General features: G+C 50.4%; 2 protein-coding genes across 3 annotated transcripts; one reads left to right on the top strand and one right to left on the bottom strand.

The window, feature by feature from the left end:
• Positions 1–24292: 24292 nt before the first annotated feature.
• Positions 24293–40160, top strand: POFUT2 (protein O-fucosyltransferase 2). Its single transcript, XM_058523307.1, has 9 exons — positions 24293–24423; positions 25592–25842; positions 27977–28121; positions 29138–29248; positions 34275–34341; positions 36331–36456; positions 37437–37617; positions 37864–37987; positions 39246–40160. Exons 1-9 carry the CDS (start codon positions 24293–24295, stop codon positions 39397–39399), a joined length of 1290 nt encoding a protein of 429 aa, XP_058379290.1. The 3' UTR covers positions 39400–40160.
• Positions 40161–77972: 37812 nt separating this feature from the next.
• Positions 77973–221824, bottom strand: ADARB1 (adenosine deaminase RNA specific B1). 2 transcript variants are annotated; one of them, XM_058523281.1, is made up of 11 exons: positions 221737–221824; positions 205753–205927; positions 124858–124932; positions 120214–121148; positions 116074–116188; positions 113863–114031; positions 113066–113214; positions 111829–111997; positions 101822–102003; positions 83164–83298; positions 77973–82135 (listed from the first exon to the last, which is right to left on the bottom strand). In XM_058523281.1, the coding sequence occupies exons 3-11, from the start codon at positions 124883–124885 to the stop codon at positions 81540–81542; spliced, it is 2478 nt and encodes an 825-aa protein (XP_058379264.1). In that variant the 5' UTR covers positions 124886–124932; positions 205753–205927; positions 221737–221824; the 3' UTR covers positions 77973–81539. The 2 variants fall into 2 exon arrangements, with proteins under 2 accessions (XP_058379264.1, XP_058379265.1); XM_058523282.1 differs by having other exon boundaries at positions 81872–82135; positions 83120–83298.
• Between the last annotated feature and the right edge of the window lie 66534 nt (positions 221825–288358).

The following is a 288358-nucleotide window of genomic DNA, read 5'->3' as shown; positions in this document are numbered from 1 at the left end:
CTCCACGGCCTCAGGAGGCAGGGGACAGTGAGGACACAGCTCTGCACCCCACCCCCGCCACCACCCCGAGACCCCCAGAGTGGGGTAAGCCCCCAGTCTCCCCTCTCTATTGCCTGGCCTGACCATGGGGCTGCCCCAGGACCAGTGGAACCCCCCCAACCCGCCCGCGGTGGTGTAGAGTGAGTGTCCCCATCTTCCACATGAAGGCCCTCCACCCTCAGTCCCTAGGCTCTCCTTGTTCTCAGAGAAAGCATGCTTAATCAGAAGGCCCCCCCTTCCCAGGCAGGCAGAGAGGGAGTCCAGTGGGGGTCAGGACCCCTGGAGGGGCGCAGTGGGTCAGGAAGCAATAGGACATTTTGGAGCGTATGAGGAAGCCATTTGCCATAAAACTAACTCGGCCTGACCTTGTTTATGCAACAGGCCTGACGCGGCCGTTGAGCAGCGTGTCGTCTGCTGTAAGCATTTACTATGTCACAAAGACAAGAACAAACGCCCTTAAGGTAAAGAAAGATGTAACTTCCCCCACATTGGCATTTCCTTAAGGATGAGCTTCTCTCCCTAGGCTAGGGATTGACTGCTGCTGCTGCTGTGACCACCCAGCTGGAGATCATGGCGCTACCTGCTGTGTTCATCAACTGCTGAGTGAATCGCTGTGCCGGCTAAGCAATCTCGTAACTGTGGTAAAAGGGACATTCCAGTCACGTGTGATACGTGCTCTTTGATGGTATATAACCGCTCTGTACATGCCACTTCTTCGGTGCCCTGCTTTCCTTGGAGAAGGAAGGCCCCAGGCTAGTCCTCAGATCTGGCTCATAATAAACTCACCTCAATTTTGATTTATAGATTGGTTATGGACTATTTGTGTCTACAGTATGGAAGTCACAGGGAGCTGATTTCCCACTAGTTGAGGTGGGAAGTGCAGTCTGTACAGAAAAGGGAGCCTGGAGTGAAACCTGAGGGGGTGGTGTGGAGGCGTTGGTGGGGGGCCGTGGTAAGGACATGCTTTATAAAATGGGTGCATATCGAAAAGACACAGAAACCAGCCTAAAAGGGGCTCCCACAGGGACAAATCTGAGCATGAAACTAAAATAAATAAGGACGGTAACAGATGACAGCCTATAGCATGAAGCTGGACTCTGAGTCTCTATTGGCATAAGTAAATTCAGTTAATAAATGGGGAAAAGAGAAAATCCTTCTTCACAATAGAACTCTGACTGATGGATGATGCAACGAGATATCACTATTTGGCAGCCATTCTGGAAATAATTAATTCAGGCACTGGGAGCGCAGGAAGACGCTAACCCGTGAAGGTGGGATCGCCAGAACCCCACGTGTGCCCTACAAAGACGTACAAGTTACAGAGATGAGCTGACTGTGCAGTGGAGACCCCTGCAGACCCCATGTCTGTCAGATGGTCGAGGTTAACACCTCCAGGAGTGGACACAGGACACCCAGGGAGCCGGCACTCCAGAGACGAGCCGGTCTGACCAGGGAAGCATCAGACAAACCCACGGTAGGGACACTTCACTCTCCAACAACATTGAGGTCATCATAGTCAGAGAAGGACTGAGGAACGTTCCAGATTGAGGAGGAACATGGGGACAGGCCACTGGACGCACTGCACGACCCTGAATTGGATTGCTTTGCTGTAAAGGACGTCACTGGAACCACTGGCAGAACCCAAGAGGCCTCTAGATGAAGACTACAGGCATTCCTTGTACTGTTCCTGCAACTTTTCTTATGTTTGAAATTATTTTGAAAACAACACAAGATTTTTTTAAAAAGCAACTCCTCATGTTGCTGGTTTTCAGCACTCTGCAGCTGCCATTGTCTGAACAGGCTTGCAGGAAGCAGTGCCCTGGGGTCCCGAGGGAGGTGGGGGCTGGAGACCCACTCTAGGGACCCGCAGAGTCATGAAGGAGGGAGAGGAAGCTGTCTCCCCTGCACAGACAATCGAAGCTTGGGACTTCGAGCCAACAGGTGGCCCGGTGGTGAGGTCAATCCCTGTCACACTGCCCTTTTACCAATGCAGACTCAGAGCAGTGTCCACAGAGGCCCACAGGGGACTGTGGGCCTCACATGCCCCTCCCTCCCTCATGGAAGCCCACCGTGAACACTCACCTGGGGGTCCTGCTCTGGCTCCCAGCCTCTGGGTACTGATCAGTTTTACACCTTGACATCTGCCCTGAAGCTGGAGGCCGCCCTACCTGTCCACAAGGCTGGCTTCTGGCTCCCAGGGCCACACCACAAAGGCCAGGCAGTTACATGTGCCACAGTCCACGGGGCCAGCTGCGACTGGGCTTCCTTGCACACCTGAGCTGAGCCAGACGATGTAGGAGGGTCTAGGGCCACCAGCCTTCCAGCCCCCAATGGACCCAGGGGCTCACAACTGGACTTGGGGTGGCCTCAGAGCTTCAGGAGGGGCCCCTAAACCACTTTAACTAGGTGGTCAGACTCCTCCAAGGCACTTCTTAAAAATCCACATTCCCAGGCCCCAGGGTGGGGGTTCGGGGCAGGAGGCTGCGTGGACTCTCACCCCGGGGGGTGGGGACCCGTGTGGTTACTTCCTTCTCCTCTGTCCAGGAAGTTCTCCCGGCCGTGCTTGTCCGCCCATTTGAACCAGCAGGCACACCCCTGCCCGGCCTCAGGACAGACGTCCACTGTGACAGGGCCCCAGCCAGCTCGCCCGCCACCCGCCCCACGGCCACCATGCCCAGCAGAGCCTGACTTTGGCCTGTGCCCTGCTCTCCTCCTGCCTTCTGCCCGGGACCCTGACTTCTCCTCGCCCAAGCCCCAGGCCAACATTCAGCACCTGCTCCTGGTGTGGGGTCTTCAGGCAGTCCTGCCTGCTGGGTCTCCGCCACGCACCGCCCACAAGAGGCCCTGACCCCCCCAGTGTGCACCTCCCATGGCACAGCGCACCCCACAGAGCTGCTTGTGCAGGGAGGGCATTCTTGTAGGGGGCCCAGGAGTAACGCCTGACTACCAGCTCTCACCCAGCCTTCCCTGGTACCAGATGGGCAGTGTCTCCCTGAACCCCAAGTCTGTCCATTCGTGGGTGAGCCCTCAACCCATAACCGCTGCTCCAGAGGGGAGACACCAGCTAATCATTTGCAAACACACCTTACAAAGGAGTCCTAGCTCTGCCAGTTACCAAATTAATTCCACGTGGAGTTATAGGGAAGGAAGAGCCATTCCTCTACACTCCAGGTCCTTCTGGGTGGTCTAAGAATTCAATTGACATGAGACAGAATAACAGCAGAAAATCAAACCAAGTTTAAGAACACGTATACATGGGAGAAACCCAGGTAAACTGAGTAACTGGCCAAATATAGCCGAAGCCGCCACCTTAAATACCATCTTCAGCTAAAGACAAAGGAGGATGTTGGGGGTAGTGGTTTGGAGCTTCAAAGGGGAGGAAAGCATTTCACAGGGAGATGGAAAAGGAAATGTTTGATAAACAAGTGTTTGCTGGGCCATCTACGACAATGGGCACCCAAAAGAGATCTTTTGATAAATGGCCCTTGTTAGATGCCTTCCTGTCTGCCACACCTACAATTATCCATGGTGACAGCTCCTTCCTGGATAGGCCTTCTATCCTACATTCTTTTAAGCGGTTAGTGAGAAGGTTAAAGTTTCTTTCAGAATCTTTTATCCTTAAAAATAATCAAGCCAAAGAGACACATTTTGGAGTGGCCAATTCTGATCCCCCACAGAGTCAATAGGTAACATTTTAAAATGAGGTCACCATTGGAATTGTAACAAGTGAGAAGTTGGATATCTGTGCTGTAGCCATGGACACTGTCGGGAGCCACCATACCGCACATGCGCAGGTCTCCTTGGAGGGGAGCGCTATTGTGATTTATAAGAAATATATATATTTGGTCATTCAGATCACTGAAATATATCTCTCAGATATATGTGGTCTTTGTCCACAGTTCCTGGCTCACAGCTCCCAAAACACTTGGAATTTCCTGAGTGTTGAGAGTGATAAAGGTGTATTTTCTATGTGAACAAGGTGACTTTTGGAAGCACCCATGGGTGGGAGCTGGTCACAGGGAACCAGCCATGTGATCAGAATCAGTCCCACACCTGGTTTCCAGGGAGTGGAGGGGCCTTGAGGTTGAATCAATGGCCAGTGGTCAGTGGCTTAGTCAAGCATGACTACGTAATGAAGCCTCCATAAAAACCCAAAAGGACAGCTCATCAGCCCTCTTTGGAGAGCTTCCACATTGGGGGACCAGAAGCTTCCCGTCGATGTGGGGAAGCCTCCACACACACACACACACACACACACACACTAACGTATGTGTGTTGGAACTGGGTCCAGGAACCCTTTGCAAGGAGTCTTCCCAGTCAGGCTGAAGATGGGCTGCTGGACTCCTGGGCCCCTTTCCCCTTCCAGAGGGAAAGGCGTGACTAGGGGGTGAGGGCTTGGTGGGTGGGTTCCTTGGAGACGATTCGGGGCGGTGATTCCCATCCCGGCCCTTGAGAACAGGTGGGAGGTGACCGCCGTCCAAGGCAAGGCTACGTAAGACTTGGGCTCTCTGGGTCGTGAGGACTTGGGCTTGAGTCCTTCCTGAGGACTCTAAGGATTTTGCATAGTGGGAACAGAAGAGGTCATTTACACTGCCAGCATGCTGTGGGTGCGTCCCCTGGAGGGGTTGTGCACTCCATGGGAGAGAACCGCTGGGCCTTTTGGATCCCTGCCCAAAGGTCACCGGAGAGTCTGGGTCCCCACCAGGCAGCATCAGGAAAGCAGGGCCTCAGGGGCCCCTCGGGAGATGGGACATCCCCCGCATCAGTGGGATTGCCCTGCGAGGGGCCCAGCGGGAAAAGCTGGCTTGAAACGAAACAGTCTGTCGGCCACACCAGCCCCTGTAGCCACGCCCATCAAGGCAGACCTCCCTGACCCACTGCCCTCCATCCAGGCCCAGCCAGAGGGTCAGAAACCAGCCTGGGGACTGGCGGCTGGAGGCGACCAAGGCAGAGAGAGGCTGGCCACACTTGTAACCTGGAAGGCCGCTGCCTGCAGCCGCCTCACCCAAGGGAGGAAGCACTAACTTGGACAAGATGGGGCTGCCCTCACTGTCTGCCTGGGCATCTTTGATTCCTATGCTAGACTCCGTGTGTGACTTAAATTAATTGCAAGACTACCAGTGACCAGAATGTTCAAGAGCCCTGCCTGGGTTTTCAAATTCGCACTAGCAAAATCTTCCCCTGGGAACAACTTTTCAAGGAGCGGTGAAACACAAGAATAAAGATGCTTTTACATCCGTGGGTCCTGTACACCTGAGGCATAACTAAAATAAAATATCAGTGAACTTTACGGCAGGAAATGTTTTTCAGCTTGACACCGAAAAGGAAAACAAGAAGCCATAGATTTAACTTTGTAAAAATAAATCTTCTCTATATCAAAAATTACTGTAAGTGAAACTTACAGACAAATCTGTTCAAATTCTCACACTGGATCTTATTGATAACCTTTCAGTCATTAATTCAATCAACATCACTAGGAGATTGAGAGGCTTGTTTCTAATTTTTAAAAAATGGGAAACTGTAAAAAACATACTTGCAAGACATAAAAAAGCAAGAGCTCGTAGATCAATAAGAGAAAGCAAGGCCCTCGCACAGAACAGGGCAGGGACCAGGGGGTGCTGGAAACATGACATGGCGTCAAAGGAGAGGAGCAGGCCAGCGGCTGGCGTGCTCAGCACTGGTACGTAAGCCACCAGGTGCAGAAACAGACATGCGTGCACACACACGCATATGCACATATGCACGTGTGTACATACACACACACAAACACATGCTCACTCACACACACACACCGTTGCAGATAAGGCTGGAAAGATTAACTCAAGAACAGTCCAAGGTGTCACCCCATCTCTGGGACGATTGTATATGGTTTTGATTTTCTCTATTTGTTTGCTTATCGGAATTTTCTGAAATGAATACATGTATTTTGTGATGAGAATATCCAAATAATATTCTTTAAAAATAAAAAGGAAGAAAAGAGCATGAGATCCCATCACAGGACAGTTTCAATATGCTTTCAGATACTTATTTAAAATGCAATCTTGGTAAATTTTAGTGCATCCCCGAGAAAACTCAAACGTACATCCTCCTGCAGGATTGTCCGTTTCTAGAATGCAGAATCCAGACCCTCCAACCCTGACCTTCTCCGGATGGTCCCGCAAGGGGCCCAGCACACGTCCTGGAGGGCCACTCAGGTGAAGGACCCTGGGGTGCAGAGAAGGCGCCAAAGCCAAGGAGGGGTTGGGGCCGAGACAACCCGAAGGGCACCTGTGACAGCGGAAAGAATAGAGGCTCCAATGCTGAAACGTGACTGAAACCTCATCTGCTTCGATGGAAACTGGGATGTGAACCGGAGACGGGGACATGAGGGGCCAACCACGCAGACTATCTCATTCCTTAATCGAAAAAAGTCTAAGTTTTTAGAACTGGCCCTAATCCTATTACACTAGTTTTAAACTACTGCATATACATTAAAGTGCAGAGACAGAACACATATGCATACTCACACTTATAACTTTTTGAATGCATAAATCTGATCATGTCCCTGCTGTTTTAAAGTAGTCTGTTCTTCTACCTTCAATGGAAGCGTTCACAAGCAGGCAGGGAGACAGGAGTGCTGTGGAAAGGTGGAAAGCCCCTGGGTCTGGCTGGCACGGGGACAAGGGCATGGAGGGGTCACGCCACTAGAAAGATTGCTAGGCTGAGTTTGGATCTGACTGCACTGGGGCGGAGCACTGACAGTGTTTCAGCTTCCGTTTGGGGTTGTTTGGGTTCAGTGGACGGGGTGGGGGGAGACCACGGTGAGGAATTCGATGCGAGCTGTTTGTGGGATGGACTGCAGGAGCCCGGGAGCTAGAGATCTCTGGTCCGCCACTGGTGGCGGCCAGCATGTCCACTGTAAGGAATCTGATGCTGGGGCTGGCACTGGCCAGTTCCAGCCTCCACATTGTCATTCTGGGGACCCGCCCAGCGCCACGCTCCTGTGTGGGGAGACAGCGCCCCACGGCCACTCGGGCTCTGCACATCTTGTCGCGTGAGTGGCACTGACGGCCCTTTGTTCCGGACGACCTTTTCAAGGCTGTCATGGGCCCTGGGGCAGCAGGCGTCTACCCCTTCTGCAAGAGTCAGGCTTCCTGATCCTGTGACATAGGTACCCACTGCACACGTGGATGTCACCAGCCCTCTCCATGTCCCCTGTGGGCACTGGGGATCATGGGGAGCTTCCTGCCCAGGAGAAGTGATCAGACATGGCCCTAATCCTATTACATTAATTTTAAACTACTGCATATATATTAATTTTAAAGTGCAGGGATAGAATGTGCTCTCAGTTCTGAGACAGGAGAGCTAACACGGGCACCTGACCTGCCCAGGTTCCGACGAGGAGGTCGTGGACCCGGCCTCGAGGGCTGCTTGGGGTTTGGGTGTGATGCTGGGAACCAGGAGCACTTAAGGAGAAAGACAGTCCCCAAGGATTTGGGGAGTATCCTGACTCCCAGCACACCTTCTTTGGGCGAGCTCACCGGCGACGTCGCTCTAGGAACGGGCACCATCTGCCCCAACAGTGTCCGAGGCTTTAGAGACGCTGGGAAAGGCTGCCGGCAGAGGTGGCACTGCAGGATGCCACGGGAAGGCCTCTCCAGATGGAAGGAAGGATTCTGAGGCAGAACAGGAGACAGTGGCTTGCAAAGCCGTTAGGAACGGGACCTCTGTGTGCCCCTAAGGCCACCTTCTGTGGGGTGCGCCTGTAATTTCACACCAGCTTCCCGAGAACACGAGGAGGCCCCACTGCATCTTCCCGCTCAGGAGATGAGAAACGTGGAGGCCCTGAGAAGGCAGGTGATGTCAGCCAAAAACACGGCGATGGGCAGAGGCAGATTCATGCCCTGGCGTGGGGCTGGGGGAGGCATCGCTCCAGGCCCCACGGCCGCTGTGCCCAGCAGTCTGCCCGTCACGGTGCGGCAGGCTGGGCCCGGCCCCTCCGCGTGGCCTATGTGTGAGCCGGTGCAGCTGGCCCCGGGCTGGACGCCGAGCACTCAGCAAACAGCAGCTGGCCGCCCCCGGCATCTGCGGGCCAACCCTGGGACACGAGCACATTTGGGGGCTGCTTCAGGCTTCCAGGGGCGGAAGGAAAAGCCATCCGGCCTCCGTACTCCACAGCAGACGCTGATGGCTTCCCCACACGCCTCAGGCTGCGGAGGATGTCTCCGGCTCTGGCGCGGGCCGCCCTGCTCTGCCGTTCCTCTGATCAGAGCGATAACTGTTTCCCTAGGGACTGGCCAGAGGGGCCTGACCGCGCTCCAGGGTGTGAGGCCGGCACTTGGGGACAGTCCCCGGGGTCACATCACGGCGCCAGACACGGCTTGTTGTGGGGGGACAGTTTGCAGGCCAAGGGCTGAGCCACTTCCTCTGAGTGGGAGGGTGGCTGCTCTGCTGCATACTTTGGGGTAAAAGCACCTGGAAAGGCTCCAGCCCCTCCCCTGCCCCACGCCCGGCTGCTGTGAGGCTCAACTTAAAAACTCCAGCATCTCCAAGTAAATGTTTTAGCTGCTAAATGCAGGCGGCGCTGCTGGGATTCATCAGAATTCCTATCAAAATTCCACATTCCCACCCGCTGTGATGGTCACAGTCTTGCCTGCACCCCCGCCCTGAGCAAACGCCTCCCTTTTCCTTGGCAAAGACCTGCTGCCCCACAGGAGGCCCGGACAGCCCCGTAACATCCTCAAGCAGGACGGGAGGGGCTGGGTTCACACTGGGTTCAGGGTGCAGGTGCCCGGCCTGAGGGGTCACGGCCTGGGGGCTGGTCAGAGGAGCCTGGTTCCTCTGGGCTGAGCACGTGTCATCACCCCTGGGTGCTGGGGTGATGCCATGACTCAGAGCAACAGCGGCAGCACCCACAATGGTCCCAGCTCCAGAAAGTCCTCTCAGGGTCCATGGGGTGGTCCCTGGTGCTCAGCAGCCTTGTTCCTGGAGGCGCACACACAGACAGGGATCAGGGCGCCCTGCTACCAGCCACAGGACTCGGTTCCCCGCTGCCACAGGCCCTGCGCCTGCGTCCCTGGCCACCGCAGGCGTTGGGCCCCCTCAGGCCCGGCCCTGTCCTTTGAAGGTCAGTGCTGTCTGGCCGCCACTGTCAGCTGCCCCATGTGGGGAGGCCCAAGCCATGCCAGGGACTCTGCATTTTGTCCAAGCTCCCTCGGGGACAAGGGTGAGCAGTCACGTTGGGAACTGCTGGCTTGGTCTAACCTCCTGGTGTTGGCGAGGGGAAACTGAGGCCTGGAGAAGGTAAACAGCTTGTGAGAGGCAGAATCAGGACCACCTGGGGCCCCCAACTGGGCCTGGCTTCTAGCCAGAGCCAAGCCTCCCAGGATCCAGAGAAAGTAGTTGTAATCAGTCAGCCAGACTCAGGCCAGCGTTTGTCCTGAGGACCCTGCGGGCTGGGAGGCGGGGCATGGGCACCCTGGGAAGAGCGGGCAGTGCTCCCAGGGAAGCAGGTGCAGTGGGCACATGGCCTGGGGCTGAGATAGCGTCTCTTACGGCGTGCAGATCCCAGCGACCTCGGGGAGGAGTGACTCCCCCTCCCGGCTGCTGTGGGGACTGGAGGAGACGTGGTCCGGGCAGCACGCGTCGTGGCAGGAGCAGCAGGGTGCCATCCCTGTCTGCCCCTCCTCAAGGCTAAACATGTGGGGCCCTGGCAGCAGCACCCACATATCCCGCTGGATGCTCGACCGGGCCATTCCATCCCTCGTCTGTTCAACAAAATCCACCGAGGACCTGGCAAGTGACACGAGAGAGAGGCCACAGGGAAGGAACCTGACGTTGGGGGACGAAGAGCACCCCCACCCCAAAAACCAAGCAAAATGGCAGAGACAAAGGAATCTGTCGAGTGTGGGGTGATGAAGTCACAAGATGGCCCAGATTTAAGTCTGGGAGGTAACTGCTGACCTTGTCCAGAGTAGCGGGTGAGGGGTCGAGAGGACGTGAGGGAGAGCAAAGAAGGGTGCACGCTCCCCAGGGACGGCTCTGGTTTTGTTTGCTTTGGTTTAGGATGGGAAGCAAGGGGCACTCTTGTGCTGATGGGATGGCCAGCGGGGCAGGGCAGTGGATGGGGGAGGAAGTGGCAGAGGGAGCGATGGTGTGTCTGGGCGTCTGGGACAGGAGGGATGCGTTGACTCCCGGGACGGCGCTGGGTGTCCTCGCCAGCTGTTCAGAGATTCTCCAGGGGCCTTGGCTGCATGATGGCAGAGGGGGATGGACGTTGAGGGCTGGGTAACACGGGAGGATAGACGCCTGGGGGTGAATTCCCAGGCAGAGAAGGTTCCCAGGGCCCCTCTGCCGCCAGCACAGCGCCTGCTGGCTTTCAAAGGAATTTTTTGATGTTCTCATGATCTTCCCAGTTTGGTGAGATTAAGATAGGAAGCTGTGGTTTGCAGTAAGTTGTCCAGTTAGACGACGGACATTCCATCCCTGCCTTCAACAGGATGATTCTCAAATGCCTCCAGGGGGTTGGATGGACAGCCAGCTCCGGGAAATCTCTCCAGTCCCGGAATGTCATCATTCCGTGGGGCCACAGGGTCCTAGGAAACTCAGTGGCAGCAGAGCAAGTATAAATGGCAGATCCATACCTCAGAGAACTTCCTGTGTTCAGGAGACGTGTGCCTTGCTCGGGAGCCTGGGGCCCGGGGCACGGGGCTGGGGTCAGTGTAGAAGTGTCTGATGGTTTCACAATTTTCTGTATCTGTAAAACCAGGCGATTTCTAAAGGCCAACTAATTCTAGCACCTCCACCACGTGTAACAAACAGCAGCCTCTCACATACAGCTCCTAGGAATTCCCTGACGCCTGGTCTGCTCTGTGCTCAGCCCGTCTTTCTGGAAGTGTGTTCTGCCAACTTCATACGTGGCCGCGCCCCTGAGCAGTGAGTGCTCATGTTGCTCAGTGAGTGCGGAGGAGAGAGATGGAGAAAGAGAGAGAGAGAGACAGAGACAGAGATAGGGTAGGGGGAGAAGGGAGGGCAAGGGAGAGGAGAGGAGACGAGAGGAGAGAAGAGGGAGACAGAAAGAGAAACACTGAGGACTAGGGAGGATCAGAGGGGGCCCCCAGATTTCATTTGTCTCTCCCACTCTGGCTGTTTGCCTCTAAAACCCAGAACATTCTCCTCTTAGCCAAGCCCGTGGGTGTTCAGTTCTGTGTTGCAGCCTGAGGGCCCCCACCAACAAGTGGAGGGAGGTGCCCACCTCCAAGGGGACTGAAGAGGCACAGAAGAGCCACCACACGTGAGCACCAGCCCAGCTGGGCATTCGGCAAGTCTTCAGCGTGTGTTGGCTTTAATGATTGTGTTTTAATATTCCATATTTGATACAAACTCCATTTGATTGTGAAATAGCCCCAGCACCCCCTGTCCTCGGGCTCTGTTTTGGGCTCTGATTCTAAGCCCCTTTGGAGATATTTGCCCAGATGTGACTGTCTGGTCCGGAAGGTTCCCACAGAGAAGGGTTGTGATAAGAGGCCCGGCTGCCCTCTCCAGCCCCGACTCCGCTCCAGCAGCAACTCCCAGAAGCATGTTATCTTTTCCAAGGGAACCGGCCAAACCGTGTGGTCTGCAAACCTGCATCTCCCTCAGGCACGCTCTGACCGCAGCTCGCTGCGAGCTTGCATCACGTCCCTTTCATCTTCTAAAGCCTTGTCTGTAACATGGTTTTACAGCTTACTGTCACCCACTTGACCAGATGTTTCCCAGATTTTGAACTGGTTTTAGCGGATGTAACTTTATCATATGCTTCTTAGGAAAAGCACTTTTCTCAGCACATACCCAGCAATTAACAAAATTCGGAGAAGGGGACATTTCAAATAATTTTAGCTGGGTTATTCTTAAAAATGCATCTGTGTCATCTTTTTAAAATGTTCAGTAACTTCATGTTGATAACTGTTTTTTCTCTGTGCCATCAGATACATTCTCTATTGGATAAAACCAAGTTATGAGCTGACCTCTGGAATTAAGGTAGCTTGGGTAAATGTCCAGAGCCAGAGTGACTCCATAATTACACCAATTTTCCTTTCAAGTTCTGCAGGGAGGGCGTTCATCTGAGAGCACCCACTGCCTGCAGTTCATAGTCAACCACCCACTCTCTGCCACCCAATGTCCCCCCAGAAGACCCTGGGGGTGACAGAGTGCCACACCTGGCACACACACACTCTCCCCCAGAACAAAGGAAAAGAGGAGAAAAGAGAATAGGGGGATTTATGAAATTATGAAACTATTATGTTCCAGTTTATAGCGATAATTTTTTGTGTGTGTGTGAAGAAGATCAGCCCTGAGCTAACATCTGATGCCAATCCTCCTCTTTCTACTGAGGAAGATTGGCCCTGGGCTAACATCCATGCCCGTCTTCCTCTATTTTATATGGGATGTCACCACAGCATGGCTTGACAAGTGGTGCCTTGGTGTGCGCCTGAGATCTGAACCTGTGAACCCCGGGCCGCTGAAGCGGAGTGGGCGCACTTAACCACTACCCCACTGGGCCAGCCCTATAGCAATAAATTTTAAAAGCTAGATTAACTGGATGATTTTCTTGGGAAATATAGAGTACAAAATTGACTCAAGTAGAAATAGGAAATCTGACTAGTCCAATGGTGGGGAGGCGCAGAAAAAAAAAGTAGCCTAAGTTTTATCCTCAAAAAGGCACCAGGCCCAGGCAGTTTTATGTGTGTTTCCACAGCCTTTAAGGAATAATCTCCCTGCAACAGAGAGACAGAACCATGTGCATTCAGGAACATGAGGTCTGGAGACCGACTGCTGAGGTCAAATCCCATTTCCATCTATTACCAGCAGAGTGATCTTGGGCGGCTACTTACACTCTCCTTGCCTCAGTTTCCTCATCTGTCAAATGGATGTGAAAATGGTACCAGTTCACAGGGTTGATCTGAAGGTTAAAAGCTTAACTCACGTAAAATATATAGACTTGTGCCTGATGCATAAGAACTTGATACAGATGAAGTGTTATGAAGAGTTACTATTATTTCCAAGCACAGAAAAGACAAAAACATCACAATTCATTCTACATAGCTGGTGGAAAACCTGAGAAACCAATGGTGGGAATAACACCCACACACATGCTGATAGGGACACATTATTTATAATAGGATCATATAATTTTTTATAGGGACATAATTACCCTAAATAGAAGCATCGAGAAACAGAATCCGTGCATCAGGAGCAAGCAAAGCTTATCTCAGGAACTCAGCCATGAGTCAATGTTATAAAATTTGTTAGCACAATTCATTACATTAAGAGACTTTTTCTTTTAAAGGAGCCAGCCCTGATGGCTTAGCAGTTCAAGTTCGGCGCACTCTGCTTTGGGGGCCCAGGTTCAGTTTCCGGGCAAACCACACCATGGTGATGGAACCACACCACCCGTCTGTCAGTAGCCATGTGACGGCGGCTCACATAGAAGAACCAGAAGAACTTACAACTATACACAGCTATGCACTGGGGCTTTTGAAGGGGGGAAAGAAAGAAAAATGGAGGAAGATTAGCAAAGACGTTAGCTTAGGGAGAATCTTCCCCTACAAAAAGCAAAAAAGAGAGAGATTAAAGAGAGGAAAATTCTTGATCATCTCAAAAGATAGTCCCCCAAAAAGCATTTGGTAAAATTTAATTTCATTACTGAATTTCAAGCCCACACAACCAAAGATCTTCAGGAAGCTAAGAATGGTAGGAAAATTCCTCAATATCTAATAAACAGTATACTTAATACATTAGAACCAGGGTCGGCAAAGTTCTATAAAGGGGCAGAGAGCAAATATTTCAGGTTTTTCAGGTCATATGGTCTCTGTCCCAACTACCTAACACTGCAGTTGTAGCATGAAACCAGCCATTAGACAATAAGTGAATGAACAGGGGTGGCTGTGTGCCAATAAAACTTCATTTACAAAGAGAGACAACCGTGGGCGGGATTTGGTCCCCTGGCTGTAGCTTGCAGACCTCTGCCTTAGAACCACTCACATTATAGTCAGAAACAAGAGAAAGATGCCTGATTTTGTATTTGAGTCCTTGTGAATGTAGTAACACAAAGTATTTATGAAGTACAAATACTGGAAAGGCAGAGATAAAAGTATGATTATTTGCTTAATTATATGACTATTTGCCCAGAAAATCCAAAACAACCAACTGACAAATTAATAGAATTAAAAGTGGCCAATGTTAAGGTCAACATGCAAAAACAACAGCATTTATTAAAACAGCAATGTGTAATTAGGATGTGGCATGAGGAGAAGTGTCTCATTGGTGACAGCAGCAAAACCCAGGAGCAAACCAAGAAATGAGTGGATGTGACATAAAAGAAAACTAGAAAACCGTGCTGAAGCTCTGAATAAGCCGAGAGACAGACCCGTCCCTGAACGTGGGGACTCAACGCCACATTAGTGTCATTTTCCAAGTTGTGCCCACACTCTCAGCGCACTCTGATAAAGTCCCCAACAGGGTTGACTTGAAACAACCAATTCTAAACTCCGTATGGAAGAGAAAATGTGCAAGATTAGCTGCGCAATGTGTTACGAGGACCTGGAGAAGGAGCTTGCAGTAAAGCCATCATGATTAACGCCGGTGTTATTGTGCAGACATTGACAACTGGGTCTCGGGTCAGGGTTGAAGACCAGATCCAGAACCACTGTTTGTGGGGATTTACTTTAGGATGAGGGTAGCACTTCCTGTCAGTGCAGAAAGGGTACCTCTTTCAACAAAGGATGAGGTGACAATGGGCCATGCATTTGAAAAAGAAAATATGAAACCCCATCAACGCACAGATTACTGGCCTGCTCTCAGCCAGTGACTTCCCTCTGTTCCCCCCTCGCAGGTGACCCTGAGTCCCCTGCCAGGCCTGCTGCCCCTGGGGGTTGGGGGGGTGGGACTGTGCCTCAGCTACAGTGTATCAGGCTGAGGGGACTCGGGATAAAGGACTCTCCACCCCTCTCCATGTTCTCATGGGCTGGGTCTAAATGCAGCCCCCGAAGACCACCCTCTGCAGTTTCTGGAACTCAGTTGAAGAATTTGCAATCCTGGCCAGATCCAGAGCCCCAAACCGGAGAAGGCAGAGGCCATGTGGAGTTGTTACCCCTGTTCTGCACTTCATTCCAGGGAGGGACCCCCAGATCCTGGCTCTGTTTGTGTTTCCGTTGATGCTATCTTCTGAGAGGGGGGAGACGAGTCCTTGGAACCAGCCCTCCAAACGTAAAAAAGCAGCCTGTTTAATAAAACAAATTACGTGCTTTTTGACATTTGCCACTTGTTTTGATCACAGGAAGGCTGTGGGACAAACTCTCATAGTCCCGAGCGCCTCCCTGGCACCCGGCGGCCTCTGCTCGGCTCACACACTCAGGGCTTTCCCACAAGGGCAGCTCAGCTCGCCTCCCGCTGGGACGGGGGAGTGTTCTCCCACAGAGACGCAGATGTTTGTGAGGTGCCTGTTGTCAGAAAAGCCGCCCCCGGGCGGAAAACCCAACCCTGGAGGCAGAAACAAGGAGCCATAGTCACGAGCTGGTCACATCTTAATTAGAGCCAGAATTGGGGACTCAGAACGTTTTTAAATGGCTCTCTGAGTCTCCTGCTTGGAGTGGGCCAATCTTTGTTTTCGTGAACAGATGTAGTGAAGACTCCATTTTAGGTGCCGCCCAATGACCGTGAGGGCACGTGTGTGCGCAGGGGCACGCTGATCTCTTACTGTAGGTCCAGCTTCCCCCATCACGCCCGAGGAAGGAGAGGTCAGGTTGGGGAACCTGGTGCAGGGAGAGTTCCGAGGTGGCGTCACTGCCCCCAGGAACAGAGTCCCTGAAGAGTGGCCCGGGCCCCCAGTGAGCCCCATCCTAGACCTTCCTTGCCCCCACATGACCCACACCCTGAGCTGTGTGGGTGATTGGTGGCTTCCTCCACGGGTGGCTGATGGGATGTGTCCAGGGCGGGCAGGACCAGAGCCAGGTGCCCAGGTGCGCATCCACGGGGAAAGCTCCTGTTCTGCTTCAGGGCGAGGTGGCCCTGAGGGGCCGTTGGGACACCACCTAGTCGCACTCTCCTGCAGACCCTGGGACCCCCGGGAAGGGCCCTCTTGCAGGTTCTGGAGAGCCATCACTGTAGAAGGCGGACCCTGCTGTGGGCAGGTCACCTGGGGGTGCTGGACCCACGTGCTGACCACAGGAATCTGCATGCCCCCAGGAAACTCTGGGCAGCCTTCACGTCTTGGTCACTTGGTGTCTGGGTCCCATGGGTGCCTTGGCTGTCCCTTGAGGGCCGTCCTGGCAGGTGGGCCCCAGGTGCTCCTGTTAAGAAATCCTTCTGGCATGTGATTTGTGGCCACAGAGTCCAAACTAAGGGTCCCCTGTCCCTTTCGGTGACTCAGCGGTCAGCTCCCCGTGCATTTCCAGAGACAAAAGCAGGACTTCGTTGCTGGGAAGTTGTGACCAGCAAGGGAGTGGAATTCCAGAAGCTGGTAACACACGGATCCTGGTAACTCGCTTTGTATGCTGGAGAGCGGAGTGCGCATCTTGTGAGCAATATGCGTACTGGGGTGTCCGCACTCCCCAGGAGAGCCGCTCCCCAGGGGTCCTGGACTCAGGTGGTCTCGGCCCAGTCCACATCTTCATCCTCTCCCCTCGCCAGTCTCCTTCTGCAGGGGGACGGCCGCCGCGTCTCACGGTCAAGGGTTCATGACTTTGTGCCATTTTATTGCAACTTTGCTGTGGCCTCAGAGGGGCAATAGTGATGTCCCCCAGCTGGCTGCCCATCCTCCTCCCTGCCCCAGCCCCCGCGTGGTTACTGCTGACCCTCGGCGCCCTGAGGGGGCCAAGGGCAGCCTAAGGCTGCCCTTTTCCCCCCCCATGGTTGCCCCAACCCCCGGGGTGAGCCCCAGGTGGGCTGGGAGCTGTTTGTGATGTGGCTTCAACCTGGGGACATGACTGGACCAAGCCGACAGGGTCAGAGCACTGGGGTCCCCCTGTAAACAGCGTCTGCTCCCCTCTCTGAAGAGGACCCCACAACCCATCCCACAGGCCCTCCCGGCCCCCGTGGGTCCTTGTCCCACCCTCCCTCCCGGCTGTCTGCTCAGGACACGGCCCTCCCAGCTCTGGGCAGGGCCTCGCCCTGGAATCCCAGCTTCCAGAAGAATCTCTCTGTCTCTCTTCAGAGACTCCTGGGCTGGGGGGTGGGGAATGATCCCTGTTCCTGTGTCTCCTCAACCCTGGGTTTAGGATCCAGGGTGCCCAGTACTGACCCTTCTGAGACGTGTGGGGAGAGATGAGACCCCAGGGCCCAATGGGGGTCTTCAACAGGTGTGGCCCCAGGACTCTCAAACCACACCTGCCTGGACCCCAGGCCAGGAGGCTTCCTCTCCCTCCTCAGGTGAGGCTCTGAAGGCTCCTCTTTTCGGGGAGCTTGACCAGGTGTGGGGGCGGAGTAGCTCTCGGGGTTCGCGGGGGCAAGAAAGACTTGGTTTCCCTGCTCGGCCCAGAGTCTGAGGACCCGCAGCTCCTTCCATCTGCGCTGGTGCCCGGCGGCGCCTGTTACACTTCAGGGCGGCTGTCTCTATCCTGCCTCCCTTCCCTCTGTCCTCGTGGAAGCGGGAGGCGCGCTGGGGGACAGGGCTCTCTTGCCCTCTTGTGGCGACGTTGCTGCAGTGGACGCTGCTGTGGGATGGAGCGAGAGTGAGTGTCTTCTCAGACTGAGTAGTTCCGAAAATTTACAACCGGTCAACAAACCTTAGCCATGGGTCCTTGGGGAGACTTGTGCAGAAGAAGGGACCTGCTTCCAGTTACTTTCATAAAGATTTCTCTTTTTCTGTTAATGAAAGACGCAGAAACCTCTCCCGGGTCATTCCTGGTAAGGACCATAGCCCAGGGGTCAATGAGCAGAGGCAGGAGGGGAGGGGAAGGAAGGGAGAGCACACAGAGAGCAGGCACTGCCCTCGGGTAAGGAACTGAGCAGTGGGTGCCCAGCATTGAGAGCCGTGGGCTGCTGGACCCAGTGTGGCTCATCTGTTCTCAGGCATCCTTCATCTGGGAGGTGTTCCCAGAAGAAACAATGGTGGAGGGGCCGCAGAAGGGACCTAGACCTCCTGGATAGGCAGAGGGAGAGTCACCATGCCGGCCCTGGGGTCTGGAGCAAGGCCAGGCCACCTGCAGTGGAGACCATGGTCTTCTGAGAAACGACTTCTGGCATGTTCTGGGGCTAGGTGTTCTGTTAGAGATGGAGCGGGCCATGCCCCCAAGCACCCGTGTGCCTGGTCCCAGGGACGGAGAAGCCCAGTGGGAGGGGTACGGCCCTCTCTCCTCTTGTTTGTTGTCTTTGTTGCGGAGCGCTGATCTTTTGTTGTGGGGTGTTTTGTGACTCTTTTTAAAAAGTGGCTTGGGGGCCAGCCCGGGTAGCCTAGTGGTAAAGTTCAGCGCTCTCTGCTTCAGTGGCCCAGGTTCAGTTCCTGGACTCGGACCTACAACACTCATCTGTAGCCATGCTGTGGAGGTGGCTCACATACAAAATAGAGGAAGATTGGCAGCGGGTGTTAGCTTACGGTGAATCAGCAAAAAAAAAAAAAGTGGCTTAGCGTCAGTTTGGGGCCTGAAGTCACCCATTCCAGGGCAACAGAAAAAGTGTGCCTACAACCCCTCATGGTCAAATCTTTTCAGAAGAGTGTGTATTTGCTCACAAAAGTAGCAGCAGCGTTTCTAAAGTGTGAGATGCTGCACTCCTGGACAGGAGGCCTGGGAAGTGGGACCAGCAGTCCTTGGCAGGGCAGTGGCCCCCAGCATTACTGCAGTGCTGTGGTGCCTGGTGAGGAGAGCCGAGGAAAACATCCTCCTTTTCCATGGGGGCGTCGTGTCCCCCCTAAGGCTGCGTGCAGGTCACCCATCCCGGAGAGAAGGCATAGGTCTCTAAGGGGTTATCTTCAGCCAGAAGGTGTTTGTCCGAGGGGAGAAGGCGGGTTGTTTGTGTTCCTGGACAGGGGGATTCAGCTGGCCAGGTGGCTGCCCATCGACCATGGAGGAGTCCCGGACTTCCCAGAGCCTGTCCTGCTGGTCTCTCCCAGGCCAGGGGGCTGGACGGGCCTTAGGGCCAGGCCCGGTCTGTGGTGACAGAGTAGGTGTGGAGGCTGGTCCCACTCTGCAGAGGGCCCCCGTGTGCCCCCCAGCGCAGAGTGAAGCCCTGGGCCGGCTGGGTGGCCACACTGGCTGGAGAGCTGGACTGATCCGTTGGGAAACTGCAGTGCCAAGGGCTGAGCTGCCAGGTGTCCAGGTGGTCAGTTAAGACAAGAAGCCTGTTGGGCCGGCTTCTTGGCTGTCCACACACAGACCTGGGGGCTGATCTCCCTCACCAAAAAAAAAAAAGACATGGAGCCTGTGATGATTACTGCTACGTGTCAACCCGACTGGGAGAAGGGGGTGCCCCGATAGCTGGTGCAACACTGGTTCTGGGTGTGTCTGTGAGCCTGTTTCTGGAAGAGATTAGCATTTGAATCAGTAGACTGAGTAAAGACAGCCCCCACCAGCGTGGGTGGGCCTCACCAATCTGTTGAGGCCTGAATAGAAGAAAAAAGGGGAGGAAGGGTGAATTCTCACTCTCTCTTCTGGAGCTGGGTCATCCATCTCCTGCTGCCCTTGGACATCAGTGCTCCGGGTTCTCAGGCCTTTGGACTCGGACTGAATCACGGCTTCCCTGGGTCTCCAGCTTGCAGTTGCAGATCGTGGGACCTCTTGACCTCCATAACCAAGTGAGCCAATTCCTATAATAAATCTCCTCTTATGTGTATCTAGATATATCCTGTTGGTTCTATTTCTCTGGAGAACCCTGACTAACACAGAGCCAAAAGGAAAGTATCTGTCTGGCCTTTAACCAATTACTGAGATGTTATAAGCAAGACGCTGAACAGGAGAAAGCGCTGGCTCCCCCAGTGTCCATTTTCCCCATGAGTACACGTGTTTTGATTATTTCTCTTAGGTAAACACACAGGAATGAACAGCTGGGTCATACGGTAGGCGTATGTTTAACTTTACAAGAAGCTGTCAAAATGATTTCCAAAGTGGCGTACCATTTCTCTCGGCATTGTGAGAGCTCTGCCGTTCCACATCCTCTCCTCACTTGGTACAGTCGCTGTTTCTACCCTTACCATTCCAGTGGGGAAAGAATGGGGTCCTACTGGGATTTTAATTTTCTGTTCTCTAATGTCTAAGGACAGTGAGCATCTTTTTATGGGCCTATTGGCCAGTTGCATGTCTTCTTTTGTTAAGCGTGTGTTCAAATCTTTGGCCTTTTTGTATTGGGTCGTCTAGCATCTTATTGTAATATTCTTGAATTTTAAGATCTTTATATATTTTGGATCAAGTTCTTTGTTAGCTAGAAAGTATTTTCTCCCAGTCTGTGGCTTACCTTTTGTTTTCTTAAGTGTCTTTCCAAGACCAGAAGGTTTTAATTTTGATGAAGTTCCACTTAGCACTGTTTTCTTTTATGGTTCATGTCTGTGTCCTATTTGAGAAATCTTTGCTTAGCCCAAGATCACAAAGATTTTCTTCTATGTTTTCTTTTAGAAGTGCTAGGGTTCTATCTTTCGGCTTAGGTCCATGATTCATTCTGAGTTATGTTTGTGTGTGTTATGGAAAGCAACGACCAGAGTTTCTCCTTTTTCACTTGTTGTAAAGACTATGCTTTCCTCGTGAATTACCAAGGTGCCTTTGTTGAAAAGCAAATGACCATATATGTGCCAGTCTGTTTTTGGGTTCTCTGTTCTGTTCCACGGATCCATATATCTGTCTTTGTGCCAGTACTCAACTACCTTGGTCACAGTACCCTTAAAATAAGTGTATGAATTAGTGTAAATCCTTCAGCTTTGTCATTCTTTTTCTTTCTCAATTAAGTTTTCGTGGCTGTATTTTTTTTTCCAACCAGATTTTGAGGGTAGAAAAATTAGGAGCAAAAATTAAAATACTTACTATAATCCTAATTTATAAACTTATTTTAAAACTACAGTAATCAAGCCATTGTGGTATTGAGGAAAGGACAGACATAAAGATCTTGTAACAGAATAGAAACCCAGAAAAAAAAAAATATATCATCTGCTATTTTTTTCCTATTTTTATTTATTTTATAATTGACATATAACGTTGTATTAGTGTAAGGTGTACAGCATAGTGATTTGATGTATGTATGTGTTGTGAAATGATCACCACAATAAGTCTAGTTAACATCCATCACCTCACATAGCATACATTTTTTTTGTGTGTGATAAGGACTTTTAAGATCTACTCTCTTAGCAACTTTCAAATTTACGATACAGTATTGTTAGCTACAGTCACCATGGTGCACATGACATCCCCAGGACTTACTTATTTTATAACTGAAGGTTTGTATCTTTTGACTCCCTTCACTCATTTTGCCCACCCCCTACCCTGCCTCTGGCAACCACCAATCTGTTCTCTGTATCTATGAGTTCCATCTTGGGGTTGATTTTCTGTTTGTTTTAGATTCCACATATAACTGAGATCATGCAGTATTTGTCTTTCTCTGTGTGACTTACTCGGCATAATGACCTGCAGGTCCATCCACGTTGTCGCAAATGGCAGGATTTCCTTCTTTTTTATGGCTGAGTAGTATTCCATTGTATATATACTACATTTTCTTTATCCATTCATCCGTCAACAGACACTTAGGTTGTTTCCACATATTGGTTGCTAATTTTTTTAAGGATCTCTGTGTCTATGTTCCTGAAGATACTGGGCTGTAGTCGTCTTTTCTTGTGATGGCTTTGATTTCGGTATCAGGGTAACCCTGCCTCATAAATCAAGTTGGGAAATACTCCCTCCTCCTCCATTTCCTGAATGGGTTTGTGTAGGATTATTGTTATTTCCTTCTGAAATACAATTCACCAGGTCATCCCTCTGGGCCTGGAATTTTCTTTGTGGGAAGATGTTAGATTACAAAGGCAACTTCTTTAAGAGATAAAGAGCAATTTATATTTTCTCTTTTTTTTTTTTTGCTGTCAGTTTTGATAATTTGCATCCTTCAAGGAATTTGGCCAATTCAGCTAAGTTGTCCAATTCATTGGCATAAAGTAGTTAATAATTACCCATTACCCCTTTTTAAAAAATTACTTTACTGAGGTCATATTGGTTTATAACATTGTGTAATTTCAGGTGTACATTATTGTATATCAGTTTCTGTATAGACTGCGTCATGCTCACCCCCAATAGTCCAGTTTTTATCCCCATTATCCTTTTAATGCCTGTAGGATCTGTAGTGGTGCTCCCTCTTTCGTGATGTTGTTGATTTTTGTCTTCTCTTTTATTCATGATCAGTCCAGCCAGCAGCTTATGAACTTTATCAACCTTTTCAAGGAACCAGCTTTTGGTTTCATTGATTTTCTCCATGGTGTTTCCCATTTTGTTGTTTTCTCATCTTTATTTTTTCCTTCCTTGTACTTAGCTTGGGTTAAATTTTCTCTTCTCACTTCTCACGCTGAATACTTAGGTCACTGATTTTACACCATTTCTTCTTTTCTAATAATTTGTAGCTGTAAACTTCTCTAGTGTATCTTCATCACATAAATGTGGACATATTGTGTTTGCTGGTTCACTTCTATTTATCCGGTTCTTAAGCCCCATGCACTTTTCTTTCTGAAGCTTTATAACAATCTACCATAATGTGGATCTTGCTTGGATTTGAACAGATCTGCTGTAATAAAGTACATTTTGAAACAACCAGGGACACTTCCATGTGGATAGTGTATTTGATGATATTATAGCAGAAGTAATAGATTTTTTAGGTGGGATAATGATACGGTGGCTGTGTAAGAAAATGTCCTATTTCTTAGACACGTGGAAATATTTGAGGTGAAACAACTTGATGTCAATCATTTGCTTTAAAATATTATAGAAAAAAAAGAAAAGAAGAAGAAAGGGAGGGAAGAACAAGTGTGCAAATGCTGAAGTCGCTGAGCCTGGAGGTGGGCATGTAGGTGCGCGTATTCCCTCTGCTTCTGTGAACGCTTGAAAACTCATGATAAAAGTTTTTAAGGTACGTTCTGAGATGGCTTTACTAAGACAGAGACATAAGAGAAGAAAGAACGACTCAAGCCCAGGTGAGGACTGTTCATTTGTGGGTTAACTGCGAGTGCAGCAGGCAGAGGGTATGGCCACCTGAGAACCAGGGCCCCTGATGCCCGCCCTGGGCCCCCAGACACTAGCTGAGTGTTCTGCCTTATGTCCAAGCCCTGCGTGGTTACCATCCTGCCCTGTGATGACCATGCCTGGAACAGGGCCCTGCCCACCTCGGCCAGCCTTCCAGGTGTTCACTATGCCGTTCTGGAGGCTGCTTGCATCAAAGAAGGAATTCGGCGCTGTTAGCTCGGGGTCCCCTTGGGGGACAAAGGGGCGAGCCGGCATTTGGCCAGCCCTGGAGTGGCTTGCCTGAGAGGAGGCCCAGCAGTGTTCAGGCCCGTGCTGGCCCCTCTTCAGCAGACGGAAATCAGGGTCCACTGGTGAGCGCTCCGCGTGCCGAGGCACAGCGGCAAACACGCCTGGTTCTAGACGCCTCCAGGTGGCAGTGGCTTAGACAACAAGACATGTCACGATTCCACCTTCCCTCGCTGCCCTCCTCAGGGTCCCGTCATGGCTGAAGAGGCCCGCTGCAGCCAGCTCTGCGTCCCGGGCTGCGGTCGGCCCTCCTCCTGGGAAAGGGGGGTGCGCTTCATTCCAGGACAGGTCGGCTGCCGTCCCTGCCTCCGGACAGGAGCTAAGTCCCCCTAACAGAGACAGTGCCCGGCGGCGGAGGTCTGGGCGGGCGTCCTGGGGCAAGGGGCCGCGGTGCCAGGGAAGGAGGGGGTTGCAGTGAGAGGCGGGGAGCAAGGTCCTTGCTCTGGAATGGGGGTTCCTGAGGAGACCCCTCGGCCTGCCACGACCACGGAGCGTGACATACACCATCCCCACCCCGCCCCCGAATGTCCTATGACCCCAACACGGAGGGCTCTGCTGCCCTCGCACTGTGCTCCTCCGCCGTGAGACACCCCCACCCGGCCCGGCACCCCGCTCCCCCGTCCCCGGCCACCGACCACGCCACGCCGTTAGGCTAGCAGGGGTAGACCTCCAGCCTCGGGAGGACGCAGGACGCATGCGCGGGGCGGGCCCGCGGCGTTGCCGTGGCTACAGGCGCCGCGCTCCGCAGGGACGGGCGTGCGTTGCTTCCGGGGCGGGGCGCGGCCGCCGGAAGTGCGTGGCCGCCCGGGGCCATGGCGGCGCTTGGCGTCGTCTGCCTGCTGCTGGCGGCGGCGTGCTGGCCGCCGGCCTCCGCCTCGGGCGAGGAGTTTTGGCCCGGCCAGTCGGCGGCCGACATCCTGTCCGGGGCGGCGTCCCGCAGACGGTAACCGCGCGCCCGCGCCGTCGGCGGGGCTCGGGGGCGGCCGGGGCTGGGGCCGGGTATTGCCGGTGAGCTGAGGACGGGGGGCCGAGGGCCGAGGGCCGCGGGCGGGGGACGGGGTGGGCTCTGAGCCGAGCCTCGTACCCCGGTCCCCCCCGACCGGGCGCCCGGGCGGACGCGGCCCCGGAGCCCCGGGAAGGGGAGGCTGGGCCAGCGTAAGGGCAGCCCGGCCTCTCAGATGATGGGGTCCTCCCCGCGGTCCAGGAGCCACCTGAGCCACCGCTCACGTGGGCCGGTTCTTAGGAAAGCCCGGCGTGTTTGCGCGGGATCTTTCCGTTTCCATCCAGACGTCGGATGCTCCGTAGACGAGTCTCCGGATAAAACACAGGCGTCGGTGCGGTCCCGCGGTTATTGAGGGCTCGGTACAGAGCAGACCGTGCGGGCGCGGGCGTGCAGAGGGGCGGAGGGTCTTCCTCTGGTGTTGGCAGTCGGGGGGATTCGGAGGCTCAAGCCAGGCACGACAACACAGCCTCATCTGTAGTCACAGAAATTGTGGAAGAAACTCCCGCAGAGAAGGGAGGGCTGAGGACAGCAGTGCGTGTTGTAGTAGAAGCTGAGGACGCTGCCTGCGTCTTGTATGGGGAGTCTTGCTCTGGGGAGGGCAGCGGTTGTCAAAGTGTGTCCAGGGAACCCTGAGGTGTCAGCACCGTTTTCGCGGTCACTCCAGGATGCTAGCTGCCTTTTTCCTCTCCTCTCACAGTTCTCTGTGGGGTTTTGCCGGAGACCACCTGACCTGCGGTATCACAACACATTGATGCAGGAGCAGATATGGGGTTCTCAGTAATTGTTAAAAATGTAAAGGAGTCTATAGACCGAAAAGTTTGAGAACCATTGGAGGGCTGACTCTCAGGTTCCTGTCGCTGAGACGCTGCAGGTCGTAGCTGGAAATTATTGTTGGTTGTTAAACGGACACTGAGGTGCCTTTTGCTCCTACTTGAGGGCTGTATGAGTAACGGGCCATATAGACATGGGGGGCAGCTGCCTCCACTCTACAGACTAGAGCTACTGAAGTCGAGCGCCCAGAGTCTGGGCGACAGGCGGTGGGTCATGGGCGCGTCCGGGTTTCTCCAGAGGCCTCGGCCCTGAAGAGTTGACTCCTGCTCCTGCCCAGGTACCTTCTCTACGACGTCAACCCCCCCGAGGGCTTCAACCTCCGCAGGGACGTCTACATCCGGGTCGCCTCCCTCCTCAAGACTCTGCTGAAGACCGAGGAGTGGGTGCTGGTGCTGCCCCCCTGGGGCCGCCTCTATCACTGGCAGAGCCCCGACATCCACCAGGTCCGGATTCCCTGGTCCGACTTTTTTGATCTTCCAAGTCTCAACAGAAACATCCCCGTCATTGAGTACGAGCAGTTCATTGCAGGTGAGGTGGTGGGCGTTTGACTGGGGCTGGGCGGTTGTTGGTTCTGGTATGAACGTTGGGCCAGGCTGGCGGGCGGTCTTGCTCTGGCCTGTTGTTGTCACCTTTGCTCCACGCGTAGGGGCCCTGCTTCCATTTCTTGAACTGCCTACCAGTGATCTTGGTCTTTCCGTCATTTTTCCAGGGAATAGACCCAAGGCGAACGAGGTATACGTGCCCCCTCGCCTCTGAAAATTGAGGCAGCGCACTAGGTCAGCACGGTGCAGTTAGGGCTGTGAGCATGAGAAAGCCACCACCACGGATGCCGGGAGGGGTCCCAGCAGGACGATGCGTGTGGCCTTGACCTCGTGGTGTCTCACCACGTGCTGGTGAAGACCTGTCACCACACAGCTTGTTTCACTTACTTCCGCTCGGTCTTCCTGTTGTGATGTTTCTAGGAGAGGAGAGTTGAAGAGTTTCTTAGAATAAGGGTATTTAGAGCTTACCGTGGCTCTGTTTAGAAGACAAAGTTAAAGAGTCAGTGGAGGGGCGGGCGCCACCTCTGAGTGGCCCACCGCTCTGGGACAACGTCCTGCACATCCTAGAATTGGGGCTGGCACTGAGGATGGGGCTCACACACACATCTTTGTTTTCAAATTCTGTTCTCGCTGCACCTTAGACCCAGTCACTTTGAGAGGTGTTCTGTGGCGGAGTCAGCCCTGTGACACTGCAGGCACAGGGCGGCACAGAAGGTATCTCCTGACGTGTCCATTCTTGCTGGAAAAACATACTCTGAGACATGTAAACTCATTCTTGGGACGCATCCTTCCCCGACCGAGAGGAGAGCTGGAGCAGGGTATTTAGTCCAACCTGCCTTAGCTTGGGAGACAGTCTCAGCCTTGGTCTGAACCGCGGGTTACGGTGCCTCCCAGAGAACCCGCCTTTCACTCCCCGGCGGGACACGGGGACAGGTCTGGGTCTCAGCCATTTGAGATTGTGCCTAGTGACTGGAAACTGCGGGTATGTGGGGATGGGGAGACAAGTGACCTCTTTGCCCTTCTCCAGGCCTCATCCCTGGAGCCAGAGCAGTCAGAGGCCTTGGGTGACGTGCTGCAGAGGCAGCAGACCAGCTTTGCCTCTGCTCTGCTGACCAGCCTTGACTCTGCCCAGCTCTTTCCTCCCTACACAGGGGAAGGGGATGGGGCGCCTGTCCTTGGACAAGCTGCTGGGGCGTGTGCAACAGGGTGCCCCATCTCAGCCTCTTGATGTCCGGTCCTTTCCCTCTTGTAAGAGGAACCCCTGGTGCTCTGGCATCAGGCCCCATCAGCAACGCAGATGGTAGTGCCCTTGTTCTTTCCATCTTTGAACAAATCTCCATTGACTGTTGCAGAGGTGGCCAGCACGTTCTAGGTGTGGGTGGGAGCAGTGGGTAAGAGGGACGCAGACCCCTGCTCTCCTGGTGCTCGTGTGGGGAGTGGGCAGCCAGAAAATAAAGGACATAAGTAATTGAAACATGCAGTATTTGAGATGGTGACGAGCCACAGACAACAAGAAAGCAGGAAGGGATACAGTGTGTTAGGGGGCGGGTGGCCGTGGCTCAGGAAGGCATCCCTGGGACCTGTGGTTTGAATGGCCTCACACGGGTCAGGAATGAGCCCTGGAGGGGACGGTCCAGGTGGGGACAGCCGTGCAGAGGCCCTGGGGAGGGAGCATGCGGATGCACTTGAGGTGCAGCCGGGGTCCAGCAGACCGATGGAGGAGGAGCCCAGGAGAGGAGGAGGACGGAACCTGTGGGACCTGTGGCTTTGTGAGGACCGGGCCTGCCTGCACTGCAGTGGAGTGCAGCAGAGAACAGAAGAGGGCCGGGGGCAAGTCCAGAGGCTGTAAGAGGTCGGGAGGGACGTGAGGATCCCCTGGGAGCAGCCAGGCCTGGACAGGCTCTGCCACCTCCTGGGCAGCCCCTCTTATCCTCTTTAGGGACCCCGTGCCCTGATGTCATTTGTTCTGTCCTCCGCTTTTGTAAGCTTCCCCCAGTCCTTTGTGGGACGAAGGTGGAGTTATATAAGGTGATAATCCTCTGTTTGTGTCCGTGGCAGTGTGATACGTGCACAAACGTGCTTCTGATTACTGTCACACTGTCAGTTCTTGGTCTTTTCAGAGTCCGGCGGGCCCTTTATTGACCAGGTCTATGTCCTGCAAAGTTACGCGGAAGGGTGGAAAGAGGGGAGCTGGGAGGAGAAGGTGGATGACCGGCCGTGCATCGACCCGCCGCTGTACTCGCAGGACAAGCACGAGTACTACAGGTGCGTGCACTTCGTTCCTGGGGGAGGGTCCCGAGTACCACAGGTGCTTATGCTTAGTTCCTGGGGACGGTCCCGAGTACCACAGGTGCATATGCTTAGTTCCTGGGGACGGTCCCGAGTACCACAGGTGCTTATGCTTAGTTCCTGGGGACGGTCCCGAGTACCACAGGTGCATATGCTTATTTCCTGGGGATGGTCCCGAGTACCACAGGTGCATATGCTTATTTCCTGGGGACGGTCCCAAGTACTACAGGTGCTTATGCTTAGTTCCTGGGGACGGTCCCGAGTACCACAGGTGCATATGCTTAGTTCCTGGGGGAGAGTCCCGAGTACTACAGGTACTTATGCTTAGTTCCTGGAGGAGGGTCCCAAGTACTACAGGTGCGTGTGCTTGGTTCCTGGAGGAGGGTCTCTGTCACCCGCCCAGCCTCTCAGCACCTCCTTGTCCCCTGTTTACAGACACGGGCACAGGCTGTTCTAAAAATGCCTAATGACCATACGTTTACCTTTTCCTGTGTCGTTTAATGCACTTGAATGAGGCTGTGGAAATGCGGTCCTGTCCCCCCAAACACAGAAGGCCATCAGCAGACCTCCCTGTGGAAGGGCTGTCCCCTGAGCAGCGTCCACGGGCAGAGCACCAGAACCCCGGGGCTCTGACAACCCCAGTGACACAGAGGCTCTTCCGAGGAGCATGGAGTTGTAAGACGGTTACGTCACAGCTCTGACCCTGACGGTCAAGTGTCATTTCTGTCCTTCTGACTGCCCGGCTTTCCCATGCTTGTACCGTTCAGACGCCTGAAGAGAGCTTCTGTGGTCTCATCAAATCAAACGAAATTCGTGGTTGCTTTGAAAATTTTCACAAGACTGTCACTACCTGTAATCAGGACCACTGTATTGTCACTGAGAGCAGCGGCTGAGTTGATCAGGGCGAGCCGTATGTGTGCACCTAGAGTTTCCTTATTGCCTAGGTGAAAACAGACTAAACCCCTCGGGGTCCTGTGGGTCTTCTTTTCCAGAGGATGGTTTTGGGGTTATGAAGAAACGAGGGGTTTAAACGTGTCCTGTCTGTCCGTTCAAGGATCGGCTTCTATCATCGCGCCTGTGCTTCTGAGAAACACATCAGCACGGTGAGTGCCTGCACGCTGCACTCCGAGACCGGCTCGCGGGCATGTGTGTGCGTGCTTGCCTCTGTCCTCCTGGCTCTGGAGCGCCTCCTCCCCGAGGCCAGTGTCAGGTCGCTGGAAAGTTATGCCTTGTCCCTCTCCCCGGCCCTCTCCCCGCAGTGAGGCGGGGACGGGGACTGGGGACTGGGAGGACCCGCGTGTGTCCTCGAGCCCAGGAGAGCCCCAGGTTTGGATGAGCTGTGCCCACGCTCTGAGGCTCTGTGTGGCAGCACAGCTGCTGTCCCTGCGGGGTGATCCTTGGGCCATTGTTCTTTTGAACTCCATGACATGGGTCTCTGGTCACACCGCTGGTGGGCGGTGGAGACAGATTCACACCCAGATTCCACTGCAGGGTCCCCATCTGAGGTGATGGTGAGGAGCTGGGGCCCAGCTGGGTGCAGCAGGTGTGAGGGGGCATGTGGGGGAGGAGGGCAGTGACACAGTGACTGGGGAGGACGGGGGACGAAGGAGGCGGGCTGAACTGAAAGGGGGTGCCAATTTTACTTCTTATTTCATCCGTCCTGGTGATTGCAAAGTGCGCCCGTGGCCATGGGGATGTGTGGCTGAAGCCGGGTGGGGCCAGGACAAGAGCAGATGAGCAGAGGCCAGGAGGGTTTTGAAATGAGCAGCTCTGGGGGCTCCGTGGTGGAGGAGCGCTGCACCGTCCGTCTGGGGTCACTTCTGAAGTCAGGCCCTCACACTTGGCCCCCTCGAAGCCTGACCTTTGAGTGTCAGAGGAACGGTTGTAGCCTCTTCCAGAAATACCGTTGTGGACAGCTGCTCACAGGCTCTCCTGTGGGAAGTATGTCAGCACGGGCCGTGCTCTGTCCCCTTCCTGGTGCCCCCGGTCCTCTCTCAAACACAGAAAACCAGCCTTGCAGCTGCCTGCCCTTACCACTGGGTGGTGCTGAGAGGTCAGCAGGAAGGGACATGGGACTTACAGGATTGCGTGGAGCGCCGGGCTTGGTGTGTGTGACAGGCTCCTCCGGAGGACGCAGGCAAGTGCTGGCCAGGTAGCCGCGTCCTCAGGAGTTCCCCTGGGGCTTGAGTTGCTGGGGACGTGGGGACCCTGACACAGCCCCTCTGTGAGCTGCCTTCAGTGTCCCTCAAGCCTGACACAGGTGCTGGCACGTGGGGCACGCCTCCCAGGACTGCCCTGCTGATGCCCCTGGAGCCCCGAGGAGCGGGAGCCAGCCGGCGCCCGGGGCAGCCTTTCTTGGGGTGCACTCAGCGTGCATCTCCGAGGCCCAAGGGGTGCCCAAACTCTGCACATCATCGATAGAAGACAGCACTGCCCCCAGGGTGCCCCTCCTGTCCATTTCAGCCCATTTTCTCTGTGTTAGGACCACTGTGGGGCATGCTGGGCCTTTGTAAACAAAATGCAGACATCTGCTGCTCAGCGAGTCGGTTTTCACGTAGAGAAAAGTGGACACAGGAGACTGCCAAGGGCGCGCGTTGTTGAGATCAGGTTCACTAGTGTCCTAGTCAGGGTTCTCGCTGAAGAACATTTGGGCCTCAGAAGCAGATCTGGCTGAAGCTTTGGATCTGTGGCACGTGTAGTCTTGCCAGTTGGTTTTTTCTGAGTTCCATTTCATGGGTAAGAATATGGCGGAAATGCAAATCAAAACTATAATGAGATATCACCTCACACCCGTCAGAATGGCTATAATTAACCAGACGGGAAACAAGTGTTGGAGAGGATGTAGAGAGAAGAGAACTCATATACACTACTGGCAGGAGTGCAAACTGGTGCAGCCACTGTGGAAAACAGTATGGACATTCCTCAAAAAATTAAGAATGGAAGTACCATATGATTCAGCTATTCCACTGCTGGGTATTTATCCAGAGAACCTGAAAACACGAATACGTAAAGATACATTCATCCCTGTGTTCATTGCAATGTTATTCACAATAGCCAGGACTTGAAGCAACCTAGGTGCCTATCAAGGGACGAATGGATAAAGAAGATGTGGTATGTATGCACAATGGAATAGTACTCAGCCATAAGAAACGATGAAATCCAGCCATTTGTGACAACATGGATGGACATTGAGGGTATTATGCTAAGCAAAATAAGTCAGAGGAAGAAAGTTAAATACCATATGATCTCACTCATAAGTAGATGAAAACAACAGCAAACACATAGAGAGAGAGATTGGATTGGTGGTTACCAGAGGGGAAGGGGGGAGTGAGGAAGGCAAAAGGGGTGATTAGGCACGTGTGTGTGGTGATGGATTGTCATTAGTCTTTGGGTGGTGAACATGATGTAGTCTACACAGAAATAGAAGTATAATGATCTACACCTGAAATTATGTAATGTTATAAACCACTGTTACTGCAATTAAAAAAAAAAGAACGGAGTGGAGCCTGGAGAGAGACCGGTGCCCAGAGGCCCCTGGGTGAGGAGCAGCGAGCAGAGGGCAGTGCCCTTTGAGAGACGTGAGGCTGGACGGTTGGGGGAGTCACTCCCCCACACAGAGACTCAGTGGATAAAGACCTAACAGGAAAGGCAAAACCATGAAGCTTTTAGGAAAAAACAGCCCATGACCGTGGGATGGGGAAAGATTTCTTAAACAAGATGTGAAAAGCACTAACCAAAAAAGGAAAGATTGGTAAACTCAATTACATTAAAATTAAGAATTTCTGTCCATCAAAAGATACTATTAAACAAAATGAAAAGACAAACCACAGAGGAAGCGAGGATACTGTCAGCATGTTTGATTAATAAAGCACTCAATCCCGGATATAGACAGAGGTCCTAAAAACCAGAGAAGAAAGGGCTGGCAGCCTTGTAGTCAGTTCAGCAGAGGACACAGTCGGGTGCACGGCCAGAGGAGACATGGCCAGGCCAGAGTTAACCCAGGAAAGCCGCGCTCTGCCCGTTAGTGATGCCCTTGGAAGGATGGGGCGACAGGGATGAGCGTGCTGCTGCTGGCAGAATTTGGGAACAATGCTGGGCACAGTTGGCCTTCAGGTTGAAGGTGGCAGACCTGTGACCCAGCGAACCCAGCCCTACTTACATGCAGTGCATGTGCACCCAATGCATTCCAGAATGTTCATGACGGCCCCAAACCAGAAAAACCCTCATATCCTTCAGCAGTAGATTGGATGCGTAGGTTGTGGTATATTCAAAACTGAAACATGGCTCAGCCAAGAAAATGAAAAAACCATTGCTGTGTTCAACAAAGTTAAAGCATGTGGATGTAATGTTGAGTGGAAAAAATGCAGAAGGTAAATCCAGTCAAATTCTATTTGCATGAAGTTCAAAGACAGGCCCGGCTAACCTGCAACATAGGGACACGTAGTGGGGAGGTAGAGACAGGAGAGTGCATAGGGAGGCGCTGGGGGCGGGGCCAGATGTGTAGAGAGCTCTGCTCTGCAGCCAGGGGGCTGCAGTGTTTGTTGTAGAGTGGTTCAACTGTGTATGTGATGGAATGCTCATTTCCACAGGCAATATTGCATTTTATAATAAAACAAATGCTTAAGAAACCCTCTTTGCTCTTGCCCTGACCGCAGGGGCCACTACTGTATCCAGCCACTCCCAGTTTTTTCCAAAACTTTCTACGCCTATGAAATAAATTTGTGTTCATCTCCCTTGTGAAACACAGATGGGGTCCTACCATATACATGTTCTCTACAAGGTTTTTGTTTGCCTTTTTTCCCTCTTAACCACACACTTGGGTGTTACAGACTTTTGCAGTCATCCTTGCGCAGAAGTAAGAGAGTGGATTGAACCTGCCCAAGTGGGTGGCCTCTGGTTGTTTCCGGGTTTTTGCTGTTACAAACAGGAGACATTTTTGCAGAAATGTGGGGGAGTAAAAACGGAGGCTCACACCCAGAACAGAAATGCCTGGGTCCCTGGGGTGTGTGCTTTTTGAGTGATAGCTGTTGGGGCATCGTCCCTCTGCGGCCACCAGGGCAGAGAGCTCTGGTCTCTGTGGAGTTGAGAGGTGAAAAGCGGGTCCCTGGTCTGTTCATTTGTGCACCTGTTGAAATCTTTTGCCAGTTTCTTTCTCTGCAGAAGTTTTTAATTTTTATATGTTGACATTTATTCATCTGTTAACAGTTTGTTTTTTTTATTCCAACCTTTACCATCCCGATAGTCTTAAAAATTCTTTTATGTTCTACTTTCATAGTTTCAGCTTCTGAGCCTCTGAAGATCTATTTTGTGTCGAGCAGAGGCTCCTGATCACTCGCGCATTTCCACAGCGCAGTGTGTTGTTCGTGAGCCCTCTCCTCTCAGATTTCTTGTGCCGCCTGGATCGCCCGGTCCTGAGTAAACCTGGGCCTCTTCCTGGAGTGTCTCTATGCATGATCTGATGCTTCGGGTTGTTTGATTACCTCTTAAAGGGCAGCCTCTCTTGTCTCTCACTGTGCAAGGAAGGAGCCGGGCATTCAGTGAAGAAGTGCTAGCTTTTGGTTTGAGAAACACGAACATGGTAAGGGTACCTAGTCCCTATTTTATTAAGGTGGTTTTTCAGAAATAGGAGTAAAACTGCCTTTTATGCCTCTGTGGTATCCGTCATTATATGGCTGTGCCCCTCACCTGTTAAGTGTGGAGGTAAGTAATCAGTTTTCTGATATTGAACCCTCTTTGCATCCCAGGTATGAGCTCCCTTTGTCCTGTGTGTTATTCTTTTCATATACTGGCGGGTTCTGTTTGCTAATGTTATCTGTTTTGCATAGTTGTTTGTTTTGTTTTTTGCATCGACAGTCACAAGCGAGCTTGGTAACAGCCAGTTCAGTGGCTAGGATGGGAGAGATGCCATGAGTGCTCAGAATCACTTAGGAATTAGAAACTCTCAGAATCGTGGTGTGGAGAGCCAGACAGCTGCCTCTTACAGCGTCAGCAATAATTTGTCCAGGTGCACCTGGTGACCCAATAGGGTCACTGCCCGTGCAGGCCCCCACGATGACAGGACTCTCTGGAGTGTGGGAATAGAATCATTTTTAGAGTTAAACTCTTTCTTTTCCTGTTGTTTAAAAATAGGTCCGTGATGTTAGACAGAGCCGAAAACCTGCTTCACGACCACTACGGAGGAAAGGAGTACTGGGATGTGAGTGTCACCTGGCCAGCATCTTTCTAAATTTTCTTGTGTCGTTTAAGTTTGTTTAGTTTTCGAAAATCTGAGACGGTCGACCACTCTTGTTCTCAACCTGCTGACTGAAGGCACAGGCTCTCAGCAGCACGGTTGTGGGCCCAGCAGTGGACTCGCCCCGCCTGCACGCGGGTGCCACAGGGTGAGGACTCGGGAGGTGAGGGTCCTGGGGCCCTGGTGCCCGGGCCCTGGTCCTGGGAGACTGTCGGCCCCCAGCCCTCCCCCACATCTGTTGACTTGCTCAGCAGCTAGAACGAGAGCTCTTTCTGCTCCTCTCTCTGCCACTCTGGAAGGTAGGGGTGTTTTCTGCCAGCCGTCCTTAACATCGGCACCCGTCTCCGCTCTGACGGGGAGAAGCTGGCTCTGGTGTCTTGGTGTTGCGGCAGAATAACCAGGGCTGGGGCCGAGAGTGGCTTCTCTCATTCTGGCAGCAGCATTCTGCTGGCGTCTCGGCATTGGTGACGGCTTGTCCATCGTGGTGTGGAAAAGACGGGCGCTCCGCAGTCCGGTCCATTGTGGCAAAGGCATAAAGCATTTCCCCGAGAGAAGCGTAAGGCTTCGGTTGGGGGGCAAGGTGGAGGAGCTGTGCCCGGCATGGCCTGGCCTGGCCTGTCGGGGGCTCTGCTGGGCCAGGGGGTGGCGTTCCCTGTACTGAGCTGCGCACAGGAGCCTGGCGCCAGGCCTCCAGAAGGATCTGGGGGTGGGGGACACGGGGCGTTGGGCAAGGAGCAACTCCCCCCAGAGTCAGCCCCAGTCTTACCTGGATCCTGGTATGTGGAGAGAAACTGATTCTCAGAGGTGCGTTATTTGTCTGCTGCTGGAGTAAAATATCAGTTTTTAGGTAAATTCCAGCTTTCTTGAAAAGAACGAACCCTGAGATCGCCACTGAGGCCGCGTCTTCCACCCGTTCTCTCCTCCCGTCTGCGGGACTCATGTGCGTCTTCAGTAGATTATCTTTTGCCCCCTTCCTGCCTGGGGCTGCCCCATGGAGGCGCCCAGCGGCGCCGTCACCCCCAGCGGCCCCCTCTGCGGGACTCTGCGCCCTGGTGCCCGGGCATCACAGCTTCTGTGTGGTCTGCTCAGGGCTCCCAGGCTTGTTGACTGAGCTACAGAGTTGTGATTTATGGCAGCTAATTTTTGAAAGAGGAAAAGCCAAGACTTTGCTTTCACGAAGATGCAGTTAGTATCACCCTGTAATCTCTACACCACTCCTGCAGGGTGGTGCCCACGTTGCTGTTAACCATAAGGTAACTGGGCTGTCCGAGTCCGGGAGTGCACCACTTCCTGTCGCTGCGGTCGGGGGAGCCTGAGGGAAAGGTTTCACGTCCCCTCTGCAGCGCTGACCTCCCCAGCCCTCAAGTCTGGGTCGTGGAGCCTCCTCTGGGCAGGCTGGGCTGGGCAGGAGTCAGGCGCGGGGCAGTGGACCCAGGCGAGACCCCTGCTCCCTGGACATGGGACCTGGGTGCCTCCTGGGCAGGTCGTCTCAGAAGCACGGAAGTGCCCTTGTCATCACTGTGGACAGCAGTTCTGTGCCTCTTGTCAGCGTTGTGGTCCCCCCACTAGCCTCTAAGGGTGGTGAGCACATCCCCCCACCCTGTCAGCCACATTTTCTTAACTAGGCTTGGCCCTCAGGCCGAGGGGGCCCTCGGGGGAGGGGATGGCGTCATCGTGTCAGCCTGCAGAGCCTCTCTGAGCGTACAGACGCAGTGCATGGTGATGTGCCTGCTGGATGCACCCCATACCATTTGCCGTTTTCGATGTTGACAGCTTCTCACTCTCCTGGACCACCTCATCGCCTGGTTCAGGCACCTGCGCGTGATTTGGCCCTCCCGAGAGCGCCGGCTTCCCGTCCTAGGTGTTTCCGTCAGATCCTCGGGCCCCAGGGGCTTGTCTCGGGCTTGGGGGAGATGGTGGGGCACTCAGCAGCACTGTTGTCTGCGCCCACAGACCCGGCGGAGCATGGTGTTTGCCAGGCACCTGCGGGCCGTGGGGGACGAGTTCAGAAGCAGGTACCTGAACTCCACGGACGAGGCAGACAGGATCCCCTTCGAGGAGGACTGGACCCGGATGAAGGTAGCTCCCACCTCTCATAATCAGAGGGGTGTCAGTTATCTTCTTAGTGCACGGTAACGCAGGCTTTAACTCGGGAAGGGTCAGCGGGGGTGGGCGTCGGTCCCTGTCTCCGGTGCTTGGGCTTCTTAGGCCAGTGACCGTAATGACTGCAGATCCGCTCACGGGAGGTCGCTGGGCACAGTCCTCCCTTCAGTGAAATGGGGAGATCGCTGCAGGTCCCATCCGCCGGGAGCGGTTCTTAGACTGAAAGGAGGTGACGTCTAGATAGGAAAGGGGGAAGTGAAAGGTGGTCAGAGTTACCTTCAGTGTTTTTGTCTCTGTGATATAAGAGCCGTAAAGAAAAGACAAGCAGGATTCACAGAACCCCCAGAAGCCCCTGGATGCCCTTGGGTTGAGCGTCATCCTTTTTCAAAATTTTTTCTAAAAGGTTGGATTTCTGTATAATGTAATTTCAGCACATAGCATGCTGCTTTTCCAATGGACATTGTTTTTAAGCATTTTCAGTATAATGTAGTTGTTTTAATGATCTCCTTTAGTGTAGTTTTTAACAGGAAATGGTTTCATAGAGAGGAACACCATTTCCCTGTTTACAGGACATTTGGGATGTTTCCAAGTGGAATGGTGTTGTTCAGGCAGTAATTATCAGGTCGTTTGGATAGTCTTTACTGGAAAAATACAGTATTAGAGGTTTTTCTCTTTTATCCAATTTGTATTTTTTTCAAATGTTTCATTTACTTTTTTTGTTTCTCTGAGATAAAAGGGTCTGTGGTAATTTAACCACTTCAGGGTCTTAGAAAGACATCCAGTGTCATCCTCGCCCCCCGCCTCCCCCGATTCTGCCCTGAGAACCCCGTAGACAGACTCCACGTGCTGGATGCTGCCAGGTGGATGCACTCGCCCCTCTACATTCCAAGCTGCTCCTGTTTCATGCCAGCTCAGCTTGTAGGAGCGTCTCGGCATGTCCCGTCCTCCTTCGCCAGGTCAAGCTGGGCTCCTCACTGGGGGGCCCATACCTCGGAGTTCACCTGAGGAGAAAAGATTTCATCTGGGGCCACAGAGAGGATGTGCCCAGTCTGGACGGCGCCGTGAAGCAGATCCGCAGCCTCATGAAGACTCACCAGCTGGACAGGGTGTTCGTGGCCACAGACGCCATCAGAAAGGGTACGTGGCCCTGGTGTCCATCCGTCTCTCCTCAGCGCGGGTGGAGTCCTGGGTGGACCTCGCGTGCGTCCTGACCCTCCACCCTGACTCCCGGGGGGTGACCCTGAATTCTGTGTTTCTGTCCTCCTCCTCTTTAGCCGGCTCCTAAGAGCTGACACGGAGCAGAGCACGCGTGTCATCCCGCTCAGCAGACGGCTGTCTGTCGTCTGCAGATCGCAGCTCACCGGCCTGTCCTTTCACTTGCAGAGCACGAAGAGCTGAAAAAGCTGTTGCCTGAGATGGTGCGCTTCGAGCCCACGTGGGAGGAGCTGGAGCTGTACAAGGACGGCGGCGTGGCCATCATCGACCAGTGGATCTGCTCACACGCCAGGTGCCTGTCCCTGCGCGTGGGGCTGGGCCCAGGAGTCCTTAGAGTCTCGGTGGTCACAGCAGATGGCGGCTGTCGTCCCCCTCGGGTCACCTCCCTGCCGTCTGCTCCATCGTTGTGCTTAAGTCTCTCGTGACTGGTTCAGGGCTCCTCAGGGATGGTCGTTATTCGTTTTCCTCCTGTGGTCCTCATTCACGGGCTTCCTCCACGGTGCACTGTCGTCATTACTTCCCCTGAGACCTCTCCTCTATCTTGTGGCAGCAGGGAGGGGGCGGCAGGGAGGGGCCCCTTTCATTCTCAGCCCTGCCCCGCCTGCCCCGCCCCGCCCCTGATCGTGCGCCTGTCGCTGAAGGTTGAGCACAGGGCATCCTGCGAGTCTGGAAGCACCGGCCCTTTATTGCATCGTTTTTGTGGATTGTTCTCGTGGAGGCTGGCCCTTCTGGGAGGGCGTTGGGCCTGGGTCTCTGTGTGGATTCCTCTGACGACTCGAGTGCCCGTCAGCTCTGGGAGACCAGGGCTGGGACGAGATCAGAACACTCCAAGTGAAAGGGGAAATAAAGGTGGAGCAGATGATTTTCTGCGTTTCCAGCGTTCTCAGGCACGCTGGGTGTGTGCATATTTGGTTTTAACAAGTCGATGTGTGCGTCTGTCCTGCTTGAGGGGTGCGGGAATCTCTTGTCCTGTGCTGGGCACGGCGCATGAAAGGCTAGGGGAGCCATCTTCCAGGGCGAGGGCCCTTTTCCTCCTCTGAGCAGACGGGGTGGGAGCAGGTCTCAGCCCTGTGCCTCGGCTGGGCCCCCTGTAGCCTTGTCCCTCGGCCCCCTGATTTCTGCTGAGGGAGGGTTTGAGCTTCGCTATTCCTCTGCCTTCCTTTCCTAGCCTCAGATCTGGCGGATGTCAGGGGCAGACCTCGGGTGTGTGCACCCCAAGCCCGCCATCCTGGAGGGGGCCTGGCAGCTGGAGATTTTCTTCTTCCTGCTGCCCCAGCCTTGCTGTCGCTCTGTCCTTCAGCTGGAAGTCCTGCCCCTCTGGGGTCCAAGCTTGGCTCTGAGCCCCCACCCCGAGCAGCCAGCATCTTGCAGGGGTCTCAGGCCGGCCCCCCGTGCTGGCCCCCAGCCTGGCCCTCGGGCTCCTCCAGTGTCTGATCCATCCTGCCAGCCCTGGCCACTCGGCAGCGGGGATCAGCCCAGGGAGAGGCGGGCAGGCGTCGGGGGGTCAGGGGGTCGGCTGTCCCGTGCTGACCCCTGGTGCTTCCTTGCAGGGTTTTCATTGGCACCTCAGTCTCGACGTTTTCTTTTCGGATTCATGAGGAAAGGGAAATTCTGGGGTTGGACCCCAAGACGACATACAACCGATTCTGCGGAGACCAGGAGAAAGTGTGCGAGCAGCCCACGCACTGGAGGATCGCGTACTGAGCCCGCGCCCCCTGGGCCCCTCTGCCCTGGACCTCTCGTGCCCGCTGTGCACTCAGGGCTTCCCTCTGACGACACGTGTCACCGGGGGCTCGCTCCCACCCCGGCCGGTGGGCTGGGCAGGCAGACCGTCACTTCTCTGGGTCTTGGGCCCATAGGAGGACACATGCAGGCACAGCCCACGGCCACGTGAGCCACGGCGTGGAGCCGCGCTGGGTCTGGAGCTGCGCCTGTTCTGGTGTTTCCTCCGGCCGTGGTCTGCCTGTGGAGAGGCTGCCGCTCTCCGGGACTTGGGTTGTCTTTCGTAAGGTCTGAACTGTCTGCTGCTGGCAGGGCCCGAGTGACGCTGGTCTCGGCCTCCGTCTGGGGCTTTCCAGCAGTGAGTCGGGCAGATGTGGGACAGAGCAGCTCCCGCCCCAGAGGGCCGCGGGGCTGGCGCTGCCTGGGACTCGGTGCGGTTTTCGTCTCTTGTTAGTCGTAGTAGCTTCTGCAGTGGCGCCAGAGCAGAGTCCTTAGTTCTGCCCTTTCCACCGCGGGACCTCATGTGACGGGGGAGAGGTGAATGGCTGCCTCGAAGAGCCGGGTCCGAGACCCATGAAGTCGTCTCTCTCCCCTGCGAGTCAGAGTGCCAGAAAGTTCCTCAGTGGGAGTTCAGTGATGTGTCCTGTGCACGTGGAGAGAAGCCCTCTGTGGTGGTAGGAAGCCAGCAGTGGGTCCTCACATCTGTGTCTGGGCCGGCTGCCCCTGCAACCGTGACTCCCAGCAGCGCGGGAGGGGTGGCCGGGCGCTTGTCCGCAAGGCCCGCAGCACTGCTCCCCAGCCCTGGGGGAGGTGGGGCCGACAGGAGGGCAGAGCGCAGTCGCTCCAGCCCCGGGGGCGGGCTGCTGTGCTGGGGCTCTGCCGCTTCGGAAACCCTCTCAAGACCTTCAGCACTGCCGTCTCCAGGGGCCGCCACGGGGCCGTGGGGGTCAGCCGTGGAGCAGCGCTGCCTCGGGATCCCCGCCGTGTCCTCCCTGCCCGGGAGCCCCGACTTCCCCCAGACATCGGGGTGACCAGCCACCCAGTGGGTCCAGGCCGCCTCCGTTCTTCCTGTGTCTCCCTCCCACGCTCTTGAAATCTGGTCCTGAGCACGCGGTAGGATTCTGTGCTGTCACTCAGAGCTGTGCGGAGTGAAATGATGAAATATTTATTCTTTTTCAGTTTGTACATTTAAATATTAATAAAATAAATTTTCTAGAAAGCTAGAATTCTAGAAATGGTGCTTTTTCCTACTCTTGAATTTTGGTTTGGGTGAGAGCTGTGCACGACTTGCACCATGACCATTACCTTCCCTTTTAGGGAAAATAAACTGTAGTCGTCAGTGTGTGGTCTCGGGGAGGGTGGTGGCGGTGTGATTGTAGCGGGGACGCGGAGGCACAGCGTCCGGCTGCTCCTCCATTGGACTGTCCGCTGCCAGGCTTGTTTGGAGAAAGAATTCTGCGATTGTAGAAAATTGAGAACTGCCAGTCTTAGAGCCCGAGGAGGCAGCAGCAACCCTTCTTGGGTCTGCGCTGTGGGGCAAACACCAGCCGACAAAACACCTCGTGTTAGAGGATGGAGATGCTGCAAGAAAATACCGGGTAGAGGCTGGAGGGGGACGGAGGCCGGGGGGCTGCTCTCAGGGTCTGCCCTGGGACGGCAAGTGCAAAGACCCCAAGAGGCGTGAGAGGTGCGAGCCTGGCCAGCTGAGGATGGCGGGGAGGCGGGCATGACGGAACCACTGCAGGGACAGGGCAGGAGTGAGTCTCGTGGGGCCCCGAGGGAGTGGGGGTGGGGGCCGCTGGAGGTCCGAGCAGAGAGGGGATGAACAGCGTAGAAGCTGGGTCCAGGAGAGACCTGGTTGGGGGCCGTGGGAAAGGGAGGACATGAGGTGGGGTCTCAGCTGCTGGAAGGACGCGGGGTTTGGCCAGTGGAGTCAGGGCCTGTAGTCTTGGCCAAGCCAAGGAACCAAGGGGTGGATGGGTGGATGACCCAAACCACGGGCTGAGGCCGAGGAACATGGCCAGGGAAGGGAGCATGAGCCGCCCACCTTGGTGGCCTCCCTGGGCCTTTGCCTCAAATCTCTCACAGGCACTGTTGCTCTTTGCCACTTGTGACAGTGGAAGTTTGCAGAGTCCCAGAAGGGGCATCATTGTTTCAGCCTGTTTAGAGCTTCTCTACGATTGTTGAAGAAAAGAAACACATTGAGGGTGAAATGAGAGTCCGAGGGCCCGTGGCTTCCGTCCTCCTCCGGTGGAAGCCACCCCTTAGTAAGGTCCTTGGCCATCTCAGCCTGCATGTGGGTGGGTGTCCCCCGAGGGCGGGCTCCCAGAGGCTCCACCAGAGATGGCAGCGCCCTCGGGGTCCAGGGGCCCCCAGACATGGAACCACCCCTGTTCACGTCCGGTGCCACCTTCACCCCGTACCCAATATTAGCGCCCGACTCTTAAGAGTCACCAGGTCAGCACTGCGCCTGGGAGCTCGGGACCAAGGACGCGTCCTGCTGGGACTGGGATGTCGCTGCCCTCCGAGGGCGCCCAGTACTGGCTGACCCAGTGATTAACCGCCTGGTCACAGACAGGCGTCCGCCCTGCGCAGGTTCCGTGATCTCCCGCTCCTAAGGGCATCAAATCCAGCTGACCAGTGGGGCTCCCCAGAAAGGGGGGCCCGGCATCGCAGGCTGGGGGTCTCCTCCATGGCGGGACACGGCTGCCTGGCCTCCAGGGCGCACAGGCGCTCCCCCCGGGGCAGAACGACGTTCCCGAGATGACCTGAAATTGCTCTTTGTGCCCGTTCCTGCGAGAGCGAGTGTGTTGGGAAGATTATTTTCTTATGATAATCAGCCTGCCTGGCTCTCCAAGCCCAGCCGGGCCTCCAGGGACCACGTTTCCGCAGATAACCTTTCCTTCCAGCTGAAGGTGAAGGAAAACCATCCCTTTGTTAAACAATGACTATTAATTGTCGTTCGCTTCCTGGGAGCTTCAGGCTCTTGTCCAGCTGGGTCTGCTTGAGTCCTGGCTGCCTGGGAAGCATCTGGGAGGGTCCTCCATGTGCAGGATGGCCGAGGACAATGGACCGTCCCGACCTCGGCCAGAGGACCACGCAGGATCCTGTGTCCCGGCTGGGGCCCGGGATGGTTGCTGGTGCGCTGGCACTTGCCATGTTGTGTGGAAAACGCCTGCTGTCTTCCAGTCCTGGTGACACAGGCCAGCTCCTGGCGTCAGCTTGCTCTTCTCTGCCACATGTGCCCTGTCTTAACGCCAGTGGCTTCGCCTCGCGTTGGTGGGACCCCCGCCTGCCCTCTCCGTCCGTCTCAGCCCCTTCCTCTTCCTCCAAACAAGACAGACGGCCGTCGGCGCCCACAGACCCCACCAGCGCCCACTCCGCACACCCCCTGGCTTTTCTGTGGGTTGAAACAAGACCCGCACATTTGGACGAAGACTGGGCAGAAGGACAGAAGGAAGAGCCTGCTGATGGGTGGTTTCCACCAGCACATCAAACTCACTCCCAAGGCCCCGGTGGGAGGTCGCAGAGGGCCCGAGAGCAATGGTGGGGAGACCGCAGAGCCCCTCCCTGGGGGGTGGACACGGCATCACCCCTGGGGAATGTCACTCAAAGAGGTTGCTATTTGGCCTGGGGGTCCAAGCCGGTGTCACCTCTGTCCCCAGCCTGGAGAACCAGAAGCTTCCAGGGCACCACGGAGCCGCACGACAGCGATGCTGGAACGGCTGGGACGTGGGGTCCATGCTGAGGCCGAGAGGTCGGGCCGTGAGTCAAGAGCAGAGGGACCAGGTCCGGCAGTGACTCTGGGCAGGCCCCTTCCCATCTACACTGGGGGCCTCCCTGCACCTGGAGCTCCGTCTCCCCCAAGCCCCCCGCCCAGCAAATCCAGGGCTCTCAGTGCTCTCAGGCCAGACACCTGACCCCTGGAGGCCTCTGAGCCCAGCAGACCTGACCCGGCCTTCCTGCCCTCCTGCCCGGTGTCTTGCTGACCGCCACGCTGGACCCTGCGCCTGCCACACTTTGCCCCCTTGGTGACCTTGGGAGGTGTTCCTCTCACTGTGCCCCCCCCGCAGGACAGGCTGATCAGTGGAAAATGCCGTAACAGTGCGGGCCACGAGTATGTCCGTACACAGTCACCTCCTCTTCCATTTACAGATGGAGAAACTGAGGCTCAGGAGCAAAACGAATGGCCAAGACCTGTGAAAGCAGGAGCCCAAGCCGAATTTGGATCCGGGTCTCTGTGACCCCTCCTCACGGGGCGGGTCCTGCCTCAGTGGGGGTGGGAGGGGATGACCGGAGGCCTGGGCAGATGGCACCTCCTGTGTCCCCTTCTGGTAACGGACTCTCTCCTGGAGGAACCCCATGTCCCCCCCTCCCCGTGACTGCCCCAGGCCTGGGCGCTTGACCTTGACCTCAGGGAAGTCCTGGAACCCGAGTGAGAGCGCTGGCCGCTGGGGCATGGAGCTGGGGAAGCGGCGCCCCCCTGACCCGGGATGGAGCCAGAAGAGGAGCAGGCAGAGCTTGTCCCGGTGCCTGAGCGAGGATGCTGGGAGAGGGGACCCGGGCCCCAGGGCCCACACAGCCTCCTGCACAACTCGCCTCCCGTGGGTAAAGGTTAGTGAGGGTGTGTCCCTGAGTCTTGGCAGACGCGCACCTGGCCGACCCTCCACTTCTCCTCTGGTTCTGTTCCCCCCAGCCAGACCGTCTCGTGTGGATTCCCCCGTGTCGCAGCAGGAGCCCTCCCATGACGCGCCCGCAGCCCCAAACCCACGGCGCCAGCTGAAGTCTCATTGGCCCCCAGATGCTCCCCGGACACAGTTAAATCACGAGGAACTCCCAGTGGGACGAGTCGGAGCCGGTCGTCAGATTCCGTGGGGCCGCGCATTAGAAAGTTCCTGTGATGAAGGCTGTCGTGATCCAGGTTTCTCTGCGGCGTGTCCACGTGAAGACACTCAGTCCTCCAGGAGGTCTGCGTGGCCTGAGCTGGACGCGTCCCCGAGGGCGGTTGCTCGGCCCAGGCAGAACTGCTGCAGGCCATGCGAGGGCAGCCAAAGCCCTCTCCACTGGCCACCGGCTGGCCGGGGCCCCCAGGGCAGCGGCCTGTCCCGACCCCCTGGCCAAGCGCCTTCCCTCCCCACCTCCACTCCCCGCTCCGCCTCTTGGCCCTCCTGCCGGCGACATTATTCCCTCTCAGACGCCTTGTTCCGTGCGCCGGGTCCAGGCCAGAGTCCGGGAGAGAGAGCGCGTGTCCTCAGAGATGCAGCTGCAGGGACATAGGTGCTGCGACCTTTGTCTCAGAGAAGCGCTGGGATCCCCTGAATGGATGCCCAATGGCAGACGTGTCCACAAGACAAGGGTCTTCACTCTCTCGAGACCACTGTGGAGCCACCTGCAGCTGTGAGAAGTGACAGCGCTGCCCTCCCCCTGGGCCCCCGGGTGACGCCTCGCACAGCCTGAGTCCATGTCGATGCTGCCCAGACATGCTCCAATGCCCCAGTGCCACCTGCGCTCGTGTGCGTGTGCCTGTGTGCGGACCTGTGAGAGTGTGTGCACATGTGTGCATTGTGTACATGTGTGTGCCTGTGCACGTGTGCATGTGCTCGTGTGTGTGGACCTGTGCAAGTGTGTGCACAGGTGTGCATTGAGTACATGTGTGTGCCCGTGCGTGTGTATACATGTGTGTGCACACATATGCATGCATGTGTGTGTACTTGTGCAAGTATGTGCACTTGTGTGCATTGTGTACATGGGTGTGCCTATGTACATGTGTGTGTGCAGACCTGTGTGAGTGTGTGCACACGTGTGCATTGTGTGTGTGTGTGCCCGTGTGTGCAGTTCTGTGCGACTCCATCTCGTGTGTGGGTTCATGTGGCCACCACCACAGTCAGGACAGTGAGGGGTCCCATCCCAAGGCCCCCCCGTGTTACCCTGTGTGGCGGCTCCCCTCTCACCCCTGGCAGCCCCTACTCTGGTCCCATCCCTGGAGTTCTGTCATCTCAGGAATGCTGCATGAGAGGAACCAAATAGTCTGTGACCTTTGGAGACAGGCTTTCCTCACTCAGCACAGTGCCCTTGTCCGTCCGTGTTGTCATGGGCGTCATCACAATATATTTTGAATTAGGAAAGCAGTCACAGAACATTCTGGGCTGTGAAGCTTCGTCTGGGGGGCTGGTGTCTCTGGGTGGGGGTGCTATCAATCATCCCTTCATGCAGACGTTCTCAGCATAAATCCAACAGGGATCTACATGAAGACGACACACACTGCGTTAAACCTGAGATGCCCTCTGGGCTGCAGGGGGGACCCCACAATCTCCATCCCCCTCATCCACCCAGTCTGCACTCACAACAACTTCCCCTCTGGGCCCCTGGGGGACCCACCGGTCCTGAGTGCCAAAGTGGGCCGGGCACTGGGCCAGAGTGGGGTAACCCTCTAGGAGCGAGCGTTCTGTTGGGGGAGACGCACAAGAAGGCAAGTCAGAAACAGATCTGCGAGTGTGGGGCATTGGAAAGGGACTCTGTGCTGGTCAGCAAGGGCCGTCCTCCAGATGGACGGTCAGGGCAGGCATTGAGGACCAACAACCACCTGAAGGGCCTGGTACAAAATGAACTTGGAGGCCCCTTGCTCTCAGGGCAGGCAGAACCACCAGGGGTGGAACTGAGGTGGTCGCTGTGCGCCTGCGTCATGAGGTCTGAGCAATAAGGAGGCAGCCAAGCCCGGACCCAGGGGAAGAGGATTCAAGGAGAGGGAGCAGCCGGTGCAGGAGACCCGGCCGCCCCGGGGCCCCTGGTCAGACGGTGTGTGGTTTCCTGAGCTGGGGTCTGGGGAGGCACAGGTGGGGAGATGATCAGAGCTGGGGGCCGGGTGCCCCTTCCCTGGGGGGACTCACGCACCAGGAGGGGCCTCACCAAAGGGAGGAGGCCCTCCCCAGCTTCCCTCTTGTCCCCACGGCACCGTCTCCGGCTGACTTCTGATAAACCCACTAACCATTTGTTCTTAACCTTTTCCATTTAGTCCTCTAGAAGCAAAGGGGAATCATCGGATGCAGACATCTGAACCTTCAAGGACTCGTCTCCTCGGCCGCCTTGGACTCAACTAGCAGGACAGGAGCGACAGTCGCTGGAGAAGGTCACCGAGCGGGCCTGCCGCGTAGCGGGATAGGCACAGTTTGATGTTCTAATTATTCCCCTGACCTCAAACGAAGGCTGCAGCTCTGCGAGGAGTGAGCCAGGCCCGACCTGGAGATAAATGTTTCCATCCCTCCTTCGAGCCCCCCTCCCCTCTGCCGGCATCTCTGTGATTAAATCGGGTCCTTGTTCGGGGAGGTGACAACACAGCAAATTAACACTCGCTGCCCCGTCGCCAGCCAGCGCTAAAGGAAGCCCAGGACATGCGGGGCCCTTCACCACCAAGAAGGGAAGGGAGACGACGGGGAAAGTGCAAGACATTATTTAAGGTGACAATTGACTTTCAGAACACAGTGCGCATCTTTCTGGCCATGGAGCCTGGGTGTCAACGCTGCGGATGTTTTGAGTCCAATTCCAGGAAGTGAGGAGCCTCCTGTACTCGGGGCACAGGGTGGGGAGGGGGTTCACGAGGCATCCTGGGAGCTCCAGGGTGACCGATTCGGGTGAAAGAACCAGGGGCGGGGGGCGGGGGGAGGTGGGGCTGAGCTATTCCCTGGGGAACTGCCGCTGCAGGAGTGAGCCCCCCGCCCTGAAGACGTCCAACGATGGGGGACAATCACTCTCCGGGGTTGTGGGCAGCTGTGCCAGGGCCCCTTCCAACCACAGATGCTGTGGTGTTTTGGGTTGTGGTTTTTTGGTTTTATTTTTGGTGAGGAAGACTAGCCCTGAGCTAACACCTGTTGCCAATCCTCCTCTTTTTGCTGAGGAAGATTGGCCCTGAGCTAACATCCATGCCGGTCTTCTTCTACTTTATGTAGGACGCCTGCCACAGCATGGCTTGATGAGCGGTGTGTAGGTCCACGCCCGGGATCCGAACCTGTGAACCCTGGGCTGCCGAAGTGGAGCGCGCAAACTTAACCACTATGCCACTGGGCCGGCCCCTGGATGCTGTGGTTTCTGACACCCAGCTTTTCGTAAAGTCATGTATCAGCCAAGAGAACAGAAACCGGCCAAGCTGCTTAGTGGTGCACGAGCACATACAGCTCCACCACTCAAGAGGCCAGTGTGACCGCCTTCAGGCACAGCTGGAACCAGGGTGGAGGGTAAGTGGCCGCCTTTCCATGGCCCCCATGATCCCCTTGGAGACCCCAGCTGCCCTCGCTGCTCCTGGCACTGTAGACACCGCCCCGTGTGTCATCCTTTCCAGGCCCCCCGCCGTCCATCAGCCCAGGGCTCCTGCCAGGACAGTCCGGTGAGCTTGGAAACGAGGTCCTGGTTCCCAGTGACCAGGAACTAACTCCAAGACAGCAGAGCAAGGAACTGGGGGTCCCGTGTGGCCCCTGACCAGGCTGCCTGCCCCAGAAGGTCCCTGGCTCCCGCTGTCATGTCCTGGACACGTCCTTGCCAGGTGCCCCCAGGCCCCTCCTCTTGGCCATGGGGTCACCGGGCCCCCCTCCCTGACCAGCCCGAGCACTCCCTCTGCTCCCTGGCTGAGCTCTCATTGTCCAGCATCTGCCCAGGGGAGGGGCGGTGATGACTGTCCCCTGTGCACTGCTTGGGCCTGGCCCACCCCGAGACACCCACACAGCCAGAGCCCTGCACCCCCTGGGCTGCAAACCCCTGTGTCAGCTGGGGGCTTTGTAACCACCAGACCCCAGTTAGGGACTTCAGAGCTCAACCCGGTGCCCAGCCCCCTCCCTTCCTCTCCCTGGGGACCCATGAAGTGACGTCGCCAGGGGCCCACACCCCAAGTTCCTGCACCCCCTCACTGTCCTCCCTCCCACCTGCAGCCCTGCGGGGCAGCCAGAGCCCACCTCAGTCAGCAGTCAGCCCGAGACCCCCCGCCAGGTTCCCTCTGCTCTCGGGGCAGCTGGCCTGCCTGCACCCCTGCAGAGACCCCAGCCCCCCCTGTGTGAGATTGTCTGGCGCTCCCACCTCCTGCCCCTCACCTGTCGCCCGCGTTCCTGCTGTGTTTGCTCCTCCTCTTCCTTGTGTTTATTCTCATGAGCCGCCGTAAACGCTTCTCACGATGAGGTGGACGGCAAACACTCCTGATGAAGTTAGACTGTCCCTCCCGGCCTGACCTTCTGTTTCCACGCTGGTCCTGACTCCTGCTGGCGGCCCCCTCCGCCACACGAACCGTGATGTGCGCCTCCCCTCCCCCTGCCCCGAGTGCCATCGCCAAACGCTCTGCTCTCAGCCGTCCCCAGTGTGTCTCCAGCCCTGGAACCCCAAATGCTTGTTGAGGGTCTCACACTGGTGCCCCTCACTGTGGGGAGGAAGGACCACTGGGCCACGCGGGAGGGGCCCCTCTCCATGACACCTGCGTGCCAGGGTCACCAGCAGGGCCTGGTGCTGCCCACATCCAGGCTGCTCCCTGGGTCGGTCCTGGCAGCTCTGGGCAGTGGTGCCCACTCTGTTGTCCGATGCCGTGCTGACCCCGCATCCCCCCTCCTCCCCAAGGTGCCCAGGGGTGAGGAGAACTCTGCGTGGCTAGGGGTCTGGAACCAGAGCAGCATGGCCCCAGGGCGTGACCTCCCCGTGCCCTCCCAGCCTCTGCCCACACAGAGCCCCAAGGAGGGACGGCCGGGCCTCGAGCGAGGGCCCCCACCAAGGGCTGGCTGTGGGACGGATGCAAGTTGGGCTCAGCCCCCACAGGCCAGAAAGAAGACGCAGCTCTGAAAGTGACCACACGTGTCCTGGCACGCTGCCCGTGAGATGGCAAAACCTCCAGGAACCGTCACTGCCCATCCAGTGGCTCCTCCCCCAGTGCTCGGTCCCTCGGCCCCTCTCTGCTGCGACGAGCACCGTGTCGTTACCACCTCGGCCCCTTCTCTTGGATTCTGTTTTGCCCAGAGGTGCTGACCAGCCGGGTCCACGTCTGTTGTGGGTGGAATTGTGTCCCACAAAGACATGTCCACGTCCTAAAGCCCACACCTGTGGACGTGGCCTTATTTGGCAGCAAGGCCTCTGCAGATGCAATTACATAAAATGAGTCTTACTGGACTTGGATGGGCCCCACGACCGGTGTCCTGGTAAGAGGAGAGAGACCTGGACGCACAGACACCAGGAGCAGGCCACGAGGCAGAGACAGAGATGAGGCTGCGGCCACAAGCCAGGACGTCTGGGGCCCCCAGGAGCTGGAGGAGGCGGGAAGGATCCTCCCGCAGAGCCTTGGGAGGGAGCGCGGCCCTGTGACACCTGGATTTAGGACTTCTGCCCCAGAGCCGCCAGAGAATAACTTCCGTGGTTGAAGCTGCCCAGCTGCGGCACCTCGTGGCGGCCCCGAGGAAATGCCCGGGTGAGCCAGCCGTGGTAGGGCTGGCAGAGAAAGCGTCGACCTGCGTGTGTTAGCTCCCTGCACAGCCCGTGGTCCCCACCCCAGCCCCTGCTCCTGAGGGGCCTCCTCCAGAACTAATCTGGGGCGGAACAGCCCCGCCTTGGCAACGGCCCCATCGGTGCAACTGTCTTCCCTCAATAAGGGGTGACACTGCTGATTCAGGGAACCGCCAGACCAAGCCGACCCGAAGAGCGGGGCTCTGTGTGCCCGCCAACCCCGAGGGAGGCGGCATCGGCCGGGCGTCGTGCTGGGCGAGGCAGGCGGTCCTGGCACCAGAAGCAGCCAGCGGGCGGCAGAGCCTGTTTCTGACCCTCCCTCTGGGATTAGGAGCCGGAGCAGGGCAGCCCCACTTCTCCTGCAGACGGCAGGGACCCCCACAGGCAGTGTATCCCCTGTGGAGAGGGTGGGTCTGCCTCAGGGCGGGGCACCCACGTCTGCGGGGGCCGCTCACGTCCCCACGGCGTGTCCTGGGGGCAGGACCTTCTGGGACTGAGGACAGTCCCCAACCGATGGCCTGACCCCTGATTCCACAAAAGGATGTCCAGGGAGAGAGGGGTGACGTTGTTTTGAGTGAGTGCTAAGGAGGAAATGGGACCCAGAACTTCCCGGGACAAGGAGGGGACCAGGACGCCGAGGAGAAGGCTGAGGCCTGGAAGAAGGAGCCGCGAGGTCCAAGGGCAACATCATTCCTGCTCTCTTCTTGAGTCACAGACAGGCGGCCACCTGTCCCCACCAGGACGGCTCAGCCCCAGCCCCACCCCTTAACGGGGTGACAACTGACCTGCAGTGGACTGTCGTCTGCAGAGCCCGGCCAGGAAGGGCCTGATCAGACGCGGCCCCTGCTACCCGGGCCCTCCTGCCCTCGCCCCACTGGTCCCACTCACGGCCCGTTCTGTATTTCAATTTTTCGTTTATGGCAAGAGAGGTGCCATCGTGGGCTCACCCCAGGTCTGAGAACCAGTGCTGTCCCCGTGGCGGCGAGCACGTCACGAGGCACAGAGAGGAGCCCCTCCAGCACCTGTCTGCTGAGAAGCCCACGACGCGCCAAGCACCTCCCCAGGTTCGGGGCAGAGCAGAGAGGAAGGGAGGCGTCCTTCCTGGGGTCCAGTCTGGTGCCAACAGGGCAGCCGCTGCAGGGGGTGTGGATCTGCAAGTGAAGATGAGGGGAGCAGGGGCCTCCCCTCCCAGGTAAGTGGGGGCAGAGGGAGCTGGAGCTGACGTGGGAGCCGAGGGGGCGAGGCTGGGAGCCCGGGACAGAGGGGACAGTGCGGTGAGGGCTGAGGAAGGTCCAGGCGGAGGAGGGCCTTGGCCAGATGCGTGCCGGGCCTGGTTGGAGGTCGGCTGCTCAGGTCGAGGATCAGCTGGGAGGTGACCCAAAGATGCCGAGGGAGATGCGGACACCCGGTGGCCACGGTGCAGTCAGGCTGCTGCCACGTATGTCAACCCCCAGGGGCGTCTGGTCACCGTGAACCAGAGCAGAGGTCACGTTTCCTCCTGGCTGCTGGCCAGAGCCCACGCCCACGTCCTGCTGCTCAGTGGACACAGGAAGGAGCAGACCGGCCTCTGGCAACAGCTGGGTTATGTCGACAGGAGAGCGAGGCAGGCGGCTTGAGGGAGCAGGGCGGGCACCCGTCACTCCTGCAGGGAAACGTCAATGTCCTGGGCTCGGGGACCTGCCTGAGCCACAAAGGGAAAGTGACAGGACTGTCCCCTCTCTGAGCCGCAGCTCCGAGTCCAGCACTCAGAGGACAGATGACCGCTCATCTCACCCTGGAAATGAAGTGACTGCGTCACTGTAGCATCAGGCTCCCACGGACCCTGCGTTTTGTTCCTGAGATCAATCAATGTTCAAGTCCCCTGGAGACACAGCCGTAGGTGACACGATGGCCCAGGGCCCCGCGAGGGAAACAGAGGCACGTCGTCCAGGGAGATGAAACCGGAGGTGCAGGGAGGGGGGGTATCCCATACGGAAGGGCCAGTGCGAGGGGACATCGGGGGACCCAGGGGTCTCCTGGCACCTCCCTAGTGGCCTGGCACTGCCTGCCTCCCGGGGACGGAGTGGTCTGTGCTCTCGTGGCCTCTGCTGCTCGCTGGCTCCGGCAGGGCTTTTCCAGGGACGGCCTCAGAACCCACAGTCCTCCCGTATGCCGTGAGGCCCCACCGCCTCCCGTCATCTGCGGGTCTATTGTGACCGCCACCCCATTGTGTGGATGGAAGGACGAGGCCCAGGGATGGTCACCAAGGCTGTTTTTGCTCTGTTTTCCATTCCCACCTGGTGGACTTTGCAGGCACCAAGAGGGCTGGTGCTGGGATTGCCGTGTGGTCACTGTTGACACTCCTGTCGCCCCACCCCGGACTGCGCGCAGAGGCCGGAACACTCACCCCTGACCCCTGCTGGGCGCTGTGGGGATGGACGGATGGTGCCCCGATTCCTGTGGCGCTGGCTCCCAGCCTCAGTCTCCCCGCTGGGCAACTGGGGTAAGCACCTCCCCAAGGGGCCACTGTGAGGGTGGAGGGGCTGGAGGGCCACACGTCCACCGGCACAGTGGCCTGGCCCTCCCTGGGTGGCGGACAGACCTTGCGTCATCTTCAACAGAGGGTGACTCGGCACCTTCTTGATCCCCTGACCTCTGACTTGGGGCTGACTGCCCATCATGGACACCTCTGGCCACTGCCACCTCCTCTCTCTCCCTGTGTCCTGCCTGGTGGAGAGGCGTCCACCATGGTGGTGCAGCGACCAGGGGCCCTGGGACAGAGACAGCCTAGGGACCTCAGGCTCTGAGCAGTGGGACCAGCAGCCGTGCCACCCCTCACCTCAGGGCTCTCCCACCACCTTCAGCTGGGGGCCCCACCCCGCCTCACCCCGTGCCTGTTAAGCACCGCCCCTCAGCTTTGCCTGTCCGGTGGCCCTGAGTCTGATCCTCTCCCCCGGGACGGCTTGGCTCCGTCAGCTCTGACAGAATCTCCTCGATGCCTGGGAAACAGGAAAAGCCCAGGACAGTGGCCACGTGTGACGCTGGCTGGAGAAGCAGGACCCAGCACAGCAGAGGGGGTGTCCAAGGGCCTTGGGGAGACGGGGAACTCAGAGCACCAGGTGCAAATTCAGCTGTTTTCCCCGTGAGGCCCCAGGAATGGGTGTGGGGGGGTGAGAGATACCCTCATCCCTGAGGTTCAAGCAGCCAGGGAAACCACCAGCCCCTGGGGGCCCTGGGGAGGGTCTGGCTCCAGCGTCGGGGCCGTGGGGTCCCCGCCGTGGCCCAGGGCAGCCACTTGGAGGTGAGAAACGCCACTCGGCTGGCTGTGTCGTTCTGCTGGGAAACAGGGCAGTGGTGGTCTGGCTGCGGGGTCTCCTGCTTAATCCTAAAGGGGCAGGAGAGGGGAGCAGGGGCATGAAGAACAGATAGAGGGGCAGACAGGGAGCGATCACCCAGGGCTGGATAGAACTGCCCAGATCGGTCATCACGTTGACGCCACAGAGGAGACACCGGGGGTCAGCCTCCTGGGGCCTCTTGACTAAGCAGCACACACTGAGGGGCTGAAACACAGACATCTGTTCTTCAGTCCACGGCCGGAAGTCCAGGGTCAAGATGTCGCCAGCCATGCTCCCCCAGAGGCTCTGGGGGGATTCTCCTGCTCCTTCCAGCTCTGGTGGCCGCTTCACCCCAACCTCTGCTCTGTGGTCTCATGGCCCCTCCCCTTCTTACAAGGACCTTTGTGACGGCATCTAGGGCCCATCTGGACAATCCAGGAGAGCCTCCCAGCTCTACGTCCTTGGCTCACATCTGCACGGACACTTCTTCCTTACAGCGCCCCGTTCACGGGGTCCAGGGATCAGGACGTGGGCATCTTTGGGGGCCATTTTCAACCTACCATGTACTCCAATTAAAAGACAGGGCTTATGAGACTGGATAACAGGCAAACAGGCACCACCCCCATGCTGTTTACGAGAGACGACGCTCTCCAAACACAAGGACGCAGATAGATGGAGAGCAAGGGGAATAGACATCCCCTGTCCTTGGCGGGGCAGCGAGAACCACAGCCAGCCCCGGCCCCCGGCCCCCGGAGCCCAGCTGTGACATGGGTCACTTGCCTGGTAGTGGAGTTTGCAGCAGACTTGGAGCCTGTGAGAGGACACGACACAGCAGGGGTGAAGGAGCCCCCCCAAAGGAGGGTCACAGGGAGACGTCCCCAGAGTCCACTGCTGGGCTTCGATGCCATCCCCTCTTGCGTGGGGTCCCCAGGGAGAGGGTGGCTGGAGCCAGCGCTTCCCCTCTGAAGTCAGCCGAGGTGGCTTATGAACTCACAACCCGGTCACTACCATCTTGGGGGACCAGAGGGCCGAGCGCTGTGAAATCACACCTCTCTGCGGGGCCCAGAGCCATCTGGTTCCCGGCCCCATCCCTTACTGCTCGCTGCCACATTAGCCGACTAATGAAGGCTGTGGGCTGGAGAAATGGCCTGTGACAAATGAAATCTCTCGTTTCTGGTAAAAGGCCTTTTTAGGACAAACCAAGAGGCTCCGTGTCCCTGGGGCCACTCTCCTCACGGCTGGGCTGGCAGCCAGTGTGGCTGTGTGCACGGTGGACAAGCATGCAGGACGCCGCCATGCCAGCCATCGTCCCCTGACTGTGTCCCCAGCCCGAGTCTCTGGAGGGACGTGAACACCGCGTTGAGCGCGGGCTGGTCTCAGAGCCACGGCCCTCTGAACAGCTGCTTCCGACCAGCCCAGCGAGCAGGCAGTTTATTGAACCCACTGGTGCCCCCTGGGTGGGCCCGCGGGTCCGGGAGAAGTGCCCCCCCCGCTGTCCCCCTAGGCCCCCAGCTCCCGGGCAGTGATGAGGATGGATAAGCAAGCATACAGTGGCCACAGTGACAGCAACGTGAAGACAAGTCAGAAGGACCCAGGGCCTTGTGGAGACAGCATCTGTACAAGTTGCTGCCTGGACGAGGGGGAAGGACGGTCCTGGGCAGCAGGGAGGGGACGCATGGGCAGTTGGCGGGGGCTCAGCGAGTGCCGGAGAGAAGGGGGTGGACCAGTGAAGAGTGGGCCGGGCCATTCTGCAGGCTGTGAGGGCTGGGTGGGGCTGACCTGGAAGGGGACTCAGGGACACCTTGGTGACCCCAAGGGGCTGAGCCAAGGGTCCTTTCCAGACGTGGTGAGTGGGATGTGGGAGAGTCCTCCCAACAGAGAGCTTCTGAAGCCCGAAGATGCCCAGTGAACATCTTTGGAAACATTCCGGATACCAGGCTGAGCGGAGGAGAGCGTAAGGGGAACCCCAAAGGCCAGAGACTATGGAGAAGTGTGAATCCACAGAGCATGCGAGGGCTGAGCACGCTGTCCGGTACCTCTGATCCCTGCAGGCAGGATCCCGGGCTTTACGGGCCCTGGACAGGTACAGGAGACACGTGCCGGGCAAGAAGTCAGAACAGAAATCCTGCGGTCAGCCCGGAGCTCCCAGACGAGGTGCTGTTGGGGTGAGCCAGGAAACCGCTGGTCACAGGAACGCGGTGGGGACATTTGCCATGTGGGCAAATAAAAGAAAAAGTCTCCTCTGAGAATTTATAACCACAAGCCGTCCTCAGCAGGTTTAGAGCTTGAAGTACACACACACGCACATGCACACACACACTCACAGGTCCTCTGGAGGAAGGCACCCTCAAATGCCTCTGAGAATTCCCGCCTCCGTGAACCCGATTTCACAAGATCACCAGACGGACAAGGAGGCACCTGCCACGTGTGAGAGTCAGCAGAAACGACACACGTAGAACCAGACCCACACCCTGCAGATACTGGATTAATCCGCTATCGGATATAAAGTCACTGTGATCAATACGTTTACAGGAATGAAAGAGGCTATCAAAGTATGACACAGGAACAAGACGCTGTCAAAAAGGAAATTTAAGTTCTAGAAAGGAAGCTATGATTCAAATTAGAAATGAGATAGTTAAATAGCAATTCAACACACCTAAAAAATGACTAGAGAACGGATGAGAAACGTGGTGACGTTTCCCAGACGCGGCACCAGGAGCAGAGATGGTAGAAAGTGAGTGAAACATGAAGGCCACAGAAGGGAGAGCACACGGTGTCACCCTCCTCTAACGGATGTTCTAGAAAAAGAACAGGGGTGCAGGAAAGGCCATATTCAAAGAGGTGCTGGGGGGGATGCTCCAGACATGGATCCTCGTGTTCAGCAGACCCGATGAATCCCAACGGGTTAAATCCCAAGACCCTTCGCCGGGACAGTGACGGAGAGACGGCAGGGAGACAGACGAGATGCTACGAGTCCCCAGAGAGTCAGGCGACTTACTGACGACCCACAAAGAACATGAGGCCCACGGCCGACGTCTTCACCTTGGAGGCCAGGAGACGGGGTGGGGCGCGGGGGGGCGCGTCTTCAGAGCTCCTGGAGGAAACAACTGTCAGCCTGGTTTGTGTTACCAGCAAAACTCTCTCCCAAGACCCAGAGTGAAACGTGGCTTATTTCCAGGCGAAGAAAAACCATCAACGCTCCTCACTGAAGGAGCTGCCGTGCGTTATGAAGAGCCTGAAGGTGGAAAACAACCCCAGACGGGAGTGTGAGATGCAAGAGGAGCCAGGGAAGCGGGGAAACCGCAAACCCGAGTGGCGGTAAACAAGCCGCCCCGTAAGCGACCACAGCAGTGGCGATGGCAGCTTTGGGGCTGAAAACACCAGGGGGACACGTGGTGGTCGGGGGGGTCGCCTGCAGCGGGGGAGGAGGTGCCCAGAGATCACAGGATGTTGGAGAAGAATCACAAGAGATGGGATAACTTTGGACTTTTTAAGGTAAATAGTAGATTAAAGGTTTTTGATTCCCCACCAAACGATAGGAATTGAGAATTTAATTCCTAACGTCGTTTGAAGGGGCGAAAGTGGAATGAGAAAGAATGAATCAAACCTAAAGAAGGCAAGAAAGGAGAAAAAAAGATAGAAAAAGGACGAATTAGAAAGCACAGTATAGAAAGGTATACAGACCCAAATATATCAGAAATCTCCTTCAGTGTGAGTAGATAAACCTTCCCATTAGAGGACGCGACTGTTGATGTTTAAAGTCGGGTTGTGTGCTGCTTCCGAGAGACTCACAGCCAGGCCGGAGCGGGCGGAGGCGGGCGGGCTGCCCCGTCCTGGGGGACCCCGCCTCGGTCCCCGGGTCCCTCTGTGGTTTGTGCCTGAGCCCAGCGTGGGGACCGCAGGCTCCTCCAGGCCCCGATGATGAGGGTGTAGCCCGGGTGCCTTGGATCACAACACACCTGCGGTTTCTGCAGATGGGAAGTCTGGCACAGTACGTGGGGGTCCTCTGCTCAGAGGCTGCCACGGCCAGAACGCAGCGTTGGCCGGGCCGGGATCTTGTGTGAAGGCACCGGGAGAATCAGCTTCAGGCTCCTTTGGACTGTTGGCAGAATTCAGTCCTTCTCGTGGTTTCCACATATCTCCTGCCTCTGCAAGGCCAGCCATGGCTTCTGAGCCCTCCCACACTTCCAGTCTCTGCTTCCCCTCCTGCCTCTCTCTTCTGCTTTTAGGGACTCACCTGATTACACCAGGCCCACCTGGATAACTTGGGATAGCCTCTTATTTTCAGGTCTGATGCTTAGCTACTTACCTACATCTGCACCATCCCTCTTGCCATAAGGTTACATATTCACGGGCATCTCACTCTCGGACGGAGATCATAGGGGCCTGAATTCTGCCGACCACACCTAGGAACTCAGCTAGGTGAGTGTCCCTGTTGGTTCCAGACGGACAGAGCTGGCTTGTTGCCCAGCGGTCAGATTCTCACCCAGAGAGGGAGTGTTATTACCTTTCACCCCCAGGAGCACTGGGGCCAGGTGGGGGTTTTGGTTCTAAACACGTACGAAGATATTATTTCCAGGCACAGTTCCTCCCCTTCAATCACCAGGTGTCACTCTCCTCAACAGCGTCCGTTCTCGCGTGTGGGGGGCTGAACCAGGTGCAGGCCTGGGCAGCCACGGCCCGGGGCGGGGGAGCTCCGCATTTGAAGACGGCCCCAGAGCTTGTTTGCACCAACGGGAGAGCGCCTCCTGACACCCACCTGGCTGGGAAGCTCGCGGGTCATTTTCTGACGCTCATGCACAGCTCGCTATGAACGAATCAGGGCTCTGGCACAGCTGACAGGCAGCACAGCGCAGCCCCACCTGCCGACCGCCTGCGGAGAATCTGGCCGCCTCTGGCTGGCTGCATAACTCGAGGCTGCTCATTTCTCTAAACCCCACTTTCCAAAGCTATAAAATAAAATAGGGCCTCTCTCTCAGGTTGTCCTAAGGATTAAACGTGAGAATTCCTGTAAAGTGCTTCCTTGGGCACAGGAACATCAAAAAGAGTTCAATAAATGTCGGCGAGTGACTATTATTAATACAAAGAATGAAACTCCTGAAATTAAGCTTTTTAAACAAGTCAACTATGGTAAAAAGAAACATTGTGATTAATTAGTGAAAAGCGGACTCAATAGACCATGTTTTTTCTACTCAACTACATACACATTTGTCTCTTTTATAAGATCCGTACTTTGTCTGCATCGGGGGTGGGGGTGGTGTTACTTTACAAACTTCTGCCTAAAAGTCTTGATTCTTTTTGAACCAACTCAAACACAACCCCTTTGCAAACAGTACTTAATCAATTATTATCAGTTTGGGAAATAAGCAGCAAAAGTCACAAAGCCGTGTGTGCCTTGACCCAGCAATCCCGCCCGTGGGGACGTATCGTAAGAGGCTCTCCTCAAACACCAAGAAGACATTCACTGCAGCATTAGCTACACAAAAGGAACGAGTGACTAAACGTACAATAACGGAGAGATGTTTTGGCAAATGACTGCTTATCCTAGGAAGACAAATGGGCAACGTGGGAAAGTAGAGTAAAATGATGAGGCACATGGACAGGTGTTTGATTTGAAGCAAAGGGAAGAGGGAGGAGGTCCGTATAACTGAGCCAGTGCTACGTCAGATGCCTGCAAAAACCCAGAGAATGTGTGTGGGGGGGGGGCGATGGGGCGCCAGCTTATTTTCAGGCTTGCTTCCAATACTTCTGGCTTCTTGTTTTAAGAAACTTCAATAATGACTTCCGGAGGAAGATGGGCATGGATGTTAGCCCAGGGCCAGTCTTCCTCAGCAAAAAAAACAAAAAGAGGAGGATTGGCAGATGTTAGCTCAGGGCCGATGTTCCTCCCAAAATAAAGAAAGAAAGAAAGAAGAAGAAAAAAATAACGCCTTCCCATGGTCACGTTGCCATTTGTGGGGACACATCTGCGAGATAACATCATTCTCAGCACTGAGTGGGGGCTGGATACCCTTCCGAAGAACTGCAAAGCTGCATGCAGTGAGAAGGGCGTGGGCTCCCCATGTCCGTGTCCATGACCGTGACCTGTGGCCCCCCACAACCCCGTGGGGTCATCCATAGAGACCGGTGTGTGCCCCGGTGCCTTCTCCCTGCCCAGTGGCTGCCACGACCACCTCCTCCTCACGCGGAGCGGAAGTGCGCCCAGGAAAGGCAGCTGGCACTGTCGGCCTGGAAAAGCAGGAGGACGTACACGCCGCCACCGCAGTGAGACGCAGTCAATCAACTCCAGCATCAGAGATCTGCTGCGCCGTCCTGTCTGCCCCATTACCCCACCAGCAGGACGCGGTCACACGGCAAAGTCCCTAAATACCAAAATCCCTGCCGCAGCAGATCCCCGGCATCAGTTCTCCACGGCTATACCACATGCTGCAATGACTCTGCTCTGCTGGAGAACTTCCCACCAGTCCCTGCTCATCGGCAGCTGGACACCAGGACGCCCACCTCACCACTTAACTTGCTGTCCTCGCAATGCGCCTGCAGCGGGGCTGTGGGGCCTGAGGGGGTGCCTGGTTCCCCTCAATGTCGCCACCTCCGTTTGACACCACCACCCCCTCTCGTCCCACCTGAAGGTCATACTTCATCTGACAAGACCCTCCCAGGGCCGGGGAGGGACACACGGTCTGGCCATGCTGCCCGAGCTCGTGTCCACGGGAGGCTAGTTCCACGGTCAGGTATAACTCTAGGAGTGACAGGCCCTGTGAATCCGGGGGTGGTGCCCACGTTTATCTGGCTGTGGGGTCCTTTCCTCTTGCTCAACATGACAGATGTTCTACAGCGTTACCGATCGCATCACGGGGAGGAGGTCGTGCAGGACTCGAAGGGTTCGTGTGACTTTCCTGCAGGCGGGGAAGGAGGTGGACGAGGATGTGTGGAGGGCCTGTTCAAGGGCCCACAGAACACACCTGTGAAGTTGGAGTTTTGCCCTGGAAGGACGGCGGGCCAGAGAGGGTCTGAAGACCAGTGGAGCACAGATGATGCTGGCCTGGGGACAGGCGTGGATCTGCAGCCAAAACCAGCTTCCCGCTGCTTCCCTGAACTGAACTCATCCATCAGGTCCCAGGCTGTGGCAGGTGGGCCAGAGCCCCCCACCCTCAAAGGGGCAGAGCCTATCACCCCTCCCCCACCCCATAACCTGCACCCAGAGCATCAAGTGACTTTGTCCAGGGCTGACCAGGGCCAGGCTGGGGATGGTGGGTGGGAGATTTCCAGAGCTGTAGGGGCAAGGGAGTTGGAAATCAGTTCATGCTGCTTCTAAAAACGTGAGATTTCATCCAGAAGTCGAGGACCTGTGGAGGCACTGACACCTCAGTCCAGCAGGTGCGGCCCAGAAGTGCACAGGGTCCTATGTCTGGTCCTGTGTCAGCACAAACTCCTGTACCGTGGGGCAGCCAGGTGGACCAGCGCCTGCTCCTCCCGCACTTCTGGACCTGAGCGAGGCACCGCTCACAGCCAGAGGATGTGGTCCCCAGAGCAGCTGTGAGGAGGCCAGGATGCAACTCAGGGCGGCTGATTCTCTGGGGGGGCGATGGAAAGTGGGTGCCAGGAAGGGGCCAGGCAGACACGTGTCCCCTCCCCCACCCTCCTGTGGGCTCCCCCAGGGCCATTTCTCTGTGCAGCCTGTCCTGAGGAGTCCCATGTGCCCAATGGACGCAGCTGCCAAGCGGGGTCATTTCAGCTCCCCCTGAAGCAGCAGCCAGCTCAGTAAGACCCCTCTGCATTGACCACGTGTCTCCTGCGTCACTTCCTGCTCCTCACTGTCAATCAAACACCAGCACTGTCGTCCGTACCTCAGGCTCTGTCCTCTAGAACCCTGGCTGAGACAGAGCCCCACCAAAGGGACACAGAGAGGGAAGAACACCCGCAGGGCCTCCTGTTTCTTCCTTATGGCAGATCAGATGCTCGGAGCTACCCTTCTGAAGAAAACAATAGAACAGCTGAATTAAAAGAAAACTTATAAAATACACTACAGATCTTTCATGAAAACAAGAAACTGCGAGGCCCCAAACAGAAAGAAATAGGAACCCAGGAGGCTAGCTAGGTTGGTTCAGATCTGGGGTTTCTGCAGTGCCCTGCAGATCTTGAGAAACTGACCACCACACAGGCCTTGGAGCAGGGAAAAAAGGCTGAGGGTCTTCCCAAGGTGGGAAATGCAGACAAGGACCCTCCACAAAGCAGAGATTCCAAGGGCAAATGAGAACCTGCATGCAGAGGTAGACAGACACACAGGAAACGTTCCCATAGCAGCCCTGACATGGAGAAGGGAGGAAAACCCCCCTGAGAACACGTAAACTCCAGCCAGATCTCAGTGAAGTTGGAGATCTAAATTCATGCTCACTGTGCGGTCCTAATTCCAAACCAATTATTTACAAAAATGGTCCCATATTGGTGGCACCCCCAAGTGACAGAAGCAGACACAAATATTCTGGGGGAAATCAGATCGAGGCCTCAAAGAATTCTAAACAAATATACTTCCAAAGCAAACAGGCTGTTCATGATCAAAAGTCGTAAGAACAAAGGACACAAGTCACCATAAAATTCAATGTCTAAACAACAGATTAGACGCAGCTGAGGAGAGAAACAGTGAACTGGAAAACAGATCCAAAGAAATTACACCAGAATGCAGTCCAGAGACACAGAAGGAAAACTTAAAAGGAGCTGAAAACCATGGACGATCCAAATAGGGGCTCAACCGTATATCTAATAAGATTTTTCCTAAGGAAATGAGAGAGAGAATGGAGGAGATGTAATATCTGAAGAGACAATGGCTGAGAATTTTTCAAATAGTTTAAAGATATCTGAAAAATTCAGTAAGCCCAATAAATCCAAAGGAGGATAAATAAAAATGAATTTATATCTAAACATATAATAGTGAAACTGCACAAACCAAGGAAAAAGAGATCTCTTAAAATAGCCAAAAAAGAAAAAATAGATTATTTACAAAGGAATAGCAATTAGATCAACTGTTGACATCTCATCAGTACCAACGGAAGCTAGAAAATGGTATAATAATGCCATTCAATGTACTGAGAGAAAATAACAACCTAGAATTCTAGAATATCTTACTATAATGAGGGTAAGTCTTTTCCAAACAAACAAGAAATGTGAGAGTTTAACACCAAAATATGTTTATTAAAAGTAAGGGCCAGCCCAGTGGTGTAAGTAGTTAAGTTTGCACGCTTCACTTTGGTGGCCCAGGTTTCGCAGGTTCGGATCCCGGGTGTGGACCTACACACCACTCATCAAGCCATGCTGTAGCAGCATCCCACAAACAAAATGGAGGAAGATGGGCACAGCTGTTAGCTCAGGGACAATCTTCCTCACCAAAAAGAGGAAGATTGGCAATGGATGTTAGCTCAGGGCCAGTCTTCTTCACACACACACAAAAAAAGTTAAAAGGGAAAAGTATACTTTAGATCTGTATTGTCCAATATGATAGCCATTAGCTACAAGTGGCTCTTTAAATTGAGATTTAGATAAAACTAAAAATTCAGCTCCTTGATCACACTAGCCTCATTTCAATCGCTCACTAGCCACACAGAGCTGGCAGCTACCATACTGGATGGCACAGATATAGAACGTTGCCATCACCAATGAAAGTTCTGTAGGACGAGTGCAACTTTAAACAGAGGAAAAATTGTTCTAAATGGTAGGGTTGGTGGGTAAAGACGTTGGTAAATGTTGGAGAGAAAACAACTGTGGATCGTATTAAAAACAGTATAATGTCTGATTTGTGCTGAAATCCAATACAGTGCAAGAGTCACATAAACTGTGTGTTTGAATATTCTGTTTCTTATGCTGTTCTGGAAGAGGAAAAGACGTCCACTTACCACAGACTTTGTTAACTAAACAGGCATTTACGATAGGGCAGTTACTACAAGAATGGCCACAGGAAACACAACTTGCAAACGAGTAGAGGAAAAGAGAGAATGACAAAAAGGATTTAAAAGCATGTCAGTCAATAGAAAGCAAGACAAGGAAGAAGGGAGGCAAAAGCTATAAAGTGGACAAGTTAAAAGCACATACGTTAGATCCAAAATGCTGTCTATTGTGAGTCTTGCCATTATTTTGTGTACAATTAAGGAAGAAAAAGCACTGAAAATTAAACTATGATAATATTTTCTCATATCAATTATGAGACATCCTGATTTCACATATTTTAATATGTGAAAAATATACATCTTAGTGGGCCGGCCTGGTTGCCTAGTGGTTAAGTTCGGCGCACTCCCCTTCAGCAGCCTGGGTTCAGATCCTGGGCACAGACCTACACCACTCATCAGCAGGCATGCTGTGGCGGCAACCAACATACAAAATAGAGAAAGATTGGCAACAGATGTTAGCTCAGGGCCAATCTTCCCTCAAGCAAAAAAAGAGGAAGATTGGCAACAGATGTTAGCTCAGGGCCAATCTTCCCTCAAGCAAAAAAAAGAGGAAGATTGGCAACAGATGTTAGCTCAGGGCCAATCTTCCCTCAAGCAAAAAAAGAGGAAGATTGGCAACAGATGTTAGCTCAGGCTGACTCTTCCTCAGCAAAAAAGCAAACAAGCAAATGTACATCTTAGAATTGATGGAATTGATGGAATAGGGTAATAACGGGAAAAATAAATCCAACTATGTCAGCAGCTACATTGTATAAAAATGGACAAATAGTACCAGATTGGATGGTTTTTAGAATTCCAGATATCTACTGTTTATAAGTGGCAGGGCCAGGGTGGGGGTGTCACACACTGTATTGTCCAAACCAGGGCACTTTGGAGGATAAAAGGAGGTGCTAACCAGATGGGATGCCCAGAAAACAGGCATAAACCATGACTGTCCAGGGCAAACCAGGAAGTATGGCTCCCCCTTTTATAAGAGATCAACCTTAAAAATAAGGGCATAAAAAGATGGAAGGTCAAAAACTAGAAAAAGACAAACCAATCAATACCAAAAGAAGGGTGAACTTGCTAATCTTAATCAGATGAATTAGACTTAAGATTATTAGTGAAAAAGAGGATTACCACCTAGGATTTTTAAAAAGTTCAATGCATCAGAAAACTTCTAATTTTAATCTTAAATAATAATAATGAAAATAATAATAATAATATAGCTTCAAAATATATAAAGCAAAAATCTATATACATACAAAGAGAAACCTACAAATCCATCAATTTAGTGGGAGGTCTTTCTTTTTAATACAGGCTTTTACAGCTATAAATTTCCATCTAAAAACTGCTTTAGCTGCACCCTATAAGTTTTGGTATGCTTGTGTCTTCATTTTAATTCATCTCAAAGTATTTTCTAATTTATTCTGTGATGTTTTCTTTGAATCATTGGTTATTTTGGAGCATGTTGTGTAATTTCCACATAGTTGTGAATTTCCCAAATTCCCTTCTGTTGTTGATTTCTTTTTTCTTTGTTTTTTTTTGTGAGGAAGATCAGCCCTGAGCTAACATTCGTGCCAATCCTCCTCTTTTTGCTGAGGAAGACCGGCTCTGAGCTAACATCTATTGCCAATCCTCTTCCTTTTTTTTTCCCCCAAAGCCCCGGTAGATAGTTGTGTGTCACAGTTGCACATCCTTCTAGTTGCTGCATGTGGGACACGGCCTCAGCATGACCGGAGAAGTGGTGTGTCGGTGCACGCCTGGGATCCGAACCCGGGCTGCCGGTAGCAGAGCACGCGCACTTAACTTCTAAACCACAGGGCTGGCCCCTTTTGTTGATTTCTAACTTCATTTCTTTATCATCAGAGAACATACTTTGTATTATTTCAATCCTTTTAAGTTTATTGAATCTTGTCTTATGGCCTAGCATCTGGTCTATCCTGGAGAATGATCCACATGCCCTTGAGAAGAACACGCATTTGGCTTTGTTGGGTGGAGTGTTCTATAGATGTGTGTGTGTTAGGTCTAGTGGTTTATGATGTTGTTCAAGTCTTTTGTGTACTTGTTGTTCTGCCTATTTGTTCTATCCATTATAGAAAGTGGGGTGTTGAAGTCTCCAACTATTATTGTTGAATTTCTGCTCCATGTATTTTGGTGCTCTGCTGTTAGGTGCGTGTATGTATGTGATTAGAACTATTATATCTTCCTAGTGTATTAACCCTTTTATCATTATAAAATATCCCTTTTTATCTCTAGTAACCATTTGTTTTAAAATCAAGTTTGTTTCATATTAGTATAGTCGCTGTGGCTCTCTGATGGTTGCTATTTCCATGATTTATCTTTTTCCATCCTTTACTTTCAGTCTACTTGTATCTTTGACTCTAAAGTGTGTCTTGTGTAGACAGTATTTAGTGAAATCTTTTTGTCCAGTCTGATAATATGCAACTTTTGATTGTATTTAATCCATTTATATTTAATGTTATCATTAATATAGCTGGATATTCATCTGCCACTTTATTTTTTACTTCCTTTATTCATTCCTACTTTTCTGCTTTCTTTTGCTTTTAGTGAATATTTTCTAATGTAACATTTTAATTCCTTTTTTAACTATATTTTTTATTACTTTCTTTGTAGTGACTCTCAGGCTTACCATATACATTTTTATAGGAATCTACTTCAGATTTATACTGACTTAGTTCCAGTGAGATATAGAAACATTACTCCTATATCTCTATTCCCTTTTCCCCCTTTTATGATATTACTGTAATATTTATATATATTTTACATATATGTTACAAGCCCAAACTGAGACAAGAAAAGAGAGCAAGTGAACTCTATTTCCCCTGCAGGCTGAGGCCCGTGGTGTCACCCCTCAGAGGACATGGCCACCCTAGGGTGACAGAGGTTTTAGCAGGGCCCTCTCTGCCTCTTTCCCTGGTCTCTCTGGTAAGCCATCTGGCTCCTTTGATATCACACCTAGCTCTTAGAGTCCACTAATGGCCAGCTGGTTGCTCTATTATTTTTGACAGTGCCCTGGGGTACAACTTTCTCCGCAGTCTGATCCAATTAAACTTGGGCTCCTTTGCAGGGGTCTTTTTTTGAGGCAAGTTTTTGAGACTTGTCTGACACCAGGAAGTTTCTTACTTGTCTCTTTCCCTTGTTCTTTCTGGTAAACTAGCTGGCCGATGGGTCAGCTGGTTTCTCTGATGGAGCTACCAGTCTCCTCCTAATTGCTTGTCACCAAAATCCCCATTGTTTTCAAGAGCACCCTTAGGCTGGAACTCCCCACACTCTGATTCAAATAAAGCCAGTTCCTTTGGGGAGAGCTTCGGGGCTCTCTGTTCTTATAGACTGCCTTTCCCTGGGCAAAACCTCTGACTGTGGGTGGCGGGAGTGGCCCACTTCCCTCAGAGTAACATTATGACTTGATGAGCAGAGCCCTGGGCAGGGGTGGTCACCTCTGGTCATCTCAACTTGCCTCTCGTGGAGCCCCTACCCTACAAGTGACTGGAGTAAAGGTGAGAAGGGCTCCATGTACCCAGCCTGTTGCACCCGGGGCAGAGTCTCCACTGGGGGCTGGACGGGGGAAGGAAGCCCCGATCTTCATTTGCTGTGTGCCCTTAGAACAATTCCCAGAGACTTAAAAAATTAAAACAAAATTTTTTTCACCAGTTATTGTTGTTTTGCTGCCGTGGACCTTCTCGCACTGATATCCTGGAAGGTATTCTTTTTTTTTTTTTGTAAAGAAGACCAGCCCTGAGCCAACATCCGTGCCCATCTTCCTCTGCTTTATATGGGACGCCGCCACAGCATGGCCTGACAAGCGGTGCCTCAGTGCATGCCCGGGATCTGAACCCGCGCTGCCAGCAGCGGAGCACGCTTAACCGCTACGCCACGGGGCTGGCCCCCATGGAAAGTATTCTTGACTCACATTTTTTAGTACTTATTCTTATCCAATTTTCATTTTTTTCTTTGGGGATTCCAGTTATGTGTATGTTACATTTGCTTTGCCTGTCATCTCTATCCATCATTTTCTCTTAATTAGTTTTACTGAGATATCTTTTATTACCAAAAACCCTGCACTCTCAGCAGGCAGGGTGTCCGTGGGTCTTGGGGGGTGGGGCGTCCTCTCAGTGAGGCTGCGCCTCCCCCAGGAGCAGGGGTCTCTGAGGTCTGGGGCCAGCACGCACTCCTACCTCTTCCGGCCTCCAGCTCTGTGGGTTCCACCAGCATCCTGAGGGCGGCGATGTTTGTTGCATTTCTCCCATGGATTGAAGAGGAGAGGGCCCAGCCTCGCCATATGTCCCCCGTCGGGGGCTGTTGTTGGTCTCCTCCAACATGTCTCAGGACTCTCTCAAGTCTGCAGAGAAGAGGCCCACGAGAGAAGTTAACTCTCCTTGTCACAGGGCCCATGTCCTGTCTGACCTCTTCCTATGTGCCGGCTGTGTCTGGGTCCTGCTGTCTTCCCAGGGCGCCTGTCTCTCCTTCAATGTCAGACTGCTGGTTGCCCCATGACCACAGCATTCCGGGGTTTCCAGAAGACTCATGGACTTGAGTTTGTCTGGAATTTTTGCTGTTGTTGCAAAGGCGGGAGTGACATTCTCTCCAGCTGTCTATATCCCTGGGTGGAAAATGTCTCAAAGCTTTCCAATGATGCCCGTTGCATTGTCCCCAACATCTAGGGGTTCAGGGCAGGAGGGTTTCCTGCTCATCCTTGTCCACTCTGTTGTAGGAAGCGAAACGGTTGAGTTTTTATTTTGTTTTCTTGGTTTGAAAGTCACAGACTCTGCTTCTACGTCACTGGTAATGACCTTCATGTTGTTAAGACGCACATTTAGTCATCGTGTTCTCTCAACAGCTAGAATTGACCAGTTCTCATGTCCTCACCCCGAGGAATCAGGCCCATGGTGGTCCCACTGCCCGTGCACCCCACTGTCCACACTCAGATTTGTGGCTCCAGACTGTGGGTCACACAAGTGGTCAGCAGTGGCTCAGATGTCGCTACAACTCTCACTGCATCTTCCCTCACCACTGTCTCTTCATCCCCCATTTTCCGCTCTCTTGGGCTCACCCATGTTGCTCTAACACATCCTTGGGTGACCTCCAGAGAAGCTCGTGTGGCTGTTTCTACGTCCTCATGTTTCTGAAATGTCTCATGGTTTCGGCCTCTGCTTATTCTGTCTTTTTCATCCTTTAAAACCTCTGTCTCATCCACACGCTTGTCTATTTCTGGTAGAGTCTGTGGATGGGTCTCCTGGCAGGCACCCCTCTTTGAATGGGGTCATTTCCCCATCCAGCCGTTTCCCGGGAACAGCTGGGAGGCAGAGGCCCTGTCTGCTTGCACTAGGCTGGTCACCCGGCCTCTTCCTGTCCACGGCCTCCCTGCAGGGCACCCCCCCACAACTCAGCAGTTCTCTTCCACGGTGAGGGCCACCTGATGGTGAAGCCCCCCTCAGGCCCCGTTCTTCCAGGCAGCCACCCGTGTCCGTTTATCTCGGCGCACAGCCTCTCCTGTCCCACCCTGAGCTCCCCCAGACACAGCAAAGCGGGAGGCACTGGCCGGGTTCACTGCCCCATTTTGCAGAGGAGCAGACTGAGGGGCAGAGAGGAATGTGGCGCACAGATGGGAGCCCACATCCTTTGACTCCCAGACCAGGGCCCTTCCAACGTCACCTGTTTCCCCTCGAAAGGTGGACCTGGTTCAGGGTCCCTGTAGATGGCCCCTCCCCTCCCACCAAATTGTCCCCTTCCCTGACGCTCTTTCACCTTTCCAGAGACCTGCAGTTGCGTGGGCCTGGGTGGCCAGGCCTCTATCACGATGTCGTCCTTGTGATGCCCACCCCTGCTCATCTGGCAGGGGCCTGACCCAGGGATGCAGGAGGTGACCTGGACCACCAAGGGGTGAGGGTGGGAGAGATGATGACAAGGCAGGGAGAACCGGGCAGCCCCTCGTGGCCACAGTCATGCCCACTGGTCACTCCAGACGCGTGACTGCTTTATGAGCAAATTACCCAGAGCATTCCGACCTTCGGGGAACAAGCACGTGTGTGTTCTTTAAACAGAGGGGAGTCTGGCCCACTTGACAGTGTTTTCAGCAGAGGCCACCCCCGCACCTATTCTCTCCTTGGTTTTGTTGTGGGGAGAGGGGGCCATGGAGGTGAGCAGAGCTAACCGACGGACAATAATGAGTTTGGAAATGCAGCCTCGTCCCTTTAATCGTCAGGGGCCAGGTCACCCTTTTTGTCACCAGGAATCAGCTCTGTCCTGTGATGTCTTCAGTTTGAACAGACAGGTCATCCCACAGAGATTACTGTCCCTCGTGTCACCCGCACAGGTGACGGGAGCCGACAGGAAGTGCAGTATGTCCCCACACACGCCGCGCACCAACCACGGAGGGCTGACAGGGAGGTGACAGGTGGCTCTCTGCTTGGCAGGTGACGATACTCAACCTACAGTCAGCATTTCTGCCCGAGAATAGGGAAGTATAAAGCAGTTTGACATGCTCCAGGAAAGAGTGTGTCTCCTTTGTCCTTTTATTGACCACACATGGGCTGTTCATGAGGAAAGCTCGGGAACAAACAGCAGTACTGGGGAGAAATGGGCTTTTTCTCTTATAAAAGATAAACCTTGAACACGGTGGATCCCGTCTCCCTGGGTCACCGAGGCATCCACACTAAGCTGATTAGTTCTGGGCAAAGAAGAAAGACAAACACTGGTTTGAAGGTCGCCGTGGGCTGACTTTGCTCAAAAACATTCCAGCTCCAAACAAGCCCCTCCTGCCTCCCGCTCCCCTTAGCTGCTCCGTTCACCTGCTGCGAGGAAGCAGGTTGTCTCTCTGCAAAACGAGCAGTGGGGAGTGGACTCGGGACACAGAGCAGGACTCCCAGCCCCGCAGGCCCCGACCCGGGGCAGCCCAGGGAGGGCCCCATGCTGACGACCTCCAGGCCTGTCGTGTGCCCCATGGGCCTGGGGACAGGGGTCCCGGAACCGTCGGGATTGGCTGGAAGTCCCCCGGGCGCTGGGGGCTGTGGTGACAGAGCCTGAGCAGAAGGTGCTGGGCTGGGCTGGGGAGGGTCTGGGGAGGGACTCGCAGAGAAGCCCCTGCAGTTTTGGGTTTTGCTCCTAATTGCGGAAAGATTTCTGAAAAGCTGTACCTCCTCATATACTTTTAGTTTACAACTAAATCTTCTGATTATAGGTTTTTATAAAGGATTCAACTTCTGGCCTATTGTAGATATTGAAGTTTTAAAATAAACCCTTGCATTCCTTCTTTACATGTATGCACTTGCGACTTGGTCAATCTTAGCTCTAGCCTCCCAGGGCACCTGTGCCCACACGCCCCTGTCTGTACTCCGCACACCCCACACTCCCAGCTTTTCCCGGGTCCCCACACCACCCAGGCCCTGTGTCTCTCAGCTCACCTTGCCCTGTATCCAAATGCCAGAGCCACCTGAGCCCTCCTCTTGCCACTCTGTCATGTTGGGTCACCAGCTACCTGGCCCCTTTAATGCCTTGTTGACATTACTGTCCGACTCCCTAGAGTGAATTAGGCAGGATCGGGAAAAGCTCCAGAGCCAAGTGCAGCCACTCTCAATGGACCTACATAATAGTGTGGCCACATGTGGCATGGAGGCAATGTGAATTCATTAGGGTCTGAATGCTGGAAAGATGGATGGATACCTCCACCTTCCACCATCCACCATCCACCATCCACCTTCCAACATACACCTTCCACGTTCCACCATCCACAATCCACCATCCACCATCCACCTTCCATGTTCCACCATCCACAATCCACAATCTACCTTCCACCATCCACCTTCCACCTTCCAACATACACCTTCCACGTTCCACCATCCACCATCCACCATCCACCATCCACCTTCCACCATCACCATCCACCTTCCGCCATCCACCTTCCATGTTCCACCATCCACAATCCACCATCCACCCTCCACCATCCACCTTCCACCATCCATCATCCACCAACCACCATCCACCATCCATCATCCACCAACCACCATCCACCTTCCACCATCTGCCATCTACCATCCATCATCCACATTCTACCATCCACCTTCCACTATCCACCGTCTATCTTCCACCATCCACCATCCACAATCTACCTTCCTCCTTCCACCTTCCACAATCTACCTTTCACCATCCACCATCCACCTTCCACTTTCCACCATCCACCAGCCACCTTCCACCATCCACCTTGCACCTTCCACCATCCAACATCCACCAATCACCTTCCACCATCCACTATACACTATACACCTTTCACCTTTCACCATCCACCTTCCATCTTCCACCTTCAACCACCCACAATCTACCTTCCACTTTCCACAACCCACCATCCACAATCCACCTTCAACCATACACCTTCCACCATCCACCATCCACTATACACCTTCCACCTTCCACCATCCATCTTCCACCTTCCACCATTCACCATCCACCATCCGCAAACCACCTTCCACCATCCACCATCTACAATCTACCTTCCATCTTCCACTATCCACCTTCCACCATCCACCGTCCACCATCCACCTTTCACCATCCACCATTTATCATCTTCTTCCTCTTCCTCACCCATCCCCTTTCTGCATTTCCCTGTGACCAAAAGGCTTTAATTATTAATAATATCTCCCGAATTTGTTATTTTCTCCAGTACTCTCAGTTTACTATTTTCCTAACAAAATAAATATGTAGCAAACATTGATAGGTAACTGTTACAGAGGAAAGCAAAATTTCAGTGAAAATGCATCTCTTAATGAGATGAGTAGGGCTGTTTTTCCAACCAGATGGTTTCCATATGCAAGCATCAGCAGCACTGTGCTCCAATGAGACACACTTCAGCTTCAGCCATAATTCTAGTCTTGTTTTTATAGATGTAAATCCTAGGACGCTTTGCTGAATACACAGATAAGGAGCATATTATAGCAACACCCTTAAATTGTTTTTGAACTCCTAGGTAATATCCTTCAAAGCAGAAGGTGATCTGAAGTAAAAAGTTGTAAAAATTATTTTATTGTTTTATCAATTATCAATTCGATTGGGCTTTCATTCAAATGTTTTGAAAGCAAAGGATTAGAAAGTACTTGATTTGTAGATTTGTTATGCTGTTATTCTCAACTTCTAGGACACATACTGGGGAGTCCTCCCCTCGACTTATCAAGGGACTGTCATTCATGCACGATTCTGTCACCTAGGGGCACCTTGTGTAACCTGATATATTCTGAGTGGGTTGGGAACATTGAAATGTTGTTAACTTCATTGCTTTTTTGGTTTTGCCAATTGAACACTTTTCAATAAACGTCTTTCATCATACCTTTACATTAAATGCATTTTCATCAAACCTTGGAGATGCAGATTTAGTTCACGCTATTTATGGCCGAAGTCCTCCATGTAATGTGCTCCTCCTTGTCAAACCAATGAACCAAATTAGACTCATTTTCTGTCAGAAAAGGTCTGACCCACTTTCTCAATAAAAATAGAAGTGTTAGGGCCGGCCCCGTGACTTAGTGGTTAAGTGCGTGCGCTCCGCTACTGGCGGCCTAGGTTCGGAACCCGGGCGCGCACCGACGCACCGCTTCTCCAGCCATGCTGAGGCCACGTCCCACATACAGCAACTAGAAGGATGTGCAACTATGACATACAACTACCTACTGGGGTTTTGGGGGAGAAAAAGGAGGAGGATTGGCAATAGATGTTAGCTCAGAGCCAGTCTTCCTCAGCAAAAACAGGAGGATTAGCATGGATGTTAGCTCAGGGCTGATCTTCCTCACAAAAAATAAAAAATAAATAAATAAATAAATAAATAAATAAATAAAAGTGTTAGCATGCTTTTCCAGGGATAGTCAAAAAGCAAACCATGAAAAAATTATAGAACATACCTTATCAGATAAATTACTGAGGGCAGTAAAGCCAAGACGTAAACATGTAGATTCAATTAATTGACCCACTTTATAATATGCCATTAAAAGAAAATGAGTCTATATGCTGCTTTTCTTTGTCACAATTTAATGAAATATGTAGGTAAATGTTCAGGTTAGGTAAGTGAGGAGAATGAGAAAAAAATTTTGTATATGAGCATATTGAACATTACTCCCAGGAGCCAAAGAGTAAATAAGAATTAAGTATAAAAATCATTTTAAAAAGCCCTCCCCTTTTAACTATGTTAGTAGCTTCACTATCACAGTTTTTTTTGTGTGTTTAATGAAAAAGAAAGGTATATATTGCTAAAAACTAATCAGTCTGGTAGCTGGCTCATTGCAATGTGTGTTTCCAGTATTATTTAAGAATATTCAATTTGTCTATAAAAAATTAGAAATGAGTAGAGAAGTAAGTAGCCTCTTGGCAGGTGAAATTAAATCAGTCAGTCAGCTGAACGGGGAGGGAGGGAGCACCGGGGACGCTCGACATTCACAAGGTCAGAAACTATCCTCCAGCTGCTGACTTCCACTTCGGCCCTACTATTTCCTGTCCGAGAAAAGCAGAAAAAGACCAAATGAATTTAATCGAGTAAAGTCAAATTCTCAATGGAATGGGTTTTAACGCCTTATTAATTTCCTAGAGTTAAGTAAAATCTTTGACACGTGTTCATTATAAAAATAATAAATGTTCATAATTCTGCCCCAATAAGACAAAAACCTAAATATATTCTCATATCCTATAGTGTCCCCATCACCTCAGCCGCTGTCACTTTGATATTACCCGGGCCTTAAATTCTGGGTTATTAAAGGTACATGTTCTCTTTTACTTTGACCTTAGCTTTTTTTTTTTTTTTAATTTTTTGTTTATTGCAGTAACATTGGTTTATAACATTGTATAAATTTCAGGTGTACATCATTATACTTCTATTTCTGCATAGATTACATCATGTTCACGACCCAAATACTAATTACAACCCATCACCACACACTTGTGCTGAATTATCCCTTTCGCCCTCCTCCCTCCCCCCTTCCCCCCGGTAACCACCAATCCAATCTCTGTCTCTACGTGTTTGTTTGTTGTTGTTATTGTCTACTACTTAATGAAGGAGATCACACGGTATTTGACCTTCTAAAAACCACCACAAACTTTCCAACGCATGGATTATTTTTTCTTCATAAACCTCCTGTAAGAGTTCTTAAATTTTGTTTCTCCATTTAAGCATCTCACCGGAACTGCTTTCAGTGCAGGTCTCCGTGCGGCCAAGCTCTGAGCACTGTACGCCTGTGATCATTTTATTAATTCAGAACATATTTAGTAAGTGTCTGCAGCACGGCAGGCTTGTGCCCGGTGACGGGGAACAGCGTGAACAAGCCAAAGTCTCTGACCTGCGGCGTTTACCTCTTGCGGGGACAAAATAGCAAATGCAGGCTATGTCAGAGTGACAGGTGTCAGGAAGAAGAACCAAGCAGGTGTCAGGAACAGAAGATTAGGCTGATGCGTGAAGGACTCACTTCCAAGAAAATGCATTTAAATGACTCTCTAAGGAAGGAAATGATTGCAATTTAAAAGCCTTCCTGATATTTCCCTTGTTTTTTTAACTTGGAAAACTTACATTTTACAGCATTAAATGTTTTTCTGTGTGCATTACCTGTTTTTGGGTAAAAATATTACATGAACACTTAAAAGTACCACAAAATGGTATTTTAAAAAATCTATGCTTGAATTTTCAAAATTCCTTATGAAAAATTTTAAACACATAAAAGTAGAATAGTCTGATGAATCCCCGTGTACCAGCTCCAACAGTTATCTACACTTGGCCAATGTTTCCTTTAGACCTTTTCTCCTCCATTCATGGAGTTTTGTGTTTTGTCTCTTTCCTGTAAGGAGCCCCGGACGTGTGGTTCCGTCTGCAGCGGCTCCAGAGTGACGGCCAACGAACGACACGGCCGCCCCATCAGCGGATGTCAGCACTCCCACCGCTGGCACCCACGTAGTCCAGCATTTCCTCTGCTCCCTTTTCCCCTCTCCCTTCCTTTCTCTATCTGGCCTTCCGGCTGTGCGTTCATTCTGCTATTTAGCTCATCTGTCGCATTCACCATCTCAAATTCCGCTTGGTTCTCTTGTTTTCTTATCTCTTACAGAAAGTTTACTACGGTCATTTTAAATTCTTGGACTGTCCTAAAATAACAGAATATATTGATGGAATATCTAATTCAGTATTACCATTTTTATTTTCAAATCGTTGTACTCTTCAATGTCTTCTTTCCCCTCATGAGGTCATGTTCCACGGGGGTACTGGCCACTGGGTCAGTGGTGTGTATGGGGAAGGGGGGACCTTGCGGCCCCGGGGAGCTGAGGGCAGAAAGAGAAGGATGAGCCCAGGGTGGGGAGCCCCGGGTGCCAGGGGTCCACAGTCACTCCTCAGCCTTCAGGTCCCCTGTAGGAGGAGACGGTCACTCACCCGCCCTGGGGGCTGGGATCAGATGGGGCAGTAACTGCCAGAGGCTGATGAACCCCCACACACGTGGCCCCTCAGCAGCACAGCCTTTGCCCCGGACAGTTTTGCTCTGGAGACACTGGGACCCGGCGGTGCACTCAGCACTGCTTCACCACGTGCCCCTCTCCCTGACGTATGCATGTCTACGTGCACCTAAGCCTAGCGTCAACTTTACGGACATGAAGACTGCAGTGCCCACTTTATAAATAATAATAAAACATACAGTACTCTACTGAATACCCACAGAGCCAAGTGACTCTCACGGAACGCTTTTGCAGATTCTTGCTGGACGGCTCCATCCACAGCCAACACGGGCTATGACTGACGGACCAGTGCGGTTCCCACGAGGATGCTGGCAGACGTTTCCACTCCTGAGTCAGCGGGAGTTGAAGCCACAGGACGCATGTCGGGGCCTTACTCGGTCAACCAGGGGCTTCTCTGCTCATGTGGGGTATGGTTTTCAGAGGCTGCAAGAACATGTCTATTTTTGTGCCATTCACAATGTAACGGGTACATTTTACATTGTGCACATTGTGATGTGCATTTTCTGCATCACTTTCTTAGGTCAAGGGACAATCACAACAGTAGGTCAAGCCCCGAGCTGTGGGTCTGTGGCATCCGTGGGGTCCACGCTCCCGCCAGGCTGCCGACAAGAGGGCCCTGAGTGGACTGGGGAGGCTGGGCCACCACCACGCAGTATATGCATAGCATAGATGGCAGCAAGTGCGGTAATTAACAAGTGACGTTTTAAGTATTCATTACCTCTGTTTATAAGTAATTGTGATCATATAATGTGATTTTACATTACGGCTGTGTTCAACTCCTGGCTCCCCAGAATCCTGGAACTTCAGCCTTCGGCACCAGCACACCGCTGCTGGCCCAGTGCGCCCAACTGCCAGGCTCGCTCGGGCTGGCCCCTCTGCCTTTATTAAATAATTTATTGACAATATTAATAATTATTAATTTTAATGTTTAATTTTACATTTAAATTAATATTAATGTGTATTAAAATAATTTATTAAATAATTGCTTTTCCATACAGCCCATCAGCCCCAAGTCTTCCCAGAGAGGCTAGACCAGTCCCAGCATTGAACACAACCTGCCCACCTCTTCCCCCTCACCTTTTTCTTCTTTCTGGAGCCTCTACCATGACCCCAACCATCCAGCGGGTTTATTTTCAGTCTTTTCCCAGGAGAGCCCCTCTGTGGGCTGTGGTCCTCGTCACGCTCAGGGATCCGTCCCCAGCACCCAGGTCAGTCCATCACAGATACGGCGTCTTGATGTTCACGCCGTGTGCCACAAAAGATCCACGGGGAAGTCCTCATCTGTGGATCGAGCTTGTGAAGGAGATGTCGCCCCCAATCTTTTCTCTGAAGCTTGTCTTTTTTTTTTGGATGCAATATACTTTCATTTTAATGTTGCTTTTATTGTGGGAAAAGGGATGAAAGAACAGATCAAAATTAATGCAAAGAGGGGCCAGCCCAGTGGCACAGCGGTTAAGTGCAAGCGCTCCGCTTTGGCACCGGGGTTTGCAGGTTCGGATCCCTGTCAAGCCATGCTGTGGCAGCGTCCTATATAAGGTAGAGGAAGATGGGCACGGATGTTAGCCCAGGGCCAGTCTTCCTCAGCAAAAAGAGGAAGATTGGCATCGGATGTTGGCTCAGGGCTAATCTTCCTCACAAAAACAAAAACAAAATTAATGCAAAGAGAGCAAATTGTCTATCGCAGTGCTTTTTATTTGTATGGGGCTTTGGACTTTTTCCTGTTTGTTTTTCATTTAATTGTAGGAACACTAGACAAATAAGTTTTAAAAAAGGAAAATAAAATTAAAATCCCATCATCCACACACCAAGACCAGCCTTGGTCCCTTCCAGACTGTTCTGGGTGCGCCCGTACACTTACATGGAGCATCTGCATTTCCTTATGACCGTGAACATAAATACTGCCTTGTGGCCAGTTTTCCACTGAGCCTGTCATGAATGTTCTTCCGAAACGTTAGTCCTAAATAACGGAGTTCTCCTAACCTGGTGGCTGTGTTGTCCCGTCCTGGAACACCCAGTCCGTCTGGTTCGCCGGCCCACTGTGGCGTCTGGGCTCTTCCTGTGTTCTCCCGACAGGTCACGTGGGCGGCCGTCACCGTCCCTTTCTACAGACGGGACAGGAGCAGGGGCAGCCCCACTGTCCTCTACACCCCTTGCATGTGGGTGAAGGAGCCAAGAACCCAAGGGGGAGGGGACTCCGAGGGCCTGTTCCCAGATGGGGAAGAGCTTGGAGCAACGCAGAGGCCAACACCAGCCAGCCGCAGCTCTCGCCGGCGTTTATCCACCTTTCCAAACTCGTGCGTTAGGACTCATCCCCCAGATCTGTCAGTGGACCGCGGGGAAAAGTAACTAGGAAGGAGAAAAAATCTCAGCGACACTGCGGTAGTGAAACACTTTGTTTTTTATTGAGAACGTCTCAAGTCCTTTGTCTATGTGACAGCGTCTCATGCTCGGTTCTGGCTGGTCTCGGTGCGAGAGGAAGCTCATGCAGGCTGTAACGTGTGGTATATACATCAATGTACAGACAGAGAACACCGAGGAGTGTGTCTTAGCAACAGGTTTCTTGGCTGAATTACATTCACATAAAGTGTCCAAATTCTAAAATAAAATTAAAAGCATGATAAAGTCTGGAGAAGCAAACAGCTTTTGGGGCTCACTCCATGAACATTCCACTCTGTGCCTGTAACCACTCACGGTCAAGTCCAGGACAGCCCCCAGTTCCTGATGCACCATCAGCCCACACTGTGGCCAAAATAAGTGTTCTTGGGGCTGCGGGCTCATCCCCCCCAACAGTGGATGAAGTGCAGGCGGCGCTGCCAGAAACAGGATCAGCCAGACCCTCCCCTCCGCCTCCCCAGCAAGTGGACAAGGAACCATGCGCCGAGGGCTGGCACCTGGTTAGGGAGAGGTGGTCACAGGACACACCAGGGGACAAGGACACACAAAACTGGACACATGATCACAAATACTCTGCTCTTTTCATTTAAATAGTTTAGAGTTGATAAAAAGAAACGTTTTGAGAGCTTCTCTAATTTAATAGAATTTAGAGATGGGAAACCTAGCTAACTTCATTTCTCACGCTGGATCAAATGTATGGTTGGGGAAGACTTTATATTTTGGTGTAAAATATTTTAGAAATGAAAGTGATTCATCCATGTTGTATTTTTTTTTTTCTGAAAACAGTGGGCGGCCCGGCGGGGACGCTGCCTTCACAGAGGGAGCAGTGATTCCACAGTGCAGACCAACAAAATTATTTGACTAAAAATAAATTCCAGAGAAACCAATGCCTTGTGAGATGTTGGCTCGTACATTTTAAAATAAAATTTGTTTTCATTACTAGAAAAATCTCCAATAGGAAAAGATGAGGAAAAGTTCAATTAAGACTCAGAACCAAAATCGCAGTCCACTGGCGTCCCTCGCCTGGAAGAGGGGAGACCTGACCCTGAGGAAGCGGTCAGGGCCAATGGACGTGGCTGCGAGGACATGCCCCACCCTCGGCCCCTCCTGAGACCTCCACAACTCGGGCCGTCCGGCTGGCAGGACAGCTGCCCACCGGCCTGAGCACTGCAGAAGGGCCAGGGTCTTTGTGGAATTAACACTTCAGGTTTGGATAACAGAACGGAACAGAAATCCTCCCAACCCACACTGGTCAAATGTCCTCAAAATTTACGATTTTTCTCAAAAAATCAAGTTCTTGGTCGTATCAAATTTTCTGTTAAGTCTCTGAAATCCAGAATAAGGATATTGGATGCAAAATAAGACCTGAAGGATATAATGTACTGTATATAATGCACAGCATGCGCTCAGAGGGGAGTTTAAAGTGCTAAGTGTCCTGATTTGTCTCACGGACGAGCAACACTTCCTTCTTTTTTCTGCTTTACGGATGAGTTGTGCCAGCTGTCCTGTCCCAGGAGCAGGGGCTGTGCAGGCCTCCTGTCCCCGGCCTGGGGCCTGACTCATAGATGGAGGCTCTGCTCCCTCCCGGCCCGGGGCTCCCCACCCCTCCCTGACCGACCCTCTGCCGCCTTCCTCCCCAGGCCTGGGCTTCCTCGGACGTGAGCCCTGCGTCGGCCTGGCCTGGACAGTCCACAAACCCCACCTGGGGAAGGTGGCAGCACACAGCTCATGGGTCCGCTGGGAGCCACCCACGCACAGTAAGGCATTTGTTTACCTGGGGTGGGGAGGGGAGACTCAGGCTGATTCCAGCTATTATCTGACAGAAGGGAACACGCTAGACATACTGATTTTTTTGTTCGTATGTACATGGAATATATTTCCACTGGACTTTGTAACCAAAATCCACTTTTTTTTTTTTTAAAAACTAAGTCCATCTCCCAATCCCCATTAGAAAAAATACCATTTATAGAGATAAGAATAAAAATGCAGAGACTCACAAGATGTTTTTCCGAGTGTGCAAGAGCCTACTCTGGGGAAGGCAGCGACCCACCAGACCCCTTTCCTTTTATAGGTGCAAAGAAAACTCCAGCACATTCTAACCAAACCAGACCCCACCGTGGCGATGGGGTGCCTGAGCCCCGAGCTCTGACTGGTTCAGGACGAGCAGCCACCCTGCAGAAGAGGAGAAGGCTGGTGTGGGTGCCCCTCGTTCTCTGACCCAAGTCAGTCGCCGGCAACGTGCCACCCCTGCCGCTCCGTGTGGACACAAGGAGACATCAGAAGGCACGGCGCTCCGGGTCTAAACCTCCCGCTCTGAGTACACGGGTGTGGGCCAGAATGACAGTAGCTGCTCTGCTCCTGTTCTGCATTTTCTGAGCCCGTAAAGGACACAGGACACAGCTCGATGCCGCACAGGTGTCGACATCCTGGACTTCGCCGTGGGGTGGGGTCTGCCTTCGTCTCTGCCTACAGCACCCAAGAGACCCCCTTTAGAACCACGAATTGGCACTGAATGGGCAAAGGGCAGGAAGCCCTCTCTCCAGTTCCCCTGATCCTGAGTGGAAGCACAAGGCAAGTGGTGCGACCCTCTGAGGCCGGGTGGAGGCGGGCCGCCAGGGGCCTGACCGCGTGCCCCACCTTCCGGTTGACTCAGCCTGCCCGGGGCCGTCCTGTGTGCTGTCGGGTGCGGAGCAGCATCCTGGGGTCCCCCCAGACGCCAGCAGCACCCCCTTCCCTGCCGTGAGAATCAACATCCGGACCCTGGTTGAGACTATGCCAGTGGCACGCTGTCCCACCAGCTGGCAGCCTGAATACTTATTTTTCAAACACATCTTTGATAAAGCCGGAAAGAATAATTTAAAAATACGCCTTACGTGGCGTTTTCCAAGAATGAACATCTACTTAATTAATGCTACTTCCATCCTGTGAAGATCTGTGGACAGCCATTCCTGTCCACTAGATTCAGAGGAAGGAAGAGGGAGTTTATTGTGCAGCAGGCACTGTGGATTCCTTCTAGTCCCTACAAGTTAAATACTGTTTAAAAAATCCAAATGAATGGCCAGGGTTACTGGCCATGTTTTATCTTTGATTATTTAGAAGTAAACCAAGAAAAGTTTTCCACGATATGATCCTACGAGGAGCACAGAAGCTTCTAGAGGAGGCTGAAGGCTACAGGGACCTGGGCCGTGACTCCACGGGACACACAGCCGGGTCAGCGCACTGCAGACTCGTGTGCATGGAGGGTTGGCCCCATCATGCGGGAGTCTCCTCCCGGGGCAGGCTGACACCTGTGGTGGGAGCTCCATCATGGAAGTACCGACGGGGACAAGGGACCTCGTGTCAACATGCCCGACAGTTCTTTAGGTTACTACTTCTATCTCTACGTCCTCACCTCCTCCATATAGAAACGCTTTTTTGCAATTAAAATAATGTGGTGTGAGTGACCTGACATAATTACTTCTTATTTTATAAACCAGGTTCCTAGCTCTGAATAAATTATTCAAGAATTTCACACAAAGTAATTTCTATTTTCCTAAACTTAAGGAAGTCCTACTCAGTAGAACTCAACTTCTAAACGTAAACTGAGATCGAAGCAGTTACTGGATGATCCACAGGGGGAACGCTGCCGCAGAGAGACACCAGGCGGCAACGCCTGGCCCTGACGCCAGACCCCAACACCTCCCACACCCTCCCCAGACCGCGCCTGCCCCAGGTCAGATGTGAGGGTCTGCTGGTCAGCGCTGGATGCCCGGCAGCCCCACATCCCCATGCCTGTCCCCAGGTCAGATGAGGTTCCGGGGACAGCCCTGGATGCCTGGCACCCCCACATCCCCCATGCCTGCCCCCAGGTCAGATGAGGTTCCAGGGACAGTGCTGGACGCGCAGCAGCCCCTGCCCCGCGCCTGTCCCAGTTCAGATGTGAGGTTCCAGGACGACGCTGTACGCCTGGCAGCCCGGCCTCGGCCCCGGTCAGGGGGTGAGGGAGAACTGGTCCTGCTCTGTGGGCTTCTCCACCCAGGCGCCCAGGCCCGCCTTGATGAAGGCTTTGAACAGACACGCCTTGGCAGCCTGGTACTCCTTCGCTACCAGTTTGGACTCGTGGTACATGTTGGGTTTGGTGATCTTGGAGCGTAGTAGGTTGGAGGGAACCTGTAAAAAGATAAAAAACAAGTACAACTGTTTAAGCAGTAATAGTAGAAAGTAAAACTCACACAAGGTGTTCAAAAAATGGCGTTCGTAGGCTTCTGGGGGGAACCACCCAGGAGAAGGTGCCTGCCACTGAGGGACTGCCACCCACAGAACAGGCGTGAACACCCTCTCTGAAGGTTTGCTTCTCGACCCCAAGGAGCAGGTTGTGGTTAAGTGGGCAGCTGCAGACCCCAAGTTCTGGGGGGGGTGCTTCTGGCAACCCACCAACAGTTGATTCACATTTCAACATTTTTAGCTATTTAAAAAACACCACCTCTGGCGTTACGTACATTTTATCACACTGATGACCCCAAGGCATTGCCTCCCAGGGCTAGCTAACTCTTTTTTCTGCAGACTTAAGACCACCAGCACGTGTGAGCACCCTGCTATGTGAACAGGGTCTTCCGAACACGGTATCTGCTGTCCGTCCTCCCACACCAAGTTTAGTGCCAGCTTCACGATGAATAAACGCTACAAACTTGACTCACAAATAAATGAAAACTAGTAATATGCTGATTTACTACAGAAGATTTCACTTGGGGAAAAAAAGGGCCCTGCAGCTTCTGCTACTAAAAAAAAAGTGCACAGCCTTCCTAGAGGGCTGACTGAACCCAGGGCCTGTGGTGCGGCCAGGAGCCTGGCTCTTCTTTCTCAGTGAGTCTCCCGTCTGAGGTCTCAGGGGAGAAGGTCCCCCCAGGAGGAGCGAGGGGCGGGGTGGGAGGGTCCCAGATCACCGGGCAGGAAGGAAGAAGCTGCCTCCGAGGCCGAGGCTGCTTTAAGATTTGAAGAGCCAGGCCAGACTTTAGGCTGAAAACCACCAAGGAACAGAGAGGTTTCGAGAGGGCTGTGGGGACAACACAGTGGGGCTGACGGGAGCGGTCCTGTGAAGGCGGACAGGCTGTGGGGAGGTGGGGCCGGCGCGCCGCTGTGAGGGCACCTCAGTACCTTGCCGTGCACACGCATCCAGCGACAGTACAACGCGTGCTTACACAGGCGGGAGGCACGGCCCAGCTCGTCCTTCCCTGTCGTGGCGTTGATGACCTCGATGGCCGCGTCGCCCGCCGTCCAGTTGACACTGAAGTTGGGCGCCTTCCCCGGTTGCCGTGCTTCCGCGTTGCTGATGCCTGGAACAGAGAGACACGGCGAGGTGATGCGGGGCCCGGCATGGCGCTCGGCGCCTGACAGGTGTGCACGGCCCAGGCGGGCTCACCCCAGCCCACTGCCACCTTCTGCTGCCCAGAAACGCACTTGTCTGTGCTGGGCAGGCGGCAGAAGGTCCACAGGAACCTAAATCCGTGAGACCGCACAGCACTTCTGAGGTCGCAGGCGCCAGGAGAGCTAGAAATCTGGACGGCCCATGCAGAGATGGGCAAGCCACTTTTGGGATTAATTCAGGGTCCCACAAAGTCATGCTGCTGGGGGCTGCTCCTCAGCACATCACGCCCAGGCCTGCTGCTCACGCCCTCCATGCCCCACACGTGCTACAGCCAAGATACAAGACATCCTAATTCTTAATATGTGCCTACACACGTTTTCTTACCACATTTAAATTACCCTGTCTTAACTAGTCAAAGGCTCATTTTGTGGGGTTGAAAGTTTTTAAAAAAAACTCACATAACTGGGAATTAAATGGACATATCTCCAATGGTATATTGAGCTTGAAAATACATATCACATGGATGATACGGCCCACAAAATCAGAACAGATTCAGGGTGTGAGTCTTGAGAACAAGCCTACAGCAGGAGTGCTGACCGAGCTCACGGGGCCCCCCTCTCCTTCCTCACTCTTCATCTGCTCCGGTGACCAGCTACCCCTCCCTCCCTTGCACAGGAAGCTAAAGACAAGACGAGCAGGTCTGGCTGGCTCATGGTGGTCCCCCAGGCCTGGGTCAGAGTGTGGAGATCTCATGTGAGGCTTCAACAAACAAGCCTCACTTCTTTAGGGCAAGCCTGCAGTTTGTGCGAAGGCAGGATGAAACAGCAAAGGGAGAACGTTCACCTCTACATGCCACCGAGGTCTGGGATATTTACTGAAAGTGACAATATGGGCTTAATGTGAAGTGTGTGCCCTTGTGAGCGGGATGGAATTCCCACCCTCTGGAGGGCCAGCAGAGGAGGGCAGTCAGGGGAGGACTCCGGGCACTGCTCTGCCAGAGGCTCAGGATGGGAGGGGCAGCCTCACCTGCACCTTCGCTGCCTCAGGCAGATGCATGTTTGAACTTGAAGACTCAGCACTATCAGGGCAAGTAGGTGCTGTTCCTCAAAAACTCCAGAAAGTGTAATAAGCACGTCGTGCTCCGGCTGGGGGCTTCTTAAAGGGTCACTGTGGCATTTAACACAAATCCTGTGGACACTGGAGGGAAGCTCCTCCCCCGAGGATCACTCTCCCGACTGCTTCTCCCAGGAAGGGAAAGAGGCAGCTAATGCTCCTTTCCCGTGTGCAGGAAAGACCTCAGGGTACCAGAAGCTGGAGCTGGTCCCGAGAGGAGGCCTCGTGCTCGTCAGCAGCATTCTCTAGGGATTACGCGTCACCCAGAGATCCCACAGTGAATTCTAATGTGACTTCAGGTTACAATGCACTAAATGGACACTTTAAAAAACAATCATGCATTTACAAGAAGACTGTACATTAAAAGGTGCACACCCTCTATCCATCCACCCACAACACTGACCAGTGTCAACTATAATCTTCTGTTGTGTTTGCCACAGTGGCCACCTGTAAGGTTTTCTCCTGAGCACCGCGGGGCGCAGTCTAGCTGCCTAACCACCGGCTTTGGAGCCATCTCCTCTACACAGTCCTTCTCAAAGACCCAGTGAGGAGCCTGAAAGTCAAAGGAGCTCGATTCCAGCTCAGCGACACCCCAGTCCAAGACATTGATGAGGCACGTGTGAGGAATACACCCGCCACAGACGGAGCAGAAGGTACAGACCGCCCCACTGTCCCTCAGGTCACAGGACTGACCTGCTAACATTTGCAAAGACATGCGCTCCCAACACTTTGCCTCCAGCCAGACCTCTCCCCTAAGTCCAGACTCATCCTCTCAAATGGCCACCCAATGGCCACAGGAATCTAGTGTCTCACAAGCAACACTGGCCATCAGTGCTGGTTCACGCCACCTACCCTCCCCTGCCTGCCCTCCTCCAGCGTCGCCAACCTCAGTCTCAACCCAGGGTCCTTCCATCTATCCAGCTGAAAGCCTGGAAACCTGGAGGTCATTCTTAATACAAGAGACCTGATTCTGAGGAAAGGTTTCTGCCTTTTGCATTAAACTGCTGAATCGTTTCTTCCTTCTGAGATGTGAGCATTTAACTACTTTACTTTACTTAAGTGTCTTAATTGAAGCAAAACAAATGGTAAGTATACAGCTTGATGACTTTTCAGAGTGCGCACACCCATAGCCAGCATCTGGTCCATGAGCAGAGCCTCTGGGCCTGGAGGCCCCCTGCCTCCATAGTCACCACCCTGCCCCACGAAGCCACTACGCTGCCCTCCAGCATCAGTGACCTGTGCTGCCCGCTCTGGACTTGAGGTAAGTGGGGCTGTGTGTATACAGGGATCCCTCTGTGTCGGGCTTCTTTCAGTAGAGATCACGCGTGTGAGATTCACCCACATCTCACACAGCGTGGCGGCCAGCCGCTCTCAAGGCTACACAGGATCCCACGGTGGGAACATACCACAGATGCTTCCTCACTTGTTGCTTTTTCTAGTACTTGGCTCTCTTGAGGAGCGTGCACAGGTACATTTCTGATCGTGTGTCTTGGTGACACGTGTACGTACTTCTGATGGACATACACTAGGGGGAGAACAGCTGGGTGTGCGTGTGCTCAGTGTTGCACATAAGCATTGAAAACACCAGACAAACCAGGCTGAGTTGGCTAAAAGAGTTTTTCTACTTAATCATGTGAAAATGTCACAGAAAACCATAAAACAAACCCACCACTAGGTGTCTGGTAAGGAGGAGGGAATAATGAACCAATCAGCAAACTTATTTACCACTTAGTTCAAGAAATCACTTAAAAAGCAGGAAAAGCAAACTGAAAGCACAAACCCATTCAACAACACTGCCTTCCTAAAGAGAAATCCCACTGGTCAGATGTCTCCCAGCGCCTAGTGCACCTTGATAAAAACACAGCTAGGAAAGTTCTCGTGAACCAGGAGGCCACATGATGCTCTAATGCTGTTCACGTAGTGCCCCTGATGTACAGAGAATGTTTTTCTTCTTCAATTTGTAAGGATAAGTTTTAAAGGGTCTGGGTAAAAAGATAATATTCACAACTTCTAGGTTAAATTTTGTCCTTTAAAAACTGAATTCTTGGGCCAGCCCCAGTGGCTTAGTGGAGCGCACTCTGCTTTGGTAGCCCAGGTTCAGTTCCTGGGTGCAGACCTACACCGCTCATCTATCAGTGGCCATGCTGTGACGATGGCTCACACACAAAAAAGGGGAAAGACTGGCAACAGATGTTAGCTCAGGGCGAATCCTCCTCAGCAAAAAAAAAAAAAATTGAATTCTTAGAACCTCCGAGACAAAGTCTCTCCTTTTTCTCTAGATGTCACCTCATTTTGATAAAACTGTGTCTGTTCAATAATGACACAGCAACAAGCAGCATCTAACTGACCCCACCAGAGCAGGCAGAGCTGAGCAGATTAACCACCTCCCAAAGGAGCCAGACTCGGGGGCCACTGGAGTGAGAGGTACAGCCCACCTACAACTCCATTTCCCAAAAACAAAAAGAATTGGAAAGAGATGGCTGTAATATTTCTTTAGAAGGCTTTAAACCTTCATTAAATTCTGATATTGTTGACATAAACAAGATGATGCACGTGAAAACACTTTTTGGAGGAGAGCAGATGAATAAGCGCAGAGGAGTATGGCTGCCTGAGACTCTATGTGGGAATCCTGCCGCCAGTGGCCGTTCTTCCCCAAAGAACGGGGACTGAAGGGCTCCAACCCGGCGTTCTGGTCACACTTTCTCCATCACGTGGTTGTGAATCTCCACGGCATAGGTCCCTCACTCCGCCATCTCATCACAGCAGGCAGTGTCGGGTGGGTGGCAGACACCCAGTTCTGGTGTGTCACACAGCCCCCACACTCCTCTCCAGTCACATCCCTGCTGCCAGGCCCTCCCCTCCCGTGGCCACTGCTGCACGGCTGGGCAGACCAGCCTCCCACACATCAGCCTGGACGAAACATCACACCTCAGGTGAGGAACCAGAACGTAAAGGGCAGGATGACGGAGCCTGAGGTGCAGGGGTCAGCTTCTCGGGGGAGGAGCGGCCCTCCACAGACACTCGCGGGCAGTCTCTCCCTGCAGCTCGTCCTGCCTGCTGAGCAGACACACCTTCTGCCCTCGTCCTGAAGCGGTTGCGGCTGAACTAACCTTTCCTTTCAGATCTTCCCCACCTCACTTCCCTGTTATCTACTCTGCTGCCCTGAGCACACTTCCCAAGTAAAGCACCTTAAATCCCACCTCAGTCTGCATCCCAGGGAATCCGACTACGACATGGAGAGGTTAACCTAGCTTTCAACCAACGTGAATCCTATAAAACTAGCTAGTTTGGATGACCAGGTGTACAGTCAGGTGTGTTGTAAAAGCAGTTTATCTTGGAGGGTAAAACAGAAAGGACCAGTGTTCAAGGATGGGCATTCTATGTGTTATTGCAATTTAAAAATAAGTTCAGACTTCCGCTTCTGGGTAAGATGGAGTTACAGCTACTGGATTTACCCTCCTGCCTAAAATAAACCATAAAACCAGACAAAATACATGAAACACCAGTCTTCAAGACCCTGGACATCAAGTGACGAAGGATAGCCATTCCTGAGAGACGGAAACAGGAGGTGAGTCCCACGAGTGCCCCAGACAGCTGCCTTGAGGTTTCTAGGCAGCAATGTGTGGAGGGGAGCCCAGGCCGAGCCTGGCAGACTCTTTGAATTGAAGTACAGGGAAACCAAAGTGGCCCGAGTTCACAGGACAGAGCAGCAGAGGCGAGAGAGGGGCACAGAGGGAGCCCTGAAGACAAGCAGAGGCCTGATCAGAGCACACACATCACTTGAGGCCGGGGGACGACTGCCTGAAAGGATTAGAGGGAACGTGCCAACACTCACACAGAACATACAGACACAAAGATACAAAAAGATATATAAGTTTAGATACAAATTTCTGGAGATGCAAACTACAATGTCTAAGATGAAAAGTACTGTGGATGGGATTAACCACAGAATAGAAACTGTAGAAGATTAGTGAACCTAAAGACACAGTAACAGAAACTATCCAAAATGAAACGCAGAGAAAAAAGAGATTGAAAAAAAATCCCGGAAGATCAGCGAGCTGGCAGACCACTTTAAGCAGCCCGATACACGTGTAACTAGGGCTGGGGGGGGGGGGGCGGCAGAAAAAATATTTTGGGAAAAAAATGAATGAAATTTCCAAATATGATGAAATCAATAAATCCACAGATCTAAGAATCTCAATGAAGCCCAAGTACAAGGAATGTGAAGAAAACTACCCCAAAGCACATCATAACAAATTGCTCAACACCAGTATAAAGAGAAAATCTTCACACAGCCAGAGAAAAAAAGACACATCACACACAGAGAACGAAGATAAGGATGACAGCAGACTTCTTATTGGAAACAATGCCAAGAGGATGGCAGCGGAGCAGCATCTTCAAAGTGCTGAAAAGAGAAGAAAACTCGGCCATTCCAGCAAAAATACATGTGCCCTGTGAAAATATATTTCAAAAATAAATGCAAAATAAAGACTTTTTTGGACATACCAAAGCTGAAAGAGTTTATCCTCACAAGACTTGCACTACTAGGAATGAAAAGCACCAGGAATGGTATATCTCTTTAAAAGTGAATTGACTGTTGAAACAAAAATAATAGTGTAGTGTGGGATTTTTTAACATAGGCAAAAGTTAAGTGTATGACAACAGTACCACAAAAGCCAGGAGAGGGGAGGGAAGTGTACTGTTGTCAGGTTCTTATACTGTACATGATGTCATATAGTGTCACTTGAAGGCAGATTGTGATAAGTTAAGGATGTATACTATAAACCCTGAAACAACAAAACAAACCCTAAATTAACAAAACAAAAAGTTATAGCTAAAAAAGTAAAGGAGTTAAAATGGAATCATAAAACATGCTCAGTGCAAAAGAAGAAAAAGAGGAAAAGGGAACAAACAACATATAGAACAAACAGAAAATAAGTACCAAGATCATAGAATTAAACCTAACTATATCAATCATCACAATAAACGTAAAAAGCACCCCATATAAACAAAAGCACCCCAAATAAACAAAAAAGCACCGCAAGAAAAGGCAGAGATTGTCAATTGGGGTGGAGGGAAGAGCAAGATCCAAACATATGCTGCCTAGAAGAAACATATTTTCAATACAAAATAATATAAAATAGTTTACAATAAAAGGATGGAAAAAGATATACTATGCTACTACTAATAAAAAGAAAGTTGGAGAGGCTATGGTAATGTCAGACAAAGCAGATTTCAAAATGAAGAATATTACCAGACATAAAGAAGGTCATTTTATAATGATAAAGGAGTCCAATTTATTAAGAGAAGCCCACAATCCTACATTTTTATGCACCCAATCACAGAGCTGCAAAATTCGTGAAGTAAAACATGAAAAAACTGAAACGAGAAACAGACAAAAGTACAATTATAGTCAAGAGACTTTCAATATTCCTTCCTCAATAATTGATGGATAAAGTAGAAGATCAGTAAGGACATAAAGATATGCACAACACAACCAATCAAACTTGGCCTAACTGACATTAATACAATATTCTACCCAGTGAGAGCAGATACACATTCTGTTTAAGTTTTCATGAAACATTTACAAAGATTTTATCCTCGTCCATAAAACAAGTATCAAAAAATTTAAAAAGATTCAAGTCATAAAGTCAAACTAAATAGAAATCAACAACAGAAAGATCTCTGTAAAATCTCCTAATATTTTGAAACTAAATAGCAGACTTCTAAGTAACCCATGGGACAAAGTATTTCAAAGTGAGTGAAAATGATAACATCAAAATTTGTGAAATGCCGTGAAAGCAGTAAAGCAAGGTGTCAAAACAATGACCTCCAGTTAGCAGCTTAAAAAACTAGAAAAAGAAGAGCAATTGAAACATAAAGCAAGCAGAAAAAATAAAATAATAATTAGAGTAGAAATTATTAAAATATAAAACAGAAAAAAACAGAAAAATAAAAATCAATGAAACCAAAAGTTGGTTTTTAGAGAAAAATCAATAAAATTGATAAACCTTTAGCTAGACTGATGAGGAAAAAATGGAGAAGACACTAACCACCAATATAAGGAATGAAAAAGAGGTGACATCACTAGAGATCCCACAGATATTAAAAGGATAATAAAGGAATGTCATGAACACGTTTATGCCAGTAAATTTGACAACTTAGATGAAATGGATACATTCTCTGAAAAACATAAATTACCAAAGCTCACTCAAGAAAAAAACAGGAAATATGAATAGTCCTATATTTATTATAGAAATTGAATTTGTAGATAACTTCTCACAAAGAAAACTTTAGGCTCAGATGGCTTCACTGGTGAATTCTACCAAATATTTAAAGAAAAACTGATATCAAATCTAAACAAATTCCTCCAGAAAACTGAAGAGGAAAAATGCTTCTCAACTCATTTTATGAGGCAAGCATTACCCTGACACCAAAACCTGATAAAGACATTAAAAGAAAACTACAGACCAATCTCTCTACAGAGCAGTATACCATAGATGTAAAAATTCTAAACCAAGTTTTAACAAGTTGAATCCAACAAATACATAAAAAGAATAATACACAATGACCATATAAGGTTTGTCCCACGAATGCAAGGTTGGTTTAATATTTAAATCAATCAATCAATGTCACCATATTAACACACTAAAAAAAAGAACCAAATGATCATCTCAATAAGGCAGAAAAGAGCATCTGATAAAATCCAACATTCATTCTTGATTAAGAACCCTTATCAAACTAGGAATAGAAGGAAACTTTCTTAAACTGATAAAGGCATCTATGAAAAAAACTACAGGTAACATCACACCTAATGATGAAAGACTGAAAGCTTTTTCCTAAGATCAGACACAAGCCAAGGCTGTTTGCTCTCACCACTTCTACTCAATATTGTGTTGGAGGGCCTGTCCGGGTACAATGAGGGAAAATAGAAACCAAAGGCATCTGGACTGTAAAGGAAGAAATAAAACATAAACAACAGGATCAACTATAAAAAACTTCAATGAACTCTATAAAAAAGCTCTGGAACTAGTATCTCCACATAATAGCAACGAACAATTGGAAACTGAAATAGAAGTACAACATCTAAAATAGCATCAAAATATGAATCACGTGGAGATAAATATGACAAAAGATGTGTAAGGTGTATCCACTGAAAACCACAAAGCACTGCTGAGAGAAAGGAAAGGAGAGCTAAATAAATGGAGAGACATACAGTGTTCATCAGTTAGAAGACTCAAAATACTTAAGATGTTGGTTCTCCCCAAATTGATCTACATATTCAATGCAATCTCAGTAAAAATCCAAGCAGACTTTTACATAGAAATTGATAAGCTGACTATAAAATTGTTATGGAAATGCAAAAAGGACCTAAGGAGCCTTTGAGAAAGAAGGTACAAAGCTGGAGAACTAACTCCACCTGATGGCAAAACTTACACTAAAACTACAGTAATCACGACAGTGTGATACTGGCATCCAGACACACAAAGAGATGAACGGAAAACACTAGACCTGTGCATATATATGCAAAATGATTTTTGACTAAGGTGCAAAAGCAATTCAGTGGAGAAAAGAGGCCCTTTTCAACAAATGTGCTGAATCAACTGGATATATGTTAAAAAATGAACTTCAATTTATACCTCACATCCTATACAAATATTAACTCAAAATAGAATATAGTCCTAAATTTAAAAACTGAAACTGTAAAATTTCTAAGAATACAATATGGGAGAAAATCTTTGAGACATTGACTTGGGCAAATGTTTCTTAGATATAGTATCAAAAGCATGATCCATCAATGAAAAATTGATAAATAGGATTTTTATCAAAATTAAAATTATTTGGTTTCTGAAAGACAGTTAAGAGAATGAAAAGACAAACATTTTCAAATCATAGATCTGATAAAGGACTTGTATACAGAACATATAAGTAACTCTCACACTCAGTAGTAAGAAATCAACTCAATATGAAATGTGCAAAAGTTTTGAAGAATTTATTGAAGAAGACATACGGACGGCAAATTAGCACATGAAAAGATGCTCAACTTCATTAGTCATCAGGGAAATGCACATTAACCCACAAGGGAACATCACTCCACAGTGTCAGAACATCTAACCCACTGCACACACCAAGTGTTGGCAGGACATGCAAGACTGGAACTCGCACACACTGCTGGTGCGGATGTAAAATGGCACAGCCACTTCGCAAAGTATGACAGTGTTTCAAAAAGTTCAACACGCACCTATCTTATAAACCAGCCTTTCCACTTCTAGGTATTTACCAAAGAGAAATGTAAGTAAACGTCCATAGGAAGGCTCTACAATAAAGATATTTTCTTCTCAGCACTGGGACGTCACTTCATCACTCAGTTCTGGCTTCCAGAGTCCCTGATGAGTGTTACATAAATCTGATACTTACTGGAGTTTGTGCAGAAGCTTTTAGCATCTTCTCTTTATCTTTGGTGTTCTGAAATTTCATAATGATATGCTAGAAATAGATTTTTAAAAAATTAATGCTGCTCAGTACTCAGGGTTTCCTTCCAATTTCAGTACTCATGGTTTTCTTCACTACAGAGAAATTTTCTTCTCTTATTTCTTCCTCTCTATTTTCTCTTTCTGAAATGCTACTAGATAGACACCGGGCCTTTTGGATTAACGTTCCACACCTGTCAACTCCTTTCTCCTATCTTCTGCCTATCTGCTCTGAGTTATTTGAAATGTGTTTGACTTACCTCCCCTCCCCTCATGAGAACGTGAGCTCCACGGTGGGGTGGGGGGGGGTGGGGAATTTGTTCTGTTCACTCCACATCCCAACACCCAGAACAGTTCCTACTACACACACAAATGATATTTGTTGAATGAATATTTTCCAGACCTTCAAATCAGTATTTGACTTCTGCACTTACTAAATACTCTACACATATTAATAAAGTTTATTATTTATATCCTCTTCTGTTCTCTGTATTTTTATTTTCTCTCAGTTGCTTTATTTTCTCATATAGGTCATTCTCTTTTGTGCTATTTATTTCCCTCAAACATTTGATAACGGTTGTTCATTCATGTTTGAGAATAAAAATCTTGGTGGATTAACACAGGTAGCTGGTATGGTTTCTTATGCCTGTTTCTTGGACGTGCATCCGATTTTGGGAGAGCCTGGAGGGAAAGCCACATCCAACCAGCACTCACTTCCCCTTCTAGACAAAGACTCCAGAGGGCCTGCCTGGTCCGTGCCTGGCTGTTGGACAGTCAGGGGGCCCTAACCACACACAGGGCTAAGCCAGCCTCACAATGGGCGAGACCCCTGCACAGGAAGCGCTGGCCTCTCCCCAGGTGGCAAGAGGTCATGGGACACCACGGCATTGTTAGGAGTTCAACATATTTCTGGTATCACCATTTCTTCGTTTTATTAATTCACTGCTGCCAGGGCACTTCTTACCTTACGCTCTGGCGCTTCTCCATCGGCATGGTTTTCTCAGGGTGTTTGGGTCTTCGGTGGCTGTTACATCTGCTCTACCTCCGGCACCCGCGTGGCACGCAGGTTACTGAGCTGTCACTGAGCTTATTCAAGGCCACCATCTTTCAAGAAGACAGAGTCAGGGATGGGTTCTGGGGGTGGAGGGAGGGGATCTGTTTAGGCACAATTGGTGGGGAATGTCTGACCACAGTGGGATTGAGTCTTTCATGAGTAAATGGTAATGCGTATATTGTGTTATCTTCCTTTGCAATCCTATTACTTCTCTACAACAAAGTCAAATAAAGGATTACTGTTGAATGGTACTTACACTTCAGAATTGCAACATTTTGCATTAAAACTAGAAATGGTCAATTAACTAGCTGAAAAAACAAGATCCTAATAGTACAAATATTTTTTATATTTTAAGCTAAATAAAGTGCCATCTTTAGCAAAAATAGAGAAAATAAAGCAAAAAGAAAATAGCTAGCTTGAGGTTCCAAACTAACCATCTGCTCTTTCTGGGACAGAAAGCCCCCAAATGATCACGAGAGCACAATTCTGTGAGTCCCCGGGGCCCACACTGCTATGGGGCTGACACCACCGAGGACCTTATCTTTCCGGGGCTGCAAAGCAAGAACTAGGGTAATGAGTCACTCACAGGCCGTGATGCGGAACCCGATAAAAGCAGGAACAACCTGGCGGGTAATGCGAGTCCCTCTGCTGTTGTAAATCAAGTGTGCTGAATCAGAATTTTTAGAGCAAAAATGCAGAGAAACTGTGAATTGGCCTAATAACTGATGAAAGTAAAGATGGCAGAAAACTGAGCTGACACGGGTATTTCTTCTTACTTCCCTCTTAAAGACATTTCTGTGGTTCCTCATCATTAATGAATTATATACATAATGATCAGTACCAGATATTTAGGGTTACCAGGGGTTCCTGGTACAGAAGCTATTAGTCATTGGTTCACTGACTAGGAAAGTGTGGCATTTCCTCTGCAGATGAACAAGGACGGGGGTAGGGGCTACAGTGTGAGTGAGCCCAGAGCATGGCACCTGACGGCGAGGGTGGCACAGGCCTCGGAGCCCCGCCTTGCACCTGCAATGATAAAGCAGCAGGGACTCTCTGGGCTCTCAGGGCCACCTGCTGGCTCAGACTTACCTCGTCCTGCTCCTTCATGGACCCCAACAGGGCGCCATGGGCCTTGCACAGAGAACCTCAAGCCAATCAAGACTCCTCTCTTAGACGAGAACCTGGGGTTTAAAAACACCAACTTTGGGAAGGAACCTGAGTGCTCTGGTCCAGAAGGTGATGTGCGTGCTGCTGGTGACCTGGCCTGGAGGAGCGCCCACATAACTTGGAAGCAGGGAATCGAGAAGGACTCTCACCTGGGCTTGGCATTCCGGAAGACAACACAGGACTGGGTGTATTTGATGTCAAGTCCCCACCCCGCTAACACGCCCCAGGGGAACAAGAGGAGGGAATTCTAACTTTGGAGGCAGGAGGGGGAAGGATACCCGGGTGGGGCAGGGCTGGGCCATCACAGACGGTGAGCCGACTAGTCCCACCCACTCTGGGCAGCAGACCCCAGGAGAGACACACAGGGCTCACGTCCCTGTAGGAGGCACGGTGAGACCTTGTTCAAGGTTTACGTGTGCTATGGAACAGGACGGTGACCTTCTGTGAGCCCTGCAGTGCCTGCAGCTCAGCTGGTTCCACCTGTAAGGGGGTGACACACCCAGAGTTGGGGAGGATTCAAGAATGGAGGCAAATAAAGAACTTGGTTCAGTGACTGGAAGGAGTACGTATACGCCCCAGGGCATGATCTGAAGACAATACTCAATGAAGTATATAACAACTATTATTTTTGAAAAATCCTCAAAGGTGTCATCAATAAAATAGGTAACTGCATTGTCCATGAAAGACACTCACACAAGGAGATTTTAAAAAACAACAGGTAAACCACATTCCAGAGGATCTTAAGAGTTTAGAAGACACTTTAAGGTCATTTGGGTCAATCCCTCACACCAGAACCCTTGTCACCACGTCCATAACAGGCACTGCCTATCCGCTCCAACTGGAACATTGCCTTCCAGGCAGTGGCACTCAATTCTTCTTGGGAAACTCTTTTCTAGACAGTTCTGGTCACCAGAAAGTTTTTCTCCTTGGACACAAAAGGAGAACTGAAACCCTAACTGTAGACGTGGAAGCCCAAATGAAACATTCTCCCGGAATGGAAGATCCAGAGCAACGAGAAGGCAAGTATGAGGGAACAGCTGTGGCACGCGCCAGGTGGGTCCTGGGTGCCAGCCTCCACGGGGGTGCTGATGCCACGGTCACGACACTCTACTTCTCACGAAGTCTCGTCCTTGAGAGCAGAATCCCCACGGCATGGCCGTGACAGAGCAAACTAGGGGCTCCCTTAGAAAGCATGGCAGACAAAGACACTGTGAAACAGGAGAGACACTGGACCAACACCTATGAGCTCTGCTCAGAACTCCAGAAAGGCTGGAGAAAATGCAACAACAAAAGACAAAACTGAAGAAAATCTCTGACCTGACGACTCAACTATCCAGACCAAAGTTCCCAGTAATAAGCAGCAAAAAAGAAAAACTAGCCACACACTTGGGCTTCTGCTGTTGAAATTTCCAAATTTTAAGGGAAAGCGATAAATGCTACCAGTTGGAAAACAAAAAGGGGGTCCCTGGAAAGGAAAGAAAACCGAGGTGGCTCTGATGGCAGGAGACGACGGAGGGCGACTGGAGCCTGAGGGAGAGACCAGAGCTGGACGTGCGCTGGCAGCGTCGAGACGCAGAGCGCCACGCACGCAGGCTTCTTCCCCAAAATCCAACCAACAAATAACTCTACTCTGTCCTCCAAATTCAGGACATATTCCAGCAAAATGAAAAATAAATCCGAATGTGGCATGAGAGAGAGCAGGCCACGGAACACGGAAGGCAGTGATGAGAGGAGAAACTGGCAGCCCTTGTGCTTCTGTCTAAACCACTGTTGATAACCCGGCTGAGGGACTTATTAGGAAGGGCTTTTTGAAAGAGTGGCTAAAACTCACTAGGATGTCAGAATCCAAAGGAGGAGAGTGGAAAGAAAGAGTAAAAACCAGCCTGAGGTTTCAGCTTTTCTTGGGTGGGGATCTTTACAAACACTGATTAATTCTTCGTACTTAAATTTTTTTTCAAGTGGCTTAAATATATTTGCTTGAAAATTAAAGGAAACTACTGGGTAAAACAGCAGTAAGATTTAGGACTCCCAAACCATCCGTGAGGAAAAGGGAAAAAGACAATTTAGTCAATGCCACAAAAGAAAGAGGAGGAAAAACAGTCAGAAGGTGTAACGGGCAGAAAGTATGGGAGGTGAAAGGAAGACACCTTTGTACACTGGGTCAAATCCAGTCCTCTCGGCCAAGGTGGACATTCTGCTCCAGAAGGACACGGCACGGTCACTCCCTCTTCAGACACTGGGCAGGACAAAAACGACTGTACCCCACGGCCCCGATGCCTAGTCTTACCTGGAAAATACACACACACACTCTCATTCTCATTCATATTTATATTCTCTCTCTCATTTAAGGCCTTGCTATCCCGACACCAAAGCCAGCTTTTTTACCAACTATTATCAATAGTCACATGGCTATGGGCAGGGGCGTACATGCCAGCGGCACCCCCTTACCGCCCGTCTCCCCTGATTCCTGTACCATCTTCCCGCAGATCCCTCCCCAAACTCAGTCTGGATTCATCAGGATTTGCTCCCCAGATGCCACCTGTGGTTAGCGTCTTGTGACAACACTGTGGCAGTACCACCCACAGAGTGGGGGTCTCACCCCAGGGCAGCCTGCATCCCAAGGCCCGGGAGCCAGGGCATAGGGAGAGGTGAGCACCCCGTCTTTCTCCCTGAGTTCTCTTGGGGCGCCTGACAGCGACCTGGGCCATCAAGAGACTCCGACTCCAGGGCCAGTGGACCTGAATCAAAGCTGGACTTGTTCGGAACCCTGAGGTGCCGACTCTGAAACTCATCTGGAAAGAGGATGGGACAGAGCTCGAGAGGCTCCCCTTCCCAGTGCCAGGGAGGTGTCACAGGAACACTTGTGGCAAAAGCTCCCAGCTGGCCACCAAGAGATTCTTCCTTAAAGTAAAACACACAGTTTATGCTGAAGTGAAAATGAAATTCTTCTCATTTTAACCTTGACAGCATTAAAAATAAGAGCCCATTGCTAAATCTTTTATTAAAGTCTATCTTGATTTGCTTTAGTTTCAGATTACCTTATTTTAATCAATTCAGTCATTCTCTGTGCTGCATCCATGTCCATTTTTTTTTTTTTTTGAGGAGGATTGGCCCTGAGCTAACATCTGCCAATCCTCCTCTTTTTCCAGAGGAAGACCGGCCCTGGGTCAACATCCATGTCCATCTTCCTCCACTTTATATGGGACGCAGCCACAGCATGGCTTGACAAGCGGTGCGTCGGTGCGCGCCCGGGATCTGAACCGGTGAACCCCAGGCTGCCGCAACGGAGCACGCGCACTTAACTGCTTGCGCCACCGGGCTGGCCCCCCATCCATGTCCATTTTTGTTCCTCCCTTAGGACACCCCAGCTCTCTCTAACACAGGGACGACCCGTGATAAACATGAGGTGAACCGTAATAAACACAAATGTGGCGTGAACTGTAATAAATGCAAACACGCACGCACGACGCATGCACAGCAGGAGGACCAGAAGGAAACACCCAAATGTCCTGCCGCTCCACCGTCGGGGTCACTTGTTAAATGTAAGACCTCTGTTTTAAGAAAGTTTTGAGGGCTTTGCCTGGAGGCCTATTTTAAAGGACTGTGATCTCCCAAATCTATTAAGACATCAACACTGTCTCCGCCAGATTTCTCCCGTTCGATTCCTTTCGTCTGTAATAACACCCACCGTAGTATTTCCCTTAGATTTCAATGCTCCAGGCAGCCTGACTTTGGGTTGGTCCACTGCGGGAGAGGCATCCACACCTCCTTTCCACTCAGCCCTCTGGCTCGCCTGTGTCCTGCTGCACTGTGACCTGCTGACCCCACGGGAATGCCCTGGTCTGAAAGTGCCTTCTCCAAATCTACCTGTTGCGCCAATGTGAACTCTCTTGAAGGAAGGACAACAAAACACCAGTTTCCAAAATAAAGCATTAATCCACAGTAAGATATTTCAAATAGTTTGCATTTCAAAATAGACTGTGATGCCAGAGTGATGCTGTCTACTGGCTCAGCACTTGAGCAACACTCTGCCTCCTGAAACTTGAGTGGTAGTCCTGTATTTCATAGATTCTAACACACTCGTCCAGAAGGACCAGGCAGGGCACCGGGTCTGTCCCTGTCATTAGGCAGATGAAGAAACCGAGGCCCAGAGGCTGCCAGTGACGTGGAGCTACCGCAGGGCCCAGCCTCCCTGCTCCAGCCCTGGCTCTCAACCAGCCCCTTGGGTGGCTCAGCACGGCCACGGCCAGGCACTCTGCCAAAACCGCATGGTTATGTGCTTTAGGCTTTCAGGATGAGGTGATATTAGGAAGAGGAGAATGAAGAGCAGATTCTTTTATTTTGTTATATACTTCACATTTTTAACAAACATATACAGATAGACACTTTAAGGTGTCTATCTTGCAAACACTATTTTTCAGTATCTTTTTATAGCTATCTATGTACTTCATATACATATGATAGGATAAAAATAATTTGACTTTTATAAGTGAGTTTCCCTTTCAATATCTTAGAACATTCCTTTAACAAAATGATCCTGTCTTTTCAGATTTTAGTTAAGGATGCAATATTGCTTAGACAGTACTATTCAACAAGGCACTAATTAGCAACTGTTTTGGAGCATCTCCTATGTGCCATGTATTTCACAATCAATGTTTTCAGTGTCTAAGAATATAAAAGACAAGTGACAACTGAAATTAAACAAGCACTCTTCCCTCAAATGTAGACTACAGAGACCAAATAGAGAAAATTATTTTCTGAGTCGTGAGAAATTCATAAGCCGATACACAACAAAATACACTTATTTTGTATCTACCAGTGGAAGTTCAAAAGATGTGGATGCTACAATTTCAACTTACCATCAAGTTTTATCAATTTTTTAAAAAAAAAATAATGGTTAAGGTTAGGGAGCTGTAAAATTTGATCTAAAACAACTTCTGTTTTTCCCCATTCCCGCTTAATTTATGTGCTATAAAAGACATGCTTTCAAGTAAAATTCCACACTGCTTTTCCCCAGTTAAGACGTGCTGGTAGCCAAGCACCACAAGGCGAGGCAGAGCACACGCACACCAGGAGACACGCGCTTTAGTCTAGGATTACGGTTTTAGTTCTGAGCTTAAAACAAGTATGGAGAACGATATTTTCAAAAGGATAAAAATACCTTAACTGTGTCCTTTTAAATAAGGCTGAACTGAGAAGTTAGGAACCTTGAATTCGAAAGCTCTTGTTCCCTTTTACTGTCAGCCATGAAATTCTAAAAGAAAAACAACAAACAAACCAGTAACAAAGGGAATACACGGAAAGTGCGAGACACCACTGAGACGTGGCCTACTTGTCACGGGCACACGTGATCACACCCCTGAGACGTGGCCTACCTGTCATGGGCACACACGACCACACCCCTGAGACATGGCCTACTTGTCATGGGCACACGCGATCATACCCCTGAGACGTGGCCTACTTGTCATGGGTACACACGACAACACCCCTGAGACGTGGCCTACTTGTCACGGGCACATGCGATCACACCACTGAGACTTGGCCTACCTGTTACGGGCACGAGATCACACCACTGAGACGTGGCCTACTTGTCACAGGCACGAGATCACACCTCTGAGACGTGGCCTACTTGTCACGGGCACACGTGATCACACCACTGAGACATCACCTACTTGTCACAGGCACACGCGATCACACCACTGAGGCATCGCCTACTTGTCACAGGCATGCAATCACACCACTGAGATGTTCCCTACTTGTCACGGGCACACGTGATCACACCACCGAGATATCACCTACTTGTCACAGGCACGCGATCACACCACTGAGATGTTCCGTACTTGTCACGGGCACACGCGATCACACCACTGAGATGTTCCCTACCTGTCACGGGCACGCGATCACACTGAGACGTCCCCTACTTGTCACAGGCACACGCAATCACACCACTGAGACGTCCCCTACTTGTCACGGGCATACGCGATAACACCCCTGAGACATGGCCTACTTGTCACAGGCACATACGATCACACCCCTGAGACATCACCTACTTGTCACAGGCACGTGATCACACCACTGAGATGTTGCCTACTTGTCATAGGCACATGCGATCACACCACTGAGACGTCCCCTACTTGTCACGGGCACACGATCACACCACTGAGACGTCCCCTACTTGTCACGGGCACATGCGATCACACCACTGAGACATCGTCTACTTGTCACGGGCACATTTTAGTTACAGCACCAACCTCCTAAGAGTGAGCCTGGGCACCCTCCAAGGAGTGGGGCTGGCACCCGCCTGCAGCAGGCTTGCTCTGTGGCTGGCAGCTCCCCACTGTGACGACACACCCCGGGTGGCCCAGCCCACGCCTGCCTAACTTTCAGTCTCTGCTGCTGAGACAGGACTTGCATATTCACAGGAGTGAAATAAAAACACGGAGATGCCAAGTCCGGGCTGCAATCTCTCTGTGAATGGCAAGGCTTTCAGTAAGACAGAGTAATCTTGCAAGGGGCTCACTTAAGAGCCCTTAGAGGCCCTGACACAGCACCTTTCCTCCTTTTAGAACAGCCCAGACTCCCGACGGCCACAAGGTGGCTTCCCTATGGTGCTTCAAGCATAAGACCTGGACACAGCAGAACGAGGTCCTGAAAGAGACGGAGCAAGTACACGCAGAGATACTTGCCGCTGAGCAGAGGCTTGTTGAGGGTGTAGAGAGGGGGCAGGTCCTCGATGTTGGAGATCCGCTGGTACATGGCCCTGGAGAGATGGTCCCCGTGATAGAGGCTTCCCAAGATGATGCTCGAGAAGTAAATCGGCTCCACAAAGATGCTGAGCAAGGATCCCTGGATGCCCACCACGTTCCACCTGGAGGCAGAGGGGACACGCCCTTCAGTGGAGGAGGAGTGTCCATCTTGGACTTAATGCCAACCTGGCACAGCACCCAACGGGCCTGCTTACATTCACGTACTGTTAATATTGTACAGTGTCAACCAACTCAGAGAGCAGTTAAAAATAACTGAATGAGCAGTTTAGAATTTTAAAGAGAAAAATCTATTTAAAAATTTTAAGCTATGGGACAAACTTTGCCATTGTGTTTCCTATGATGACACATTTATTGAAGATTACTTCTAAAAAGGTATCAACGAGCCACGTTTCTTGTGAGCAAAAGCAAAAGGGACAGTAAATATTTTATTACTTCTAATAAAAATGACAGCTCTAAAGGCGTCCTTGCAAACAGTGAACTGGTGGTGTTTCCCGTCCTTGGCGACAACTTGCATCCAGCTCAGTCTACCACGTGGAGGTGAGAATCAGCTCGAGCGCCTCAGCCACACCACGCAGAAGGCGGCGCAAGCTCCCCGCCGCCAGATCCGCACACTCGCCCACCCCCACATCTGCCCCTCGGGGGCTGGCAGCCGTGACCATGCCCTGACTGCACCAGGACAGGGGTGGGAGGTGACTCAGCTGCTCAGCTGACATTTATTATGCTCATCTCTCCCATCGCTGACCAGCCAGGGTTCATTTCAGCTCTAACACATACACGGTCTCACAACTAGGCCACTGCTCTCTTTCTGAGTCCTACAAACGCTCCTCACAGCCTGGGGAGTCCGCGTCCGAGCACCCAGAGTGCTGGGTGCTAAGGCCACAGGGACAAAGAAGACACGGCCCACACGTTCCTGGAGCCACTGGGGTGTCTGGACGGGGGACATGCAGTAAAGAGGTAAACACGTGAATCAAGGATTATAAATTGAGGTGGAATCAAGGATTATAAATTGAGGTGGAATCAAGGATTATAAATTGAGGTGAAATCAATTTGAGAGAAAGCAGGGTTCCATGAAAAAGAAAGAGAGGGGTATCAGCTTCTAGAAGGCTTCTTGAGGGTAACCCTGAAGCTCAGCCTCAGAAGGGGCTGTGGGGCAGAGGGAGGGAGGCCCAGCCCCGCCCCAGGAGGGGGTGCAGTGGGCAGGCGGGGAGGAAGGCCAGGAGAAGAGGCAGGACGGCGCGAGCAGCCTGGGGCCCGGCAGGGAAGGGGTGTCCTCAGAGGACACAGAGGGAGCTGCCGAGGGCCTGCTGAAGGGCAGCGGGCACCACCTAACTTAATGGAAGTGTTTGCAGGAGAGAGACTGACCAGGCCCGTGCTGTGGACAGTGAACGGTCAGCGTGTAGCCAGGGTGTGGAGGGACGGGACCACAGGTAGGAGGCCTGGGGAGCCTGCTCAGCAGCAGCGCAGGGCAGACATAAGTAGGGACAGAGGGTGAGGCCGATTCTAGAAGCACTCTGGGCTGAGGTCTGGGGAGCTGGCAGGACTTGGGAGAGGACCGTGGGATGCGGAGGGTGAGGCCCAGGCTCCGTCCCTAGAGCTCCCCTCCTCTTACGCCCTCACTGCACTGGCCGCCAGCTCCACCTCGACAGCGTTTTTGTGTCGGGCCCTTGTGGAAGGGGGCGGAAGGGGGCGGAAGGGGGCGGAAGGCGGTGCCCAGTGGGCCAGTGCTGGCAAATGGGGCGGTGCAGAGCAGGCCGCACCCACACGTACCCAGCCCAAACTCCTGGCCACCCAGCACTGTCCTCTGTGGCTCAGGCCAAACCCGTGGACTTACACTCGCCTCCTTGCTCCCTGTCGCCAGCCAGCGGCCAGCAAACCTGCGGGACCTCCTTTCAGAGCAGAGCCAGGAGCTCTTCTTGCTACTGCCTCCCTGCCTGCCTCATGGCCACTCTCCAGGAGACCATGGCCCCTGCCCTCAGTGGCCCATCCCTGGACAGCCACCACACGACCCTGAGAAAACACAGGCCAGGCCAGGTCACTCCTTTTGCAAAACCCTCCAACGTTCCCTGTCTTCTCCAGAGAAAAAGCCATCATTCCAATGGCCGGCCAGCCTGTCTGACTGGGCCCTCCTCCCTTACTACCTCTCCCCACTCCCCTCCCCATGCCCGGGCCATGGGGCTACCGGCTGCTCCCCCGGAGCCTCTGCCCTCAGCCCCTTCAGCCTGGAACACGGTCCCCAGACAGCCCCTGGCCCCGGTGCCCCCAGCTCTGTCTCCGCAGAAAGTCCCTCTCTGTGCCCCCCAGTCCCTAGTCCCCTCCTGTTCTAACTTCCTACATAACTTATGGGTCTATTTTTCATTATCCATCCCCGACTGACCCCACCAGCATGTAGGCCCCACGAGGAGAGACTTTGTCTGTTTATTCACGGATCCATCCCAGCACTTACACCACGACCCTGGCACACACAGATTAATAAATTATGTGCTGAACAGACCCTCCAATTCCCACAACGCTCCTCCCTCCCTCCCAAAAGAAAATGAAAACAGGTTTTCCTATCCTAGGAGAAAAAGTGTGAAATGATTCAGTGCCTACAGAAACCGCAGGGCGTCGTTCTTATGCAAATTCAGAAGCCAGTCTGCAGGTCTAGTCCATCTTTAAGCTGAAGTCAGCCTCCTGGGGCAAACTTCAAAACAGTGATCTTGCAGAAACCCAAATTTGTGACGAGTCGTTAATTCTGGATCCGTGCCTCGTAAGAGAATTCTGGGAGCCGTGATTGCTCTGCGGAGGCCGTGGGTGGGAAATGGTGTGGCACACCAGCCACTTCTGCTGATGGGCTGCTGCCAGTGACCCACACAGGGAACAGTGAGGACGGGACTTCACAGGAGTGGAAATGACTAGTGATGGGAAGGGGTGTGTGTCGATGTAGCCAACAACCCCCAAGTAAACCTCTGCGGAGACTGGATGCCCGGGCGCAGATGCGGCCAGTGTCCAGTCCCACCTCCCCGGCTGGCCCTGACCAGGGGGAGGGTGCAGGGGTTCACAGCAGTCTGCCCAGGAAAGTGTGCTGGGCGACACTGTAAAGAACCATGCAGGTGCTGAGGTGTGCTCTCTCGGCCGGCTGTGCTTGGTGCCCAGGCCTCTTTCTCGTTCATCTTCCTTACCCGTTATTTCTCAGATGACACGGTTCTGAGCAACGTCATACTATGACCCCTGATCCAGCTCCCCTTGCTGGGCCACAGCCTCCATCAGGGCACCCCTGAGCCTCCCCTTCCCACACAGAGCTATCCCCTCTGGCCTGTCTGTGAGTCTCTGCCCACACAGCGAGGGTGGTGGACCCCCTGCTATAGCAGCTCTGAATAAACAAAATGCCTGTCCTCAGGTGGGTGGTCTCCGCTTCCTCCCACAGCCCCATGCAGCTGAGCACAGAGGCTACGGTCATCAGAACTGAGACCCTCACTCCTCCCGCGGCCTAGCGCCCTCATAACTCACCACTCAGGCCACGCCCTCATCACTGTCCCCCACGCAGCCTTCTGGGGCTGCTTTCACCGCCAAACTGCTACCGGACAGACAGGCAGACCTGGTGACCCTAGCTGCAGTGCTGCACCGCCCTCCTCACCCCCAGTCTCCTGTGGCCCTCACTCCTAAGCCTGCCCACTGTCCCTGCCCCCATCCCATGCCCCTCTGGCCGGAAAGTCTGTGGGACGAGGCTCTGTCCCCCTGTAAAAGAACACAGGTCAGCCTCACCCTACACCGGCCCACCGGCCTTCTAGGAGGGCCGCTCATTCCCTCAGGGCAGGGGCAGGGGGACTGCGGCCAACGGGCAGCACTCTGGCCATCGACGCTATTTCTAGAGCACAGCTTTCCTGGACATCCGGCCATTCCCAGTATGATACTGGGCAACAGACCCCTTTCACCCACACCTGGTTTATGCTATGAGGTGACTCTTGGAGGAGGCGGGCTGCTGGCCAGGGAAACCAACCCTGCAATCAGAGGTTGGAACTTTCAGCCCCACCCCCCACCCCACTCCCAGTCCTGGGGAGAAGAGAGGGGGCTGGGGATTGAGATCATCACCAACGACCCAGGATTCAATCATGCCCACATAATGGAAATCTGCGTAATAACCCCTAACCCACGGGGCTCCAGAGCTTTTGGGGTGGTGAACACATGCGATGCCGGGAGGGTGGTGTGTCCGGAGCGGGCACGGAGGCTTCACACCCACAGTACCTTCCCCGTGCATCTCTTCCATCTGGCTCTTCCTGGGTTGTATCCTTTATAATAAACTGATAAATGTACGTAAACTGTTTTTCCTGCCTTCTGTGAGCTGTTCTAGTAGATTATTGAATCTGAGGAGGGGGTCATGGGAACCCCTGACTTGCAGCCATGTCAGAGAGAAGTATGGGGACTCTGGGCACCCAACAGGGGCAGCTGATGTCTGAAGTGGGGGCAGCCGTGAGGGACTGAGCCTTCACCTGTGAGGTCCACGCTGACTCGACTGTGGTGTTGCAGAGAAGGAGAGCACGTGGTGTGGGAGTGCTGAGGGTGGGAGGAGGCCATGGGAGCTGTCCCCTACGTCGTCCCTTCTAGGAGCAGGCTTTGCTCCTTTCCTCCTGGCTTGTCTTTCCTTTTCCTTGAGATGACATACAATTAGCACACGGGGAAAGGCATGGTTGGACGGTCTCACGGCCATGAGTTCTGAGTGGATGTGCATGTCACCCATTTCAACAAGACACAGAACGTTCAATCACCCCCAGCAAAGACCTTGCCAGTCCATGCCTCTGCAGTGTTGGGCTGTAGGAATTCGCTTTATAACCTGGGTCCTCACTGGTAGTTACGAGTCAGAATCTCTTTTCCTAGTATGTAGCTTTTCTTTCCACTATAATCTACGGGCGTTTTGGTAAATAGGTTTTAAAAATTTCAATTTAGTCAAATTTATTCATGTTTTTCTTCATAATTTGGGCTTTCTGTGCCTTGTTTAAGAAACCTGCTTAAATGCAAGCCACAAAAACTACAGGGACCACTTTTCACGTTCAGGTCCTTCCCTTCTCGGGAAGGCGCTTCTGTGCACTGTGGACAAGGGCTTACAGACAGCCCATCATTCCAGGACCGCCTGCCGTCCAGCTCAGCTCCTGCCTGAAGCCCACACACAGCAGAGACAGCCGACTGCGGCCCCATGTTCTTTCCCTTCCTCTGAGCAACTAAGCCTCCATCCTATTCCAGACGGCAACATGCGGACCGGCCAGCCCCAGCTCCCTTCGCAGTGCGAGGCGGCCCTGCGCCCAGGGTCTGGACGAGGACACGCAGCTGCCTGTCACGACTGAGCCGGCGGGGAGGCATGCCTGCCTAGCCCTCCTGCTGCTGGGGATTCAGACCTGACACCTGGGGATCTGGCCATCTCCAGGCACTGTGGAGACCTGGGGGACAGAAGAAACATCCTGGATGGTGCAGGGAGATGGAACCCAGGTTTTGGGTGACCATGGACCCACCAGAGCCGCTCTGGATGACCTGTTTTTTGAACTGAATTTTCCATGAGAGAGAAATGAACATCCATCTAGTTGACGTCTCCTCTTGGATACAGGCAAACCTAATCCTACGTGGTGCACCGTACAGCGTCGGCCTCTTTCCAGACTTGCCCTCTGTGCCACTGCCCTCCTACCAATCGCCACTCAGGTTTCTACTGATACTTTTCCATCTGAGTGCTCAGATTAGATTTTCAAGTGCAATGAAAAATGATGAGATTTTGATTAAAATTACATTACCATTATAGATTTAGAAGGACCTGATCAAACTATTAAAAAAAACTCTCTTGGATTTGGTGTTGAGTGTTCTGTTTTCATAATTGAGGATGGCTCATCACTGTCTTCCTTCACTGTTTTTGTCTGGTTTGGGGATAAAGGTGGCAGTAATCCCACAAAATGAGCAGGGGATCTTTCCCTATTTTTCTCATCTGTAGAAAAGATTATATAAAACAGATTGCTGGTCCCCAAAGGTTCATCTGGGTGAGCTGTTTCCTCCTTCTCCACAGCAGCCTCCTTTCTGTCAAGTTTCTTCAATTTATTTCTCTCCTGGGAGTGGGGTGACTGGTTTAATATTTTTAATGACTGTAATTCTATTTAAATTTTATACCTATACTTCAGTCAATTTTAGGAATGTACATTTTTCTAAAAAATTTTTCATTTCATCTCGTTTTAAAACACACTGGTAGCAAGGTTGTGTAGAATTCTCCATTTTAACTATCCTCTTTTCCATTTCTCATAAGGTTTGGCCATGCCTTCCCTGTGTTCTTGATCACACTTGCCAGCGTCTGTCGATTTCAAGACACATGTCAAAGAACTAACGTGGGTTTTGTTACCACTCGCCGTGTGTCTCTGCTGCCTTTAATAATGTCTGCTCTTCACTCTGTCCTTCCCCTTCTCTGAGTTTGCTCTCTTGCCCTCTTCCTAACCCATCAGCTGTGCTGCTTTCCACCATTTATCCACGATCGCTTTCTCGTGTCCACCGTGATCCCTCCTCCTGGGAGTTACTGAGGTATAACTGACGTACGACACACTGCACGTATTTAAAGCACACAATTCGGTAAGCTGTGATGTGTACACGCCGCTGAGGCTCGCCCACAAAGGTTTCCTCACACCTTGTTCCAGTCCTTCCCTACTGTCCCTTCTTACTGTGGGCCCCACCCCTGGGCAACCACTGGTCTGCTTCCTGTCACTAGATTAGTTTGCATTTTCTAGAAATTTGTAGAAGTGGAGTAACACAGTAAGCACTCTTTTTTGTCTAGTTTCTCTTCCTCTGCAGACTTACTCTGAGATTTATCCATGTTGTATTGCATACCACGGTTCCTCCTTGTTTTTTTTTGTCTGAGTAGTATTCCATCGTAGGGAGACACTGCCCTTGCTTATCCACTTATCTACTGATGCCCACTTGGACTGCTTCCGGTTTTTGACTATTACAAAGAAGGCTGCCATGAACATTCATGGATAAGTCTGTGTGGACGTACGCTTTTATATAAACATCCAGGAGTAGGATGGCTGGGGCATCTGGTAGGCACAACCTCAACTTAAGAAACTGCCGTGAACTGTCCTCAGAACTGACTGTACTGTTCGCACCCCATCCTCAGAGGGCAAGCTCCATTCCTCCACCACACTGCCAACACCTCACGGGCTTGCTGTGCTCATTTTAGCATTCTAGCGGCTGTGCCCGACTTCTCATTTGCATTCCCCTAGTGATTAACGGTGCTGAGCATCTTTCCACATGCATAGTTGACATCTTTTTTGGTGAAATGTCCATTCAAATATTTTGCCCATTTAAAAGAACTGTTTTTCCTCCTTGTTGAGTTTTGAGGGTCTTTGTATACTGTGGCTACAGGTCCTTTATCAGATACATGATTTGCAAATATTTCCTCCCTGTCAGTGACTTTATTTCTCATTCTTTTAACAGTGTCTTTCAAAGAAGTAATTTTTAATTTGATGAGGTCCAATTTATCAATTTTTCCTTTTATGGAGAGTGTCTTTGGTGTTGTATCTAAGCAACTGCCTACCCCAACTGCCAGGATTTTCTTTTGTTTTCTTCCAGAACGTTTACACATTGAGGCCTATGACCCACTTTGAGTTAATTTTTGTATGTGGTGTAAAATATGAAGCTCATTTGTTTGTTTTTCACATAGGGATATCCAATTGTCCCAGTACCATTTGTAAAAAAGACTATTTCTTTACTGAGTTGGCTTTGAGCCTTGGTCAAAAATCAGTTGTGACTGACAATGAACAAGTGGAATTTGAAATTAAAAACACAATACCATTTACATTAATACCTCCAAAAATTAAATACCTAGGTATAAATCTAACAAAATATGTACAAGACCTATATGAAGAAAACTACAAAAGTGATGAAGGAAATCAAAGAAGAACCAAATAAGTGGAGAGCTATTCCATGTTCATGGGCAGGAAGACTCATGGGCAGGAAGACTCAATATTGTCAAGATGTCAGTTCCTCCCAACCTGATCTATAGATTCAGTGCAAACCCAATCAAAATTCCAGCAAATTATTTTGTGGATATTGTGAAACTGATTCTAAAGTTTATCTGGAGAGGCGAAAGATCCAGAACAGCCAACACAACATTGACAGAGAACAAAGTCAGAGGACTGATCTTACCTGACTTCAAGACCTACTGTAAAGCTACCGTAATGGTGATATTGTGATTTATAACAAATATATATTTGGTCATTCAGATGAACAAAATATATTTCTCATATGTAGTTGGTCTTTGTCCACAGTTTCTGGCTCACAGCTGCTAATACCCTTGGAATTTCAAAGTGATGAGAGCCATAAAGGTGTCTTTTGTTATGTTAACGAGATGACTTGTAACTCACCTGAGAATGAGGGCTGGCTGCCAGTGGAGCCAACCTCATGATTAGGGGGTTGGAATTTTCAGTGTCACCCACCCTGACCTTAAGGGAGGGGAGAAGGGCTGGTGATTGAGCTCAAACACCAATGGTCAATGATTTAATCAACCATGCGTTTGTAATGAAGCCTCCATAAAAACTCAAAAGGAAAGGTTTTAGAGAGGTTCCGGGTTGATGAACACGTGGAGATGCAGGGAGAGTGGTGCACCTGGACAGGGCATGGAAACTTCGTGCCCTTCCCACACACCTTGCCCTACACATCTCTTCCACCTGGCTGTTCTTGAGTTGTATTCTTTTATAATAAACCGGTGATCTAGTAAGTAAAATGTTTCTCTGAGTTCTGTGAGCCCCTCTAGCAAATTAATCGAACCCAAGGAGGAGGTGGTTGGAACCTCTGATCTGTAGTTGGTCAGCAAGAAGCACAGGAGACAACCTGGACTTGCAATTATCATCTGAAGTGGGGGTGGGGGGTCTTGTGGGACTGACCCCTTAACCTGTGGGATCTGATGCTATCTCCAGGTAGACAGTGTCAGAACTGAGTTGAATTGTAGGACCCCCAGTTGGTGTCTGAGACTTGCTTATTGGATGTGTGGGGAAACCCCCTTTGCCACACACATAGTGGAATTGGGTCCAGAACCCAAAAAGTAACAAAGACAGTGTGGTGTTGCAAAACAACAGACAAACAGAGCAATGGAAGAGAATACAGAACAGAGAGCCCAGAAATAGACCCGCACAAATATAGTCAACTGATCTTTGCCAAAGGAGCAAAGGCAGTACAACGGAGCAAAGATGGTCTTTCCAATAAATGGTGCTGGAACAACCGGACATCCACAGGAAAGAAATGAGTCTAGACACAGACCTCACGCTCTTCACAAAAATTAACTCAAAATGGATCACAGACCACATTATTTTTAATTTTCTTCTTTTCCCCCAAAGCCCCAGTAGATAGTTGTATGTCACAGATGCACATCCTTCCAGTTGCTGTATGTGGGACGCAGCCTCAGCATGGCCAGAGAAGCTGTGTGTCAGTGCGCGCCTGGGATCCGAACCCAGGTTGCCAGCAGTGCAGCGTGTGCACTTAACCGCTAAGCCACGGGGCCGGCCCATGACCACATTATTTTTAAAATGCAAATATTGATTATCCAAAATGTTAACTGAACTGTGAATATGACCACAAAAGCAGGAAACTCTTTGTTTTCTCTGGGAGCAAACCGTTTTAAAATGTCCCAGTCTGTAGCACACGACACACATCAGTCCACCCCAGGAGCCCATATACAAAGTACACAAGCAAAGCTGAGATGTGTGTTTTGAAGAACGGCAGTGTGGGAAGCCCGGAGCCTCCTGTGTACAGGCACACCTTTTTCCCCTCAAGGAGGCCTCTGAAACACTTGTTTATAGCACCTTAGTCCTTCAAGGAGTGCTGTGGAGCACCTGAGTAGGAATGGGGACAAAATCCAACTGTTTCTGAAAAACAGAGGAGTGAATCCCGCGTGAGTGAGGCGGCGTACAGGCCTGCGGGACGGGAGGCCTTACCGCGCCATCTTGTCGCTGCAGGACATGGTGAGCAGCCTCTCCCCCTGCAGCACCCCGTCCCACGTCTGGATGCTTGCATTCGATCGGACTGGAATCGTCCCCTCGCCAGACTCTATTTTCGTCCGCAGCTGTCCTCTGGCTTTACGATTCGGATGTCTGTCTGCTGGTTCTACGAGAGAAAAACAGGGTGAAAGAACCCATAGGAAGTAAACCATCTATTTAATTCACCGAGAGGCACATCTAACAACACCCTACAAATTTAACATGTAGTTTATGCCTGCATGTGCATATGTTTATTCTACAAATATAAGATGTATGTACAATATAAGTAGTAACATTGGACAGGAAGGATTTAATACAAACCAAATTCGAGAAAGTGTCTCCTTAGGGGCTGGGGAAAAAGAGGGGTTCCATTTTAACCAAAATGATTTATTTCTATCATTAAAAATGAGCAGAAGCAAACAAGACAAAATACTAATTTGCTAATTCTAGGTAATGGATATTTGGGTGTTTGTTGTATTTTTTCCCTGTATTTTTAAATTTTCAAAAATAAATCTATAGAGACGCAGAGATAAATCCATAAGGAAGCATGCTCAAATGTCCAGACTGACTGTCTCTGGGTTACAGAAATATGGGTGATCTAAATTCTCTTTCTTAGATTTTAAAAATATTTAGCAATTTTCCACAGTGGGCATGTGTTGCTTTTATAATTAACGAAAATAATGTAATCTAACGCTCTATTTGGAATAAATAATGCCTAAGCTTGGGAGAAGGGAGTTACAAGTTACTATAAACAGAAGCACTAACTCATATGCTCAGAAGGATGGAGAAAAATGTGATAGGAAAGGGGTCTCACTTTTCATTAGTCTGTTCCTGGGTTACACATGTGTTATAGCACAGTTCATCAGGGACATGATGAGGATGGACCTCTCTGATTTAGAGATACATATCACCCAAATTTAAACACTGAAAACAATTCTGATCTAATATCCTCACTCTATTCTAATTACTTAGTCTATCTGAATCAACATTTTTCATTCATTCAAATTTTGTAACTAAATTATTAATTGAAAAGAAAAATCTCATGCTTTTATATACTTCTACAGATCCACATTCGAGGTTGAAATTTAAGAAAAAAGAAAAAAAGAATATTAGTATAGGTTTATTATTTTATCTGTTACTCATACTCACGAATTTTCGTGAGAAACTGTCACCTGTTGAGAACCTAGTCTCCTACCTTCCAGGAGTGGTTCATGCGGGGAGAAAATTCTGGCATCTCCGCATGGAGAGGTGCTGATATACAGATGGAACTGCACATTCTCCTTCAGTCTAAAGCCTCCTCGCTCTGATTTCTGAAAGATGGATCTCTTTCGATCATCTTTGTTACTGGAAGGAAACAAGTTTCAAAAATACACATAAAAGCTGTATAAGTTTGTCAAAATTTAGTCCATCAGTTCACACTGGTTTTCAAAGGCCAGTATTTTCAAGGGTCAAGATAAGCTTGAACCGGAATATTTATTTTACATGTTTATGATAATTAACATAGTTCTTGTCCACTCAACAACAGACATGTCATCGACACACGAGTAACCTTTCCTTGTCCTCATTTACATCCTCATTTATGACTTTGAAACAGCAAGACTGCGTGAGAAGCAGCTTTGTGAAGACAAGTTAGGCATAGCGACCAGAATAAAAATGACCGTCTTTACCAGGCAGTTCAGTTCTACTTATATTCATATTGCTTAAAAGAAAAGCACAAGGTCTTGAACACAGACTTTGAATCCATGACTACGTTATGTATATGTACATACGTAGGTGTATGTGTGTGTGTATGTGTGTTATAATTTAGCCAACTCTATCTTGTAGCTTGAGCATCATGGGAAAATGGGATCCAACCTCATTGTTACCAATAAAGTTACTATTTTGAGAATTTTTCAGTAATTACGAAACAATAAAAGGTTTTGCAATATTTTCTGACGGGAAGGGAATATTTTTTAAAAACAGCTTCTTTTACTTATTTACTTCTAAACTTACTTTAAGTAAAGCTCAAGTTGTGTATAAAGAAATCTAAGCAAGGATCTTCGAGATATTATTTCCGCATGGCAGTCATTCAATGCAAGGCCGCGATCACTCATGTATTCGCCATTAATACATTTTGTTCCTGTGGAAACACTTATCACTTTGGCATCTTTAACATCTGTGCCTGAAAAACAAAAGAGGAGTTATTCCTCGTAATTGCCAGTAATGCATGCCTGACTGTGCCCCCAGGGTGTGACAGACAACTTGACTTCTGAGGGGTCAGTACCCTTACCACCTAATTCTTACCTGTGCAGACTTATGCACTGCAAACGGCCTCTCACTGAGGACTTGCTTTGAGATATTTCTGGGAATTAACCTTCCTCACTACTTAGTGTAAAGATTCTAAACTTAAGAAAGTTATTTCCTCCAGAATGCAATAGTATTTTCTTGAACATTCCCCACTGGATACAGGTAGGAAACACTGTAAAAGTAGACTAATGGGTCTGGTAATTAATTCTGAAATTAATATCAAAGCCCTCGAGAGGCTAGAGAAATGGCTTACAGACACCTAGAGAAGCAAGAAGGAAAACAGAAGTCACTCCCAGAGTGTCGGTTAGGGATCTCTGTCACCGTTTAACCGTGAAACCATCCACACTGGCGTACTTCCACAGAGTGGTCACTCTGAGAGTAAATCTGTTGACAGACCAGGTACCACAGTCGTGGTGCCAGACCCTGAATGTGGCCTGACAACAGACTGCTCTCACTGTCGGCTAAACGAATGGTGTGCCCGCCATGGGAGGCACAGGCTGGTCCACCAGGTGAGGTATTTTCATTCCACTCCCACAGCGTCCTCTGGGGTGCGTGCTATCAGTGTCCCAATCCTGCAGATGAGGACGCCCAGGCACAGATGGGTCAATAGCCTGCCCAAGACCATTCAACCAGTGGGAGTGAGAGCTGTGCGTCTGACTCAGAACCGCGTGCCAAGTGTGGGGTGGTGCTGCCTGCAGGTGTGAACTGTGGCTCCGAGCAAACGGACCCCAGTGAAATACACGCTAGGGTGCAAAATGCTCCCATGAGGTAACTGCCTCTTCTGAGGTGGGTAAAAAAACTGGATGAAAGAACACCACCAGCTCGCTCACTCCTGCCGCCGGAAGAGGTTCAGAACCTCACTGAGGAACTACTCTATTCAGTAGCTGAAGAGTCACCTTTTAATAATGTAAAAGATAACAGTAAAGAGAAAGGGAGAAGAGGGAGAAAAATAAGAGGCACCAAGTATCAGAATAAAAACTGGACCCAAGTTAACATCCAGAGTCCTTCATCCTGTCCGTCAGACACTGTCTGGGCTGTGCCAGAGTAAACGCGTCACAAGGAAACGCTTGCAGTGATTAAAACAGAAGCCATGTTTTCTGGGGCTCCAAGGGGTGGATCAACACTGAGGACTGCAGAACTCTGTGCTGTCCATCAGCAGATGGAGGTGAACGACCTCGGGAAAAAAGGACAACAGCCACCTACATGGAGAACCGGGGTTTTCTCCCCGGCTGGTGGAGGTAGACAGATAAACCATCCCCAGCTCCCTCTCTCTTGGGGCGCTGGCTTCCTGCACACAGCCAGCCAGGCTCGGCCAGCTGGGATGAGTGGATGCCGCCAGGAGAGAGGGCCCCACATGACCGGGGTTGGCGGGGTCCTCTCGCCCAGCCCCGCCGAAGGCATCCTGGCACTGGTTGCCATTTCCTGTTCCTAAGAGTGATCCACGAGAGACCCTGCTCAGAGTGCTCACTCCCGATGTGGAAAGATGATTCGGGGAGGGTCCCTTTTGCTGCTGGGAACGCAAGACCAACTGAATAGGTTTCTTCTGCCACCCCAAAGTGTGCTTTCCCCCGCGGGTTTTCTACTGCCAGTGTTTCCCTTCCCCCCAATAAAGTCACACAGAAACTTATCTGGTGGCATGAACGTTAGTTGATAAATCAGATATGCCCCACTTTCGAATGAAGTAAGAATTAGTAAGTGCAGTTTTCCAGAGGAGATCAAGAACATTCACATAAGATTATAGGAATCGAAGATTAATATAGTTTGCTTTCTCTAAATGAAGACAACTTAGGTTAAAAAGATGTACATTTGGGGAAAAATGTTTGGAAGCGAAGTTCCTACACTCGCATGTAGTGGACATTTGAAGAAGGAAGAAACAGTCAAGGCGTCACAGAGACTTTAACAGACCAACGTGTTTACCTGTCGTCATGACGATTCCGGCAAGAACTTTTCTGCGTGCGTGAGGGGAGGAGAAGTTGTCCGTCAGATCACCAAACTTGTCCAGAACCAGGCGGGCCACAGCATCCGCTAACACCTGAGGACCAAGCAGGGGGTTAGGGGAGCGGCCTGCACCTGCCCGCCAATGTCACCTCGTGCTCCCCATCAGAGAGATGACACAGATGGCTTCTCTTCTGGAAAATCACACAGGTAAATCTGGCAAACAAGTGTGTGCGTGCCTGTGTACACACGTGAATTTGTTTCCTCCAAATGTTCCTGGGAAGCAGCCGCCCAGGGAGCATGTGAGGCACTGCTGGACTCCTGTGACGGGGTCTCAAGGACAGGGAGAGTCCAGAGCCCGGCCAGGAAAGCCAGCGCTCGTGCTCATGCCGTCCCTCCGATCCTCACAGCACCAGCCCTGCCCTCGGCTTCCTCCGCAGAGCAGCAAGAGTGCCTTCCCAGGGCATCTGCCTCCTGCCTTCTCCTGCTCTGCGCCCGCCCAGGGCTCTCTTGGCCGAGGGCGGCCCTCGGTCACACAAAAGTGACAGGGCTTTTGGAGGAAGTGAGGGCGCTCCTCTTCTCGACCACAGGAGACGCTGCCCGGTCAGCTCAGGGGCTGGCAGGGCCGGGAGCACACCCTGGGGTGTGACACGCAACATCGCGGGCAGAGAGAGAGGGCAATGTGAAGCATGGTCAAGTGAAGGGATCGCTGAGCTCTGCACAGCACTGCCCTCTCAAAGGTGCCTGTCAGACCTGTCTCAGTTACGTCAACATCTGACACAAACCAGCCTGGCTCAATCACTCTCTCAGAAGCTCGCGCTGACCAGAACGTGTAAGGGCATCTGTCACTGAGATCAAATGACATCGGAATGTACTAAAGGCTACACTCAAAGAGAAGGTGCTGTATGTGCAGTTGGGAACATTCGATTGGTGTGTCACCAGATCAGACAGCCACCTGTACTAAAGGGAAGTCTTGTCAGAAGCAAACACACGTGTCAGAGTTTGGACATGGTCTGACGATGCCTCTTGGATATAAAGAACCCACAGTGCTCTGGAAACAGTACCTGACGGGAAGTGTGTGTAAGGAGCCATGTTAGACCCACATCCCACCAATCTCACACTCGTGACAATCCAACAGCTGAATACAGTGTCTCCAGGTTGGCCTCTGATAAAACACTTGCAAAATGAACAGGAAAGTCACTCATCCTAAATCACTACTTATTCGGAAAACACAGAGCTGTCAGGATGTTCTCCTCCTGTCACTGCACCAGCAAACACCAACGGGCCCTGGAAGACAGCGCTCCAGACCAGACGCAGGGAGTGTGGACAGAGATCCAGAGGCGGGGCCCGTGGCCTCACTTTGCACCCTTGACAGAGGCATCAATGCCCCAGGGGTGAGCCCAGGAAAGACAGAAACACAGCATGCGTGACCAACATGGTGGCAAGGGTATCAAAGATAAAGGACGTTCCAATTTATACAGAAGGAAAATACTAGGAGAGGCTATGGATAAGCCAGAGGAAATAAAAGTCGCCGCATCATATTCGTATAAGGGTAGGCAAGTCTCCAGATTTTCAGGGAGAAGCAGACAAGTTTAACTGCAGATTCAGATACTCGGAGGCTGGGCACTAATGCTGACACTTGCTGTCAGAGGTGGGCGTCTGGGCCACATGGATGGCTCTTCCATCCCCTAAAGAGATCACTTTCTCCTTCCTACGGGTAATGAAGCGACTCTCCCTCTAAATTCTAGGGGCAGATATAATAACAAAAGCAACATGCTCTTAAAAGTCACACCCATCCCACCACAGCCCCAGGCTATACCGCTTTCTGCAAGGACACCCAGGAGCTGAGAGGCCGGCTCAGAGCTGAGCTCCGCACTGTGACGCCCGGTTAGTAACAGAAGTCACTGCCTTAGTAACAGAAGTCACTGCCGACAGGGTGCTCTGCACTCATCACGTGGGCACTGTTGTCTGAGTTTTGAACCCTTGAATGCCACCATGAACAGCATGAAGGCAAAAAGTCCTAAGCCCAGGGATAGTGGGCCCAGGTCCTGCAAGGGTTACTCTGGGAAAACGGTAAGGGTTTTCACCCATCCTAGAATATACCTTTGGAGATTCCCAGCGGGAAGACGACGGAGCCTAAAAATAGGGACCGATTCTGCAAAGGCCACCCCCAGGTCCTCCAAGGAAAATGTGGCTACATCCTGAGCTACGGTGGGGGCTCCGGGAGACACCGTGGCGGGGGCCACTGTGAGCAGAGGTGGGGGAGACACAGCTCCGCCCCCCTTGCTGGCCCTGGACCACAGAGGTCCAGAAACTGCTGCTCAGCACCTGCTGAACTTGGGGCAAGCAGCATTGGGTGGGTCTGAGACAGCCCCCGCCTACCCACACCCTCTCCCCTTAGGCTGAATTCCAACAGATGCCCTTCCCCAGCGAGGCTCCACACGGCCTCCCAAGCAAGGAGCTCTGGTCACTGTTCGACACCAAAGTCACAGAACCAGGCCTGGGGAGTGGGCTGCAACTGCCACGCACACACACGCATGCAAATGCATGCATACACATGCAGAGGGGGACCTCTGTCTGCCACCCCTCCGCGGTGTCACCCATCTAAACACCTAGAAACTCGGGCATCTGGGATTCACAGCACTCGATGTGATTCCAATCATCTCACTGACGACTCTGTTGATGCTGAGGGAAGACGGGTCACATCAGGCACTATTTTGAACTCAGGCTGAAATATTTTAGCAAATAGTAAAACTGAAAATAAAAAATCACTTGGGAACTAGTGCCACCAATTTGTAAAATTATAAATGGACTAAAGTTCTAACGAATAATGTTAACAAGAGGTTATTGTAGGGAGCAATTACTTGGTTAATAAAAAAATCAGTAAGATACTTTGAATATGTTACTTTATACTGATGTTGCATTTGGTTGCTTTAGGCAAAATTAAATAAATTTCCTTGTTTCAAAACCGAGAACTGCTGGTCATCTCAGGCGAGGTGACAACTGCACAGAGGCTCCTCTAGCTGTGCTCAAAGGCATGAGAGGCAGCGTGCCACTCCGGGACTCTTCCAAGAGAACACAGGCCAGCCGGTCTTGTCAACCTGGAGGCTTTCACATTTTCTGATCAAACCAGTGTATGTTTTATTTTCAAATTTAATAATATTTTGAAACAAAGGAATAAATCGAGAAGTAGGTCAGATTTTTCTCCATAAAAGAATAATTTTTACAATGGACTACAAGATTTTTGGGTCTCCAAGAAAAGAAGCAATACATAATCAAAGTTCTAGGATCTAGAGATGACAGCTATGCTATTTCTCCTTCACTCTTCCTCCCTCACGTGAGCCGACCTGAGCCAACCCTGAGATGTTCCCTCTCTTCAGCCTGATTTTATGGAGGGAGTTGTCCACGATCATACTTAAAGAGTGGCCGCCCACCTCTGGCCGAGCAGGAAATTCCAGGTACAGAGACTCCCAGGCACCTGGTGGACTCCGGACTATAGCTGAAGGCCCCCTCACGCCCCTCACCTCCCTGACATGTGGCCCCTCTCTGCCTGGACGGGCTCCTCAGCCTCAGGAACACAAGACACCAGCCAGTCCTGGAGGAGCCACGAGGCCCTGACACTCTGGCCCAGACTGGGGTTTCAGCAGCTGACCAGCCAGCCTCACGTATCTCGTACCCAGGATTCCCAGATGAGACCTTGAGGGAAAACAGCGCTGAGCTGGGGTGAGGGTCCAGCACTCCGGCCCACCCTCCCCTCTTCTCTGACAAGGCTGCTGCGGGATGTGGGACGTGGGTCACTGTCACCGTAGGGTGGGCCACACAAGGGAGGGACCTGCGGACTGCTATGGAGTGAGGCTCAGCGTGGAGAGCGCTGACATCACTGCTCCGGGGGACGGGGCTTCAGGTGTCCCCACCCTGCATGTGATGGCCGTGGACGGGCTTCCCAGTGACCACATGACCACTGCAAGCAGGAAAGGCCGCCTAGGGCCAGACTTACAGTAACTGTTCGTGTGAGGACAGAGTGATGTAAGATGGGAAGCCACAGTGACAATGAAAACCAAACCCCGTCTAAGAGCTTCATGGGGACACGACCCTGTGTAAGGCAGCAGCCTGCGTCCTCACCTGTGGTAAATGTAACTGAAGGCCCTCGCTGGGGATGGGCTGGCGAGACGGCGTTTGATCCAAGTGCAAATTAAAGATGGTTGCCAGGGCGGACTGTGCGGCCCGGGCCTTGGCGAGCTTTTTGTTCCTTCCCGAGCCTTCAAAGAACTGCCCATCCACGACCACGGACATGACGAAGCTCTTGGCGTGGCTCTCCCCGCTCTCTGAGAGGAAGTCGTACTTCAGTCCTGGGCGCAGCTCGTTCAGGATCATCACGGGGTTCTTCCCGCTTGGGGGTGGGAACGGCGGTGGCACGGGGAGGGGAGGCTGGACCAGGCTCGTGGGCACCGGGGACGCCGACAAGCTGAGGTCTCCGCTGGAACTGAAGGAGTCATCACCGTTGGAACCCAGGTAGAAGGGCACGTCCGACCTGTCCGGGGTCTCAAAGCCGTTGAAGAGCGTGTCAGGGAAGTCGGCCTGGTCAGACGTGAAGTCCGTGTTGGTGGACAGGGTCCTCCCCATGGCCAGATGGGCCTCGGAGGCGTTGGGGAACTGCACGAAAGAGCGCAGGGCCTTCTCGGCAGCATGCAGTTTGGCCTTCTTCTTTGTGGGGCCAGAGCCCTCAAAGACTTGCCCATTCACTTCGACGGACATGACGAACAGAGGCGCGTGCACGGGCCCCGTCTGGGACAGCAGCATGTACTGCAGGCCCGGCTTGATCTCGTTCAGCTGCATCAGGGCATTCTTCGGCAGGGCGGGCCCTGGCGTCCTCCTCCTCTTCTTCAGGCGGAACCTGGCGTGCCCATTGCTGCCCTCATCCAGGGGCCGCTTCCTGCTGGCGCCCCCACCGCCCCCGTTGGAGAGCGGGGCGCCCTCGCCAGGCCCCGGTGCGCCGCCGTCCTTGGGGGGCATGTTGTCCAGATTGCAGTTTTCCTTAACATCTGTGCTGCTTGAACCTGCGGTGCCCAGAAAGAGTAACTTACAACGCCTTCGTTGCAGGATCTTGTAAATGCAAAATTTATAGATTCCTTTATCTCTCTTTGTAACTGGTTAAGTGATGTGTGCTCATACATTTTATTCCCTCTGTAACGTGAAGAACTACACATTTAACCGAAGAACTGCCAGCCTAAATTGAAACGAGTAATTCGGCATTTTGCTAAATGGTGCCTAATCTTGTTTCTATTTAGTATCACCAACTGCTTTTGCATTAAAAAGCAAATTTTTAAAATAATTTTTTCCACAAGAATATTCTGAAGCATTTAGAGATACTTCATTCAAGCTTATCAAAATGTGGGATGATAAATTAATCCAGAAAGACCTTACATTAATGAGTCTAATATCAGTATTGACAAAAACGTAGATCTTATTTTAGCATTTTCCTCCTTTCCAATGTCATTTACTCTCAGGCTATACTCACACTGGGCTTTAAACCGCAGCGTCTCCTAGGAGAGGTAACGTTATTTAACATACGCATTCACAAGTTAATTAGTTTTTCAGGTTTAAAATATTCAATCAACATGTGCAGTTATTTGATTTAGTTCATGAATCAATCTTAGAAAACTGCTTATATAATTATGTAAAATATCCTGGCCTTTTAGAAATTGTTTTTGAAGGATAACACTTCATTTCTAGCATTCATTTAAAATTTTTTCATTATATATGGGGATTGATTTACTTCTGAATTCTTAATACATTTCATGATAGAAAAAATATATGAGGAGAAGATACGAAATTGAAGCTGCAGGCAGGCTAAAACTTCCTAACTTAAGCTAGCAATTTTTTCCTTTTTTAAAACAAATATTTGATGGATTTACAGAATAACCTGGTTATCCTACCTTTTAAAAGTAGTTTGTATTTAAAATTAATAAAGATAATTTTAGAACTCTAAAAGTTCATGGCAAAATAAATATGATTTTAATCTCAAAAAGGGGAATAAAAAAGTGTTCACTTTTCCCTTTAAGTTTATCAAGATTTTTAAAGGAGAGAAAAACAAACAGTTCCTCGTTTTCCTGGTTGGTTTCACAGGCCACCTGCCGCATGAAGCGCAGGACTAACGACCACAGGGCTTTACAGTGTTGTTGGTATGACTGTATTTAAAGACCTACCACTAGCTCTTGAAAATCCACAATAAGTCTTTTAAGGAACCAAAATATTTTCACAATGTAAACCACTTTACAATTGCTCCAATATGGCGATCCTAGGGTCTATTTCTAATACATAATGTCAAAGTAGATTCTCATGCTGAGCAAACTGAAAAAACGGTGGAAATGTTCATCAGCTCTACCCATGGGAGGGCTCAATGTGACAGAAAGCAGGGGTCGTTGGCTGCCAATCCCCGCAGTTAAAGTTCTCGAATCTCCAGGGCTGTCGTCACTCAGCCTCTATATAAAGAGTAACCCTGGTTTAAGCACCACCCAAGGGAAAACTGATTCTGCACTGTGGCAGAGATAGGAGATTGGTCGACTTTCTCTACAGAAAACCTCTCTCCCAAATACTCCTGACACACACACCACTTCTCCCAGTTGACAAAGCTGACGGAATGGACACTAAATTTTCATTTATAACATCCTCCAGCAAAAGCTCGATAGGTTACTCCTTTCGGTGCTCAAAGGAAACAGAAGATTAAAGAGGGCAGAGCAAGACAGAGAATGGAGATTAACAAGTGAGCAAGAGCATTACACACCGGGCAACTGCTTACATTTGATGTTGTGGCTAGACAGAATTATCAATATGGAAAATCAAATCATTATAAATATATTCTGACATGCATTTAATCAAATATTTATAACCTTTGAAACAACCAAATGCATTCTCTCAGGAAATAAAAATAATATTGGATCAACAAATAATCTTTATATAAGAAAAATATACTTTCTATAAGATAGTTCACATAAATTCTAAGTTCTTATTTGCTTCAGCAGCACTGAAATAATTCTCATATACTGTTTTATTAAAAATGCTACTATGTAAAGGAAAACAAAATATTAAAATTGGAGAAAGACATTCCCTATCACAACTCTTCTTAAATAGATGCTTTCTCTTTACATATCATGCTACTTTATTTCATAAATGTGAATATTAATCACGATAAAACTTTTCATTGCTTTTGAAATGACAAAATACAGGACTGGCATTTTGAAGTTTCAGCACTAGAACCAGTAGCTTATCTCCCCAGGAAAATCATCCAGCAGGATTCTTTGTCTTGGTAGGTTACCACAGGATCGGTCTGGGGAGAGCTGTATCATCTACACACCGTGCAACAGCCCATAGTCCCGACAGACAGGAGGTGGGGAGACATCTGCACGCACACTCGTGATGTGGAATACTGCACGGGCAGAGCCAGAGTGGCCAGTGGAAGTGACCAGTGAAAACATAAGGCTGGGTTCTAAAAAGACCTCGAGAGTAGGCTCTGATGGGGATGCCAGCCTGAAGAGAGCACCCACCAGGCACCGGAGGCCACTCACTCATCAGCAGGAGGGAGAGCACACTGCCACATGGTTCTGGAACGGCAACTGGTCATGGTTCCTCACGCTTGCATCCCACAGGGACCGACTGACTTCAACCAAGGAGATACTTCCTGGGAGGTTCGTATACCTAAGCCCAGCCCGCTCCATGTTCCCCACAACAACACTAGAGGAGCAGCCTGTGGCTCAAGAGTGTTCTCCTGGGTGCCCTGCCGGGTTATAGGAGTAGACAAGCCAGCTCCAAGGCCTCACGGTCGGCTCTGGGTGAAGTCACAGGGAAATGGACTGAACTGTGTTCTAGTCAGCCACGACTGCTCTCAATAAAGCGTGACTCATCAGTTAGGCCTGCGTGTTCTTCCTTGGGAACAACCGAGCACGGACAAGTAAGAAGGTACACGTGTACGTATATCAGAAAAACGACACCTCTGTTGCAATTTCTCTGCTAAAAGCTCCCAACTTCTGTGGGAGCGTTTAAACCTTATTTAAATGCATTGTTATCTGGGATTAAAGGTAAAACAGTAGAGAGAGAAGTACAATCATCAAACTTCTCCTGGAGAACAATGCTGCGAGAGGGGAAGCTGGCTTACCCCTGGGCTCTCGGTTCCCCCCCAGACAGTGTGGAAAGGAGAAGGCCCAGAGGTGAGTTTTGGGCCACGACAGCCCGAAGGGTCATTGAAGTCTCTGGAAACTTAAGATCAACAGACTCATGTGAACCCCCTTCCCTCAAGATGCAGGGAGAACCCACCGTATTGGAAGGGAAAAATTTACGTACTGTTATCTCAAATGACCAGGTATTTAAATCAATTCTCAGAGGTCGTCTTAGATTTGCACAGATGAAAATCCAGACCATTAGTATGAGAACCATGCTGTGACTTAGCATGAAACCCTGCAGCTTCTAGGTCCTTGTAGACAGAAGCTATACATCTAGAGGCCCGTGTTCTATGTCCAGGTAGATGCATGATGGCCCCAGGACATTAACAAGGAATGAAAAGTCTGGACACAGGGCTGTAAGGAAAATGTCCACAGTAAATACTGATACCTATTGTAGAGACTATATCAAAAGTTAAAAACATGCCACTCTTAATAGCCCATATCATAGGAAAAATCACTTTCCCCAAATTGGTCTCACTAAATAAATTTACAAAAACATTTTTAATGAAAAATTAGCTACTTGATACTACATGATAGGCCTAGATCTTACTCATGTTTTCTTCATCTTCTAAATCCATGGCAAAATACTTTTGAGGGTTTCTTGACTGGCGGAGACTGTTTCTGTCTGAAAGACAGCAAGAAAATAACATTCAGTGTGTCCATTGCATGAGTAATAGGAGGTAAGTCTACCCTACGGAAATGATTACAACATTATTATAAACTAAAGAAAAAAATCATAAAACAAGGATGGTTAGGTCTGCCACCCGGGACACAACGTTCTGATGCTCCCACCTCTTCCCCAAAGGATTCCGGGTGAGGAGGGACGACCGAGGGTGGGAAGGAATCATAGCGAGGAAGATTTGGGGCCAGCCGCAGGGACTCAGCGGCCACTCTGAGGAGGGTGGCCTTGATGCCAGGGAGTGGGAGGCCATGGAGAGCTCCAAACCAGGGAGAGGGTAATGACATCTATGTCTTAGAAAGACCTCCCCTGTAGGATGGACTGAAGACGCACCACATCACGACACATAAGGACAGGACTCAAACACGACTCTAACTCACTCACCATGTGATCTGTGCTCTGGGTGGACTTTTCATTTGGGTTATAAAATAAAGTTTTAGCACAAGAACAAACACCCCACAGTATTTCACTTCACTACTTCTCTTTCATCTTGAATAGTATCTCATATGGATGAAACTAAAAAGCATGTAATTGTTTAACATCTGATATAACTTCTTAGCCATGTCTAACATTATTTTGTTGGCAGGAGAAACCACAGGAAATCCTCAAAGAACAATTACTCTAATTATCCAATTATCAACAAATTTAAGAGTTTCCTCTTCCTAAATATTTTGGCTATACTTTGCAAGATTGTACTAACATACAATCTGCAATAAGGAATCCCACCAAATTGCCATTGAGGAAAAAGAAGATTTGCAAATTCTGTAGCCACGTGTTGCTCTGTATAGAAATAAAATTTATATTATAAATCACTAAAAGGCAAATTCATTGCTTTTAGGGAAATGGTGACTAAAATGTGGTAAACTAGGCATATATCTTATGTATCTATCATATATCTAAAATATATAGAGTTTTCATGACAATATTTGTTAATAACTTTGAATCTCACTGAAAATCTGGCAAATTTGTTGCTAAAAGTTAAATGGATTTCTGTTTAGAACCCTTTATTCATGAAAGTGCTCCAGATAGTTTTACAAGCATTACTATTTATATTCACTAATTACTTCAAGACATATTTTCTAAAAATCTATCATGTGCACAGCACAGTACTGGATACTACAAGAACCTAAAATGAATCAGACAGATTCTGCAAGTGAGAAATTTAATATAAATATTGTTTTGATAGCTGCTTTTATTAAGGAATTATTGTTAATCATTTTAGGTGTGGAAATAGCACTTATCTTTTAGTGACACAGACTGAGTATTTATAGATCGAATGATAATATCAGGGACTTACTTCAATCCTGTGTGGTGGGGAGAAAAGTAGGTGGCATGTGGATGAAACCATAGGGCATGGCTAGTAATTGTTGATGCTGGCTGATGGGCACGTGGGGTTCACTATGCAATTCTGTATCTGTTTTAATATTTCCATTATGGAAAGTTTTAATAAAAAGTAGTTTCCTTGAGGTCTAGAATGGGAAGTAAGGTGCAGGTGCTCCACGGGGCCTCTTGGCTGGAGGGTCAGGTCGGGAAGATGGGCACGATGGGCAAATGAGGCTGGAGGAGGGGTCAGGTGGGCACACCGTGAAGACAGGAAACAGGTGGCAGGTAGGGCAGCACAGAGGCTGTGTGAGAAAGGCAATCACAAGGACTTCTGAGAAACAACACATACACTGTGCATAGCACTCTGTTCTTATGAGCTGAAATCCGGTTTTAAAATAGGCAGAAGGGACTTGTTCAGTCGGAAGATGGGTAGATGTCCTTTTCCCTTTTCCTTCCACTAAGTATCACTGAAAACCCTGGATGTTACATATAAGGCTCAGAGGGCTGGAGGGAAGAAGGCAGATCAGCCAGGGACCCGAGGACCCCCGGTCTTCTTTTTGTATCATTATCCCAGACTTGGAGCTGAAGAAGCCAGTAACCTGGAAACACCAACGGGCACAGACAAAAAAAAGTCTCCAACAAAAGCTGCTTTCTCTGGCCAAAGGACCAGGAGAGGAAAAGCTCAGCAGAACAGGAAACTGACAGACAGGAACAGCCAGACCCCACTCTCCCACTCAGCAAGGATGAGGGGGAGCCTCGACTCTGATTCCCACTGACCCCGTGCCCCCCACCCTGTAATGCAGAGTCAGGGAGGATGCATGGGGAGCCTGGACTTCCACCCCCACTGGTAGTGAGGTAACAAGGTGCCTGTCTCCACCCTGCTGGGGTATCAGAGGAAGCCCAGTGGAGAGTCAGGACTTTCACCCCCACCCAGCGGTGCTGGTGGAGGCCATGGAGGCGCAGCACCCCAGGAGTTGTCAGCAGAGGCCTGGTGGGGCACCGGAACTTACACCCCCGCCTGGCAGTAAGGAGGCAGCATCCTCCCTGCCCTAACAGCAGTGTGAGAGAAAGTCAGCTAAAACAGAAGGTTTAAGTAAGATTTAGAGTCTCATAACATAATATGTCCAGGTTTCAACAGAAAAATCACTCATCACGCTGAGTCAGGAATATCTCAAACTAAATGAGAAAAGACAGTCGATAAATGCCAACCTAGAGATGTTAGAACTATCTGAGAAAGATTAGAGCAGCCATCATAAAAAAGAAGAAAGTAGGAGGAATCAGTCTAACCGATTTCAACGCTTACTGTATTGCTTTAGTCATCAAGACACGTGGTATTGCGAGGGATCAACAGGCAGATCACAATGGCACAGACAGAGAACCCCGGGACAGCCCCACACAAATGTGCCCAGCTGGGGGATGACAAGGTGCAATTCAATGGAAGAAGAAGCCTTGTCAACGAATGGTGCTGGGCCATTACACATCCCAGCCCAACACCCTACACAAAAATTCACTTGAAATGGACCATGGGCTTAAACGTGAAAAACAAAACTATAACACTTCTAGGAAAATCATAGGAGAAAATCCCCGGCATCTACGGCTACGCAAAGAATTTGCAGACTAGACACCAAAAGCATAATCCATAAAAGGAAAAACTGACAAATTGGACCTCATCAAAATTAAAAACTTTTGCTCTGCTAAAGAAGATGAAAAAGTAAGCTACAGACTGGGAGAAAATATTTGAAAACTACATATGCAACAAATAGAATATACAAGAAATTCTCAAAACTCAACAGCAAAGCAACAAACAATCCACTTAGTAAATGGGCACAGACATGAAGAGACATCTCACTGGAGAGGCACAAACGGGAAAAAACACATGAAAAGATGTCCAACAACACGAGCCATCAGGGAAATGCAACTTAAAACCACACGAGACACCACTGCACACCCAGGAGAATGGCTAAAATGAAAACAGTGACAACCCCACATGCCGGCAGGACGAGGAGAAACTGGATCTCGCAGACACTGCTGGCGGGAATGCAAAATGGTGCAGCAACTCTGGGAAACGGTTTGGTAGTTTGTTTAAAAACTAAACATAGGCGTTTATCCCATAGAAATGAATGCTTACATTCACATAAAAAACACGTTCAGGAATGTTTATAGCAACTTTATTCATAATAGCCCCAAACTGGAAACAACCCAGAAGCCCTTCAACAGGTGAGTGGTTAAACAAACTGTGGTCCATCCACACCATGGAACACTATGTGCCAATAAAAAGGAATGAACTATTGACAACACCCTGGATGGATCTCCAGAGAACTGGACTGAGTGAAAACAGCCAAACCCAGAAGGTTACATACTATATGGTCCACTTATACACAACATTCTTGAAATGAGAAAACTGTAGGCATGGAGAACGATTAGTGGTTCCCAGGCGAGGGCATGGGTATGGCTATAAAAGCACAACAGGAGGGATCCTGGTGATGATGGAATGTTCTGGCTCTTGACTGTATCAAGGTCAACGTCCTGGTTGTGACAGTGCACTGTGTAAAGTGAACATGGGTTCTCTCTGTATTATTTCTTACAGCTACATATGAACCTCTATTATCTCAAAATAAAAAGTTTAATTAAAAAGTAGGCAGAAGGCACAGAATATACCCATAATTAATCAATGACTGGGGTGCTGAAAAGGCGGCTTCCCTGGACGTCTGGGACGAGGAAGAACACACTTGTCATGACAATGACGGTGAGTCTGAGCCACAGGAGAAGCCCGGCACTAAGGGGGTTCACCTGATTCGTGGAGCTCACCTTGTTTTCCTGCTCTTACATATTAAAATTCTAAAAAAGGACATGGAAAATGTCTCACAGTGGGAACTAATCAGGCTGTGCACAGTGGCGGGTGATGTGCACATTAAGAATGGAAGCCAGAAATCTCTTGCAGAGCAGAAACCAACATTTTCAGCTTCTACAAATGCCAACTCTTGTACCAAAGGTTATAAAACAAAGCAAAACAGCAAATGCAAGCACTTTAGAGCATTTCACGTAACCATTTTTCTTTCATTCCAAAAAGCACCTCTTATGGCCTGAATTACAAACACATAAGAATTAAAACCCCATCAAAAATCCCATATGGAACAAAATTCCAGGAATGGCAAATTAAAGAAAAGCTTTATTCGACAGCAATATTCAAATAATTTCTTCATTTTTCAGGATGCTCCTAAAGCAGCAAGAAGTACGCTAAACTTGGGAGGTAGTGAGGTGTGAAAAGACCATTAAATTTGGCCTCAAAAGACCTGGGATTTAAGTTTAACTTAGTTCCAGTTATAGTTCCAACTTTTCTTTTCTTAATGGAACTAGACAAGCCCATTCTAAAGTTTATGTGGAAAAATAAACAGGTTTGCATACTCAGGACAACTCTGAACTAAGGGAGCAATTAGGTGGGGCTAGCCCTCAACACCCAAAGTAACGCACGTGGCTCACCGCCTGAGGAGGGGGGTGACAGAGCCAAGTCCAGAATCAGAACAGAGCACACTCAGAAATACACTGTCTGGTAAAGGCGGCATCCCAGATCGGTGACACACAAACGCACTTCTTAGTAAGTGGGACTGGATACTGGGTGACCACGTGGAAGAAGAGGGGCTGACCCACCACTGTCATTCAGTTAGTGTCAGCTTTAGGTCTCCACGGGTTAACCTTTGATTTCAAACAACACGATCCAATTGGCAATGTTTTACTTTTTAAGCCAGGTAATGAGTAGACAGTTACCTGCTGTGTTATTCTTTATACCTTTGAGGATACTTCTGTTGTAAAACAAAGTATAAAAAGTATATATCTAATGTCCCTACCGACTTCTGACAGTACTCCTCTCTCCACCATGGACGCACCCTACCCTGTCTCTCACCTCCCTTGCCCTCAGTGAAAAAAGATACTCTGGAATAAAATATAAAGAACTGACTTATTTATATTAAAGATGCATCAGAACTTGAATATTCTCTATTATGCTGGTGACAGTGCTACCTTTAGGAATTCACTAAAAATTTATAGATTAAAGAATGTTTAAGATAAGCAGTAACTTGATTAAAACTATTAGCAATTATTCCTGGATTTAATCCATTTAACTCTCAAAAAAGGATGGTTTTGAGAAAAGTTTTACATATTCTTTATGACTGTTATGGGTTTTATTTTTAATAGCCTTAAACTGCAAACTAAAAAAAAACAGAAGTGTTAAAATGGAGATTATTTGTGTTGATTCTTTACTATAAACCAAACAACTTGCTAAAGGTTAGATTAATTCTGTAGCTACAGTAAATTATTTATTTAACAAAGGTAACCAAAGAATCAAGTTCTTACATTATTGGAAGGAAAATAATCTGAATTCAACAATTTAATCACGCCTGTTTAGAGAATACACTTCACGATCTGTGTTTTGCTTGCAATATTATCTCAACAAAATAATATCACTAAAGTGTTCAAAACACTCAATTTATAATATTTTACAATAAATATTTTCCTTTCTAGGAAACCATCCATGTCATGGATGTTCAGCTGGTCACCCTTTAGAGATTTTGTACACATTGAACAGCACATGGCATACTGTGCATAGCAAAGAAGGTTCAGGCGTTACTTTTAGCAAACGTTTTTTTCTAGGAAAATGATTTCAACATGGAATAATTAAAATAAACATAGCAATCAACAAAAAAACTCCTGGAACTAATAGGCACTTATAGCAAAGGTGCAAAATACAAGGTTAATATGCAAAAGTCAATTGCCTTCCTATATACGAGCAATGACCAAGTAGCTTTTGAAACAAAAACACAACACTGTTCACATTCGCTCTCTTGCCATGGGACAAACGAAGCGAGCTGGCAACATCAAGGAGTGGGTATGGTTCTGCCACCTCATCAAAAAGAAAGTATCACGAAGAAACTGCATGCAACAGCATGGGCAGAAACTGGAAGCAGAATACTGTAGACGGCGCCCTCGGGGCAGCGCTAGGGAGGAGGCCGGGCTGGAGTGGCCCTCTGGGGGCCTGGCTCCCAGGGGACCGGGAGTGAAGCATTCTTCCAGCACCCTGGCCCGGGGCCTGTGGCATCTTCTAGAGGGGCTGCAGGTTTGGTGGTGATTGTGCCAACACAAATGTGTGTAAATGTGTGACCTCGCCACATGCAGCAGGTGTTCAAGCCGGACTCCTAGAGCCCACCCTGATTCTGTCTTCTTTCTCCCCCCACAGCCCAGAGCATCTGACGACCCGCCAGGTCTTCCCCCAAAGTGAGCACCAAATGCATCAGCCTCCCCCTCTGCCCTGCCCCCAGCGCCAGGGACCTGGGCCCCTGGGTGTCCTCCATGGACGTGGCCTCTGCCTGCTCCCCTCACAGCAGCAGGGTGGTCTTACAAAGGTCACCGGGAACGTCCTCCAGCCCACACAACGTGCTCACCGCACTGGCAACCACACCCCCGGGCCTCGCCAGGGCCCACCAGAGCCTGGTGAGCAGCAGCCTCTCTCCCACATGGGGCCGCCCTCGTCCTTCCTCACTACGGCACCTGGCGCACGCGGCATCCTCAGTGACCTGGACACGCAGACTTCTCTTCTGCATCGAGGCCTTTGCGCTCCCCGGCCGCCTGCTCTGCGGTGCTCTCTTCCCAGGTCACCGCAGGGCTGTGCCTCCTCACTCTCAGAGAGGTTCTGTCACGGTCCTACCCAGGCGTGTCACCCTCCACCTCCCTCCACACACGGTGGAGTCTATAACCTGCTGTCTGTCTCCCTGTTGGGGCCTTTGCCTCAGCACACCCAGTGCCCACCTCGTGGCTGTGAGGATGGGCCAAACGGGTGGCCATGAGCTCTTCTGCCTCCAGCTCCCTCCTGGTGGCCCGTGCCTGTGTCAGACACACAGGGCTCACGCACAGCCTTCCTGGACAACTACCACAGCCAGGTAGCAGGTGTAGGGACACCTCTAGCCTCTAGCTCCCACCCCACGCCAGTCTTCACTTGCTGCCACAGCTGTTTTCCCAAAAATAAATCATACTGTGCTCTGCAAACCTTGAACACCTGAAACTCTTACTGCTTCTCAGACGGGGGCACTATGTGTCGCCCGCTCTCGGGCTCCATTTCCTTCAACGCTGGCTGCTCCAATGAGGCCAAGTGTTCATCTTTGCCAGAAGGAAAGACGTGGGCTTTTATCAATTTTCCCTAATTCACAATTTTAACTGTAATGTGCCAACTGCATGGCAGCTCGTCCAAATACAGACAAGCCGTTGTTACTAATCAGGACCTTATTAGAGAGCACAAAATCCCAAGTTGATGGTGGTGCTGGGGTGGATTCAGCCACAGCAATGTCAGGGGACAGCTATGTGGAGAAGTTCCCACGCACAAGGGTCACCCTGGGGAGGATCCAGGCCAGCAGCAGGCCCACCAGAAAGCAAGCACGGAGACAGCTGTGGCAAAGATCAGAGTCCCAAATTCCCCGTTTGTGCATGCGTCTGTTTACTGGCTTCCACTCACTAATACCTGATATCCAGGATTCTCCTGTGATGGTTGAGAGAGGATCCCACCCACATGTGACTTCTTTGCCCAGGCTGCTCCCACCTCTGACCGCCCATCCAAGGTCGCAGGTGAGCCCCGCAGTGGTGCATTTCCAGGCTCCTGCCAGCTGGAGCTGTGGGTGCTGCTGGCCTGGAAGGCCTGGCACCAACATTGCGGCCGCCTCAAGAGGAGCCCAGCTCCTCCTGCAGAGCTAGTCCCTTCCTCCCGTCCTCCTGAGCTGCCTCTCTGGCCCCACCACCCTTCCCTCCTCTCCCCACCTGGCCCAGCAGGCCGTGAGCTCTACAAGGGCGGCCTTGGAGCTCATCCTCTGTGTTCACGGCACTCAGTAGGGCGCTTCTGGGTGGAAGCCAGGGACAGTCCCAGGCTAATTAATTCTGCACATTGTTTGCAGTATCAATCCCATAGCAGATATTATAAACCTTGGTTATTTATACTCTCAGGAGAATTAAAGTAAATCTTAAAGAAATATATTTTCAAAGTCACGTCTCAACTTGTTCTCTAACTGTTAACCTTTCAGGTGCATATCGCTTGTGGATTTTGTACTCAACAGCACAATTCTGTATCCCAACAGAATTGGGATAATAAGCCAGGGTTTGACTTCTGGAAATTAATTCAAAAGGAGTAAAAACCAAATTGAGTATATTCTCTTTAGGCAGAACATTCACTGTAACCAAATGATTAGACAGCAAACAAAATTCTATTTTGCTTATGATAAACGCCTGTAATATTACGCAGTAAAGTCACGTCCAGAAAGATTCTTAGTAAATGACAGTTCTAGACACATCAAATCCAGACTCTTCTGCTTATATGTAATTAATTAACTGTGCTTAGCATTGAGATGACTGAAGAGAATGGAGCTGCTGAAATGTTCACGAAGCACAACGCGGACAGCACAGTGCGTGCGGAACGTAAGGACGAAGCCTGGACTGGAAAACACCCAAGGGTCACAGATTTGGATACAAGTGAAGAGACTGGCACAGGAACAGGGAGCGATGAAAACACAAAAAGCAGCTTCTCTGGGGTTACAACAACCACACAGCTGGGCTCTGTGCCTGAGCCCTGGCCCCTCACGCCCACCTCCTGCTTCACCGCACTGTGAACTTGCGAAAATGCAGGAGGGCTTCAGAGCGAAGGAGAGCTCCCAGTAAAGGTGAAGGCGACTGCTTCAGTGAGTTCTCACCGAGCCCACTGGGTAAACAGCCACGCACCTCCCTGCGCATCCAGGCCCTGGGAACCCCTCGTCAGAGGGCAGCACCTTCTGCATAGGCCTGACCTGGGGGCTCGGTGACCCCTGTGCCGAGTCTGTCTGGAAATAAGAACCACGTCTCTTTAGTCAGCCTCTCAACAGCCTACTACTACAGTCAATAACATAAGGACAAATACCCAATCTAAAAAATGGTACATGAATATGAACAACATGCCTAAAAGAATAAAAGCAAATGAGCTTTAATAAGCTTATTTTTTAAAGTTTCACCTCATTCGCTAGTAAGCAAAGAAAGATGTTGGTTGTCCGGGTGACAGAGAGTGAAAGTCACAGGGAGGGGGTCACTCTTTACGGTGAACAAAAACCAGAGGCCCCTCTCAAGGTCAAGGCCATGCCTCTTGCAGGGAGCACTCTTAGCCTGACTTGCCTTCTCCACCTTGCCGTGCAGAGGATAAAACAATCCCAAGACTCAGAAGGGGCAGGGGTGGGGCGAGCTGGGGTGGGCAGAGCTAGGGCTGTAAGAGGTGTGGATGGGTCCATTGCCTGGGCTTCAGGCAAAGCCCCCATGGGCACCACGGTTCTAAGTCAAAATCACTCCTCTTGTGGGTACGCTCATCTCCCTGGGGGACCCTGTGAGGGCCAAGGCACAAGTCAAGCATTACTGGGTTCCTGGCCATAATACCAAAATGCAAAGCCTTAAACAGTCACCAAACTTCTAACTCTAATTCCAGTTCTAAGAATTGGAAGAACATTATCAAAGCTTTGCGCTTACTCAAAGATTTAGCTGCAAGGATTAGCACCTTTGCTTGTTCATAAAGTTTATTTTGTACCCGTATGTCCTGATTCTTAGAATAAACAATGCTTCTATAATGAGAAAAAAAGACTTTTTATTTTAGGTCATCCTCCTACACACAAAGATGCCCTGTTCTACAGACTGGGAGAGCAGTCTGGAAAGGCAGAGACCTTCGTCTGAAACCGAGCCACACCTACCCAGTGCACTCCGCCTCTGCAGTCTCGTCTGCAGTCGCCACTGACCAGAAGTGCACACTTCTCGGTGATGTTATACCAAATTCTGGGTGCCCTGTAGATTTCAGCCCGATGTCAGATCTCAGAGACAGTGCAACTAACCAAAACACAGGCAGAATTAAACACCCGCCAGGCAGAGGACAAACAAGCGGATGTGGGACGGCTGAGGAAAGGGCAAAAGCTCAGGGCACTGGGGCACAGCGGGGACCTGGGTCTAGTCCTGTTTGTGAGGCTGCCGCACGGCGACCTCGGCAGGCACCCCAACCCCCACGAGCGTCCACAAGATGACATCTTTGGTACAAGGGGACCAGGGGACTCTCAACTCTCTGACGTGGGTTTGAAAATTTTGAGGCACTTACTCCATTCAATTATCATTATTACACACACTGTCCTAAACATGTATATTTTACACCCAACAAATACATGGAAACAAGTGTCGCCTAAGAGTAAATTATGTGATTGATAAAGTCCACAGCCAAGCCATGGTGGCCCTCTGTTCTGCCCAACCCCACCACAGATGGGGCTCTGGAGGACGGAAAGAAGCCCAAGGAGGGAGAGCAATGGACGAGAGTGCTCCCCCAAAGAAGACTGGGGGTGTAAACAAGGAAGAGGCCCCACGTCGGGGCAGGGCGCACAACGCTGGCCTGCAGGGCCTCGTCATCACCAAGGGCCAGGACCGCTGGGCGCCTTCCCCCATCCCCTGCTGAAGGGGGTGGTTGTCCTGTCCCCGTGTAGCTCGCAGGCTGCCGCCCAGGGAGAGCCACACCAGACAATGAGGACCACAGAGATCTGGACTTTGGGCTGGATGGGGTGACAGGAAAAGAGGCAGGTTCACCTCCCTCGGGAAGCGCTGTGTTCTTCCAGGCCTGGCCACACAACCTCCTGCCTGCGTCTCTGCATCCTCTCTCGCCTTCCTACTGCTAGACAGGGGTGGGGGCGACCCCCAGGGTGACTCCAGAACCTGCTGCTAAAGAGAGGACGAAAGAAGCCTGAGTCCTTGAGTGACCACCGGGCCAGTCACAGAGCACTGGGCTTGCTCCTTCCACGGTCACTGCTCCTCTCTTCCCATCCCCTCACCTCGCCCCGTGCGTGTGCGTACACTCACACACACAGACCTAGACGTATGCACATGCTCTCTCTCCTCTTTGCTGTATCTCTTGCCCCTCAGCATGGCACGCCTCAGCAACAGCAACCTTTAGAAATGTACACAGATGGCTGAAGTCTGATACTAGAACAATAAAATAACATCACCAGCTCAGAGTCAACTACAGTAGAAGAAAAAACCACATAAAATATTTTTATAACCATACTTCGTCCTTCAAAATGGGCGCACAGTAACAATGCATTTGAAATGCTGTCCATGCTTGCTCTATTTAACACCGTCTAATTAAAATTCCGTTTATTTGAAAACTATATTTTCTGGAATCAAAGAAAAAAAGATAATAACGTGACCTGTATTTTCAACATGAACACTAATAATTACATTAAGGATATGTACTATTAAGATTTAAGAATTAAGATAATTCTAGGCGCCGGCCTGGTGGCATAGCGGTTAAGTGCACGCGCTCTGCTTCGGCAGCCGGGTGTTCGCAGGTTTGGATCCCGGGCGCGGACCGACACACCGCTTGTCAAGCCATGTTGTGGCGGCGTCCCACATAAAGTGGAGGAAGATGGGCATGGATGTTAGCCTAGAGCCACTCTTCCTTGGCAAAAAGAGGAGGATTGGCCACAGATGTTAGCTCAGGGCTACTCTTCCCCCCCCCCAAATAAAAGAGATAATTCTACATATTTGCTTTAGGATTTCAGCTGTTAACCTAGAGTGGCTCTGCCTGTCCCTAGAATGTGCCCTCTGGCTGCAGGAGCTCTTTCCCAGGGAGCAGGGTCCACACTTGTGCTGTGAAGCCCACCAGCACAAATGTAATGAAATACACCCACACATCTGTCACTATAGGTTCTAGAAAACCTCAGCCTTCTATCCATAGCTGCTGCCGTTCGTGCAGGTGCCAGCAACTTTCCCTCCTTGAGCCCCATGCCAGGCAGACATGGTGTCTTCCATTCTTGCCATGGACTAGGGAAGATCCCTCCCTCCCTGCAGAGAGCAACACATCACACATATCCACCCTCTGGAGACCCCAAATGGTACTTCAGGTGACCACTCCAGAGCAAACCCCAAGCCTGAAAGTGGGGGCTGTCCCTCTGCCACTGCCATCCCGTCACCCACACGTGTCCTGTGCATGCCCAAATCCCTGGTGCCAGCACACAGAAGGCTCTAATGGGTACTTGTTGGGTGGATGGATGGATGATGGATGATGGATGGATGGATCGATGGATAGATGGATGCAAGGCAGGCTGGCTGGCTGGCTGGCTGGATGATGGATGGATAGATGGATGGAAGGCTGAATGGATGGATGGATGGATGGAAAGCTGAATGGATGGATGAATGAAGGGAAGACTGGATAGATGGATAGATGGATGGATGGGTGGGTGGGTGGATGGGTGGGTGGGTGGATGGATGGATGGATGGATGGCTGGCTGGATGATGGATGGATGGATGGATGGATGGATGGACGGATGAATGGATGGACGGATGAATGGAAGGCTGGCTGGCTGATGGACAGATAGATGGATGGAAGGCTGAATGGATGGATGAATGAATGGAAGGCTGGATAGATGGATGATGGATGATGGATGGATGATTGATGGGTGGATACATGCCATCCCACTCTACACTGCACCTCAGAAATAGGCACTCTCTCAGCAAGGTGAAACCAGGGCTGAAACCAGGTAAGAAGGTTGGCATGACAGCCGCCTACTCCCTCAGGCGCTGCCTGCATCACCCCACAGCCAGCCGCATCTCCTCACTCTCTGAAGAAGAGACAGCACAGAATCTTTAGTGTCCCATCCTCCAGCAGTACTCGGAGGTTGCACACCTCTAGGGTCTAGGTCTCCATTTCCACACCCCTGTCACTTCTCCATCCTGGAAACATGGGGGACCCCAGCCTCAGACTGCAGCCCAGTTCAGAGCTGCTGCCCACCTGAGTGGTCATCACATGGTATGCAGAATACTGGGCACAGATAAGAGTGCTATCACACTTGAGACAGACAAAGGACTAAATGAGAAAGCCCTTAGTCGGGAAACACAGGACCTTATTTATACAACATGGCAGGGGGGTGGGGAGTGAAGGAGTGTCTTCGCAGTTCATCCACCCTACTCCCCTCCCACTGTTCCTCTATGCAGCAGCAGTGCCATGAGTGGAAAGAGGGTGACAGTGGCAGGCACTTGGACTGGTCAGGGCCCGGGAAGGCCTGTGTACGGGGTCTAACTGTCCCCAGTAGTATGACCTGGGCTCCACGCCCGCCTCAGGTCTTGGGCTAGCAGTACCTGCAGGGTAGCAACGTCTGCTTCATGGAGATCCTAGTCAATATTTAAATTGCATATTATTGTGCTTCAACCATAATTTTCTGATGACTAAGCGAATCCATCTGCGTCTCATACACAGTCAATAGTCAACGACCTGTCCTGTGGAAGGAAGTGACAGCATGGATAATTCAGCAGCAGTGAAAATCACTGAACCTGTATTGCTACTAAAGCTGACAAGTACCCTGCTGCTACACTGTTCTCAAGAAATAATTAAATTTGAAAAGGCTCACATTATATGAGCCTTAGGAAAAAATGCAATACACATGATTTGCAGCACCTTAAAATTGTACATCTTGTAAAACTTTGCCAACTTGGTATAAACGGGATGGCCAGTCTTAATAGTTCTCATAATTTTTAAAGGCATTTTTATTAGTTTTAAATATAGTGCATATTATAAATAAGAACGGGTACTAACACATCACATTATGCTGTTAATAGCATTCACAATGAACTTACACACACAGGAATGCCCAGCGAACGTGACATTTAATACACGGCCTTAATTGCTACATCTTGTAACACTCTGTTTCTCAAGATGTTGGTCCAAAAACGCAACGTATTTGAGAATGGTTTTCCTACGAAGAATGAGATTCTAGAATGCGTGAAGAAGCATATAGTGGTGCTGATATAAACTATCTGAATTACAGTAAATTCCAAGAGAATGATGACAGAATTATTTGTCTACCTCTTGATCTTTTCCCCAACTTAAATGCTTAGTGAGGAGGGGCCATGGAAAAAATAGTGCCATTCTAAATTTAGGGTATTTGATCAAATTCTTACAGTTTCTGCTTTTGCCTGTCTTACTCTCTGTCGCTTGTCTTAATGACATCTTGCTTTTTAATGCTTAACTGAGGAAACAACACATGCCAGCGCTGGCACCTGGGGTGGGAGTCCAGAGAACAACAGAGACGCACCGGGGAGCAGCCTGGAGACCCCAGGTGGCTGGGCCGAGCCCCGCGTCCCCTCGGGACGGTGCCTCTGTCCTGGACATGCACAGCGGGCACGGTCTGCGGTCACACGGGTCTGCGGATCACGATGCCCCCCCTCTCCCAGAGAGGACTCCACAGGCACAATCCGTCTTTGCTATATTATCGTAAGACCGCTGAATCCGAAACTGACTTCTTCCCCCTTTCCTCAGGAAGCCGCAGTGAGCAGCTGTGGCTCACCGCATTTGCTGAAGGGGTGGCTGTCCCCTGCCCCAGACCACCCCAGAGGCGCTGCGCTGGCGCAAGACTGTGTTCTAGTCCCATCGGCGGGCGGGTAACGAGGCGACGCGAAGAAGCGGCTCACCGCACAACGGCCCAGTCCCTCACTGGGGCATCCTCTCACCTGAGACGTGTCCTATTAGGTCACGAATATTACACCAAGACAGCTAACTCTCAACACCTTTTAAGGCTACAATTCGCCCCAAAGCCAGGAGTTTGTGATTTTTATAGTTATGGACAACTTTTGAATCTGGTGTTAAGAAAAAACATAGATTTTAATGTCTTAAAACATCAAGTTGAATTAAAGACTGAAATTACCTGGAGTGTTGAATGGAAGGAATTTGCTCTTGTGTTTTTAAGGGGAAAATATTTTAACAAGTGCTGCCACAGTGTGACTTTCTACAGCATGAAGAATAGTTTTAACGTTAGAGAAGTCATTGATGAGGTGACAGCAAAGGATAAATCATTATAAAGCATCTCTCTCTAGAGGGAAAATCTTCTAATACTCAAAGCTACAAACTTCTAATGTTTCATAAATATCTAAAAATACAGAAATCATTTTAGATTGCTATACATGTTTAGAGACATGTTTTTTAAATCTACCTTTTTAAGCTAGCCCCTATCTAAAATTCTTCCAAATGCCAAAAAAGAGCAGAAAGAGAGGCACTTTAAAAGGGAAAGTATAAAGTAACTGGCATCAACAAGATGAGTTCACAGAGCAGTCTACCCCAGAAAACATTCCTATATTGCATTCAAAGTCCAATACCTCACACTGTAGAATCAAAGCTAAAGGAATTACCTTTCCTCTCGGAGCGTTTCTTGCGCCTCCGTTTATATCGACGCCCCACGATGCTGAAGAAGGTCCCCATGCTCAGAGTCCCAGCGATGAGCGACGCCATCCAGGCAAGCTGACACCGCCCGAGCCAGCCCCGGTCTCACTTCAGCAGCGCGGCAGCTGCGACAATGGCCAGCCCCCCACCGACACGTGGGAGCCGCTCCTCCTCGGCCCCGGCTCATTCATCAAACCGCAGAATTAGGGTGATCACCCACACCACAGTGACTCCCCAGCACCCCCCCCAGAAGTGACATGTGACAGCTAACCCTTCAATGCAGCCATGGACACGACATCACGAGGAGGGAGGAAAGACGTGCCCGAGACTCCTTCCAGGGAAACAGGAATCTCCACAGCCAACACACCAAGTCCTGTCTAGGGAAAGCCTTCTGTCGTCTTTACCACAGAGTTCCTAAGATAAGGAAGTAAAAGTCTCCACAAAAGAGTGCAGTTTACAAAGTGACCTGTAGAAAGTGATAGGCTCCCACGCAACCCAGTGCGCGGGCTCTGAGCACCTGACGAAGGACTCCACAGAAGTGCCTGCCAACAGTGAGGGCACCGGGAGGGAGCCCCGAGACAGGGAACCACACCCGCTTGCCCCCCATTCCTCCCGGGATTGCTCCTCCTCCTGTCCAGATCCCCGTGTGACAGTCCACATGCTGCTGTCTTCTCCATTGGGGTACAGCCTTGCCCCCCAACTGCGTGATAAGCACCCAAAGGCGGGGCAGACACTAACCCTTCACATGGCCGCCGGGCCTGGTGGACGACAAGACAGCTAGCCGTGACCAGCCCAGGGCAGCAGGGCCCATACCTCATGCACACGCACACATGCACATGCTTCTCACGGTGTACGGTCCTGTCACCGGGGATCAGGCATTTAGGGCTGGCACAGCACAACCCACAGCCCTCAACAGCCTCTTGTGTAGACAAACACCGTTCAGACCCCAGGGAGACACTCTCCCATATCTCGGCCATGTCCTTGGGACAACAGGCAACCGCAACCAAAAGCCCCGAGACGGTGGGCTGCCTGGGGAGGTGGCCGCGGGCAGGAGGGACAAGAAGAAGCACTAGGTAACAGAGGAGACTAATGAATTAACAGCAAAGTGTCTTTTCCAGGAATTCCCAGCACCCTTTTCCGATTTATTATTCCAAAAGCACACACGAATTAAGGCGGGATTCATCACAACTGCACGTGGAGCCTCAGGAGCGCTGTGCCATATTCAGCAATTCCTATGACTCCTAACCTTGTCTGTGCATGACCAGACGTTCTCCACATGAGACAAGACACATCCACGCTCCACACGGGCAACCAGACGATGTCAGACCCCAGATGCCAAGAGTTTTATTTTACTTTATTTTTATTTACTTTATTTTATTTTTTTGTGTGAGGAAGATTAGCCCTGAACTCACATCTGTTGCCAATCCTCCTCTTTTTGCTGAGGAAGATTGGCCCTGAGCTAACGTCCGTGCCCATCTTCCTCTACTTTATATGTGGGACGCCTGCCACAGCATGGCTTGACGAGTGGTACGTAGGTCCACGCCCAGGATCCGAACCTGCGAACCCCGGGCTGCTGAAGCAGAGCACGTGAACTTAATCACTACGCCACCAGGCCGGCCCCCAAGACTTTTACTTTTTTATTTTTTGTGAGGAGGACCAGCCCTGAGCTAACATCCAATGCCAATCCTCCTCTTTTTTGCTGAGGAAAACTGGCCCTGGGCTAACATCTGTGCCCATCTTCCTCCACTTTATATGGGATGCCACCACAGCATGGCTTAACAAGCAGTGTGTCGGTGCGTGCCAGGATCTGAACCGGCGAACCCTGGGCCGCCGCAGCACAGCTGTGCACTTAACCACTTGCACCACCAGGCCGGCCCCAAGACTTTTATTTTTTATAAAATTATCAATATGAATTAACTAAATTTTCAAAGTGTTAAATTAAAAATTCAGCTTTCTTTACATAATTTTGATTTAAACATTTGATAGTAACTCTAACATATTTGGTAACTTTTCATAATTTTGAAAAAATATTTTCTGAAAATGTGAAAAAAATTATAATGTTTTGCTTTGTTATTTACTTAAATTCCCATTTTTGACAGAAACACACTCAAATTTTGTATACTTTAATTTCAATTACATATTTTATTTTTAATCCTTTGGATCAAGGGCCAGGTAGTAAGTATTTTAGACTTTGCGGTCATATATCTCTGTTGCTTACAAACTCAGCAAGGCTATCAGCCATTGCACTGGGGCCAGGAGAGAAGCTTCCGCAAAGGCTGTCCCCCTTGTCTGGGGAGGATTCCTTCCGGAAGCAGAGAACTCCTTTCATGGAGACGTCTAGCTTGTTACCTGGGTTTGGGGTGGGGTGGGGGAACTATTTTTGACAGTGACACTCCACGGTGCCAGACAGGCCTGTGGTGAGTGCCCTCAGGGCTGTGCTGTGAGGCCCCACACACCACCCCTGTGAAGCCTCCAGGGGGTCTGCACTGTGAGGCGGAACCTGAGGGTGGAGCCCCACCCTCAGGGAGGGGCAGAGGAGCCCTGAACCAGGCTCCTAGGAGACCCTGGAGGAGTCTGGGAGCAGGACTAAGAAAGGACAGCCTGAAGAGGCGGGAAGGAGCAGGCACACAGCCTGGGACACAGGTCAGGTACCGTCCACGTCCACATCCTGGGGTCCTCATGCTGAGCATGGGGGACCAATGCTGCGGTGGAGTGTGGCTCCCACAGCTCCGTGGCTGCAGAGCTGGAGTTACCCCTCTTCTGCTGTTGCTGTGCTCCAACTGTGTCCCCAGAGGCCTGGCCTGAGATCTACAAGATGCCCTATTTTGGTAAAAGAAGCATTTGGACAACATCGAATAACCCCGTTCTCTCGCCAGTCTGACCAGCATACTTTACAGCTTCACGTTACAAGTTGCCCTGGACAAAACCCTTATCAACAGCATCTGTGTTAGCATTCCCTGCTGCCGGCCGTCAGGGACCCAGGAGTCTGGGATCTCTGTCAAGTTCGGATGCACAGTATACCCCCAACAGAGGAATTCGGAAGCAACACACAGGAATTAGAACCAAGAAACCACAAAGGAGACTATTCAAAAGGAAAACATAAACTTCAACTATTATTCTTCAATTATTTTAAATAAGAAACAAAATCTCTTTGGGCCTATTTTATAATACAAATGGGCCTATTTTAAAATACAAAGTCACTTATTGTATTCAAAAACTGTGTTTGGGGATTTCCATGGGTTTCTTTATTAATTATTCCCTTGCCAGGCATCAAAGCAAGTTAGGTACCTAACCACGCGGACGCCCACGCACTGTGATTAACCAGGCTGGAGGGACTGAGGATGAGCCTGGAGCTCTAACCCGGGAGCTTGAGAACCGATCCGGCTGAGAGGAACCGTGCGAACATCAGTCTCCAGCCCCTCCGAGGAGACGCTGGCACAGGCTGGCGCACACGGCCACTAGGACTGGCCCCAGGGGTCTCCTTATGGGGACCGAACTATGGAAGAAACAATTTGAGACGTGGAGCCAGAACGTCTAGATCTCTCATCCAGGAGAAAGAGCTCAATACCACCAGTCTTGAGCAGTCCAGATCAAACCAAACAGAATTTTTTAAAAAGGTAGATGGTAAAAAGCTGTCTGGATTCTGGATTCTTTATGATGAAATTATTCTGGGGAAACAATGCTTAAAGATGTCAGGTCAAAATAAGGAACATCTCCCCAGCTGCTGGGGACACCAACATGTTTGAAAAATAAAGCTTTATGGTTTCTCTCTGCGTTAGGGTCTTCATCTGGATCTGGAGGGGAGCTGAGCACAGTGGTAGGCTGCAGTCTCTAGCTCACCCCCATCTGGGAAGAGGTGGCACAGAGGCCAGCCGTCATCGGGGCTGGCTGCGCTCTCTGCACCCCCGGCCCACAGGTACAGCCCTGGGTGACACCACCACCAGCTGAGACCAAGCTGCCCTGGCAGCTTCCTGTCACACGTTTCCTATCCACTTCCCTAAAATGAGAAATTACAATTTCTCCATCTCCATCACAACTCTAACTTAAAGGAGACAAAAAAAGTTACACTGAGATATATCACAATTTATAAAAAATATACTCATAAAACGAAAAACTTGCAAAATGTGCATATACTCCCATATTTAAAACCCCTGTAGAATGAAGGAGATAAACCGGAAAGCCGAGGGGGAGTGATGGAGGGCTGCATGCACTGACTCGAGGCTCCCGGCGAGGCCCCGTCAGAAGAGCACCACACCTATGCCATGCAGCTCCACAGCACTGTCAGCAGAGCCCTAACCCACACGCAGCTTCTCGGGACTCTACCAAATAAGACACTGAAACCACAACCCAAGAGAGACGCTGAGTTAGAGATTAATTTGGGGATTACAGTTAATCTTGTGAAAGACACGACAGTGAGGCTGTCACCCTGACGTCCGTGTGTCTGTCTCAGGTTACATGTGCCATGCTGTCAATGGAGGCAGCTGTTCTAGCTGAGCTGTCTGGATTCCGTAATTGTCTATTTGGCGTCCACTCATCATAGGGCAAATGATATTAACCTTATTTTCTTTTTCCGGATGCTCTGGTGCGTGGAGGCCTCACAGACCCAGGGAGAGACCGCCCCTCCCAGGGCTAGCCAGTCCTTAGAGACAGCGAGGGCTCGGTCAGGAGTGCGTCCTTACGCAAACTGCCCTTCCTCATCTGACTCTCACTCGAGCCAATGTTGCTCCTGCCCTAAATCAACGCAGGCCAGGTACCAGGTACAGAGACCACCCCATCACCCAAAGCCCGCCAGAATTATTCAAACTGGCCAATTCTAAGCTGCTTACCCTACCTTGCTGTCAGTTCCTGTGGAAACCCCAGTAAAGGCTCTGGCCTGGGCCTTCCTCTCACTCCTTCCTAACTCCTAACCAAACCTGGTGCTCCCCATGTGGTGCGGCACGGTGTGGCGTGGAGTGCCCCCTCCTCTAGAAAAACGTTAAGTACCAAAGTCTTCTTTCAACGGCCTTGGCCTCTCCACGGCATCACCCAGGCCCCTCCATAAATGACAACCCCGCAGGCACAAAGGAGACAGCAGGACAGTTCTCAAGACTTGCTTAGTTTGACAAAACCACGTCTACTTAGGTTCCTTTTACTAAAGGGTAAATCACAGTCTATAAACGCAAGGACGAGCTAGTTTCATGACGATCACCTTACATAATCCTGTTTGATATCTACTCCACACTCATATAAAAAGTTAGATAAAAATGGCAGTTATGCATATTTTGCCTTCATTTCATAAAGTGATAATCTGGGTTTTTTTCTCATCAAATGACACAACCCAATGCAGAGTAAATCTTCCCAACATAATAAATGCCACATTTTTTGCTTTCTTGAAAGTCAGAGTAATTTAGAATCCACCAGCATGACGAGGCAAACGGTGCCCTAAATGCGGTGGATCTGTGGGCCTCAGGCTGGAGAGGAGCCCTAACAGAGCAGCAGGTCTTTTTACTGCGCATTAATTTATTTCAGTCACTCCACACAGAGTCACTGCAGCTGAAGTCAGGTCCTAACTCCGCATCCATCATTTTCTTCTTTTTTCTTCCCATTGCTGCCTTCTACCTCTAGGATTACTTAAGAGAAACATAAAGATGGAGTACCTGCATTTATGAGCATCAGGAAATTCACAGCAGAATGGCAATGATTTGCTGCATCAGATGCGGTTTCTATAACCATTAAACTGACAGTTTATAATATAAAAAATACTTTAAAGCTCTTTTTTATTCCAACTTTAAAAGTCCATCAATTTCCAACTTCAGCTGCCACGTCTTTGCAAGTTAATAACTATTGAATTCTAGGAGAATGTCATAAATAGCCATACACCATTTAGCATCTGACATTCCTGGTATCTAATTGATTTTATTTTTATCTATGTCCTAGAGTAAAAACTCCAAAACTTAATGTTCCCAGAATATTAATTTAGGATAAAACTCTATTTCTACTCTTACAAGAAAAAAAAAGAGTTGATTCCATTAAAATTCTAAACTCCCTAAATGAGTCAGTTACTCATTAATTATTTACATATAGAGAGTGACGTCAGCATCATGGCGGAGTGAGCTTTCCCGTGAATTCTTCCCCCACAAAATACAACAAAAGTAACAGCCACAGACCAACAACGGAATCCCAGACAGTCAAAAGCTGGAGCGGAGGGATCCACACTGCCGCACATCTGAGAGCGGAACGTGCTGGGCCCCCGGAGGAAGTGGGGAGAGGTAAGGAGAACTCCGCTCCCTCTCCATCAGATCAGCGATCCGGTCGGAGCGGCTCCCAGAGAGGGGGGAGGGGCGGCCCTCGGCGGGAAACTGTAGCTCTTCGTGCTCTCTCAGCCAGTGGGAAACTCCCGCACAGAGGGCACAGAGGAGCCACAGGGCTACCATCAACATCTGAGCAACCCAGAGAGCGGATAAAGAGGGGCAAACGAGAAGCCTCCCACGTCAGGGACCCAGAGGGCAAAAGAGAGAGCTCCCCCCTCCCCGCAACCCGGAGTCTGCAGCTCGACCAGATCTAGCGGTCCGAGGCAGACCTGAATAAACTGGACTGGACCCGTGGATCGCAGTGGGGAAAAGAAACAAAACAAAACAAAACAAAACTGCGGATCGCAGCAGAAAAACTGGGGCAGAGCGCAGGGGGCTTAGACTACACAGCCCTTTACCACCACACAGTGGCGGCAGGTGGAAATTGCAACCAGAGACTTCCAGGATGAGGAAAATCAAAACCAACACAGGAACCACAATGCAAAAATATATGAAATCACCAGACCAGAAACAAAATGACAAGCACCCAGAAATCAACCCCGAAGACACAGAAATCCATAAACTAAATGACAGAGATTTCAAAATTATTTACATATAGTCAACACATGGCAAATTCTAACATTACTTAATACTAAAGTGCCTCAGAAATACCTGTTAATAAGAAAAATAGTAAATACTCATTCACTGACCCCACCAATGGTCAGTGAGCACCCATCCTGTGCCACGACTGACCCAAGTGCTGGGGATGCGTCGTGAACACAAGCACAGTGACAGCTGTCTGTGTGGGGCTGATGAGGACGAGAAGACCGTCAACAGTTAAATGACCTAGCACGTCGGAAGATGGGGTGCTGTTCTGGGATGAGTGGGGCGGGCAGGCCGTGGCGGGGGTGCTTGGCTGTTTTGAGGAAGAATGCAATGCAGCAAAGACTGAGGCGGTGGAAGCCATTGAGCACCTGGGGAAGAGTGTTCTCAGATAACAGATGGACAAACACCCCGAGGCAGCGCCCAGCACAGCCCAGGAACAGCCAGGAGGCCGGACAGAGGGGGTGGCCGCGAAGTCCCGGAGGGTCAGCTTGTGGGGGCTCCTGGGCCAGTGTGTGGAGCTGGCGGTCACTCTGCCCAGGAGTTAACCTGGTCCTGGCCTCTGGCCATGGGGAAGAAGGGATGCAGGGCAGGGCTGACGCAGGGACCAGCTAGGAGACAAGTGCAAACGTATCTGACAATCAGAGCGTGTGACAGCAGCGGGTGAGGTGAGAATAACGAGGCTCTGGATGTGTTCTAACGGCACAGTGGGGAGGCTCTCCGGATGGCTTGGATGTGGGGCAGAAAAGAAAGGGTGGCCCTGGCTTTTGGCCTGAGAGCCTGGAAAGATGGGAAGACTGTGGGTAGGCTGAGGAATCAGGAGTTCATCTGATGTCTGAAGTTGGAGATGAGGTGAACCCCAAGAGAAGATGCTATGTGGACCCAGGGTCTGAGTCTGGAGAGCAGGAGGAAGGGCTGGGCTGGAGATTCAGGTGTGGGACTCACCTGCACACAGGTGAGAGTGGATGAGAGTAACGAGAGTAGATTGAGCCGGGGAGAGAGCCGGGTAGTGCACTGCTGCTGGGAGCTTAGGATAGGGAGCAGCCACTGAGGCAGAGTGCGTAGTATGAGTTTATTAAGGGACCATCACCTGCCAATCACTACATGTGTATTAGCGCACTTAAACTTCACCAAATCTCAGTAAAGGAGACTCTGAAATGACTGCGCGAGGGACAGCCTAGACACGGCCACCATTTGTTTTACAACCATCAGGGATGCCATTCAAGTCTTTCTGAGTGGAGCTGTGCAGTGTGCTACCTGCACAGATGTACAGTGTGGCCATGATTAAAGCACAGTGGTCATCAGCACGAAGCGCAGAGTGGGTGCCCCTGGTTGAAGGCCCACTCTACCTTCTACTAGCCAAGGGGTCTTCGGCAAGTTCTTATCCTCTTGGTTCCTCAAATTCCTCATCTGTACAACACGCATGACAGTGATGGTACACACTCTAGGCTCGCCGGAAGGTTCAGATGAGGACAGTGTGCAGGACACGGTGCCCACCTCGGCCTTGGCTGCCGCTGTCATCAGCACCACCACTTTATAAAGAGGAGCCTGGCAGCCGGAGAGGCTAAGTGGTTTGTCCAAGGTCACGCACTGGGTAGGCCGCAGAACACTGCTCAGAATCCAGGCCTCAAGCTCTTCACTCCTCGACAATGCCGTCCCATTAAAGCAAGAACACGACTACTCGAGTCTTTTTTAAAATATGTTAAGATTCCTTACAATATTAAGTCAAAATAACATATACTGTCATGTTCTGCATAACGATTTTCGGTCAATGACAGACCGCACACACGACGGTGGCCCCATGAGATCAGTACCACACAGCTGAAGTGTGTAGTGGGCTGTGCCACCTAGGTTTGCGTAAGTCACTCTGTGATGTCCACACAATGACAAAATTGCCTAACAACCATTTCTCAGAATGTTCTATCTCTGTCGTTAAGCAATGCATGACTGTTCATATTTCTTTAAATTGACACATTTCTATTTTCTATATTAAAATGGTTTCCAACAGATTAGGATAAGTATAGTTTTCAGTCTACTTGCAATATTCCTCCACTCAATTAAGATCATGAATTCAATTAAGATCTTTTCATTTTCTTTTAAGGTGACTTCACCAAAGAATTTTGGATTAAAATCAAAATCTACATTTCTCAAATAGGTATAGCAGGCGCGGGATTTGAAAGGAAGAAAACAAGGCACTTGAGTGGAAGCCTCTACACTTAGCTCCAAGAGCCTAAAGCCACCTAAAGCCAGGAAGGTGCCACAGATGGTGGCAGATGCTGAAGGTGGCCCACACACGGCTAAGGTGACAGGCAGATGGATCAGGTGGCCCACACACGGCTAAGGTGGCCCACGGATGGCTAAGGTGCCCCATGATGGCTAAGGTGCCCCATGATGGCTAAGGTGGCCCACGGATGGCTAAGGTGCCCCATGATGGCTAAGGTGGCCCACGGATGGCTAAGGTGCCCCATGATGGCTAAGGTGGCCCACGGATGACTAAGGTGCCCCATGATGACTAAGGTGCCCCATGATGGCTAAGGTGCCCCATGATGGCTAAGGTGCCCCATGATGGCTAAGGTGCCCCATGATGGCTAAGGTGGCCCACGGATGGCTAAGGTGCCCCATGATGGCTAAGGTGGCCCACGGATGACTAAGGTTCCCCATGATGGCTAAGGTGGCCTACGGATGACTAAGGTGCCCCATGATGGCTAAGGTGGACCATGCGTGGTTAAGGCGGCCCATGATGGCTACGGTGGCCCAGGTTGGCTAAGGTGGCTCATGGATGAATGCTGGCAGTAGAGGACATCTCATATCCACAAGGCCTGGAGCTACGCGGGCCTGATTCCTAGTTAAAAAGTTCTGATTCCTAGTTACAGATTGAGGGAAAGTTTGAAAGAAATACTGTTATCAAGTCTAAAAATAAATTTGAAACTAAACTGGATATACAATTGATAGCCACAGTTTAAACAGGTATTTCTTTAAAGATTAGTTTTTGAAGCATCTTTTAAAAACAATGCTTTCTATTACTGATTATTAAAAACAAAATAGAACACAAACCTTTTGGAATATAAAATAAAACTGACTGGTTCTTCAAAGACGACAAACTGACTGCCCAATCCAGCACAGAAAGCCTCTGGCCGAGTTCATCTACTTACAAAGGATTTCAGGGTTTTTTTTAATCGGATATTTGTAGATGAAAGAAATGACAAACATACACATGTACAAGGAATGTACAAAAAGGACAACAATGATCAGATCCAACTAAAAAGTCAAACGAGACTAAACCGAAAAGAAGAAAGCTAAAATGAGATTAGAGACACGACAGGCTGGACCCACAGGGTGGAGAGCCAAAGGCACAAAATTCGTGGGTCTAAAGGCCAGAACACACAAATGGGACAATACTCAAGGTTACGATAGATAAAACTTCCCAGAAATAAAGACCTAAATCTGCCACCAAACAGACACCCGTGTGCACAGAAAAGGTGACAAAAAGCAACGAAAACTCACATATTGCTCAGCAATATGACTGAAATTCAGGAATAAAGAATTCTCAGGGAGTCTAGACCAAAGCAATCTGATTACTGAGGAATAAAGTTGGGCTGAGGACACCGAGGCATGTCATTACCGAGTCCGAAGAAAAGGAAGTGTGCCTCCCAACCCGGCTCCTGTCAACCTGTTGCTCAACATGAAGATGAGGTCCTCGAAATCCCGAGTCCTGGTGCGGAGCAGCACCCCTCAGCACAGGCACTGAGAATTACCCCACCTCAGACCCGTATCCCCCAAACTGACAAGGAGGCCCATGGGGGGTGGGAAGGGGAACAATCACCCTGAGGCTCCCAGGAGAGCTGGGTGCCGTACTGGGCCAACACTAAAGGGAGGTCTTATGGCAGGTCCCTTACTCCCTCTGCCCAGAGAGGACTCTACTGGCTGAAGCCTCCCTTCACCCTAAAATCCTAGCATCCTGGGACCTGTGGGGGAATCTGACTCCTGGACTACATCATCAATCTCGGCAGCTGCCAGGCCAGACCCGACCCCTGTGGACCCTGTGCCCCCCACACTGAGGGTGAGAAGAGCAAGTAGCGGGGCACAGGCGAGAAAAGTGGGAACGTGTCAAGGCGGCCAGAAGCGGAGGAGCAGGTGCGAGAGAAGAGCTTATGGAAGAGAGAGTTGGGAACTTAAACAGTGATGTCATCATCCCTGCACTTCAATGGCAACTCTTCACTAAAGGTCAAACACACACAACTTCTGGGTAATTTAGTTTACTAAAATTAGCAATCTGTCACCACACATTTATAACTCGATAGTATAGGCTGGTTGTTGTTCTGGGTTTTTTGCATTTTATCTTAATTACTACCTATTTGAAATATTAAGCTAAAATAAAACTATGTTACACATGAACTATATAAGCAAAGTAATAATTTTTTAAAGACTGGAACAGATGTATGAAACTGTACCTTTGTATTCCATAACACAGTAAGCCCCCTCCACAAACTCAATTTATCATAGTTAAACTTAAAAATTATCCAATAAAATTTAATTTACAAACCAGGTCACTCACTGAACTAAAGCAGCTGTAAATATTCCACACCATTACCTCACGGGTCCTTTAAAAGAGTTAAAATAAAGCCGGTGAACAGACGCTTTTCTGAAGGAAACTAGTATCGGGGCTCACAGTGGAAATGCACGGGCAACTGTACTAAGAGCGTGCAAGTGAAGAGCTTCTCAGCAGCTGCCTGCGCCTTGCCTTTCGGCGGTCCCACAGCGCCACTCGCTGTCTGAAGTTGTCCCCCCAAGGGACCCAAAGAGGCCGCTCCGGGCTGGGTCTGCCCCTCATGGCTTGGTCCTGGTGCTCTGTTGACCATGAACGATGTCACAGCACGTCAACATCGGACAAGGCCAGTCTGCGGCAGGAGGATCAGGACACCTGAGAGGGCAGGAGGGGACCTCTGGGGTGAGGAGACAGCCTACATCTCGACTGGGTGGTTGTACGTACGCACTAACGTACACATTTGTCAGAACATGTCAGACTGAATACTTAAAAAGGGTGATTTTTGCTGTACGTAAATTATACCTCAATAAATCCAACTTAAGAAACAATATCCCAGAAAAAAAGCAAATCGTGTAGGAAAGTCATAGTCTTAACTTGAAATAAAATAGAAAATACGTAGATTTCAAGAAGAATGAATGAATGGATTCCAAAAGAGAGAAGGAATAAGCTGGAAAAGATGGAGACAAAGCCAGCACGTGGTCCCTCTCTCCACAAGAGAGGAGGACGCTGACCTGCCCACATCCACTGCCTCAGACAACTCACCAATTCCCATGGTCCACCGCCACCCCACTTCACAGAGGAGGAGACCACGCGGGACGAGGAGCAGTGTCCAGGGCAGAGCTGTCCTGGGAGGGCCAGGTCTGAGCTCAGGCTGCAGTCACCGCTCAGCACCCGGCTCCATCGCCCGGGGCAACGTGCGAATGCTAGAAAAAGATAAACCTGGACAAAACAAGGTGCCACCCAATCTACAGTAAATTAGGATGTGGCGTGACTGAGCGATTAGTGGGGGGGGGGACACGGAGAAGGAATCTAATCATGCGCATCTCGCCTGCTCTGTGATGAGCACCTGCTCATCATGATAATGCAAATGCCGTGTATGGATCTGAGACTGACTGAACCACGGTGACAGAGTAGCAAAGAAAGTCTTCTACTTTGATAGTGTAAAAAGAAAACAGAAAACCAAACCTGACAGTGGGAGCTGAGAGTGGGAGGAGAGAGGAGGAGGTGATGGGCCGGGTACCCACCTGACACGGAGTGGGGCTAGGACACGGTCCCGGAAACGAGGCATAAGGAACGGACATGCGTCCACACTTCCTAAATGACCAGCAGAGGAGCCAACCCTGGCTGCTGACCCAGAGGTCCTCCCCAAGCCCCCTGCCCCTGCCCCGTGACCAGGGATGCTACCAGAGTTAAACACTCATTTTCTCGTCTCCTTTGTGACTACAGCTGGCCACACAACACAGTTCTGGTCAACCAGAAGAAAATGAAAATACGTTGGAGGCTTCTGGAATGCCCCTGATGAAAAGGATAGAAATGGGTGCACTGCTTGCCCCTTCCCAGTTGTTCCTGCCTTGAACACAGAGTGATGGCTGGAGCTGCAGTAGCCACATACAACCAGGTCTGCAGAGACACTGAACCAGACTTCTGACGTAGTTGTGCTCTTAACCAACTCTAGCAAAAACCTACCTGTGCATTACTTATTATGAAATCAATAAATGAATAAATCCCCAGTTGTTGAAGACACCAGAGGTCTTGTTTTCTGTTACTTTCAGCCAAAAGCACTCCTAAATGACACAGGACGAGAAGGCAGGAGAAGTGTAAGTGAGCCAAATCTGAACTGAAAATCAATAGATAACATCTAAAATTTATAAATCAAAAAACGTCAAGTGTATAATGTAGAAATGGGAAGCATGGCTGGGACAGCCATCTGCGCCCCAACATCTACTCCTCCCTTCTTCTACGAGGTAGAGCACCCACAGGGCCAGCCGCGAAGAATAGCACTCCCAGCCCCTCACAACTGGTCATGGGACATGACTACAGTTACGTCCACTGGGATGAAAACAGGTGTCACGTGGCAGCTTCTGGGAACCTTCTTGAGAGGCAGCATGCACGTGCCCTGTCACACTTTCTCCAGCACACACCCCAAGTGTGGGTGAGCTCACGCAGCAGACCACCAGCAGGACAGGAAGAGTGTGGGGCCTCATCAGCTGGACCGCCATCCCAGCCCTGTCCACGTGAGCAGACGCTGCTGTGGGGGAGCAGCCCTCTCTGCAGGTGAAGTCCCTTATGCTGTCTCTCTGTCACCTGCGGCCAGTCCTAACACTGACCCATCCAGAAGTATAAATATCTACAACACTTTAAAAAAATCACTGCTGCCTCTGAGGAGGGTGAGGGCTGTGGACAGCCGTTTTTCATAAAAAGCCTTCCTAAGTTATGTGATTTGTCTGACTTGGAAGGCATCAATTTGATGAAAACTGAAATAGAACACAGTCTGGTCTCCTCTCCCCCCACCCCCATGTGCATCCACCAAGGCCCTGCCTCGCCCCCTCCCACTCTGGGCCCACCAGGCTGCTGGAGCTGTTTCCTGCCCCCCACCCCTGCTCTGCAGCCCCTCTGCCCATGCCCACCTCCCATGCCGCTCACCCTTTGAGACTCGGTTCCACCCTCCCCACCACCCCCATGAAGCTCACCACCCTGCCTGGAGAACAGGCCACCGCCCTCTCGCCCTCACTTTGTCACAGCACCAGCAGACACCACTGTTGTCACTTGCTTACATCCTGCCCCCTGAGCCCATGAGACTGTCCACACGTCAAGGCCACATCCCTTCCCCAGTACCCGCCTGGGGAACGCCAGAGGCCACCGTTTTACCAGTGAAGGAATTACCCCCGCCCCTTCCTCTAGGGCTCTGTGCTCCATTCTTCTAGAATAGGACCCATGGACCTCTGCTCATCACTGCTGCCGCCACTAAGGCACGGATGCGAGGGAGTGACGGGGAAACCACATGGACCGCTCTAGCCTATGTCCAAAAGGCCATCTGGGGGCCAGAAAACCAGCAAGGGCCCGCAGGTGCCTGGGTACAGCTACCGGAGTTAATAAGGTAGTCAGGAGTCATCATCATCCAGAATTCCCTGTCTGCACATCAGGGGCAGAGGGTCTCTGCAACAGGCTCAGAAGGCTGATGAACTGGGCAGTCAGGAGTTTAGGGAGTGGAAACAAGACAACACGCGTCCACCAGAGGGCGCTCTGTGTCTCTCAAGTCCCTCCCTGTAGAAAAAGCCTTCAGGAATAACTGAAAAGAAGGAACCGCAGGGCAGCACCCGAAACGTTTCCTCTGCCTCTGCACATGGACCATCTCTCTCTCTCACGCGGCAGTCTTAAGGCAGTGGGTCCATTATCTGACATTTCATCACGACCAGAGCACAAAACAGCTAGAAGACAGTTACCAGCCAACCTCCAAGAACAAGAGGCATTTATGATCCACATCCAACAACCTGCAGGCAACGGAGTTCTTATTGATTCAAGTCACACTTCTGTGGTTAATTGTGCACTTTTCTGTCTCTGGGAACTTAAAGCCACAACACATAAGAACTGGGGATCCAACCGCTTTTAAGAAATTTTTCAAACTTAATGCTGTTTAAATCAAGATTTCCTCAGATTATTTTTCAATTTTTTGAATGGAAAACAATCCAAAATCACTAACTCCCGTTGTTCCACGTCCACTGCCTTCCCCGGCCCCGTGGCCACCAGCAGGTGGCCCTCCCCCGCGCCCTCGGGCCTGCTGCCGCACCAGCCGACAGGGCTCCCCAAGGGGTCCAGAGAAGAGAAGGCAGGAGAGGCCCGGGGCCTCATGGTGGTGTGGTGACGCCTCATGGGTCCTCCCTCAAATGCCAGCCCCTCAGCGAGGCCCCCACCCCTCCTTCTGTGGTCTGCCTCACCGACACTGTTCTCTGCTCCCCACCGCTGTCAGCTCCACAGGGCAGGTCCCCAGGGCTCAGTCAGCACCCGCCCATGGGTGCCCAGCACACGTCTGCTGGATAAACGGAAGAGCGGTCCAGGGTGAGATACGGACCTTTCCTGAATGTCACTGTAGGTTCTATGAACTGTAATCCCGGAGTGACGGACTCCACAGCCCTGGAGCCCAGTGTGCACACGGAGACTCCACTGACGTGCACCACTCCACGTCACCGTCCCTAAATCTGGTGTCTGCACTTCAGCTGGGACTTCCCTGTGTCTCAGCTTGGCCGAGGCCCCCACACTGGGGAAAAAGTGTTAAGGACCCACGCACTCGAAAGAGAGGTGCCCCATTTATGCAGCACATGTGGAGACTGAAACCTGCTCCATGGTCCTTAACTGTCACTCACCCGGGGCAGAGCCAGGACAGCAGGGAAACCAGCACTGTCCTCCCCAGAAAGAGTCCTCAGAGCGTGTCCTCCCCCTCCAGGTGGGAAGTGGGAGAGGAGCGTGCATCCTTCACTCCCTCCACCAGCTCCAAGGTGAGCTGGTTTTACGCCCCCGCCGGGCTCCACCCTGTACCTGGGCCGCTACAGAGGCTGTGGTGCTGACCTGTCATGGTCTGTGGATGTCCCAGTCCTGACCCCACCTTCACCCAGCTCCACCGCACTGGTGGCTCCCAAGTGAGGGCATCTCGGGGAGCAGCTGTGCTCGGTCAGGTCTTAGGATGGCGCTCGGCTCACCCCAACCGCTAAGTCAGCGAGGACCCCCCTGCAGCATGAGGGGCAGCAGAGTCTGCATCCAGCCCCACCCACAGTCCGGCCTGCAGCACCCTCCTGAGGGGGTGACGTCACCGAGGCCCTCAACTCACACCCCATCCGTCACCTGTGCCTTCACTTGAACTTTCAGCAGACTCACGTGCGTGGCGCGCTGCTCTTTTTTCCGACCTAATAAACTGTGAAATGCGGAAGCAGACTCAACAGTTCCAGAAAGTCTCTCCAGTCTCTGCCAACATCTTGAGCTGTCACTTGTGCTTCTGCGTTGAAGTCAGCACCTGCCTCCCAGTCTTCTCACCTCGTCAGGAGCCACCTTCTCCAGGTTGTTCCGTTTGGCCTCCTTCTCTCCAGTCAGAGTTCTCACAGACACCCGGCGCTTTCTGTGCCCGTTTACAGTGGTCATTCTCTCGGGACCCAGCCACACTGTGGGCTCAGGGAGCCGAGCCTGGGCGCTGTCTGCCGGGCGGGTGGGGCACCGGGGACAGGCCTCTCCACCCTCGGTTCACACGAACGTGGCCGGGCACTCCGGGTCTGCAGCTCTGTCCACCTCGAGGACCTCCTGAGGCCTGTCAGGGCCGGCGGAATGGCAGCCCAGACAAGGCCCCCGCAAAAAGCTCACCCCTAGGGAGGTCAGCACAGTTTCTGTGAAGGGCCAGATGGCGGGTATTTCAGTCTGCGGCCACATACGCTCTCTGTGGCGGCGTCTTTGTTTTTGCTTGTTTGTTTTACAACTTCTTAAAAATGCAAAAACCATTCTCAGCTCCAGACCCCTGCCTGAGGATCCACCTGGCCACCTGCAGGGGAGGTCTCTGCCCCAAGTCTCGGGGTGCACAGCTTGTCACTAGGGGGTCTGGGGCTCGGCTTTGTGGCACAGCCTTCACCCGGGTGGGCCTTAAGGGCAAGGACGCTGACTCACTCACCTTCGCACCTCCATCACTGGGCGCAGGGGGTCTGGCCTCAGGTTTGCTGAATGAATGAGCATCGTTCACATGTTCATTGGCCATTTAGATTTCATCTTCTGTGAAAAACCTGTGCAAGCCCTTAGCCCCTAATTCCACTGCACTGTCTTGTCCTTACTGATTTGTAGGAATCTTCACGTATTACAGATTCTGGAAACTAAGTCAGGCCTCTGTCAGGTCCACATCTCCATCGTGCACACACCTCTGTTGGGTCCACACCTCTGTACACACACATTCTTTGTGCAGTCTGTGTGGTGTTGGCACCTCACCCTCTGGTGTCCATGCCTTGTATAATTTCCTCCCCTTGATGGTGGGCAGAGCTGTGAATATAACGGGTACACTGCCATATAAGGCAAAATTGAAAGGATTTTTACAGTTGAAATTAAAGTCCCTCATCAGTTGACTCTGAGTTAATCAAAAGGGAGACTATCCTGGGTGGGCCTGCCTAATCAGGTGGGCCCTTAACGGACAGGAGAAGCCAGAGTGAGAAGGAGCAGGAGAGACACTCTCCCATGGGCCTTGAAGAAGCAACCTGCCACGTTGTAGGGAGGGCCACGCGGCAGGGAACACCAGGCGGTTCCTGGGGTTGGGGGCCTCAGTCCTACAACCACAAGGAACTGAATTCTGCCAACAGCAGTGAGCTGGGAAGGGGCCTGCGCCTCAGAGGACACTGCAGCCAGGTGAGACCCTGGCAGGGCCCAGCTAACCTGTGCCCTGCTTCCTGACAATGTGAGAGCCTACGTGTGTGGTGACTGGTTACACAGCAACAGAAAATGAATCCACAGGTCCCCTGACTAATGACACTTCCAGGGAGAGAATCAGGGGTTCACGCTTCTGAATGCAAACTGACACCCCAGGACAGCTGTCCCAATATGCCAGGGGAATGAGTCAGGGCGGTGGCCCAGAAGCTCGTGACTGTGACAGTGACAATGCCCACAACCCGGCAGGCGGGAGTCGGGCCGGGCAGGAAGGCGACTGGGAAGTGCGCACCGTGGCTCTCGGTTTGGAATACTGATGGCATTCTCTTTAACGTCTCATTCCTCGTGTGTGCACAAGGGCACCCGTCTCCTCCCTTATCCATCCCTAGCTCTCGATTCAACTGACTGTGCTTTCCAAGTTGAAGTGAAATGTCGGTTTACACGGGTCTGCTCTCACCGCGCCTTCAGATGCCAGGAGCAAACAGCTGCCCGGAGTTACCGGGCTGTCCTGACACAGCACCGTACCCCACAGCCTCAATAAGAACTGCCCGCCCTGTCACCTGATGGAACTGGACACAGCGGCTGTGCAAACAAACCCACACCTGGAGTGACCTCTTTGAGGATGAACCTCACTCCTCGTGGACCTTCCAGGAAGCCAGAGGGGTTGCTCCATCTGTGGGACCACCATGCCCTCCCAGGCCTGCGCCTCGCAGGGCAGGACATGAACTTGCCTCCGGGCCATCGGTGTGAGCAAACTCAGGGCCTCGAGATAAAGAACTTCATCCCTGGTGGGAGTACTCTTCTCATTTGGCTTCCTAGCTCCGGAACAGAAGAGCAATGAGAGCAATCTTCAACTCCGGAATGACTGAGTGCTGGAAAAGCACCCAGTTCCCATTACGCTTCAGAAAGAAACTCATTCTCCACCTTGGCAGCTGCTCGAGACCTGAGACCTCACAAAACAGAGATGCTTATGCACTAACGCCGCTTGTCGAACCGCTGCCAGTGAGTCAGGCCAGATGACACAAAGATACCTTCTCAGGGACCACGACTAATGCCAGAAAAACACATTGAGAATCACTTCTCATTCATAGCCAAATTTCACTTTACTTCAGTAACCTTTGGGAATGCTTATAACTTAACGCATCATCTGTGCTCAACACGCTATTTTAGCCAATAAATCACTTTAAAGGAACTCTCCCGTTTTTGCCACAATGTGTAAGGCTTCAGAACACAGTGCCACTGCAACAACGCACTTCACTCAAAGGCCTTCCTCGACGTTCCAAGTAAGCCTGGACATCTCCACTCAGTGAGTGGGCCCTGCGTGACACCGAGAAGCTCTCTCGCAGGACCCCCACCGTCTCAGCCTTGAGCTGCAGCGAGAGCACAGCACATCCGGCAAGGTGCCTGTGTGACCCTCAAAGACAGCTCTCCCTCCCCCCCAAACCCACCCTGCTGCCACGTTCTCCTCTCAGCCACGGCTGCTAGAGAAGGTGGGGGGGGGGGGCGGTGGTGGCCATGTGTGGAAGTGCTCCCGGCACTTTGTGGGTACAGGGCACGGCATGGGACCAGCAGGACCATTCCAGAAACAAAGAGCTGTCCTGTGCTGCAGGACTTCGCGCAGGTGAACGGGCGGTTCCCAACTCTTCGAACCCAGTCCCAACTCTGTTTCCGTGTGAGCACGAGGTATTTCTCCACACCGTAACACACCCTTGACTGTCCAGGAACGCCACCAGCACGTGAAGACAGGGAAGACGACACCCTGCTTCCTTCAGAACTAACCCATGAGCTGCCCACCGTCTCAGAGAAGGAGGCCGCTCAGCCCACAGATGTGGTTTGGGGGCACCAAGCCAGTGCCACGTCCACCTGAGTCTACAGGTGCGCGGCACAGAGGCTCTTCTGAGAGCAGCGGTGCCTGAGTGTTTACATACTGACACGACATCATTTTATTATGCATTCTTAATTTCTCTCTTATTACATTTTGGCATTATATCACTTTTTTAAATTACATGATTATAATTATATGAAGTAGTATCTTCTAGGAATTTCATTTCAGAATAAAAAGGGGGAGCTAATAAATATTTGTTATAAAAGAATGTTGGGGGTGTGTGGCGACGAGAAACACGAGAAAAAGCTGTGCAGTTAAAACAAGAGTCCGGGCTAAGCAGTTGGGTAAATATGGCAGGAATTCCACAGCGTAACCCCCGAGATGCCCCGATCTCAGAAGATATCCTCATGTCTTAAGACTCAAGAAACAACTCCAATCTTTTTAAGGAACAAACAAGGCAAAAGCAATCACGGTGCCTGCAACCGAGAATAGAGTCCCCACCTCCAGCGCCCTGCAGGGCCTGAGGCCCCAGGACGGGGAGCAGACGCACACCAAGGCAGATGCCCAAGAGGAGCACTTCAACTAATGAAGTCTCTTTTTAGCCAAGAACTTTCATGTTTGTTTATTTTTCTTTTTCAAACCACCCTGAAAAAGAAAAAGAATAATACATTGGACAATTTGTTGCCAAAATTAGCCCTAGTTTTATGAAAGAAAAGAGATACAAAGTGTGTATTCTGCAGCCGCCAGGTTTCATCACAGGATGGCAAGAGATGACTCACGATGCTGTAAGATCCTGTCACCTCAGCCCTTCGTCCTGCTTTCTCAGCACATGCTTTAGAGATCTCCTTCAGCCTGATGATTTTTTCTATGCCTTTTAGGACAATTTATTTGTGCAAAAGATTATAAGTAACTCATTTCTCCAACGCATGCTTCATCATATAAAAATACTCGCTACTTCCCATAAACAGCATAATTCACGCAACGGTGTCCTTCTCTGGCGTGTTAAATGCAGGTGGTCATGAACTGCGCTCCCCTTGGCAGCACTAAAGCACTGTGTCTCCTTCAGACTCGCCCTCGCTCTGGGATTCTCACAACTCGCAATCGAGTTTGGTTAGAGACACTGATTTCATATCACAGTCAAGCTGAAGGAAGAGCTGCGGCTGAAATACAGCTCCGGCCCACTGGCACAGCCACTGGCACAGCCACTGGCACTACCTGACGGAGCCCTTCACCTTCTCACGCCTGGGGCCAACAGAGAGAGAAAAAACCATCAGTGGAAGACCAAGCAAACCCTCTTCACAGGTCTCCCTGGGAACCAGCTCCCTTACGTTCCCGACATTCACAGACACAGAAACAACGAGCGGGCCTTCCCAGGCACCAACTCAAAACCTGGCGGTCAATGTGGGCGCGTCTCTGCTCCCCAAAGTTGGCGATCCCCCCACCACCACCCGTGGGTCCACGCCCGCTCCTCCATCTTTGCCCAGATGGTGCCCAGACATGACGAGTGCCTGCATCTACAGAAGGAACGAACGAATGAATGAATGAACACGGGGACATGCCTGTGCCCTCTAAGCACCCAGCAGCCTCCGATGGTGACCCTCTTATACTTCTTCCCACTGAAAAAACTTCCCTGAAGGTTTAAAATTCGGCTTTCGTGAGTTAGTCCCTCTGCAGGCCAAAAGTTAACCTCACAGCACACGAACCTTACCAAGATTAATATTTGTCTCCACTTTTCTCAAAAGCAGATGCTGAACCATGTAACAGTCACCAAAACTAAGTACCAAAGAAATTTTCTTTTAATCAGCTCAAAGAAGATAATCTAGGGTAACAGGCTTTGCAGCAAGTCCAGCTGAGCGCCCAGCACGGGCCACCAACTCTCCACGTGATCCTGCGCCAGAGGCAACCCTTGGCACTCGCGCCGCTGGGGGGCAGCAGAGCGCCAGCCGTGAGGGGCTGCAGGGACCTGCAGGCAATCTGAGGCCACGGCAAGAACAGAGAAGAATTCATAGTAACAAACACTCTTGTGTTGGAGGTTACTCGATAAAATACATTTTAAAAGGCAGGCCAAAAGGCTTAATTAACCAGGTTACAGCAAGCAAAAGTCATTTTTCATCAGTCAAATGTTAGCAGATTTTTACTCTCACCTTGAAATTTGTTTAGTTGCTATGTTTGCCCTGGTCCCAAGGCGAAGCTGCCGTCAGGGCGAGCAGAACTGAGACGACCATAAGTACAGGCGCTTGGTCTGAGCGTCGTCTTCAATCACTTTGTAAGCTCTCCATGCCCAGCTGGAAAGACTTCACTCTGTGTAATAAAGATTCAATTACTTTACGCTAACTTAACTCAGTATTAAAGGCTTTCCTCACCATTTCAGATGTGAACTCTAACAAACTCTTAATTAAAAATCCTCTTCCTAAATACAAGTTTAAATTATTTTCAATATATTCTTACGATTTTTTAAAGCAAATACACAATAATCGATCACGCCTTCATTGCGCCTGCCACAACAGGCAGATGCACACAGACCATCCACAGTCGGATCTCTGCCGCCAACACGCCAGCGCATGCAAGCACCCCCCCATCCGCTAAGGAACGAGGCCTCAGGCACAATCCTGGGTGTACTCACCTTCTGTAAACTAAAATGCCACACGCACACACGTGCACACACACATAGGTATGAGCCCAACAGACACAAAAAGGCACAGACACAGGCCTTTTCGCTGCCCCCTTCTGCCCAGGCTCAGAAGGTACAGGCCACCCATCATCTGGGGGCAGAAGGCTGTGCAACAACACCTCTACGTTACTTCCTCTCTGTGTAAACATGTCTTCAACCAGCAAGTCACTAAAGAGAGTATTTCAACATGTAATATACTTCCAAAACCTAAATATGTAGTGTTAATATTTTCTTTTTGAGAAACAAACCAATGTCCAAATGAAGGGAAAGTCTCCAGTGCAGAGCTCCCAGCCAATGTCTATGGGGAGGAATGGTGGGCCCCTGAGGGGCGCCCAGAAGACTGAGGCCAGGAGTGCAGACGAGGTGCGTCTCACTGTGCAGGAGCCCCTCACTGTGCAGACTCCATGCAGGCACCAGGAACTTTCCCTGGGGCCACCTGGGGCCCCGGTCACAGCTGCCAGTCCTCAGAGAGTGAGGACTGACTGGTGTCTGAGCCCCTTCCACACCTCTCAGCTGTGACTTGCTTAGATTCATCTGGAACATGTGTTGGCGGGTCTGCCAGGACAGGTCTAAGACACGGTTCCCCGTGTTCTGTGCTACCGCCACCAGGTCTAATGGGCACTTACTGCAACGCCCTACTAGCCCGGGATTACGGTCACACAGCTGTCCTGTCTGGCACAGAGGCTTCTGGGCTGAGTACTCAGAACTGTGCACACACCACTGCCCCCCCTCACCCCATCGGTCCTATCTCCCTCCACGCTTAGGCAGAGAGGGTAAAGGGAAGTGGCACCGCTTTGGCCTCCCATTCCTCAGTGGACCTCCACCTCATCAATAACCCAGGATAGGTGGCAGCGTGGGTGCGTCACAGCAAGCCCCCCTAACGGAGAACGGGACGTGGACCCTCCTGCAATCCGAGAAGAGGAAGGACCACGTGTGAACCACGAAGAGGTGAGATGCCTGTCTAGAAGCTTTACAAACCCAAAGTCCACAGACTAAACAGAGAAAGGAAAACACAGCAGGAAGAGCATGACCAAGGCCTTCAGAACTGGGTTCCAGTGCCCACACTGCGACACTGACTGAAGTGGGGCGGAAGGCTGACCCCCCAGGCGTCCGCTAGAGGGAATGTGCCCAGGACAACCCAGCACGGCTGCCCGGGGGGCCAGACTTGCATGGACGGGTTTTGTAAACTGCAAAGCTTAAACATAAAATCCTGGGACAGGCTGATCAAAGCTGCCATACTTTCCAGGGGACAGTGAGGGGCAGTATGTGCAGACCTCAGGAAAGCAGCCCTGGGTTGCCCACTGGCTCTGCAGCTTGTAGCCGAGTGCCTTGAGGGAGTGACTCAGCCTCTCCAGGCCTCCTGGAACAAGGAAGCAAAGAGCACTGCATATGGCATGGCGAGGATTAAAGGAAGCAACAGATGCAGAGAGCTCCACTCACGCGTGAAAATCACGGTGAGAGCGCAAGAGAAGGTGGGCAAGACGGAGGGGGCTTTTGTCAAGGAGATGGGAGGGCAACTGACAAAACAAGCAGAGCAACACAACGAACCAAGCGCACCACAGTCACACCTAGGGCGCCCTTCCTCACAAAGGACCGCCACCATCCCTCAGCACACAGGAAACACTGACCAGACAGATGGGTCCCGAGCCCTCGGGCAGATATCAACATGTTCCCAGTGGCTGATGTCACACGGCTCATGCTCCGACCGTGACGCCATGAGCCCAGAAACCAAGAAGCGCAGGACAGCCAGAAAAACTCCCACACAGCTGGAAGTTAAGTAGCATTCTTCTAAATAATCCACAGACTAAAGGAAATCACAGCAGAGAACAGAAAATATGTAGAACTCTAAAAAGATCGCATACCGACAAGTGTGGCACACAGATAAAGCAGTACATCAGAGGGAAATGTGTAGCCTCGATGCTCACTCTAGAAAAGGGGTAAAAACTTCAAAGAGCTCCCACCCCAGGAAGTTGAGAAAAGAGGAACAGAAGAAGCCCAAAGGAAATGGGAGGAAGAAAATAAGAAATTCACCTGCATTAACCACACGTAATAGGAGGCACACAAGAAGAACGCTGGCTCTCTGAGCAGACCACACGGTGGACCCACCTCTGGCAAGGCTAATCAAAACCCACAGAGAACAAAAGGGAGAAGGCCCAAACTGGCCAGCCTCAGAACCGAGGAGAGGACAGTGAGGACTAGGGGCCACTATCATGTGACACTCCTGCCATGGAGCGAAGGGACCGCTGGGACGGGTCAGGTGGAAGGTGAAGCGGCACTGCGGGTGCCGGGCTTGTGCCTCCAGAGGGAGGCCCTGTGGGGGAGGCCCTGTGGGGGAGACCCTGTGGGGGAGAACCTCTCTGGGGGAGGCCCTGTGGGGGAGACCCTGTGGGGGAGAACCTCTCTGGGGGAGACCTTCTCTGGAGGAGGCCCTCTGGGGGAGACTCTCTCTGGGGGAGACCCTCTCTGGGGGAGGCCCTCTCTGGGGGAGGCCCTGTGGGGGAGGCCCTCTCTGGGGGAGACCCTCTCTGGGGGAGGCCCTCTCTTGAGGAGGCCCTCTGGGGGAGGCCCTCTCTGGGGGAGGCCCTCTCTTGAGGAGGCCCTCTGGGGGAGGCCCTCTCTGGGGGAGGCCCTCTCTTGAGGAGGCCCTCTGGGGGAGGCCCTCTCTGGGGGAGGCCCTCTCTGCGGGAGACCCTCTCTGGGGGAGGCCCTCTCTTGAGGAGGCCCTCTGGGGGAGGCCCTCTCTTGAGGAGGCCCTCTCTTGAGGAGGCCCTCTGGGGGAGGCCCTCTCTGGGGGAGGCCCTCTCTTGAGGAGGCCAGCTTGATCAGCCGTCTGAAGACCCAGAGACCGCCCTGCTGTGAGGAGGTCCGAGAGGCTATGCAGAGGGAAAGAGCCCAGGCTGGCCCCAAGCAGGCGCCAGCCGCGTCACTCAAGGAGCCTCCTTGGAGAGGATGCTGACAAGAACTAAGGAACCCAGCCAACAGCCAGAATCGCTGCTCCAGACACACAGCCACCTCCAGCCATTCAAGCGACCCTGCTGACATTCCAGCCACCACGGAGCACAGGCAGACCGCCCCCTTTGCGCCCTGACCGAATCACTGACCTACAAGGTCATGAGCACAACCATACGGTGGTGGTCCTAGGCCACCCAGTTTTGGGGGGTAGGTTAGGCAGCCAGAGATAACCACAACAGAATTATCACTTCAAACTCTGACAACACCAAAAATGTAACAACAGGGTATTAGGAACTTTATTCCAAACATTTTGTAAACTTAGTTAAAATGAGAAATTCCAAGAAAAATACAACTTGTCAAAATGGACTCCGGAAGTAATAGAAAATCTGACTAAACTACAAACATTAAAGAATTAGAATCAGGAAACAAAAATCATCGTACAAAGAACACTCCATGCCTAGAGGGTTTCTCCAGAAAGTTCCACCTGACGTTCAACAGAGCACTTCTGTCAAGGAGATGACAAGGAAGGAAAAGTACCAGCCGAACTCACTCATGAATGCAGATGTAAAAACTCCAAACAAAATGCCAGCAAACTCAGTCCAGCAATATTTTTAACATACACGATCGAGCTGGATTTGTGCTGGGAATGCAACAATTATTTAGCATATGAAAATCAATTACTGTAACCCCCCACATTAATAAACCAAGAGGGACACAGAATATACCCATGACCATGAAGTCCAGTCACAGGCAAAACTAAGCAATACTGCTTAGGGATGCACGCTTCCCCGGTGAGACGAAGAGCAAGGATAGTGTTACTTCAGAATACAGGACAGCGGACAGATCGACAGTGAGGGGGGCTGTCATCAAGGAGGAGCATGAGGGAGACTGACGTACACAACGTCTGTTTTTTTTTAACCCGGTGATGGTTACACGGATGTGTAATTATTCTTTTACATATGCACTCTTCTGTAGGAACAATATACCTCACAACAAAAGCACATTAGAAAACAGCAGGCAGTGGGACCGCTGGTTTTACAGAGTATCATCAACAAGGATGGAACCGAGCAGTTGCCATATGATGAACCACAACAAACCACCAATTGACCATTGCAACCAGCCAACCATCTGCGATAGAAAAGATGAGAGCTAATGAACCACAGGTGCACACGGTTCAGGAAAGGCAGCTAGAGGTCTTATATTTCTTGCAAAAGGAGAAAAAGAAACAGGAGAAAGGAGCACAGGGACATTGTGGTTGGGGGGCGAGAAAGCAAGTTAGTGAAGCAGGGCTGAGAGCCATAACCCGGCCCCTTCTCTGACAGGGGACTGAGTGGGAGTCGTGCGGGTACACAGCCCCAACAGCTGCGGTAGCTCTGTGGCTCCACCTCCTGACACGCTCAGGGCAGGCAGCACTGCCTGCCCCAGCACCACTGCCTTTCCAGAACCTTCTCCTGGTTACTGCTCCTGGGCTCAGAACATCCTCTTCCGAAAATAGTGTGACTTCAAATTAGTCAAGCTGGAGGAGTTTCTACTAGGGGCTCATAGCCGACTCAGCTAACAAAAGGAAACTCAAATGCCACGGCACTGCTGATAAAATAGGGAACCAGAGGACGTGACAGGCCTCAGACTAACAGCAAGCACAGAACTAGCTGTACGAACATAAATGTATCACTCGGCACTTGATGGGTTTGCTGTGCCAGTAATAATCATATTGATTAAACGAAGCAACTGCATTTTCTTTTAAAGTGATATTTATCACTATAATTTAATTAGACTGTGGAAATTAGGGCTTTGCCCTGCCAAAAAATAAGTACTCTCATTTTCTACCGTGTAGATGCATAAAACCATTACATGAGTGTACAGTTAAAGAAAGATGTTCAACTGAGCAGATTGCGTGATGTTTAGAGAAACCAATTATTTCAAGATACGAAGGCTTGATATGCACAAGGCAAGGGAAAAACAGGTAAATGATCAATGGGCAGGATGCTAAGACCAAGAAACATCCTTCCTACTTTTTGATAATGGCTTCTAATTGAAGTGCTTACTTAGTCCTAAGAATTGGTACCCAGCAAAGGACTGAAAGCCAGCAGACAACAAGGGGCTGAGTCACAGAGCCTGGGCACAGGAAGGATAGAGACACCCCTGAGCTGGGATGGAAATGTAAGAGGCCTGTCACGATGCTTTTGGTGAGAAGGAGGGTGGAAGGGCTCTTGGCAGAAGGCACCAAGGACAAACTTGACGTAAGAATGAGCAATCCAGTCTGCTTTCAGAAAGATCGCTCTGACAGCTCTGCGGGCAATGGCTGGAGGGTTAAGACTGGAGGCTGGAGGACAGTTAGGGGACGAGGGATGACAGAGACGAAACATGTCAGAGTCATCTCAGAGGAGGGATGGAGGGGACTCAGTGACGAGCAGCACAGAGGGATGAGGGAAACGAAGCTAGGACTCCAAGGATCCTGGCTCCATCAAAGGGGCGGATGGAACGTTCAATAGGCAACACAAGAAAATCAAAAGAGGAAATTTTAGAAGATAGGCGTTTTTCAATTGTTCTGAACTATGAAAACCTCCAACATATATTGACTAGAGACATTGATATTTCAACTTCAGCAATGACAAAACCTTCCCTGGCGAACTGAAGTTTCCTAAGGATAAAGTCAGTTCTAGCTTACGCGCTCCCACAGAGAGAAGTCAAGTCTTCACATGATAAAATCACAATGAACACTTAAATACAAGAACACTCGAATATTACACTATAAATCCCGAGAGAGAACAGGCCACTGAATGTACTGTCACATAGTCAGTACTTAATGATGGGGTCGGGGCAGGGGGTGATGCCAGCCTTCATTCCATTCACCGTTTCTACAAAGAAAGAGAAATGCAGGCAGAAATAACTGTCTAGTCCAGAGGTCCTGGTTTAATTTAAACATTTTTTGTAATATTTGAATTCAATTTGGGAAATGGTCTGCAGAGCACATTTCGTTCCATGGGGTCGGAGAACCACGACCACCTCGCTGCCCCTGGGCAGGGTGAACTTCAGTCTGAGTAAGTGGACTGCACCAGGTCGAGAACACTGGATGCACCTCTGTCTTGAAGACTCAACTAAATACACAATGTTCTCATGTGACCCTGGGACTGCCAGTGACACCCGCCTAAGCCTCAGTTTACCCATCTTTTATTTCCCTATATTTTGGTCCTAACAGACCAACCTCAACGCACTTTGTCATTTGTTCTACTTACTGGATTAAATATATTCCATGTTCTTAGTAAATAAGAATAACATATTTTCAGGGGCCAGCCCGGTGGCATAGCAGTTAGGTTCATGCACTCCGCTTCAGTGGCCCGGGGTTCGCAGGTTCGAATCCCAGGCACGGACCGACGCACTGATTGTCAAGCTACGCTGCGGCAGTGTCCCATATAAAGTAGAGGAAGACTGGCACGGATGTTAGCCCAGGGCCAATCTTCCTCAGCAAAAAGAGGAGGATTGGCAATGGATGTTAGCTCAGGGCTGATCTTCCTCTCACAAAAAAAAAAAAAAAAAGAATAACATTTTCCCTCATAAGAAAGATTACTTTAGAATGAACTATTGACAGATACAACACAAATGAGTTGTAATTATGCTGAGCAAAACACGCCTAACAAAAAAGAGTACGCACTGTCTGATCATTTATATAAAACTCTAGAAAACGCAAAGGGGTCTACCGTGACAGCAGCCAGACGAGCGGCTGTCAGGGGCAGGGTGTGGGGTGTGAGACCCCGGGGCACAGGCGGCTGCTGCGGGTGACAGGCGTGTTCGCTATCCTCACTGTGCCGATGGTCTCCCAGATGTCTCAAACCTCAGCAAGCTGTACACTTGAAATATGTGCAGTGTTTTGATATGTCAATTATACTTCAAAAAAGCTGGTTTAAAAAAAATACTACTTTGTTTTATATTTTAAAACCCCTCATCTTATTTTTTGAAGTGAATTAGTGAACATTATTGGAAACATTTTTATAGCCTGAGGGAAAACGTTATTTTTTTAAACTTTCAACAATCTAACTGCTTCATGGGAAACTAAAGCTTGTTGCAAACATTAAAACAACTCATTAAACAGGTGGGGATTTTTCCCTATTGGGCTACATTTTATTGTTTTCTGATCATTTCCAGAGGAACCGAAGGCTCCCAATACTAGGAATGAGCTCTGCATTGGCAAAGAAAGAAACGTCATGGTGTGTGGGGTGCAGGGTAGGAGGGGGTTGGGGGGAGACAGAGAGAGGTGGGAGGAGAGAGACAGAGGGGGGGGGGGAGAGAGAGAGAGATGGGGGGAGAGAGAGAGAGATGGAGGGAGACAGAGAGATGGAGAGGAGGAGGGAGAGAGACAGAAAGAGAAAGAGAGACAGAGGGAGAGAGACAGAGGGGGAGAGAGAGAGACAGAGAGACAGAGGGAGACAGGAGAGAGAGAGAGATGGAGAGACAGGGAGAGAGAGGGAGGGAGACAGAAGGAGAGACACAGAGAGAGGGAGAGACAGACAGAGAGCGAGCACGTTCCAGCGCGGTCGCCCACCAGTGCTGAGGAGCACCGCTCAGCTTGCCCAGCATTCAGGTCAAGAAGGACACGTGACCCTGAATGCAACCTGCACCCCGCACCATTCCATCCCAGAGCAGCAACATCTCAGCTCAGGGCACAGTGGGGATGGCCTGAATTGCCAGGATGGCAGATGGAGAGACAGATAAGAAGCACGTAGGGAGGCACTCTGGGCCCTCCCTGTCCTCAGCTCCTGTTTCCTGCAGGACACCTGCCCACCCCTTGGCCAGATATGTCCAAACAAACCAGAAAGGCCAACAGGCAAGCAGAAGAGGTGTGGAAGGGGAGCACGAAGGTGTGGAGGCCCGGCCTCCACGGGCAGCTTTCTGTCCTCAGGCACATCCCTGCAGGCCTGGTTCATCTCTCTGGGCACTGGGAAGTGGGGGTCCGCACTAACAGATGTCAGCACAGCTTACTGGGTGAGTCCTGAGGCTCTTGTTTCCCATAATCAATACATTACTTATGTCAAGTTCCTCTACACTAAAAGAGATGATCAGCCATGCTATTTTTACATGATTTTTTTCCCCTTGCTTTTAGGGAGTGATTTTTCTGGCCTAAAAATGAAGACTAATTTCACTAACAAACAAGACCAAGAAAAAAGCATTTCAGGATCCAGACCTGGCAGAGCGAGTGAAAGGGAGACCCCAAGGACCGCCTGCCACTCAGAGGAGGAAAAAGAGGGAACACTTCCCAGCTCTTTTTACAAGACTGGAATAACCTGGGTAGTGAACCTGTCAAGGATGTTACAGGAATTAAAAACTAGTGGCCAACTTCTCTTATGAACAGACATAAAAATCATAACCAAAATATGAGCACACTGAAATCCAGTGATATATAAAAGACAGCACATCATGACCAAGTTGACTATGTACAGATCAAGAAGGCACAGCTGGCTGAATATGTGGAATTAATCAGTGTGCCAGATCAACAGTGACATTTCCACTCAAGAGGGCCGTAACTTAGATTCCTCAATAATTCAAACTCGCCTTTTTCTAGATTTCCATTAGTACAATGAATGTTTTCTCAAAAAACACACTCTACCTGGAAAATAACAAAAAACAGAGGAAAAAAGAAATACAGAAGCTGACAAAATGAAAACAAATGTTTTTGCCAATCATGAAAAAAAGACCAAGCACATGCAAGTCCCTACACATTCCTTCGCTGGGGAGGAGGAAGGGCTAGAGAGCTTAGACGATGCAGCAGAGCATGGGGCTGGTGGGGCTATGTCCTCAGAAGACTCCAGAGCGTTCATCACGAGGTCATCACGAGGAGAGCCAGAGACTAGGACAAGACTTGGACACGCAGCCTTTGCAGCCTCTGCAGTTAGCTTTCCACATCTGGAAGCCCGCCTGGGCAAGTGTCGCGAGGGGAGGAACAGCGCTTCACACATGTATCCAGAGCAGGGATGCAGCGAGGGTTCAGGAAGTCCTCGAGAACGGTTAGCTTACACACAAAAAGGTGTGCTTACAGGCCCAGGTGCATCTTTCAAGAGAAATGTACATAGCTGTCATCAGACGCTCAGCAGAGCCTCTGGCCTGCATCCTGGTTTAGCAGGAGTCCAAAGCCAGCCCTCCCCTGGGCTGTGAACGGACCAAAACCCATTCCTTTCTTCGGCACTCACCCAACATTTCACAGCCTTTCTTTTTTCAATACAACTACTGCTAGTCCATGGTAACCTATAAAGTGAATTATTAAGGGGCACTAAAATTTGGAATTCATAACTTAAACTTGGAGTGTCACTAGAGTTTACAAAGGGGCAATTCCATTCCAGAAGCGTGGCTCTCCTGCACTGCCGCAGAGCTGCACAGCACGTCCGCACACAGAGGGCCACGTGCCCGCAGCTCCACGAGGACAGCGCGTCATCAACGACAGCTTTAATTTATCATGGATTTCAATTGCTACCATTCCTGTTTTTACAAGTATAATATAGGTTTTGTTTTATCACCTCACATTAGTTTACATGGGTTGTTTGTCTGTACGGTGCTGAAAATTACCTCAGTTTTTTTTGAACCATAATTTTCCAATAACTAAACTTATCAGTATCATAAATCATCTCCAACTTCATTGCAAAGCAGAGGTATAGAACCTCCCCCAAATGTCGATGAGGTGATGACATTATTTATTGGCAATGTGCTGACTCAAGAGTATGTGAAATTTAACTAACTTGCAGTACCCTATCAAGGTAAGTGTGACAAAATTACCCAGCTATTTTTAAGTTTATGGAGCACTCTTACACAACATAAAATGACATGTAAAAGTACAACACGTCTCATAAAGGATTTATATACGCTGCTGACAAATTTACTGGAACTGGCTTATTTAATTTCTTCCCAAGTCTTTGATAATGTTAAGCTATTTTTCCAGTGGAAAGAACGAACCACCATTTTGTTCAAGGTACAGAATCTTGCCGCTAAGTGTGAGCTAAAAAGGTTTTTAATTGAAAATGGTGATAAAGTACATATCTTCTTTCCTTTCTTCCCAAGAACCCGTCAAAATGTCAGAAAAGGTACTTTCTGGCAATGAATGAACCATAATAGTGCTAAAAAAATTGCAAGGGGGCTCAGCAGCAGACAAGGAAGCTCAAATAAATGGTTGAGGCACAAAGCAGATGAAGTCAGGTCCAAAAAGAGCAAAGGACACTGTGTGCAAGACAGCCAGGGGGGCATTTAGGGCCTGGAGGAGAAGCAATCAAGGTGAAGGTAATTCTCAATCAAATCTGGCACTTGACGCCATGGGAAGGCGAGGGGAGACGGAGAGCGGAAACAGCAAGGACCAAGCTGACGGCCGACTTCTCATTAGCAACACTAGACTCTGGAAAATGATAGAGGATACTTTCTGAGTTTGAAGGTAAAATTATATGAACCTAGAACTTCAGACCCAGCCACTATCAATCAAGCATGGGAACAAAATAACCGCATGTTTGAACACTGCGCGCAAGAACCCAAGAGGTCTCTCAGCCACGCATGCCACAAAGAGGTGGATTAAGGAGGCACTCCAGCAAAACAAAAACAGAATCCAAGAAACAAACACCACAGGATATGAGAAACCATGGCAGCTGAAGCAGCTAAGAAGCACAGAAACCTGAAAAGAAATTGAGAGGTTCCCGTTGAACATTCTCTTTTCCTGGGCAAGAGTTTTGTGACATAGAATTACATTTTCTGCCTTCTCCAGTCAAACTACTTGACTCTGCAGTGAAATATACTTATATTATGGTCCTGTAAGTGTTGCTTTCCTTTTGTTAACATTTTTAGACTAAAGCTGCAGAAGAAGCACTGAAAGCCTAATGACAGATGAGAAACAGACTACGCATGTTTTCAGCCTTGTCAATATACATCTAAAAATACAACTCATCAACAGGAGAGCTGGAGGGGCTCTACCTGTCGACTCCCACGTGAACCTACAAACAGACGCACGACAAAGTTATGACAACCACAAGAAGAACACAGAACAAGAGGGAGAAGACACGAACTATAAAGAGTTTACCTCTGGGGAGCGGGGAGAGAAAGAGGGAATCTTGAACTGAATTTATACTCATGGATGGGCTGGAATATGTTTTAACACCATGTGCTGGTATTATGTCAAGGTTTTTTCTTAATAGTTAAATTCAAAGGGCACCCTCATCACTCAGGGAGCGATGTTCTTAAGTTACTAAGTAACTGCAGTATGTCTACAGGACACAGGAATACGCTCTCGTCGCAATGTGAAGCAGTTATGAGCATTTTATTAGTTATATAAAATCAGAATTTTTTTAAAAAACTATTTTTTTACTGTGAAAGAAAAAAGATAAAATGCATCAGCCCTATGAAGAGGGAGGTACCGTCTCTACTAACATGTCCATGGTGTGACGACAAACGTGCATTACAGAATGACGGAGAGATTAAACCCATATATAACACAGAAGTCCCATATACATATATATATATATATATATCAAGAATCCCATATATACAACAGAAATCCCATACATATCACAGAAATCCCATATATATAACAGAAATCCCACATATATCACAGAAATCCCATATAATCACAGAAAATCCATGTATATCACAGAAATCCCATATATATCACAGAAATCTGTGCTAACATGCACCCATCCATGTTCTCCCTATGTATACTACACACATACACTTTTATAGGCCCAAAAAGCTGGTCTAGAAAGTGAACACAGACATCACAAGAACAAGCCAGAGTGTTGGAGATGACCACCCTGGAAATTCAAAAGGGCAGCAGGTGAAATCTCCCTCACAGAAGAAAGTACTAGCAACAGCCCTCTAAGGGAGCTGCTTCCTTTATCCTGGATCCTTTATTCTTAGAGGAAGAAATCCAAGAATACAGCAGTGCTGGCTACCTCACAGGTACCAAAAGAGGGTGGACAGAAAACATCTCAGGAAAGTCTTTACTAAAATGTTATTATACAGTGAAAATTCAAATACAGACCGTTTCTCCACATGCCCGACGTTATTTGTTAATTTGTACCACATCTTACTCCAGTGATCTGAAGAGGCCTACAGAAACACACAGAGGAATAGCAGTCTATCCACCGGTTCAGGGGGAGAAAATGAAATATATATACGAGAAAAGACTCAAAGTAAACACACAAAATGTTACCAACAGTTGCTATTAGGCAATGGAGTTAATCGTGCCTGCTTCTTTCTAGTTTTTATTGTCTGCAAAATACACATAGTCCACAATGAGCATATTTTGTTTTTGAATAAAATATAAAATCTCTTAAAAGAAACTCAGAAACGCAAGAAGTGTTCTTCAAAGTCTCAGCAGTCAAGGCCCTCCAGAGGGCAGACGTGGCGGAGATGGTTGCTGCTGGGGACCACAGGCGCAGGTCCCACCAGGCCCCCCACCCCCAGACAAGGCCAATTCCCAGACTGATGCTGTTTACAAGATAAAACTAGCTCAAACAAGCAGCTACTCCTGTGCTGAACCCTGAGGAACTTCGTCCTGGGGACACTGAGAGATGTGGAAGTGGACATCTTAATTAACCAGCATCCCTGAAAAGACTTGTCTTTCCCCCTAGCGTCCACCCTCATGCAAAGGGCAGTGTCCGCCAGTAAAAGCGCAGCGCATAGTTCCTTATGCAAAGAGGCAATAAACACGAAATCATTTAATTAAGAAATACATAGCTCTTCAGCTTTTGGCTTTGCAGAAAAGAATAAAATAAAGTCCCTTAAAAGATAACATTTAATTCAGCGAATATCCTCGAGCCAGGTTTTAGGTGAGACACTAAGCGCCCCTGAACAAAGCCATGGTGCCTGGGCTCACCACAATGACACCGTGGGTGACCTAACAGCACTGCAGACTACACACTGGAGTCTTAGAGCCAATGAATAATTCCTCACGTGCACTGCAGATGAAAGCAGAAAGAGCATACGACTTCCGCAAGAATCCTTGGGGTCAACTGACACAAATAAAAAAACATGTCTCGACTATTAAACTGACACAGTGAACATGTAACGTTCAAAACCCAAAGATGCAGGAAAATGCAGAGAGATCATGTTGAAGTCCAAGACGTAAACCCACAGGAAGTCAGTGCCCTTAATGACAGACTAGATGTACACGGCACATGAGAAGACCACAGCCCAACAGTGACCTGCGAGCGGTTCCTGCTCTCGCTGTCAGGGAGAAGACGGGTGGCCTGGAGCACAGCGAAGCTGCCAATCACCCTGGCTATCAAACACCCAATGAGGACACCGGTGTGCGGCAGCGCTTTAATACCCGATAATGAGCCCCCAAACATCACTGACTCTGTGACGACAGACAGCCATTAGGAATAAAGTGGCTATCTCCTCCTGACCACCAACTGACAAGATCAAATGTCCGAAAACATGTATTTTTGCATTTCTGGGATGACAAAATAGAACTAAGTTCAAAACATTGTTTGTCACCAGATGATGGGTCACTTTAACTCTTTCCTGGGCCCTCACAAAGCTTGTTTGTAAGTGGATAAATGAGCTGGAAGGAGCGGCCCTCCTGAAAGATCACACTGCCCTGCTGCTGCCTTTCTGAATAAAAGCTGGAGGGCCCACTCCCAGTGAGCCAGCACACCGGCCTCCGTACAGACAGTGTGACCCGCAGGCCCGGGGGTAGGAACAGAGTCGGAAGCTGGTCTGCTTGAAAATCCAGCTGCCTGGCCCTCAGTGCCTCGGGCTTCCCTCCTGGACACCGGCTTAGTAACAGTGCCCACCACGTGGGGCTGCAGCAAAGACTGAATGAAATAGTCCAGGCAAAGGACTCCGCACCGCCCCTGGCACAGAGGAAGCGCTTAGCAAACGAGGATGACAAGGTGACAGTGGTGACTACAGTGTTACCAACAACCAGATTCCTGAGCCCACGAGAGAACCCAGAGACACTCTTAATCAACAAGAATGAAGTGATGTGAACAAAGCCCAAAGTCAGCAGGAGAGAAATAATAAAAATCAGAGCAGAAATAAATGAAATTGACCTTTGCAAATTGGTGTTTTCAAGTTCTTTGGATAAATACCCAACAGTGGAATAGCTGGATCATATGGTAGTTCTATCGTTGATTTTTTGAGGAATCTCCATACTGTTTTCCATAGTGGCTGCACCAGTTTGCACTCCCACCAGCAGTGTATGAGAGTTCCCTTCTCTCCACATCCTCTCCAACACATGTTGTTTCCTGTCTTGTTAATTATAGCCATTCTGACGGGCGTGAGGTGATATCTCATTGTAGTTTTGATCTGCATTTCCCTGATAGTTAGTGATTTTGAACATCTTTTCATGTGACCAAAAAAACAGTAGAAAGGATTAATGAAACAAAGAGTTGGTTCTTTGAGAAGATAGATAAAATCGACAAACCCTTAGCCAGGCTTACTAAGAAAAAAAGAGAAAAGGCTCAAGTAAATAAAATTAGAAATGAAAGAGGAGAAATTACAATGGATACCACAGAAATACAGAGGATTATAAGAGAATACTATGAGAAATTATATGCCAACAAATTGGATAATCTAGAAGAAATGGATAAATTCTTAGACTCATACAACCTCCCAAAACTGAACCAAGAAGAAATGGAGAATCTGAATAGACCAATCACAAGTAGAGATTGAAATAGTAATCAAAACCTCCCAAAAAATAAAAGTCCAGGACCAGATGGCTTCTCCAGTGAATTTTACCAAACATTCAAAGAAGATTCAATACCCATCCTTGTCAAAACTATTCCAAAAAACAGAGGAAGATGTAACACTTCCTAAATCATTCTACGAGGCCAACATCACCCTGATACCAAAGCTAGACAAAGACAATACAAAGAAGGAAAATTACAGGCCAATATCGCTGATGAACATAGATGCAAAAATCCTCAACAAAATATTGGCAAACCAAATACAGCAATACATTAAAAAGATCATACACCATGATCAAGTGGGATTTATACCAGGGACGCAGGGATGGTTCAACATCCGCAAATCAATCAACGTGATACACCACATCAACAAAACAAAGAACAAAAACCACATGGTCATCTCAATAGATGCAGAGAAGGCATTTGACAAGATACAACATCCATTTATGATAAAAACTCTCAACAAAATGGGAATAGAAGGAAAGCACCTCAACATAATAAAGGCTATTTATGACAAACCCACAGCCAACATCAGACTCAATGGGGAAAGACTGAAAGCCATTCCTCTGAGAACAGGAACAAGGCAGGGCTGCCTACTCTCATCACTCCTATTCAACATAGTACTGGAGGTTTTTGCCAGAGCAATTAGGCAAGAAAAAGGAATAAAAGGAATCCAAATAGGTAACAAAGAAGTGAAACTCTCACTACTTGCAGATGACATGATTTTATATATAGAAAACCCTAAAGATTCCATTGGAAAACTACTAGAAATAATCAACAACTACAGTAAAGTCACAGGGTACAAAATCAATCTACAAAAATCAGTTGCATTTCTGTATGCTAATAACAAACTAATAGAAAGAGAGCTCAAAAAGATAATACCATTTACAATTGCATCAAAAAGAATAAAATATCTAGGAATAAATCTTACCAAGGAGGTGAAAGACCTATGCAATGAAAATTACAAGACATTATTGAAAGAAATCGATCATGACATAAAGAAATGGAAAGACATCCCATGCACAGGGATTGGAAGAATAAACATAGTTAAAATGTCTATATTACCCAAAGCAATCTACAGATTCAATGCAGTCCCAATCAGAATCCCAATGACATTCTTTACGGAAATAGAAAAAAGAATACTAAAATTCATATGGGGCAACAAAAGACCCCGAATAGTTAAAGCAATCCTAAGAAAAAAGAACAAAGCAGGAGGCATCACAATCCCTGACTTCAAAACATACTACAAAGCAATAGTAATCAAAACAGCATGGTACTGGTACAAAAACAGACACACAGATCAATGGAACAGAATTGAAAGCCCAGAAATAAAACCACACATACACGGACAGCTAATTTTCGACAAAGGAGCTTAGAACATACAATGGAGAAAGGAAAGTCTCTTCAATAAATGGTGTTGGGAAAACTGGACAGCCACATGCAAAAGAATGAAAGTGGACCAGCTGCTATCGCCATTCACAAAAATTAACTCAAGATGGATCAAAGACCTGAAGGTGAGACCTGAAACTATAAAACTCATAGAAGAAAATATAGGCAACACACTACTTGACATGGTCATAAAGAAATCTTTTCCGATGACATGCCTACCCAGACTAGGGAAACTAAAGAAAAAATAAACAAGTGGGACTTTATCAGATTAAAGAGCTTCTACAAGACAAACAAAACCAGAATCAAGATGAACAGACAACCCACCAGCTGGGAGACAATATTTGCAAAACATACATCTGACAAGGGGTGATCTCCATAATATATAAAGAACTCACACAAATGAACAACAAAAAAACAAACAACCCCATCAAAAAATGGGCAGATGAAATGAACAGATACTTCTCCAAAGAAGATATACAGATGGCCAATAGGCACATGAAAAGATGTTCAACATCACTAATCACCAGGGAAATGCAAATCAAAACAACACTAAGATATCACCTCACACCCATTAGAATGGCTATAATCACCAAGACAAAAAACAACTAACGTTGGAGAGGATGTGGAGAAACAGGAACCCTCATACACTGCTGGTGGGAATGCAAACTGGTGCAGCCTCTATGGAAAACGGTATGGAGATTCCTCAAAGAATTAAAAATAGAGATGCCCTATGATCCAGCTATGCCACTACTGGGAATCTATCCAACGAACCTGAAACCAACAATCCAAAGAGGCTTATGCATCCCTATGTTCATTGCAGCATTATTCACTATAGCCAAGAAGTGGAAGCAACCTAAGTGTCCCTTGACTGATGACTGGATCAAGAAAATGTGGTATATATATACAATGGAATACTACTCAGCCGTAAAAAAAGACAAAATCGTCCCATTTGCAACAACATGGTTAGGCCTGGAGAGTATTATGTTAAGTGAAGTAAGCCAGAAAGAGAAAGACAAACACTGTATGATCTCACTCATATGTGGAATATAAACCAACACATGGACAGAGAAAAGTGTACTGTGGTTACCAGGGGCAATGGGGGTGGGGGGTGGGCACAAAGGGTGAAGGGAGACATATATGGTGATGGACAAACAAAAATGTACAACCCCAAATTTCACAATGTTAAAAACTATTAAAACATCAATTAAAAAAAAAAAGTCTTGAAGTTGGTCAGGGATATCCCCAAAAAATTTAAAAAATAGAAAATAATAAACTATATATTAAAAAAAAAAGAATGAAGTGATGTGGAGTGGTTTTAATGCTTCTTTCAGTACAATCAAACCTTTACAACAACGTCCAACTCAAGTCCCACCGGCTCTGTCAAGAGAATGCCAATGCAAAGCCATCCCAGTGTGCAAGGACTCCCCAGCCGGGACTGCCCGTCTGCCCGCATGAGGGCAGAGGCCTCATCCTCGAGCCTCTGAACGGGATGTGCATGGTCCTGAGACACATTCTGGGTATCTGAGGTCTCTGGAACAGAACGTCACGAAGGGTCTCTGGCATCTGCCATGGGTATAGCAGTGCAAGCCGTGGTTCACCCGCCCTCCTCTTGACAGAGCTCAGAGACCAGTTTCCTTCCCATCACTATTCATGTTTTTCTGTGTTTGATCCAAAAGGCTGTAAGCCTTTTAAGGGCAGGAACCAAGAAAACCTCCAAGTATTCTCATGCCCGAGCCACGGCCTGACAAGAATGTGCCCAATAAGGATTTTATATTTAGGGAGTAACCTCTGATTGGTACGTAGGATATGTCTACCAATCCTGACATTCATTAAAAGAAAACTTTATGTCATGCTCGCGTTAGATCACATGGTTTTTCTCAATTTATAAAAGAATTCTGGTGCTTTAGCAGGTGTTTACAAGTTTTTATAACTAGCGAAATATTAATCTTCTTACACGTGCTATGTATATACGACTAATGGTAACAGTGGACTGCTGACAAAAGTAAAAGCCAGTTGTGACTTCCAATTAGAAGTCTCTGAAAAATTTATGAAGTGGCTAAGCTAAATGGACCCTGGCACTCATCCACGCAGGGCTGTAACTGTGTCGACTGTGGGAGCTCATCTGAAGAGTGACTCTCGGCAGTTCAGACGCGCCCCCAGGCAGGACCACTGACCGCACATCAGAGCACTCCGTCAGACAAATGCAACGTCCTGGGCAGCTTCCTAGGCAGAATTAAGGACAGCAGCTTTAAGAGACAAAGCCCTACAGGCACTTCCTTTTAGTGGCCATTAAAAAATAGACAAGGAACAAGTTGAGGCAAGGTGAATAATTAACATTTTACAAAATATTTCTAAATTTTATCATCACATATTAGTCCTCCAAATAGCCCTGGGGAAGGCATCCAAGCAAGGCAAGTAGATTCGCTTTTTCATGGACAAATAGAACTAAACAGAGCAAAAAGATGCATAAAATACTTAGACATTCTGCCTCCAACTCCAGTGATCTTCCCACGGCGCCCGCAGGCTCCATCTGGGCTGTGGCTCAGAGGACACACGTGGCCCCCCAAGGTCCCCCTCTGGGCTGTGGCACAGGGGACACACGTGGCCCTTTACAACTCACAGTTCACCCTTCATGCCCCTGTGACTCTCTCAGCCTCTGGTACCATACCTCTGGGATCATGACCCAGTCTGCCCAGGACATCCAGTTTACCACGCCATCTTGTGGTAATTACCAATCGCAATCACTCTCAAAAGTGTCTCCATCTGAACAGTAAATTGCACGGTCACCTCCTTTAACACAAGCCTGAGTCCCCAACCAGGAGGTGAGAGATCTGCAGAGGCCTGCCGGCTATTCAACTTTCACACCTCACGCCAGGCAGAACCACCACGGAAACACGGGCCATCCATGGGCCCCCCCACCCCTTATTTCCTCCCAACTGCACTTAGAACAGCATTAGCATCTCACGGAGCAGCCCGCAGGGAGATGACCAAGGAGAGAAGGGCTGGCTTCCCTCCCGGCTCCTGGCCCCCGCCCAGCCGGCCCAGGGAGGGAGAGGAGAAGAAGCCCTGTAAGGAGTCCCAGAGGCACAGAGTGGAGAGTCAGCCAGAAGCCTCGACGCATCTCCAGGGAGCCTGCCACACTTATTAAGGTTCTGGAGTATTTATGCCTTTTAAACAGCTAAGTAACACAGGCGGCTCTAGAGAGGACACCCGAGATAGAATGCGAAAAGGATGAGCCAGTTTCTGTAACTTACATGGGAAAAAGAGGTTTGTTTTTTAAAGAAAAGATGCAGGTGTGACAGGAGCTGTGGCAGAGACCACCGTCCCCATATCCATTTCTTCCCTGGTGACAGAAGTGGGAGCTGGCCCTGCAAACGGCCCTTCAGCAGAGGAAGTCCAAATGGTCCCCAAACATGCAGAAGCAGTGCTCCATCTCATTGGTAATCAGGGAACTGTTTCTGCAGAGAAACACCACTTCGAACCTGCCAGAAGGTAAGGGTTAGAGAGATGGAAACTAAAAGAAGTCGATCCCCAGGGGGAGGCGAGAGCGGCAGGGAGTGGGACGCCCTGGGGCTGCGGTTCGGCACTGTCCCAGACCTCCACATGCACACTCTGGCCCGCCCTAGGAAGGCCTGTGCCTCTTTATCAAAAAATATGGATCAGAATAGTCAGAGCAGTTTTACTCATAATTGCCAAAAAAACGCCTAAATATCCATCATCAGTAGAATGAATAAAGACATGACATCGTCAAACAGTGGAGCATTATACACAGCAGTAAAATAAACGCCAACACCACAGGGAGCCTCAGATAGAAGAATCTGTTTTCAAAAGAAAACAGATACAAACTGCAGTCTTCGACTGCGTTTACGTAAAGTTCAAACAAGCAAGTAAGCAGGCAGGCAGATCTAGACCCCAGAGCTGCAGGACAGGCGCTGAGGCCGGCCTGCGGGCCCCCACCCGGGGAGGGGCGCTGCGGGAGGGAGACTCCAGGGGGGCTGCGGGGCCCAGTGCTCTGTGTCCTGGCCCGCGTGGGAGTTCCACAAAGCCTGCTTTGTGAGAATTCCTTAGCTGCACGCTTACGCCCTGCGCACCTTCCTGTGTGTGTGATGCTTCTCAACAACAGTGAAAACGCTAATCGTCCTCAAGTCAGTGCCGATGAGTTGGAAGAGGAAAGAGAGAAAGAACACAAAGGATCCTGAAGGGGGGTGTGGGAAAGCAGATGAGTGTCTCAAGACGCTGGATAGAGAAACAGACACCCCAGCACAGCACTGACAAGAATCTCCCAAAAGAAAAAAACTGAAAGAGATGCATGGCTTGCTTTTATGAAGCAGGATAGGAATCTTCATTTTCATATGACTTTCCATGAGATTTGCCTTAATATGTTTATTTATTATCTCCTTAAAACAACGGCAAAAATTATCTATTCAAAATAAAATAAATCCTGAGAACTGTAACTAGAAATATTAAAGGTACCATAAATGCCAGCAACTCCTTGACTATGAGACCTTCCAAAGGGATGGAAACGTGCTTACATATATTAGGATCATTCCTCAAACCGCTAGAGGTGAGGAGTCTCATCTCCTAGGAATTAAAATAGATTTCTGTCAGTGACAAGTATTTAGTTCAATTTCTGAAGAAAAAAAATAAAAACCAAATAGGGAACAAATTCTCCCCACTCTTGCCTCATCTGGCTCCTTAACAAATTGGTCCTCACACGCACCCCACCCCATGTCCCTCTGTCTTGGAAACCTGCCGGGCTGTCCGGGAAACACAACCTTACTTGGGATAGATATGGACTGCTTTCCAAGCTAGCTGGAACAGAAATTGATAACTACTTCATAAAATAAACAGATTAACATTTTAAAGTTTGTTTCATGAATGGAAAATGCTAAACACGCTACCCTGAGGTTAATTCCACCACTTTCAGAGAGTTTATTATTGAAAGTGGCTTCTTGTCAAGGAAGAAAATTATGTAGAGAAAAGAATCTCACATTTTCTTCTCAAAATTTGCAAGTGAAAAGGTCAAGTAAAAATAAATACAAAGCAAACTGACTAATTGGAGCTTTTTTTCTCCCTGCACTAGCTAACAGAGCAGAAAGTTAGAGTTAAAAATAAAAGGTCTGAGCTTTGTGGAGAAAGGCTGTGGGGTAAAAACACACACTCACACCAGGCTTCGTGCTGAGACGTGACTGGTTCAAACCCTCCACAGCTACGCTCGGCTTTCCTCTAAACATCTTCGAAGACAGAGACAGAAACTCCTCACAGCAGAGCTGGAAACTCCACACTGACAAACAACCGCACACATGGAACGATCTCTTGCAGAATTCCAAAGGAAAATTTGAGGAGTAAATAAACTATTTTTCTTAAAACCAGTTTCAGCTGGCTTTTCTATCACTTGTTGCCAAAAGCATACTAAGAGGTGCACCAAAACAGAGGTCTGAACAGCAAACCCGGGAACAACCAAAAGGTGCACTATTAGGTTAAAAATACTAGAGTGCATCCATTCACTTCTCAACAAGTTTTGCGTGGCTTCTCCAGGCCAGGAGGACACCCCAGTCCAGTGGGAGGAAGAGGGAATGATGCTGCTGATGCAAAGCCAGGTGGTGGTGACGGGGCCAGCAAGAAAAACAAACCAGCGTCCAGAGGTGATATGCAAGGGTGAGCACTACACAGCCAAGAAAACAGCTTTCAAAGTGGGCGCTGCTCATGACACGCTAAATGAAGCAGCTCCCGACAAATCATCGGTGCTGCACCCTTCACCTGTGCGCACACACATGCACATGCCCACACATGCACATGCGTGCAGGCACACAGGTATGTCCACACACATGCACACGGAGGCTGCTGTGCAGACCAGTGACTTACACATCAACTCCAGAGCCCAAGGGACGGGCCGGGTCCCAGCTCTGCAGCGAGAGCTGTGCCATCTTGGGCAGTTGCTTCAAGTCTCTTTGGCTCAGCTCACTCCTCTATAAAGAGGAGGAGAGCATGAGCAATACGCACTCCCCATGGCCGCGCAGAAGTGAACAGATAACAGGAATAAAGTGATTACAGTGACAGTGGCACCCATGACACTCAAATACCAGCCTGCATGCACGCGTATAACCACCAAAGGCAGCTACAGACATTATCTCTGAGTGGTCAGATGACTTCTTTTCTTTTGCTTGTTTCTATTGTCTGAATTTTCTATGATGAAGCATACAATTTTAATAAGAGAAAAAGTTAAAGAGGTGAGAGAAGCAATTCCACACACAGGAAAGGCAGGTGGCATGGAGCAAGTGCGCTGTGTGCCACCACTCTGCCCAGGACCTGTGCTGCAAGCCTCCATCAGTACCCCGATACCAACAACTTCCTGCTGACCCCTCCCCTGTGCTGCCCCCATCACAGCCACCTGCTGTGGCCAGAGCGGCTGAGCAAACAAACCTTATTTCTATTTAACTTAAATGTAAATAGCCACATGTGGCTGGTGGCACAGCTTTAAATGTTACTTTAATTCTTAAAGCAACTCGGGGAGGTGGTGATGGTGTCGCAGGAGTAAGGGTCTCCAGGCCTCCCCTGAGGTCACTTCATAATGAGGTGTTCTCTCTCTGATCTCCAGACAGTCCCCCAAACTAAACGAAGTTGAAGGCCTTACACAAAGAGCAGGAAGATGCTAGTTGATGAGAGCACAATACTTCTGATCACCTTCTCACCGGCTTGTGCCAGCACAGTCTGCAAAGGACAGTGGGCTACTCGTGCCTGGGCAGCCCAGCCCTGCAGGCCAAGACGACCAGACGCACGGCAGCCCAGCCAGAGCACAGCCCCAAGCGCCCCAGCTGTCTCCCAGGGCAGCCTCACACGGGGCACTGAGACCTCCGACTTGGACTCTTCTTTTAGACAGTTTGCTGTTGGTAAGAGACGTGGTGGAGGAAGCAGGGAGGCAGGTGCTCACCAGCCAGGCTCCTAATATATCTAAATTCCGGGCTTCCTCTTATGCACAAATACACCCTCCAGGATGGGCTGGGGTCAGCAGAGGAGGGGCGTGTGGCAATCAGGAAACGGGGCTGAGGGTGTGTGGTACTGGATGAGGAGGAACGGGGAGCCTGGAGTCAAAATGGCAAACCTCCAGCAGACCATTTGAGAGGGCCCAGTGAGACATCAGGCCCCATGGGGTGGTGGGCACTGGCACTCTGCCCGACCACTGACTGCGCCTGGCGCTGTCCCATCATGCAGGGCGGCCGCTGTCCCTCTGCTGAGACCTGGCTGAGGCCAAGCTGACCCCCCCCATCCCAGCGAGCACCAGTGCCTTGGGAGACCACAGGCGGCCACAGGAGTGGCACTGCCCTCCTGTCCACCCATCACAGAGCGAGTAAGCAGTTCCGGGCCTGGATGGGGGCCTTGGCCCAGGACCTCCCCGTCCTGCCCCTCCACCCTGGCCCCAGGAGGACTGGAAGTGGCACCAGTGCTGTCTGTCTCACAGTCCCCTGTGAGACCGTCCTCTGTGCAGAAGGCACTCAGCAGAGGAAAAGATCATGTGCTCTTAGGTCCACATTTGGAACTATAAAATTAGTTTTTAACTCAAAACAACAATTCAGCCTTTAACAAAAATGCAGGAGCAAAGAACACAGTCTGCGCTCAGCAGAGGGTATCTGTTGTAAGATGGCAGGTGAGGGCCGGGCCTGTGGCTCAGCGACAAAGGCTCTAGCACAGCCCTGAGCACGAGCTTTGGCCCTTCAGGTGACTCTGCTATCTCCATCTCCTCTTCTCCACCTGACTTCTTCAGTTCTTTCCCCAGAGAGACTCTGGCCGAGCGAGGCCGACACTCAGTGCTGTCTGCATGGGGCTCATCTTGCCACTGAAGGGTGGGCCCCCTAAGATGACCCAGCTCACAGATGGCTCAGCAGGGCCATGACCACACAGCCCGCACAGACGAAGCACTGCCCTCCTCGCTGAACTCCTTCCTCTATCTCGGATACCTTCCAGCCAAAGAGAGTATGAAATCTATAATGAACACAGAGCCACCCTAAGAAAAAAGGCAGCAGAGTAGAAACCCCTAAATTTAACAACCCCTTGGTGTGGGGATGAGGCGTGGGGCTTGGAGGGATGGAGAAACAGCCTGGAGTGATCCACGAGAGCCAGCAAGGGGCTGAGGGCATCCGGCAGCTTGTGCACACAGGTCCCCAAGGACCCGCTGACTCTACGTGATTAGACCTTCGACCTGAGAAATCCAGGGCAGAGCTGTTGCTTTCACCATAAAGTCCATTTCAAAGCATCGACGAGTAAGCTCAGAAATCAGCCACCAGGCCGGCCCCGTGGCTTGGCGGTTAAGTGCTCGCGCTCCGCTGCTGGCGGCCCGGGTTCGGATCCCGGTCACGCACTGATGCACCGCTTCTCCCGCCATGCTGAGGCCGCGTCCCACATGCAGCAACTGGAGGGATGTGCAACTATGGTATACAACTGTCTACTGGGGCTTTGGGGGAAAAATAAATAAATAAAATTATAAAAAAAGAAAAAAAAAGAAAAAGAAATCAGCTACCATAAACTTGAATGCTCTCTACAGAGCTGAAAAGCCCCCTTCATCATTATTTAACACGTCACTGCCAACCAAGCGTGTACAGTGGTGACAGCTTTCAAAAGAGCTTTGGAATTTTTGCCAATCTGATGTGTGAGAAATGTCATCTCCGGGAAGCTGAAGGGCCATTTTTATACGCGTGTGTGTGTGTGTGTGTGTGTGTGTGTGTGTTTTGTCTGTTAGTGTCTTTTGCCTATTTTCTTACAGGATTTTGGTCTTTTTTTCCTGCAATTTTTAAAGTATTTGATATGTTCCAAAGATTTTTCTCACAACTGATAGTTTTGTCTCTTGACCTCCCTTATAGTGTTTTGTTCTTTTGTTTTTGGCCAGGCAGAGGTTTTTCACTGTTGTAGTATTTTTTAATGTAGTCAAATTTGACCATCTTTTCTTTCACTGAACCTGAATTTTGAGTAAACTTTTAAAAGCCTTTACCAGCACATAGGTTATATCACCTGTTTTTGGCTAACGTAAAAGAGGAAACTGTTCAAGTGTTACACAAAGAACAAGTCCAGGTGGACATTTAATAAATGATTTGGGGACAACTGGACACCACTTTGTAAATGACAACGTTACATTTCTACCTTACACCACATAGGAGAGTAAGCTCCCAATGGATCAGATCCATCACTTACTAAAAAGTCCATCCGGACCCAGCAATCGAGATCCCACCTCAACCACAGACTCGAGTTCCATCTATATTTGGGCTCATTCTGAACTTCCTAGCCCACTGGTCTGTCTGTTCATGCATCGCCACCACACCACGTGCATATAGCGGCTTTAAGTACGTTTTCATGTCTGGTTGAGCCATTCTCTTTTTCTCAGCCCTTTCTCTTCTGAGTTCTCTAGGTATTCACGCATGCTTGTTTTGCTATGTCAATTTCAGAATCAACATGTTCAGCCCAAGGGGAAAAAATGACTCTTATGTTTGTATTTTTATTGCAATCACAGTAAATTTGTAAAGTTACTTAGAGAGAACTGCCATCTTAATGCAACATCTTAACCAAGAATAAGTCATGTCCTTCCATCTGTTCAATGCTACTGTTGTGTCTTTCTTGGGCATTTTTAGAATTTTCTTCACTTAGGTTTTGAACAGTTATTACATTTATTCCTAAATCCTTTATCCTTATTGTTGCTATTGTACATAGGGCTGTCTCCTCCATAATATCCTCTAACCAGTTATTTTTGTGTATATGAACGTTATTATTGATGTTGGCATATTAATTTTGTATTTCTGCTACCTTGGCAAATCCTTTTATTAGAGTTGTTTTCATCATCGATTCTCTGGGGCTGTGCTCTCCCACATGGTGGCCACTGTAGATGGAGAACATCCCATCACTGCAGAGAGCTCTACTGGACAGCACCGCTCCAGGGTTTTCAGCGTTAAGCCGCAAACAGAGACCCCTGTACCTCTTCTGTTCCAAATTTTATGCCTTTGTTTCCTCTTGTCCTTTTCTCAGCCTGGCCAGTGGGAGCAACAGGAGCCCCTTTCTAATTTTGACATAAACTGCGCATCTGTGTTCTGTGCAATGTCTCCCTCCTGGCCTCCCCTCAGGTCCCCCAGTCCAGCACCTACTCCTGCTGTGGGGGAATACCCGGGGTGGGGAAGGACAAATTAGCACCCCAAATTTATTATGCCATATGCATTTCCAGCAAAGCCTTCTTTACTCTCTGGCTCTTGTTTAAACCTTTGATAAGACTTCTTTCATGGAGAAAAACAAAACTTCCATCAAACTGAATGACTGACACTCGTGGGTCCTGAAAAAGAGATCTTTAGATTTCTAAATGTTACTTTTTATTAGAATTTGAAATAAATAGAAAACACACTTCTGAACTCTATTTCATTACTTTAGTGTTCCAATAATCATGTATCTTACCAATGATATCTTTAGCCATGTGCATAATTTTCATTCACACGTGAGTCTTTCATTTTGCTAATCTCTGGCTTGGTGCACCTTCCACCGGAAGGACCCTAACCTGCCACTGAGAGCACTATATGGTCTGTAAAAGCAAAGGAGGCTAAACGTTTTTACGTTGCTAAGAAAATTCATTTTTTATTAATTTGTTGTTTTGACTAATTCCCAAGTCCCTCATTATTAGGAGAATAAGAGAAGACGAGGAAGCAAATACACCAAAGGCTGTGGCTCCCCAGTGCTCTCCTTGGGTTTACCGTGGCGACTCACCCCAGCAAACTCAACCCAGGCATCGCAGTACTCATGTCTATGCACCCCTCAGTCTCCAGTTCACACAGTTAGGACAGCTTCAGACAGATGACGATGAGCACACTCAGAATGATAAGTCAGTTGACAGACTATATTTGCACTTAATATACTAGTCCAGGTGAACATTCACCACCACCCCAACCCACACTGAACACAGAGAGCTTTGTCAAATCTTATCAGGGCTTGACACTCAGCAGGCATCGTGGCCAAGTGGAGAGGGGAGCCCCCGGAGGGTTAATATGCCTGTTGTTACAAGGTGCCACTGCAGTACAAAGAAAGGAACTAAGAAACAAAAAAAAAGCAAACAGCTTCAAAAGCTTGAAATCCTACCGGTAACACTTGAGAATCTAAGAACAACTCTGTCAACAAGCTGAGAGGCAAAGCGTTCTAAAACACGAAACGACATCAAGGTGGCTTTGTCCTCACAAGAGAATTCCTACACCAGATGGCTGACAGTCCCCCACAGTCGTTTTAGAGAACAGAGACAACAGCGTCACTAGCAAAACAGACTGAAAAAGCAAAGAAGCTGATTTCAGCCAAAATTCCTAGACACGGGCATACTATAAAAAGAACACTCCTCCGACAAGTTCAGAAAGCCCGGACAGCGGGGAGTTTCTCAGCAGTCCTGAGGACAGGTGAGTCACATCTTCAAGTCCCACATCTCCCCACAGCCCTCACGCGTTCATCAGGGAGGCCACTTCTTGAAGCACGCCCACTTACACGTATTTGTATGAAGCAGTTTAGTAGAGAGCACAGAAACAACACTCTGTCAGCACGCTTTTATCTGCACAATGTTAAAAAATAAGTCAATATTTCCTTAGGGCTAACTCTTAGGGGTTGTCTCTTTTACAACATAATCAACTAATTGTGATCTGAGAACCGCGGAGGCTGCAAGCGAGCAGATGGGTGACTAGTCAGGAGCATGAGGAAAATGGAGAGACCAGGCTCTCCACATCTTTTATCATACTTAAAAGGCCAAAATGAAAGCAAATGCTCCTCTAAAAAATCGCAAATGACATAGTCAAATATTAAAAATGCAAAGGGTCAATGATAAATCACTTTGGAAGTAAACCCCACACCCACATATGGCCTCACTTTATCTTCACACTAACCCCGCCAGGGAAGTTTCAAGTCAACACTATTCTCCGACTCCACACACAGAATCTGTGTACATTATTTGGGTGTTTCCCCCCAGGAAAAAGTGCAGACTTTGTATTAATGTCACAAGAACCAAGACCCCTTGAGGGCAGCAGTCATCCCCAAAAGATGCAGGAGCATGTGTGGAGGCAGCGCTCCGTGCAAGGCCTCCCAGCCGGCCATCCGGCTGCTTGCCAGGACAGTGAGCGGCATCTGTAACCCCACGGGCTGCCCACCGCTGCAAGGCAGAGACCCAGCTCCCCAAAACCCCCGCTCGTCACTTCCGACACTCCCTCTGCTTCAAGCTCCTCACAGTGTTCCCTGCAGCACCACATCTGTCCGACTCAGCAAACAGATCACTTCAACTTTGCTGGAGGTCACTGTTGGCAAGTATGACAGGAGTGACCTCAAACCTCCTTGAGAATCCTCTCCTTGAACCCCTCCATTCCCGGTCCACCCCCAATACTCCCTCGTGTCTCCAAGCAGCAGTCAGGCCATCCCTGAGCCGACCCCAGCTGCTCCAATCTTCTCTCTTCTCTCTGGAGTCTAACTCCACCCCAGGGGTCCCGAGGTACATGCGTACAGTGGGCACCTCTCCTCTGGCCCTGCTCCTTTGTGCCCAAGCTGCAGAGGACGACTCCAGAATCCAGCTGACAACACCTGGACGGCACCTAACTCTTCACAGACGTGACCATACCCACACACACGTATCCCATGAAACCCCAACTAAATGCATCCCCACACAACTTCCTCTCCACCGGATGCAGAGATGCCCAAGGCCATCCAAGGCGTCGGGCACAGCAAATGGGGAGAGAGGGGAAGTGAATGCAAGGAGACAGCGCAGCCCTAAATGACTGAAGTTCAAGATCTCACTTCTGAAAAATGTCTAAACGTGTGTGACCTGGTGAAGACAGTGCCCGGGAGGGACCCTGGAGGTGAAGCCCCTGGAAAAGCCCAGTCACTAAGACCCGGGCCTCCCCAGGAGCCCTTGCTGGCAACATGACCCCTTCCCGCTGAGTGAGTCTGTGCTGGCAAAACCAAAGGACGAAGTGTTTAGGGCAACAAACAAAGGTGACGAATCGACTGAGGAAACCAAGGGAACAATTACCACGAAAGTCGGGATGATACTTACTTACGGCAGAGGGTGAGGACACAAAAGGAGCTTCTACTGAATTATTAGCTTTTTTTAAACACTATTTTTTTAAATAGACTCAGTTTTTGAGAACCATTTTAAGGAAAACCTGAGACAACAGTACAGAGATCTCTTCCCCACACACCACACCCAGTTCCCCGATATTAACATCTGATATTAGTAGGGCACATCTGTTACAATTAATGAACCAATGTTAATGCATTATTATTAACCAAACTAGTAAGTCATGTTTTAATTCAGATTTCCTCAGTTTTTTGCTGATGTCCCTTTTCCGTCCAGGACCCCATGCAGGATCCCACATGACATTTAGTCATCATGTCCCTCAGATCGCCCCCTGGCTGTGACAGTTTCTCCGACTTGCCTTGTTTTTGACGACCTTGACAGTTTTGAGGAGCACTACTCAGGCATTTCTGGGGTGCCCCTCAATTGGGATTCGTATGATGGTTTCTCCTGGATGGGCTGGGGTTGTAGGTGGTGGGAGGAAGACCACAGAGGTGAGGTGCCCTTCTCACTGCATCACACCCAGGGTGCGTGCCGTCCACGTGACCTGTCACTGTAGGTGTGGACATGACCCTGGTGTCTCCACTCGGCATCACTCTGTCCCTCCCCACACTGTCCTCTGTGGAAGGAGGGCGCCGTGCACAGCCCACACCTGAGGAAGAGGAGCTGTGCTCCCTCCCTGCGGATGGAGGAGCTGCATAGACAATCTGGATTCTCCTGCAGAGGAGACTGACTCTCCTCCCCCGTGTACTTGTCAAGCACTCATTTATGTCAGTGCGGACTCATGGACATTTATCTTACACTCTGCGCTGTAATCCAACATGACTTTATTCTGGTGCTGAAACTGTTCCAGCTCCGGCCATCGGGAGCTCTTTGGGTCGGCTCCTGGGTCCCTCTGACACATCCCACCCAAGGGGGGCAGGGGTTGTGTTTCTGAGCACTTCCTTCCTTTCTGGCACCACCAGGTGCTCAGGCCCAGCTTGGCTCATCTTCACCATCCAGGCTCATCTCCGGCATTTCCTGGCGGGTCCTGGAAAGGAGCCCTCACTCTTTATGTTTTATATGCTCTTATATGGAGCACACAGCTACACATTTGAAAAATATACTTGTGGTAGACAGCTAGTTTTGCCTACCTTGAATCCATCCTCCTCCTTCTGATAACAGCACTCGAATTTGTTTCGAGGAAATGGACTTGTCCCACTGGATACTGACCAGGTGGCCCTGTGGACAGAGCTGCCTGAGGTAAGTGGGATGGGGGAGGAAGCCTAAACTCTTCATTTTAAACTGCTTGCATAGTTATTTCCAAGGATATGTGTTACTTTCATAATTTAAAACTATGTAAAATATTTTAGACCCTTGTGTTGATAACAAGTAGAGACCAAATCCAAGTAAGAAAGATAATACTAATAATTCCGATTTAGAATAAAAATAAACACAAAGCATGCTCACTGTGGAAGAAGCCATGTCTGGCAAAAGTACGTACTCTGTGTGACCACTCTCCTTCCCCTAGACAATTTTAAGCTGCTCTTTTTTCCCATTTAACAATCAGCAAAGACTCTGGTTTGCTAACATCACGGGCATTCAAAATATTCAAATGTTTGTGTATTAGGCATAGAGTATTTGGAAATTTTCACACATGTTCTGCTTGGGGAGAAAACCGACAGCTCTAAAGATGGTGAAGTCCATGATAACTTCCAAAAGCAAAAGGATCCCTGATTTATTTGCGAAAAACATTATCCTTTGAACTCTAGCCAGGAAGTAAATGTTACACATTAGCATAACCTCGGAGAAGCATTAACAAAAACATGTTTTAGTTACGTCACAAATAAACTTAAAAAAAAAGTATCATAATTTCAAGGTTTTTAAAACAAAAACTTTGTGTCATGCGTTAGGCGGTAAGGTTTTCCGACGTCCCCTAAAACAACTGAACCCAGGGACTGCGGAATGGTGCGAACCCGCGCCGGGTCTTCACGTAGGCTCCTGGGCCCCGCCCGGCAGTAACACGAAGAGGCAAGGAGCTGCGAGGGACTGCGCCCCGGCGCGCAGGGCACAGCGCGGACCTGCGCGCACGGCCGGCTCCGGGGCCGGGGGCGCGCGGGCCGCTCCCGGGAGCCGACCGTTAACAGCCGGGGGGGAGGGGCTCGCAGGGGTGCAGCCGCCCAGACCGCGCCGGACAGGACCCCGAGAGGACTCCGGAGAGCTGACTCGCCAGGCGCCGACCACGACCGCCGGCACCGAGGAGGGGACGCGCCCCTAGCGCACAGCCATGGCGGCCCGGCACGCGCCCGCACTGCTGCTGCTGCTGCTGACCCTGCTCCTGCCCGCGCAGACCCGCACGGAGCCCACGGACGCGGCGCCCACCCGGACCCCCGGCGGGAACTCGTCGGCGAGCCGGCCCCTGCCCGGCATCGAGCTCAAAGCCCGCAGCCCGCGCCCCGCGCCCGGCCCGCTCGCCCTGCTGGCCCCGCTCGCCCCGTTCGCCCTGCGGCTGGGCCTCGGGTAGGAGCACCCACCACGCGTCCAGGCCTGCCCAGCGTGGACACAGAGCGCCGGCGGCTCGCCAGCCTCCACGCCTTGACTTCACTGATAGAAATAGATCCAGACACAGAGAACCCCACCGGGACCGCTTCGCAGCACGTGTACGCAAGGGCCACACACCTCCTGCGATTTCAGGAATGGACTGAAGGAGACGCGCCATCAATGAGTTCAAGATGGGGCTGAGGAACTTTGGCTACCCACAACTCTACCTGGGGAATCAAAACATGCTTTACCTTTACTTTCGTTCATTAAATTTATAAAGTCAAAAAATGACCGAATGCTGTGCCAAGTGTTCCTCTGTATTGTGGGCGATGGGCAGCAGCCCGGCCTCCCACTTGCCGCAGCTCTTCTCAAGCTGGCAGTTCTCTTGGGAGCTGGTGGCTACATCTGACTTGGGGACAGCAAGTGACAGAAGCCAGCGCAACAATGGATCAGCCCAGACCCAGGTCTAGTTACTAAGTCCAGCTGTACCCTCCTCTTTCCTCACACGCTGCCACTCAACAGGAACCCTAGCTAAAAATGTGGTTAGCATTTATAACTTGATTCCAAAAATTAGATTAGATTCCAAAGATTTCATAACCTTCAAATGTTGTTTTATTTCTGTGCATGTTGAATAGTTTTTACAATTTAAAGGTGACAAACATTTTAAAATCTTGAATATAAGATTCAGGAAAACGGTAAATCAGGTATTTGGAAAGGGAAGATGAGCAGCTCACTTGAGTTAAGTTCACATAAGCTTTATGCTATTTTTATACCATTTTTTTAATCTCCAAAAATCCACATTTGGACTACTTCCTATCCATATTTTTAGACAGTACCTGGGACGAAGCCTAAAGCAGATTCTGGAAGGTAAATCTAACACAACCAACAGCACACAGACACCTCTCTGAAGTCTGGTTCACGGTCACACAGGGACACTCCAGTGTCCAGCAGGCTTTGGGGCCTTCATAACCAAAGATGTGCCAGCCTCAGAGCATTCCAGAAACACCAGACCCAGTCTTAAGAACAAGAAAGTGTGTGTGAACAAACACTGAGAGTGTTCTGGATTGCACACTGTTAGTAATTATGCTTCTGTTTACATAAAACAATACAGTATTGATATTGTATTGAACATAAATGGCAAATTATTTTGTTAAAAGGCTCATAGAGCAATCTAAAGAAAAAGACCCTAATTTAACAGCTAGGTTTTACTCTATGCATTACAGGATGACCCATTGTAGCTTTATCTGACATAAAATAATAATGAAAATGCTGCTCTCCCACTAGAAATTAGACTTTTCTTGGTCACAAATCCTACTACCCATCTCTCAAGGAGTAATGCTGAATTAACGACCCTTAAGACACAGAATTGCTATCAGATGATCCGAGGCTTAGCTTCCATCCCAAGCAGCTAGCAGATTTCACCTCTAAAGCTTGAAAAGCCATTTCCAGCTCCATGCGCCTGCCGGTACAATGACTCAGGTATTGTCTTGCTGAGGGGAACTATGTCCCTATATTGGGGATCAACCATGTCTGCTCCACAGGGAAGATGCCCCATCTGGCCTATCAGCCTAAAAGACTAAGCATCACCTGGCTGTGCCTCCTATTCCACGGCAGAGGCAGCGAGGCTCAAGGAAGGGGGGCCAGCTCCTGCCACCCTGAGCACCCACCCTTTGTGAGGCCCTGCCAGGTGCCAGTCCAGTTCTCACCCAGCACTTGCTGTCCACAGATGCTGTCACAGGCGCTTCACATCATCATTCAGTCCTCATGGTAATAAGGTATCAGTGTCCCCATTTTTTAGATGGAGAAACTGAGGCCCAGAAGGTTAAATAACATGTCAAGGTCACACAGCTAGTAAGAGGCAGGGTCGGGATGACTCAAACCCAACAGTCTGGTTCCGGAGACCCAGCAAATCACGACTTCCCTGGGCTGCCTCTCAACTGAAAACTGGAGGACTCCTCTGCAGATGGGCAGGTCAGGACCACCGCAGAGACGGTGGCAGTCATCTGACAGAGGGAGAGCAGAACAGGGAAGGCCAAGAGGTGGGGGCAAGAGAAGCATGTGTCAGAGCTGAGAGGCCGGGGCTGGACCTGAGCAGACAGCAGAGTGCTCAGAGGGAGCAGGCTGTGGCCTGGAACAGATGGGGAGAGTGATCAAAGGGAGGAGGCTATGGCCTGGAGCAGATGGGGAGAGTGGTCAGAGGGAGGAGGCTGTGGCCTGGAGCAGACAGGGACAGAGTGGTCAGAGGGAGGAGGCTATGGGCCTGGAGCAGAGGGACAGAGTGATCAGAGGGAGGCTGGAGACAGGTGGGAGCCGGGCCAAGCAGAGCGTAGGTGGCTAAGGAGTAAGATACAGTTCTAGTGCAGACACAAAAGCAGGTCACCAAGCACACAAGTAACATAATGACGTCTGGCCACTGTGTAGGGGGCGCTGAGAGCACCAGGAAAGATTCACGGCCCAGCTAGGAGGCTTCTATCGAAGCCAAAGGAGAGATGACGGTGGCCTGCAGGCCTCTGGGCAGCAGGCACATGGAGATACAGGCATCCTGGGTGGAGGATTAACGCAGAGACAAGCAGGCACAACATGTGCTCGGGATCGGATGTGCCAGGGAGGCAAAGCAAGGAGTCTAGGATGACTGCCAGGTTTCTAGCAACTAGAGGGTGTCAGTGACATTCACTACGAGGAAAAGGGGTAGGAAATTTAGGAAAATAAAGCGGTTGGTTTCAGATGTTCAGTTTGGGATGCATGTGAAACAGCAGCCTGCAGAGGGAGGTATGATGTGGTACCTGGAGGGTCCGAGGCCCAGAGCACCATGAGGAGCAGAGACGGAAAAGCAAAAGTGAGTGATGGGGCAACTGCCCGCATGTCCACATCAGCACATCCAAGACAGACCCGCTGCTCTTCACCGTCCGCCACCAAAGCTGGTCCCCTGCAAGCTCTGCTGGGCAAGGCACCACCTTCCATCCCGCTGCCCAGGTCGAAACCCCCAAACGTGTGCCAACTCCTGCCCTAATCCATCACCTCCTGCCTGGATAGCGCTCTCCCTGCCCCACTTGCACCTGTTCTCCAGCCAGCACCACAGAGAACCTTCCAAACCACAACTTCGGTGTCAGACCTCCACCACGGTGGCCCACCCCATTCCCAGAAGAGGACACAATTACCTGCTGTGGCCCACAGGCCCTTCTCCAGCCTCCTTGTCTGCATACTAGACTTGTAGCAAAGCTATAAGCTCATTCTCGCTTTCCAAGCACAGCTTTGCTCTTTCTTTCTCAGTTAACAAAGAGAGGGTATTGTGACCATCTCACGGTGGAAAATACTCTCTTTAAAGAACTGAAGAGGCCCATCCCCTGCTCTTCCTGACCTCAGGCATGGCTGGGAAGGCAGGGAAATCCATGCCTACATCTAGCTCGCTGCAGAGAACACAGGGGAAAGAGGGGAACTTGGAGAGAAAGCCATGCGCGGGCACTGGAGAGGACAGAGGCTCCTCCCAGATCCCAGACAGGCCTCAGCAGGCTCACCCAGCTCTCAAGAGCTGTTCTGGATATGACCCTGGGTGGGGTTTCTCTCCAGTGTAATCAACGTCACAAACCATGAAAGAAGTTGCAAGGAAGTGGGTGACTCCATCAGCAGTTCTTTCCGGAGGGAGGGTGGCTCGCCAGAATTAACTCCAGAGGGCAATGCACGAGGGCCTGTCCCCTCCCTGCCTCTGGGGGAGTTGATGAGGACGGCTGTGGCAGCCATCCCTGGGGCTGACAGACAGACGGCGCCTGCATTCCTGATGCAGCCCAGCCCAGAGACCGCCCTGCTTTCAGACTTCTTCCAAGAGATACAGCAAAACCCACTGGTGGGGGGGTGGGCGGTGACGGGGGCACATATTCCTTGCTCCTCTTGTGCCCTGTGGAGAGAACCCAGCTTGTTCACTCTTCCCTTCAGAGGGAGGCAGGGGTTAGTTACTGATGCGTCTGGAGGGAGACTGGGCCTGCCTAGCCAGCCTCTGCTCCTCTCCTCACCCTCGGGTCTCGCTGGGCCCACCCACAGCACCGTGCACTCAGGTCACTGAACAGAGGGGGCTTGTCCCCAGCCATGCTCGTCACCAGGTGGGTAAGTCTGTCTAATCTGAGATAGAAGATGAGCAAGCCCACCTCCCACAGACACTCCAATCTCCAGAAATCTACCTGAAACAGAGCCCGCATCAGATCTCCACTCACCTGTCTATGGAGTGGGGGCTCTCTCAGCTGGTCCAGAACTTGAGACAGCAAGAAGTGGGTGCTAAACACAGAACCCCAACACTGTTAAAGCCCGTGGTAGTAGGGTCCCAGGGCTCCTGCTGATATGGCCATGGGGGCCCCGACTCGGCGCTGCCCACTCAGTTTCACCCCTTCCTCACGGAGCCTGATTCTGTTGAGCACACTCAGTCCCAGACGTCCTAGTGACCAGAGGCGGTGTGGACACTCTTCCAGCCAATGAGATGGAAGCTGGGGTTTCCTGAAATGCCTTCCTGATAGGGACGACGCCCCTTCCTGCTTCCCCTCCTTTCTGCTGGAACATCAGGCTGGAGTCAGAACACGAGAACCAAGGAGCCAAGCATGAGGATGAAACAGGAGAGTGGAGAGACGAAAGGGTCCAGAAACCACCGCCCGGCCCCAGACTGCCCACTTCTTGGTGCAAAGGGCCCAGGAGTTGAAAGCGACACCAGCCGGGTTCTCTGCTACATGCTGTCAAACCAACCCGACCCAAACAAGGGCTGAAGAGAATGCCTGGGCACAAGGACTGTGGACGGGCTGCCACAGACCTGGAACCACCGTGGTGACCAGGACCAGGGCAGAGGCACAGACACCACACATACAAACAACTAGGGCCATCTCAAGTGCCCATAAAACAGGGGACATGGACAAGAATGACACGGGGGGAGGCCAGGGAGAGACGGCCCCCCCAAGGAGACAGCATTTGAGCTGATGGCTGAACAATGAGCAGGCGGCAGCCTTATGAACACCCGGAGAACAACTGTCCCCACCGCAGGAACAGCAGAGGCCCAGGTCCTGAGGTGGGGGCTGCGTCAGTACAGAGCAGTGAACAGGGAAAAGGGAGGGAAACAGCTTTCTCCTAAGGGAACTCACTTCCCCCATTGTGATGGGAAGTCACTGGAAGGGGTCGAGCAGGCGCGACCTGGTGGGATGTGCCCCTAGAAAGATGACTGCAGTGACTATATGAAGGGGGGACTGCACGGGAGCAAGTCTGGACCGAGGAAAGCCGATGAGGAGCTCCTGTGGCTTAGAGCGGGGTTCTAGAGGGAAAAGACGGAGAGAGATGCAGAGGAGGAGCTGGCAGCCTCACGGAAATGCTGCAGTGAGGGTGAGAGAGAGGAAGGAGAACGGCTGCAGGCCACCGTGGGGGCCGGGCTGGGCATCGTGCAGGCACGTACTGCACCACGACCAGAGCTAGGGCAGGGGCTAGGGCTGGTGGACAAGCGGGCTGAGAGGCATCGCCACCCAGAGCTGGCCAGGAGCGTGGCCCTGGGCTAAGGGCAGGCAGGGCGGGGAGGAGCATGGAAATCAGGCTGGCACGGGCGGTCCTGTCAGACTCTGCTGAGGGCTGCGTGAGACAGGGACAGGACAGTGGCCACTGTCCTTGACAAAGACAGGTGACTAGTGACTTGGAAGAGCCATTTCAGAGGGACGGTGGGGCCGAAACTTGACTAGATCAGCCGAGGAGGTTGTGACCGTGGGGACAGGAGTCCAAGCGGGGAGACCGCAGCACAAACACCTTCTCATGGACCGTCCCGCCGCCCCCCAAGTCAAGGTCCGGGTTCTGCTCTGGGCGTTCTCACTTTACATGTGTGTATGTGATCACTCATACATACATGTCTATATCCCAGGCATCCCCGTGTGAGCAAGGTCCATTCTCATCTGCTCGCACCCTCTCTCTGCCCAGTGCCTGTGCCGGAGCCCCACATGCACGGGGCACTCGGGAGACCGGCTGGGAGGGAGAGAGTGAGGGAGGCAAGCAGAGCCGTGTGGACAGGTGGCCCACCAGGACGGCGGCCCACCAGGAGGCGTCCCGAGGGTCCTGTGAGTTCCCACGCCCATGGGCACAGGGCTTGGACAGGGCCCACCGGTGGGGAGCCGAGACAGCAACAGACGTGAGCGCTCAGGTGCTGCTTCTCTGTGCACAGAGGGTGTGTCCTGACAGGTGGCCACACCAGAGCCCAGGCAGCAATGAGTGGGCTGGATGGTGGTGGGGCCAAAACATCAAAAATACATTTTCTACCAAATCCCTAATTCAAAAGCATCCTGGGGAATTAATCAAAAACTTTCCGAACTTTTACTTAAAGATTTCCCAACGTAAAGGTAGCTTCAGACAACAAACTGGCATTGGGTCCAAAATGGGCTCACAGCACTGAGGAAGCTCTGCCCTCGACAAAGGACACCATGAGCCGCCCACAGAAGCTCGGATTCTGGGTCTTTAATGAAGCTCAAAACACATGGTAAACTCTGTGCTGAAAACCCAGCTACTCACGGAGCTGTAAAAAACGCCTGTGGATGTTTCTGAACAAGTCATTTGGTGTATTTTATTTCTCAAAAGACCCTCACTTTTTAAACACAAAATCACCAGAAACCCATCTTATGAAAGAGAACATCATACATTACATTAAAATCAAGAAACCACCTCTTGAAATCCTAGGAATAAACAGGTTACAATCACCAAGAGCCACACAAATAACCAGATGAGTCACAAGTTGAGAAGACGACTGACAAATCACCAGTAAAAATGAAGTGCGGCTGTGCAGGGGCAGGAAGCCCGATCCTAAGGTGCTTTCAGGGCAGATACGAGACATGTGCCCACAGTTACAGCCAGGAAGACACAGGGTAATTAAGTTCTGAACTGTAATTTAAGAATCCAGGAGGCCTCGTCCAGCAGCACCCGCCACCAGGGCCCCGCCCCCTGCCTGAGACTCCCTGGGGCTGCGGGAGACCCGTCCCACCACACCGTCCAGACCCAGCCTATGCCTCGTCCAGGCCCCGCATACAAGGGCCTCCTCACAAGAGAAGGGCAGGGTGAAGGACGCGAGTGAAGGTCAACAGACAGGCAGGTCTTCCCAGACACCACTATGCACACGTAATGACCGATTTCAGCCGAAGATCAATAACACCCTGAACCTTCGCCACACAGGACAAGACCCAGTTCCAGAACCGCAGAATAAAATGCAAGAGGTAGCAGGAAAACACCACCACAGCAGAGAACAGCAGCAGTCTGGCTCTGAGGGCTCAGCACCCACAAGATGCCCGCTGCTCTCTTCCAGTTGTCAGGGATGTCAGGGGGCTTCTGGAAACCTGCGAGTGGGAGTGGTAAGCAGACCTGGAAGAGCCACAGCCGGTGCACCAGGCCTGGAGCTCCCACAGGGATCCCTGCAGCCCAGCTCCAGCTCCAGCAACATCCTCCTACCACAGACTCTGAGCCGTCCTGGAAATGCCGGGGAGAGCCAGAACGAGCACAGCCAGTTGATCAGCACCTCAGTGCCCTGCCAGCCGTGGCTCACGCCAGGTTCCTCTGTGGCCCGAGTCCCGTGAAGGCGAGTGTGTGGCCCCCGCAGCGTGGCAGGGGCCGTGCTGCTTCCTTCTTCCTGAGACCTGGCCCATCTCAGAGCCTTGATTTCTTGGTCTTCGTTGTGCCTACTGTGTAAATACTGGGGGGAGAACTGAGACTCATCAAGAGGGTTTCAACAGCCTACTAACAGATCACCTTGTCGGCTCTAGAAAACAGGATGAAGGTTTCCTCGGCTTGAGAAATCGAGATGCGATACTAGTTCTGACATCTTTAGGACCCAGGATCTATCCTCAAGAGAAAAAAGTAAAAAATACAAAAATGTGTGATAGCGAATTATTCCTATTTTATAGGATTGGGAAGCTTTACTTATTAGAACACTTTTTAAAATAATTATTCAGGTCAGGAGTTAGATTTAAGCTACTAAGAGCTTCACTGACTTCCTCTACCTCATCTGCTCTGTGTTTTGGGACAATCCCTAATTTCTTCATTACTTTAATGTTCATAGGAAGATGTTTTCTTTTTCCTATTTTGTGATACTACTAGTATCAGTCTGACTTATACATTTAAGTACAGACAAAGATGTATCCACTTTTTCTAAATTCAATAGGAGCACAACAATGGAAAAATTACTTTTAACAAGGGCTCCTGAATTCTGATCCTAAGATTTAAAGGTAATCTATAAGGATTCAACCCTCAGATGAAGACTTGATCCTCATAACTATTACTTTCAAAGATTAACTTCCAAGATGTAACTATAAAAAAAAAAAAAAAGATAATACGTATTCCCATAAAACTGTTTTCTTTGATGTCCGTTTTTGGAACCCCTCTCATCGACCAGTTGCAATATGGTCACAGGAGGGCCAGCTCAGTCATTCATTCATGAGAGGTCAGAAAGTCACCTGATAAAAAAAGGGCCTGAGGCTTCTCTCCGCCCTTGACAGAGATGCCAGATGGTGGAGAGGGGTGTTGTGCAGGATCAGGGCAAGGAAAGGGAATGTGTGGCTGGCTTTGGATCTTGGCTGAGAGCCAGGCCACACCTTCTGGACCAATGGCCGAGCAGCAGAGTAATCCGTCCTTCCTCAGAAGATTCTTCTCTGCAGACAGGATGCTCAAGGACAGGAGCCAAGACCCACCCAGAGCGTGCTTTTCACACCTCTGTTCCTCAGCACCCTCCCCGAGGGATGGAGAAAGCTGATCTCTGACGTCTTTAAGTTGTCTGAATAAATAAAATAGAACTATTTTCTGCTATTAAAATAAAATACTGACTTTTAAAGTGAAAACATTAATTTTGCAAAGGATTAAAAAAGCAGAAATCCAAGTCAGTTCAGCAGGAAGATGAGCAGATGGCCTTCTGAGGCCCACCAGCCTGCATGCACGTTTCCCAGCCCAACCACCACAACGGCGAAACTGGACCGTGCTCCTCCAGTTCCTCCTCCCCCAGGGAAACCTGCCACTCCCCCGGACTGTGGCCGCAGGGGAACAGGGACCTGAGTGCCTGTCTCCTCCACTCCACCTGACCCCAAAGCATGCAGCAAATGTGTAACAATGCTATGGGTGCCTGGGGACCAGGCTCCCACCACCCCTCGGAGGCACCAAGCTGCCAAAAGGCACAGCCCCACAGACCCTAATGCCCTCGGGAGCTGGACAGAGACCTCGCTGGGGGGGAAAGCCTGCTGACATCCAGAACTGCAGCAGAAGACCACAAGCCTGTCCACGGCTCCTCCTTAGGTGACAGTCCACGCACCACAAGCAGTGTCGCTTCACTCAACGTTTCCAGTTGCTCTACTGTCACAACCCTTTTAAAACATTAACCTTTTCTAATGTAAAAATCATCAGATTCAACTCCTTTGCCTTTTCTTGGTGAGAATTTAGTAAAAGCAGAAATAATTATATAAGGAGTTAAGCTAAACATCAACTAGTATCGAAGCAGGGAACTTCAAAACTGAAGGAGTGGAAGAAACTGGATTGATTTAGGGTTGATTTAAGATAATACCAGGGGCAAAGACAAGTGGATGTCTGAGTAAGAAGAAAATCGGCAAGGACACTCAAACTGAAAAAACACACAACTGCATGAGAGAGCAGAACCTGTGCTCTGTGAAGAACGAGGCTGAGTCGTTCCAGCCACTGCCACACCTTTGGCATCCACAGTGCCCGAGACACCATAGGTGCTAAAAAACATACCTGTCAAACGATTGCATAAATAAATGAATGAAAAAAGGTTTAATTTATACTAAGGAAGATGAAGAGCTACATGAATATAAGATGCTAACAACCTCTCAGATTTAAAAAAAGTTGTATCACAGAACCTACGCTGGGTTTTGTTTTTTTTTTTTTTGGTGAGGAAGATCAGCCCTATGCTAACATTTGCCAATCCTCCTCTTTTTTTTGCTGAGGAAGACTAGCTCTGGGCTAACATCCGTGCCCATCTTCCTCTACTTTATATGGGACGCTGCCACAGCATGGTTTGCCAAGCGGTGCGTTGGTGCGCGCCCGGGATCTGAACCAGCAAACTCCGGGCCGCCGCAGCGGAGCTCATGCACTTAACCGCTTGCACCACCGGGCTGGCCCCCCTACACTGTTTTTCTAATAAAGTTAGTGCCACACTGGTCATCATGGGTCAGATGCTTGATTTGTCAATAAAAACCACTACAAGCCCCATATCTTACTCTCTATAAATGAGGTGGCTGAGGCAGTTCTTAGGGGGGAAACGTAGAACTGTAAATGCACAGAAAAGAAAATAAGGATGACTTGAAAAATAAATAAAATAAGTCTTCAAGCCAGGAGTGAGGACACAATGGTGACCAAGGTCAGACTAGTATTGCCCTGGGGAAGTGGGAGTGCTGACTTGGATGGGCACGAGGAAGCCTGGGGACAGACGTCGGAGACGGCCACGTGAGTGCACACAGGTCACCAGGCTGCACACCGGGTTCCAGTGGCAACTGGTGCCAGCTCGTACCAGCTCACGAGAGAGGACTGAGACATTTTCAGGAATTTTGTGAACCAGCTGACAGCTCATTGGTGGCTTGAAATAGGCAATGGTGAGAATATTTATGCCACAGAAATTGGCAAATGCTACAAATCAGGGCTTTTTACAACACCCTCGCTAAGAAAGCCAGTTGTTAAACATGTATCAGCACACCACCGAGTACACCTTACAGTATGTAAACTACATCTCACAAAAAGAAAAAAGCTGGGGTCTGAGGAGGGAGAGGAAGGACTCGTTTTGAAGAAAGAGAAAGTATTAAAATAAATAGCAAATTTAATTTTCAGTGTGTTAAGAGAAAAGTAAGGTTCTTCCTGAGACTGAAAGATGTTCAACCTCAGGAAATCTATGAATGCTATTTACTACATTAATAGATCGGAGGGGGAATACCATGCGATCAAAACCACGTGATCAGGGCCGGCCCAGTGGCGCAAGCGGTTAAGTGTGCGCTCTCTGCTGCAGCGGCCTGGGGTTCGCCAGTTCGGATCCCGGGCGCGCACCAACACACAGCTTGTCAGGCCATGCTGTAGCAGGCGTCCCATATAAAGTGGAGGAAGATGGGCATGGATGTTAGCCCAGGGCCAGTCTTCCTCAGCAAAAAGAGAAGGATTGGCAGATGTTAGCTCAGGGCTGATCTTGCCCCCCCCCCAAAAAAAAAACCCACATGATCATCTGCTGGGATGCAGGACAATCATACAGTCAAGTTCTACTGCTACACATGATAAAGTTTACTAACCAAAAACACTCAGCAAAGTAGGAAGACAACTCGCTTAAATAGATAAAAGGTGCACACCACACAACGACAGTGAACATCACACCTGAGAGGAAACACGAGAGGCGCTGGGGCTGAAGTCAGAAGACGAGGAGCGCCCGCTGGCTACCGCCGCTGCTGGAACACGGCCTCCGCCTGCTCCAGAAGTCCCAGCCGGAGAACACGGGGAAGCACGGAGATCAGACAGGAAGAGGCACTGTTTGCACAAATCGATCCTCCACCTAGAAAACATGAGACACTAATGACTGCTGTGCACACAATCAACACGCAGAAATCAACAGCTTTCCCACACAGCAAGGACAGGCAATTAGAAATGTAACTGAAGAAAGCACTTGTTAGATGATAAAAGTGGCATTTCTGATCACTGCACAGAGGGCAGACGACTCAGCGATGGAGGCAACTGGTTACCCAACTGGAGTAAATATGAGATGCTGGCCTCAAGTGCATAAAACAGATTTCATGTAGATTAATAAGCTAAATGTGGAAAACAGTACATAAAACTGCTAGAAGTTCAAGAGGAGTGATTCTGGAGGTGGGGAAAAATGTTCTTAGACAGGACTCAAAACCTGAAAGTCACACGGCGAAAGACTGACAAATCTGCATACATAAAAATTTAAAATTTCTCTTTGGAAAAAATAAATTAAAGAAATCAAAAGAACCAAGGACGGGGCTGGCCCAGTGGCACAAGCGGTTAAGTGCGTGCGCTCCACTGCAGCGGCCCGGGGTTCGCCAGTTCGGATCCCGGGCACGCACCGATGTACCCCTTGTCAAGCCATGCTGTGGCGGGGTCCCATATAAAGTGGAGGAAGATGGGCATGGACGTTAGCCCAGGCCAGTCTTCCTCAGCAAAAAGAGGAGGATTGGCAGATATTAGCTCAGGGCCGGTCTTCCTCACAAAAGAAAAAACAAGAAAAACCCAAGGACACCCTAGGAGAGCACCCGTCACCACTATGAGTGGTCCCTGATGTGGCGCCTCTGGAATTCCCGTCAGCAGGGCCTCTAGCTGCCTCCTGGTCACAGCGCCCCTTCCCATGGGCACAGGCCCCCCCTTTAAGGAACTGTGCCCTCCCCACCACAGGCGTGGGAAACACATCTCCCGGACGCTCCACAGCGGGGCTCCAGGCAGCCAGAATGTCCAGTAAGAACACACGAAAGGATTTCTCATTGAGACAACTCACTCCTCCGTCAGAGGCAGAGATGACAGAAGCTTGGACACATGGGGAGACCGAGGCCGGGGGCTCCCCCATCCTCACCCTCAGCTCCACAGCTATCTCATCATGTACCTTCTTTTTCAACTTTCTATTCTGAAATTTTAGACTTACAGGGAAGTTGAAAAACAGTACAGAGAGTTCCCATATAGCCTTCATCCAGCCTCTCCTAATGTCCACGTCTCACAGAATCACTGAACAATGAGCAACATCAGGAAATTAACACAGGCACAATTCTATTGGCTCAACTACAGACTGTATTTGATTTCGCCAGTTTTCCCATTAATATCCCTCTGTTCCAGGACCCCATCCAGAACTCATGCTGCATTTCACTCTCCTGTATCCTTAGGCTGTGTATCCCCCAGGCCAAGACCATCCCTCGGTCCGTCCTTGTCTTGCAGGACCTGGACGCCTGGAGAGCACTAGTCAGCCGTGTTTGTCTGCTCTCTCCTTGTCATGACGCTCCGACTGTGCGCTGTGGCAAGAGACCCTGAGAGGTGACACGCCGTGTGGAATCAGGAGTGTGTGACGGTGACCGTCTCACCACGCGTCACTTGGGCGAGGTGGTGTCTGCTGGCCTGCTCCACTCTAAAGTTACTATTTTTCCCTTTCTAATAAATAAATAACTTGGGGAAGAGATACTTTGAGACTAGGCAAATATCCTGTTTCTCCTCAAACATCTGCCCACTAATGCTAGCACCAGTCCCTGGGTCTCGCCTACAGTAATTACTACCGTGGTGTTTGCCTCACGGTGACCTTCTATGTCTTCATTCCTTCTACACTGATCACCTGGAATTCTGTCGGGAAGAGCTGTCCCTTCCCCCCCTTATCTACCTATTTGCTCAATTATTTGTTTATATCAGGATAGAGTGATGGATATTTATTTTATTCCACGGATTATAAAGCAACACTATCACTATTTATTTCCTTGCTCAGATCTATCCAGCTCTGGCCGTCTTTCCTCCTTCAGCTTGGCCTCCATGTCCTTTCAACAGGCCCCATCCTTTCTGAGCACTTCCTTACTCTCTGCACCACCAGGTGTCCCAGGAGAATGCTCTTTGGTGTGCTCACTGTTGCTGGGCCTTCCCAGGGGACAGAGCGAGGAGATCTGTATTTCAGCACACAACCCGTGCTCTGTATACATCTCTATTCACCTCCGTACCTATCTCTCTGTATGGACTCACACGGATGCCTGGGTCAACCCAACCCACAGGGGCCTTTAGCCCTCCTCCGCTCCTCACCTGTATCTTCTTCCTGGCTCTCAGTGCCCACTACACACTTACTATTTGTTCAATCCTCGTGTACACACAGAGTAGGTAGATTCACACCACTAACTTACCCTGTGAGAAACAAACGTACCACTACAGTACAGGAGGGTGCACGGTCTTTCTTGTCTTTCGTCTTACGGAACTAGTCCAAATACTATTTCCCAAACTCAGGCTAAGACTCCCCCGCTCTCCGCTTTGCTGTGGCTCTGTTACTGTTTTGTCCTACACTGAGGTTTGTTTGTGTTCCACCCCACATCCTGGCTGATATGTACTCATTTCATTTTGGGGTCTGTGAAATATTGCTGTGGTTCCCAGAGGGGGGCTGTACGGAGAGGTCTATTCAGAAGCCCCACGCCCATCCCTGCAGCCGCGTCTACTCCCTCTTCCTTCCCACCCCACCCCCCAATAACCCAATCTCCCTGATTCTGGCTTACCCTCCTGTACCCCTTCTGCACGAATGTGCAGACACGCACGTATTTCCCCCCATCCCTTCTTCCTACGTGAAGGGCAGCACACTAGACACTCTCTGGCACTCTGCCTTGCTTATTCCCTGCACGTTCTGGAAATCACCACCAATCAGTTCACAGAGACCGATCTCCTCTACACAGCACTCTGTGGCGTGGGCAACCAGGGCCAACTCGCCCTCTCCTATAGGGATAACCAGGTTGTTTCCACAGGTGTTTCCATACCGTCAGACAGTATCCTCAGAGTGCATTCCTACAAGTGGAACTGCTGGGTCAAAGCATCATGCATATGTAGTTCTATAGGCTGAGTGTGGTTTTTAATATGCCCAATAGCGCTTCATTGATTTCCTACCCTGATGAGTGAAAGAAAAAATCAAACACTGGGAAAGAGTCCATCTGTTCGGGACCTAACAGTGTATACCACACATAGGGCCATCATCCTAGGAAACCCTAATAGCCCGTGCTCGACTTTAGGACCACAACATTTCATCCCAGAAGTAACAGGTTCACAATATTCAAGAAGCTCAATGCACACCACAGAGACAGACCTGAAGAGCACGCCCCCAAATCTAAGAACTGGTTTCTACCAGCACTACCAATATCAAAGACACACTTTCATCCCAAACTCCATTCCAAAGCTCACGTCCACACAGGTGTGTGTCCACATAGACGTGTGTGCTAGTGTTCAGAGCAGCATTAGCATTATTCACAACTGTCAAAAAGTAGAAACAACCCACACGGCCACCCCTGGTGAAGGGATAAAAGAGACATGCCGTATCCACGCAATGGAGTACTACTCAGCAATAACAGAACTACCGACCCATTCTACAACATGCGCAGACCCCAAAAACCTTGTTAAGTGAAAAAAGAATGACACAAAAGACTGCATATTGCATGATTCCACTCACATGAAATGTCTAGAAAAGGCAAATTTACAGAGACAGAGAGCAGATCGGTGGTTGCCTCAGCTGGAGAGGAGAATGAGAAATAACCACAAACAAACACAAGAAACATTTCGGGTAATAAAAATGTTTTAAAACTGGACTGTGGTTATGGTTACACAGCTTAGAAATCCACAAAAATCCCTGACTCTTCCATTTACAGAGGGTGAATCTCATGGTAGCTGTTTAAAAGAGAAGAAAACAAAACTTCCTTGCATACCTTCCCACCTTTCATTTCCTGCCCATATCTTCCCAGAGCACTCTAAATGATGAACACTCAGACCGTAATTTGATCATACGTGCCATTTGAGGTGTTTCTTTCAACTAACAGTAAGACCGGGGAAACATCTGGATGGACTCTTCTACGTGAAAGCACCATGCCAACCGCACGCCGGCAGCGTGTTCCATCACACAGCACTGCCCTTTCCTGCGTCATCACAGCGGAGCTCTGACCGGCGAAACTGGGGCACCTTTCCCAGGCGACATCATGGCTCAAGTCTTGGTTGACTAAAGGAAAAAAACCTCCCTTTCCCACAGCAAGGGCTTCAGTGAGAAACAATGAAAGTCATCAAGCACCCCTCCTTCCTGCCTGTGCTGTAGATGCCTGGAGTTGATCCAGACATGGAGAATTTAGGGGGAGCTGCGCAGGACAGGGGGCACGGCACACGATGCTCCGTGCTGTGTGACACCCTGCAGGTTCACACAATACCTGCTCTTCCTATGGAAATATCATCAATTCCCTCACAGTTTCATTAGAGGAACAACATTAAAGAACAGAAAACTTCACAGTGAAGTGATCAAACATGTCACTCATTCACCTGCACGTGGGCAGAAACCACCTACTGTGTGACACCACAAAATACGAACAGGAAAAACCCCCGAGAAGGAGTCAGGGGATGCAGAGAAGCCCTAACCTCTATTTGGGTGACACTGCACCACACACTCAAAAGGACAACAAGCCAGCAGTCCTGACACAGAGGTTTTCATCCTACCACTGCCAAAAACCACCTAAAACTTGACGGAAGTGATTTTTCCACAGGGTTTCAGTGATGGTCAAATCTAGGTTGAACTCTGTGACCCTAAGTTATCGCAGCTCTGAAATCCTATGATTAATCCTACCAATTCCACATCTTCCTGGATTAGGAATTTTCAGCCTCAACTCCCAAACCCGCTTCTACCTGCAGCAAACAATTCTTCACTGTTTACTGCTTGTGCCACGACTTTCCTGGAACTGTTAATTGAAATAATTATTACACAAGGCTCGTCAAACTTTTAGATAGCCTTCTAATGAAAATTGTTTTAATGTATTGAGAAAGAAAAGATAATCCTCTGAAGTGGCCTGCCAAGGAACACTGTATCATAACAGAGGCATACTGTAAAACCTAACGCAGATGATCAACTCCAGGATAATAATTCTGTGTGACTATTATTTTGGGTAGATTCCTATTCTGAAAAGGAATCAAATTCAAAATGATCAACACTAATAAACATGCATTTGATGTGACTAATTTCATTCATATCTAGACTCTAGCAGGTATAAACAGTCCAATCATTGCTATTTAAACTGTGGCCCAAGCACGTCAGTCTCTTGAAACTACTACCCCTATTGAGACTGACTTCAGGCTGTCTGTGCCTACACCAGGTGTTGTGTCTCAGCGATCTCTGAGTGTCCTCCATCATTCTTCATGTACTGCCCGGGGCTGCATTTGTGGCCATCCAGCATCTCATAACTTTCTGTCTCTCCCCAGGATGAGTCTTAAGGCATAAGCCAGAAATTGAACTCCCTGTCCTCACGCAGCCACAGCACACACAAGAGGCAGGCTGCACCAATCTGACACACACAAAACCCCGCCTTGAGAGAGAAACCTGAGAAAGCAGTTGCTGGCAGAATCGATTCCCGAAAGGGAAGAAACTGAGACGAGAGAGACCTGGGCGTTCGGAGGCAACAGTGGGCAGAGCGCCCACGAGCAGCATCCACACTCAGCACACATGGTCCCGCCCTGTAACTGGGTGTGGTGACTCGCAGCCTCATGCAGATGATGAGAAGCTGCCTTATGTCCCTGAGTAAGTTCCTTTTCTCAAGGAAATGCACTCACCTGAGTGAGTTAACACTCGGAGGGTGAGAGAGAATCTGTGCATACTCAAGAAGCTGGGTTTACATGCACTGCCGGTAAGTGAAGGCACAGGAACACAATGCTTACTCTCCAGCCTGACTGACGCACGTTAACAACCGCGGCCTCTAACTCTGCCATGTCAGAAGAGGGGGCTAGTTAACATTACCCACTACTGAGTTACCTTCAGTCAGTTATGACATGCTCTAGACTTACAAACTGAAAACAATCCCTGCTCAATTTAACTCAAGACAACTCACATAGTCTAGTCCCCTAAGACTAAGAAAATGGGTCACCTGGACGCCCCAGGGTCTCATGTTTTCTCATGGAGTCAGAACCCATTGCTCCAGCCCCAGGTCCCGCCTCCGACACACCTTCCTTCCTGCACCTCCCCTCTTTCAGCGGAGCCAGCTGGTCCACAGGGGGGTGACAGGACACTTCTGTGCAAGGGCTAGCCTCCGGTGGATCTGAAGCACCACAAAGTGATGTGGGGAGGCACTGCCCACTTTTCACACAGGACTGCACAGAGGTCCTACGATAAGTACTTGTTGAACATCTGACTGAATGACCCTTGAAACACTTAGAATGTATTATTTCACTCCTACTTACAGCAGTCTTCTAGAAGTGGAATGAACCTTGGAATCACCAACTCGACCGCCCCGTTTTACACTCAAGGAACCTGAGGCAGAGAGACGATGGGAACAGTCTGTCAAGTTCAGAAGCAAGGCTGGGATTAAATCCCCAGTTTCCAAAACTCTGGTAAATTCTTCTGTTTGCTCCTCTACCAAACAGCTTATAAGCCATAGTCTCTTCAATTTTGAAATCCTTTAAACCTCCACAGTTGAATCAAGTATTTTTCATTTTATTTGGCTGCTTTTCTGAAACCTTCCAGAATTATTCAAAGTAGTCTCATTTTTGTCAAGATGTAGTTATAACTATAACTTCTGTGACTATTATGGATACTGTTATTACTTAAAAGAATGAATTTCAATTATATGTTGCCCAAAAGGGGTTAAAATGACGGTGGGAGGACAGAGCTATTTTTTCAGGTTGAAGACTCCCTGTTTTCAACAGATTAATTTACTATATTGCACTTTATGGTTTTAGAACAATTTTGAATGTTTTGTAAATGTTTCTATTCTACAAAGAAAAGTATGGAAATCTGGAGATAACACAGACATATGGGGCATAAATATACGACTGATTCACCAAGTACAATAGGCACACGGTGGGCAGGGTGTTGAGGCAGAAAAAGCACACGTTTTCAGAGGCAAACTTAGCCTCGCCTTGGGTTCTACCATTTACTCACTTGTTCAACAAACACTGGTAGGTGCCTGCTGTAGCCAGGCATGGTTCTGAGCCCTTAGGACAGGCACAGGGCAAGACCCCTGCCTTCCTGAGGCTTCCACTCTGCCAGGCAGGCTGACGGGAGGGAGGGAGTGGTGGGTATGGCAGGCAAGGATAAGCAGAAGAGGCAGCAGGGTACGCAGGGCGTGACGAGGCGAGGGTGCAGAGGAGTGAGGCCCAGGCAACAGCTGGAGGCAAGGCCCCAAGGCTGGAGGGGTGACCGAAGGGGATGGCAGGACAGGAGGCGCCTGGGAAGACTCAGAGATGCGGGCAGTTGCAGGGTTCTGAGCAGGAGGGGGACTGATCCATCCTCCATCCAAGGCTCTGATCTGGCTGCGGGTCAAGGACAGATGGGAGGGGACCAAGAGGAGAGGAAAGGAGACCCGCCAAGAGGCTCCTCAGCTGAGCCAGGAAGAGTCTCTTTATCAGTAAGAGGGGTGATGACAGTCCCCCATGAAGGTAACCTCCTAAGATCCTGAGGAGTAATTAGATTAAACTCGGTCCGCCACCCCTGACACACAGTAAGAGCTTAATAAATGTTAGCTAAATATTTTCCAGCCTTCCCAGGAAGTTACTGAACCTCTTACATCAGTTTCTGATCTGACAAAGAGGTAACGAAAGCTCTACGTAAGACTTGTGAGGAATAAGTGATGGAAGTACAAGGGCTCTACCTGTCAGAACTTGGAAGATACGAATCTGTCGGTGTTTCGCAAACAACATGTTATAGGTCTTACAGATCATATATAAGTATACATAAATACTCCGCACATTGCACACTAGGGGACAAGAGATTCAAACAGAACCCAATATAAGATGATGCCTGTAGCTGAGGAATCTTCACCTCGGACCATTCTGGTACTTAGCGTCATCATAACTCAAAGAGGCCTAAGAGTCCTTCTTGATCCCTCCGTCCCCTCATCTCCCGGACCCAATCCATCACCAAACTCTGCTGACTTGGCCACCAGTGAACAGTCCACATTGCTCTTTTCTCCTGCCCCACCACCTCTGTCCTCCACCCCACCCCCCTGCACCCCACCCACCACCCTTCAGACTCTCCTCCTGCCCATGCGAGCCTGCACGACCAGACCCTACCTGTCTCTCAATCTCACCTTCCACTGCGCTCCCCATCAACGACCCAATAAAGGCTACTGGCCCCCTCAGCTACTCCAACCTTTGGGCCTCAGCACAGCACCCCTATGCAGAGAGCCTTCACAGGAGATCACACCTCAGGCAGGAGCAGACCTCTGATGCCATCCACCTCAGCCCTGTTTCTTCAGTCATTCACAGATCAATTAATTTCCAGATACAATATCTGCCTTTGTGCTCGCTTTAGTCTCCCCTGCTGGAATGCTGGCTCAAAGAAGTAGAGACCTTCTCCTTCCCAGGGCGTCCTTCTTCGATGACTCATACAGAGAGGAAGGCACTCAGTAAAACCTTCAACTGAAGGAAGAGGGAGGTGAGAGTGCGCCCAGAGCAGTGAAGTCAAAGTATGCCCAGAGAAGTGAAGTCAGAGTGTGCCCAGAGCAGTGGGAACCAGCTCTCCCACCCTACAGTGAAGTCAAAGTGCGCCCAGAGCAGTGGGAAACAGCTCTCCCACCCTACAGTGAAGTCAGAGTGTGCCCAGAGCAGTGGGAAACAGCTCTCCCACCCTACAGTGAAGTCAGAGTGTGCCCAGAGCAGTGGGAACCAGCTCTCCCACCATACAACAATGGACGGAATGCAAGGAAGTCAGGTGAAGGGCTTCTTTACATTTCATCCCATTCGTTGAACTATCGAGAAGATTGAGATTTCAAAACTCCAGACCTAAAAAAATCAAATAAGGGGCTGCTCTGGTGGCCTGGGGTTCACAGGTTCGGATCCCGGGTGCGGACCTAGGCACCGCTTATCAAGCCATGCTGTGGCAGGCGTCCCACATATAAAATAGAAGGACATGGGCACAGTTGTTAGCTCAGGGCCAATCTTCCTCAGGAAAAAGAGGAGGATTGGCAATGGATGTTAGCTCAGGGCTCATCTCCCTCACCAAAAAAAAAAAAAAAATCAAATAACCACCAATAATACAAATCAACACACAAGAAAGATAACACAAATCAACACAAAAGAAAGCTATTTTAACAGGCAACTTCAAGTGACTGCTGCGGCCCTGACAGCACCTAAGCTTACCGGGCCGAAAGCAGCAGCACCTTCCCTCTCCAGGAGGTGGGAGAGCTGTCCTGGATGCAAAACTGGCATTGTCCTCTAGAACTTTAAGACAAATAACGCACAAATCAGGAGCCAAGTCTTGCTAGTCGTCTGAGTAGTACCAAATTTGGTGAATAAAGGTGCCAACTTCCAGTAAATTAATGATACTTTTAGAGACAAGTGAATTTTTTTAACAAAGAAAAACGCCATTTCCACGTGTCTTTCTGTGAGGATGTCCCAAGGTGTGTTTAGCACTGTAAGCTAATAAGAAACTAGATCCAAGGGCAGTGTGTCTTTTAGAGATACGTTTTAAGTGAATCAAGGTTCCCATGCACAGAAGTCCTGCCTTGCTCCTGAGGCCGACCTGTTCCTGCTCCTCCAGCACCCCCACCTACCTTCTCAAAGACTGTCCTCCTGCAATTACCCCCTTTCCCAACACATTATAAATCTGCCCTTCTCTACTGGATCGTTCCTATTAGCCCATAAACACGCTATAATTGCTCTCATTTAAAGAATAAAAATAAAAAACTCCCCTGAGCACATGACCTCTCCAGCTACTGTCCCATTAATCTGTCCCCTTCTATAATTTTTTATAATTTTATTTATTTATTTTTTCCCCCAAAGCCCCAGTAGATAGTTGTATGTCATAGCTGCACATCCTTCTAGTTGCTGCATGTGGGACGCGGCCTCAGCATGGCCGGAGAAGCGGTGCATCGGTGCGTGCCCCGGATGCGAACCCGGGCCGCCAGCAGCGGAGCGCTCGCACCCAACCGCTAAGCCACGGGGCCGGCCCCTAATCCGTCCCCTTTTAACAAAACTCCTCTAGATTCCTCCACCCTCAATGTTCCCCACTTCCCCACTTCCACCTCTTCTCCACAAGGCCACCTGCCTCTTATCAAAGCCAAGAGTTCCCCAGCAGAAGAAGAGGGAGCTAACCACTCCCTCAGCCCTGGATTCCTGCAGCCAGACCCCTGGTTTCTTGTTTCTCCGCTCCGGACCCCTTGCCAAAAGCCCCCAGGCTCCGTCTTCGCCTTTATGCTCTTCTGCATCTACAGCCACCACCCAGCCTATGGTTTCAAATACCATCGATATGCAAATGAGTCCCAAATTTACATATTTGGCCCCAACCTCTGTTTGAACCCAACCATGAATTTCCACGGGTATCCAAACATCTCCACTCAGATGATTAATCATAAAAATAACAAGCAAAGTAAACCCTCTTAAGGACTGTCAGGGAGGTACTATTTCAGGCACTTCACGTTAGCTGTGTTTATCGACCCAACAACGCTGGGAGACAAGTTGCTACTATTCTTCGTAATTTATGGATGAGAAAACTGAAGCACAGAAAGATTAAATAGCCTCCTCAAGATCACACATCTGGTACGTGGCGGAACAAAGATCCAATCCACGTGCCCGAGGTCTGGTCTGCGGGCTGAGGAACTGCCTTCAGGAGCATCTGAAGCCTCCCGCCACGAGCGCTCCACCCAGACTCCTGCTCTTGCCGGACTTCCCCATCTCATAACTAGCACCAGCCAACCGCTCAGGCCAAGGGCCTTGGGTCCTTCTGGGATGTTTTATCTCACAGAGAGACTACTGACAATCCTGATGGGTCCGTCTGCAAAGCATGCCCCAGTGCATCAGTTCTCAGACGTGCCTTTTCCCACATCTTAACAACCATGAAAGCGGAAGCGCCTGGCACTGGTGGCGTCTCTGTGCTATCCCACTCACGGGCAGGAGGCGAGTGTATTACTCTCGCCCTGGCACACTCAAACTCAGCTGTTACTCTCGGAGGTGACCCAACAACAGGTCAGTCAACAAATCACTCAAGGACCGGAAACCTCTCCTTAACACCTGCCAGTAAGATCAAGAAAGCACCCAAGCCTGCAGACCGGGTATCGGCAGCTGGGACAACACCCCAGAGACAGCAGTGGCTCGGTCTTAAGAAAAGCCGCCTCCACCACACTCAGTGACCGCACAGTGGACAACACAGCACCATATCAGCGCCAAGTCAAAGGCCGACTTGGAAGGACTGGATTCTGAACGGGAAGAATTTTAGAATTACTTTATTTCACTCGTATGTTCCTTTTTTATAAAAGCACAGAGCAGTATGATTTTAAAAGTCCACACTTGAAGTCTAAGAGCTCTCTCACTGAGCGTAAGTGAAACCTAAGTGACAAGAAAGCACATTACAGTCCAACTGGCAGCATTTTCCTGTTAATAGTACAAAAAACAACACTGCAACTTACAATCAACGGCATCTGACACGTGATGAAATCCAGCAAGCCGGGTCTGATCATGCCACCTCTGCACAGGCCCAGCCTGGTCACTGCAGGCCCCTGCAGTGTGGACACTCAGGCCATCCTGCCTGTGCCACAATTCTGTGGCCTCTCTGTGCCTACTTTTACACACAAGTAACACAGGAAGACTAACAGTAACACCCACCTTCTAGACTCGCATGAGAATTAAATAACACATGTAAAGCGCTTCACTGGCCTGGCACGTCACAAGCTCCTAACAAGCATTAGCTACATGACAGCCAGAGTGATTCTTTCTAAAGATAAATCAGATCTTGTCATTCCCTTGTTCAACACTCTCTAAAGTCAACTAGAAAAACAGAAAGGAGGGAAGGAAGGAAGGCACATGGGAAGGCTTCCCATCACATTGAGATTTATGACTAAATTCCTTACCACAGCCCCTGCCCCAACGAGATGCAGCCCACCCGCCTCTCCGTCTCACTTCCTGCCACCCTCCAGCCCTCCCGCCACCCTGGCCTCCCTGCTATTACTAGCAAGGACCAGGAAGCTCAGGCCCAAGGCTCTGACTCCAGAGCTCCCGCTGCCTGGCAGCACCCAGCGCCCTCCACCCTTTGAGCCCTCTCTCTGATCCCCATCCACCGCCCGGCACTTACAATGTTAGCTGGGGTTTACCATCCCCTCCTCCCCCATAATGTGAACCCCACGAGGGCAGGAACTATCCTTGCTGTGTTCACGCCCGCGTCTCCAGCTCCTAGGACAGTACCCAGCACGTGGTAAACACCTGCACAGTACCCAGCACGTGGTAAACACCTGCGGGGTGAGCTGTGAGTGAAAGAGAAGTAACCTAGAGACAAGCAGAGTTTCACTGCACTTCCACTCAAAATACCAGGCCCCTCAGAGCTACTTCCATCCACCCTCCCTGCCCCTTCTTCATTTTAAATCCATCACAAAGACATGAAACCAAAAACCAAAGTCCTTTTCCTTTGTACACTCCCAGAACACCTTACACATACAGGTGGAAAAGAGTGGCAAGTACCACTCATCAGATCACAGAAAAAATGTGATTATTTGATACTAATGGTCTGGGCCCAACAGCTGTCAAGCTATGCAGCAAGGCCACACAAAGACCTCTGTTGGCTACCACATTTCCCTGTCCACGTGCCAAATGAAATGTCACACCGGAGAGAAAAGTCACTCAAGGATTAAGGAAATCTTAATGACTTCAATGTACAATTTTTAAATGAAAGTCTCACTATCTGCCTTTCCTACCTCACATGTTATGAACACATTTTTTAAAAGATTTTTTTGAACACCACCATGTCCATCACACCAAATTACTGATTTTGGAAATTAACATTTTAGAAAACTGACACAAAAAACCATCAGGTTTTCTAATAAAATTGGACCTCTCTAAGCTTTTCAGTTTCATACTAAGATTGATAATTTTTCTTAAACAAGTTTCTTATAGCTGGTAAATGTATGACTTCACTTATTAATCTCCAAAGTGTATTTTCTATCTATCTCCTAAGTCCTTACATAGCTCATCACAGAGCTCAACGGACTAAAACTCAGTTCTTAAATAAACCTTACAGCTAAAGAATTTTGATGATTAATAAAAAATGATTAATATGTATAAAAAATATTCAGTTTGTTATAGAAAATACTAAAAACTATATTAAAACATACAACCGTGTGTATGTTTTGATTCCTGCTGGGAGAATACACAATCAACTGGTCACAGCAGTTGGAGGGATAAGAGTGGCTGGGGATGGAATGGGATGAGGTTTTATCATCTTTTTGTATCTCTGAATGTACTTTGGGCATGCTTACATTTTTAAATCTATAAATAAAAATTTTGATGCTACACATTTTTAAATTTTATTATTTTATAACTAAACTATAAGTTTTATTTTAAAAAAATATAATGCTATAAAAGTGATTAATAAAACAAAGTACCAGCTTTTGAACTGTTTTAAACTCTGCCTATCTTCTTCAGCACTGCATCCCCAGGCCTAAAGCAGGGAGGGCCTAGACAAAGTAAGCCACAGATAAGTATTTATCAAATGAATTAAGTTTTCTTTATTCATTCACCAGACAAACATAAATTTAAAGAATTTTCTTATTCCAAAAATCCAAAAGCAGTTGAAATGCCTTTACGCCATGTAAATCCACAAAGGAGTGAATCAGCCTGTGAGCCAGAAGTTTTTGTCCTTGATGTCATGAGCCAATTCTCCTCTCCTCACCTCCCAGGACTGACTTCAGGAGCACGTCGCACCTCCAGATACATGTGTCATCAACCTCTCAGAGCTGGACCAATTTTCTTTTCACCACTGCCCCCTGCAGAAAGGCCTCCATTTTTTCCTTCCAACTATAGCTTCAAATTTGTTGAAGACATGGCTGAATATACTCAGTCTCAGGAACCCCAGACATCTAGCAGGGCATTACTCACAGACAATGCATTCCTTTCAAATCCCTGTGCATCCCTTGCCTCCACCTCCAGCAGGATCCCGCACCCAGCTCAGCGTGTCTCATCAAATATTCATCTAGCCCTGTTGTGGGTGTCCATGTCCAGAGGATCTTGCCTCTGGAGGAATCCTGCAAACTCTCCTATCCAGCATGGAGCAGTATCAGTCAACCTTTTGCCTTTTTTCCTTCTTCCTTTCCCCTCTGGGAAACCCGCAGCGAGCAGGGGGCAAAGTAGTTTCAGCCCCAAAGAAAAGATAGTAATCAAAAGACATTGCCAGGAACTGCTCTTAAGACAACCCAGTGTTTTGAAAAATGCAGCTGTAAGTGGCACCTTTCAAAGGCATAAAACATACGGGCAAATTTAAGAGGGAACGAAGAGGATTACATAAACATTTCCATTCCAAAACTCACTGATCAAGGACCTTAATGACGGCACTAAGAGTAAAGAAGCAAGGTTGATATCAAACCACTTTTTGTTACACTTCCAGAACGGAACGCTAACCATTACGGTTGCGTTAAGACGCAAACAAACGCCCGTGTCAGAAGAAACAACCCAAACCTGCTGGCTCAAAACATGAACTGCGAACCAAACACAACAGCGCGGGTTTCCGACGTATAAATCCGGACCGGAACACTTTAGGTTCTCGCCATGTAAATCGGAACTCCAACACGTTTGAGCGTCCACAGCCCAATTTGACACCCTCCCTTGGACCCAACCACAACCCGGTAATTTTCCTACTGCAGATTTGAACACGTCAGAATTCACCTCGGTCCCCCAATCGCCCCAGATTGTTCCGGATCGCTCCAGACGCCGGGCACCCGCGGGAACTTCCCCACCCAGGGCCGCCAGCGGCGCACAGCATCCCACGCGGACACGGCGCCCTCGGGAGGGGACGCGAGGCGGTCCTGGGCGCAGTCTCATTCTGGGGGCGCAGCCTCCCCTCCCCTGAGCCGCGGCCTCATCCTGGGAGCCGCCTCATCCCGGGGTCGCACTCTCTCCTCCCCGAGCGCAGAGCCTCCCGCGCGGACACGGTGCCCTCCCGAAGGGTACGCAGGGCCGTCCCGGGCGCAGCCTCATCCCCGGGCGCAATCTTTCCTCCGTGGGGCGGAGAGCATCCGGAGAAGATGCGGCACTCCCGGGGAAGGGACGAGGCTGTTCCTCGCGCAGTCTCCTCTCCCCGGGGGCGCAGCTCCATCCCGGGTCGCAGTCTCCCAACTCCCCTGGCGCAGTTTTATCCTGGAGCGCAGTCCCCCCACCCCTTGGGCGCAGCTACATCCCAGAGACCAGTCTCCGTTCCATGGCGGGGCGCAGCTTCATCCTGGGGCGCAGTCTCCCTCTCCGGAGGCGCAGCTTCTCTCTGGGGGCGCAGCCTCTCCTTTATCCCGGGGCGCAGTCTCCCTCCCCGGGGCGCAGCTTCATCCCGGGGCGCAGCCTCATCCTGGGGTGCAGTCCCCCCTCCATCCCCGGGCGCAGCCTCATCCCGGGGCGCAGTGCCCCCTCCATCCCAGGGCGCAGTCCCCCCTCCATCCCGGGGGGCAGCCTCCTCTCTCCCGGCGCAGAGCATCCCGCGCAGACGCGGCGCCCGGGGAGGACACGCGGACAGTCCGGGCGCAGCCTCCCGTCCCCGGCGGCCCGTGGCCCCTCCGGACACCGCGGCCGGGCAGCCCGGGTCCCGAGGGAGCCGCACGCCCGGCCGGCCTGCCCACCTGCCCCGCGGCGCTTACATAAACGCGGCTCGGCGCTGCCCGCGTGTGTCCGGCCGCCGCGTGCGAGCCCGCCGCCCCCGCTCACCTCAGCCGGGCCGCTCAGTCCGCTCCGCACGCCGCGCCGGGCACGGGCCGCCACTCCGCGGGCTCCCTCGGCCGCCGGGGCTGCGGCGCGCTGGCCGTGTCCTGGCGCGGCCCCGAGCGCGGTCCCGAGCGCGGCCAGACCCGCCCAGCCTCCGCCTCGCCCTCAGCCTCCGAGCGCTCAGCCTCAGCCTCAGCTCGGCCACGGCGCGCTCCGCCGCCCCCGCCCCCGCCCGGACGCGCGCACGCCGGGCGCCGCCGCCACGCAGCCCGTGCGCGCGCACGCACGCCTCGCCGAGCCCGCCGCGGTCCGCGGGGTCGGGAGCGCGGGTCGGGGTGGGGCGGTCGGAGGGGGTGGTCAGGGTGCTGCGGTGGCCGGATCGGTGGACCCGGCGATGGTGGGGCGCGCGGACCCAGGAGGCCCTCTTGGCTTCCCGCGGGCGGGGTCGGGGAGGCGGGCGGCGCGGGGGCCGAGACCCCGGGAGGGCGCCGCGTCCCCGCCTGGAGGCCGGTGTGAGCCGGGCGTTCGCGCGCTCCGGCTCGGCCGCCTTCCCGGAGAGCGGCGTGGAGCCGAGGCCCTGCCTGTGCGGTGGAAGTCGGGGTCCTGTTTGAAGGAGAAGGTGGGGTCCGGGTCCCCAGACTCCAGAGGTGCCCCCCCTACCAACATTTCTGTGTAGACCTCTCAGTGGGATCAGAAGCAAGTCCACATTGCCGAAGTTAAGGCGCTGGTTGGGTTGGTGGGGTTGAGAGGAAAGACATTTTAAAGCTTTTTTTACAGTGTATGCAATAAACTTACTCCTCTATCTGTATTTACTGACTGTTCCACGGTTATACCAGGAGATGTTGACACGCATGACGGTAAGCATGTGTAGAAATGTAACATTTCCGAAGACCAGAACAACCAACCCAAGGCTGCAATTCTCTTCAGAACAGAAAATAAAGTTTAATAAGGAAAAACTATAGTTTTTGAGTGCGGGTGCTGAGAGTGGAGGAGCCGGGACAAGCCAGGCAGTGCTCTTGGCTGTTGGTGATTTACTAGGAGGACAACAGGGTGCAGAGAGGGCTGGGGCCTGGCAAGCCTGGGGTCTCCGCCTGCACAGGGGCCCTGGGAGAGGCCAGACTCCGAGGTCAAGTTCAGCTGCTGCCACTTCTCAGCTGTGGGGCCTTAGTCATCTCTTGGCATCTCTGCCTGTTTCATCATGTGTAAAATGGGGAAGAGAAGACTAAGACAGGTGAAGAGCCCAGTCCAGAGCCTGGCATGTGGTAAGCACCCGTCCGTGCTAGCTACTACTGTTAGTCCTGGAGTCCCACAACAGAGCTGAACACCCCTGAAAAGTTCGCTGATCGAAGCATGAGTTAACCACAGGGGAACGTGCTGCACAGGCTGGTTACCTACTTCAGGTTGCTGTGTGGGGGAAAGGAAAAACCTGTCTTTTGGGCCAGCCAGCTCCCAGGCAAGCCCATCACCCTGCCTGAGGGCCAAGCGCCAGGTACAGAGTCCAAAGGGGTGCTTGTTGGCAACTAAGTAAAAATCAAGACTCCTGGGATGCCCTCTAGGGGTTCATCCTTAATAAACAAATATGTGCATGAGGACTTGATGTCTATTTCTGTGTAACAAACCACCCCAAAACCAAGTGGCTTAAAGCAATCCTTTAATTGCTCATGATCCTCTGGGCCAGCAAGGGGGGACGGCTCGTCTCAGCTTTGTGGGGTGTGGGCTGGGCCCGCTCATATGGGCCGTGGGAACCAGCCATGTGTCACCCACCGTCCACAGGCTGTCCAGGGCTGCTTCTCATGGTGGTACGACTTTGTCAGCAGCAAGAGGGAAGGGAAAGCTCGGTGCACAGGGGTTTTCCAGCCTGCACCGTGTTTACTAAAGTCCCATTGGCCAAAGTAAGTCAGAGGGCCAAGCCCTGAGTCCGTGCGGGAGGAACTGCACAGGGGTGTGGTAAAGGGACGCATGATTCACTGAGTGCCGTCACTGTGGCCATCTTCTACAGGCCTTCGTTTAGTATCATTTACCAGGGAAAACAACATAACTGCCCTTCCATCGGAGCTGGTAGTGTCGATGTCATCCTTTGTCCCTCAGCAGCAGAGGAGAGAGCGGACGTGGCCGTGACCAGGACCTTCATCTGCTCCTGCTGGCTGGCTGGCCCCTTGGGCTGCTCTGGTGACAGGCGAGGAGCCCCCGGGGTGGCCCCTTGCTGTTAGTCTTCCTCAGACACGTCATCTCCAGAGACAGGTTTACCTCGGCGTCCTCCCTGACCTGGCAGAATGGCATGCAGAGCATGCCTCTTTATGCTGATTTGGGGCCAAGCCGTGGGGCGTTACCAGGTGCCTGGGAGCACCGCTGCCGCCGCTCAAGTACCTGTGAGGCCGGGTGCTTTGATGAGGGATCCTACAGCCTCCTATGGAAGGCCCACCTGCCCCTGTCCACCATCAATGCCAGACGTCTGGGCGCCCAGGATGGGCCCTGGGTTTCCACAGAGGTGGTGGCAGCTGTGACTGTGCTGGCCAGCCACGACCTGGCCCTCAGGACACAGAGCAGCATCCAGGTGTAGGCCCCCGCCCCACCCCCAGACGCTCGTTCTGTTGGTTACCTCACCATGCCAAGTGTGAAAATAAAGTATCACTCTGAGTCCTGGAAAACGAACAGGACGCTCAAATGCTCCCCTTAGGAATCTAGTGGTCCCCTCTGTCTGCCCCAGTGACGTGGTGTTAGGTTTTACACAAGAGTATGAAACTTCAGCCGCTGGGGAGACACTGTCTACACAACACCAGGAAACTGCCTTGGCCGAGGTTTTCCTTCAGCTGAATTAGCTGGCATGACCATGCAGCTGGAGCCCACAGGCAGAGTTAGGAATTACTGTAGGCACTGCAGATGCCTCAGGACAGAACGGTACAAAAGCACTAGTAATGACCTTAGGACATAGACCGCCAGTGGACCAGGAGATGGAGGGTCGGCTGGATATCAGACTGTGGCCCTGGGAGCCCGTTTGGGAGCTGCTGGGAGGAGAGGTGAGGTGCCCAGCTGACTGCTGACAGAGGGAGCAGCTCTGCCTTCATTTACATCCTAGGCTTTCAGACCAAGGATGTGTTCAAGGCTTACGGGTACAGAAACCACTCATTCGTCACTGCCCAGCAGAGGGTGGCCGCCAGAGGGGTAAACCACATGACCTGAGCACAGGCTGGTGGCCCTGAATCTGACCCGGCTGTCCCGGCTTGGCTCTCTGGCCCCTTTCTAGGCCCTGCCACCCTTTCTGCTCACACAGGGTGACAGCGTGATCCCATTACTGCCTCCACTTGGTGAGCACACTCCCGACCTGTCCTGCTGAGACTGCGCCGGGATCACAGCCACAGTGCCTGCCGGCCTGTGACGTATGCACCTGTGGGAATTTCCATCATTTAACTCCAAGGACAGCCTTTTCCTAGGCCTTTTGAAATCCATTTCCCTGTGGTCCCTGTGCACCACCAAAAGTGTGTCTGAGAAAACGTGCACTGCCTGTTTTATTTCATTCCGCCCTGTCTGTTTGGGAAAGGGCACTCACGGGTACTTTTAGATTGTCGTCTAAAAGTAGGTTATTGATTTCTTGGTTTCTAAAAAAACCAGGAAGATAAAACTGCTAATAAGAAGATAAAATTGTAATGTAACCCATACACTGGGATACATTTATTTGAGACATAATATTTTTTGTCCCATATTTTTAAGAAGCCTGAGACTGGAGTGATAAAAACCAGATGGTACTAAACCTTCTCAATCACCTCTTTTGGGAGCAGACACCTTGCATGGAATCTGCCCAGCTCACAACATGCCTGCTTCTCTGGGGTCCCCCAACCCCCACAGTGATCCCCCTGGTGGAGAGATGGACCAGGAGTGGCCTTGTCTGTGCCCTGGAACATTGACTCACCTCCCACTGCCCAGCTCCAGGGGATTTCACTGGGAATGTGGAGCTGGCACTGAGACAACGCTGTATCTCTCTGTGTGCCCAGACCTGAAACGCTGAAACCAGGGTGGTTAGGGTGGTCTTCATCACTTGCCGTGCTTACCTATCAGGGGAAGCCGGCCTGACGTGAGAATTATGGGGAGACAAGAAGAGACAGGACGTTGAGAACATTCTCGTGGCTTTTTGGTGCCTTAGGCAGTGTGTATTGCGCAGGGGTGAGCAGGGATGATTAGGATGACGAATCACTTTCCAGTTGTTGGGAGTCGAGAGGTGGATGGGGAAAGGGTGTGGTGCCGTGTGGTAACTGGAAGGCAGTCTAGTGTGAGGAGACAGGCATGAGGGTCGAGCAGGGCTCACACCCCACTCCACCACACAGTGTGACTGGACCAGTCGTCCAGCCTCTCTGAGCCTGTTCTCCATCCATGAAAGGAGACAGTTATGCCCACCGCACAGGCTGGCCCGGAGCCCCACGTGTGGATGGCTGCAGTGTGAAGAACGTGGGTGCTGTGGCAGAGGGAGAGGTGTGCAAGTGCGTGGGTCCAAGAGCGCAGCCCGCCCTGCTCAGGAGAGGACAAGGCTCCTGCAGCCACAGCCTCTGAGCCGAGCTTTAAGGATTAGGAGGCGTGGGTGGTGAGGGTGCCCGAGGCAGAGGGAGGAGGTTTCCATACCACATGGATTCAAAGGAGGAGAGAGGACTTCTCCGTCAGCATTTCTGTCAGGAGAGTCATCCTGACTGGACTGCTCGGATCTCCCACCCTCCCTAAACCACTGGCAAAATGGGATGTGCTGAGTGCTTCAACCAGAGGCGTGGAGACCTGAGGTGGGCTGTTTGTGTACAGCCCACAAGCTCAGAATGAATTTTACATTCTAAAGCTTTGGGGGAAAAGGAAGAATATGTGACAGAGACATATGTGGCCCACAAAGCCTAAAATGTTTACCATCTGGCCCTTTACAGAAAAAGTGTGCCAATCCCTGGTTTAAGCCAAGTAGGGCCTGTCCCTGGAGCTGGGACTTAGACCCACTCCTGTCAAAGTACACAGAGTGTCTGGGGGAGGGAAAGAAATGCACACCAAAATCAGGGGGCCATTAGTGGGGGACACTGGCTTGTTAGGCCACCAGGGATGTCTGCTCTAAAGCTAGCACACTACCCAGGTGAGGTGCTGATGGCCTAGCTCCAGTGGGAACAGTGGAGGTGGAAAGAGTTAGGTTGTTTTTGGAAAGAGACTGGATAAGACTTGGTGATAGATTGGGTGAAGGGGTGTGGAGGGGGCAAACCAAACCAAGACGCAGGATTCTGGCCGTGCATGTTGGAGGGTGATGGTGCGACACCGAGATGAACAACGACCAAAAGAAATGACTGGGGGTGGGGGGAGCCAGGAGTCCCTTCTGGTTGATGAGTTTGCAAGGCCTGTCAGATGTCCATGTGCTGTGTTAGGAAGATACAAAGATTGGTGTCCAGAGAAGAGAGCTGTGCTGGGGTACACATGGAAAACCATGAAGATGGAAGTGATTGCCTAAAGGGAGGGGAGAGACAAGGAGAGGACTTGGGCCAGACCCGAAGACCTTCACCCATTGGAGTGGGGTACAGAGGGGGTGAGCAGAGAGGGCTGGGGAACCCTGACAGGTGCGAGAAACCTACCAGAAAAGAAAAGGTAAATCGGAAAAATGACAAGTCCAAATAGAGCAAGGACAGAAAATTCAATGGATGTGACAACACAGAGGTCATGGTGACTTTGAGAACTCAGTGGAGTGTTGGGGACAGAACTGACTGAAAGAGGGAACACTCTCCACCTCATATTATGAGGCCAACATCATCTTGACTTCAGAACCTAGGAAGAATGCCTAAGGGAGAAAAAGCATGCACCAACCTCACTCATAAACAAAATCTAAATAAATTATCACAAAATCCTAAACAGAACACTCAGCAAACCCAAATCCAGTAATGTAAAAATGATAACAAGAACGTTATGACCAAGTTGAGTTTACCCAAGAATGTCACTCTGGTTTAACACTTTAAAACATATTAATGTAAATCAGAAAACACCTGTGTGATCATCTCAATAGATGCAGAAAAGGCTTCTAATAAAACCCAGTGACATTCACGTTCAGAAAAACAAACTCTTAGAAAACTAGAAATAGAAGGAACTTCCCTAACCAGATGAAGGGTGCCTACAAACACCTGAGACAAACATCAGACTGTGGTGACAGGTAAGGAACAGTCCCTTTAAATCAGGAACAAAGCCAGACGCTCGCTCGCTCCACTCCTGTTCAGCACGTAATGGAGCCCAAACCACAGAGGGTGACATCACAGTGGAATAAAATCTATGAAGGCTGGAGAGGAAGAAGGAATACTTAATCACAGGTAATACGATTACATAGCAGAAAATAAAAAACAATTCACAGGTAGACTGTTAGAGTTAATAGAATCTAGCAAGGTGACAGAGGATAAAATCAACACCCCCCTCCAAAAAAAAACCAATTTCTGTACAACAGCAACAAACATGTGATTTAGAAAAATGAACCTGTTTATAGTAACAACAAAAATATGAATGAAGAATAAATCTAACAAAAGAAGTGTATGCTCTTTAAGGAGAAAAAATATTTTTTTAGAGCAAGAGCAAGTGAATGTGGAGACACACCACTTTAATAAAGAAGAAGACCTCAGCACATGAAGGTGCCACTTCTCCCCTAAATTACCTACAGACTCGATGGAATTCTGATACATCTTCCAACAGGGATCTTTACACAACTCGACTGATTCTAAAGTAGATAACAGGAAGGAAAAGGATCTAGAAGAGCCAAGACTTTTCTAGAAGAAGCGGCAGGCGGGAGTTTGTACCAGCAACTATCAGGACCTACTATTACATTATAGTAAATCAAGCCATTTGTTATTGGCCCACGGGTGGACACACTGACCACTGAAGGCAAATAGAAAGTCCAGAAACAGACCCACACATATTTTGATATATGACAGAAGAGGCATATCAGTGGGGAAAGGAATGACTTCAATAAATGATGCTCGGACACACGTTTGTCCATTTGGGAAAAAATGGGAATTAGGCATGTATCTTACACCCTACCCAAAACTCTGTTCCACGTGGATTAAGGAAAACAAAGCTTTTAAACTTTTAAAATATAGACAAATATCTTTATGACCTTAGGAAGGAAGAGTTTCCTAAGGTACAAAAAGTGCTCTCCATAAAAAGTAAGATTGATAATTTGATCATATTAAAATTAAGAACGTCTGTTTATTAAAAGATACAATGAAGTAAAAGACACAACAAATAAGGAGAAAATGTTTGCAACACATATAACTGTCAGAGGATTTGTATCCAAGATATATAAAGAACTAAAATCCAATAAGAAAAGGCAAACAACTTAATAAAAAATGGACAACAGACATGAACAGAAGAGGAAACATGTATGGCTGATAAGCCCATGAAAAGATGTTCAACCTCATGAGTCACAGGAAAGTGCAGATTCAGATCACAATAATCCTGTTTTACACCCACCATACAGGCAACAGTTAGAAAGGCTGACAAGATCAAGTGTTGGAGAGGATGTGGATCACCAGAACCCTTGAACATTGCTGGTGGGAGTATTATTTGCAACCACTTTGCAAAACTTGAAATTGAGTATAAATAGGTTGGGGAGGAGCATGTTGGTGAAGGTGCTGGAAAAAGTCTCAGTCGTGGGTGGGGTGGTGAGGAGTGAGGGGTCATGGATGATGCTCTATAACTTACATGTATGTTACATATAACCTTTTGATAAGTCAAATAGCATATTAAGTATATTTTAAACCCTACATTTAAAAAAAAGAAGAAAGATGGGCAAGACAGAGAACCAGGGAGAAGTCCTCCGCCAGGTCTCAAGACTGATAAAGCTGGTATCCTAACCAGTGTGCGCACGGGAACACACGGATAAACCACTCTGGAAATGATGTGGAATCTTCATGTGAGGGGATGTAGGTCTCCTAAGAGCCCGCAGTCCCTCTGCTAAGCATGCACCCTAAAGAAGCTTGCATGTGTTTCCCAGGAGACGTGTCACAGCAGAGTTTGCAATATGAGAGCCATGGCGAGGGCGACATGCCCTACATAGAGGCGGGGGCTGCGTGAGGGTCACATGGGACGGTGTGTGGGGAAGGGTTAGTGAGGAAGCTGATTCTCAGTGGGGAGGTTGGGGCAATGACATCACACATGGTTGTGAGGATTAAATAAAACAAACATCTCGAAGTTCTGCAGGACTATGAATGTTAGGGATTGGTGTTGCCAAACGCCCGCAATTCTTTGTGGGATAAATGGGTCTACAAGAACATATAAACCAAACAAAATTAACAGCTGCACCAACTTCTTTTGAATGGTTGGAGATTTTTTTATAAATCAGATGCTAAAACAGTATGGCTCCTGGGAACATATACTCTGAAATAATGACTAGAACCAGTAAAAGGAGCTTTTCTTTTTTGCTGAATTATCTGTTAATTATTATGTTAGCAGTCTTTCTTGAGAAGCCCAAAGGCAATTAGGAATTGAAGCAGGCACAGGAGGGAGGAGGGCAGGGACCATGGGAGGGACCCCGGCTCCCTCTTCTCTGTCCTCCAGGAGCCTTTTCAGAGAGGGCTGGAGGCTGAACACGTGCCTAATGAAAGTTTGGTTAATGACAAATTAGAGGGCTCATGTGGTTATTTAAAGCCTTCTCTCTGGGGGACTTGCAACTACCATGTAGTCAAGATCCTGTAGTTTGCAGTTTTAAACTAGAATTCTCAGGGCCCCAGACGACTGTTACATGTGAGTTACTAGGACGTGCAGTAGCTGTGAATGGTGCTGTGAAAAGGGGCCATCATACGTGTATTTCTAAACATTTGTGTTGGGGTGTAATATGTGTACAGAAAAGTACCCATATCATAAGCATATAACTGGATGAATTAACCCAAAATGGACACACCCATAAAACCTTCTCCAAGGGCAAGAAATAGAATGTGACCCCCACCCAGAGTCCCCTTTGCACCTCTTCCCAATCTCTACTCCCTCCAAGCTCCTGAAGGCAAACTCTGCCCTGACTTCTAGCACTGAAGATTAGTAATGCCTATTTTTATTTGTCGTAAATGAAATCATACAGCACACACTCTTTTGGGTCTTGCCTCTTTTGCTTGATATCTCGTTTGGGAGACCCATCCTGCCATGTAAGCAGCACTAACGAATGCATTTTCATTGCTTATGTAGTAGTCCAGAGTATTAACATTCCACACTGTATTTATTCATTCTACGGTTGGCAGAGATTTTGGTTGGCTCCTATTTTTTGCTATATGAATAAGGCTTCAGTGAACAATCTCATACATGCCTTTTGGTATACGTGTGCACATGTTTCTGTGGGGTGTATACCAAGTCACAGGGGACAGTATGTCCCACTTCAGTAGGTAATGCCAATTTTCCAAAGTGTTGACCCACTCTCCGTTCCCACAGCAGTATGTGAGCGTTCCAGCTGCCCCTCCTCCTTATCAACACTTGGTGTTGGCCGTCTTTTCATTTTGGCCATTCTGGAGCGTGTGCAGTGGCAGCCCACTGTGGTTTTCACCAATGAGTGGTGAGATTGAGTATCTTTCCATGTGCCTATTGTTTAGGTACACGTCCTTTTTGGTGAAGAAGCTGCTCAAGTTTTTCTTATTTATGGATGTTCTTTGTATATTCTGGACACAAACTCTGTTGCCAGTGGTGTGTGTCACAGATACCTTCTCCCACTCCGTGGCTCGCCTTTCCATAATCTTAATGGTGTCTTTTGACACACAGGAGTTCTTAATTTCAATGTGATCCAATTTATCAACTTTTTCCTATAGTTAGTGCTTTTTGTGTCCTTTTTAGAAAACCTGATTACTCCATGGTCATAAAGATATGTTCCTGTTATCTTCTACAAGGTTTGTGGTTGAAATGTTCAAATTTACAGCAACAGCCACCTGGGATTGTTTGTTCTGTACAGTGTGAGGTAGGGGTCCAGATTCATGTTGCTGTTGTTTGTATTTGGCATCCGGTTGACCCAGCACTGTTTATTGAAAAGATTGCCCTTCTTCCTGCTGCTCTTCAGCACTAGCTTTGTCATAAACCCAGTACCCACACAAGTGTGGGTTGTTTTTACACGGGACTCACTATCTTGTTAGGCGCCATGCCTGTCCTTGCACCAATATGTACTGTCTTAATCACTGAAGTTTATCATGTAGTGTTATCTGGAAAGCCATCTTCCAGTTTTGTTCTTCAGAATGTTCTGGCTATCCTTGCTATTCTACACTCCATACAACTTTTTGAATTGGCTTTTCAATTTCTCCCAAAATCCGCTAGAATTTTTACTAGAATTGCTTTGAAGCTATAGATCAATTGGTGAGAATGAATGTTCTCATAATATTGAGTACTCCAATTCATGTTTATTCCCACATTGATTTGTGTTCTTCAATTGCTCTCATTATCTTATAATCTGTGTAGATAGTTCACACGTATTTCTTTAGGTTTATTCCTAGGTGTTTGATGCTTCTGATGATGTTTTTAAATTTTCTCTATTTTTGTGTTGTAACCACCAGTTTCTGGTTGATATGAATGCAGTTGATTTTTGTATATTGACCTTGTATCCAGCCATCTTTCCAGATTCACTAATAATTTTAAGAGTTATCTGTAGGTTCTATTGGATTTTCTACATATACAATCATTTTGTCTGTGAATATTGACTTTTTTGTTTCTTCCTTTCCTATCATTTTATCCTTCATAGCTTTTTACTTGGCTCACTTCGCTTGCTGGCACTGACTAGAAGTGTGAATAGTGGACATCTTTATCTTATCCCTGACCTCAGAGGGAAAGCATTCTGTATTTCACCAGCAAGTGTGATATTTGTTGTAGGGACATTTTTTAGGTAGATATCCTCTATCAGATTAAGGAAGTTCCCTTCTACTCCTACTTTGCTAAGAGTTTCTTTTCATGAACGCATGTTGAATTTTATCAGATGTTTTCTTCTGCACCTACTGAGATGCTAGCATGATTTTTCTGCTTTGTTCTATTAATACGATGAACTAAATTGATTGGAGTTCAAATGTTAAACCAACCTTGCATTTCTGGCATAAGCTCAACTTGGTCACAACATGTTATCTTTTTTATGCATTATTTGGTTCACTAATATATTGGTTAGGACTTTTGTATCTATGTTTACGAGAGAGATTGGCTATAGTTTTTCTTTCTTATAACATCCTGATCAGGTTTTAGTTCAAAGATTATACTGGATGTCATAAAATGAGTTAAGAACTGTTCCCCATTTTTACTATTCTCTGGAGAAGACTGGTGTTAATTCTTCCTTAAACTTTGTTGAATTCAGAAGTCTTCTAAGCCTGGAGCTTGCTTTGTAAGATAGTTTTTAATTATGGATTCAATTTCTTTACTAGGCATAGGACTATTAAGATTTTCTATTTCTTCTTATCTGGGCACGCATCAAAGTCTGGTCTTGCTAAGCCCACAGTCCCAGAGAGGACTGGCTGAGGCAGGCGGGAAGGGGCAGCAGAGTTGGTTACCTGCCCTGGCATGATGTTGCCTTGGGAAGAAATGCCGGTCTGATACACGAAAAGAATTGAAAAGCAATTTAAATCCTGTGCCAGTTGATCAGAGAATGCCAAAGCGGGAGGGGGTTACATTCCTATAAACGGTGCAACTTCCTGCAGACCTCCCTCGCCTCTGTCTCCCCAGAGACCCCCACATCACGGCACAGCCACTGCCCCCACTCTCTCTTGAACTCCAGAAGCTTGCTCCTGCCCAGCCACCTTCTAGATCTATTGTTTTCTTCTCAGGGAGTATCTGTCTTGCCCTTTCCTTGTGATTAATTAAATCAATCTCAATCTCTTTACTTCCTCTATTTGTCCCCATTACTCAGTGGAATTCAGCCACAGGCAGGGATGGAAGAGAGCAGCTCTGAATATTTCTGCATTTGTCTGCTACGGTTGGATAAATTAGGTGAGTTTTCCCCCAAGTTTGGCCTCCAGACCAGCTAGGTTACAGTCACCTGGGCTGCTTCTCACAGATGCACACCTGGACCCGCGGGCTAAGCGCATCAGACCTGCAGCCAGGGTCTGGGAGCCTGTTTCCAGTGGGAAGCCTGGGAGTTTGAGTGTTACTGAGCAGATGTGTTGTGTGCTGTCTCGGGCTGACTGGCCAAAGACCTGCCGGGCCCCATGCACAGGTGGGCAGCTCTGGGACGTGGTTTATTTTGGTGGAAGAACTCTCCAGAGAGATGGTGCCCAAACCACTGCCCAAGGACCTGGCCCCACCCTGCTCCCTGTGCCTCTGCGGCTTGTGTGCCCAGTGCTTCCTGGGGTTCCTGCGGTACATCAGCATCCCTCCAGGAACCACTCTCTGCTGTGCCCCTCCCCCATAGTCTCTGTGCAGGCGTCTTTGCTCAAGGACAAGCAGTGGAAGGCACAGGAGAATGCATGGAGAGGCTCGGGCCTCTGGGCCTCCAGCTGGCCCTGCCGAGGCTGCCCGCCGGTTTGCTGTGTCCTAATGACCTGACATGCCTAGAGGAAGAGATGCTCTGGGGCCTTGCTTTCGATTGAGAGCTGGTGCGAGGATGGGCACTCCTCGGGTGGGCCGCTGGCCTCTCTGGGCCTCAGAATCCTCCTCAGAGAGGTTGTCTGAAAGTTGTGTATTGACAAGCTATGTAAAAACAAAACATAAGCTAAACATATTAAATATTCCCTGAAGCACCCTTCAGATGTAAGGATTGTTTCTGCCTGCGGTGAGGTCTATCGAGAGACCCCCTCCTCCATGTGGGATGTGACACTTAGTGTTTGAAAACAAGCTACGGTCCTAAAGGCGACAAATGTCTCCCCCATCCAGTGCCAGCCATGATGGGGACTTGTGACAGAGTCATTAATCAGTAATTCAGCAAGTCTCTTTTCGGGGGTGGGGGTTCAAGTGACAAAAAAGTCTTGGGAAAGGATCTCATGTTCGTCATCATCCCTCAGGGGACAGAGGCGAGGGACAGCACACCCCTGAGCAGTGCAGGACCACTGCAGCCCACAAGGACCCACGCCAGGGGCGTCAGAGTGGGGCCACGAGGGAAGAAACAAGGATCTGGAGAGGCGTCCGGGGGTGGCAGAGCTAGTGAAGGCCTGGGAGCAGGTCCCAGCCTCCCTCCTGTCCTGGCTGGTCCACGACTTCGTGGAAACACAGGCTCACATTCCAGAAAGATGAGAGCACTGTAGTCTGTGCAGATCTGTTTGAATGCATACATGTATAAGCCCACCTATTTTTGCTTTCTAGAATTCCATTTCTATTTTTGGTGGAATATAAAGGCTTTGACTGTTTCCTGAAGTGGAAAAACACATTTTTCTCCCCAACTGTCTTACGATATCTTGGTTGCCCATTAAATAAGTGCATTCCGTCTGGACGGGTGCCCATGAGCTCCCTCCTGACTCCCCGAGCAAGAGCTGGCTGAGTGCTCCACGCAGACGGCTTTCCCCGCCCGGCTCTTCAGTTTAGTTTTGCAGGCATCAGTGTTAACACACATCCCAACAAGTACATTTGGAGGGGGGCATCAGACATGCCCACCAATCTGTAACAGGATCCCAGGGAAGCCCCTCTGTGAGGATTCCAGGCCTCCTGCCCCTGTGTTGCTGTGAAGCCAGGTAGGGGAGGAGAAGAGGGGGAGGGGAGGGAGAGAGAGTGGGGGAGGGGGAGGGAGAGGGGAGGAGGGGGGAGAGGAAGGAGGACAGGGAGAGGAAGGGAGGAAGGGCGGGGGATGGAGGAGGAGGGGGAGGCGAGAGGGGGAGGGGAGGGGCAGGGAGAGGGGAAGAGAGGGGGGAGAGGCAGGAGGACAAGGAGAGGAGGGGAGGCAGGGAGGGGGTGTGGGAGGGGAAGAGGAGGGTCAGGGGAGGGGAGGGGAGGGAAGCGGGAGAGGTAGCAGGACAGGGAGAGGAAGGGAGGCAGGGAGGGGGAGGGAGGAGGGGAGGAGGGGCGAGGGAGGGGAGGGACAGAGGAGGGGAGGGGAGGAGAGGGGAGGTAGTCTCGCCCTCTCCTTGCACCACCCTGAAGGTGTGTGTGGTGGGCACTGGCGCTCTTGTTACAAAAGGAAATAGAGTTTCAGGGCTAGTTCAGGAAACCCTCAGCCCAGTCATGCTGGGCAGTGAGGAGCTCATGTGCCCAGCTCTACTCACTCCCACCTGCTTGTCAGCCTCCATCACAATCGGTTAATTGTCAGGAAGATTTGAGCTTAATTATTAAAAACGTTTCTAAAAAGTCACAGAAACTTATTAATACATTTGTTAAAACAGCAATTACTCTACATTCCCCCCCAAAAGAGCCTGCAGTAAGCTTACCAGAAAAACGAACCCCTCCCTCCCTCTCGCCAATGTCTGCTGGGCATCTGCCCCCAGCCCCTCAGACCCTCGCATATTAATTATTAGCCCATTGCGCTGACAGTTTACACATGGGAAAATGCAAGGACCTCGACTGCACAGCAGAGGACTTGAGACAGATCTATACACAGAGCAGAACCCCAGTCACACTAGAAAACTCTCCCCAGAAAGTCCCTTCAAGTCAAGCCATGAGGAGACCCTTCTTGCTATTTCTGACCGTTTGGGTCTATTTCTGGCTCCATTCGGTCCATTGATCTGTTTGTTGTCTGCGCCGCCAACCAGCTGCCTGATTCCTGCAGCTCTGCCGCAGATGGAGCTGCTGCCAACCCCCCAGGCTGTCAGGACCGTGGGCCACTGGAAGCCCTTTGCATCTCCATTACACTTTCAGAATCAGCTCATCAATTTCTGCAAGGAGCCTGCTGGGATTTTGATGAGGATGCTATCGATGTAGGTCATTTCGGGGAGAGTGGATGCTTAGCAATACCAGTCTTCCACTCATGGTGGTGGAATGTGTCTCGGTTTGCTTGGTTGTCTTTCCCTTCTCTCGGTAGTGTTTTGGAGTTTTCAGTGTAGAGGTCCTGTATACCTTTTTGTTAAATTCACTCCTAAGTGTCTTATGTTTTTGCTGCTACTGTAAATGGTCTTTTTAAATCTCGTTTTCCTGTGGTTTCTTGCTAGTGCAGAGATGCAGCTGATCTGGTGTACTGACTTGGTATTCTGTGTCCTTGCTGTGCTCATTACTAACTCCACTACTTTCGTATAGGTTCTTTAGGATTTTCTACGTCTATGTCTAAATCACGTTGTCGATGAAGAGAACAGATTTCCTTCCTCCTCTCCAATCTGCGTGCCCGCTATTCTTTTTCTTGCCGTATCACACTGGCCAGGACCTGGGATTCAGTCTTGCAGTCAGGGCTCGCTGTGCGCGTGTGAGGGAGCTACTGCCGGGACACAGATGGCTCCGAGGTCCCAGGGTCCCAAGAGGAGGCGCAGTACTTGATTCTCCTATGGGGCCTGGCTGCCTTCTCATTTTCATTAGAGAGCAAACCCTGGCAGGACATCTCATATTTGTACCATACTTGAGAGCCAGGCCGGCAGTGTAACTTGAAGTGCCCAGTGAAAAATGAAAATATGGGCCCCTTATTCAAAAAGCAGGAAAAAGATCTTCCTTCCTTTCTGTTGAAGTCTGTGTCTCTCTGTCTGTGCTTCTCTCTCTCCCTCTCCTTCTCACCTCCTCTGTCACTTCTGTCTCTCCCTCTCTTCCTCCTCTGTCTCTGTCTCTGTCTCTGTCTCTCTGTCTCTGTCTCTGTCTCTCTCTTCCCTGGCCCTGGTGTTTTTTATTTGCTATTTAATGTCATGCTCCCTCGGGCATGGAGATACTTGCAGGGCAAATATAGACCCTCACAGGCACCCTTGGCCCCACCCCACTGCTCGATATTCAGGGCACATGTGCCCATCTCCACCTCTTCCCGAGCCTGTGCCCAGGCCCCTGACAGAGCAGAAGTGGTCACTGATGGTGGTGGGCAGGTGGTGGGAGGTGTGACCATTTGTGAGCCCAGGCTCCAAGCCCAGCACAAGCTCCATTTTCAAAACACAAATTCAACAATCAAATTATTAAAATTTCAAGATGGCAGCCACAGAGCATTTAAACTGCAAACAAGGTCCTCCTGACCATGGACCCTCCTGGGCGTGGACCCTGCTGGGCTAGGACCCTCCTGGGCACGGATCCTCCTGGGGATGGACCCTGCTGGGCATGGACCCTCCTGGGTGTGGGCCCTCCTGGGCATGGACCTTCCTGAGCAGGGACCCTCCCGAGCATGGGCCCTCCTGGGCGTGGGCCCTCCCGAGCATGGACCTTCCTGAGCGTGGATCCTCCTGAGCACAGGCCCTGCTGGGCACGGGCCCCATAAGCAGGGTCCTGGCGACTGCTCGGCTCACACGCCCGTGAGTCCGTGCTTGAGTGTTTACAAAGCACTTTGAGATTCATTGTCCCACTTAATGGAAGGTCCTGTGTCTCGTGTAAAGTGGCCTTTTTCTCATTTTTCTACATTTACCTTCTTCAATGACAGAAATCTAAATCTATTAAATTCATTTCCGTGAACATTTATTGAGGGCTACCATACGACGAACACCATATAGATCATTTCACCTTTGACGGAGACAAATAAAATCACCCGCCTGCTTCTCGCTCACCAGACACAGGCCACCGTGGCCGGGTGCTCTGCTCAGGGGTCTAGAACCCGCCTGCTCTCCAGGACCCAGCCTCTCCCACTGACGCAGCACTTGCTACAGGCTCGGCATCCCACACGTGAAACTAGGCTCAGAGAGGCCACGTAACTCGCCCTGGGTCACGCATCTGGGAAGAGATGGCACTGTGGTTGGAACACAGCAGTCTGCACTAGCCCCATTTCCCCTTCCCGGTTGGCCAGCACACGGTGGCAGATCCTTAGCGGATGTGTGAGGTGCCATGGGCACACCGGTGACTGCACTGGTACTTGTCTTGGTCAGGTCAGGGAGGCCTTCCTGGAGGAGGTGACATTTGAGCTGAGTCTTAAAGGACTAGTAGTCATTTGTCAGGTCCATGAGAGGCCTGGGGGATAGCAGGTCAAAGTCCCCATGACCAGGGCACTCTTCTCTTTGGGGATCTTGGAGGCAAAGTTGGAAGGGAAGTGCACGGTGTGCCAAAGCCAGGAGAGCCAGGAAAGGGCTTGGGCTGCCCAGCGAGTGCCCCCTGCTTCAAGGGAAATCAAGGGTGTCCTGGAAGAGGGGCGGGCGTGGCAGGGGAGGGCTGAGGAGGGGAGCAGAGGAAGGAGCTGGGCCAGACTGCAGGGTCCTCAATGCTGATTCTAATCCCACCTCCCCTTCCACCCACCAAACTGCAAAATCTCCCGGGCTCTAACCAGCCGTGACAGAAAGCCTGACCTCTCTGCCCCCTCTGCCCTTCACTGCCCCCTCTACCCCCTCTGACCCCATTGCCCTCACTGCCCCCTCTGCCCCCACTGCCCCCTCTGCTCCCACTGCCGCCTCTGCCCCTCTGCCCTCTCTGCCCCCTCTGCGCTCACTGCCCCCTCTGCCCTCATTGCCCCCTCTGCCCTCACTCCCCCCTCTGCCCTCATTGCCCTCATTGCCTCCTCTGCCCTCACTGCCCCCCGTCCCCTCTCCTCCTTCTGCCCCCACTGCCACCTCTGCCCCCTCTGCCCTCTCTGCCCCTCTACCCTCACTGTCCCCTCTGCCCCCTCTGCCCTCACTGCCCTCTCTGCCCCCTCTGCCTTCACTGCCCCCTCTGCCCCCTCTGCCCTCTCTGCCCCCTCCTGCCCTCTCTGCCCCTCTGCCCTCACTGTCCCCTCTGCCCCCTCTGCCCTCACTGCCCCCACTGCCCTCACTGCCCCTTCTGCCCCCACTGCCCTCACTGCCCCCTCTGCCCCCTCTGCTACCTCTGCCCCCACTGCCCCCTCTGCCCTCACTGCCCCCAGCTCCAGATTGGTGACCGTAGCGTGTCTGACCCTCTCCTGCCTGTGGACACTCGAGTGTCACCGGTGTTTTGCGTCACAGGCAGGACTGCAGCAGAGTGACCTGGTGCACAGGCATTTTCATTTTGTTGGCGGCATTTTCAGAGTCCGTTCCTAGAAGCCGGTGCAGAGGTTAGCACGTGTGTCATTGGTTAGGTGCCGTTGCCAAATTTCCCTCCGGAAGAAAGTACTGGAGCTGCATTCCCACCAGCCACGCACGCGGGGCCCGAGGCCCACAGCTGCACCCACAGCCTGTGCTGTCACCCCGGTGAGCTTTGCCAACCTAATGGGTGAGAAACAGCACCCAGCGTGGTTTCCAGTGGTGTTCTCTAGTCAGGAGCGAGTGCAGATGTTTCACGTGTTAAAGCCCGTTTTAATGAATTGTCTTTCTATGTCCTTTGCCCATTTTTCTATCTGGTTTTTGGTCCTCTGTCCCTCAGTTTGTGAGAGTCCTTCATAGACTGGGGATGTCGGTCCTTCACCTGTGGTGTACGGTGCAAATATTTCCTCCTCATTTTTCAGTTGTCTTTGACTCGTTCACAGTGTTTTCTTGTTGTGCAAAAATTTTATGTTTTAGACCCTTATTTGTCAACTTCTCCTTGAGTCCTGGCAGAAAGTCTTTCCCTACGTCCAGGCGAGAGAGGGCTTTGCCGTGTCGTCTTCTAGGACCCGCGTGGTCTCCTGATCCACACCAGGTCCCCAGGAAGTCCGTTCCTATGTCTGGTGTGAGGGGTGGATCTATTCATTCTTCATCCAGAGGCCAACCCTGTGCCCCACCTTTTATTCAAAGTCTGGTTTTGCCCCAGAGATCACATACCGACTTCCCCACGTCTGGGGGCCTGTGTCTGGTTTCTCTCCTGTCCCAGGTCTGATTGTCTATTCAGCACCACGTGGGACGCTGTGCTGAGGAGGGCTGGGCCCAACCTGGAGTCTTTTTCTCAGGCTTTTCATGGTTATCTATGAAGGATCTTTCAGAAATTATTTCTTGTGACAAAGATTCATTTATGTGAGATTTAGCAGTCCTCGATTTCACTCAATTTCTTTTTCTTCTGTTCAATTCCAGGAAAATCCCCACTCCCTCTCCCTCTGCCTGTTGGTGGTCTGCCCGGGGCCGCCTCCTCCGTGTGAATGACGGGCATTTCTGGTCATGGGCCTGGCAGTGAATTGTTTGGTTTGTTATTGCTTTCTCTTTTGTAACTTTTGCAATTGTTTGACTCTCTACAATGTGCACGCATCCGTCCTATAAAAACCAGCCAAGTCATTATTCTAAAACAGAGTTTGAAAAAGGAAGGAGCCACACACTCAGATGGGGGTGGGGTGGGGGGGAAGTAAGTGGCAGTCTGCAAATGAGCACTCGGTGCATTAATATTTCCTAAATATATCTCTCATTTGCATCTCCGACCAGCAAATGTTTTATGGGAAAGCCATTTTTATTTCAGGATTTCTGGAGCAGTGGATGGCCTGCTCAGCCGAGGCGGCCCGTTGGTCCTGCGTTTCCTTCCATCCTGCCACAGCTCAGATCCGGCCTTCCACGAACAGAAGGAGCCGAAAGGTGCAGGAAGGGAGATAACCGTCGACACATGCAGCCGTCTCGGCCCTGCATGTCTGCTTTTGGGTTTTGTCTTCCTTTTTACAATAAAGAAATGGCTTTTTGCTTTCTTTTTCCTCGAGGCTAATTTGAGCTCCTGGTTAGTTAAGGAGCCCAGAGATGGAAGCAGATGGCTGAGTCTGGGTTGCAGGGGGGTTTCCTTCAGACCTCTCGCCCGGTGGAGCAGGTACTCGCTGCTGTTTGTGATGTGGGCTTTTCATGCTGGCTCTGTTAATCCAGCTCAAGGCACTCGGCAGAAAATAGAATCTAAAAATACTCTCCCCATCATAGCGGCTCTTCTTCAACAAAACCCACAGAGCCCTTAGGCTGCTGGCGTCTGGTTAAGGAAGGAGGCACGTACCCCGCGTGGCGTGGTGGCCATGGGGCACAGGACGCCGGACACGCCCGTGCAGCATGGCAGCGGCTGCTCCCGCCCTTGCGGCTTGTACCCAGAAGTCAAGGCCTCTTTGTCTGCCCTCTGCTCCTGGGATTCTTCTTCAGATGCTGTTTCAGCTCTGCAGCAGCTCCCTTTTTCAGAGCCGTGCACTCTGCCACTCCAGCCCATCTCTACACTGTGCATCTCCCAGGGGCCTGGGACACCCACATTGTTGAGAGGGATGTTCTGGGGCAGTCCTGACAGGTGCACTTTTCTGCGCAACCTGAGGGCCAACTGGGGCTCACGGCTCTTCCAGAGCATCGCGTCCTCGCCGTGACCCACTGATGGGGTGTGGAAGGAGGGAGAAGCGTGGCTTCCCTTCCCGCACGGCTGCTCCCTGGCAGCCTGTTCCTTTAGAACCGTCCTTCCCTCCTGACGACACATCCACCCATTCCTGTCCTGGAACCCAAGGCCGCCGAGCACCACCTGCAGGCGCTGCTCACCCTCGTTCCCCTGGCCTCCCCTGTGAGTGGCGCAATCTTGCTCCTGGGAGAGGTGGAGGCTGCGTAGTGGACAGGCAGCGGGGCAGGAGTTAGGAAGGTGGCTTCCAGCTGCTTGGACACTCCAGGACCAAGTTGTCAGCTACTGCCAAGATCTCCGCCCCCCCGCCCCTGTCCCCCGCAGGGGGGACCACCAGCAGGCGTTTATAGGAGGCAGACACAGGGAGCATCGCTCTGAACAGCTCCGTCCCGAGGACGCCCTTCGTTTTCACCATACAGGTTTGCAGAGACGACTCAGGTCAGCCTCCTTGGTCTCCCTCCCCGCACTGCAGCAGTGGACACTCCGGCAGTCACGGGGGCGTCGCAGGGCCACATAGTCTGTCCCCCGTCCCTCAGGAATGACTGTCCTTCCTTGTCAGATGCCCAGTGACTTTGTCTTGAGAACCATTGTTTGATGTATTTTGTCTCCCTTGGGGCTTTTTTGGTTGCTCCAAGTGAGAGGGTAGATGTGGTCCCTGTTACTCCATCTTGGCTGGAAGTGAATTCTCTTGTTCGAGTTGTCTCATTTCCTCATTCTTTACTATGAGCTATCTCCTCCACCCCAGAAGTTTCCAAGATTCGAGTCTGTGGGTTGTCCTTGGCTCCCCTGTGTCTACACTGGGGGAATGTCCCTCTCCGATTTAAAGCAGGTCACGGCCTAGCAGGCCCAGCATGGAACCCAACATCTCCTGGACCCAGGTGCCCCAACCCTGGCCACACTCCCTGCCTTTTGGCCTCCGTGAGGGAGCTCCATGTTCCGAAGACCCAGGGGCTAGCTTCCGTTTGGGTGGCTTCTTGCTAACAGCTTCGGTCCAGGCCGGGAGGACCCTCCCGTCTGCACTCCCAAACAGGCGAGGACGCGTTACGATCCACCCAGGATCTGGCATGTGAAGCACACTGGCCGCTGGGCCCTGCACTTGCTCTTCCTCGGCTCCTAGCCCCGCACCTCCCTTCAGCCTCCAGGGTAGTCGCTGGTCATGGCTTTCCGTGCTGAAACTCCTAGGGAAGCAGGGGCGTGGGAGCATTTCTTAGGGAATGCCTACTCCGACCATTTGGACTGTGGGCTCATCTTGGTTTTTTAATTAAAAAATTAATTTAATTTTCTGAGTAGGTTATAGCTGGTTCAACTTCATCAGAAGGTGTCCCTCCCACTCTCGCCCCTCCTACCCAGGGCCCTCCCACATCACTGTTGCCTTCCTATCCTCCCGAGAGTTTAAATGCACGTGCAGACCGCAGCTTCTCCCTTGCAGAGCAGTAGTGGTTTATACACATGCTCTTCACCTCGCTTCCTTCAACCAACACATCCATTCAACAACGTCTCCTGATCTCGTGGTGAGGGTTGTGGTGGGGAGCAGGGGTTCAGTCCTCTCCCAGGGAGAGACGGACGCGGATGAAGACATGCACCTGCACGATACAGGATCTACCGCTGGCCGTGAACGCCATGCAGAAGCGTGAAGTGCAGCAAGACGGGGCTGAAGGACCGTTGCCGTGTTGATTGGTGGCCCGAGGTTTGGGGGAGGAGGTGGCATCTGAGCAAAGGCGGAGAAGGCTGGAGGGAGCCTGTGGGCACCTGGAGGGAGAGCAGTCCTGGGCAGAAAGGGGGGCAGGGGAGCCCGCGGCAGGGCCCGGCCTGCTGCCATCCAAGAGCGAAGGGCCCCCAGGGCAGAGGGGATGGGAGCCCACCGGGAGGACCTTGAGGACGGTCAGTGTCGGTGTCAGGACTTTGATTTGACACTGACGTGGGGGATGTCACTGGAGGGTTTGAGAAAGGACACACTTGATCTGCAGCCTATATGCCACTTCAGGTTGCTGGGGCTGCTGTCACTGTCACACCCGGGGAAGGGGTGGGCGTCTGCTCACAGGGCCATCCGGAGTCCCAGGCTGCTGGGGTCTGCACTGGTAGGTGGGGGAGGGACGCTCCTTGGCCAGGCCTGGGGTGGGCATCCCGCTGCTGCCCACATCCCGTGGGGCATCTGGCTGCAGCCCCACTCAGTGCGGGGGCAGGGAGCGAGGCTCCCAGTGCAGGATTCACCATCTGCACCATAAGGCCGACCATGGCTGAGACCAGGCAAGAGGGCGGGGGCTGGGGAGATGGCCAGAAAAGCCCAGATTCTGGGTGTGCTTCCCAGGTAGAACCAACAAGATATGTTGGTTGATTGGCCGCTGGGCATTCGAGAAAGGGGCGTGCAGAGTGGGTCCCAGGATCCTACCTGACTGAGGGGCCAGTGGGATTGCTCCTTCCTCTGGTGGTCTTGGGAAGGAAGGGCAGAAGTTTATTTTGGACTTCATTGTTTTGAGGTGCCTGTTAGCCACCTAGAGGGAGAAGTCTTGTAGGCAGTTGGGTGCTGTGATGGTTAATTTTATGTGTCAACTTCACTGGGTCATGGAGTGCCCAGATATTTGGTTCAACATTATTCTGGGTGTTTCTGTGAGGGTAACTCTGGATGAGCTAACATTTAAATCTATAGACTGAGTAAGCAGATTGCCTTCCCCAATGTGAGTGAGCCTCATCCAATCAGGTGAAGGTCTGAATAAAGAAAAAGACTGACCCCCTCCCCAAGTTAGAAGAGATTCTCATGCCTGGTGGACTTTGAACCAGGACATCAGCCTTTTCCTGCCTTTGACTTGAACTAAACCCTCAGCTCTCCTGGTTCTCCAGCTTGCCAGCTCAACCTACAGGTGTTGAGACTTGTCAGCCTCCATGACTGCGCGAGCCATCCCTTGTAATGAATCTCTTTCTCTCTCTACACATGTGTTTTGGTTCTGTCTCTCTGGAGAGCCCTGAGGAATGCAGGTGTGCTGGCCTCGAGTTCTAGGGAGAAGTGCAGGCAGCAGGCCTGAGTGCTGGTTTATCACCATAGACGAGGTGAGATCCACGGGAGTGGCTGTAAGAGAAGTGAAGGGGTGCACGGATGGGGTCGGGGGTGACGGAGGGGCAGCGAGGGCGGCCAGCCGGGGCGTGCTGTGCCGGGAGCCGTGTGGTCCCAGGACTTCCTCCAGTCCTGGTAACGGCTGGTGTTTCCAGTCCTTTCCTCTATAAACAGCACAACAGAGTTACCTGGGACCTTACGCCCTTTCTCCTATAATTGCCGGAGGCAGGTGTGCAGGAGGAAGGGCCTGCCTATTCGTGATCTGACAGCGAGCGAACTTGCTCCCGCCAGCTCTGTATGAGAATCGAGGGCATTGTTCTAAGATGACATATTGAGTAGAATCGCACAACCTGACAACTTCTAGAGCCGCCTGCGTTCCCTCGGTCGATCAGCTGTGGCTGCGTTAACATGCCTGGACTCCCGCCAGTTTGGTTACGTGCAGTTGCTTAAGGCTTTTGTCTATTACCATCTGGGCGGCAGAGCCAAGTTGGCGTCTGAAGGATCTTTCTCTGTTTAATGGACAGTCTCTGGAGGGCTCCAATCTTCCTTCTAAGTTTCTCCTTCCTCGGGACACCGTCTTTGCCAATCATTTTCCTACCATGAGGCAGCTAGTCCCTGGGCCCCAGTCACCTGCGGCTCAGAACTTCCCCCTCCTACAGACCCACAATTCAGGCCCAGGGTCTCGCCCTGGGAGGAATGGTTAACAAATGTCACCTCCAGTTGTACCACCAGGTTCCAGTTGTGTCCGGTGCAGCCTATTTGGATCTGAAGACTTGGAACAATTTTAAGGAGAGCTTATAAAATATTAATTTGTCATTGTATGTATTGAAACAACCATATATCTTCATAAAATTAAGATCAAACTCTACAACTACAACATTTCTGTAGTGCTTACTATGTGCCAGATGCTAATATAAGTAACTTTACATATATTTGCTTATTTGAGCCTCAAAACAACCCACGAGGTTGCTATGATTACAATGCCTGCTCATGGGCGAGTAGACTGTACTGAGAGGTGGAGTCTTTCCTGGGGTCACCCAGCCAGTGGACGAGCTGGGCTCCAGTCCCATCACTGCAGCCCCAGCATGCACCCTCTCCTCGCAGGCAGGTGGGGTGAGCTGTCTGGACTCTATGTGCTTCTGAGGATCACTCACACGTTACCTGTGGACAGGGAATTCACCTTGCACCATGCGCCAAAATTAGTGCCCAACGTTTTAGAGAACTGAGTGTGAAAAGCAAACACACACACACATATGCGTGCACACGCACAGAATAACATACCCTCGCGGTGATAACTGAGGGTGCAGGCATAAATCATAACGGAAGAAAAATTGATAGATTGCAACTAAACAACAACAACAATAACAAAACCCAAGCCCCACAGTCAAAAGTCACAAGAGAAATTGGGAGAAACGTTTGCCACACGTGCAGCAAACAAAGGGTTAATATCTCGCTGCTTAAAGAACCTTTATATATCAATTTAAAAAAATGTATAAACTAGAAAAACCTGGTGAAAGGATAGCAGGCAGTTAACAAGAGGAACAGCAAATGGTCAATGAGCATGAAAATGGGTCAACACTACCGATAAAACTGTAAATTAAAAGACTAACAACAGCCGAGTTTCAGGTATCAGATGAGCAAACACTGAACAGAATGTTGTCCCTGTGTGCAGGGAGCTCGGGGGACGGGGGAGCTTTTGTCACTTGTGTCTCTGGGATTGTTTGGTGCCCAAAACCTTAGAAATGTGTACAACTTCTTAGAATTTATCCTGAGGCTATAATAAGAGATGTGCCCCCAAATATACTCACAACAGGGTTTTCACAGCATTCTTATAGTAGCCAATATCTGAACAATTTAATCGTCAACAAGAAAGGATTAGTCAATAAACTGTATTTATTCAAACAATGTCATTCTATGCAACTATTAAAGTGATCTGGTAGATCTACATTGATCTTGAAAACTGCTGGTGATGTAATTATTACAGGAAAAGTTGTATATGATGGATCGTATGTCACATACTCATTGGGAACCAATGGGCTTACAGTTTGTATGTTCATAACAATATAGATATGAGTCATTTTTCTGTGTGATGGGGTTATGAGTGTCTTTTTCTTTTTGTTTGTTAATTTTATACTTTTCTGCAATGAATATATATAACTTATATAGCAAAAGTGATTAAAAAAAAAAAGTTTCCCCAGGGCATAAGCAGAGTCTGTATGCCATTTCTTAGGTCTCAGTCCACTGGAACACATGGGTTGGAACAGCAGACTTGCTGCAGTCTTGCTCCTGCCCCGTCCATCACCTGCTCAGAGCTCTGCTAAAGGCACACCTGAGCCTTCTGGAAGGAAAGGCCTTGCAAGCTCCCTGCACTGGAGAGTCTGCAGTTAATTAAAGGCTCTTTTCTGAGCACATCCGACTGAGTCTGAGCTGGTCACTCAGCCCCACTGAGCACCTGCTGTGTTTAGACACCTCCGGGGACAGAATGTTCTGGAACTGCAGCAGCAGGTCAGAACGGGAGCTCTGGCACAGACACCCACTGTCCAGATCCCAAGATGGATACAAAACATGGCAAGTGTGAACGAGGCAGCGTAAATCCTTTGCTGTTGGGGAAGAAAAACTATAACAACATGGTGTTCGAAACAAAAACTCAGTGTCTGGGAATAACGTTTCTAAAGCAGTTCCAGTTACAGAACAGAAGCTAACATCATGAGAAAACACGGAAATGTTTAGCGATATTTCAGGAGAAACGAGTGAGAGGAAATCTTACAATTTATTGGGTGTATTGGGTTAGGCTAACTGTAGTAACAAATAGACATAAAAATGTTTAATGGCTCAAACACAAGAGAAGTGTGTTTATTGCTCATGTAAACAGTGGAAAGAGGTTCCAGTGGATAGGGCGGGTGGGGTGGGGGAGGTGAGGAGGTCTGAGTAGGAGAGAGGGTCCCTCTTCTGCTCAGCCATTTAGGGACCAGAAGGGACTTCCCAAGTCACTGGGCTGCCTCGCATTCCGACTGGCTGTAGGAAGAGACCAGAGAGAGGTCTAAGCCGGTCTGGAAGCGGTGTGTCACTTCTACTCACGGTCTGTGGCTGGAACTGAGTCATAGCCCCCAGCCCCCAGGAGGCTGGGAGACGTCATCAGATGGGGGACCAGGAAGAGGCTGAAACAGATCTGTGAAGCAGTGGGCAGCATCTGCACACATTAATAGTTAAGAGTTGACTATTTTGACACTTGAGAAGTTACAATGCTTTCTAGAATAAAAATGATTAAGAAAACTTTGAATTTGGCAATGACGTAGGTATAATTTCCTGAGAGGTGCTTCCATATAGACACAGTGGGTCTCTTTAACTCTGTCATTGAAACAAGAAACAAAGGAATTTCTGGAGCCACAAATCTGGCGTTTATAAACTATTTTTTTCCTTTAAATTAGCAAATATAAGTAGTATCGTTATTTTATGAGCATATAGAAAAACATAATGATTTAGACTCACAAATTACTGAAAATATTTATCTATGTGGTTCTTTTCAACCAAAAACAATGTAAATACCATAAAAAGGTTGAACTGAAGATTTAGTTTCTAAAAAGAACTTTTGTGGCAAACATTGGATATCTTTGAATGGCTTTTAATTTTTTTAAACAAATTTTCCTGTTTTTCTTCCAAAGTCTTTTTTCTGGGTTTTTTTTTTTTTTTGATCCCTGTACAACTTTGCTCTGACCACACTTATTTTTCTAAATTCTTTTGTAATCAAATACCATATTTTCAGTTTGTACCAAAACTATGTGAAAGTTACCTCGACCAAGAAGTCCCCAGACTAATGTTCACCAGATGGGCTGGTGTCTGGCATTCTCCAGAGAACGCGTCCGAATCCTGCCAGATGGTCGTGATATTTCCTGACAACGAACTGAGTGGGGGCAAGATGGATGGATTGCGTGCCTCATTGCCTCCAACATCTAGAAATGAAGAGATTGCAGAGGAAGGAGAAGAAAGCATCCCTCTTATCTAAATTGCTTTCAAGTTCAAGAACTTTAGATGAGAAATCTTGATCAGAAGAAGATAAATTTAGCTTGTAAGCATAATAATTACCTTATTAATTGCTAACAATTTCCACTCAACATATTTTGGATACGGAGAACCCAAAATAAAATTTAAAACTGCAGCTATTGAATGTGGAATTTTCCTTGCAAATTATTTCTTACTGAAGGAATATATCATCTGGTGATGGGAATCTATTTTAGGGGTTTCCTTTCTTTTCCTAGCAGAATGCCTGGAGTCCACACCCAGATTGAGAAAGCCGGATCATGATGGTTCTCGTGTAACAGACAACCAATTCCTCAGTCTTAAGATTTTAAAATTGTTGAAATGTATTCTCCAGAAAAATCTTAAAAGTTAACCATCCAGCCTCCTGTGGGCCTATGAAACTTAATCTTTAGGAAAGCAATAAAAGCAATTCTAAAATTCTGTTTTATTGAGCTCCTCTGAGAATATAATTACACAACCACACAATGGAAATGGGTTTTTTGTTACAGCTTCTGGCTACCCAGTCTTAACCGCCATAGCTGCTGGATACAAAATAAGAGAGACCAGCGTGAAAGGGATGATATACGTATTGGCAATATTTCTTGTACTCAAAACACTTTTTGTAAAATAAACACCTAATATTTTAAGAACAACTTTGGATATGTTTTATTTTTAAAATTTAAATGATTAATTTTTGCATTTTGTAGTGGTCTATTCTCCCATCCTTAAGCACTATGCTCTGAGCACCACCTTGAGCAGTGCGTAGTCACACAGGGGTCCCTTGTCTCACGCTCTCCTCCATCACCTGTCACATTTCTTAGCGCTTACCGTCAGTGTGAAATGGACTTGTTCCTCTATAATAAATGCTTTATCTATTTTAAATAATATCTTTTAGCCCCTGGCCATAAAGATGAGGAAATCAGCAGATTTTGCCTACTTCCCACCTTCTCACTCCTTTGCACTTATTGTTAGCGTTATGATTTCTTTGTGCTTGGAAATTTATTACCTTACCTTCTTATAAATTTGTCCTAGCCACATTTGGTCTAGCCTTAGTCCCAGAGTTAAACAGATTCACGGCCTACTGCTAGTTATTTTTTTTTCTTGGTGAGGCAGATTAGCCCTGAGCTAACATCTGTTGCTAATCCTCCTCTTTTTGCTGAGGAAGATTGGCCCTGGGCTAACATCGTGCCCATCTTCCTCTACTTATATGGGATGCCTGCCACAGCATGGCTTGACAAGCGGTGTGTCGGTCAGTGCCTGGGATCCAAACCTGCGAACCTCGGGCCGCCGATGTGGAGCACTAGAACTTAAAGACTACGCCACTGGGCAGGTCTCTACTGCTAGTTATTTTGATACTATTTTAAAATTCACTTCTTGGTTGACTGAAGTTACCCTCTTGCTCATAGGAGTAACATCCCTTGAGCTTTTGCATGTTGAAAAATGTTTGCTAGCTGCTTTTGCTTATGACAATTTAGCTGGATATAAAATGGTGTTCATACCGTCTTTCCCTGAGGCTCTCATGAGCATTGCTCGGCTGTCTCCTGATATCAACTGCTGTTGTGAAGAAGTCTGAGGCCAGACTGAGTTTTCTCTTTATAACTAACTTGATATTCTTGCTAGGCTGCTAAAAAAAGATTTATATTTTAATTATTTGAAACCTAGTAAATTTCCAGGGTGTCTTAGTGTTGACAATGCTGTAGAGTCATTTTTCTTGAGATTCAATGTGACTTTTTTAATCTATAAGTTTGTCTTCTTTTATTATGAAAAATATTCTTGAATTATGTGCTTAAATATGTGTTCTGTTCCATTAGTGTAATTTTCTTCCTCAGAGGCTCCAATGTAAATGTTGAACCTCTATTGACTGTCTTACATGTTGAACACTTTCCCTTCAATTGCTTTTTTAAAGAGAACATTGTTATGAAAGATATAAAACATGTATGAGTATACCAAATTAGGCAATACACTTCTGTGTATCCACCACTTCAATACTTATTAACATTCTTCCATTCTTGTATAGTCTATATTTCCACTCATTCCCCACTCCTCTCTCAGTTATTATTACTATTTTAGTTTTTTGTGTAAATTTGTGTATTCTGAAATCTACAATTCTTAGTTGTACAATTTTTAGCAGACGTTTTTTAGAGCAGTTTTAGTTTCATAGCAAAACTGAGCGAAAAATACAGAATTCTCATATACCCACTGCCTCCCCCTACACATGCACAGACTCCCCCACTGTCAACATCCCCCACCAGAGTGATAACATTTGTTATTATTGGTGAACCTACGTGGACAAGTCATCATCACCCAAAGGCCACAGTTTATGTTAGGTTCACTCTTGGTGTTGTACGTTGTATTGGTTTTGACAGATGTATAATGACATTTTTCTACCATTATAGTATCATACAGAATAGTTTCACTGCCCTAAAATCCTCTGTACTCCAGCTATTCATTCCTGCCCTCCCCCTGACTCCTGGAAACCACTGATCCTTTTACTGTCTCCAATCGTCCCTTTTCCAGATTGTCATATTGTTGCAATCATACAGTATGTAGACTCTTTAGATTGGCTTCTTTCACTTGGTAATATGCATTTAAGTTTCCTCCATGTATTTTCATGGCTTGGTAGTGTCAACTTAACAAATTCATCTGTTATTTTATCCTCAAAATGAGTTTATTCAGGAACAGCCAAAAGAACTGCAATTCAGGATATGCGTGCTATGCAAACCATAGGCAAATCCAGAAAACACAGGAGGGAGCTGCTTTTATAGAGAAAAGGGGGAGAGGGCAGGGCTGTTCTACAGGAAAGTCCATTGGGGGAGAGTAACAGTTCAGGGCGGCAACGGTTTCCTATTGGCTGGGCTGTTTCCAGGAGAGGAGAGAAATCTTCCTTTAGTAGTAAAGCAGTTTTACTTCCTGTCTGAGATTCAAGCGACCCTCTCTTTCTGTTTGTTGCAAATGACAATGTGCGATGGGATGTGAGAGCGCCCCCTGCAGGCTTTCCTGCTCCAATTTAGTTTAGGTTTCTTTAATTAATTTCCACAACAGCTCATTTCTTTTTAGTGCTGAATAATATTACATTGTCTGGATGGACCACAATTTATCCATTCACCTACTAAAGGACATCTTGGTTGCTTCCAAGTTTTGCCAATTACGATAAAGCAGCTATAAACATCTGCGTGCAGGCTTTTGTGTGGACATAAGTTTTCAGCTCCTTTGAGTAAATACCAAGGTGTAAGATTGCTGGATCCTATGGTGAGAGTATGTTTAGTTTTGTAAGAAATGGCCAAATTGTCTTCGAAATTGGCTGCACCATTTTGCATTCCCATCAGCAACGAATGAGAATTCCTGTTGCTCCACATCCTCACCAGCATTTGGTGCCGTCAGTGTTCTGGATTTTGGCCACTCTTATAGGTGTGTAGGGGTATCTCATTGTTGTTTTAGTTTGCATTTCCCTGTTAACATATGATGTGGAGCATCTTTCCATATGCCTATTTTCCATCTATATATCTTCTTTGGTGAGGTATTTGTTAAGGCCTTTGGCCCATTTTTTCATCAGGTTGTTCATTTTTTTATTGTTGAGTTTTAAGAGTTCTTTGTATATTGTGGATAAGAGTGCTTTACCAGCTATGACTTGTGCAAATATTTTCTCCCAATCTGTGGCTTTTCTTTTTATTCTCTTGACAGTGTCTTTCGCAGAGCAGAAAAATTTAATTTTAATGAAGTCCAGCTTATCTATTCTTTCTTGCATGCTTTGCGCCTTTGGTGCTGTGTCTAAAAAGTCATTACCAAACCCATGGTCATCTAGATTTTCTCCTATATTATCTTCTAGGAGTTTTATAGTTTTACATTTGACATTTAGGTATATGATCTATTTTGAGTTAATTTTTCTGAAAGGTGTAAGGTCTGTGTCTAGATTCATTTTTTGCGTGTGGACGTCCAGTTGTTCCAGCACCATTTGTTGAAAAGACCATCTTTGCTCCATTGCATAGCCTTTGCTCCTTTGTCAAGGATCAGTTGACTATACTTATGTGGGTCTATTTCTGGGCTCTCTATTCTGTTCCATTGATCTATTTCTCTATTCTTTCACCAATACCACACTGATTGCTGTAGCTTTATAGTAAGTTTTGAAGTCCAGTAGTGCCAGTCTTCCAACTTTGTTCTTCTTCAATATTGTGTTGGCTATTCTGGGTCTTATGGCTTCTCTCTATATTAACTTTAGAATCAGTTTGTTGAAGTCCACAAAATAACTTGCTGGAATTTTGATTGGGATTGCATTGAATCTGTAGATCACGCTGGGAAGAACTGACATTTTGACAACATTGAGTCTTCCTCTTCACGATCATGGAACATCTCTGAATTTATTTAGTTCTTTCATTTCTTTCATCAGAGCTTTGTAGTTTTCCTCATATAGATCTTTTACACATTTTGTTAGATTTATACCTAGATATTTCATTTTGGGGGGTGCTAATGTAGATGGTATTGTGTTTTCAATTTCAAATTCCACTTGTTCATTGCCAGTATATAGGAAAACAATTGACGTTTGTGTATTAATCTTGTATCCTGCAACTTTCCTATATTCATTAATAGTTCCAGGAGTTTTAGTGGGCTTTTTGTTTGTCAATTATTTTGGATTTTCTACATACACACTCATGTCATCTGAGAACAGATAGTTTTATTTCTTCTTTCTCAGTCTCTAAACATTTTATTTCCTTTTCTTGTATTATTGAATTAACTAGGATGTCTAGTATGATGTTGAAAAGGAGTGATGAGAGGGGACATCCTTGCCTTGTTTCTGATCTTAGTGGGAAAGCTTCTAGTTTCTCACTATTAAGTATGTTGTGAGGTGTAGGTTTTTAATAGATGTTCTTTATCAATTTGAGGAAGTTCTTTTTTCCTGACAGTTTTTATCATAAATTGGTGTTGGAATTTGTCAAATGCTTTTTCTGCATCTATTGATATGATCATGTGAGTTTTCTTCTTTAGCCTGTTGATATGATGGATTACATTAATTGGTTTTTGAATGAGCCTTGCATACCCAGGACAAATCCCATTTTGTTGTGCTGTATAATTCTTTTTATGCGTTGTTTGATTTAGTTTGCTAATATTTTATTGAGGATTTTTGCATCTATGTTCATGAGAGTTATTGGTCTGTAGTTTTCTTTTCTTATAATGTCTTTGTCTGGTTTTGGTATTAGAGTGATGTTGGCTTCATCAAATAAATTAAGAAGTATTCTCTCTGCTTCTATCTTCTGAAAGAGATTGTAGAGAATTAGTATAATTTCTTCTTTGAATGTTTGATAGAATTCACCAGTGAACCCATCTGGGCCTGGAGCTTTCTGTTTTGGAAGGTTATTAATTTTTGATTCAATTTCGTCAATAGATATAGGCCTATTTAGATTGTCTATTTCTTCTTGTGTGAGTTTGGCAGATTGTGTCTTTCAAGGAATTGGTCTTTTTCACCTAAGATATAAAATTTGTGAGCATAGAATTGTTTATAGTGTTCTTTATTATCATTTTGGTGTCTATGGGATCTGTAGTGATGTCCCCTTTCTCATTTCTGATATTAGTAATTTGTGTCCTCTGTTTTTTCTGAGTTAGCCTGGCTAGAGGCCTATTGATCTTATTGATCTTTTCAAAAAACCAGCTTTTGGTGTTGTTGATTTTATCTATTGATTTCCTATTTTCAATTTCATTGATTTCTGTTCTAATTTTTGTGATTTCTGTTTTTCTACTTACTTTGGATTTAATTTGCTCTTCTTTTTCTAGTTTCCTAAGATGGAAACCTAGATGATTGATTTTAGATCTTTCTTCTTTTATAATATATGCATTCAATGCTATAAATTTCCCTCTAAGCACTGCTTTCACTGCATCACACAATTCTGATAAGTTGTGTTTTCATTTTCATTTATTTCAAAATATTTTTAAATTTCTTTTGAGCTTTCTTCTTTGACTCATGTGTTCTTTAGAAGTCTGTTGTTTTACCTTTACACGTTTTGGGATTTTCCAGCTATCTTTCTGTTATTGATTTCTGGTTTGATTCCATTGTGGTCTGAGAGCATACGTTGTATGATTTCTATTCTTTTGAATTTGTTAAGGTGTGCTTATGGCCCAGAATGTGGTCTCTTTTAGTGAATGCTCCATGTGGGCTTGAGAAGAATGTGTATCCTGCTGTTGTTTGATAAAGTAGTCTATAGATGTCAATTATATCCAGTTGATTGATGCTGTTGTTGAGTTCAACTATGACCTTACTGATTTTCTGCCTGATGGAGGCTCCATTTTTTTAGGCAATTATTTTAACCATTGTTATCAGTGTGCTGAGTTCCTAGGCTGCTGTGACCATTTTCTATTGATCTTTGGTTTTCAGTGCTCTGACTATGATGTACTTAGGTGTGGTTTTCTTTGTGTTTATTCTGTGTGGGGTTTACTGAGCTTCTGAAATTTACAAATTTATGTTTTCCACCAAAATTGGGAATTTTTCAGCTGTTATTTCTCTCCTCTCCTTCTCAGGCTATAATTAAATGTTTACTAGACTTTTTAATATTATCTACAGGCTCCTGAGTCTCATTTCATTTTCTACATCTTTTGTTTTCCTCTCTGTTCTTCTGATTGGATAAACATGTAAAAAAGTGATCAATAACATGATCTATCTGAGTTTCTGTGTGAACTAGAGCCTGCCCTGAGGCTGGGGGTTGTAAAATATGGAAATTCACCCAGTGCCATCCCTTCCTCCAAGTGCACCCATCCCTCCAAATCCACCTGCTTTGGGCTGCTACCCAGAGCCTCACGGAGCTGCTTTCATCTATCGCTCAGAGCTTACAGTTGTCATCTGTGAAAGGGGTGGTCTGATTAGAAGCTACCTGGCCATGACATGAAGCAGAACCTGCTAAAATTCATTCTTTTGTTCACAAGGAGATCACAACGAAAACATTAAAATATATTAAGGTAAAAACAGCAGGGGGGAAATCAGCCATAGTCTGAAAATCAGTAATAATCTGCAATCTCTCAGAGAAGAAACATATTCCCTCATCAAATCTTTATAACTCCCGGGCCAGCCCCGGTGGCCTAGTGGTTAAGTTCAGTGCACTCCGCTTCGGCAGCCTGAGTTCGGTTCCTGGGCACAGACCTACGCCACTCGTCTGTCAGTGGCCACGCTATGGTGGTGGTTCACATATAAAAAGAGGAAGATTGGCAGTGGATGTTAGCTCAGGGCGAATCTTCCTCAGCAAAAAAAAAAAAAAATCTTTATAACTCCACATTAAAATTCCTTCAGATGCAAACAAGCAGCTCACATTTTATTTTTAATGTTGAAAATAGTTTAATGATTTGTATTTAGACTGACAACTAAATCATCTCTACCCAAGCAACAGTGAAGTCCTTTCTGCAGTGTTGGGTGTGGGTAGGTTCCCTCGGGCTCTGTCACGTCTACTCAGGGCTCAGCACTCCCAGGGGCTGAGGCTGGGACCAGAAAGGACATTGGGTAGTCACCCAGCTTTGTGGTCTCACATGCCCTGGTGGGATAGATGGACTCTGTCATGTTATTTTCCACTTTCCTTTGGCTGGGTGTTAAATTCACTTAAAAAAAGTCCAAAGCCAAACGTCTTCACCTTCAGCATCACCATGCTTACTCCAGAGCCCCGGCTCTATAGGTCACAGGTCGACACTCTGGTCCCTGCCTGCTTCTCCCAGCCTCACTGGCACTGCGCTGCACTAAACCCATAGTCATGGGCAGAGCCTGTGGCACCTGTCCGCTGTCCTCTCCCAGGTCCCACCTCCTCTCCAAGCCAAAGAGATGACGTCAACTTCAGAAAATCACAGTGTTGCTGTTGTGTTTGGGGTTGCAGGGAAGGATTGTGGAGCTGGCTTTGGGTTGGCTGGGAGTCTCAGGGGAGGGAATGGGCCTTGAAGAATTCTCAAGCAGTTCCACCTGCCAGAGGCCCTCTGTGTTAGCTTCCCACGGGGCAGATACCGTGGTCCTGGCAGTGCAGGGTCCTGAAATCTAAACCAGGCCCAGAGAGAAGCGTTTGAGTAGGTAATTTACATTAACTGCTAAGTCAGCTTCACATGTATTACACAGTGGTGCAGTCATACCAACAAAAGGCCTCCCGGATGCTTACAAGGTGACGAGATGTGAAAAGGCTGTGAGCCAGCTCACGACTCCCTTTTAAGGCTATGATGAATCCTGTGAACACATACATCTGTCTAGATGGTGACGAAGCCTCATCTCAACCGCACCCTGATCTGCGCCCTCACTTGCCTTACCGAGGGCCACCTATTAAATTGCTCAGATGGGGTTTCTGGTTACATGAATGAAATATTCTGGTTAAAAGCATTAACTTGAAAAGTTATTTGCTGTACCTTTGCTTTTATTTTTTTTAGATTTTCTTAATGTTTTAGATTTTAAAAATCTTTTTATTGTAACATAAAACACAGATCAAGAAAACCACACAAAACGAGCACAGCTGAAGGAGTTACAAAGTGACCACCCTTCAAGAAGTGGAACATTGCTAACCCCCTCACCCCCACCCCCCGCAGCCCCCCTCCTGCCTTGCAGCCTTCACCTGCCTTCCTCCCACAGTAACCATGACTTAGCTTTCATAATAATCCCTGTGTGCTCTCCGTCTAGTTTTATCACCCATTGTGTCTCTAGACACTGTAACTGGGTCTTGCCCAAGCTTCTAGATAATTTGGTGTGTCATTCAGGTCTCTTTGAATCTGTAGGGCCTCCCTCCATCCTGTCTTGTCCTTCCTGGGCTGACTGACCTGCAGGAGCTCCCACAGCCTGGCACCTGAGTGCACCCTCATGGTGCAGCTCAGCATGTTTCTCTGTCCTCTGTCTCCTGGGGGTTGGCAGGTGGAGCAGGGACGAGGACAGACTCAGGTTCCGGCCTTTGCCGGGACTCCAGGAAGCATGGTGGGCTGTCTTTCTCTGGGATGTCAGCAGCCATCAACTCTTACCACACACATCTCTGAAATCACTGGGTTTACAAGAGGGTGATATTCTCATTTTATTATTTCTCTTCCGTTTAATACTTGTAGTACTATCATAAAGGGACACTTCTCTCTTCTATTACCTGGTTGCCCCGTGGGGAAGTTTGGATAAGAAAGGCGGCATACGTGCTTGACTTTCCCTTCACTCTCCAGTTTTTCTGATAATAGATTGGTTCCCCATCCCTCTGAAGATGACTAGTCCTTTTGTTTAATATTATTATGAATCTGCAGAGTTACGCACATTTCAGGGGTTTAAGGCCTTTGCTATAATCATTATTGCAGCTGAAATTGTCCTTCAGATGGTCTCCTGAGTCCTTTGTTAAATAAATTTTTAATTTTAGAGTACTTTTGGATTTGTAGAGAAGTTGCAAAGATAGTACAGAGTGTCCGTATAGCCTGCACCCAGTTTCCCCCATTAACATATTTCCACAGGACATTTGTCACAATTAATGAACCAATATTATCACATTGTTATTAACTGAAGTTCACTCATTCCTTAGATTTCCTTAATGTCCTTTACTTAACGTCCTTTTCCTGTCCCAGGATCCCACCCAGGACCCCACCTTACATTTTGTCATCATGCCTCCTTAGGCTCCTCTTGGCTGTGACAATTTGGCAGACTTTCCCTGTTTTAGATGACCTTGCCAGTTTGAGGAGGACTGGGCAGGCTCTTTTAACTTGTATTTTCTAGTTTATTACTTACTACCCAGTGTGTTTTCTAGTTTATTAGTGGACAGAAATTTTATTGAGTTTTTCAAGTTGATCTTATATCTGGTGACTGTTGCAGTCACTTATTAGTTCTAATAGTTGTGTGTTTATTCTGTTAGTTTCCCACTGGAGATGATCCATTCTCTTGTAAATAGTGAGTTTTATTCCTCACTTTCCAATCCCTACGTATCTCATTTCCTTTTCTTTTTCTCCACATGTGGGCCAGGACTTCTAGCATCATGTGACACAGAAGCAGTGACACTGGGCATCCTTGTCTTTTTCCCAGGATGAAAGGGAAGGTGTTTCCTCATTAGGTACAGTGTTTGCTGTAGGCATTTGGTAGACACACTTGATCAGGTTAGGAAGTTTCTTGCTGCTTCTAGTTTACAATAAGTTTTATCATGACTAGGCATTAAGACCTCATCAAATGCTTTGGTCTTACTATTGAGATGATAATATGATTTTTCTCCTTTAGTCTATGAATATCATGTTGATAGTATGTTGGTAGATTTTCCTGATGTTGAACCATCCTTGAATTCCTGTGATAAACCTCATTAGATTATTTTGGCTTTTCTTTATTTCGCCAGACCACTATGATATGAGCAGAAACACTTTTTCAAATCATAATAACATTGAAAAATAGTGAAAATACTGACTACATTTATTTTTATATATTAACACACAAAGTAGGTGTTTGTTATTGACTCTATCTCTTCTTTTAAACACAAATCATCTTTTTTTTTATGGTTGACACTTCAGAATAATAAATATATGGATGACTGTGAAAATAATAAAAAAATTTGACTGTACATTCTTTACACTGTATATAAAAACATTATATATATTATATAGTTTCAGTGGTTTTACAGAATATCTGTGATATAGGCAAAGCAAATAGTAATGTTCATTTTAAAACTCAGACGAGAAAATGAGCATTTGAGAAGGAAAAGGACTTGTTCTAGCTCCCAGATTTAGCAGCTGGGCTGCCGGGTAATGTAAAGGAGCTCAAAGCCACGGGTCAGATAACATGACTGGGCTGCCTTTGGAGCCTGGGTCCCGGGTCCCAGGGGCAGGACGTTCTGACATCACCCAGAGGGAGGAAGGACTCCCCACTGAGAGCAGTTTACACTTTCTGTGGACCAGGAAGCTCATGGGTCATGGGTATTCTTACATTAGGAATGGGAAACCTTTCTTTTTTAATTAGGGGACATTTGAGTTACATGAGTAAAAACATGGTTTAATTTAGTTGGATTTTTTTTTCCCTAAATTTTTTACTTTGAAAAATTTCAAGCTCACAGAAAAGTTGAAAAATAGTACAATGAACAACTGTATGCCCTGCACCTCGGTTCGCCAATTTTAGACATTTTTGTATATTTTGCTCTCTCTCTCCTACACACACACACACACACACACACACACACACACCCCTTTTATTTTGGTAAACCATTTCAAAGTCAGAGGCAGACACTGTGATACTCCCTCCTAAGGGGATCAGTGTGTGTCCCCGGGAGCGAGGAGTCTGCTGCAGAGCCACAGCTGCCACCCACTCCAGATGTTCCACACGCTGCCCCAGTGCCCTCTCGTCTGCTTCTCCCCAGCTCCCACCAGCGCCCACCATGGCTGCTTTGCATGCATTGTGTTTAACACACGGCTGGATTGAGTCAGCCAGAACAGCGTTGAAGGTTCCACATCCAGGTGCCTAAGAAACATGGGCTGTGCTTTTCTCTCAGTCCTTCTTCCTCCTTAAGGAGCCCCTCCTCCTCGGACCCCAGAGAGCAGGCCAGAGGAGGCGTCCCGAGATCCTCACCCACTCTCCAGCCCTGGGGGTTTGGGGTGGGTGTGGGAAAGGGAACGCTGGGGGCTAGGCAAGTCTCCCTGTTTGTGTCCACACCTGTCCTGAGTAGGGCATTTGTGCCTTTGACTCCCCAGATGCTGCTGCAGGTCTGAGGCCCCAGGTGGTAAGAGTGACGTGGAAACAGAGGCCGGACTCAGGCTGGTTTTCCTGATTTTATCTTCCGACAGCTCCGGTCCCTCCCCACCCCCAGGCTGTGGCATCCACACACATACACATTCATGCACACACACATGCACACATACCACTCACACACACATGCACACGCACACACACACACCATGCACATGCATACACGCACACACATACAGTGCATACACACAAGTTCACTGTGAAGCCTTCTGACCCACTAGGGCCTGGACTAGGCTGAGGCAAAGGCCCAAAATGTCAGGGGCACCAAACAACTCAGGAATCAGGATAAATAATATTTAATGCAATGTTTCACAGATCAAATTGGATGTAAAGAATCCGTGATGAATAAAATACCAACGTAGTGGACAAATGTAGGAGCAGGGACCCCTTGGCCTCAGGCCCCAGCCAGGCATCAGGCTCCCCAGCCTTCTGCACCCGTCATTTCTGGGTGACAAGATGCTCCTGTCACGGTCCCTCACGGCTGGTCGACAGGGGCCACCACAGCCCCGGCCAGTCCAGCATCATGGTGGGACCCAGGGCCTGGTTGAATTCTTCTCATTTCTTTCTCCTAAAGCGGACTTTGGGAAAGGGGAAGAGCGTGAAAGGGGAGCTGTCCTGTCCTTTCCCCACCATCCAGGAGACCGCCCAGATAGTTGTGAAACACTCCAGAAGGAGACGGAACAGTCTTCAGCAAACTTCACCAGCACAAACAGCCCCGAACATTGCTGAGATGGGACTCATCGGGCCAAGAGATTTTTCAATTACTTGTAATGTTTTTTTTTTTTTTTTTGTCCTTCCCTGAATCACCCCAGGGAACTCTCAGAGAAGACCAGACAAATGAAATTTTTCAACATTTAAGTTTCAGCAGTTTTTGATTTATCTGTGGGCAAAATAACAAAACTCTTGAAAATGCTTTTAAAGTGGCAAGCAAGGAATTCATCACCTTATGTAAATTTTAAAATGCATGAAAGTTATTTTGTTAAGCTGTAAAATGTGAATTTAGACAGAAAACTTCAGGCTGAACACAGAAATCCGTAGAACAGCCTCAGAATAAGAGTGAGCGCAGCCAGGGCTGGTTTCCACCTTAATCACCACTTTCACGTCCATAAATAGAGAGACCTCTGTGCTGGCACAGAGCACAAGCCAGCAGCACGTGCTCTCTATGGCTTCGCCCTGAAAACAAAAATCCGGGAACTCTCCAGAGTCCATCGGGGCTGTTTGCACCCAGTTCACTCAGCCGTGCTGAGCACACACTGTGTGTGCCCTGCGCAGTGGTTTTCAACCATTTTACATTTAGCAGCAGAAACTCTTTGTACTCCAAGTAAAATACTACCCAAACGTATAAATCAGGTAAGAGGAAACTTCTCCAGTCAGCCTCCTCCGCACCTGAAGGGCTGCTGGGTCTCCTGCCCTTCTGGAGGCCAGGGTGACCCCAGCACCCTAGAGCCTTGGGAAGCTCCATGGGCACCAGGTGGCGAAGGGCGGAGGGCACCCTGGGAAGTGGCAGCCCTGTAGGGGTGGGGGCAGGGGTCAGTGGGACACGGCATGGGTGAGGGCTATGGGCACAGAGTCTCTGGAGCCACAGCAGAGAGTATAGACTGGGGGTTGGGGACACTTTATGGGGAAAGGGAGGTTAGTGACAGCCTGGAAAGTGGTACGCCTGGTGGGGAACCAGGGGCGCACAGACAGGCGGCATGAGGATGGTCCAAGGCAGGGACCTGGTGGGGCTCAGATGGGCAGAGGTAGGGGACATAGCTGCACCGTCTGGGTGGCGGGGAGTTACTTTCTCCTACAGGAAAAGATGAGACCCCTTGCCCTGTTGCCCACCCCGACAGGTCTGGTGGTGGCACGTGGGATAGCTTGCACCTGTCTGGACCCCGGCCATTCCCACGCCCCAGCCCAGAGCTGTCTGCTCCCGCCCCCTGGCGCCTTTCCCTGGGGGTCCTCCCAGCCTGACCCCTGGCCTGGCGAGGCATGAAGCACCTCCCCGTGAGCATCCCCAGTATCCCACCAGGAGCGCCACCCCCTTCCAGTATCCCCAGGGAGCGTCTCCCCAGCGTCCCCCCAGGAGTGCCCCCCCCTTCCGAACGCCCCTCCCAGGAGCCTCCCCAGGAGCCCCCCCAGGAGCACCCTTCCAAGAGCACTCCCCCAGCAGCCCTCTCAGGAGCACCCCTCAGCCACCCTGCCCCATGAGGACCCCTGACAGTCCAGCCTCCTGGGTCCCCAGGACACTGCTTAGCTGTTCCTGCCAAAGGACCCTTAGATGAGGTGCTCCCGACACAGGCACCGGCAAATACCCAGCGCTGCCACGCAGCTGGTGGGGGCGCTCCCCAACCCCTCCAGGACGCAGACATCCCTGAGGGGGGTCCCCAGCCCAGGAGGCAAATGGATCCTCTAGCCCACCTGCCAACCCCAGGGAGCACCCCAAAGCTTGCTGGATGCCCCCAGGGTTTGAGGATCCCAGGGTTCAGGTCCTGGTTGGGGGGTGAGGAGTGACAAGGCTGTGGGAGAAGGACCCTCCTGAGTGGCTGGTCTCCCTTTTTTAAGTGGATTTTTTTTTGAGGAAGATTGGCCCTGTTGCCAGTTTTCCTCCTTTTGTCTCCCCAAAGCCCCAGTAGATAGTTGTATGTCATAGTTGTACACCCCTCTAGTTGCTGCATGTGGGACGCGGCCTCAGCATGGCTTGGCCATGCGTAGGCCCGGGCCTGGGATCTGAACCGGTAAAGCCAGGACGGCTGAAGCGGAGAGCGGGAACCTAACTGCTATGCCGCTGGGCCGGTGCCTGGTCTTCCTTTTTATCCTCTCTTAAATTTAAAAAAATGTAATTTTAAACAATAATAATAATGTTTAAAATAATAAGCAGAGATTCGTTTTCTATGCTTTTTTCTTTCGTTAAAGTGTACATTTTTTTTCCTGACTTTGGCCCCTTCACTACGCAAGATGAAAATTTTAGCGTTTTTCCGCTCCTTCCTCCGCTTCCCCTCCTCCATCTTAGAAAGTTTTGGTTGTCAGCCATTGTTTTCAGTTCTATTAATCAACAGTGTGTATTTCAAATACTATGGCTAAACCTCTGTTTTCTGATGCAACTTATCCCCACTTCATTGAGTTCTCCTCTGTTTACTTTCTAAAATCACAAACGTAAGAGCCAAAATAAGAGTTTAAAAAATTATAAAAGTAATCATAAATACTCAAACTGTAGGAACACAAGTACATAAAACAGAAAGGGATCGTCTCCCTCCCTCCCACATCCTCGGGTCCACTGCCCGGGAGTGACCGACGTGTGCCGCTCCGCTACACTCCACTGGCGGTGGCCACCTAACACCAAGTGAGAGCTTGACACCTCCGTTTCTTTAAAAAGTAGTAATAATTCCATTTTAGAATAGAGAATACGTTTGCAGGATTTGAAATAAAGGAGCATGGGCATTTCCTCTCCCCCCCTCCCCACCACCCGCAGTGGGCGGGCGATCACAGGATCAGGATTCTGTCGTCTTTCCAGGGACGTTGTGTGCAGGTACCCTTCCCTCCTTCTCATTGATGCGCCAATGGACCTGCCTTGTTCTCTGTACCAGGAACCAGGACGTCCTGGAGACCGCATGCGTCAGAAAGAGGGTCTCCCTGCTTTGTGTCTGCATGGCTCGACCTGCAGTGTGAACAGCCCCGGGCAGGCCTCTGCTGGGCTGCCCTTGGCAGGAGGCAGGTGGTTTCCAGTCTTGGGTGTGACCTACAGCCCCGCACTGGAGGCCTCTTACGCACGTGCTGGTGGATCTACAGGAAAAACTCCTACAAGTGGACACAAGAGGTCCAAGGGCCTGTGGTGTGGAACGACCTCCGTGTGACAGGCCGAGCTCACAGCCTACAGCACAGTGTCAGCAGACTGGGAGCCTTGCCAGTCCAACGGTCAAACAGGGTGTCCCAGGTAGGGCTGATCTGCATTTCTCTCCTGGAGCACTTTTTTCATGGGTTTAGAACCCGTGCATTTTACTTTGTGTTCATGCAAATTCTCTGACATTTTCTTTCTCACTTTTTCTATTGTTAGTCTTTTTCTTCTTGATTTCTAGGAGCTCTTTATATATTAGTGGACTCTTTATATACTAGGGGTGCACAAGCCAGCTTGTCTTTTGACTTTGATTATGACAGCTTTTGCTGTGCAGAAATTGTTTTATTTCCATGTAGTCAAGTTTATCAGCCGTTCACAGCTTCTGGGTTTTGTGTCACAGTTTAAAAAGCCTTTTCCAAAAAAAAATAATAATGATAATAAAAAAGTAAAAAATAAAAAAATAAAAAGCCTTTTCCCTTTCTGAAGCTTTAAAGAATTCTCCCATTTTTAAAAAACTCTTAAGATTTTATTTGTTAACTATTAAGTATTTGAGCCATTTGGGATTTAACCTGCTGTATGGGGTGATGTATAAACCCAACTAATTTTTTTCTAGGTAGTTACCAGGTGTCCCAACCCACTTACTGATTTCCCCTATAGATGTGAGGGGCCGTCTTAGCACCGACGACATTCCCGTATGTATCTGGGTCTGATTCTGGACCTTCTATTCTATTACACCAATTGGCGCTACCACACATATTGAGGCTTTATGACATGTTTTGAATACTCTTCTTTTGAGAAATTATCCTGGCTATTCCTGCACACTCGTTTCTCCCGGTGCCCTTGGTCACGCAGTCTCCTTTCTTCCCCACCTCTGCGCAGGCCGGTCCCGCAGGTGGGTCCTCGTTTTCATCCACCCGCTCTCCTCTGTGCCCACGATGCCCTCCAGCAGTGCTGTGTGGCCCTCTCTGTCGCCTTCAGCTCCTCGACCTTCTCTCCCTCCTGCTCGTCACCATGACTCCTGCAGCCCTTGCTTCCAGCCATTGGACAGTCCGGGCAATTTCCTGTTCCTCAGTTTCCAGAAAATGGAATTTGTGTATTTGTTTCTCCTCCTTGTTGCTTTTGGGTGACGTCTAGGAAGCGAAAAAGGACATGCTGGCTTTGCCAGCCCCGTGGGACCTCGGCCTCTAGATCCAGCCAACTGTGGATGTCTTCTTGGCTCCTGGCACGCTGGCTGAATGAGGAAACAGCATACTTCGCGTCCTTCCTCCTCCCCCTCCCCCTTTCCCACCTTCTCCCCTCTTCCTCCTTCCCCTCTCCCTCTCTTCCTCCGCCCTCTTCCTCCTCCCTCTCTTCCTCCTCCTTCTCTTCCTCCCCTCCTCAGTTAACTACAGCATCACTTTACGTTTACAAGGTTCACACCACTCACATTCCCTTTTATGTCAAGGAGTTACAAACCTCTGCTTTGCGTTTCGGGTTTGGGAGCTGTCAGCAGCGTCTTTACTGTTCCAAGCTCGGTGCGAACGGCTGTGACAGGGAGGAGACGAAAAGCAGCCCTGGTCCTTAGCCCAGAGGCTCATTGGTGTTTTTATAGCGAGTGTAGACTCAAGGCCAAGAAGGAGGGTGTGTGGAAGGCGAGGGAGACACTCTGTTCTCACCAGTCCCACCTGGACAACTCTGAGGTCTGAGCACCACCCACGAGTCACCAAAAGGGAGACAGTCCTGTGATAAGAGCGTGGCGAGAAGGAGGTCGGGGCTTGACCCCGGAGAGCATGGCCAGGCCGCAGCTCCTGATGGAGAGCAGAGCATGCGTCACCTCTATCTTAGATCCTATCTAGAGCCTCCCCGGGGCCGGCCGCCTCTGATGGAGGTTCTGTGTCTAGCTCCTGGGCCAAAAAATGTTACTTAACTGCTGGCTTCTCTACTCAGCACAGAAAGGGGATTTACAACTTAATAATGAAGAAAGCAAAAGTGCCATCAGGCCCAAATGATCCATTCCAAGTTTTTCTTTAATTAAAGCCACGTGCCTTCTGAAAGAGAGGCTGGTGTTTCTGGAGTCCCATTTCCACTGTCGAAGAGAGGGCTGGGTTCCTTCTCACTTAGAGGGCTGAGTCCCTTCTCATTTAGAGGGCTGGGTCCCTTCTTATTTAGAGGGCTGTGTCCCTTCCCTTCTCATTTCAGACTGTAACCGTGACACATACGTCCTGTCGTGCTTTGACCGGAGTCTGCAGAGAGGCATGCAGTCTCATGAGACGAGCCCGTGCCATGAGTTCCAGGCACCAGAACAGGCGGGCTCTCTCATCTCACACTTCCTCAACCTCCCAGACTCTTGCCGCACGCACCGGGCTTCGTAGCTGGTTGTCGATTCACTTGGACAAGTTGTGTTTATCTTGCAGTCTCTAATTGCATTTCTTTTTTCTTGACGACAGAAATATGTGTCTTCACCCCAGCTCATCTGCTTCTTAATTATTCTGTTGTTGAAAGGACCCACCTGCATTAGGAGACGTGGCTCTGAGGGGCCTCTGACTCCTGCCTGACTTGGATGGTTGCATCTAGACCACATCTGCCAACCTGGATCTCTCTCTGTTATTCTTGGGATGGGGCCACTTTTCCTCAGATCCCATGTCTTCGTTCTTCTTTCAAACTTTGTTTCAAGTCAGATAGGAAGTGCGTGTTCTGAGCTCTTTGTCCCAACATGTCTCTGCTTCACTGTCAGTCCTGATGGACTGTTTGGCTGGGTATCAAATTCTAGGTTCCAGATCATCGTTGATCAGAAGCTCCAAGGCTGTTCCACAGCAATCAAACATCAGTGACGCCGATGCCAGCATGCCTCCGTTCCTCTGTAGACAGCTGGTTCTTCATCTCGCTAAGCTTGTGGAATCTTCTCCTTGTGCTTGATTTTCCAAAATGTTGGCAGACGTATCCAGTGTGGACGTTGTGTCCTTCACCCCATTTAGGACACTGAGGGCCTTTCAGTCTGATTGTCTTTCTTTAACTCTGGGAAATTTTCTTCTATTAATTCCTTTAGTATTTCCTTCCCCGAGTTTTCTGTTTTCTCCTTCTGGAACATCTATCAGGTGGTTTTGGAGTACCTGGATTAAATCTCCATACTTAATTTTTCCCTTATTTGTCCACATCTTTGTCTATTTTCTCTGCATTTTAGGAAATTTCTTTCTCTTTCTCTTCCAGCCTTCCTGCTGAATTTTTCTTTTGAAAATCACATTCAGATTTCAAGAGCTCTTTCTCATCCTCCAGTTGCTCCTTTTTTAAGAGAATCCTGTTCTTGCTGTAGGTGTGGTATCTCCATGTACTCTTCCAACAATAACTATGGTTTTCAAGGTTCTTCCAGCTCTAACACATTGAGGATCTATGAGAACCTGGGCCCCATTCCTAACTGTGGTGCCTGAGGGGCAGTTTGGAGCAGCTGAGTAGAAAGAGCTTGGTTTCACTCCGACCCTGCCAACAAGCAGCCTCAGACACATCGCCCCCTCCGCATGTCAGTTTATCCTGTAAACCTCAAGGGGCCAGAGTAGGTGGCTTTTTCCCATTCGGTTCCACAGACATGTTCTGAGGTCCTCTTATGTGCCCACCTCTGTGCTGGGTGCTGGGGCACGAAGACCACAACTCACAGAGGAGAAGGCCCTGGAGGATTGTTGTCGGGGGACTGTGTCAGGGGCTGTGTCGGGGGCTGAGCCTCTGCCTCATCAGTCCGAGACTTCCTCCACAGTCGTTTCTCCTATGAGTTCCTGTCTTGGCTCAGGACCCTCCAGCCTTCCAGTAACTCAGTCCAACATCCTTGGAGTCCCTCTCCACCCCTCTCTTTCTCTCACAACCACATCTAATCTCAGCAAATCCTCCCACCTCTACCTGCCCCAGGACCCACGTCCTCCTCAGCTCCTGCTCCGTGCCCACCCGGACCTTGCGATGCCCTGTCCTGCCCCTGCACCTCTTCCCAGGGCCTGTGCTCCTCACAGCGGGAGAGATGGGGCCCCGTGTTCTTCCCCACGCCCCCACATTGTGGTCTCTAAAGACCCTCCTCACTCTGAGAAACCAGGGCTTCCTGGAGAAATGGCTTTGTCAGATTTGGGACAGGAAATGCCCAAGATGAGCCCAGCAGAGAATGAGGGAGGACTCAGGGGGACTTGAGGGGAGCGCGTGGCTGTGGTGACATCTGACGCACGACGGACAGGTATGGTTGAGTTCAGACTGAGCGCGTCCCTGCCTGATGCTGGGAGGGAGGGGACACATCGCCAAGAGCACCGTGGCTCCTTCTGGAGCAAGACTGGGCAATGTCCCTGATCAGAAACGCTAAGTTTTCAAAATTACAGCAGACATTTCTAAATTATGAAAATGTTATAGAAAATGTGGAAAACCCAGGGAAATAGAAAGAAGAGTAGAAAGAAATGGAAGAAACCCCTAAACCTAGTCTCACCCTAAAAGCACCAGCTGGCTTTCGAAGTGCCCCTGAGACTGAGGCGGGCCCCGCTGGCCCCCCGGGGCGTGGAGCAGAGCGCCCAGCTGCACGGGCTCCACAGTTCAATGGGGAGAAGCACGTCTAACGCCCTTAAAACCACCCAGCGCCGGAGGTGTGCGAGTCTCTCGCCGCCCCCACCCTCTCCAGGCCGCAGCCGAGGAATCCGGAGAACCAGGCGGGTCCTCCTCAGTGTGGGCAGAGTCCACAGGCCACGCTCCTGCGCGTGGAGCACCCCAGGGTTTTAGGGTTTCACTCGCTCATTAGCTCATCGTATGGTCAATTTCACCGGCATTTATGAGACCTCTCCTGCACCAGGTGAGGAATGTGACATGTGACACCAGTGTGACATTCTGGCAGGGATGACGGTCCCCACTGATGCACAAGAACAACGAGTCACGGAGAGGGCTGTGGTTTCTGCAGAGCCGGGGCCGGGGCCTGGGGAACCCCTCCCTGTCCAGCCCGCTGGGTTCCTGGGTGAGCATGGCGTGACTCGCAAGCTCCACTTAATGCTGGAAAAGCCTTTGTTTCCCATTAAAAAAAAAAAAATCCCTTCGAAATGGAAAAAAATGAAGCTGTTATTGAAGAAAATGCTCAGAGGCTCAGGGGCTTGATTCAGCATGTGAAAGAGATGTGCTGCCTCCAACTTGCCGTCCCCCACACTCGTGGCACCCGCCCAGCCTGGAGAGTTGCTGGACGGGAAGAGCCCGGCTCCTCCTGGCTGGTGGCGGGGGCTCCAGGCCCTGGGGTGGGGGGTTGTCCGCAGAAGCTTCCCCCCAGTACGGGGCACGGACATCTCGCATTCTCCAGCGCAGACCTGCGACCCCCTCTTTCAGGCAGGAGTGTTCCAGGATTGGCGTGGGCGGAGGGGACATAGTTCTCATCTTTAAGTTGGCCCATCTTAAAAAACCCAAATAATATCAAGCGTTGCATTCCTGAAGCTAAAAATAAAAGTGCAACCCAACATTTCCTAAGACACAAATGTCCTGGCCAAGAACTTTCGTGGCTGCAAATCCCACTGCAAAGCAAGACTCAGACAGGAAAATAAATCTCCGGGCTCCCGAACAGACGCAGGCTGGTGACCTCTCGTAAACTCGGCCTCTCCCCTTTTCCGTGTTTCCGAAGCCAGGACAGCCTTGGACGCAGCCACGGCTGTCACAATGGGCCTCCCCGCTCGGGCGTCGGGCGGGCCTGGGCTAGACCTGAGTCCCCCCTTGCCCACCGCAGCCCCGGGGCCGCCCCCAGCCCAGGAGCACCGAGGTTCCTGCATATGGCTGATGCATCTGCAAACTTCACCTTGAAAAATAGAAGGGACTTCCAGTTCCCAATGGGGCTAGGCCCAGCCTCCAGCTTAACACCCTCCCACCCTCTCCCGGCTCTTATTGAAATCACCCCAAGGAACAGGAACCTCCATGGTGGGGGTGGGAAGTGCGTCGCCCACCGGAGAAATTACCCAGAGTTTCTAGAATATGCACACAGCCCAGAGCGATGGAGGGAGCTCGACAAATGACCCCATGATTCCTCACACATGGGGATGCAGGGGGTTCAGTGGAGGCCCCCAGGTTCACCCTTCGTGGGGAGGGGGCCAAGGAGGCGGTAAGGGGTTTCCCATAGACAGTTCCAGCCCCTTCCCTGGGCCGGCAGGTACTGGGAGGATGTCAGCCCACAGAGGGGCCGAGCCGACCCCAACCACCACCTCCAGACGCAGACAGGAATCTTCTGGGAAGTTCCTGCTCTGCCCTCTGCTGATGGGGGGTCAAGTCCCCCCATGGGGCAGGGCCAGCCAACAGTGGGGCCTGAAGGGTCTGACATCAAACTCCTGTCCCAGGAATGGACTCTGCGAGAGCCATCCCCTCCAGAAAGGGAGGAGGGCGAGAGAACCCCGCGTGGAAGAGGAGGGGCCGGGCTCAGAATCCCAACTGTGCACCCAGCACGTCTTAAAGGGACCTCGTGTCTACACAGGGAGTATAGCTGGCTGTGGGCAGGAGTCGCTCTGAGAGCAGGACAGGGTCCTGGGGAGAAACCTGGGCTTGCCGACTCTGAAATGCAGCAGGAACAGCAAAGGGCAGCCTGGCCCCCCCAGAAAAACCATCCGGGAATTTGAAGAGAAGTTCAGAAATCCTCCCAGGACTGAAAAGACAGACGTAAAGAGACGAATGTGACCACAGGGGCCAAGGGACCTGGAGATGGAGCCAGGACGGCCGGGCACCCGCAGTGACGTGAGTGAAGGGAGCAGAGCAGACAGAAGAGAAGAAAAACAGAGACACAGGGGATCTTTCCTCCAAGTCAGAGAAAGATCCGTCTTCAGGCTGGAAGGGCTCATGCGCACAGGATAACTGATAATAAGAAATGAGAGAGAGAGAGAGAAACAGACAGACAGACAGAGGGAGAGAGACAGAGAGAGAGGCAGAGAGATAGGGAGCTTTTATTTGAAAGGATTTAAAATAAAGAACAAACCCAGAAGCACATTGCTGGTGATGGGAGATCTGTTTGCGAAGGATAAACCCGGCTCGCCTCCAAGCGCCCCAGGGCCGTGCCAGCAGACTTGGGGAGCTGGGGAGACGGCACGGGGAGCCTTCCTGCCCGTCCACACACAGCGGTTTGCAGACGAGCCTGACGGGGATAAATCCCGAGATGATCTGCTGTGGGAAATGGAGGGAGGGCGGCCAAGACACCTCCCCAAGCCAGGCCGAGTGAGGTGCCCCAGGAGAGAGGCTCCCCAAACCCACCAGCAGCTCCTTGGAAGGATGGGGTGAACCCCGTCTCTCCAGCCTGACGTCACTTTCCAACTACGTTTACTAAATCTTTTGCTCTAGAGAAAGTCCAAATTCTTACCCGTTCCTTCACAGCTTCTGGCCTTGGGGTTGTGCTACCAAGTCCTTCGCCGAAGCCCCAGCCTCCAGCCGTTACCCTAGTTTTGTTCTAACATGTGAGTGGTTTCAGTTGTACATACAGACATTTAAATATGAAATCACTGGGGTCAGCGCAGGTGTAGTCTGACTTCTGACGGACGCACATGGGACTGCGAGAACGCATCTCAACAGGTCAGGCTGTCTGCTTGTCTGTGATCTGGATCTTTCCAGGACCCCCAGCAGCAGCCCAGGTGAGCCCCCTGTGGAGGACATCTCCTGAAACACATGTGGGAGGAGAGAGCGCAGGGATGCAGGGCCCACGGACCTGAGGGGGACAGCTGGCCCAGGACCAGGTCACTGGGCAAGGCCCACCCCCCAGGACTGTGGTCAGGGAGCCAGGCACACTTGGGGGCCCATGTGGGCTCAAAGAGGAGTGGGCGTGGGGACCTTGAGTGTGAAGAAAAGTGTCACAATCAGGCCTGAGGACAGGGCCATGGCCAGGAGGTGGGGGACGCCTCCGGAGAGGCGGGCAGCCTGGGGGTGTCTGCCCAGGTACGGTCGGTGCCCAGAGCCATCGCCAGCTTCTTGGCCAACATGGTCACATCTGTGGGTCCTGGATCTGGACACAGAGGGGGACACGCTGCCCTGGAGACATGGTCTCCTCCTCCTTTCTCCCTCTTGGACCCCCCCGAGCCTCTGTCGTGGTCCCTGCACCCCGAGTCAGGCTCCTGTGGACACTCGTGCCCAATGACAGCAGGGTCAGCTTGCGAGAGTCTGGGGTCATCTCTTGGCCCCGCTAACTGCTGACCCCCCCTGAGCGGCTACTCAGAGACAGGCTCTCTCGCTCTGAGCCCAGACGTGAATTCCCCAGGAACTGGGCATTTTAATCTTTTCTTTGAGATTTAGTTTCGGGTCTTAATTTCTCCTTGAGGACTTCTGGCAAGGGTTCACGGACACATGAGAGGCATTTCATGGACAGGGCCTCGGGTATCATTAGTCAGCCGGAGAGGCTGTGCTGGACAGACAGGACGAGGGTGCAAGGTGGCCTTGGAGGAGCTGGGGTAGGGATGGTGGCAGCCTGGTCAAGGGGGGCAGGGCTGTCCTGCTGGAGAATGGTTCCCCCAACGATGGGGCGGCAGGTGCCTGGCTGACCCCAGGCCTAATGGGGAAGAGAACCAGATCTGCAGGGTGTGGTGGGGGGAGCAGCACCCACTCCAGAAGCTTCTTCTCTGTGGCAGGACCTGGGGCGGGTGGGGACCTGGCCCCTGAATGGGGAGGGGAGGCTGTGTTGGGGACCGGGAGCCGGGCGTTCGGGCATCCTTCTCCAGCACGGCTGGACACTCCTGGGCCTTCATCTCATCTGTGGCTCTCTGTCTACAATTGGCCAGAACCCAGGGGTTGGGGAGAAGCTGAGACCTCACTGCCCCGTTAGGCTTGGTGACACTGTGACACTGGTCACACCCTCTTCAGGCTGCCTTCATTTACTAAAACCCTGCGTGTGCCAGAGCTGAGCCTGATGAGCCCTTCCTCGGGCCGCTGTCCGTTCCCTTCCATCCCCACCGTGACCAGGGGCCCTTCCCAGGACAGACACGGCCTCTGGTGGGCTATGTCCCTCTGGGCCTGGGGGGGCACGGGGTGACAGCACATCAAGGGGCTGAAGCTCCTGCTCCGTGTGGGGAAGGGGGAGCGTCAAGGTTTCATTGGCGCAGGGTGGGCACAGAAGTGATGGCCTCCCCTCGTCCAGACCCTGATTTCTTAACACTGGTTTGCTTCCTTTGGGGCCAGCATCCTCTCACCACAGTGATGGGCAAGTGCGTCTCGTCCAGAACGAGCGGCGGGAAGCTGCAGTCACTGTCATTCATCAGAGGCCGCCAGCCCCTGGCCGGACAGAGAGGACAGGCGGCCAGGCGGTGCGCCGAGATCTAATCACTCCTGACTCGGACTCGGAGCACTCGGCTGGAGCATCTCTCTTCCGCTATAAATATCTACGTGAGTCAGGAAAGGAAAAGCTTCCAGCTGGGCAGCCAGCCTCTCCGCACAGCCAGGGTGAGGGTCCAGGCGCCACCCTCTCGCCTGCCGGCTGCGGCCTACTTTCCAGGCCAACTCAAAGTTTAGATGGAAAACGATGAACAAAGGAAGGATTTCTGCTTCCTGCTCCTGCTCCCACCAGGCTGGGGAGGGCAACACATGCCCTGTGCACTGGGGCACCCCCCAGGGCTCCCCCAATCTGGCTGGAGCTGAGAGGACCCGGGTGGCCAACATCACAGGGCCATGTCACCCTGCATGGCCGGCTGCGGGCCCCCAGGAAGCCCCGGGGTCTGCTCCTGGCCTCCCTCCTTCCTCCAAATATCAAGTTCTTCCCACGAAAATCAGTTGAGTCTTGATGTGCCTTGTTCCCGCCATCAGGAGCCTGTTGGACGTGGAGCGTGGCTGGCCCATTTCCAGGAGGTGGCGGGCTGAGACCCCAGACAGCAGTCTGGATGGAGCTGGCCTTGGCCCTCCACCCCACCCCACCACGGTCTTTCCTTCCTGTCCCTTCCTTCTTCCTCCGAGCTCTAGAACACAATGTAGCCCTCAGATGTCCAATAACAAGAAGTGGTTCCGCGGAGACCCTGACTTCCAACATCCGACCCCTGACCTCTGAGGAAGCTGATAAATATGAGGTGGGCGGAGCCTGGTTTTCAGGTCTCACCACCTTCTGGGGCTTGGGGCAGCAGGAACCCCGGATTTCGTGGGCTCTTGCTCCTGGTGCTCAGATGAGCTTCTTGCAGAATTTAGAGGACACTGAGGATGGGGCCCCTGTCATAGGGGTTCAGAGAAACAGCTGTTTCCTGTCCACTCCTCTCCCTGGTCCCCTCCCCCAACACTGCCTCCCTGGGTCTCTGACCCCAGGGGACGCTTGGCCCCACCCTGGCCCCTGCAGGTGCACCCACCTAGGTGGGACCCCAACTCCCAGACAGAATGTTAAATAAATTGGGAATGCGTTTATGTAACCGTGCATAAGTTGCAGGCTCACTACTGGGAAAGCATCAGGCCACACAGAAAATAAAGGCTGGTAGCCGTGTGTGTGACTTCTCCTTTTTACATTTTCACAGGTTTCCCATATTTTCTGCAGCGAGCATCATTATTTATCTACAGAAGGACCACACCGCGTCCTGCCCTGTCACTCCTGCGGGGTCCTCCCCGCTGCCTCCTCACCTCCGGGCACCACCACTTGCCTGGGCAGCCTCCGGCTTCGCCACCCTGATTTCTTCCTCCACCCTCCAGAGCACACTCCCAACGCCTGTGAACTGGATGGAGGGCGTGCTTCCCGGTCCCAGGTCGTAGACCCTGCTGCTCCCAGTGGCCGTGGGCCTGCAGCTTCAGCACCCTGGGAGCGGCTGAGAGAGGTAGGGCCCCCAGACCAGAATCAGACTCTGTGTTTAACAGGATCCCAGCGCCCCCTGTACTCACTAGGGCGCGAGAAGTTGTGGCAGTCACACGTCACAACTCCAGAGGTTGTGAACTGTTCCAGGAAGTGGGAGCGGACATTGGCGGCGGTGGGGGTCTGCAGGCCTTTGAGGGGCAGGTAGCTTTGCTAGTCCCTGAACACAGACTTGCGTCGTCCACACTCTGGTTTACTCGTAATACTGTCGTGTTTCGTGTACTGAATCAGAAAGTACGTTCTCTTTGTACACTGACTACAGTTTCCCCCTTCAAGTCTGTTCTCAGCCCACGTAAACTGCTTCAAACGGAGCAGCAGCTCCAAATCCTCTGAAGCCCATCGTTGATCAGCTTTGGCCGGTGTGTGAGGAAGACAGAGGAGCGGGACTTTTGAGCAGTGGGAGGCGCCCGGGGGCACAGCCAGGCTGGGCCGACAGTCTCGTGGGAACTGCGACTTCAGACAATGGCTCAGCTCCGCCAAACCCGGGTGGGGTGGCAGTGAGGAACCCACGGGGCCCTCGAAGAGGAACCGCTTATTAAACGCAAGCTTGGGGGGCGGAGCGGCCTCTCCAAGCTGGGGACTCGGACGGCTTGCCCCGGCGGGCGGGCAAGAAGGCTCTGCTGTCCCAGGACACGGTGAATGCCAGCCTGTCCGCCCACACTGGATCATTAGTTGCATTTTCTGAGCTGTCACACACAGCACGCTCTGCCAGACGGGGCCTCATTACCCCGTGGGGACATGGGGACGAGGGTGGCTGGAGGCGAGCTCCCCTCCTGGGCACATGCTCAACGTGTCCATTCAGGAGAGAGGGGCTCGGGGGCCGGTGATGAGGGGGCCCCACGCCGGGTTGCACTCTGCAATGCGGGGCTGCCCGTCACACCCATTCTTGGGGACAAGAGCCGCATTCCTGACAGGGGACCACACGCAGCCTGGCCAGCAGGGGCGTCACGACCTCGTGCTGGTCAATCTTGGCCTCTGTTTTCAATATTAAGTCCTGATACTGGGAAATCAGCACCCCCCCTAAACGCCTGGTGCCCCAGAACTGCGGGGGCTCCACGCTGCCCGTGGTGAATGCAAGGGCCTCCTCCCCCAGAACCTGGGCCCGGCCACTGCAGTGAGCTCTCTGAGTCAGGGTCAGACACGAGGGCCCAGCCGTGGTGGGCTCTGATGGGAGGTGGGGGATGGGGTGTTGAGGAGGCCACAGGGGCTCCCCAAAGGGAGCAGCGCCCCAAGGGCTCCAGGCTTGTTGAATGTCCCACAGGGAGCCCAGGCTCAGGATGCAGAGTCGAGGGCAGGGACCGAGGAGGCTCTGCCTAGAATGTGGGGGGGGGGGCATCCACCCTCCCAGCCCCACCATGGGCCCTCCACTGTGAGACAGGGGCGGGGACCCTCCACCGTGAGGACATAAGGTGGACCTGTCCTTAGGGACATGTTTCTTAACGGATAAGGACTCCAGGACAGTTTCTGGAATAGGAGTTCTCATCCGTGTGAGCAAACCTTAACCCTCAACAAAGGCCCCACCCGGGCCCCCGCCCTTGTCTAATATGCCCTGCTGGGGGAAGGGACCCTCACTTGAAGATTCTGGTACACCTGCCTGGTGAGACCTGCGGTCCCCACGCCCCGGCTGTCCTGCTGGTGGACCCCAGTGGACTCCAGTCTCGTCAACCCATGAATGCGGGTGGGGGGCTGCCCCATGTCCACCAGGAGGCCCAGAGCTGGGCCGTCCATGATGGGGCAGAAGCAGGAGCTGGGGGTCCTGCTCTGGGGGTGCAGCTCAGTCCTCCTGCCTCCGTCAGACTCACACTCCGATTGTCTCTCTGCACATCCAGTCTTATTTTAACATTCTGGGCTTTGAGCCTTCATGTCATGTCCCTTGCTTACTTGTCAGGCTGGCGGTGCCCGTGCCCCTTCCCGAAGGGCCAGGAGGGGATAGCCCGAGCAGCCAGTGGGGGAGCGCAAACCCACCACCCCAGTTCCTGAATCTCCAGCAAGCAGCCCGTGGGGCATTCACACCCCTCTCAGACCCAACCTGCAGAAGGGACTTAAACCCAGTCACTAGTGGGGTTTTGCTGATGGAGCCCACTTTCCCCTTAGCGCACACTGCCCATTTACTGCATCTTGACAAACACCCCTGTTCTTTGGGCCGCTCTGTCCTTAGAAATGACCCTGATGAGAAATCTGCAAGGCTGGGGCCTATGGGCTCCCCTGTCACAGAGGCCTCTCTTGCTGGACCTGTCGTGGGAACAGAAAGTCCACAGAAAAATGATGACAACATCATCGTATAGCTCCCAGAGCCTGCCCCCTCTGACCCCCTGCATGCCCCTTCCACTCTGAGCATCCCACACCCCCACATGGCGTCTTGGGTCCTCTGCTCTGCTGCAGCACCCTTGGCCCCCTCATGCTTGCTGCTCAAATGCAGCACCAGCGCCCCAGCGTGACTCAGCCGTTCCCCTGTCTGGCAGACATTTAAAACATTCCGGAGTGATGTGACCTGGAAGACCTTTGGTCTTGGCCCTCCTGATGGGATGCTGTCTGGACAGAGCGGGACCTGCCGCCGGGCCCGGGCTCTGACGGTACCTTCCGGGCTCAGGGGCTGTGCAGCCAGGTCGCTCCCGAGTCCTTAAGCTAAAAATAACGCTTGCTGAAATTATGACAAAACGCACGGGTGCGCTACAAATTTGCTAAAAGCCCTCCTGCCAGTCCACGGATCGGGCAGCAAAACAGCTGCTCAAAGCGTCTTCTCCTTCAGTGACATTGAACCGAGGAAGGTCACACGGCGTCTTGCAAACTGGGCCAGGGTCCTGCACTGTCGACTGTGTCCCACGTTGCTCTGGATGCCAGGAAGGACCAACAGCCACCCCGGCTCCTTCCCTCATCCCCCAGAGGGGCTGGGGGCTGGGCGGGCTGTGGATGTGCTGGCACGGCACGGCTCCTGGTGGAGCAAGTGAGCTCTGGTCTTGGCCTGGGCCGCCCGTCTGCCCCTTGCCTGGGCTCTCCCCCCAGTTCTGAGGGTTTGTCCCTGGGCCCCCCATCTCATTCTCCATTTGTTCTGGACTCATGCCCATCCAGGGTCAAGGTGACAGCTAAGTCTGACAATATACTCTGGCCCGTGGGGTGGAAATGGAATTGGTTAAAATGCTTCTCAAGTAATGTCCAGAGAGTAGGCATACTTCCTTCTCACCTCTCTCCAGTTGGCTGGAATACAGATATGATGACTGGCACTTGGGCAGCCATCTTGGACTATGAGTTAGCAACCAAGTGTTGAGGATGAGTGTGCAGCAGAATAAAAAGAGGATGGAGCCCCAATCCCAGCCCTGGGATGCCTACATTTACATGAGAAAATGAAATACCATCTGTTTAAGCTGCCTTTTAAGTCTTTTCTTATCTTCCCTACAAACCTTTCCTAGGACTCATACAATGTTGACTAGCATGGTGACCATGGGCACGTCTGCCTTGTTCCTGATCTTCAAGGGGCTGTTTTCAAGAGTTCACTGCTAAGATTTGATGTACGATATAGGCTTTACAAAAATACGTCCTTTTTATATACTGTGAAATAATTGTTTTTAGATTAGAATTATTTTTTTCTTAAATGCTGGTGAAACTTGCCAGTAACACCATCTATGCCTGGTTTTCCTTGAAAGATTTTTATCTACTGATCCAATTTAATTAACGTTTCTAGGATTAGTGAGGTTATTTATTTCTCCTTGGTTGCTTTTAAGTTATATTTTTCTAGAATTTTGTCCACTTCATCCCAAGTTTCAAATATATCAGCATAAAATTATTCATAGCAACCCCTCGGTTATCACTGGAGCTTCTGTGGTTGTGTCTTCTGCTCTCCTTCCTAACACTACTGACTTGTGTCCTCTTTTTGTGTCTTGATCAACATTACCAGAGGTTTTCCCAGTTTACAGTCACCTGCAAAGAGTCAACTTTTGCCATTGCTTCCCTATTGCTCTTTTGTTTTAAACTTGCTATTTGCTCCCTTTCTCCAAGTTTCTTTTCCTATCCTTTCTTGCCATCTCTGCACAGATTACACTGTTCTCCTGGCTTCCCCACTCTCCTTCCCCTTAACTAGTGTGGGAGACGAGTGCCCTGCATCCGGCATCTTATTGGTTAGTGATTTGCCTCCTTAGCTCACCGAGGCCGAGGTCAGCCTCACCCTGCTCTGTGCACTCTTGTGTTCTGTTCTAGTTTTACCTCGGTTAATAGACAATGCGTGTGATGTGTTAGTCTCCTTTTTCAGATTTGACTGTACATATTTGCCACTTTCTTTACTCTTAATCATGTACTTTACGTGTTTTCCAAGTTTTTGTTTCTGTTGAATTAGAGATAATTTCTTGGGCTCTCTCTTCCATTTCACTAGCTCTTTCTTTAGCTATATCTAACTGCAACTGACTCAATCCATTGATTACTGAATCTTTATTGTTAAGATTTTATTTATTTTTTAATCGGCTGAGTTCTATCTCCATTTATTATATTTTTCCTTTCTAGAAATTCTATTTGGTCTTTCTCAGTTTGGCAGCATGATCACTTTTTTATGGTCACGTGCTCTTTATTCACGTTAAATCCCCTTTTTATTTCCTTAGCATACCTAACCTGTTGGGTGTTCTGCCCTGAAGGCCCACGGGCGGGGGATTTGTGAGGCAAATTCTGCTGCCCGTGGTCCACCGGGCCCGTTGTGGCCTACGTGCTTTGTGATTTTGTGCTGCGATTCCACGTGTCTTGGACTTTTCCCTGTAGGAGCCCCTTGAGGTCAGGTTGAGCTTGGGTCTCCCACAGTCTCTGCCCGTCTGAAACCACTTCAATCGAAATCTGGGCTTTGGACCCCTCAGGCCACGTGAATTTGAGAGGCCAACCTCTTGAGGGTCAGCTGGTGGTCAGAAACCTCGGGGGAGAGCTTTCTCCTGCACTCAGGGCTAAAATCTGAGATAGGCAGCCCCAGGGGTGGCAGGGGTTGGGTTTATGCTTATAAGGAGGGTGTGGCCCCCTGTGTGGGTCCCTTATGTGAGCTGTGTCCTCTTCCACCTGGGCCTCTAAGCCAAGCTCAAGTCCAGGTTTGCAGCCCAGCAAACGCCTCTCCCCCAAAGGCATAGAGCTCTGCTCAGCTCCGGGTTCCTGCACACACTCCAGCTTCAGCCTCCAAGTGTTCATTCCTCACCTGCCAGCTCGCTTGAGTGTCTGAGAAAACAATGTTCATGTTTTATTCAGAGCTTTTCTTCCAGTGGGAGTGACGGGCAGGGAACCAGGTTCCCGGATCTGCCAGAAATAGAAGTCTTCTGTGTGTGTTTAAGATCCGTGGTGCTAAGAGGGCCCACTGCCTGGCCCCGGGTGTGGGGGAGGGAAGGCAGGGGAATGCCTCCGCTGCCCACAGACGACCTCTGCACCAGCGCCCGGGGAGCGGGTGACATCGAGGATTCTCCCGGGAGACACGCTATCTGTATTGCTGCAGGAGAAATGCAGTCTCTCACACGGCGCGTGCGCAGTGCAAGGCCAGCTTTGCTCTATCAAATGCGCGTCCTGTCATTGCCTCTTTATGCTTTTGTCATTGTCCTGCCTCATAGCATTTGGGTGGCCTGGTTCTGGGTCCCCGACGGGCTCCACTCCCTCTGCCGGGGACAGAAGCTCGGCCTCAGCCACTCTGTTTCTGAGACGCCCCGTGAGTGATGAAAAGACCTCGTGTCATCAGCAGAGACAACCAGGCCAAAGATCCGGCTGTGTCAGGTGGAGGGGGCGGGCCCACCGTTTGCTGAGAGGTGACCGGGTGAGCAGGGGGGCTCCGGCACCCTGCCCCCACCCCTGATGGCCTGAGGTCCGGTGATCCAGGGAAGGCCCTCCCTACCTGAGATATCTGAGAGGCCAGTCAGCACAGCAGGACTCTCGGTGATAAAAATAGAACCACGTCCACACACGGGGCTTGCAGTTCAGGGGCTTGCACTTCACCGTATTACGGTCTTCATCCCTCATCACCACCCTGCAAGGAGGGTTTACATCCTGCTCACTTTGCAGACTCCCTTTGGCCCCACTCTCGGGTCACCCCAGCCAGGCCAGGGCCATGTGCCCCCAAGGTGGGCTAGCCCAGCAGAGAGCGCCTCTTTCTTCCTGGTTTGCTGAAGTCTGGGGAGGATGCTCATTGGCTGGGATTGGACCCAAAGAGGCCGTGTGTGTGTCTGGCTGTCCTGGGTGCAGGCTGCCCGCCAGGTCCAGCTGGCCACTTGTCTGTCCAGTCCATGATCTCAGTGTCCTGCGTGTCCAGGGTCACTGTGTCTAGGCTGGTGCAGGCTATTGGCTATGACTTCATAATGTTCGGACACCTTTCTGCTGCCCCCAGTGGGTGTGGCTGGGTTCAAGGGGAGTGGGAGATTCCTGGGCCGGCTAGTCAGGGGAGGGGTGTGGGGACTGGGGACTCTTGGGTCCCCCTAGCACTGGCCTCCCAATGTCCCCTTGGCCTAGACTCTGGCCCTTTTCCTGTGTCAGTGCGAAATCCATTCCTGGCCCTGGCCCAGCACTGCCTCTCAACCTTGGAACTCGTAGGGCATCAACCAGACCCCCCAGCCTTGGGCAGAGGGTCCTCCCACCTTCCCTCAGCCCCCCTCCCTGCAAGGCTGACGGTGGCTGAGGGGTCCCAGACATGGCTGCCCAGAGCCTCCCTCTCCTGCCTTTGGCCTGGCCCAGTGTCCAGCACCTGGCCAGGGCTTGCCTCTGCCCCTCCTGGCAGTCACTTGCCCCATGGGGTAGGAGTAGCAGCAGCCCCTCCTCACGGCTGTGTGAGGACAGGAGCTCTGCACACTCAGAGGGACCAGCACGGAGCAGGACACTCCCTCGGTGTGGGACACCCAGGCACATGTGGTGGGTGTGTCCATGCCCCTCCTCTAAGTCCCAACACCCCAGTTCCCTGAGGACTCCCTTTATGTGGTTCTCTGGGGCTGACCCTACCTCTGCCACTCCCAGGACAGGCAGTGCCCGGCCTGGCCAATCAGTGCACTCCACCCCGGCCCCACTTCTGTGATTAGCTCAGCATGAGCATGTGACTCAACCTGGGCCAATGAGCATCTTCCCTGGGATTTCAGCTGGAACTGGGAGGAAAGAGGTGGTCTCTGCTGGGATTCTCCACCTGGGGGACACCACCCTGGGGCTGACCAGGGCCACCAGAGAGTGGGGCCAATGAGCAGTCACAAAGCCAAGGGGAGAAGCAGAGAGGTGACCCCCTGGGCTGAAGGCATAGTTATCCTGGGGAGAGTAGCCCCCCGGCTGGGCTTAGCTGGTTAAACCGGTGCCCCTCAGGCATGAGCATTGGGGGTCTCGTGCTCCTGCCTTGACTGGTCCGGGCGGTGGTGTGGAGACGGAGCCTCTGGATTTGGGGCACACATCACACATTACTGAGTGTAGATCCGCACAGTGTGTAAACTCTCAGAGCAGTCAGCCATCAGCAACTGTTCTCTCTGGCAGAAGCCAGTGCCAGATTTCTTCAAATCACATAACTAATGCATATTTATTACGGAAAAGTGAGAAAACATAGGCAGGCCAAAACAAAATAACATAAAACCATAAACCATTCCAAAGTAACAGTAGTTGGAAGTCTGCTCTATCCTTTTCTAGACATTTTCTTCTGCAAAAATTGCACCTATCTGTCGGTGTCTACATATTTACAGAAATGGGTTCCTACTCCACATTCTGTTTTATAATCCCACTTTTTTCACTTAGCACATCACGAACATTTTTCTATGACAACAAGTATAAAACACAGTCATATTTTTAATGGCTGCATGGTATTTCCTTGTGGAAAGCAACAATAATTTAAATAAACAATCCATCGCTATTGGGTGTTTAAATTTTTCTGCTTTTCTTTGGTTTTGCTTTGAACATCTTGAACATACGTGGCTCTCTTTGCACGTTTATCCAATTTGCTCCTTGGAGATAACTTGGAAGATCCCCTTGGAAGAGGAACGGCTGCAGTGCAGGCAGGTGTATGTCCGATGATCACAGCGCATGTTACCCAAATAACTTCCAGAAGGGGGTGGGAACAGCGGGTCACGTGCTCCCAGGTCCCCTGTCCTGCTTTCTCACGCTGCTAAGACTCCACCAGTCTCGTGGATGAAGTACAGTTTCTTGATAGAATTTGTAGTTCCTAGATTCCTAAACATTTTCCTATAGTTGCTGGCTGTTTGTATCTCTCTTCTTGTGGACATTTCCCCACTTTTAATTGGGGATATGTCTTGGTTTGAGTCCCTCAGAACAAGGTCCTGAGTCAAGGATTTGCCTGCAAGTTGTTTATTTGGAGGTGGTCAGAAACCGCCCCCAGTGAGTGGGGATGTGAGATGGAAAGAGAAGGCAGCCAGTGAGGGGTCTTATAAGCCTCTTGCCGCTGTCCCACTGGGATAGGGACCCCTGCCAAGAGCGAGACAGCCGGGTGACAACCCCCACTTCCGTCCCACCCTGTTGAGGCTGCTGGTGGGGTGGGAGTGGGGGCTTCATTCCTCAGGACTTGGGGCCGGCAGAGTGCCGGCCCCGAAGAAGAGAGGTGCAGGGGATGCTGGTGGCCAGTGAGCGGAGCACCTGACGAGGTCCGCCCCAGTACCGCCTTCCTCTTGGTCTTCTGAAAGCTCTCCTTAGAGTTCAAAGTGTGGACGACACCATCATATTGTATGTCACAGAGGCTGAAACTGTCCCCCCAAGCCATTTGCCATTCTATTTTGTTTATGGGACATTTTTTGTCATGCAAAAATGTTAATCCTCATCCTTACTGTTTCTGCCCTTACGATACTTGAGAGAGTATTTCTTCCCTCTGAGAGAATAGAAACATTGTGCTCATTTATGCTTCGTTATTTTAATCATTTTGTTTTAAAAATAAATCTTTTATCCATCTGAAACTTGGCTTTTGAGTCTTCACTGGAATGCTGGTGAGAAGTCAGGAAGGGATGCAGGGAGGGCGGCGAGGCAGGGGACATTTTGGACCCCAAAGGCCCGATTTTGATTTTGTATCCGTATCAGAAAACGGGATGAATCTAGACATGGATCAGCTGAATAAGACGAGCAGGCCCTTTTGCAAAATAACAGCAAACGTCTACGCCACACTTAAGCTTCTTACACAGGTGGTCCTTCCTCCCCGGCCACCTGCATGGACATGGGGCAGGTGTGGGCTGCAGACTCAGGGAGGCAGAGGCCCAGCCCTGCCATCCCCTGCGCAGTGTCGGAGACCCTGGCGCGGCTGAGGCTGCCTATGTGGTCCCAGCCCTTTTGGCACAAGGCCGGGCGGGATGGGCGCGGAGCTGCCTGAAGCCGGCATGGCCGGAACTGCTCCACAGGCAGCGGGCTGTGCTCACTCTGCTACAAAACTACTTTAACTTCAGGTGTGGGGACTTTTTCTACCCGGGGCAGAAAATCAATATTTCAGGCTCTGTGGGCCATGAGCTCTCTCGAAGTTTCTCGATTACACGTGTGCAGCACCATAGCAGCCACGGATGGTACAGAAATGCATGAGGTGGCCGTATGCCAGGACAACTTGATGGGCACTAAACTCGAATGTCATATAATTTCCACACGATAATACTCGTAAGCTGGCATCCAGTGGCCTCTCACGATGTCTTGTGTTTGAGCTTCAATCACCACCTTCCATTTGTTGTTTTCCTGGGACAGAGATCCCTGTGAACTGGGAAACCCTGAAGTCATCTCCAAGGGCAGAGCAGCAGACAGGGCTCACATGTTCCAAGATGCATGAAGGAGACTTTGGGGGGTCTGTCCCCCCTTCTCCCTCCTCACTCCACCTGAATGTATCACAGAGGAGCCTTCGGCGCCTGTGGGGCTGACCTCTGGGTAGACGCCACGCAGGGCCGTGTCCCCTCTGTCCACAGACTGTGTCTTGAGGGTGCAGACACCCAGGGAAGGTGAGATAGGGGAGGGTATGGATTCTGCACATCCGCCCCCACATGCTGTTCTGGAACACAGCCTCCCGTCTCCCCGGAGAGTTCATATTACGAGCTGACAGCCCATTGACGGGCGCTCCCCTGAGATGCTTTCAACTGTGTGCGAGAAAAACCATAAGTGTTTGCACCACTTGCCACAGAAATCACGGGCATTTCTGCTGCTTTACACATTTGGTGAAGGAGGCTTCACCGTGTGCAGGATCCCCCGGGACGCGTCAGCTGAGGGCTGGCAGACAGACTGTTCAGGGCCCAGACGGCGCCTGGCCTCACCATGCACAGGTGAGAGCAGGCATCCTCACGGGACGGGCTGGCAGGCAGACTGTTCAGGGCCCAGACGACGCCTGGCCTCACCGTGTACAGGTGAGAGCAGGCATCCTCACGGGACGGGGTGGAAGCAGAGGCCTGTGTCCGGGTGGGCCTGCACAGACCTGGGGTGCCAGCAGAGGAGACTGCGTTCTCCAGTTAGTCTGTTTTCTTTTTTGTTGCCTGTGCCTCTGGTATCACATCCAAGAAACCATTGCCGGGTCCAACGTCGTGAAGCTTTTGTCCGGTGTCGTCTTCCCAGAATTTTATTGTTTAGGCCTTCCATTTAGGTTTTTGATCCATTTGGAGTTCATTTTTGTGTACGGTGTGAGGTAAGGGTCCAGTTTCATTCCTTTGCACATGGATTTCCAGTTTTCCCAGCACTTTTAGTTGAAAGGACTGTCCTTTTCCCACTGAAGGGTCTTGGCACCTTCTTGGAATGTCAAGTGACCACTCTTGCGGGGGTTCTCTCTGAGCAATCTGTTCTGTTCCGCTGCCCTATGTGTCTGTCCTTACATAGGTAGTGCCCCGTTTTGATCACTGTGGCTTTGTCATAAGTGTGAAATCAGGAAGTGTGAGCCCTCCACTAGACCCCTCTAGGTGTGCCCCCAAAAATCTGCGTTGTCACCAGGTGAGGACGCTCACACTCTCCCCAGCCCCTCCCCAGCCCAGGGAGCACAGGGAGCAGGAGGAGAGAGATGGAGCAGGTGGGTGGAGCAGTCTGGGCTCTGCTGTGTCCTTCCAGCGACTGTGAGGCTGTGCAGACTGGGCACGTGGGCCTGGTCTACTGAGGACGGGGACCGTTCAGGTTGGTCCCTGCATCTCTCCTGGTCCAGATGCTCGCTGGTTCCCGGTGGACCAGCGCTGTCTGCTTCATCTCTCACACTGCTTGCTCACCTCTAACCTCAGGAGCCGAGTCGCACACATTGTGGCTGGCATTGGTTACCTGCCTCATTGTCCCGTCCTCCTGTCCCCTCTTTCCGGGACACGTGCTCTGCGGCCCCCAAGTGCCTGCCAGTGCCAGCCCTTCAACGTTTCCTTTGCACACGCATGTCTCCGCGAGCCACGGATGAGCGGCTTTCTGTCCGTGCGGTGGTCGTGGGCAGACGTCACATCCCGTCGGCATTGTGTCCCGACCGATCGTCCAGATTGCAGGCAGTGCTTCTGGTTTCTGGGTGACACTCCACGGAACGTCTGCCACGTGTGGGTCGTCACTGTACCGTCCAACAGGCGTTTACCATTTATCAGGCACCGGCCGGGTGCAGGAATGGAACAGCGAACCAAATCGACAGAGTTCCTGCCCGAGTAGGACATCGGTGGACAGAGGGACAACAAGCGAGCAGACCGATCATTGGTGGAAAGTGTGGGGAGAAACGTGGAGCAGGCTGAGAAGACAGGTGATGCGGGGTAGGGGGGCTACGCTATACTCGGGGGCCCAGGAAGAGCTCCCCGTGAGGGCACGTTTGAGCACATAGCTGAGGGAAGACAGGGCCAGCCTGGCAGGGGAGGCAGGCGTTTGGCGGCAGGAGTGTAGTGGGTGGGCTGGGGGGTCAGAGGGGCAACGGGTCCTGTGGGGCCAGGTTCTCCTGGGAGGTGGGAGCCCTGAAGGGTTACCTCCAGCTGTTTTGTCCAGGATGGGAGGCACAAGGGCAGAGCAGGGGGCAGCTTGGCCTGGGACGGGGGTGGTGGCGGTGGGGAGGGTTCCGGATTTGGTTTTGAAGTTGGAGCCAGTGTTTGATTTATCTGTCGTCAGGTTGTTTCCAAGGCCCAGCTGTTGCCAACGGTGCCACTGTGGACACATCCTCGTCCTGTCTCTGGGAGAGGCGCCCAGCGCAGAACTGCTGACATCCGACGTGCAGCCCGGCGCAGCCTCGGCTCCATGAGCCCTGCCCACCTGCTTTGCCTGGCTGCCTGCTGGGCTCGAGGCCAAGTCTCCAGTGTGCTCTGAGCTCCGCGCGGAGGCTGGCTTGGCCGACCTTTCTGGACGCACCTTGCTAGCTCCCCCACCTCCACCCCTTGGGTTCTCACAGTGAGGCTTCCGAGCAGCATCACCAGCATAGCCTGGAGCTGGTTAGGAATGCTGCACCCGGGCCACATGGACCCCTGCACCAGGTCAGCGTGGCGCCCAGGAGACCCGCGCTTTACCTTCGAGAAGCCCTCTCCACGTCGCTGCCTTCCCAACACTAAGAATCATTTGCATTGTTGACAAGCACCCAGGTAATCTGACACAGGTGGGTGAGGACCCCACCTGGAGAAGCAGGTGCAGCCCTCTGGGTTCTATTAACACCCCCTCCCCTTGCGCACCGACCTGGCAGCCTCAGTCTCTTCATCCGTGGAATGAGGGGGTCAGTGGGAATACGCCAGCTGCATAGCACTGGACAGTGTAGCCCCGTCCCAAGCTGCCCGAGTGCTGGTGCTGGCAAACCGCACTCCCCAAGACCAGGGAGCCCCCCGTGCACTCCACTCAGCCGCCTGGGTGCCTGGGCCATCTCAGCGGGCCGCTCCCCTCTCAGAGCCCATCCCCTGGCTGTCCACGGTGGCGGTGGCCCATGCACAGTGCCCCACGGGTCAGCCCTGATGGCCAGAACACGGCAGCCCAGGCAGTGTGGGAATGGAGCCCCTGGGTGTGCTGCCCACAAAAACAGAGCAGGACCGACAGCAGAGCTGGGCATGTGGGAGCCAGAGCTGGGCCGCTTCCCAGCGCCGCCCACCAGGATGCCAGGAGCCCAGGGGCCCAAAGAATGTCTGGGAACTTTCGACAGCAGCCGTGGGTGAGAGCTTCCAGCCAGCCCGGGACACGGCAAGCCTCAAGGAAAACAGCGTGGCAGATAAGGCTGGCGAGCTTGCCTTCCGGGCCCTGCTGCTGACTTTGGCACGGCCAGCACCCCGGGCCCCAGCCGCACAGGGACCCAGCACCGGGGGCAGGTGGAGACTTGGGGCTGGAGGGAGC

The sequence above is a fragment of the Diceros bicornis genome, chromosome 27, assembly GCF_020826845.1.
Source record: "Diceros bicornis minor isolate mBicDic1 chromosome 27, mDicBic1.mat.cur, whole genome shotgun sequence".
Taxonomy (NCBI): domain Eukaryota; kingdom Metazoa; phylum Chordata; class Mammalia; order Perissodactyla; family Rhinocerotidae; genus Diceros; species Diceros bicornis.
The sequence above is the reverse complement of the archived record's forward strand: the minus strand, read 5'-3'. Positions and strand labels throughout refer to the sequence as shown.

Excerpts from the sequence above, each read along its gene's own strand:
- POFUT2 (XM_058523307.1), top strand. The coding sequence starts at position 24,293 with ATGGCGGCGCTTGGCGTCGTCTGCCTGCTGCTGGCGGCGGCGTGCTGG. Across the intron at positions 24,424-25,591 it reads GGGGCGGCGTCCCGCAGACG|GTACCTTCTCTACGACGTCA; the intron begins GTAACCGCGCGC and ends GCTCCTGCCCAG. Across the intron at positions 36,457-37,436 it reads AGGACTGGACCCGGATGAAG|GTCAAGCTGGGCTCCTCACT; the intron begins GTAGCTCCCACC and ends CTCCTTCGCCAG.
- ADARB1 (XM_058523281.1), bottom strand. The coding sequence starts at position 124,885 with ATGGATTTAGAAGATGAAGAAAACATGA. Across the intron at positions 121,149-124,857 it reads AGAAGATGAAGAAAACATGA|GTTCAAGCAGCACAGATGTT; the intron begins GTAAGATCTAGG and ends TGGGCACCGCAG. Across the intron at positions 111,998-113,065 it reads GCATGAACCACTCCTGGAAG|AACCAGCAGACAGACATCCG; the intron begins GTAGGAGACTAG and ends TTTCTCTCGTAG.